General features: G+C 46.6%; 4 protein-coding genes and 1 long non-coding RNA gene across 29 annotated transcripts in view; 2 read left to right on the top strand and 3 right to left on the bottom strand.

Annotated features, from left to right (window-relative positions):
- Positions 1 to 4,488, bottom strand: part of HRH3 (histamine receptor H3) — an 8,256-nt gene extending 3,768 nt beyond the window's left edge. Inside the window, exons 1-3 of the mRNA XM_007059797.4 lie at positions 3,749 to 4,488; positions 1,137 to 1,303; positions 1 to 26 (exon numbers count right to left, since the gene is read on the bottom strand). The exon at positions 1 to 26 is cut by the window's left edge and continues 3,768 nt beyond it. Coding sequence (XP_007059859.3) covers positions 1 to 26; positions 1,137 to 1,303; positions 3,749 to 4,001 — 446 coding nt within the window. The 5' untranslated portion in view covers positions 4,002 to 4,488. The remainder of the gene's footprint in view (positions 27 to 1,136; positions 1,304 to 3,748) is intronic.
- A 40,157-nt stretch (positions 4,489 to 44,645) lies between these two features.
- OSBPL2 (oxysterol binding protein like 2) lies at positions 44,646 to 102,522 on the top strand. Of its 17 annotated transcripts, XM_043527399.1 has the most exons (19): positions 44,755 to 44,901; positions 46,323 to 46,461; positions 49,288 to 49,391; positions 49,474 to 49,503; positions 61,667 to 61,750; positions 64,048 to 64,178; positions 67,395 to 67,558; positions 74,145 to 74,292; positions 77,342 to 77,417; positions 79,357 to 79,491; positions 80,827 to 80,924; positions 81,652 to 81,834; positions 85,243 to 85,350; positions 86,257 to 86,346; positions 87,063 to 87,186; positions 93,885 to 94,004; positions 95,143 to 95,266; positions 95,964 to 96,054; positions 98,106 to 102,522. In XM_043527399.1, exons 7-19 carry the CDS (start codon positions 67,522 to 67,524, stop codon positions 98,206 to 98,208), a joined length of 1,437 nt encoding a protein of 478 aa, XP_043383334.1. In that variant the 5' UTR covers positions 44,755 to 44,901; positions 46,323 to 46,461; positions 49,288 to 49,391; positions 49,474 to 49,503; positions 61,667 to 61,750; positions 64,048 to 64,178; positions 67,395 to 67,521; the 3' UTR covers positions 98,209 to 102,522. The 17 variants fall into 17 exon arrangements, with proteins under 17 accessions (XP_027677998.1, XP_037771574.1, XP_037771578.1 ...); XM_037915646.2 differs by lacking the exons at positions 49,474 to 49,503; positions 64,048 to 64,178 and adding an exon at positions 51,213 to 51,344 and having other exon boundaries at positions 44,696 to 44,832; XM_043527392.1 differs by lacking the exons at positions 49,474 to 49,503; positions 64,048 to 64,178 and adding an exon at positions 45,836 to 45,971 and having other exon boundaries at positions 44,732 to 44,832.
- On the bottom strand, positions 100,913 to 105,524 carry LOC119567917. The gene is made up of 2 exons (XR_005227853.2): positions 104,102 to 105,524; positions 100,913 to 101,308 (listed from the first exon to the last, which is right to left on the bottom strand). It is a non-coding gene; the product is annotated as an uncharacterized LOC119567917 (long non-coding RNA).
- A 28-nt stretch (positions 105,525 to 105,552) lies between these two features.
- On the top strand, positions 105,553 to 115,618 carry ADRM1 (ADRM1 26S proteasome ubiquitin receptor). Of its 5 annotated transcripts, none has more exons than XM_037915655.2 (10): positions 105,553 to 105,693; positions 108,541 to 108,751; positions 109,015 to 109,131; positions 109,293 to 109,416; positions 109,825 to 109,911; positions 111,768 to 111,849; positions 112,849 to 113,084; positions 113,349 to 113,506; positions 114,492 to 114,594; positions 115,389 to 115,618. In XM_037915655.2, exons 2-10 carry the CDS (start codon positions 108,542 to 108,544, stop codon positions 115,493 to 115,495), a joined length of 1,224 nt encoding a protein of 407 aa, XP_037771583.1. In that variant the 5' UTR covers positions 105,553 to 105,693; position 108,541; the 3' UTR covers positions 115,496 to 115,618. The 5 variants fall into 5 exon arrangements, with proteins under 5 accessions (XP_037771583.1, XP_037771584.1, XP_037771582.1 ...); XM_037915656.2 differs by having other exon boundaries at positions 105,605 to 105,693; positions 108,523 to 108,751; XM_037915654.2 differs by lacking the exon at positions 105,553 to 105,693 and adding an exon at positions 105,947 to 106,246.
- Positions 114,500 to 283,492, bottom strand: LAMA5 (laminin subunit alpha 5). Of its 5 annotated transcripts, none has more exons than XM_043527389.1 (80): positions 282,876 to 283,492; positions 274,646 to 274,798; positions 215,640 to 215,757; positions 207,880 to 207,998; positions 206,111 to 206,281; positions 205,321 to 205,418; positions 196,822 to 196,937; positions 194,918 to 195,036; positions 193,905 to 193,995; positions 193,014 to 193,148; positions 192,652 to 192,714; positions 191,098 to 191,238; positions 189,503 to 189,640; positions 188,465 to 188,599; positions 187,363 to 187,497; positions 183,502 to 183,639; positions 183,151 to 183,203; positions 182,793 to 182,892; positions 182,165 to 182,217; positions 179,627 to 179,732; positions 178,806 to 178,905; positions 178,198 to 178,354; positions 176,026 to 176,164; positions 171,441 to 171,583; positions 171,232 to 171,338; positions 170,124 to 170,277; positions 169,419 to 169,579; positions 168,548 to 168,656; positions 165,881 to 165,978; positions 165,188 to 165,386; positions 164,485 to 164,611; positions 162,990 to 163,129; positions 161,936 to 162,051; positions 161,031 to 161,242; positions 159,569 to 159,773; positions 159,182 to 159,326; positions 158,459 to 158,599; positions 157,753 to 157,914; positions 157,393 to 157,494; positions 157,218 to 157,301; positions 155,619 to 155,849; positions 154,880 to 154,993; positions 154,412 to 154,539; positions 153,027 to 153,107; positions 152,153 to 152,367; positions 151,432 to 151,532; positions 150,604 to 150,784; positions 149,659 to 149,802; positions 148,517 to 148,668; positions 148,309 to 148,419; positions 147,235 to 147,346; positions 146,006 to 146,176; positions 144,599 to 144,795; positions 144,316 to 144,432; positions 143,846 to 144,000; positions 142,783 to 142,924; positions 142,147 to 142,249; positions 141,835 to 141,948; positions 141,396 to 141,575; positions 140,802 to 140,944; positions 139,345 to 139,530; positions 138,408 to 138,544; positions 135,237 to 135,390; positions 134,333 to 134,466; positions 133,966 to 134,128; positions 132,907 to 133,038; positions 131,980 to 132,131; positions 131,111 to 131,243; positions 130,176 to 130,316; positions 129,221 to 129,351; positions 128,954 to 129,121; positions 128,576 to 128,708; positions 127,604 to 127,761; positions 126,928 to 127,117; positions 126,121 to 126,273; positions 124,826 to 124,985; positions 124,510 to 124,640; positions 123,788 to 123,878; positions 122,359 to 122,478; positions 114,500 to 119,938 (listed from the first exon to the last, which is right to left on the bottom strand). In XM_043527389.1, the coding sequence occupies exons 1-80, from the start codon at positions 283,191 to 283,193 to the stop codon at positions 119,778 to 119,780; spliced, it is 11,121 nt and encodes a 3,706-aa protein (XP_043383324.1). In that variant the 5' UTR covers positions 283,194 to 283,492; the 3' UTR covers positions 114,500 to 119,777. The 5 variants fall into 5 exon arrangements, with proteins under 5 accessions (XP_043383324.1, XP_037771569.1, XP_037771568.1 ...); XM_037915641.2 differs by lacking the exon at positions 176,026 to 176,164 and adding an exon at positions 175,626 to 175,755 and having other exon boundaries at positions 165,188 to 165,389; XM_037915640.2 differs by having other exon boundaries at positions 165,188 to 165,389; positions 282,876 to 283,491.
- Between the last annotated feature and the right edge of the window lie 3,633 nt (positions 283,493 to 287,125).

The following is a 287,125-nucleotide window of genomic DNA, read 5'->3' as shown; positions in this document are numbered from 1 at the left end:
TTACCTTGCTGAGCTCGGTATGTGACCTGGAGGGGAAAAATCTTTTCTTAGATATGACTAAATACATTAACTGACTTAGACTGTTTTACAAATTGTAAAATTTCTGGCAAAGTTGCTATGCAATATCTCTGCAGTGTAAAAAATACATGTGCTGGAGACAGCAGACCCAATCACTACATAAATCACACTCCCACAGAGAAGAGCTAGGACCTGGTCCTTTAACTCCAAAACATACTTGGCTCATGATTGGCTTAGAATAGTCCTGAACTGAGTCAGTACATTTCAGGGAGATATTCACCATTTATGTCAATGAATCATTCTTGATACATAGCCCCAATTTGGTATCTGCTTTTTAACCCCATTTCATAGATGGGTAAAATGAGGCAGAGAGAGATTGGTATTTGTCCAAGGCTGCACCTTGAGTCAGTGGTAGAGCTGGGAATAGAATCCAGGGAGCCTCAATGTCTAGTCTGCTGCCCCAGCCATATGCCTATGCTTTCCCTGAATGCACTTTGAAATTGTTAGAAGGGCCCACGCCAAACTCCTGTGTCCAACACATGTGAGGTTTGTTGCAATTTGGCCCCGGATCTCTGAACTTTATGCATTGGGCCCCTCTGTAGATATTTTGTTCTGTACTTGGAACCCTTCTAGCCTGTGAGTTGCTGTTCACCTCCTGTAAGGTGCTGAGCACCCTCAATTCCCACTGTAATAATTGTGCATTTAGGACACCTTGCAAGATTCCACTGCAACCTGTGCGCCAGTTCCTGAGTGAGACTGACTGTAACTCTCACTAAAATCAGTTTGTTTACTCTGGAAATAACCATTCAAGTTGGTAATAAACTGTTTACCTCACTCAGATTGACTGGCTGTCACTCAAACACCTTCTTCACAGACAGCGTTTGAGGGACAATCTGCTTCATGGGTTCTGAACCTCAAAGGATTTGATTGTTTAAAAAAACACACACCTGAAGTCAAGGCTTGCAATTGAATTGTATATTTCCCAGGAATTTGTCTTTCTCCAGGCTAAAAGATTCATAATTTCCCAAGGAATCAAACAGCTTTTCTTTAGCACAGATGACTCCAGACAATAAAATGAGGGGAAAGGTTTTTCTCATCTCTGACATGTCAGTACTTACCGCTCTTGTCACAGAGAGGAATCTGTCATAGCTAATCAGTACAATGTTGAAGACTGAAGAGGTGCAGAGCAGATAATCAATTACCAGCCAGAGCTTGCAGAAGCTTTTCCCAAAGGCCCATCTTCCTGTCAGCACATAGGGCACATACAAGGGAATACAAAAGGCACCTGTAATGAGAGGTGTTTATATTTGAAAGGGCTTCAGCACCATGCGCACGTGCTTGAAAAAAGTAACTCTCTCAAATGAATGCTGAGAATAACTGTTGGTGTATGTGATGTCATTTGCAAGTCTGCTCAGTGGCCTTGGATGGCCATGTTGTGTATGGGCCAGCTTGTGGCTGGTGTTGGTTGGGTCACTGTTTGTGATTTGCCAGTGAGAGTCTCTTCAAAAGCTAATCTGTGACACATCAGCAGCAGCATAGGCTGGCAAGATAGAAAGGAGCCCATTAGATGAGAATTCTGGCCCATGAACATCCAGGCTGTGATTTTCAAAGTGGCCTAAAAGATTTGGGGCCTGGATCCTTGAAGACATTGGTGCCTAGCTCCCATTGATTTCAGTGGGGGATAGGCACCTAAATACCTTTGAGGATCTGGGCTTTGGTTGCATGACTCCTATGAAAATTAATGGGAGTTGGGTGCCGAAATGCCCCAGGAAAAGCTTGAAATTGGAGTTTTAAAGGAAAACTGTAAAGCAAGGTAACAATTTGGATTTTTATCCATTACTGCCTCATGGTGATGCATAAAGAGAGACTCCCAATTCTCCCCTTAAAAATCAGAGCTTCCTTGGCTTGTATTTTGAGTGGAGCTCCTCTTTGCTGGAGGGCCTAGGTCAGTTCCTTTGGAGGGGCTCACCAGTGGTCTCAGCTGAAGGCCTGATCCTACAAAAGCTTACACAGGTGAATTTTTGTGGGTGGCTAGTTGACTCCAGTGCATGTGTGTTTGCAGAACTAGGTGCTCAGGCTGCAGCCTGAGCTGCTGCTTTCTCTGCTCCCTAAATGAAGGGGAGGGGAAGATGAGTAAGCTCCCCCTGCAATTGGCACACAGGGAAAGCTGAATCTCAATGTACTGCCTTATCACGGTTAACATACCCAAACCCTCCAGTGATTTTGCCCAGATTCTCCAGCAACACGCCAGAGGTGAGGGCTTGATAGTTCTGTCAAGATACAAATCGATTTTGAAACCTATCACTGAGCTCACCTGTATATCAGAGAAGCAGGGAAAGACTGAATCAAGGTTTTGCTGGGCTTTGCAGCTTAGCTCTAAACCAGGGGCTGTTCAGAGGCTCTACCTAATTTGTCTAACATTCTGAAGCACATAGAAGCACAGTTCAGTAACTCTGGCTTCCTATTTTTGTATTTGAGACATTAATAATGTCCTTGCTTATCGGTGTGACTGTGACAGCAAAAGCTGCTCTTGGGTCTCCGAAGTGTAAGTCTGAAGGATGGTGGGTGGCTGGCTGGCTGGTGTATGTGTTTTGTGTGTGTGTGTTTGTGTGTGGCAGCTAAAGCAATCTCTCACTGGTTTGATGGCCTATAAATCTTCCTGGGAGTTGGGACCATTATCCATTCCTAGCTAAACGTCAATAAAGAAATCCACACCCTTCCTCCTGCTTAATCCCCCTCCCACGGAGATGGGTGTTGCAGCTATTAATCTTTGGCTCTAGGGATTGGTCAAGGCTGCATTCAGAGCCGATCTGAACTCAGCCCTTTGGTTTCAGCTTCACAAAGCAGGGCTCCCTGACTGAGCAGGAGAAATGGGACGGTGCACCCTTCTCCTTTAGTGAGGCATGCAACTTGTTCTCAAAACTTCTGGCAAGCTACAAGTCTGCGCGGTTACTCCCACTGCACGTGCATCCCTATTAAATAACCCCTTGCAAGACAAAAAAAGTGATCAGTTCTCGTAGGGCTCATTTTGCTGTCCACCCCCTCGGACGTAACTAACAAAACAAATCTCCAACTTGGGCTCTTGGTTTTTTTTTTTTTTTTTTTCCACAATGCACAGAATAGCATGTCCTTGTGGCCGGCCTGATATCAATGTTGCCATGTTAACTGGGCATCGCCAAACGTGTAAATAACTGGACTTCAAACTGCATCTTCTTTCCAGAATAGACTGCAGAGGCAAGTGCGTGTGCCGTGTAAACGGATCTGCCTTATCCCTCGGTGTGTACAGCCGTATTTAGAGTATGCTGTGGAAGGAAGATGCGGTGATAGATAATCTCCGTGTGAAGTCCAGTATTTAGAGGGGAAATAACCCATGTTTTATATTGCCCATATTATTACAGTAAAATTTGTTCTGATGTTTGATACCGGTTAGCTGTGGGTGACAACCCTTTGCAAGGGAACAGCAGGAGCTCACGCATTTGCAAAGATTGCCTGGAAGACCATTTTTACCTAAGCCACAGGGAAATGACTGGATCGAGCCCCCTATTTCTCTCTGGAGTGGCTGATAACGCGCCCCTAAAATAAAGCCCAGCTACTGGGATCTTTGCTGCTACCTTTTAAACACACGCAACTTTCAGCCCAGCGGGGAAACCTTGTGTCCGAGTTGCTGTCACTGAGTCTGCTGGCCCCGGGAACCCGAGCTGGGAAAAGTGAAACAGACATGGTACTTTACCTACGAGGAAATCTGAGATGGCCAGGTTGAGGAGGAAGTAATTGTTCTGGGTCCGCAGGCTGGAGTCCACCACGAAAGCCAGCATGACCAGCGCGTTCCCAACCACGGTGGCCACGATCAGCAGAGCCATGAGCGCGGCCAACGCGATGGTCCACGTGGCCCCGAACCTGCCCGGCCCCAGCAGCTGGTCCCCGGCTCCTTTGCCTTCGGCCGCTGCGGCGTTGAGGGGCCAGTCTTGCAGGCTGCTGTCCATTTCAGCACCACGCCGCTCCGCGACTCAGGCGGTAGCGCTGGTCCGCACCATGCCCGTGGCAGGGGCTGATCCAGTTTGCCAGCGGGGCCTGATTCTTGGGCAGAGTCACACGCAGCCCAATAGGCAGCGGCGGCTGCCTGGTTCCCCCCCCCCGCTTCTCGGAAGACCCTGAGAGGCACCAGCCAGAGGGAACCGAAGCGCTTCTGGCCGGGAAGGAGCAAAGGGGTCTCACTCCCGAGGGGTTAGTACCTGATCTCTCCCCACCGGGATGGGCTCGGTGTCCGCCGCTCCCCTGAGTGGCTTCATGCCTCTGACCAGCCTAAACCTCCGTGTGCCCCCGCTGGCTGCCGAGTCCCAAAGGGCGGGGTGGTTTGCAGACCAGGCGGTGGGAGGCAGGAATCACACCGCAGCCGCTCCGGGTTAGCGAAGCGCTGCTCCCAGTGTAAACGCTCCACGGCTTCTGCAGAGAGGAAGACCCAGCGGGAGGCCGCGCGGTCACTGGCTGGAGTGTTCAGTCTCTCGCCCGCCAGCTGTTTCCCCGCCCCCCCTTCCGACTCCGTGTCCCTGGGTCTGAGAGCTCCCCGCCAGGAGACAATGCTTCTGTGCGCTGATGAAACAACTGGCCGCATTTTAATGAGGAACGGATCCAGACTTAGAAATAATCCACTAAGAATTTGGAGGATCGGTGATACTGGACATCCTACCTGAACCTTCCCACTCACCGTGGGTGAAGTTACAGCGGGATCCACAGGGTCCCACACTATAAATACAGGGAATCGAGCAAATAGTAGGAGACAGGTACCTGCCAGGGTGCAGTAAACACCAGGGTTTTAATGGGATTTTCTGTATACAATATACATAGGAATTGCTGTACCAAATCAGACCCATGGTCCCTGCAGTATAATATCCTTTTTCCTACAGTGGCTATCACCTGTTTCAGAGGAAGGTTCAAGAAGGCTGGACAATGATGAAATAACTTGCTCCTCTCAGTTAATGGTTGTCTAATGTCCCGAAGCAGGAGGCTTTATCACCCTTCTAATGTTTTAATCCAATCGAATGTAAATGTGGATGCCCACAACAGCCACAGAAAGATCCCATGTTGTTTTGAATCCCACCATGCTCTTGGCCACAATAAGGTGTAGTGACAATGCAGCCTGATTCTTCTCTTAATTAGGTGTAAATCAGGAGTAACTCCTCTGGAATGAGTAGAATTAGCCACTCAAGCATCACCCACACAGCAGGAGAGAAGGACATTAAGCTTCCCGTGATACTGGATGCTGTGTTGCTGGCTATTCTCAATCTTTCTAAAACCAAGTTTGGAACATTCTGAGAAGGTCCGTTTTCATTAGAAAGATAAGGAGGACTTGTGGCACTTCAGAAGTGAGCTGTAGCTCACGAAAGCTTATGCTCAAATACATTTGTTAGTCTCTAAGGTGCCACAAGTCCTCCTTTTCTTTTTGCGGATACAGACTCACACGGCTGCTCCTCTGAAACCTGTCATTATGCAAGGCATTAGAAAGATAGAAGCTAATGCTCCATCATTCCTCCAGGTTACACTCTTCACTTTCTAATAAGAATAATCTTTACTCTGCTAGTGTCTACCATCTGCTATCTTCATCCTAGAGAATCAACAAGGACCGGAAAAACCTATTTGCAGAGGACCTGATCCAGTTCCCATTAGGAGTCTTTCCACTGACATTTACTTCAGTGGGGAATTGGATTGGGCCCACTAAAATGCAGCCACCTCTGGGGGAGAGGATGCCCGCCAGAGAGGCAACTAACATGCTGCAGAGGAGGCAGGAAATGATGGGCTGAAGACCCTGGACAAACACTTATTCTATAGAAAAATTCTTAACTATGAAATATTATGTAAATTGTTAGGAGGACTAAGACTAGAAAACATCGTGAACCCTACATGCATGATTCTAATGTTGTAGGAGACCTGTGGAATTCTCATAACTCCAAAACATATTTTCACATAGCGATGTGTAACTGGCGGTAGAGTTCACCTGGGAACCCACCACCACCTTATTAGCAGTGGTTGATCTTGCTGGGAAAGGACTAAGGAGGTTCTGCTGACACTGTGACTCATTGCTTGGCCTGGATATAATGAAGGTGGAAGTAGCTCTCTGAAGAAAGCAAATCGAGGGTGTGGGCTGAGCAGTCTTGAGGGAGGAACCCTTTGGAGCAGCCAAACCTACGAAGGCGGCTCAAGCTGATTGTAATGGCCCCAGTCCAGCACGGAACTTAATTATGTGTTTCCCTTTAACATTACTGGGACTATCTGCAAGCTTAAAATCTCTGTTGGGTCACAGCTTATGTTACAGGATTGTTTTCTGTATTTAAAAAACAAACTGGAGGATAAAGTTTGGACTTTGCATAGGATGTAGACTGTATTTAAAAAACAGATTGGGAAAGGCAGCTCAAGGATATTAGACAAAACATCTTCAGTGTTCATCAGTGAACAAAATGTTGTGGGATTTGCAGTAGTGAGAGAAGCTTCCCCATATGTATAGGAAGTAATGATTCAACTCAGTACCACAAAGCCTGAGAACAGAAGGGTTCTGCCCAGAGTCATTTCACAGACCTGACAGAGGATGTCACTGTGTGCTTGTCACCACCAGCACAAGAAACTGAATAAATAAGATTAAAAGCAAAGTGGAAAAAATACAGCGAAAATGCACCATATGTGAGATAAAAATATTTCTACCTGAAATAGTCCTGGGCTGCAGATAAGGTGGCTATTTGTGCATTCGTTATCCAAATAACTTCATGCATTACTACAGGGAAGCTATGAGGAGACCAGATTTAATGATAAGCTTGAATGAATATCAGTATGTTCCAATAGATCTGCTGCTATATTTAGAACAGGTGATCGCCTTTTCTGTGCTGGGTGTTCTCTTGGCACTAATGGGAGTGACTTTTCAGACTTCTGTGAGTGTTTGATCATAAACTGATTAATGAACAAACAGGTCAGCTTCACTTTGCTGCCCTTTGAGGGGTCATATGATTCATCACTTGTAAATATTCAGGCAGCCACTGGGTATTCATGAAAATGTTTACGATCTCCCAATGATTCTGGGTCTGTGAGTGCATTATTCATGATCTATTAGTAGTTATTCACTATTGACCATTCATCTCTTGGTGTTCTCCTGCAACAAAGTTTCCAGCATCCAATTGGAAGCAGAAACAGTACCCGGTGACTAAGGTAAGTTAAGATGGTTGCAAACGATTTGCAAATTGAAATATGGCCTAAATTCTTAATGACGATGGCTAGCCCTGACTAAGTCTCCCTGCAGTGTTAATTACATGACACTTGCCATAGTAGTGCAGACTATCAGTGTAGTTCAGTATCTTGCCCTAGCATTGACCTTTATCTCCTACTTCAGAGTAAGGTAAAAAATGTCTAAAAATGTGCTTGGGACAACTGTGCAATATCTTGGCAGTAGGAGAAAAATTCCCTCCTGACCCCCACAGGTGATCAGATTAAACCCTGAAGCATGAGGGTTAATAGAACTTCTAGCTTTCTGACCTACCTGCCCATCGAGTGCATGTCATAGACATGTATATATAGGGTGAAATTCAACACTGTTCAGAAGGTCCATGCCAGTCCTATGCATGATTTAAGTGCCACTTAGTGCTTTGGGGCTTATATACCACTTAAGTCCCACTTATGCTCAAATGTCCAATTGGACTTAAGGGATGAATAGGGCCTTCCTTGTGTGGGCCTTCTGCACAGTGGTACATCTTACCAATAAATATTTAACCCCTTTAAATAAATTTTCCCTAGGGGGTGAGTTCCACAAGTTGAAGAATTATTTTATACTTCTATCCATTTTGAATTTGCTACCCTGTCAGATGGACATGAGCCCTAACTCCGATAGCAACTCCCCTGAGCTCAGTTCTCATTCTGGATATGAGCTTTGCAGCTGGCACCTATTTTTAAAGAGGGTGTAAATGTAATGTGTGTGCCCTTTAAGATTGCTTTACACTAAAAGTGCAGTGTAGACAAGCCTCTAAGCCCTGTTACACTTGAAAGTTATTTTGGATTAAGATAGGGTACGAATTTAAAGTGCTGGAATTCTGAAATAAGAAGGTCCATCTGGGGAGCTATTGAGGAATAGCTACTGCAGTTAATTTACCCGTGTAGACAAGCCCTTAGTATAAATGAGAAATGGCTTCCCAACTCCCCTGATTTTTATGGAAGTTTAACATTGAATGTAGCAACTGGCCCCTATCTTTAGGCTGGGACAAATCAAAGTCCTGGATCCAACCCCCAAACTTTGGGAGTGTTTGGACCAACATACTGATCCCAAATCTGTGGCTTAGGCTCATGTCTAAATTTTAGTTTCATTGAACACCGCTGTTCTTCCCTCGCTGTTTGGTATTGACAACCATGGGCCTTTGGGGTTGTGGTTGGGAACCTGTAGTCAGGCCCTCGCACATGGCACTCTCATCATTTTGCACATAGCTTATTGCCATCTGCCTCTCTGTTTCCATTGTTTTCTGTATTTGTTCCCACATCCTGCGGGGACTAATTTTAAGTTGCCTTTGACATGCTTCCTCTGCTCAGCATCAATCATGTTCATGGTCTCTGCTGTGACTTGCACACAGACATATGTGCTGGGCATGGCAGGCACTGCAGTTGCTCTTGTGCTTAACACAATTCCTGTTCAGATAAAAAAGTGACTGACTGACTGATTATCCTCTGAGGCAGTGTTGATTATCCATCCTGCTTATCTATCCTTCCTGGTGGAAATCTCTTCTCCCCTGCAGGGTTGATTCTTTGATCGTGCTTCTTATTCTTCCTGTTTCCAGAGTTTAGCATCTTGGAGTCCCATTTAACCCCCAGCTTTCTGCTGAGTCTCATAGATAATATTATTGTCATAGTATCACTTGAGGAAGCCTTTCAGGTTACAGGCTCTATGCAGTCATGCATACCAGGTTTCAGAGCCCAACATACATGCCTCTATTGCATCTCGGTGCTGTTTGTTATCTCCTTCATTTATTTGCAATTCATGAAGATTTCTGGCAGAATGTTTACCAGTGCCAAGATGTCAGATACAGAGATGGGTTCATGCTGTGAAACCTGTCTGCAGAATCTCAATATCCCAAGTTAAGGGACAAGCACCTGAGATTTTGTTAGGTTCGTTAAAAAGATAGGGACCATCTAAGAAATTCAGATCCAGGGTTTTGGGTTGTGATCATCTTTAGGATCCAATAAAATATTCTTCTGGTGTTCATTGACTTCAAGTGGAACTTATATCAATCATATTTATACAATCTACTTAGACTTTATTCACTGAGAGACCCTTTTTCATTCTGAGGAATAGATAAGGGACGGTTCCTAAAGTCCAGACAGCATCATGTTTGCTCTGAGATATCTATTATGCACAATAATCATAGAGCTGAAAGGCCTCTCTTGTTATCTTGACGGCTCAAATAGTGTTGTTTAAATGGACAGCTTCTCCTACAAATGACAATACGATAGCCCTGCTTTGATCACTAAAGCCACTTCTGATTTCATCTTAGTATGCATATTCTCCAGGCAGTTTTTCTTAAAGAATGTGTGAGCTGAAACCTCTCACACTCACATATTCATCACAACCCAAACAATTAGAAATGGGTCTGAACCAAAATTCTAGATCCAAACAACCCCAAACTTTGCAGTGTGGAGAAGTAATGGAACTGGGTCAGAACTTTGCAGCTTAACTTCATCCCTGTATTTTATTCCATTTTTGGAGGGCTTGTCCATGCTTAAAAGTGCTTATTCTGGTATAGCTTTTTCCAGTTAGGGAATCAAAATAAGATCTGTGGGTATAAGGCACCTTTATACCAATATAACTGCATCCACACTAAGACTTTTACTGGCATTACAGTGTTAGGAAAAATCACACCCCTAACTAACACAAAAAGAAAAGGAGGACTTGTGGCACCTTAGAGACTAACAAATTTATCTGAGCATAAGCTTTCATGACCTACAGCTAACTTCATTGGATGCATCCGATGAAGTGAGCTGTAGCTCACGAAAGCTTATGCTCAAATAAATTTGTTAGTCTCTAAGGTGCCACAAGTACTCCTTTTCTTTTTGCGAATACAGACTAACACGGCTGCTACTCTGAAACCTAACTAACACAGTTATAGCTAAAAGAAAAGGAGTACTTGTGGCACCTTAGAGACTAACCAATTTATAGCAGTAAATGTGTAGACGAGTGTAGTCCAGCCTCTAGTGATGGTGTCTTTTCCCCCTTCATGAATGAATAAATGGGAGAGACCTTCAAAGAGAGATTGAAACTCCTCCTACTCCTGCAGTAATGGAACACAGAGCAGTGCATAAACTGAACAAAGCTCTAAAAAGGCAGCTGCTCCAAATTAGTACAGGTAAAAGTAAAGCGGTTCTCTCTGAACAATTTCAGCATTCCTTTAATTAGTGAGTTCACACGTTGGCTTGCTGATTTATTAAGCAGGAGGAAGTGTGTTTGAAGCAAGTAAGGGGCATGATATTGACTTCATTTGAGCACCGCCTGCCACTCTAAATTCATCTGTTGATAAATGTTCATAGAACTAAATTTTGTTGCCAGTTTAAAAACTGATTCCAGTTTTATGGTGTTTGGCTTGTTACAAACAAGCATGGGATCACAGCCAATCAAACTCAATATCTGGCAGTTATGAGTAGCCAATACCAAAACAATGGGCCACATTTAATTAGTGAAAGTGTGCCCCAGTTCAGAGTGGGAGAGACTTGTTGCCATTATTTGAAGTTGAAGCAGTCCTCTAGAAAATGCATGGTGCAGGCCGTGATCATTATAACAACCAGTGGAAACCCTCCCTCCGCCATAGACATAGACTGCTGAAGAGGTAGGGAAAATGCAGTCGTTCGGTTGTGTGGGAGGAGGATCTCTGATGTCTTTGCTGGGAGGGCGATCCCCTTGCCTGCTACAGAGCTGGGCTCCATGGGAGAGCCCATGCACCCTAGCACACAGAGCCATTGGCTGATGGGGAAGGAGTAGGGTGTGGAGAGTGGGTCCGTGACTAAGTGGATCCACCAGCCAACCTTTCCCCTTCTGTGCAATAGGGCAGGGGAAGGGATGGTCCTGCCAGCTCAGTAGCTTTAGAGGCTATGGCAGCCCTGAGGCTGCAGTAGCAATGTCCGTACAACTCTGCTGCAGCTCTATAGCTTGGGGAAGGCAAGATTCTGGACTGCCCAGCAGAACTCCCCTGTGTGTATAGCCTTGTTATTTGGGCTGTGCACAGGAAGTGGGATTTGGTCCAATAATAATAATTGCATTTATACAGTGAGCACTTGCTGATGTGCTTGGAGCCCTGTACAACATCCTGAAACCAATGTAATGCACACAAGAATCATCAAGGGGTGTTAGCATTAATAGTACTTTCAAAGGCCTATTAAGATGTTCTTGGAGTCACTCTCCTTGATGAGTGTCTTCCCTGCCTCTAACTACGAGTCTGATCCTGCAAACCCTTGCTCACTTGAAGAGTACCCTGCTGCTATGGCACTACTCAGGTGATTAATGGTGTGCAGGATTGGGCCCTGAGTGTAAACCACATGGACGGTAAGCCACAAAGCACATTTTGTTTAGAGCAGAGCCATCTCTGCTCAAAACAAAAGAGAGGGGTTCCCCTTGTGGTCAGTGAGCTGTACTTTTACTGTTCCTTATCTGTCTCCTGAGAAGATGGGGTGTGCGTGAAGCAAACTTTAAAGCAAGAGATGGTTACAAGAAGACATTTGTGCTTCTTTTGCTAGTGGTGGAAGTTCAAACGACACCTGCCCACATACTTATGAATCTCATCCTGTTTTTTATTTCTCTTTCTTCCTTTTTCAAACAACGAGCTATTTTGCCCTTCATCGTTGTCTGAATTTGTTTGGTTCTAAGAAATTCAGATATCTTGGCAGCCATCTGAACAAGCTATCAGCCACATGCTAAGAAGCACGTGTGACTGGAATAGGTCAAGCACCCCCAGAGCTACAGCAGAATGAGAAGCTAAGAGGAACCCTACAGTTGCGGCTTTGCCAGGTCATTGTGCTTTTGCTCCTGCACAAACAGAGAATCAAAGTGTGAAAAAGGGGTCTTTTAAATATAGCATCAGGGAATAGGATGCAACAGGAGAAAATGCTAGAGGAAGATCTCCCTTTATGTTACAGCCTTTTCCAGAGAAATGCCTGTTCTTGAATGTCTCTCCCTTTTTAAAAGATGGCTGCTGAGCACGGCGCTTTGAAGATTGATTAGGATTGAAAAATTGTAAGGGAAACAGTATGACAATCCAAACACTGATGGAACGCAATGAAATCAGCCATTGGACACGCTTCGTTCTCTGCTTCAGCCAGGTGTCAGAACAACTTCTATTAGCTTCAGAATGTCTTTCTTCCTTGCCAAGTTCCAAGGTACTCTCTACAGTAAGGTTAGCACTTGACAAAAGTGGCAATGACAAGAGCAGCCCTTCATGAAATACAACAAACTTCTCTGTGGGTTGGGTTTTCAAAATTATGATGTCCCAGGTTGTGAATCTAAGAATAGCACTTACCTGTATGCATCGAACCAGCACCTCACCCAGAGGCGCAGATGTAACATGCAGCACCACACAGTGGTATGACCTATGTACGCCTAATCAGGAATATAGATACCCAGGCCGGACATGGTCTCCTATCCTAGCACATCAGTGGTATTTTTAACACCTTCAAACCGGGACTGACTGTCTAATGAGGCCTGCTGATTTAGTCATAGAGGTGTAACAGTGGCAAGCCAGGCGGTACGGTCCAGTGGGTACAGCACTGGCCCAGAAGCTCTGGGTTCCATTCTCAGGTCTGCCACTGAACTGAACGTAGGCAAGTCACTTCACTGCTCTGTGCCTCAGTTTCCTTTGTGTGCAGTGGAGCTAATGCTACTTAGCTTTCTTTGTAAAGCGCTTTGAGATCTACCAATGGAAATTCTTATGTAAGTGCATATGGTATTATTATTCATCCATCCCCCTCTTATTGCAAGTTTATCACTATACCCTATTTCCTAGTGTTTTGCCAAGTCTAGAATTAAATGTCACAAGGCTTGAGTCTTCCATTACTTGCAAGGCCTTTACATACCCTCAGATGCAGGGGGATCAAACCCATGCTGTTGTCTTCCTTTTCAGAGTCTTTTTCCTGTGGCCCAGGGCTGACCACCGAGTGGCCCAAAGCCTGGTCCAGATTTCCACAACTGCCTGTATATGTAAACCATTCACAAGCCATTACCACGTCTGTATGAATCCTTGCAGTAATCGTACCTGGAAATCCAGCATGCGCATTTCAGGACATGCAATTATAGAACTCTGTGTCATAGCAGCCAGGTAGTTTCATAGGAAGAAGGATCAGGTGATAGTGACTATGTTTTGAAGAAGAGACAGCTGGGGAGATCTCAGCTATGAAGAAGCAAAGAGTTGAGGACACAAACTTCTCCATCCCCAACAGACTAGTGTGTATGAGTTGAATTCCAATGGGAGGATTCCTACAGCTGCAGTAGATACACTGAGCAGCCACACCGGAAGAAGTTGAGGTGTAGGGTGTGGCTGTAGAAAATGATGGTGAAGGCCACAGAGATCAAAAAAAACCTGATCCTAGTTTTGGCTGTAACCTGAAAAATCTGGACACAAAATAATGTCAAGAAATGTACCATTTGGCACAGAAAGATTGTTTGTGTTTGGGCCCAATCTAAAGCCCATTGAAGTCCAGTGGGAATCTTTCCTTTGATGTCAGTGGGCTTGGGATTATGCCTTTTGGAAACTAAAACTTTAAAATTATAAATCAGCTTGTCTTCAGGTAGGGTCACGTTTCTTGTTTCTTGCGAACAAAGTGCGCTGTTATTAATATGCTGCAAAATATGCTGTTCAAAATCTCTGGAGCAGGCAAACTCCACAGGACAGGATGTGCTAGGATGTGAGATGGTTTGTAATGGGGAAATACTGAACAGTATCTAAACCTGGCACTAGTCAAGGCCAGATCAGCTCTGCACTTTGAAACACCCAGTTTAGAGCATAACAACAGTAACAATAATATCCTCTGTGTAGCCATCAATTTGGAAGGATTTTGTGTCAGCCGCTAAGCCCAACAATGTTCTCAAAAAGGGAAGGCAAGGTCTGAATAACAAAGCATAGGGGCCACTTCCTGCTGCTGAAAACGATGCCAGATTCAGGTAACCATGCCGAGGGAGCAAACTTCCCATTTCTATTTAAACAGTTTCTAGTTACACCAGTTATTTCACTCAGGATCCATTTAAAAAAGCAAAGCCGGGCTAGATTTCTGGTACTCCAAGTGAGGGTAAGCTATGTGGGTTAGAGGCTAAATAGGGGAGTTTTAGCAGGACTAAACAGATTCTGAGCTCAGAAGATTTTGCTCTCATGCTGATGTCAGTGGAGTTACTCGGGATTGACACTGCTGAAAGCAGGAGCAGAATCTGTCCCTCAATGTTTAATACAAAGCTCACAAAATCCAATGTCACTCAACAGTTAAGGGGCTGCAGTTTAACTCCCACATATGTAATTGGAAGTTTTCTTTAGTACCAGTAGAAAGTACGTATGGGAGAAATATTGCAAATGTCACCTCCCCACGTTCCTGCTGGTTCTGATACCATAGAGGCCCCGGAGCAGAGAGCTCATCTGTAGCCTCATAAAATATTTAAAGGACTTCCTGAACTAATTAAACATATTATTTGTTATATTTACTCATGTATCTCTTATACATATGAAAATTTAACTCAGATTAATTTATTGCTGCCAATCAAATCTGTGGACCAAATTCTCATCTCACATATAGTGGTGCAACTCTATTGACCTGTCCCAGTGTATACCATATGAGAGGACCATGAGGCACTTGCTTTACAGGTTGAATTTGAGATGGAAATAGAGGAGCAATATGCCAACAATCTAGAGGTCTATGTGAAACAAGTTGATGAGAATCTATTCAGTTCCTCGTGGACAGCTATCTACATTGCAAAATCCACCATCCTTGCTGGCAGTCACAGCAGAAAGAGCAAGGATTGAATGAACATGGAAACAGAGCTGCTTTCTTCATACACACAGAGGTGGTCTCTGCAGATCAGGAATGCGATGCAGAGTCAGGGTGGTGTACAGAAGCCTGCATTGCCACCTATTCTTAGATAAACAAAAGACTGAAGTCTCCAGGGCTGTCAATTCAGTTCATTTCTGTGAACATTTGAACAGGGTGACTTACCCCTTGAAGTGCCTGAGGCTAGCCAACACTACTTACAAAACAGGCACTCCTGGGAAGGATCACTTGAGCCTCCTACAAAAGAGCAGCAGGGAGCACCAAAGGGATTGCAGAGCTCTCTAGGTGAGAAGGCAAGCAAGCTAGCTCAGGAGATGGTTTCCCTGCTACCCAGGATATAGACCCCACACTGTGGCAACCAGGAAGGGGTTATTAGACCAGCCAGTTACCTCCTCAGCTGTGACTAATTGGCAGATCAACCACAGCTTGGATAAAAGGCTATAACTCCAACTGAGCAAACTCTCTGCTAAAAGGGCTGAGAAAGCTGCATGGAGAACTGAACCTCCAGGGAGAGAGGACTGGAGAATGGACTTCTGCAACAGGTGCCTGCTAACAGGCCAAAGTCAGAAGCTGCCCAGGGAATCAGCGAGGGAGTGTAAGACATGGACCCTAGCTATCTGGTTCAAGGGCCTTGGGCTGGATCCCAGAGGGAAACATGGGTCTGGGTTTCCTACTGCCCCTCCCCTTGTGGGGTGTGTGTGTGTGCAAACCTTGAGAGCAAAGAAGCAAGGACTATTGTGGCTGGACTGAGAGCAAAGACCTGGTGTCGGGGTAGTGAACTTCAGGCTTTTTGTTCTCCTTTCCTGTTCACCTGGAAGGGGTGTGACTCCAAGCAACTTGCCTGGGGGGCTGAGGGCCAAGAAATAAAAGATGGCCGAGTGGCCTGAGCTGTGCCTGACAGACAGAGGGGCTGCTATGCTGTGCCCAGCTATGAGATGGTCACCGCCCCCCCCCTCCCCCCGTGAGTGAACCTCTGATAACTTACCTAGCTTGGGGGGGAGGAGTTTGAACCCCCTGCTAGCTCTAGCTATACCCTCGAGCCGAGTATTTACACTAAGAATAGGCTATGATCTTTACTGCAGCCAGGAAGGGGTTAACTGATGCGTCACGGACCCAGCCCTAGTTTGGACTCTCTCTGAGAGTGGTGGCTCTGAAACCATTTCAGGAATGGACAATAACCTGCCTTTCAAATTCCACTCTGGGGGTAAGCTGCTACCGGGGCATGTGACGTGTGGGTGACGTCTAGGAGTCTGCTGGCACGTTGGTCTAAATCTTGAAGTCCTTACTCCGATCACAGGCTAAACTCTCTGCATAGACTTAAAGATTTCACCCACTGTCGACTTGTGCCCCCCTAGAGCTGGATGCTGACAGAGCCCAAGTCTGGTTGAATTAGGAGTCTTAAACTGGCTTAATACTACTGTCGGAGGGTAAGATGAGCCTGGAGTCCCCAAGAGCCCCAACTCGGAGCTGTGCTTGGGTCCCTCCCAACCTTTCACAGTGTGTGACTGAAAGACAGGCTAGCCAGGGAATAAAAGAAAGCGTGTTCTCATGGGGTAAGAGCTGTCGGGAGAAGGTGAAGCTGTTTACTGGAAGCCCTTACAGGAGCCGTGGACTGGTGCTGTCTCCTTGCTGGCAGAGCCTAGGAAGAACTATGTGAAAGCAGGCCTGGGAAGGGGGCCTAGAGGGGTGCTATCAAAGGAGCCTGGGGAAGCGGCTGTATAGGCAGGTGCCAGGGGAGAAGCCCTGGTTAGTGACAGGCACTGTAGGAAGTAGCCAAAAGAGAGAATAAAGCTGGGTTAATCCTGGTTTAGAGTAGACTGCTGCCCACAATTTAGGGTACCGGTCCCTTTAGTGCAATGAGGGAGGTGGTGTGGAAACCCCTGGACTGAGGGGGGAAAGGCCTGTTGCTGTTGGGGGGAGTGCTGAAGAATTATTTGTCTTGCCTCTGAGGGGGAGGGCAAAATACCAACGCTGAATCTGCTGTCCTGCTAGAAAGGGAACTGAAGGAAAATGGAGGTTGTGGGTGCTCCCTGACACTGGACAACCCTGGTGCTGCTGTTACAGCTGCCTTTCCACCCACCCCTGCCCCCCAGAGTAGTGCTGTGGGCTTTAGTCCCCGGACTGCAGCCAAGATCTTTTATAAGACGTGTCTTATAATTCCAGAGGTTAGATACAGGTTTCCTGTTCTCTGAACCAGAATGCAGGTAAGATGGTAGTCACTAAAGAGGCTGCTTGATGTAATTGTCAAATAGCTGCAGGAGCTCCGAGTTGCCATGCAGCTCAATAGGACTTCCCAGACTGATTGTTCTTGGTATGTCTACGCTGCAATGCAGCAGCAGCAGCTGGCTGGCCCATGTCAGCTGACTTGGGCTCGGGCTGTGGGGCTATAAAATTGCAGTGTAGATGTTCAGACTGTAGCTTGGGCTTTGGGACTCTGAGAGGGGAGGTTCCCAGAACCCTGGTTCCAGCTTGAGCCTGAACATCTACACTGCCATTTTATAGCCCTGCAGGCATAGCCCGAGCCCAAGTCAGCTGACGTGGGCTCTTCGGAAAATGACAGTCAATGCGCGCTTATGGTTCCTTGGCAAAGCAAATTTCTACTATGAGAAAAAATTCCTATGTAGCATTAAAATGTCTATTATTTCAATCCCTGTTGATTCCATTGGATTCCATATCTCTTCCACCTCTCAGTGATTCGCTTTGTGATCCTGGCTTCATGCCTTGCATCTCTTCTCAGAGGGCAAACCTGCTTGTACTGTGTGTGGGACTGTAATCAAGTCACTTTCCCTTCCTTGCATGGAACATGAACAGCTCCTTGTTTTCTTCTGTCGTCTGAATCCATTTAGCTTAAAAACCAAACCCTGGCCAACCAAGGATTTTCCTGCCTGCTAGCTTCTCTAAACAAGTGCCTTTCTCAACCAGCTAATGACCATACAAAGCTGCCTTTAGATCTATCTAATAAAGGCAGATGGATAATGATTTCATTGAGCCTCTGCCCGGCTAATGGATTCTTTTCTATTAGCTATTGCTCTGTGTCATGATCTTTGATTCCTCATCTACTCAGACTTTCCTTTGATGTTTATGGCATGGTGCAGAGACTAATACAGAGAGTGCCAGGTTTCTAGCTACAAAAGCGTGCTAGAGAGGAAATAACAAGGACCTGGTGACAAGATGCAGACAGGCAGTTGGAAACCTCAGCTCAGTGCAGACAAAGCCAGCACAATTTACTGAATATTTTAGTCCATGCTGATGGATGCTTTCTTCTGGTTTCCTAGAAGCCCTCCTTCCACTGGAAACAACACATCCCCTGCTTGCTATGAAGTAATGATAGCCCTGTTATCTCGCTGCCGGCCAGCAGTGGATGCTGCTGTAAAGAGCAACCAAATTCCTCTTTCTCTAGACACTGCACAGGCCACCTCTGATTTACTTGTGTTTGGATTGGAGTGCACCTGTCCGGGGGAGGGGCAAGTACCATGTGTGGGGGTGGGGTGGAGAGGAGGGCCAGCTCCCTTTCTGGATGCTCCCTGGCTCTTAAATAACAGGCATGCTGAAGGTAAAAAGGGTGTTTATCGGAAGCATCAGCTAGCACCAATAGCATTGTTTTTCATACTAAGAATCCCCCCCCCCCCGGCACCAGATCTTCCTAGAAGGACTCTACCTTCCCTCTCACCCAGAGTCTTTAAGACTCCTGGGCCGCACAGACTGAGCTCTTTTGATAATCTGGCTTGGAGTTAATGCTCCACAGACATGCTGCACCCTTGGCCTAGATTTCATTAATTGATTGTGCGGATACGAAGAGGCAGAATTTCTGTTATTAAGCCAGCCCCAGGCCGAGGTGATGGTAACCCAGAGAGAAGCCTGTGTGCAATAAGGGGCCCCTAGGTGGAAACAGAAGCAAGGTGTTGCCACATGATCTCTGGCTGCGAGGGGATGCTCAGGAGGCAGCTGATTCTTACGCTGGTGTAAAATTCATGTTACTCAGTCTATGCTAGAGGCTTGCTCTGGAGCAGCTATGCTGGTGGCTGAAATCTGAGCGCTGCGGACAAGGCCTAAAAAGACATTTGCTGTGCTTGGTAACCTGTCAGTCCAACTGCTTTGCAAACATTCAGTATCTCAACCAGCCCACACAGTTTTCCTCCATTTTGGTAGCCAATCTGCTAGCCCACTGGCCAGGCCACAGTAAGCTATGCTGTCATGTTGGGGATCTGGGTTTGGAAGTGACTGCTGATGTCCTTCTCCCTTGGCCAGGATGGGGGTGGTCTGGAGACAAGCAGCCCTAGGCCTGTTGTTTTCCTTCTTCCCCCGAATGACTGGTCAGGGGGCAGCATTGTTGTCTGAAAAGAGACTGTTTGAATCTGTAGTGTGATGAAGGGACTGAATGACACACAAATCCTAGGAGAGCAAAGGCATTTTCCAGCGGAGCCCGTCCCTTCCATTAAAAAGGAAAGGAGACTCCCTCACAGTCTGCATGCCACTTTCTCCCTGGCCCAATGATTTGATGCAGCAGGCAAGGTGAAGGCAGCGAATGCAAATATTAAAATGTATGGAGTTACTCCATGGCAGATAAAGCAGTTATTATAGGTATAGGGCCTGATCCTGCTGCCATTGAGCTCAAGGGAAACTGAATGGGAACAAGATTGGGCCAGTTTGTCCAGCCATCGGTAACCAAAGTAAAGAGCTTTAAGGTTACTTTTAGCTGAAATGCAAGAGGGTCATCATCCTTACCTGTACTCTCAGCAGACAATGTGGATGTGCAGTATCCTATCCCAACACCCCAGCAGATACAGGCCAGTCGTCAGTGATGCCAGCCACCTATTGTAAAGATTGTGGCCATGATAAACAAGTTCCACTTATTTTGTCATTTCACTTATGTCTCAGCTTTGACAGCGCTGTGTGGAACATTGCCTATTAGTAGTGAATGGTGAGTTTGGAAATAATTCCCCACTTGTCTCTTTTGTTCTTCTTTCCTTTCTTCCACAGGACACATGAGACAAGGGCAGGCTTGGAATTAATATCATACAGACACAAAACTCAGGTGCACAATTTACATTGGCTGCATCAACTAATGAAGGCTGGATCAGTGTCAGGCTGGTAAAGAATTCCTTTGGCTTGATAAGTCACTTGGGAAATAGACGAGAATAGCCTGGGTTGGAATCAGTCGAAGACCTGCTTCTTGATTGCTTTTTTCCAATTCTCTGGCTTGATATCAGTATCTCCTGGCTCCAGGGCAGCCTTCAAAGTCCCATTTGGCAATTATGGAAATGCAGGTTTTGCTGTTGCTGCAGCACTGATGAGAGGCAGGGAGTCACTGTCTCCTGGGTGGCCCTTAGAGTATTGCCACGTGAAACATGTCATTAAAAAGATAAACAATAACAAATAGTGGCTGCTGTGGGTTCTGAGCCAAACCTGGGAAGCACACGCAGAGTGGCTCTATGGGGAGGGAAGCAGGCTTGCCCTGGTCTCCAGATCACATGCGATATTTCACAGATGGTTAAAAACCTTTTTGTGAGGGAATAATAAGGGAAATATGGCTTGCAAAAAAACCCAGCCATTCTTCCCTGGCATGGGAATGGCCCTGCCATGAGCAGGCTGTACAGGAATGGGGGAGTAGGCTAGAAGGTAGTGATGAGACCAGCAGGCTGCTGCTTCCCCTTTCCCAAGACAAGCTTTGGTGGCTCTCTAGAAGACTGAGACATGAAGGGCTGTTGTAGGACAGAATCGCTGGAGCTCCAGGAGGGACAGAATACTTGGGTTACTACCTATGGAGGCTTTAATGCCCAAGCCAGGCTCCTTGGCGTAGGCGTGTGCCCCAGTGCTGTAGGACATGGGACTGAGTGTGAAGACATTGGTCGTGAATAGGCCTAAGTGAAAGCAGGACAAGTCAGAGGTTGGTGACCTCAGATGACATACTTCCCTTCCCCTGAATTCATCCCATTCTTCTAACAATGATGGCTGGAGAGCTCTAGAAGGAGACCGCTACCAAGAGCGTAAGAGGAGATGAAAGAACGAACAAACCTTCTGAATGCAGCATGTGTATGTCTCTAGCTAAATGAAGTTTGTCAGTTCCTGCCTATCGCAGACAATGCAGGGAACCAGCTGCCCTCCTTGGCTTCTAAAGCCCTGCACTGACCTACTCCAGCCGGCCTCATAACCCTGGTATCTTCACTGCCCTCCTTGCTCCCTCTGCTTATCTAGGCCCAGATCCCATGCCACTGAGGTCAATGAGAGCTTTGCTATTGACTACAGTGGGTGCAGCATCTAGCATCTGCTGCCTCTTGGTGTCTCCACAGAGTCTTGCCACTTCTCCTTTCTGCTCTTATTACCCGGAAAAGTCTCCTTGTAATTCACATCTTTATATGAATTCTCTAGGTAAAATTTAGCCGTGAAGCAAATGATATGAGTTACAGCTTGGCTTGTGGATGATCCACATGCTGAGGATGTGGAAAGGATGGGGGTTGTAGCAGGAAAAGCGGCTCCCAGGGGGTTAGAAGGCTACTTTCAGACAATAAACCTTTATGTATTCTGTTCCAGCTGCAGCTTTATCTTCTCCACCCACTTACCACTGTGCAGCTTTTGCCACCATGCAGAGCATCTATGAATTTTGCCCTCCATTTGATTTCAAATGTCAGCTGTAAATATTCTCCTCTCTTGACTCCTCTTCTAAATTTCCCTTTGCTTTGGTATAATTTTTAAGTTGATAAAGCATATGGCTTCTTTAGAAGGCCTCTATCTGCGATATTAGATGACATTTTCCCCACTTTGTGTTGTACTGTGTTCACCATTGTCCCACACCACAGTGTAACATAATAGGAAATGCAGAGCATCAAGACTAATTTTGTTTGTTCAGGTACAAGCTGAATTGTCTGAATCAATTTACAAGCTGTCACTCTGCAAACAGGCAGAGTGACAGGCTGCTGGAGGCAGCAGGATCTGTTCCGAGAGGTTATTTGAAATAACATCTATAATTGTGGTTGCTAGTAATGAATTATGGAGAGAGCTTTGAAGAGCTAATATTTCCAATGCCCAAGACTGGCGATTTCAGCTCTCTCTTGTGTATGCAGACAGGTTGAAGACACGGAGCTGTGATAATCTATGAAATGTTATTTAAGATTTAATAATATTGCTTTGCTGTTTTACCGCACTCTAACCGTTCCAAAGTGCACACCCTAAGTCAGGAGCAGGTTTTCACATATGAAAGTGTGCTCATCCCTTTGCACACATTTGCCTTGTGCATGCACATCAGGGGAATTTGCACACCTAAGTCAGGGTGTGTATGCATGCACTTATGCTCAGGGAAATTTGTATATCCAAATTAGCTATGTAAAAGTGCACCTTTTATTGAAAATTGGATCTAAACTATATAATTCTGGGAGCATCCTTTTGAGGTGGGTATCATTAGTTTTGCTGTGGGGGGCGGTGTGGACACAGCTTAGAGTCAATGCTTCCAAAAGTGGCTACTGATTTTTGAGTGCCTCAGCTTTTGGGTGTCCAACATGATACATTTGGCCTAACTTTCACAGGTGCAGAGCTCCCATTGACTTCCACTGGCATTCTGAGCGCTTAGCATTTCTGCAAATCCGACCCAAGATGTCTAAAGATAAGGCCCCAAAATCAGTGGCCACTTTTGGAAAACGTGGCTCAAGTCCACCTTGTGATTTAGTGGAATAAGAACAGAGGAGATTCTGGCTCTATCCCTATGATCAATGGAGCAGGTCACCCACTGGCTCTTTCAGTAGCACTTGTCAACGGAGATTTACAAAATGCTTTGTGATCCCTTTATCGATATAGGGATTGCTTCTTGCCCCCTTGAAATGCTGGCACCCCGGAGTCAAATATCGCAGCTGTGTTTGACAGTCCTAATGCAGTCTACTCCAAAGGCTAAGGCAGAACGTGAAAAAGAATGAAACTGGTGTGGGAGTTTAGTTCAACAAAAGCCATAGTTGCCATGTGGAGAGGCAAGAATTTGAAAAAGTTCAACCAGTCACTGACTCTATTTGAAAGAAGACAGAATATTCCATATTCCATTTTCATTCAAGCAGCATGAGGGAGATTAAAAAAATGAAATTAATTTTAATAGCGTTAGCTAGATTAAACTGACTCCCTTGACCCTGCTGTAGCACTGCAGTCATTCAGAAGCCTCTGCAGTGAATATGAAACTTCCTCATGGCCTGGTGCTTATGGCATTGTTTCTTTGATAAAGGTTTCATGGGACGTGCTTGAAGCATCTCTTTGGTGGCATTTTTCATTGTGTTTACTCTTAGGGTCATCCCACGTCAGAGACTCACGGCAAGCCTCTTGCAGGTGAAAAAAGGGGATAAGGAACAACAGAGAGAGAGAGGATTGTGCCTGTAATTGCTCAGCTGTAATTATCTGCTGTTGTGCATTGAATTAGCATGGAGTTGGGGAAAATATTTAATTTGTAACACTTAAATGTTTCAGAGGGGTAGCCGTGTTAGTTTGTGTTTTGTTATCCACAAAAACAACGAGGAGTCCGGTGGCACCTTTAAAGACCAACCGATTTATTTGGGCATAAACTTCTGTGGGTAAAAAACCCACTTCAGCTGCATGGAGTGAAAATTGCAGATACAGGCATAAATATATATTGGCACATGAAGAGAAGGGAGTTACCTTACCATACCTTACCTTGTAAGTATGGAATGTACAGCCACAGTAATTGTATGGGCAAATGGACATTCACAATTGTGAATGTCTGCACAACACTCGGGAGGGGAGGGAAGGTTTGTTTTTTTGGGGTGGGGATGTGGGGGGACAAGGACATGGAGAAACCCTTCTCTTCTAAGAAGTCCCATGCTTACTGCATATGAACATTAGCAACTCAGAATCTCTGATGTAAAGGCTTCATCTAAAAAAGCCCCACACATTAAACTGAGCTGATTGGTGATGAAAGATTGAGCTGATCCTGCTGAGATTCAGACCTGTAGTTACATGGAGTCTTGGGTCCAGCTGAGCGCTGTTCACTACAGCAACCAAGGGAGTGATAAAAGATAGCTTTTAACATCAGCTTTTCATTCCCTGCAAACTGGGGCCAGATCAGCCTCCCCAGCACAGGTGAGAGCGGGGCCATTATCAGAGTGTTTGGCTGTGCCAACTGTGAGTGGCATCACACTGGCTACATTACCTTTACACCAACTGGAGAATCCCCTAAAGCAGCAGCATTCCTAGCTGCCACTAAGGGTATCTTTCCCACTGCTTTGTGTTACCCCAGGACTCTGCTGCCCCCTCTTCCCCTTGGCAGGTAGGGAGATGCAAAAGCAGGCAGTCCCGAAATTCTGCCACCAGTATCCAAAACAGCAGCAGGGCTCATTCGGGGATGGCACTATGCCAGCTCCACTGTGCCTCAGGGACCTCGGGGGGAGGGAGCACTTTTCAAAACACTGCAAAATATACAGCAGTGCCTAGGCCTATCTGGAACAAGTATCTGCCACCCTGCCCAAAGCTCCTCCCCAGAGCCAGCCTCCAAGGTACACACCTCTTAGGCAGGATAAACAACCTCGCTCTAACACTTAGGTTGGCTGCCAGTTCCACTCCTCTTAAGTGTAGTTCAGCTGTGGACGACCAGGTGCAGAGATTCTTCACTGGATCCAGCAGACAACTGGAGATTGAACTCTCCAAGTCTCCCACCACCTGCTGGAGCCCCAAGCTGTGCTTGTGTCACAAGTGACATGAAGGAGATGGACTGAATAGCACAAAAGTGCTGCTCTGTTTGGCCTGAGTAACCCTGTGGGTTGAGGAGGGGCCCAGGACTGGGATAGGTCAGCAATTTGTGCTGGAGATGTGCTTTGGCAGAGAGTGAGAGACTTCCCCTAGGCCCTCCTCGTCTGTCGGGCCCAAGATGGGACTATAAATCCTTTGCTCTTGTGAGCCTTAATGGCACTCAGTGGTATTGGAAATACCATGAAAATAAAATGAAGCTTGTAGACTTCACAGGCTGTCTAGGATCTGGACACCTTGTCCTCAGAGAATCCAACAGGAATAAAAGAACTACAATGAACTGATTTATGACCATGTGTGAGCTGCACTGTCCTAGTCTTGGTATTCTAGTTTCATGGTATTTTGCTATTTGCTACCATTCTGAACAAGTGAAATCTTGATGCCAGTAAATCCCCATAGATGGGTACTCTCCATTGCTGCTCAGCAGATAGAAACACTTCTGCATCTGTAACAGAAAAGGAACGGGTACATAGAAGCAGGTAAAGATAAAGGAAGTCCTTAGGGACTGCTTTGAAGTGGGCTGATCTCTGCAGCACATGTATATCGCAGCTATGTCCAGATAATGGACAATACCTTGATTATGTGAATGAACTTAGCATTGTGCACCAAATTGTGATATATTGGCGTTAAAGAACAGCCACAGCAAAATAACAAAATTCTGCTTTGCTTCGCATCTAGGATTTTGTCAGCGTGTCCAGAATAATCATTAAGCAAGTTATAATGGGAGCTTTGTTTATTTACCTAGCCTTTAAAAAAAAAAAAAAATGCTAAGAACTTATGGACTGAGGAGACCGGAATCCTTAATAGTTGATTAGATTTAAAAAGCATAGTCTATTTTTCAATAAATGCTTTAGATATAAGATCAATTACATGCATTGGGGGGCTGTTTGCGAAAGCCTTCGATCTAACTTTACCCAGGCATTCAGCTAGGTTTTGCTAGACTAATATTATCCACCATTACTCTGGCACAGATGGGGGGAGCTGTACCATGGTACAGCAATATTTTACATTGTGGAATAGTGCATCAACTGTCAATTTTCTTTTTAAGTTGTTCCGAAGTACAGTGTCCTTTCCCTTTGATCTTCACGTAATTTTTGTTGCTGCTGGTTGAAAATGAAGCCATTTTTTAAAAGAAATTGCATTTCCGTTCTCCTTAATCTTTATATTTCAAGCACAACTGCAGGCTGATGACATCAGGGGAAGGACAATTATAGAAATAAGGAAATTAAGGTCCATCTTTGGTAGAATAGTTCAAGGACTGTGGGAGGGTGGTGGGCGGAAGGGGGGAACCAGTGTGAGTGCAAAGCGTTATATGAAATTATACAGAAACAAAATCTATGGTATTCAGCTGCATAGGAACAATACTTAGCTCTTATGCAGAGCGGTTCAAATATCTGCTTTATTAGTAATGTTAGGAGATGAGTCAATGTTATTTTCCTCATGTTGACAGATGGGGACATGGGAGCAGGCAGATGAATCTGATCTTGGTTAGCGTTGGGACCTGGAGGGCTTCCTGGCTCAGCGTTAGGAGAAGAAGGAGGAGGGGAGAGATAGCTCAGTGGTTTGAGCATCAGCCTGCTAAACCCAGGGTTGTGAGTTCAATCCTTGAGGGGGCCATTTAGGGATCTGGGCCAAAAATTGGGGATTGGTCCTGCTTTGAGCAGGGGGTTGGACTAGATGACCTCCAGAGATCCCTTCTTCCAACTCTGATATTCTATGATTGCAGCTGGTGACACTTCCTGGCCTAGTACTCAGGTTGCAGGCTGGTTGGGCTCTAAGTTTTGTTGTTAGGGTAGGGGTAGGAGGGTTTGGAGGTCAAGTGTTTGGACTACAGCCAATAAGATTCCTCTGCCAAGGCCTAGGGTTGAGGCTGGTAGGGCCTCCCTGGCCTAGGGTTATTGTTATGGCAGGTAAAAGCCTTTCTGTGAAACATTTGTTCTGGGCAAACATGGCATATTCCTGACTTCCTCATGCTCCTGCAGATATTTGTTCCATGTTGTATAGATTGGGGGGTGACATCATCCTACCTTGGCATGTCCTGAATTCTGGGCTTGGATGATATGGGCCTGACTGCCCTCTGGCATAAGCTGAACAGCCCTTGGGGCATATGCCATCTTGGGGCTGCCCGGCAGCCTCAAACAGCCAAAACTCCAAGCCCTCTTGGCAACACTCTTCCTCTCCCAGTACACTGCAGCATGCTCTGGGCTGGAGAAGTCCCAGATAGTGGGATCTGACTGTAAGGGCACAGTTACTCCCCTGTGAAATGCTGCTTCTCATGCTTTCCTATTGTGGCTGATCTTATTCAATTTGTGTTTGTTTTTGATACTTTAAATCACCTATATGTATCACACCAGAAAAGACAACATAAAACATCAAAATATCACATTAACACCCCCTTACTTCACCCCCCTCCACACAGATCAAGAAAAACAGAAGGGGAAAACAGCTAATGGGATTAAACAATACTGTTTCATCTGCAAATTTGGAGAACTTTCCTGAGCCCTCTAGACCTCAGAGCTGTACAACTGCTCTCAGACTGTTTAGTTCCCAGCCAGAGGCTGTCATCAGAGGAAACGAGGGCTTGCATCACTTCCTTTTGGTCTCGGAGCAAACACATTAGGCAAGCAATTATCCTGGTGCCCGTATAGTATCACAAGTCAGGGGGAAGCTTCCTTCTTGCGACTTTTTCTTTCCTTCCAGCAATGGGAGTGCAAAAAAGCTGCTGTTTGACTAGTTACAACATTCAAGGCAAAAGAACAAACAAGCTCCACTTTTACCTGTAGCAAAAATTTGAGGCAAAGTTTGAAAGCCCTAAGACTAGTCTCTTGTCATGAGAATAATAGCCCATCCTTAACTCTAGCTGTGCTACTGAGTATCACTTTTTAATAATTTAAGACCTGGATTGTTATAAAATTACCCAGGTGGTGGCGTTTCTGTTTTCTGGTAAGCACTTTTACATGAAATAATGGCTGCACTTACGAAAGGAGAGGAAAGCCCTCCCATGCTCTGCTTCCCTGGGGCAGCAGGAACAGGTGCAATCTTAGAAGGCTGCTGTGTGGAGGGGGAGATCATCTCTATTCTTGTTGGAAAAACTGAACACGTACTCTGCGATGACGTTTGCCCTATCCTGACACCAATAGTTTCACTAATGCTTTTTGCATTGGATCAGCAGCAGGTCGCAGAGAAGAGGACTGCAGGATATAGGGCCCAATGCTGTAAATTGGAGGGTCAGGTACTCCGAACCTAGTAGCCACTGGAGTCCAATCTATCGTCCCTCTCCTTCCACGGCAATCAATTATGACAAATTCAGGAAACACATAAAGGCCCTCAAAATAGGGTGATACCTATAGAGAGCAGACCCTAAAATAGCAATCCTGTTATAAGGGACATTAATCACACTTTGGTTCAGGGCCTGACCCAAGACCTTGGATGTGAGCAGCCGTGGGCTCTGGGGCTGTTTGAGCCCACTTTGGGATTTTACAAATGGCTTCTTCTGCTCTTAATGGGCTGAACCCAAACCCCCCAGAGCTGAAAAAGTTCAGATTGTCTCCAGACCCAATCTTTACTGCTGTCCCTTATCTCTGTAATGCACAGAACCAAGCATCAGAACCAAATTCCCCCAAGCTCTGAGAAGGCACAGGCCCAGCTATGAATTCTGCCACTCAGGCCCACCTATGATTTAACACATTCCTTTAAACCACGTGAGAAACATTGAAATCCACACTGCAATTATTTCATCTCTTTATTCCAGAGCTGGGTATCGGTGCTTGTCCTGCATGGCAGATCTTTAAGCCAGTGGGCTGACAGGAAGAGAAATGTGCATTGAAATGGGAATCGTAAAAGTACTTTGTATTGAAGTTATCAGAGCTTAAGAACCTGCTGTGGGTCATATGGCAGCCTGATGAATGTCTGACATGATGAGATGTTTGCTATGGAAAGTACACAGTTCATAAAAACCAACCTCAGAAGTCTGGTCTGACCTGTATAACACAACAGCAAGCTGGATAAACCTGCCTGCCAGAATTTTTCTTTGAGTGTATAAGAACTTTGCTGTCTTTCATATGCCTTGTTCTTGCAGCCTGGGGGCACATAGCAGGCAGAAAGGAAACTTCTCTGAGAAGAAATTGACACATACACTTGAACTCCAATGCAGGAAATCACCTAATGGAGAACAAAGCATTTGAGACACAAGCCCTGGATGGGAAGGTATTTGAGAATCAAGAATGGGAAAGCTGGTCCAGAGTTATTTCAACAAAGTTTGCAGCTGTCTTCTGTGTGTGTGTGTATATATATATATATATATATATAATCAGGGCTGTCAAGCGATTAAAAAAAATGAATCACGCGATTAAAAAAATGAATAGAATAGCCCAAAAATATTTAAATAAATGGTGTCTTCTACATTTTCAAATATTTCTATCACAATACAGAATACAAAGTGTACAGTGCTCACTTTATACTATTTTTATTACAAATATTTGCACTGTAAAAATGATAAACAAAATAAATAGATTTTTCAATTAACCTCATACAAGTACTGTAGTGCAATCTCTTTATTGTGAAAGTGTAACTTACAAATGTAGATTGTTTTGTTACGTAACTGCACTCAAAAACAAAACAATGTAAAACTTTAGAGCCTACAAGTCCACTCAGTCCTATTTCTTGTTCAGCCAATTGCTAAGACAAACACGTTTGTTTACATTTATAGGAGATACTGCTGACTGCTTCTTATTTACAATGTCACCTGAAAGTGAGAACAGGCTTTTGCATGGCACTTTTGTAGCTGGCATTGCAAAGTATTTACGTGCCAGATATGCTAAACATTCATATGCCCCTTCATGCTTTGGCCACCATTCCGGAGGACATGCTTCCAGGCTGATAATGCTCGTTTAAAAAAAATGCGCTAATTAAATTTGTGACTGAACTCCTTGGGGGAGAATTGTATGTCTCCTGTTCTGTTTTACCTTCCATATATTTCATGTTATAGCCATCTTAGATGATGACCCAGCACATATTCATTTTAAGAACACTTTCACAGCAGATTTGACAAAACACAAAGAAGGTACCAAAGTGAGATTTCTAAGGCTAGATACAGCACTCGACCCAAGGTTTAAGAATCTGAAGTGACTTCCAAAATCTGAGAGGGACGAGGTGTGCAGAATGCTTTCAGATGTCTTAAAAGCACAACAGTCTGATGCGGAAACTACAGAACCCAAACTACCAAAAAAGAAAATCAACTTTCTGCTGGTGGCATCTGACTCAGATGATGAAAATGAACATGCGTCAGTCCACACTGGTTTGGATTGTCATGAAGCAGAACCCGTCATCAGCATGGACTCATGTCTTCTGGAATGGTGGTTGAAGCATGAAGGGACATATGAATCTTTAGCGCATCTGGCACATAAATATCTTGTGTTGCTGGCTACAACAGTGCCACGCAAATGCCTGTTCTCACTTTCAGGTGACATTGTAAACAAGAAGTGGGCAGCATTATCTTCTTAGATAATGCTTGTTTGTCTGAGCGATTGGCTGAAGTGGGACTGAGTGGACTTGTAGGTTCTAAAGTTTTACATTGTTTTATTTTTGAATGCAGTTTTTTTTGTAGTACATAATTCTACATTTGTAAGTTCAACTAACTACAGTACTTGTATTAGGTGAATTGAAATATACAATTTCTTTTTTACAGTGCAAATATTTGTAATGAAAAATAAATATAAAGTGAGCACTGTACACTTTGTATTCTGTGTTGTAACTGAAATCAATATATTTGAACAGGTAGAAAACATCCAAAAATATTTAAATAAATGGTATTCTATTCTTGTTTAACAGTGTGACTAATCGCCATTATTTTTTTAAATTGCTTGAGAGCCCTAAATATATAATATAATATAATAAAGCTGCAGCATCACATATTGGCTATTTCCCCCTTTCAGGGTCAAACATTCAATGAACTGAACCAGGCACAACAAAGGGAAATCTGACACAAGTTCTATTTACCTTTTACCTGAGAGGAAAGTGAAGTCACTGGTCACTAGTAATTACACACACACCCTCTGCCACCCAATATCTCAACACATGGAGTCTAGAAATCCAGATCTGGATTCTGTGTCTTGGCTCATTTCTCCTCTTAAAGGCCTATTTTCTCCTAACCTTGCTGATCAGGTGCTACCTAAGCATCTGCCATATCTCATTTGCCTTTTGTTACACCTCTGCTCTTGTGCGTCTGTATATGCAGTCAGTCAGTCACATGAAAAGACAGAACTCATGCCAGTAAAGTTCAGGTCTGGCAAACACATAGCAAACAAAGTCTTTCTGCAAGCTTTGATCTCTGATCACCTTCAAAGCCTGATGGTGTCAGATCTCTTTACAACAACCACCACTAAAATAACATGTAGGGGAATAACTAGATTTCAATTAGCCTAGACTGGAACTCCCACTCTGGGGTCTGCTTGTGATTGTCCTTTAATGATTTATTCCTCAGGAGAAGCTGACTGAGGTAGTCCTGTCTCTGTCTGAGACTGGCATAGAAAAACGTCATCAGCTCATGTGCTCTGCCTATGGCATCCAATTGAGGGCAAGCCTGGCCTTGAGTCTCTTGCCTATAAAAATTAAATGGATTCTAGTTACTGCTCTCAGTTCTACATTATACTGTGTGACTGATACGTGCTTAAATACATGTGTTGTTTATATAACTAAAAAAGACAGGCTTGATTGCTCAGTACAGGTGTCCAGGCACCTTGTCAAAACATGGAAATACAGATCCCGGGGAGATGAGCCTAAGAGATAAGAACCTAGACTAGATCAGAACAGTAGTTTAATCCGCAGTTTGAACAAACAATATTAGTGTCTGTCAGACAAACTACAAGAGTGATCCACTAAATCTTAAAGGAAGAGTCACAGGTAAATAACATCTGAGTACTGTGATCTCACAGTAAAGAGGTCTCAGACTTGGCTTGACTGGTCCCTGGGGAATAACGCCTGGCATATGGAGTGGCACAAGGCAGGTATAGATAGCCCTGCACCATTACCATGCAGTCACCAGCTGGGGTTATCCAAGAATAGGAATGGGAGCAGCCAGAATATTTTGTACTCCAGCTTTTCTGACTTGCAGTGAAGCACATTGGTGGCAGTGGGAAGCTGTGACATATTTGACAAATGCTCCACTTGTGCTGGGGACTGCACTGGCCCCTGGACCAGCCCAGAAACCTGAAGATGAGAAGGACAGATGGCATAAGCCATGGCCCCTCCTGGGTTCTGCATCCCTAAGCTGTGCTGGATGTAGCTCTAGCTGTTTACAAAGTATTTATTTTCAGGGGGGAGAGGGGGGAAGGGGTTCCCCTCAATGGAGCAATCCCTGACTTGTCTCCCCGTTGCTGGAAATCCTCACTGACTGCATTGTGGAGTCACTTCCTCATCAGTCGCTGATTTTCCCAACTAGAGACCATTTACTTGAAAAATGAGTTTTGACAGTCCGCCCCCAGGCTGAGTAGTAGTATACAGAATGCAGTAGTAGCCCATGGTGCTGTTTCCTCTAAGCCCAGGTAAAGGCCTACGTCAGTTCATTGCTATCACACAAGCACAATGTAGCTGTAAGAGCATTGAAAATGCTGCTGTCTGCAACCTAAGCTCCAGCCTTCTCCCTAGTGGGAGGTTGCTCACCAAGGCATTTGCTTTCCAAATCTTTTATTTTGTTTAATGATGTTTTAATTCAGAGAATGCAGGCCTGAAACTGAATCACATTGTGGTCAATTAGTGGCTTGCTGTGAATTGTGTATTGTCAAACATTAATTACTTTCACGTAAACAACACGCTTTAAGCAAAATCTCGACCTCCATCATCCAGGAAGAATCCCTACTCTCTGTAAATGAGGAGCATATACTTTCAAAACGAGCTTCCAGAACCGTATGTGTGATAAATGTATGCGTGTTATGCCACCATAGAGGCTGAGGTGAGAAAAAACTCTGGCTTTGTTTGATTTAAAAAACAAAAAACAAATCTAATCTCCCCCCACCCTGTTGAGTTAGCTCCCACCAAGAATATTTCTAAACCTGAAGCTGGCCACATTCAGACAGTGTTGTAAAACACACCTTTGTTCAGGCTTTTCGCTCCTGGATACCCCTAGCGCACAGCCAAGTGGCAAGGCATTCTCCTGTCTTAGCTTTTAAAGTTGGGGCAGTGATGCTGCCTGGAATGATGGTGTATTTGTATCCAAAACTTGAGGAAATATTTTTGCTTTGAATCCAGCCATGTAGACACTAGGGTGATGATATCTTTGTAAAGCCTGGTGACCGTAGCTCAATGAATGTTGAATGCATTTTCAAAAAATAGAGTTTAGGGGATCAAGGGATTTTATTGGGGCATTCAGGTACAGGGGGAAGTTTTAGTTGGCTTGAAAATGGAGGACAAAGAGGATTTGATTGTTCATTCAGTGTCAGTATAAAGGAAGCTGTTACATATTTGTCAACTGCAAAATCAATCTACCTGCCTTGATTACTAGAGATTTAATTCTGCATTTAATGTAGCTAAGATTCCAAATTACATTTTAATGTAGCTAAGATTTCCAAATTACAAATTACATTGACCTGGCTCAGTCAATTTCACTTTTCAGTCACCAGATACACATGGCAATCTAAATGGCTCCTGATAATTTAACTAAAACAGTAATACCCCCTCTCCAAAGAGTTGTTTCTTCACTTCTGACAGCCATTCTTCTACCTAATAACTTGTTTTCTCACATTTTCTAAAAGCAACTCACTTAGACAAAAATAATACTGGACTTGTGAGACATCATTATGAATATCAATGAAGGTTTTTCTTTTCCTACTGCTCCAAACTTCCTCTTTGGGCTAAAAGTAAATACAATCCGCTGTAACACAGAAACTAATTGAGGAAGAATAATTGGTGCATGCACCAAACTTCAGATCTGGATCCAAACTTCAAGTAAGAGAGAGACTGAATCTGGGATTTTTGTTCATGCTCATATTTCCTGTCTATTTTTCTACCTGCTCTCATGAAAAAAATCCTGTAGAATTTAACAATGAGAACTTTTCTTGAGGTTTTTTTTAAAAAATCAGCCTGTAGAATTATTATCATTAGAATTTCTAAAAATTCTAGATAATTTTCTAACACAAAGAGTAGTGCACCCAACACAAGGTAACTCTATTTTGGACCTCATTTTGATGAATAAAGATGAGTTAATCATTGGACTGGAAGTCACTGGTTGCCCCGAGATCATTGATCATGACCTCATTAGATGCAATATGGGCAAACAGAAGACAATCCCAACCAGCAGTAAATATACTTAGTGCTTCTAAAGTGCTAATTTCCCCAAGATGAGGAAAATTTTAAGCGAAACTGATTAGGAGAAAAAATGTAGACAGAAAAATGGGAATGCAAATTGGGAGTTCTTTAAGAAAAGTTTTAGGTGGCCAAAAAGCCATAATGCCACATAAAAAAAGAGGACAACTTTAGCTAAAAGCCCATTATGGTTCAGAGAGGAAGGGAAGGCAGAAATTCAAAACAGAAAAACAGTATATAATAAATAGAAAAAGGTGGAAATAGCAATCAAAATAAATTAGAATTTGTGAAGGACAAAATATTGATAAGGGTAGCTGAAGAGTTCAGGGAAAAATCGGTAGCTAGCAGAGCTAAAGACAATAAGGAGTTTAAGTATATTAGGAACCAAAGAAATCTTGGCAATGGTGTAGGCCCATTACTAAATTGAGATAGTAAACTTGTTAATAATGCAGAAAAGGCAGAAATATTCAATAAATATTTCTGTTCTGTATCTGGAAAGGAGGATTTTGGACTCATATCACATGGGGATGATAAAATACTTTATAGCTCATTAGTAACTGAGCAAGGTGTTAGACTGCCTCTATCAGGGATAAACATTTTTAAATCATGCACCCAAGAGTTTTAAAGGAGTTGGCTAAGGCAATCTCTGACCCACTGATTTTTTTTAAAATAAATCTTGAACTATTAGAAAAATTATAGAGCACTATACCTTTCTATGTTAATTTCTATAAAACTCCAATTAACTTCCCTGAAACCCTATTAAATTTTTATATAACTGAATTGGTTTTATCCCTATTCAGTCTGTAGGATTTTTCCATAAGGTACTGCAACAGGGGAACTTTGCTGCTTAATGGATAGTGGGCCTGGGCCTTGCCAACCTGCTTACTAAAGAGTCAGGGTACTGCAGAGTGACCTCTGGCCATGTGGGAGTGCTCAGGAGGGCTCTGGCCCAGTTACAGGTACCTAGAATAAACAACAACAACTGTGAATTAGAAGCTAAAATCCCATTGAGAAGTTCTAAAGAGACCCTAGAATTAGGGTTGCCAGGTGTCCAGTTTTTGACCGGAATACTGGTCAAAAAGGAACCCTGGTAGCTCCGGTCAGCACAGCTGACTGTGCCACTAAAAGTCTGGTTGACCACAGCAGGGCAGGCAGACTCCATGTCTGGCTCCCGGGAAGCAGCCGGCATGTCTCTCCAGGTCCTAGGCAGAGGGGCAGCCAGGGGGGCTCCACATGCTGCCCCTGCCCACAGGTGCTGCCCCGAGCACTAGCTCGGCAGCTCCCATTGACCAGAAACTCTGACCAATGGGAGCTGCAGGGGTGACGCCTGCAGGTGGGGGCAGCGTTGGAGCCCCTGGCCACCCCTCCACCTAGGAGCTGGATGGACATGCTGGCCTTGTTCCAGGAGCTGCCTGAGGTCAGCACTGCCCAGAGCCACATCGCCTTCCACAGCCCAACCCACTGCCCCATCCCTGAACCCCATCCTGAACCCCACTTTGGAATGCCCAGTTGACAAGGGAGCCTGGTAGCTCTGGTCAGCCCAGCTGCCTGGGCTGCTAAAAGTTCGGTTGGCCTCAGCAAGGCAGGCAGGCTCTGTACCTGGCTCTGCATGGCTCCCGGGCAGTGCGCAGATCCCCCTGGCTACCCCTCCACCTAGGAGCCAGAGGGACATGCTGGCCACTTCCTGGGAGCTGCCTAAGGTCCCCTCCCACATCCCAACCCTATCCCATGCCCCAGCCTAGAGCCCCCTCTTGCACCCCAAACCCCTCATCCCTGTCTCCACCCCAGAGCCCATACCCCCAGCTGGAGCCCTCACCCCCTCCTGCACCCCAACCTCCTGCCACAGCCTGGTGAAAGTGAGCGAGGATGGAGGAAAGTGAGTGACGGAGGGAGGGGGGATGGAGTGATCAGGGCAAGGGCTTCAGAGACATGGTGGGGTCTCGGAGAAGGGGCAAGGGCGTTTGGTTTTCTATAATTAGAAAGTTGGCAACTCTACCTAGAATACATGACTCCGCCACACCCATAAATCCCTCTTTGTCTGTTCAAGAGATGAACAGTGGTCACTTGTTCTCCAAGAAGTAGGGTGGACAAGCTGCCCTCTGGGAGAATGACATCATAAACTAAATTCACCCCGGTGTAACTTTGCTGATTTCAGTGTGAATCATTTGGCCACATGGTCTTTGCACGAGCCAGCCAGCAGGAAGAGCCGATGCACAAAGAAACTATCACCCTGTTTCCTGCAGCATTCAGCTCTGTGATTTATCTGTTCCAAAGGCTTTGGATGTATCTCGACAGCAATCACTGGGTGTGGTTGCAGCTTGAACTAACCTATTTGAGCTAGCTCGATTATAAAGCTATCTTGAGCCCTGGACCAGTGAAGCTGACTGCATGAACTTCTGCGTTAGGCTGTACAAACCTGCCCAGAACCCTTGCTAATCACTCTTGGGGCTAATCCATTCTGAAGTTTGCCCTCTCATGGCTTTGCTGCTCCAGGACTCAAGCTAGCTAGGTTAAAGCTAGCTCAGGTATATCAACTTGTCTTGAACTGCAATCACAGCCAGTGACTTCAGTCTAGACATACCCTTTGGGGACAATGACAGTGACTGGAAGCCAGCTGAGTTTTAGCTCTGCCACTGGGCTCTTCCGCTTGTCCTCTTTACGGTAATCCATCTATGTGTCTCCCCTCTTATTTTCATAATCATGATGTTTTCCTAGGGAGTCACAGTGACGAAATATCCGAAACAGGATGAAGAAGAAATCTATTTGCCAACTAACTAAAGGCACAGCCTTTAGCAGCTATATTTGACTCTTATGTTGCAATGTTTAAGTTCCACATTCTGCACTGCATGTGATGTTATACACACTGAGCAGGGTAATATGCAGTGTTGATGAATGAAGTGCAAAGGCCCAGTTACCCTTCCCCCTCACCCCCGGATATTACTTTAGTTACTCCCATAGGAGTTACTGTATTCTGCAGGGGAACGATTGGACCCCTATATTTAAGCACTTTGGAGTAGTTTGCATCTGGATCTTAAATTTGCAACAGGTCTGTATCTATAAAAGGCCAAAACCTCTGACCCTGAACTTCTGAGAAGTTTAGAACTGAATTCAGGGTTGAACTTTGCACCCTGAGAGTTGTGGCACAGCTGGGAATAGAACCAGGAATCCTGACTTCTGGGCCCCAGCCCCAGCCTGTGGAACAAGGTGAAAAAATAGTTAACAAATTCCTTGCTCACAACGTGCCTTCTATAACCTCGCTGACTAAAGACATTTAACTGGCGCAGCATCAATAAACAGCCCCGTGCCTTCTAAACTTTCCAGGCCAGGTCCCACTGCACAACTGGGATTGTAGGAATATAATAGAACTATGCTTCTTCAATTACTAATTAATCCAAGGCAAGCTCCCAGATGCTTCAGTAAGTAAGCACGGGATAAGAAAGGAGCTGTGCAGCAAGCAGAGAGGTTGTCATTCAAAGGACAGGTGTGTGGTAAAGGGAAATGCCCCTCACCATGATACCCCATAGAAAGTAACACAGGGAACCACTTGGTGGGCAGAGAGTTGTTTACTGTAGGTAAACCTGGCATGTGGTCAAAGATGCTACATTAATGGTATATTGGTTGTATCATTTGGCACCCAAGCAAAACCACATTTCCACTGGTAATGCTGATTACCGGCCTGGTAGACATACCCACACCCCAGAGTGCATGTTTCGCTACAGAAGCATTATTCTCCTGTGACAGGATAGGAGCAACTTCAGGGACTCCTGCCCTAAAGAGGGTCTTGGGGACGAGAGATGGATTAAAACTGGAACCTTGACTCCAAACCCCTTTGGGGGTACGTGTGCATGTGTGCGCCCTTTTTCTGACTCAAATCTCCACAGCTGCCCCTGTTTGTGTAATTTTGGCTCCAGGTTGTGCCCCAAACCAAAGATGCCTATTTTCCAATTCTGGCTCAGAAGGGGTTGGAACGTTGAGCTTGCAGAAATACTGTTAGAATGGTTCTGATGGGATTTCCAGTGTTTGAGGCCAAAATCTCAGAAGAGCAGCTTGCTAGACTTTGGTGCGGTTGAGTCCAACCTTGAACCCACTCCTAGCTTAAGGGCATGGCTACGCTTGCAAATGTAGAGCGCTTTGAGTGAAACCAGCCTTTGTAGAGCTCAGTAGGGAAAGCGCTGCAGTCTGTCCACACTGACAGCTACAAGCGCACTGGCATGGCCACATTAGCAGCTCTTGCAACGGCCACAGAGAGCAGCGCATTGTGGCAGCTATTCCAGCATGCAAGTGGCTGCAACGTGCTTTTCAAATGGGGGGTGGGGTGGATTGTGACAGGGAGTGTTGTGTGTATGTGGGGGGAGAGAGAGTGGGTTTTTGGGGGGACTGAGAGCATGTCACCATGCTGTCTTGTAAGTTCAGACAGCAGCGGACACCCCCCCCCGCCTCTCTCTCTCACACACAGCATTCCACAGTAATGGTTGCTTTGTCTCGGAGCAGATAACCATGCCAGCTGTCAGAAATAGAGCTTTCAAAGGGCATATCCGCATTCCTGCAGCAAAACAATGACAAGAGTGGCCACTTGACTTAAGGGGATTATGGGACGTTTCTGGAGGCTGATCAGAGCGCAGTAATGCAACACCTTGTTCACACGGACGCCCGGGTGTTTCAGCCAAGGCACAACAAGTGTTAATCTTCTCGACGAGGTGGAGTACCAGGAGCGTTCTAGCCACGGAGTCAGAGCGCTCTGTGCCTTGCCAGTGTGGACTAGTGGTAGTGAGCTAGGGCACCCGGGGCTGCTTTAATGCGCTCTAACTCGCAAGTGTAGCCAAGCCCTAATTGGGCCCAGCTGGAAATATCACCGCCCCGCCCCATCTTTGTAGAGGACATAGTAGGAGTCAGCAGGACTCCTGGGTTATATTCCATGATCCTGGGCAAGTCAGGGAGCCAAAATTTTAAAACTTGGGTGCCTGAACGTAGGTACCTAAATAACAGACCTGGTTTTAAGAGTTTTTGAGGATCTGCAATTTCCACTGACGTCTCCTTCACTGAAACCCAGTGGGAGTGGAGTGTGCACAGCACCTCTAAAAATGTGACCACTTTAATTTAGGTGCTTAACTATGGATTTTTTTAGGTGACAAGCTTTAGGCAACCAGCTTAGAAACTTTTGGCCTTGACATCTTCCTGCCTCACTTCCCCTATTTGTATAAACAGGGATAATGGCACCCACCTACCTCTCAGTGGTGTTGTGAGGCTTAATTAATGTTTGTAATGTAAATTGTGATCTTCATATGAATGGTGCAGTGGCAGCAGAGAATATTATTAGTCATTTTGTGTAATCTGCTTCCCAGGATTCATGGGTGTTCGAAAGCAGCCACTTCAGAAGCACTCAGAGCACAAATGCAGTCTACTTAATGCACTCATTTTATGCTGGATATTTTACAAACCCCTGAAAGACTTGTCCAGTGCTTAATCCCTTCTCAAATTAGGATTGTGTCAATTTTTTCCCTAGGATCTTTTAGATACAACTGGCATGATGGGGTCTTTATAGTAGGTTAGTACACAAGCATTTCACCTGGAGCTTGAGCTTCAAATTCTGCCTGACATCAGCCATGAAAATGGATTGATGGTCACATTTTAAACCCCTCAGGAAATTTTGCCACATTGTGAAATCTCTGCAGAATCTGGTAGTTTTCCTCTGCAGGGAAACTGTCGGAACAACTCTCACCATGTGTTGACAAATGGAATTTAAAATAATTTATGATTAATCATTAGGCTTTAATAGCTCTCCATTAAGGTTGCCAACTTTCTAATCCTACAAACTGAACACCATAGCCCTGCCCCTTCCCCATGGTCCTGCCCCTGCTCACTACATTTCCCCCTCCCTTGGTGGTGTGCTTTCCCCGACCCTCACTCACTTTCACTGGGCTGGGGCAGAGGCTTGGGGTGTGGGAGGGGATGAGGACTCTAACTGGGGGTGCGGGCTCAAGGGCAGGGCCAGAAATGAGGGGTTCAGAGTGCGGGAGGGGGCTCCAGGCTGCAGGAGGGAGTTGGGGTGTGGGAGGAGGTGAGGGATCTGTCTGGGGGTGCGGGCTCTGGGGTGGGGCTGGGGATAAGGGGTTTGGGGTGGAGGGCTCTGGGTTTGGGGGGGCTCAGGGCTGGGGCAGAGGGTTGGGGTGCGGGGTTGGGGAGTGGGCTTACCTTGGGTGGCTCCCAGTCAGTGGCACAGCAGGACTAAGGCAGGCTCCCTGCCTGTCCTGGCTCCACGCTGCACCCTGGATGTGGCCAGCAGGTCTCGCTCCTAGGCAGAGGGGACAGGAGGCTCCGTGCACTGCTCTTGTCCGCAGGTTCCTGGCCAATGGGAGTGCGGAGCCAGTGCTTGGGGTGGGGGCAGCAGGCGGGGCCCCAGGGCGCCCCCTCCCCAGAAGTCGGACCTGCTGGCTGCTTCCAGGGTGCAGCGTGGTGCCAGGACAAGTAGGGACTAGCCTGCCTTAGTTCCACTGTGCTGCTGACTTGACTTTTAATGGCCCGGTTGGCGGTGCTGACTGGAGCTGCCAGGGCCCCTTTTCGAATGGGCATTCCGGTCAAAAACTGGACACCTGGCAACCCTACACTTCATGGTTTTTTTTTTACTTTAAAATCTATTGCACTCTTCCTCCCATCCCCCCACTTTTTCTCCCTTCCTCTAACTGCTCCTTCCTTTATGGAATGCAAGATTTACCATATTGAAGCAAGTCTTTGCTTCATCAAGTCTAATATTCTCTATCCAGCAATGGTGAATTGATACCACAGTGGAAGTGAAACTGCCTCTCCTGTTCTCTGCCACAGCGTACCTAGCCAAATGTGCAATGCTCTAAATGAGGGCAACATTCCTTCCTGACCCCTAAACTGACCACTTAATACCCTGAAGCATGAGATTTGTATACCCTATCTTAGCCTGTATAACCTATATAGCCTGGATAAAGTAGTGTGAGTGGGAGTCTATTTTAACTTTCACCTTCTTCCAGCCCCCCCAGCATGTAAATTATTCCAATTTAAACTCTCATACGCTCAGTCAGGCTTTCTCAGACCCATGTGTAACTGATGTGTAACTTTGACCCATATGTAACCTGATGTGTAACTTTGACCATTTTACACGATATCTGAACTTGATCTAACCTATCTAATTAGCCAGTGGTTTAAAAAAAAAGAAGAAGTGGGCAAACTAACCAGTTGGTGGGTGAGATTCCGTGGCCTGCGTTGTGCAGGAGGTCAGACTAGATGATCATAATGGTCCCTTCTGACCTTAAAGTCTATGAGTCTATGATTAGTAAATTCCGTAATTCCCAGATGAGAAGTGGGTAATCTTTTTACCTGCATTTTCCCTCAACTGCAATTAGCCTCCATTGACTTTAGTCTCCAAAAAGACAGGATCAGATAAGGGATTGAATAAATCCCTGGTTTGACTCTATTGACTTCAGTGGAGATGAATTTGGTCCAAGGAGTCCAATGATAACTTACCAGGCGGCAGTATTCTTCTCAGCTAGAGTCCAGACATTCTTATTAATTCTAAATCAGACACTCTTGCTGCCAAGTTTGCCAAATAAAAAATGAATAGAATATAAAGTATCACTGATGGTCAGCAGATACATTAGAAGGCACTGTGGTGGCATGCCAATGGTATGTTACAGCCTCTCCAGACTGCAACAGAAAATAGAGGTCACCTGATATCTATTCAGTGGAGAAGTGAACTAGACAGCAAGTACAAGAAGGAAGAGGATTGCACAGCCAGGCAGGGCAGGGCAGCATGAGCCTGTGGTCTAAGTCTAGCTGTTATTGACATCAGTGGGAGTGAGGATACCTTTGGAGATCTGGTCCTTAAGTTCCTATGCGGTGATACTGTTTGGAAACAACAGAGGGCTTGTTAACATGGCTTAATGAGGGAGGGCCAATCTATGTTACGCAGCGCATTCAGCCCAGATTCTGTGGGATGCTATGCACCGGCAGTTCTCATGGACATGAAGAGGAGATGCAGGTGCTTGGTCCTTCCCTGGGTTTATCCAATTGTTTGCTACAACACTTCAAGCCATCAGGCAATTCCAAAGGAGCTCAGGCTACACAACATTTTGAGCTAGGGGTGTCGTTCCCAACTTGAGGCAATATACCCACACTAGCTGTGATTGAGTATAGAGTATAGCTCATATTTCCCAAAGGGAAAACAGGGGGCATTGCATGGGGTTGGCCAAAGCCCCCCCCCCAACACTCCCAGCCACTCACACCCTCCCCCACACAGGGTTGGCCCTGGCCCCTCCCCGAGCTGGCACCGGCTGCTCACTCAAACCCTGCCGGCCCCCTGTGCCAGGCTGTCACTGGTCTCTCGAACCCTGCTGGAAACCTGGCTGCATCCCCCAGCTCTGTGTCGCCCCCTGTGCAGGGCTGGCATCTCTGCACGTGCCTCCGACTGCACCACACCCCACTTTTTTGACAAAAGTGGGCGTTTGCTCTTCCCAGCTGATCAACTTGCCAAGAACAAAAAGGACAAATGCCCACTTTTGCCAAAAAGTCGGGACTGCCGGGACAGGGCTTAAAAAAAGGGACTGCCCTGGCCAAAACAGGACCTATGGTCACCCTAGTGTCATAGCATGTAGCTGCCGAATCCTGAGTGGTGGGACGGGCTAGCATTCCTGACGCCGTGCCTAATGTCTCGGATGGGCTATGTATTCAGAGTGTCTAGCCCCACCCATGGCTCAGCTACTCTCTCTTTTTACTCTCTCACCCAGAGCTAGTGTACGTATGTCTCCTCAAGCTGGCACTGACATCCCCAGCTCGCAGTGTAGATATACCCTCAGTGTAAGGAAAGACTGTACTTGCTCTGCAGCTGTACCCAGTGCAGGAGAGGGAAGTGCCACAGGGGGAGAATGCAGCAGAGTAATTGCAGGCAGCAACTGGAGGAGCACCTCGCGGATAAGTGGAAATGTCTTTGGCTTGCTTAGCTCTCCCATCTGAAAAGAATGTCTGGCTGGCAGGTGCTAAAGTTTGCCCACACAGGTCACGCTCAAAGCTGCCATGTTTGCAACTAAAGCTTGATCGTGAGCATAACTTGTCTCAGCATGTATCAAAACTGGTGACAGAAGCTCACTATCTGTTTGTTGTAACATGCCACATTTTTAGGCACATTAAAGGTAGGTCATTGGGTTAAGCTGTGGATTTCTTGCTCTTCCCCCTTGCACCCACTTATATTGTTGCAGTTCTTCTGTAGTAAAAGACTGTTCCCTGACTGGATTTAATCACTAGTCTAGCTGTCTGCTCTTCAGGACAGAGACGTTATCTGTTTGGCACAGTTAAGGTACCATATAGCTCTGTGTACAGTTATGGTGCTATATAAAGCAATGTTGCTCATTCTTGTGATTTTATTGCAAGTCATGTGATATTTGCGGTTTTCCTTAGATGCTGGATTTAGGAAATGCATGAGAATCAGCTTTCCTTACGAAAAAACTAAGTTCCTAGCCCTCATGGGGGTGGAGAAAAGCTTGCAAATATGAAGCCAAGTGCACCCTAAGGGCTCAGAAATCAGAAGGCAAATACAATGAACCTAACACTTATTATTTTAAAGAAAGCTCATGATTATTAAGCCAAACAAATGATTTTTGAGTGCTGACTCATGATTTTGAATATTAGGGGCTGGCAATACTCTATACAGTTCCAATTACTTAAAGAACAGGATTCAGAGTAGCAGCCGTGTTAGTCTGTATTCGCAAAAAGAAAAGGAGTACTTGTGGCGCCTTAGAGACTAACAAATAAGGTGCCACAAGTACTCCTTTTCTTTTAAAGAACAGGAGTAGTTCTTTTGAAGTGAGTTACCTGCACAAAGTTAAGCACATGCATAAGGAATTGCAATATTAGGGCCTGAAGAGACAAACAATATAAAAACCTGTGTCTCTATGTGCATGTATATCTAAAACAGGAAATATGACATATACAAGAATGTACAATATGTATGTAAGTATATATTTGGAAGAATATATAACAAATGTAAATATATACAGTATATGCAGTTTGAGCATTTAGCACCCGTAAGAAAGTTAGAATGTTATATTGAATATTTGTAAGTGGGTAATGCAAGAATATATCTATATATCAATGAAATATGCAAGTTTTATGTAATGTACACAACTGCAAGAATATGCAAGAACATATATTTGACACATGAAAGGCATAATGTACAAAGGGTCATCGTATGCAATTAGGCAAGAGATTTTATATATGCAAAATATTATACAGTGCTTCCAAATACGTGGAGTATGCAAAACTACAGAAAGTTCACAAGAAACACACACATTGCAAGCAGGGTATATAATCCATGCCACCATGTGCAAAGTGGAGTAAAGATAATAGATGCAGTGATATGCAGCACTAGATGTAAAATACACACCAGTGCAATATAAGCAGTCTTACATATATAATAGGGTGTTTCAGTTCCTACAAGCGTACCAGCAGCAACCAAGCCTAGACCAGTTTTCTCCTCCCTTATTTGCATAGACGCGCCCTCCTTGAACGCCATTGGTCAGCAGGTTCGCCAGCGCTGGTCGGCCTCTGCGTCCCGGCCCTGGCATCTCATTAGCATGTGCCCCGCCCCGCAGGCAACTGATTAGGCAGTTTGGGGTTGCCATAGCCTCGCCCGGCTTTCCGGTTGGCGGCCTGGGCTGTCAGTCGGCGAACGCTGAGGGCCGCACTTCCGCCTTGGTGTCAGCGGGTCTGGGCCCGGGGCTGCTGCGGGACCAGGTGAGACAACCCGCCCGCGGCCTGCGCCCTGGCGGGGCCACCGCAGCCGAGGCTGCCGCCGGGGCACAGGTGGGACCCCGGGGAGCGGCGGCGGGGAAGGGGGAATCACTGAGGCTCCCGCCCGGGGAAAACTGGGCCCCGCTCTGGGCTCCTTCGTCCCGGGGCAGAGACCCTCCGCCGTCCGGCCCCTCGTCCCTGAGCTCGCCGCCTGGCGGGGGAGGGACCCCAGACCTGGGGTGGGGAAGCGGGGGGCGACCCGCCCCTGGAGCCAGCCCCCTCCCTGGGGTAGGACACGGGGGGGGGACGGGGACCCCCCAAACTGGGACCTGCAGCCCTGGAGGGGCAGGGGGAAGTGGGGGAGCCCCCCCGCAACCTGAAGGGAGCCCCCCGAAAACTGATTCCCCCACCCCAAGCGAGACCCATCATCCCAGTCAGGGGCACAGATGAGGGAGATGCCCAAACTTTGCGGGTAGCCCCCAAAATGCAGAGCAGGCTCCCCCAAACCACGACACCCTCTCCCCGAGAAGCCCCAAATCAGACCTGCCTCCCAAATGAGGCCTGCTACCCTGGGAAGGCGACCTCCAGACTGGGACCCCATCCCCAGAATGTCGGGGAGGAGCACTGATGAGTCAGTTTGCGTGGGGCCACTTTCTGTTGCAAACAAATGGGTACACAAGATCCTGAAAGGTAGGTCAGGGGCTGAGGGTAAAAAGCAAGTTGCACTTCCTGAAGAGCTTATTCGTCACGCAGGAGAAATGGAGGTAGTCTGCATGCTTTGGTATGATGGGTCGCTGCTTTCCCTTCCCTGGTAGAAGGGGCTTCGTATAGCCGCTTATTGGTTGTTGTTTCATGTATAAGAAGGCAGTAAAGCCGAACAAATAACATTAGATGTAAATCGAATGGCCAGACCCTTTTGCCCCTAATTTACATTGCAGAGATGCACCGAATCTTACCGCCATCTGGGGCAATGTTTTTCATTACAAATTATTCTTTAAACTGGAAGGCTTCTGATCTGGAGGAGTTGGGAACAAGAACTGGCAGAAGGTGCTGAAGAACCTTTCATAAGGAGAACAGCTGGCATCCTATGTCTAGTCAGAGCAGAGCTCCGTTCCTGTGTGACTTAAGGGAAGGAAAGTAAGGCAAGGAAAAGAGTCTGCTATGCTCCTAAAATGTGCAGAAGTGGAGCTTGGTTTCAGCATGATTTAGGAGCACTGGGGTGCAGATTGCCTCCTGCTTGAAGATGTCTTTCCCCCCAGCTGCCATTCTCAGTCCTTGTCAGTAGATACCCCTTGATTCTCTATTCTTCCAGCTGTCCCCAGCATCCCCCTTTTGCAGAGCTTCTGAAAAGTAGCAAGCAACCTGGAAAATAGTGGGAAAAGGCCATTTTTATACTTCACAGAGGTTTATGTGGCAAGTTAATAAAAAAGTAAAGTATGTGGCCATTTGTCTAATATGGGTTTTAATCTTATTTATGCTGTCTGTTCATTTAGCCTGTGAACTCCTTGAGGGTATGGTCTGTCTTCCTGCAACACTTAAGGGCCAGAACTTGAAAACTGCTGCCTAAAAGCACATATGGTTTTGTGTGTGTCTGTGTGAGGCTTGCAGCTCCACCAATGAATATCTGCAAATGTACGTACAATGCAAATAGATATTTCCCTTACATCCTTATCAGTTTTCTTGATTAAAACATGTTTTGTTTAAACTTTCAAGTATCAGAAGTGAAAGGGACATTGATTTGCAGTGTATTTAGGATCAGAGTATCACTATTTCATCTTTTCCCCACCTGTCTTGCTCACACGTCTCCCTTTCTTCAGCATTGTCTACACCCCCAAGGAAAATGTTTCAGGGACACTGATTGCTTGAATGGCTGTTTCTTTTAATGATCCTTGCAAAGGCTGAGCACATCTACGTTGTGGCATTCACATTGATACCTGAGGGCAGCCACATGCATCACATCTTACAACTGTTCTGGGACTTCTGAAACTCCACAGTGCACTTTCTGGAAGCAGGAGTTTTTGGCAATTTCCAAATTTGAGGCATTGTGAGGCAGGGATAGTGATAGGAGAACTGGTTGAAGTAGCAATGAAGTACAAGGCATTACAAGCTGTTGTTTCTTACAGTGCCTTTTCATTTAGTGTAGACGGAGCCTTCCTCAAAATAATTATTCACTCAAGTTGTGTGAGTGACTCTTTGTAATGGTCTAATAGGAAATGTATTAAAATTTGTATCTTCTTGTTCACTTGAAGCAAAATAAAGTTTTATAACACTCAAATTTTAAATAAAGTTGTGCTGAACATAATGGACAGTGAATCTGGGAAGACTGATGAGTTGTTCTCCGGGCTGTACAGTGAGAGAGTTGAGGAGAAATGGACTTGTAGTTGCCTTTTGACTCTTGAGGGAAGTTTCAGGGAAGTTGCCCATCAGCACACCTGAGTTGACTTAATTTAAAAAGGCAATCTGATGATGAATTCTGAAAAGGAAATATTGAAACAGCAGCTCTCAATACATATGGCATGTATTTAATGAAGCGGAAGATATGCTTTTTTCCGAAATTAGTTCCTTGGACATAACAGTGCAGTTTCATAAACAGGTCACAGAAGTTAAAGGCACAAAAAGTTAGTTAGATTACGGATTCCATCCCTGGGAATAGTTGAAAAACAGTCGTTAAGGATGAGAGACTTGAGACTGATCCAAAAGCTTAATTGTGTGCATTACTGTCTACAAAAATGTGCTTGGATTAATTGTAGCCATTCAGGGTCACTTTCGTTGATGGATATTTATACTTAAGAACAATTACCATGTTCTCAGTAGCTTTCCACAGCAGTTAAAAATAATTTCTTACCTTAGCTGGCAGCTTTTATAAATATAACTATAATGCTACTTCTGTGTGTCTATCTTTTTTTTTTTTTCCAAATGAATGTAACTGTCCACTTCATACTCATCAAACTAAATACAAAATAAGCTTCCCAATATCTTCCGTTTAGTGTCTCAAAGCACACTCAGCAATCTTCTTGGCCTTTAAGATACTGTATAGTATATGAGTAGTTTTGCACAGATATAAATATATTCCATACAGATAACTGCTTGAAACCAGGATTTGCACATAAGTTCTCTGAAGTTTTAAGTGAATAACTCATTTGTGTTCATCTTGTAAGGCAATTTGCCCTTGAACATTCCAGTGTTACATCAAACTCCTTGTTATTTAAGACTTCCCCTTATACGTCAGCATTCTTTTCTTGTCCTTCAATCGATATTGATTTTGTCACCTGACTTATTAAAATACCTCTTGAAAAGACTTTTCTACTCTAGATACTTAGACACCATAGTGCAGGGGTGGCCACCCTGTTTCTCCGGAGCCGCATGCTGCCCTTCAGATGTTAATATGCAGCTCCTTTTATAGGCACCGGGGGCTGAAGCTACAGGTGCCAACTTTCCAATGTGCTGGGGGTTGCTCACTGCTCAACCCCTGGCTCTGCCACAGGTCCTGCCCCCACTCCACTCCTTCCCAGAGCCTGCAATGCCCTTGCTCTCCCCTCCCCCCCCCCCCAGCCTCCTGCATGCCACGAAACAGCTGATTGGGAGGGATGGGGAGGCGCTGATCGGTGGGGCTGCCAGTGGGTGGGAGGCGCTGGAAGCGGGGGAGGGGGAAGGAGCTGATGGTGGGCTGCTGACGTATTACTGTGGCTCTTTGGCAATGTACGTTGGTAAATTCTGACTCCTTCTCAGGCTCAGGTTGGCCACCCCTGCCATAGTGTCACAGATTCTTAGTATGCTTATGTTTACAATTCTTGTCATATTCTCTGCAAAATAACTAGTATGTGTGATTCTGAATTATGTATTTTTACATGAAGTATTACAATTTTTCCAAAATATGTAGTAAGTGTACTTAGAAATGTGCCTTACATTTGTAATTCAGAACAGCCAAGATTTTTTTCTAAATTAAATGGGTTGATGACAAGCTTGTCACAGGAACTTCTTCATCTGGATGAAAGAAATGTGAGCAATGAGAGAATTGGTAAATCTGCTTATAGACAGAGTTTATTGGAAGATGCAGTATTTTGAGTGCTTTCCTGCAGCATAATGTAAAAGAATTGATTGTAAATGAATGTAGGATTTTATACAAACATATTTCGTTTAAAATCTTCTGGCATGTATTGCTTTGGATTCAGCAGTGTAGGATATTGCCCTCAACCTTCAGTCTTTTAAATAATTCACTTCCAGAAAGAAAGTGTGAGGACAGAATAGTTTTTCTTTGTATTCTAAAAGACTGAACGTAGCAAATTTTATTGAGACACTAAACAATTAGAATGTGTCAAATGAGACAACTGTTAAAAATACACTGAGCCAGCTGTACAAAACTAATGTCTTAATTTTCAGGATTAATGAGGTATAAGAATAAACTGAGCTTGTTTTTTAAATTTGTTTAATTGTACTTTTATTTTTCCTTTATTTTAGAAAACAAATCCCTGGCCTTGGCAACATTCTGTGACGTATTTCAATATATTTTACTGTGTACAAGCATTTCATTTTATCACCTGCTATAAGTACTCCAGTAGGAGGTAAGATCACTAGGAATTCTAAAGTTGTCTAAAAACTTTATGGTGTTAGTAAGCTTATTTATTTTTTATCCCACATTTTCAGCTGGTAGAAGACCACTTTCACCCACAAAATGTACGTGAGTTTGAGTACCTCCATTTTGTTGTTGTCGTGTTTGTAGATACAGCAGTCGCATGCACATGTGGCTAACAGTGCATACAGTTGCAGAAATAGGCATGAACTTCTAAATTTGGCCCTTTCCATATTATCATTATCAATATTATAAATCTGGGAATCAAAGTTTCAGATGTTAGATATCTTTTTTGATGGTAATTGTTAATTCAGTAGTGTTGGTAAAGATATATATTGACAGGAGAGTTTTGTTTTTAACAATGTGATTTCCTCTTAAGAGGTTTTCCTGAGGTTTTGCTAGAAATTTTCAGAAACCAAGTGTTACTAAACAATTGTTTATAGTAAAATAAGAATGTCGTCTACTGTACTTCTAGAGTTACAAATGAAACTACAATACCTTTGTTAGTGAATGAGTGTTAGGGTTATTGACGCTGTTGCAAACTGGTTAGCCAATAAAGTGGACTAACAATAAGAGGTACAGCTTTTTTTATTAAAATTTAATTATAAATAGAAATAGATATGCTAGGTAAAGAAGTTACATTTTCTTAATACTTTAATTCTTGAAGACCACAAACGTGTTAGATTGATTCCCGTTTACGTAAACATCTGTGCTACGAATATTGCCTTTGAAGAGATGGCACCTTAGTAGAAACTCTGATTTTACTAATTTTCAGTAATTTCTCATCATGAAGCCCTAAGTAAGTAGTCCGTGGGACTGTTCGCATGTGTTAGTGCTGCACAATTGGGTTCTGTCCCATTAATTGCTGATGTGTATATAGAGGCATGGTTGTTTACTGGTAGCACTTTGCACTAAGTTGATAAGTTGCTAGGGCTACAACAGCTGACTTTTTTGTATTGTGGCTATTTTCATGACACTTCATAGAAATGGCTGATAGTGGGGTAACTTGTACAGAGCAAATGTATGATTGGATATGTATGAAGAGAATTGATGAGTAGTGGCATTATGCTTGATAAGATTTCTATAAATTAAACCTGTAACTGTCCTTTACTGTTCTGTGGTGTTTTCTGCCTTGCTGTTGTATACAGTACCTGTTCCTATAATCCTTAAACTTTAATGGTCAAGTAATGGCATTGGTCACAAAATGTTAAGTATGATTAGGCATGGTACCATGCTAGCAAAATATGTGAGCAAATGGATATGTTGCTTTTCTCTTTTACTGAACATGCTAGAGTGAGTGGTAGGCAAGCGATCAGAATTCAAAACCATCCCGCGGATTATTTGCCTGTTGCTAAGAGCTCAGGATTCTTTGGGCTTACAATGTGGTGCTTACGTACTGCAGCAAAACGGGTGGGTAATCCTGCCACTGTACCTCATGCACCAATTGCTTAATGCTGTTCTGTTTAGGATAAAAGATTTTTTTTCTTTTTTCTTTTTTTTTAATAAACTCTATAAACAAATTGCCCCCAAAATGGTCATTATGAAAATATAGCTTGCTTTATTTATTTATTTATTTATTTATTTATTTATTTATTTATTTATTTATATGACTCTCAGGGAGTTTTAGTTGATGCAGAGGAGGGGTTGGCAAACTTGGAGGGGGTTTTTTGTACATTTTGGTGCATTTAGAAATATTGTGTTGCAGTGTGTTTAAAAAAATCTTAAAGGAGGGACTCAATGGCATGTGAGATTAGTAAAGGTATATAAATCTAGGGCAGGATGGCATTGAGACTGAACTGCCTTCTCACATCAGATATGGTCTCTGCAAATCGGCGTTGAATCACACTGATGAAATCACGAGTGTGTTGGTGAAACTTTCAGTGCCACTGACTGTGCTTTGTCACTTGCTTCCATCTCTGTTCACAACAATCCAGAATCCTTGACGGTCAGTGAATTAATTCTATTTCTGTTTCTTTAAACAACTATTTGGGGAAAAGACCATGATCAGGGCTCATTTCAGGCTGTAGGATAATATTATAGTTAAGGATACGATCCATGGAAGTCACGGATTCCGTGACTTTACCAGACCTCCGTGACTTCTTCAGCTTCGGCTGTCAGCAGCTGTGGCTGGGGCTGTGTGCCGCTGGAGCTGGGTCTCTGCTGCTCCCCAGTGATGGGGCTGTCATTTCTCCTCCCCCGCCCTCCATGGGGCTCCAGCTGTCGTTCTCCTTCTCCAAATTATTTTTAGTAAAAGTCATACAGGTCAGGGCTTGTTTATTGCCTGCGACCTGTCCCTGACTTTTACTGAAAGAAACTGTGACAAAATCTTAACCTTAATTATAGCCATGCTTTTAAACAGATCTTCCAGCATTTAAATCCCCTTGATGAGGTGGGAATGGGAGGAAGGCATTGTATAACAATGCCAACAGCATTTCTAGTGTTTCCTAAAGAGTCTCTACAAAGGGGAAGGGTAGTATGAATGCTTTCATAAGTAAGGCAGTCAGACAAGAGCTAGCACTAGACCATGCAAAGCCTTCAAGATAAAGATCATGGACTCTATTCATTGCTTTATAAGGAACAAATGAACATTTCTTGCTGTAAAGGTTATGTGGGGAGTAATTTGGCTATGGATTTATGAACTAAATACATTCATTACAAGATTTTCCTAGGTATTTACCTTCAACCAAAGAATTGCATGATTTGCCACAGGATAAAACAAATCTAAATTACAAGTTTGTCGGTAGAACTGGGAAGAAAAGATATCAAATTAAGATTCACTACTGCCATACTAGGGAAATTCTTTATTAATATGACCTGCAAGTGGCTCAAAGATAACGCCACATGTATAGACACTAGGCTTGTTCTAATGAAATTTACTAGCCAACTCTCATTTTACTATTAACCCATTAGCAACAATTTTCCCCTAAAGGGTGATGAACAAGATAATTTCCTCTAGAACCAATAAGGGACAATGAATTTTACAATTTAGAGAAAAAATGTGAATTTCTTTTTTTACAGGATCAGTAATGATGGATTGGCTTATCTGTCTTGTTGCTATAAGTGTAGCATTGTATACCTTGAAAATAATGTTCACTGGGGTCTTGTGAATATAAAAAACAAATAAAGTAATTTCATGGGCTTTAACGTTTATTGGGGAGGGCAGTACAACACTAGATTATTTCTCAAGGGAAACCCATAGGGTAAGGTTAAAGTTAGCATAATCCTAAAACAGCAGGCTTCAGATGAACTCAAATGACAGAGGAATAAATGTGAATGTAAGGTTCAAAAGCAACAGGACAGCAAAGTCTTCTGATGAAATATTACTGAAGGTCTGCATACCTAGGAGAGGAAAATTTGATCATCTTTTGTATGGAAATAGCAACATTTACAAGTTGATAGAAAGATTTGAAATGCATTGGAGGGCTTCAGGGGATGCAGAAGTGCACCTTTGGTATACCTTCTGGAAATGAAAAGCTTGGTCAGTGTGTTTTATGGGTTGGAGGTCTCTGCTTTTGCACTGTGGCAAATCCTTGATTCTCCATTTGTGGATCGAGTGCATGCATCTTCCATGTAATGTCCTAACATGGTTGATGGTTGTCGGCTGTCTTTGATGGTGCGAGAAACCAGCTAGTTCGACAGTGGGGTCATCATCCGACGAATTGAGCTGTAGCTCACGAAAGCTTATGCGCAAATAAATTTGTTAGTCTCTAAGGTGCCACAAGTACTCCTTTTCTTTTTGCGAACACAGACTAACACAGCTGCTACTCTGAAACCTATGAGGTGCTTGTTTACATCAGAGCCTGCCCATAGTATCTCCCGGGTGTCTTCTGGGTTGAAGAAGAGCTTCTCTAGCTGCTCAGAATGGTCAGTGGGACTTAAGATGAGCGTGACATGGGTGAACAAGGTTATTGTGGAGTGGGAGCTTTTGGTTAGCAAGAGCTTTCTTGCGCTTGTGCAGTGTAGCCATCTCTCACCAGATGGTTGGAGGAAGGATATTTGCAAGGAGAGTTTGGTAATGTGTGTGTTTGTAGATATATTTGGCTGACATGTTGTAAGCCAAACTTTCAGAGATGTATTAGCAGTGTCACCGCCACCTACCACATCAATCATTCAAGAAATGAGGAGATTGTGAACTAAATTATCAGTTTAATAACATGCTCCATTTGTATGGCACTCAAAAATGAAGGGCCTGGAGCACCTAATCAAAAATCATAACAAATCCGATTTGAAGATTAGGTTTTATAATAGAAATAAATGGAGCCTTCAGAAAAGATTAAAAAATGGCAGAGGGCCAAAATTTCAACTGGGCTTCACCTAAACCTTTCTTTTCTGCAGCATACATAGAGAACACAGAGAAGCACTCTGCATTGCTCTCCATGTTGGACTTGACTGTTGAGGGAGTTTAGTTTCTCCAGTGCAGATTTTGGTTGAGAATGTTGTTGCAGTCAGACTTTGAGAGGAAACAAATCTAACTTGCTGAATAATTCCTCTTTTGTGTTTCGCTAGATATCTGCATTGCTGTTTTCTGGTTGAAGGAATAGTGAGTGCATGATGATAGCAGCAGGTATTGAAATAGGCAGTTTTAATCGGTAAACCTGTAATGTTGTTTTAGACCTATTGTTGATAACCTAATTTCGTAAATCAGTTAACTAAGAGTAATAGTTATTGAAGCTTTCATTTAGAGATGAAAACACTAGGTATTGACACTTTCAGGAGAGCTGTAAGAAACAGACATGAATATTTATTTCTGTTCCTTGAAATGCAACTGGTATGCTTTGGTTGAAGTGGAATCTGCAGGAATTTGAACCCTGGCTGTCTTTCCAGGAATCCTCTTGAATGACTCGTATTCTTTGTTCTCCTGGCAGCCTTTATATTAACACGAAAAATGTCCCTTGCAGTTGCACTTTATAAACATGGGTTGTCTGTCTGTGGTGGAAAAGATGCTTTTAAAGAGCAGTGTAACTCTCGTGGCATGTTTAGTTTGGCCAAAACTATGTGTAACTTTAAAACCTGACCAAACTATTTCTGTTAAATTATCAGTTTGTTACTGTGGTGGCTTTTTGCTGCATTAACAAAGGGAGAAAGAAGTTTAAAAACAGAACATCTTTACAGAGGTCACATGATTTTAGTAATAACTGACATAGTATTTATACCAAATAATGAGCCTTAACAGAACCTTTTCCTTAACAGAACCTTTGTGATAAAAAGCAATTAAGTGAGGTTTTGTCCCCATCTCTTTCCTTTGTTTGCAAGCATTCCTTTTCTCTCCCCTCCAAACTCTCTGTCCCAGTCTACCTCCATTGAGGCTCCTTGTCTCTAGTTGTCCTGTCCAGCCAGTTTCAGTTCCCTCCCTTGCTACTCATCTGATCTCTTTTTCTCCACCCTGGCCTCTGGTTGCTAAACCCCGCTCACATTCCCTCTCCCGACTGGCTCCCATTCTGTTTCCTTCCCCAAGCTCCTAGTCCCATGTCACTGTTGTCTCCCCTACTCTTTGCCCAGTGCTCTTTGCCCAGCTGGACCCACTTTTCCCCCTTACACTCTGAATTTTCATCAGATCTATCTCCCCTCACCTCTTCTCCCTTGCCCCACTGGTTCTCGGTCCAAGTCTGGACTGCTTCCAAAGCTCTTCATCCAATCCCAGTGCCCCCACTTCCCTTCTACTCAGTCCCAGTTTTCCTTGTCCTGCCAGTCCTGGTCTCCTCCCCGACCCCAGTTCTCAGCCCAGTTTCCATCCCAAACTACTTCAACTGTGTTTCTGCCCCCCCCTCCCCCCCGCCCACCAAATACTCCCTGGTCCAGCTCTTGTCCCCTCTGCAACTCAATTGGATAGCTTCTTCCTCCATTCTGCTTAGGCCTAGCAGGGGGTCAATGAAAGCATAGTGGAGACATGGGTGAAAACAACGTATTTTCCTGTAGCCCACTTCTTGGAAACAGATGAATTGTTTTGGCTGAAATTTCTTCCTGACCACCCCCTCCCCCCTCCAAAAAAATTTCAGTCTGGTATAGAACATTTCAGCCTTTAAGTCTTGGCAAAAAGGTTTACAAGCAACTGAAAACAGGATCTTATAATAAGTGTTGGTCAACCCAATAAGAGCCAAGACGTTGAGCCCTGCCTCTAATACAGCCTGTGATGGTGTGTATGTAGACCCTTGAGCCAGCATGTACTTTGTGTGAAACAGTGCAAATCAGATACGTTGCAATAAACTACAGGTCATATTTTCACAGTACTAAACCTGCAGTGTTTTATCATAATTAAAATTAAGTGTGTGGGGCAGGGAAATGGTCTATAGAGATCAAGAAGAGACACAACTTTTGATCTGTGGTGATGAGAGAGGTGTTTTCTACATATTCATGAAAAGAGCCACTCTTAAAATATTCTATTGCTGGGTACAGTGGAATTTGAAATAACTGAGGGTTTCAGAGTAACAGCCGTGTTAGTCTGTATTCGCAAAAAGAAAAGGAGTACTTGTGGCACCTTAGAGACTAACCAATTTACAAATTTGTTAGTCTCTAAGGTGCCACAAGTACTCCTTTTCTTTTTGCGAATACAGACTAACACGGCTGTTACTCTGAAACCCTCAGTTATTTCAAATTCCACTGTACCCAGCAATAGAATATTTTAAGAGTGGCTCTTTTCATGAATATGTAGAAAACACCTCTCTCATCACCACAGATCAAAAGTTGTGTCTCTTCTTGATCTCTATAGACCAACAAATTTGTAAATTGGTTAGTCTCTAAGGTGCCACAAGTACTCCTTTTCTTTTTGAAATAACTGAGAGGGTTCTGTACAAGAATTAGGCTTTTGCAGGCAATGTGTCTTCAATAGCCAGATCACCTGATATAGATTGCTGTGCTGTACTTAACTCTTTCTCTTTGGCATTAGTCATAACCAGATGACTGATAGCTGTGATAAAACTTTCTTTATCATACACCATTTATCATAGGAGGTTAAGTGTCACTGTGATGAATGTAGTATAAATACTTAGATTCTAGGTTGACCCTGGCCTAGTGGTAATATTCTGCATCGGGGCTGGGAAGATGGTCATAGATGTAAATTGATTTTCAAGAAATGAGAACTGCCAGGAAGGCATAAAGGCATTTTCATACAAATGACCTCTGAAGAAAATGACCCATCCAAATTACTTGGCTGCTTGATTCCAATTCAAACAGGAAACATGAGAAATTGAACAGTGCTTGGAGAGGCTTTAGTTCTGTTGACTTGTGCTGAGATATTTGCTGCACTAGATGGTGTATAAGGTGGTCAGAATGGCATCTGTTTGGCAGACTTTGCCATAAACCATGGGCAGCTTCATCCAAATAATTTATCCATCAGTCAGCAATTCTAAGAACTTGTAGCTGGCCAAATGAAGATCAGTGTGCATTGGAGAGGAATGATACAGTAGCATTCGTATTACAGTAGCAATACATGCCTTGGCCTGTGGGTGGGGGAGACATTTTCCTCTAAAGTGTCTTCTGGGTAATGTCAAACCCCCTATAGTAAGGGTTAGATAAAGGTCTGATGTCTTGACCAGTTGGGGATATAGGTGTCTTCAATTAGTGACATTTAAAGCATGGACTGTGGTGCTAAGTCAACTCCTGTGGTTTTGTTCTGTGGTTCCTTAAGGCATTGTTCGTTTTTTCAGTTTATAGTGTTAAATCAGATATTCCCTCTTTTTAAACCTCGGCATCTTTCCCAGTTTTATTTATTTCAAGTGATTTTTGTAGCATTCTTGGACTGCTGACTTAAGGAACAAAGTGGTCTTCCCTTGACATTGGCCAGTCCTAATTATTTTAGGGCAAAGTGGCATTTTGCGCTGTTATCCTTTTTGATAAAATTGCCTTCTGATTCCACCTTGTCGTTGTTCAGATCTTTCCTTGAAAAGAGTAGTTACGTCAATCTCATAAATGATGTTTCACATTTAAAATAGCTTTGTGTTTTAATTTGATTTTAAAACATTCCAGCTGTATAGAGAATCTTACAATGAGCACCAGGGTGTAAACGTTCAAAGCACTCATGGAGTCATAGTAGTTAAACTCCCACTGATGCATTTATTAATTTAAAAGGGGAATTACACAGCTAAAATATGTGCAACACTTGAAAAATCTCGCCAATGCTGATTTCCTGTTTCCGCTAGAGATCACTTAGATTGTGTAGATCTTCAGTTAGACCTTTACACGGAGTCCACTTGTGTGAGTACCAGTACTTGGTGTCCACAAACTCTGCCTGCACTTCGCAGATTCAAATACCTGTTAATGCTTGCATGCGCCTCTAAATAGTTTGATACCTGCATGCATGCAGTTGTTAGCGTTTGCTCCCCCGGAATGCATTGGTCCAGCTGGCTGTTTGAGTGCTAATGCGAACACATATGTGGAAGTGTTTGCAAGTGCAAGGGGTATGTGCAAGTGTGTACAGGAACAATAGTGTGGAAATCAGGTCCCATATACCTTTGTGAAAGGCACACTAGATGTTGCAGTACTGCTGATAGTGTAGCAAAAAGAAAACATTGAGACCTTGTTTTTAGGATTTTAACTTGGCTGTAAAGTGGGATTTATTTAAACGCTCTTGGGTAAGATAGGTGGAAAATGGCAATTTGTTCTATGAAGAATTAAATATGCAGTAAGTTTCAATAACAAATGAAATGTAAGATGTATGTGGGGGAAAACTATTCAGTGTGTGGACACTCGGTAGAAGTGTTGACAGTTCTGTTTCTACTTTTTTTTAGCTAACTTTTGTACATCTATGAAGTACAAAATTAACTTCTTAAATATTGTGTTTCCGGTATGTAGAGTGTCTTTAGGGTTTTTTTTAGGGGTCTGTTTTCCTTATGTGATATGCTCTACAAAGAGCACACCACGATTATGTTCTAACTCAAAAAGTTGAATAAGAAAAAATACCTGTCTAGGATTTAATGTGACTTTTTAAACTTTATTTTCTTTAAAAGTGGTTTGATCCTTTTTTTCTAAAAAGGAAAAAAGTACATTAGCCAAATTTGGGATTAAATAAATGTGAAGCTATCCCCTAGAAAAGAGTGAGGCCCTGATCTCGCAACTTCTTTTGCATGGGCAGAGCCCTGCACTTTCACTTATGCGAGTTGATTTCAGTGGCCTGGCCTCTTGGAACAAGTTGCAGTGTTTGCACTGCTTTTTTAGGTTCTATCTGCTAGATATTCATGCTTTGGCTAAGAATTCAAGTAGAGTGCTACTGGTAGAGTGGGGGAAACCCAATGCCTTGAGTTTACCATGAGAAGGGGGAAATTGGGAGACAGTTATGGTAATCTGAAAACCTGAGGATGAAATTAGAAAGCCAAGGAGCCAAGCCTTTTGTATGATTGAGACAGAATACATAGTAGTCTAATGCACAAAAGAATATACAGATAGAATAACTAATGCATACAGTACTGTACCTATTGCTGCATCTTACTGTTTCTGTCCTGCTGATTATAAACTATTATTTGCCATATCAAGTGTTTTAAGTAAAAATCAGGATGTCTTCTTCTCCAGATCCTTTGCCTTGCAGCGTTTAAAGAAACTAAATTAAAGCTGGAAGTCTCCTATTGTACAATAGCAATAGTAAAAGTTGAGTACCATATTCTGATATTATTTGCTTTTTTTTTGTCTTGTTTTATTTTTGTAAACAAGCCTTTCAAAGGCTTTCCTTCCAGTCATATCGCTTATTCTACTGATGAGGTATTTTTTTCTTTTTAAAACTTTCCTTCCTTACAGGAGATATGAAAGTATTAGTACCTGTAGTTTCTGTTGAGTAAATTTCTGCATGTGCCTTTTTGGCTTGGGTACCTATTGGTGCTTTTGTGCAGTGCATACTGCAACAAATAATTTGAAATGTCCACTCTATTGTGAACATTGCTACATGTTGTTTAATGGCTTTACACTGCTTTTCCCAGAGGTACGTCCACAGTTACCTGGCTATGCTAAAGTGTACAAACTCCCAGATAAATTGCTGGAATTCTGTTGTCATTTCAGTTGTGTAACTTGCTTTGATCAGTGGGAGTTGGGTAGCTTAAACCCTGTGTCAACCTTTGAAAATTTAATACTGAGTGGAGTTTGTGATCACATGACTGGTGTTTGGAATTTGATTTCAGTCCCTTAAGTGTTCTAATTTTTTTTAGTCACTTGGCACTAGAATTCTTATTTCAAGATTAGTGTTTGCATTACTAAACCGTGCTCTAGGGCAGTTTGATATTTGTGATACCTTGTTTAACTTGTTTGTAGTTGGTTTTACAACACCATCAAAGCACAAGGCTTATTTAAGTGGGACCAAAATGGTAATCTTCTGATCAGAAGATAACCGTAACATCCTGTCAACTTCTGGCAAACAGAGATGGAATCCATTCTGTACTATGATGGTTTCTATGGGAGAGACCACATGACTGTTGCTAGCCTGGTCTTGTAAAAAGTGACACCAGCATCAAATTATTCCCACACTGATTTGGGAAATATGATACCGTTGAGATGTTCTGAACAACTAGCCCATCACAGTGTAACGAGGATAGGAACAAAGAGGAACTAAACCACAGATCATTTAAAAGTAGTAAGAGTCTAAGCTAAATGCACAAAGGTGCCGAAAGGCCAAAATTCCCTGCTACATATGGTTTATTGGAACATGCAATATTTAATATTGATATTGATATTGAACCTTTCAATTGAAAGGCTCCCGAAGTGCTTTAGAACTACGGTACATACTTATGCTACCTCATTCAGCCACTATTGGGAGTAGACAGCAGAAATAAGCTCAGTCACTGAACACAGTGGGGGAGGGGAAATATTAGCATGTGATACTGGTGAAAACCCTATGTTTAAAACCTTTGTTTCTAAAGTGTCTAAATTCTTTTGTGAGGTCCCTCCAATCACCAGTTGCCAACCTGCTTAGCTTCAGCTTTTGGCTCTGAATAGTTTTAGTTTTTGCAGCCTTGCACCAGGTAAAGTCTGCTTCCTGTAATAGAACAGGAAGCACATTCCAGCACTGTATAGGTGTTTGTGATGTCACTAGCTGCTGCATGGGAAGCAGAACCCAGGATTTGGCTTTGGCAGGTAACCGAAGAGGGCAATGCCTTCCAAAAGGATTTGTAACTTCAGTCCAGCCATGGGTAGTTCTAGCTCTCTGGGCTCTGAACTTTTCTTTTTTTTTTTTTTTAAATAACTTTTATCAGGTTAACATTCGTCTTTTGCCCTATTCTTGGACCTGCTCCTCATTTGTCCTGATGTAATTCCGTTGACCTCGGTAGGGGTTACCTCTCCTTTACATGTTGTGTCTGAGTAAGAGGCTACATTACACTGTGCTTTGGCTGCAGCTTGCAGGCTTTGTTCTGAAGGATCACCTTTTGATTTTTGAGAGAGTAACACTGTATCAAACCGTTAGTGCCCAAATGGCCTTGTTGTCTTGTCTTATCTGTTTTCTGTTTCAAAACTGACCAAACCTCTTTCCTACATATCTGGGCTCCAGTTCACTTACTCGTTATCAAGCTGTATCCCAGAAAGTTGTTTTCACCAGTTTAACCCCAACAACACATTTGACTGTTAATTATGGCATCACAAAAATGAGACTGCTGGGAGCTGAGGAGAACAGGAATTTGAATGGCTTCTTGTGTGACGCTGGACAAGTTGCTTAATCTTCTTTTGCTTTGTATAATCAAGATTAAACATAAGGTTAAGACCCTGCAGAACACTGTCAAGAGGGAGCCTGGGCAGAACAATTCAAAATGTCCTAGAGTTCAGTGGATGGGAGAATGCAGTGGAGTAGTGAAACCAAAAACTTTCTTGCTACTTTAAGTTTTAGTTGGACAGCCCTGGGGGCTGAGATCCTATCTACTCAGAACAGGTAGAGCACAGGCTGTGCAAACTTGCATACACTGCTTCCTGTCAAAGTCTTGGCCTTTCTGTTTCCTCTGTGGCATGTAGCTCACCCTTTGTTTCCTTTCCATGATTGATTGTCAGCGAGGATTGTGATCTCACTCTGGTTCTTAGTGGACAGTTGTCTAAATTTCTAATAATTGATCGCAAATAAATCCAATGACCACAACTTCCAGTGATTATACCTCTGAACTGGATGCATACTTTTGACCTGGAGTTAAAAGGTACTAAACCAGTATCTTGAGCCATCCAGTCCTTTCTCACAACATTTTTGTATTTTTCTTTTGCAGCTCTTTTTATTAAAGTCTTTGTTTTTGGTTGCACAGTAGGAGAGCTTGCTGTACTTGAAAGTCCTGTATGAAGTGCAAATGATGATCTCTCTATCTTGTTTTATTCCAGGTAAACAGTAATTTCGTCTCAAGTTTACAACTGAGGGATACTTCAGACTTTCAACATTGTTAATACACAAGACTGCTTTTTAAAGTGAGTCTGCTTTTCATAAAGTGTTACATAAAACTTCAGTCTCTTACTTGAACAATGGGTGAAAACTGGTCCAACCGTTGCTCCTGCTTATGAATGCAACAAGATGGAAAAAACGATTTTTTTACACACTGACATTTATGTTGAAATACACATCACTACAACTTCTATATTGGCTCTAAATAATAGAATTCTCCTTCTTGCCCCTTCAATAGAACACAAACTGGGAGTGGGTAAAGGGAAGAGGTGGACGTGCCGTGTTTTTAGTGGGTAGAAGCCCTGTCTTGCACATGAAAATGAGCACAATTTAGATGCATAACTGCATGCCATTTAGAACTGGCATATTATACTGTGTGTTTGCAATCACTGTTCTCAGTACGCAGATTTTGTTTCTGTGTAAACCAGCACATACTTTTAACGTGTTTAGCACAATGACATGTACAACTCTGCTTTCAGTAGGTCATCATAAACAAGGTGTGGACATGACACATAGAATGTTTAGTTTGAAATTCAGATTTTTTTCCCTTTCTTTTCTGCTCTTAGCCCCCCTGGTGTGTGCATATGTATAATAAACATTGGTTTTAGTGAAACCTGAGTAGGCCACACAGTGTGAAATAACTAATTCAATAAACTTTCTTAACAGTGTTTTTTATAAAATCTTTTTGGCCTTTTGAATATTTCTGTGTTTAATGAATGTAGTTAACTTCTTGAGTTAGGAATGTAATGCAAAACTTTTTTAGATATTGTCAACATGGAAAAGCAGGAGAATAGTCTATGATGGGGTAGGCAACCTATGGCAAGCTGATTCACACTGCCTGGGTCCTGGCCCCTGGTACGGGGGACTCTACATTTTAATTTAATTTTAAATGAAGTTTCTTAAACATTTTAAAAAAACTTATTTACTTTACATACAACAATAGTTTAGTTATATATTATAGACTTATAGAAAGTGACCTTCTAAAAACGTTAAAATGTATTACTGGCACGCGAAACCTTAAATTCTGAGTGAATAAATGAAGTCTCGGCACACCACTTGTGAAAGGTTGCCGACCCCTGGTCTATGAGATATGTCTTCTGCAAACACTATATATTCAGCTACAGAGAAAGATGATTCAGTGTAAACCACACTAAATAACAGACTGCTAGGTTTACAGCAAAGAAATATATTCTCTCTTAGCGCATCCCCTTACCCTAAGGGTTCCTTTGGTTTTTCTGAGGGTGATTGGTTGGGTATGACTACACAGCAAAGAAAAACCTGTAGCGGGCCCATGCCAGCTGACGGGCTTGCTGGGTTTGGGCTGTGGGGCTGTTTCATTACTGTGTAGACTTCCACTTTCGGGCTGCAGCTCAGGCTCTAGGACCCTGAGGGATGGGCGGCTTTCTCAACCAGTTGAAGTGAGCTATAGCTCACAAAAGCTTATGCTCAAATAAATTTGTTAGTCTCTAAGGTGCCACAAGTACTCCTTTTCTTCTTTCAACCAGTTGTAATTCAAGGCAGATGCTTTCAAGTTCAAGTGGCCTACATTACTGCAGTCTAGATGCAAAGCAACAAAGGCATGTTTCACAGAGGACAGGTGGTGGGTCATTCACAAGGGCATTCTAGCCAGCTGGAGATGGCAGAAGTTGTTACTTGCAGATATGACTATGTCAACAGTCGGTGTTGAACAGTTCAGAAAAACTCCTGTGTTGCAGGCTGCCTTGATGCAATGTGGTTGTGTGTCTCATTAGTGGACTCAAGGCGTGTTTTCAGTTGGGTTGTCTAAGGGTTAGATGACAATGGTAAATACGTTGACACCTGGCTGTGACAGATGTGACAATATCCTACAACATTCTGGACAGACTTTACTGAATTAAGTTAAATCTTGTATTTTTAGGCATTCATTGCATTCAAAATGCAAATCTTAGAAATATGGGCCTGGAAGGGACCTCAAAGTCATCAAGTTAAGCAGTTTGTGTTCTGGCAGGACCAAGGAAATCTAGACCTCCCCTGTTAGGTGTTTGGAGGTTTTTAAAAACACGTTGGCCAATGACGGGGATTCCTCATCCCTTTCTTCCTTGGAAGCCTATTCCAGATCTTAACTCCCTTATATTAGGAAGTTTTTCCTAATATGGACCCTAAATCTCTCTTGCTGCAGATTAAAACCATAATTTATTGTCCTGCCTTCAGTGGACATGGAGACCAACTAATCACTTCCTTTTTATAACAGCCCTTAATTTCTGTGTAAACTGTTAGCATGTCCCCCCTTGGTGGTCTTGTCTCAAGACTAAACATGCCCAGATTTTTTTTTTTTTAACCTCAGGTTCTGAGCTGAAGCAGTGGTGAACTTGTGACCACAGGAGAAAACCCTGTGTGGAGTTTGAAGGACTAATCATGAACCAAAGCCCTTGTTGGAGTAGGGGAGTGATCTCTGTTAAGCTTATTAGCATGCATGTAGGTTCTTTTATTGTTTTTAATATATTTTCTTTGTAATGTTTTTATCTTAAGAATAAAAGTTCTTCCTTAGAAAGAACTGTGTGGTAATTTGTGACTGTGGCTGTAATAATGTATACCATCTTTGAGGAGAGAAATGAAGCAAGGCCTGCTTTTAGGCAGACTATCTTTTGCTGAGACTATCACAGTATAGTCGGGGAACTATGCTCTCTAGAAATACCCTGCTCAGAGGGGGGAGAGAGATGCTGGGTCTCCACCCAAGAGAGCTGTGGGCTGAGAAGCTGGGAGCCTAGAGTGAGTGCCTTTGCTGGACCATAGAGGGGAAATTCAGGTGCAATTGCCCTGAACTGTGTGGCACTGTTTGTGCTACTGCTTCCAATCTTGCTTCTGCTGGTAGTGAATTATGGCCAGGGTATTCCTGAAATTGTGGTAGCTCTACCATGGGCTCAGGAGGGGGAGCATACTATCCTGTTTTCATTAGCTGGGCCAAAAATATCTGAACTGGTTCTTCATCTTGACCCATGAAGTTACACTAGAAAGTAATCCTGAATGGTATCAGGGACAAATGCCCATATCTGGCTTATGCTAGCCTGCTACTCATTTGTCCCCTCCTCTAGGGCAGAGCACTTATTAATGATTTTTATGTTAATATTTCTAGCTGTCTTGTTCCTCCATGTACCTTCTTGCACCTCTACTACACTGAAAGTGGGAACAGTTGCTGGGGGTGGGGTGTCTTTGTTTGAAAAGTGTGTAAGTCAGGTGAGCAAGCTGGCAGCTGTGAGCGATTGATAACTAGTGGAGCTGAATCAGGTATAAAGTCTATAACTGCACAGATTCTGAGTAGCGCACACGAAAAAAGGAAGGAAACATTAACCAACTGAGTTTGTCTACAGCCGTGGTTCCCAAACTTGTTCCGCCGCTTGTGCGGGGAAAGCCCCTGCCACGTCTGCAGGTTTGGCTGATCGCGGCTCCCAGTGGCAGCCAGTAAGTCCCTCGGCCCGCGCCGCTTCCAGCCGCTCCCATTGGCCTGGAGCAGCGAACCGCGGCCACTGGGAGCCGCGATCGGCCGAACCTGTGGACGCGGCAGGTAAACAAACTGGCCCAGCCCACCAGGGGCTTCCCCTGCACAAGCGGCGGAACAAGTTTGGGAACCACTGGTCTACAGGAATGTAGCAACATATCAAGAGCAGCAGCAGCAAATAATTCTAGACTTAGGGGTGAGGGACTGTAAATAAGAACTGTTGCTATAGGTGTGTTACTCTTAAGGGCTGAGTGGAGGCTCTGAGCGGAGGCTCTGAGCAATGATTATAAACAAGGGGTGGTGCTGAGACCAATACCAAGGCAGATAACTCAGCAAAAAGAAGGGGAGTTCTGAGGAAGTTCTGGGAGGGAGAGACTTAAGTTCCTGGTCTTTGAGGGCCTACGCAACCCGCAGCACTGAGCCTCCAAGCCCAGGTCAATAGACTTGCATTGCCGGTCTTGTCTAGGGCTCTAAAAATAGTGCTGTCAATCTTGCCGTTCAGGTTCTGAAGCCTAGGGGTGGGTGTCAGAGCCTGTGCTCCAGCCTGAGCCATAACTTAAAAGTGCTGTATACACACCTATGTTCAGCATGGTAGTGCAAGCCTGCATCTGTGGACGTGGGCTCGGAGGCTTGCTGTCGTGGGCAGCCATTGGCCGTATAGATGTACTTGACCGATTGTGACTTAGCGGCCTGCCTTGAAGTAATAACTTAAGTGGGCTATAGAATGGTACTAAACGAACTGAAATGTTCCACTGTGGAAGTTCCTCTGTCTGAATGAAGAGCAGGAAGGTTTCATTTGTATCGGTAGTCGCGTGGTTTTTGTTCTGGAGGAAAAATTAAAGGGGTTTGAAATACAGCTGGAGTCACTTCAGCAAGAACCTAAATTGGATGAGAAAAACAGAGCTTTCCCAAGACATTACAGGTCAAGGCTAGAATGGCAGTGGTTTTCGTTAATGCACGTAGAAGTGTCAGAGTTAGTTTCCCCCCCAGAAAACTGCTCCTCTTGCAGGTGAAGTGGGATCTTTAGTGACTGTGAATAGTCAGGACTTCTAGTTCTGTCTTACTTGTATTATGTTGTTGTTGTTCAATGCTAGTGTAATGTATTAACTTAATGCATGGTTGATTAATTATTGAATCTTTAAGCCTTCGGTATTATAAAAACTGCATATAGTACTAAGTATCTGATTTTTCTGCTTTGGCTAAATTGAAACTGAGCCAAGTGTAAATGTTTTGGATACATAAATGCCAAGCAACTGAAATAAATCAAATCTAGCCTGTGCATCAAGCTTACCTGGTGGATTTCATGCACCTGTGGCTTGTTTACAGTGCATTTAGCTGCACTGTATGTGAGAAAGCTGCACTCTCTCTCTTCCTAATTCACTCTTGCCAAAAACAAAACCACCAGCTGGCTTTATCTTGACTTGCAGCCAGTTGGTGCAAGAGTTGAGTCTGGCAGTGGCTGACACAACTGAGTGCCTGCACTGCAAATGACTTTCCAGGTCCCCAGAATAAAAATAGCTACGTGGTGCCATGCTTTTCTGCAGAGGTGACATTCGGGGTTGACAGTTGATAGTCACTTCCCCTCCCTGGCTCCATACAGAGTTGATCCTGGGTGGTAAATGTGCTGGTAATCTGTTTTGCCCTCTAAGAGGGCAAGTTTTCCTCTACCAAACACTTTCTCCATTTGCTGCTACTTGACTGCCATGGCTTCCATCTGCTGTATGAGACCTACCTTTGCTGTTAGCCTCATTTTAAATATAAGTAAATTCAAAAATAGTGTTTCACAATTATTTTTTTTAGTATAAAGTCTCCAGTATAGACTGTAATCCCCAAGAGCTTTAAAAATTAAAGCCAGTGGGCAGTATATGGTATAAATATAGAGAAAATGATAGTGTAGATAAATAGTTCTGCCATTCCTTGCAGTAGTAGATGATGCTGTATTGCCCATCTTCAGAATTTATTTTTTTATTAAAGAAACCTATTTTGAATATATATTAATTAACTCTTCGCCCCCTCCCACCAATAGTGTTATTAAATGCCAGTGGATATAAACATAAGGATTCAAGTGCCTAGGTTTTCACTTGTCAGGGATGGGGAAACTGGAGGATATGGGTTTTTAAAGATTTTTTCCCCCAAAATAAGCAACATGAAAGCACTAATATTCTGTCTCCCCCCCTCCCCATCTTCTCAAATAGATCACCTAAAGTGAGTTGGTATTTATGAGGGAAGATTCCATTCCACAAAAATGTTCAATCTTTAAATCCAGCAAAATGATGCATTAGAGGAAGCCAAGTTGGCGGTTCAAAGATTTCATACTGAAGAATGAATAGTGAAGAAGAGTTCTTTGATGCCGTTACGGGTGAGTAAAAGCCAAACTGCAAAATAAAATTACAGTTTGTATGTGCTTGTGGCAAGCCAGAATGGAAAATCTGTTAGGAAATCAAGCACCATTATTACGATCTGTGATGAAAACCTTTTGAAGAAAAGGGAATACTTTTATTGCTGGTTTGAGCCTGGGCTAGGAACTCCTTAATGCTGGTTCTCCCTATAGCCTTGAATAAATCGTTTAGTCCCTCTGCCTCAGCTTCATGATCTTTAAAATGGGGATAAACTCACTAGACTGGTGAGGCTTAATGTTTGTAAAGCATTTTGAAAATGAAAACTGTTACATAAGTGCTGAGTGTTGTTTTAACTTCAGTGGAGAACTTTCTCCATGGTGTTGAAGTGGAAAGTGTTTTCTAGTTAGAAATTCATTAATATAAAACAACGCTTCTATGTAAGAAGCCAAAATCTTTGCTGTCCTGTGTTGCCCTCAGAAAAGCAAACATAAACCTCTTGAGACCTGAATATTGTCACAGTACTTTCCTTTGAACTAATGAGGAACACTGGTTGCTTGTAATAGCCTTACATGGTTTTAAAGGTGAACTGAAATGCTTTTCAAAAATAAATTTATATTTAAAAAAACTTTTAAAGATCACAAGTTATTAACCTCCTACTTCCTGAATGGTTTTTCAAATGTTAGGAATGGGAAATATTAGAAGCTGGCTGACTCAGGTGATTTGCTCCCTCCTTGCTGGAAGTGTGGAGTCATGTATTGGACCTGAGAACCCCTCGAACCCTGTGCTTATCTTATTCTTATGCAAAAAGAAAGATGATGGGAGGGAGGAAAAGGAAAAAGTCTCGGCAAAGGAAGCTCCAGGTCTTAGGATATGTCTACAATACAGCAACACAGCTGTGGGGTAGATGCTGCCTACATCAGTCAAAAGGGTTTGTCCATCTATGTAGTTAATCCATCTCTCTGAGGAATGGTAGCTAAATCAATGGAATAATTTTTCTGTTGACCTAGCCATGTCTGCACCAGGAATTAGGTTGACCCAACTGCATCGTACAGGTCATGAAACTTTTCACAGCCCTGAGTGATATAGCTAGGTCAATCTAATTTTTAAGCGAAGGCCAGGCCTAGGTCCTTTAAAGGGATGAGGCCCCATTCCAAATCCAACTACTTTTTTTTGTGGACTTTGAATCACAGTGCTTTCAAAGTTGGCCTCTCTTGATTCAGGGGGCTGGGGCTGCATCACTTTTCCTGTTGTGGGTTTTGCTGCTTCCAGACTACTTCTCCTAATGGCTGCTGTCTTTTCCTCCAGCACACTGTTCTGGTGTAAGTTCCCTGTCCTTAGACTTCTGGCATGGTTTAGATGGGGAGCCATGTTCAGTGTTGACTTTCTGTGGTAGGTTTTACTGCTCCACCTCCTCCACTGTGTTATCTTACCAGTAGAGACTGTCCTCCCCTTGCTGTCCTCTCTCCTATCTAGCCATGTGGTTTGTAGCCTGCTGCCCTCTAAGGGCAACCTTCCAGCTTGCTAGTCTGGACTACCTGTCCAAACCCTGTAAAGCAGTGGTTCTCAGCCTGCAGGCCATTTCCGGCCCAGTCAGCACAGAGCTGTGGCCCAAGTGACATCCTCAGGACCATACAGATTGTATATATATTGGGTGGATGCGGTCCCCATAACACATCGAGATCTGCATATGTGACCCACAATGGTAAATAGGTTGAGAACCACTGCTGTAGCGCATTGGAGTGAATCCCAGAACTTCTATTTAGACCCACCTGCTGGTGTGGTGGTGTCTCACCAGTGTTTGGAACAGGCCCTAAGGTCTTTCTGCAGTTGTCTACCTCACCTTGTTGTTTTTGCTCTTCTTTTTGCTGCTCCCAGCCCTGCAGAGTATGCACCTGCCACAGACTTCTCTTGTTGGGCCTCTAGGTTCTGGTGGATCCTGATTCTAGCCAACCTATCTACATTCTTGATTGGTCCACATGTCACTGATTTAGATCTATATTCCAAGGAGTGCATGGTCAGACTCTGGATCTGGATCGTTCTGTGGAGTATCCAATCTGAGAGGAGTTCAAAATAATCACTTCTGGATTCTGTAGCACCTGAGGCCCCCAAATCTTGAGTCAAAGCTGGATGCTCTTAGCAGAACCAGCAGTTTGCTCTTTCCATGGATATGCTCTCTTTCTCTACTGATCTTTCCACTGAAAGGGCAGATGTGACCTTCAAATGTGCAGATGCCCATCTTGTAGACCACTGTGCTGTCTATGATGACCAGGATACACTTGAGTTCCTCAATAGCCCAAGTTATGTTGTCCTTCCTCCTTATAGTTCCAAACTCACAGGAAGCAGTGGTTACTGTGACATCCTGCCTGTGCTTGTATCGGACTCTCTCCTCTGTGGACACTTGTTCTGTGCAAGAATGGACGCCAGTCTGCTGGGGTGGGGAATCTACTGCTCTGTCTAGGCTTTTTCAGTGGGGAACAGACACTTCACCAGGGACCTGTGTGATAGAACTGCGTGTTGCTCACTTGTCCTTGCATATTTTGAGAATTGCTCTTCGTGGCACCTGTGTCCTGATTCATCCTCACTAAGTGAATGGTTATTGCACATGTGAGCAAGCATCAAGGAACCCAGAGCTTGTTACTTGAGGCACAAATCTTCTATCTTGTGTTTCTGGGTGGCGACTAGTTTCCTTGCATTCAGGGACTACGTTAGGGAACTTTTATGCTTACGAGTAGGATGTACATGGGAAAGTTAGTGCACAACACACTGGTGCGCATTAGAATTTACACTCCTGCTAGTGCAAACTAAAGCAACCCCAGAGATTCTTCAGGAAAATTATGCAAGTCAGGGAACAGGTTACTTTGATCACTCGCTTCTTGCCCAGGTTACTGCGCTGCTTGGCTCTGTCAGGCTTGTCTTGGACTTATTAAAGACTTCTGAGCCATCTGGACCTGATGTGGTGAGACTCTGTTTCCTTCATCAGTTCTGCCAGACTTCAGGTGAATGGATCAGATGTGTTGAGTGGAAGAACTGCCACAGAAAGAGGAGAGTTCCTGGCTAGTTGCTGCAGTGATTCCATCTTTGCCAAAAAGAATGGTCTTGTTGATGTCCTCTTAGCTTTGTTCCAAAGGTTAACCCTGAATACCATGAAATCTCCTTCAGCTGTCATGCAAATACTAACCTCTCAACCTGGCATGTACCTGAGCAGGTTGCTCTTCCCCTCTTACTATTAATTGTTGTTCAACTTAGGTCATTTCTCTTTGGGGGCGGGAGAGACTGAAGCATCAGCTTTTCAGTTGCTGGTTAATTCATGATTGTTTGTTTTTACCATCTGGATCTGACTCTATCAGCACTTTCTGCTTCTGATTTTGCCTTCAAATTGTCTTGTGAAGGGTAAGCCCTGCCTTCTGTTGAAAGTGGCTCAATACAACTGCAGTCTGTGTTTAAAAAAAAAACAAAAAAACAAACAAAAAAAAACCAACAACAAACCAAAACTGGTTTATTTTCAAAGGATGGGGGAGTGGTGACCTCTGACTAAATACAATTACCATAAATTGTATTTATCATGGTTTACCATTCGGGTTCTCTCCCACCTGCCCTCTCCAGGTCTGAAGGCTCTTGATAGGTTACATCATGAATTTGATTTTCTTCCTGTCTAGTGACTAGTACCTGGAGTTTAAGCTTAGGAAGCTGATGACTGATAAAAGGGGAGGTCTTATGTCGTATGTACTCTGACTCATGGAATACTTTGCCTCCTTGCTTCCTGGTAGGTAGAGGTATAACATCGTTTGAATGGGCTGATTTTCCTTTGCAGGATGGGGAAGAAGAAAACTATGAAAAACAGAATTACTGGTAAGTCATTTTTCTTTAAACTCTTGAAATGGATTAATTTATGACCACGTCTAAATGTATGTTGTTTGAATGATTTTGGATCTACACTTTTTTTTAAAAGCATTTTGGTTCACCTTTAAAACGTATAGTTTGGGAGTTGTGTTAGAGGATTAAGTTGATACTTTGCCACTGCTGTCTTCACAATCTTATTATTTTCCCCGCCTCCAAAACCCCACACCTGGTTTATACCTCACACCTTTTTACTACAGTGTGACTATCCTGTAACTAATGTTTATCTGGTGAATGCCTCTATATTTTGGAGGCGTTAATTAGTGATGTCCAAAGAAGAAAGATTTCCTAGAAGACTGTATTCTTTCAAAAAGTCCCACTCCAGTGTTATCATCACCCTCTCAGTAACATGTTCTGGATTTTTTTTAAAAGCCACTTCTTTTAGCTTTTCTAAGCAGTCCTACAGAGTCGTCTTCTCCCGTTTTAAAATTCAAAATTACATGCAGAGACAAAATTTGGCCAACTAACAATTTTAAAACTTTCTCAGCTGACTTGGCAGTAGATAAGCTTAACAGCTCTGAGAACTGGCTTAGAGTGTGCACGTGGAGTTGTTGCCATATTTAGTGATTACCTATGTGTGCTTCCTATTTTAAAATATAGATAAAATTCAGTGAAAATAAACTCTGACAGAGCAGATTTGCCTATTGCTGATGTATTTAAGATAAGTTCTACCGGAGTTGGGGTTGAAGGTTTTTTGCCTCTCCTCAAAATTTGAATATATTTGTTTTGGAATTGCATAGTCATTGATGATGACCGGATGAAATTATGTTTTGTTCTGTGTGTAATCACCCTTTCCATCTGAACTAAATACATGTTGACGTATGAGAACAGCATGAGTGACTCATTTACTGAGGTGAAACAGAATGATTGGTATGTAGACACTGGGACACTTTTTCAGTTATTCTGAAATAATTATTCCCTCAAAGAAATTGCAAGGTTCTAGGCACAATCAAAGGGTTATAATTCCACAGTGAGATGCTTGTCTGAGAATCATGCCCTTGTCGACTGACTTGGCCTTTTATGGAACTTTCAGGTTGTTGTTTTTTTAAAGGCATGTTTAACTCCATTGGAAGTAGCTGGTAAGAATGACAGTATTCCATGAGATTTAACTACACTTTTTTTTATTCTAAATGAATGTCCCTTTTACTGTGGATTGGTTAATGATAAGCATGTGTTTGAGACAGGTGTTTCAAAGTAGTGTTTATTTTAATCATCTATGTGTTACGTCTATTATTGTTCCCAGTTAAGTGTTAAATCCCATTGGGATGTGTTTGTCATTACATAATTGCACACCTGGGAAGTTGGGGTGTAGCAGAAGGGATTAATGAGTGACCTCATCCTCTGTGCCTTATGCTAATTTTAAAATAATATCACACCACTAATACTTCCCTCTGCTTCTGAGATTGCTTAAAATTATCATGCTGGGAATGTAATTTTTTGTTTCAGAATTGTATAGCGTTCTGAAAGGAATTGCACTAATAGAACAAAGGCACTTCTTAGGAGCTAAAAATACAATTTCTGCTTTAATAATATCAAAATAATAGCTCTCCCGTAGTTTATTAGTATTAAAACCCTTTAATGTTGGACTAAACTCAGATCAAGTTAAAAGCTGAATTACTCTCATCAGAACCTGATTCTTACTCCAAAAACCTGATCTAAAGTTAATGGGACTCTTTTTCATGCAAGCGGAGTGAAGCTTGCCAGTGTCATATTAGTTCCCTTGTTGTTGTTGTTTTTTAAATTTTGTGGGTGGAATTGTGTTAGGAGATGATTACCTAAAAGAGACAAATGTGGGAGGGGAACATGAGAGAGGCTAGGAATGAATAGTCATTCGGCATAGGGGAGAGTGGGCCAAGGGGGAAACCTGCAGAAAGCACTCTGGCATCAGTGCGCTGCTTCAGCAGCTGCTCCTGCCAAATTCTGTCTCTGGCTGACTCCTCCATGCAGGTTTTATATCCTAGACAGCATGGCAGGTGAAAGGAGACAGGGTGATGCATGGGTTCTAGTTTTCATGATTTGTTTTCATCCCCAGTGAGCTCCTGTTCTGGTGGCCCTAACTGGAGAAGGGCACTTGATCAGTTAAGTGTGCTTTTCTAGTCACTGAAAAAGACAGATGCTTTAATCTTGAAAGCATTTGGCTCGTGTGAGAGGTTCTGTTAATACTGATCCCCTAAATATCAGTTAGTGAGTTGAAGGAAGTAAGTCTTGATAAGTGAAGCATTTCTGCTGGCAAACTTCCTGTCGAACAGGCTGTCATACAAATTCAGGAGTTCCATTTTGGGTGTTTTTATCTGACTTATGTTTGTAGAGTGTGGATCAATGGATCATGTAGTTGAACAAAATTATTATAATTGCATTTAAATTTCAGCTCTGAAGTAGGGAAGACGGTAGACTTAATCAGATTAGACGCTATTAAGCAATTCACAGTTACAAATTAATGTCACATGTTCGGTAGGATGAAAAAATTGGTTGAAGGGGCCCTATACTAAAGTCACACTTGGCTCTGTGTGCTCTTGGAAACTAGGTCATATAACCAAGGTTCTGGACTCGGTGATATTTCATAGTAAACTGCATTCTGTATGTCTCCATTTTTAAGGTAAGTGTATATACTGCTAGGATATTACTAACAGGTGTGCAGTGTAAGCAGGTACTGTATGTAGAGTCATAAAGTTCTTGAGAAAGTTACTGACTTGTACTTGTTGTATGCAGGCTTCGATTCCGACAATTCTTCAGGAGACTTTTCAGAAACCAATCATAAAGTTGCAGAAATGCTTGATCTGGATCCACCCCAAAGCAATAGGACTGGAAGACATAATGGAGAGAGGCAGCTCCAAGAGAATGGAATTAAGAAACACAGGTAGGCATGTCCGCGTGCATGCTAACCAGTAAAGGAAACCTATCCAGTAGATGCCGTCACAATTTCAGGGTAACTGTACCTGTATTTTCCCCTTATGTGGTTGCTTTAGGGCACCCACTTAAAGGTTCCTGGCTCCCAGCTGTCACCTCGCTTGTGCGGAGACCTGCATCTCACTCCCTTCTCACTGGGGATTTTAAGGCTGCACAGCTCCCTGCCTTACACTGTAATGTCCCCAGTAAGCCAGACTGCCTAAACAGGCCTATGCCTGCGTGTTTCTTTCTCTGTGAAGGCTATGACCAGTGTTTTGCCTGCACTTACAAGTTACCACTCAGCTCCTTCTAAGCAAGCACTTCTATTCTTAAGCATTACAGAGAAAACCTAATAAAACAAAAATTCCTACAAGCATGCTAAAAAACTTACCAGAGGTCACCCCCAAGTCCAACATAGGGCTCTGATAGGTTAGTTCTTCAAAACCCACAGCTGGGTTTTCCCATTGTTACAAGTTCATATCCGTCTTAGATCCAGAACAAGAACTCAGATTGAATAGGTCAGCTGCTGCTTTATACAGCTCCAGTCTTTGATCTTGGCCTTCTGTAATAGGTAATCAGCAGACAATGGCTCTTTCCTTAGTATATAGTTTCAAAAAGCTGGCTTTTTGCATCACCAGAGTTAGGGACTTTGCATTAACTTCTCCCTAGGGATTCCCCAAGAAATCCACTTAACCCTTATTGTTCCAAAAGTCCATACTTGTCTGGCATATCTTCAGTATAGACTTTTCAACTCCCAGGTCTTACATCTGTCACATCTCCCACCTAGAGAAGTTACAGACAATCCAAGCCCACAGTAATATATAAATTTAATACAGTAGGGTTTTTCAAGGATATTGTAGGACTTTGCCATACAGTATCTCTGACAGATGCTAATCACAGTGTCTGCTGTTATTGAGAACTCTCCCAGAGAACCTGTCACCTGCACCCCTGCCAACTCTTGGCATCTTTGGTTTTCTCCCCTTGCGTGATCTGACCTCCAGCCCTTTGCAGCACACTTCAGTGGAAGAGGACACCTCTGGCCATGCCTGTTGCTCAAGACTGAGTGGAATGTTAGGCACTAAGGGCTTGTCTATACTACCTGCGGGATTGGTGGGCAGCGATCGATCCAGCGGGGGTCGATGTATCGGGTCTAGTCTAGGCAGGGTAAATCGACCCCCGAGTGCTCTCCCTTCGACTCCTGTACTCCACCGGAGTGAGAGGTGCAGGTGGAGTCGATGAGAGAGCATCAGCAGTCGACTCAACGCAATGAAGAACGCGGTGAGTAGGTCTAAGTATGCTGACTTCAGCTACGTTATTCACGTAGCTAGAGTTGTGTAACTTAGATCGATTTCTCAGTGTAGACCAGGCCTTAGTTATCAGAACCCCTGTGTAGAAGTGCTGATAGGTATCTTTGGGGTGGTCTGTGTGAAATTATCCATGTCAGTCTTTAAATTTAATAAAACAAAATAAACTGTTTGTATAACATACCTCATCTGAATTCCTTGCAAAGCCCAATAAGGTAGGGGTGCCCCTTAGCTGAGTTACAGAAAAAAGAAAGTCTTGCATTTCTTGAAACCAGTCCCATCTCTGACCATTTCCTGGTCACCCCCTTCCTTTTTTGTCCAGAGAGAGATCTCCCTTTTCTCTCATGGCTCTGGAAACAAGTTTGCTCTCCTGTGTTCAAACTGATTATCCTGGACCACTTCCCATTCCTATTTGCCCCAAGTAGCCTTCTGAAAATAAATAGACACAATAGGTATTGGCAAACATTTGCATTCCCCATCCTGCAGGAGGTGGTTGAGGAAGGAGAAGGAAGTCCTTTGATCATGTTAAATAGCTGCCTTTCGAAAGCTTAACTTCTTGGCTCAAGTGCAGCATTTCACAGAGCACTTTGCCTGAATGTAACCAGCTGGTACAAGAGCCTTTCCATTAGGCAGACTGGATCCTCAGTGTGCGTCCCTCTTACTCTTCATCCCTTAAAAGAAAATAAAAATTGACAGACTCCAGAGCTTTTTCAGAGTACACTTCAGCCCATATAATAATGGCTTTGATTGTCCCCTTCCCAAGGTCCATGCTTGAGCCATGTATGCTTCTTTCTGGAAGTCAGGTCAGATGTGCCTGCAGCATCATTCCATCCCTCCTGCCCCCGGTCGCTCCCACTCCAGGATCCGTTCTGGGCAAGAGGGTTGCAGCTGTGTGGGCTAGGGAGGATGTATGTTACCTTTTAGCTGGCCCAGTCAGGAATACCTAGAAAATATGCTGCAGTCCTAGATCGTAGTGCTTTCGCAGATTCTCTCCTGATGTGGAGGTTGCGTGATCTTGAGGTGTCTCTGATAGTGGAGTTGTGTTGCCAGGGTTTGGGGAGGTGAGTCCGGAACTTAACCATTGCGGAGTTGTGGGGCATCCTGGGGATTATATTGATCTCTGGGGATTATATGGGGGGGCTGCAGGACAATATGAAGGATCTGGGGATCTTCATGGGGCCTCTCCGAGATATCCTGCAGGTCTTTTCTATGGAAGGGGGTGGGGATGACCTGGCCAGTAAAAGATGGAATCTAATTTATTCTTTTAATCAGGGCATAGCTTCCTGGTATTTGTATCATGTTCATTAACCTGGTAACTGAACGCATTATCATTGGCTCCCATCCCTTTCCTTTCTCTTCGGCCTGGATCATCCTGATTTAAGGGGAGGAACTTTAAGGGAACGCAGTCTGTCCTTTGTGTTTGAAAGGAGGATTCTGTTTGCATGTGTATACATGCTACAAATTCAATATACTAGCTAAGGAGGCTATTTAGTCCACTGAATAGTTCAATGTGCCGCAAGGCAGGATACCTGATTTCTACTCCCAGCTCGGTCACTTTGTGACCTTTGGTAAGTCACTACACCTTGCTGCCTCCCTTGCATCTTCTGCAAGATGAGGCTTACCTTCCTTTGTAAGATGCTTTGAGATCTGTAGATGAAAAATTTGCTATATACAGGGTCTTTTGTTAATTATTCTAATGGCCTTTTCCCCCTACAGAACATCGTTACCTGCACCAATGTTTTCTAGGAGTGATTTCAGTGTGTGGAGTATATTAAAAAAATGCATTGGACTGGTAAGTCACTCTCTGCAGTCAGAGGAGACCCAGCTTTGATTCCCCAGCGTTCTTAGCAAAATGTTTATCTTAAAGGGAGGAAGATTAAGTTTGGAAGTACAAAAATGCAAAACCAAAGGCACCCAGACAATGGAGTATTCTGCTGGTGCTGAAGAACTTGAAAGTGATGGTAGACAAAAGTGAAATTGACTAGTTTTATTGCTCAAGCTGAGAAATGCCAAATGTAAGCGGCATAAATTACAAATTTATAATTCTCTGTAAAGTAAGATGGTGTTAATAACTTATTTCAGAACTCTTTTTAACTTCTAACTTTTAATCTTAGGGTCCTTTAGTAAACTGAGGATTGATAAACACAGTTTCTGAATAATATAGTATTTGACATTTTGTCAGAGCTATTCATACTGGCTTGAATAGATTGATTAAAGAATTATTTTCATTATCTGACCCAGTAGTTGCATATGTCGAACTGATAATTTCTTACCATTTTACAAGTAATGCCCTAAAAGATTTCTTCAAACTTACATTCTTCAAACGTGGGTTGAAGAATATAAAATTACATAGTTGTCAAAATATAATTTGGGGCTTTATTTTGGCTTTCACATAGCTTAAAGGGATGTGATACACCAGGAAATTTCACTTTCAACTGAATGATGGAATAAGGGAATTTGTAATCTATCCTATGCCCTGTTTCTCTATTGAGAGAGTTCATGGTGTAAACTCAGGCTAGTGGGCATGATCTGAATTAGGTCACCTGATTATTCTTGACACCAAGAATTAAAGAACTCTCATTAGCAGCAGGTACCAACATAAAGGACACTTGGTCTCCAATCTTAATGGTCAGTCACTAATATTTTCTTTAATCCTTTCAAAAATTTGCAGTCACCTATTGCAGTGCTTGCATCTTAATGGGAGGAGAGAATCCCTGTCTTATCGATGTACCTTTTTTCCAAAAATGGCCTGTGTTTGTTTGGCTAGAAAGAAGCTTTGGACAGCAAAAGAGCCTGAGGCTTGATACATCTGCTTGTTTGAAGCTCAAGCAATGGTTCTCTTCATATCAGCAGTAGAGCAGGGTGAAACTTATTTGGCGAATACTAAAAGATCTGAAAAATGCATTTTTCAGGGTATCGAAACTATTTGCGAATTCAGCTCAAATTTAGTGAATCGTTTTGGCCAAAAAAAAAAAAAAAAACACCCTGAAAATTTTGCAAAAATGTTAGAATAGTCTGTTTCAACATTTTGGCTGAACATTTTCTAAACCATTTTTTTTCATTTTAGTTTCATTGAGGAAAAAACAGGAAAAAAATTTTTTTTTGGTTTGAAATGAGCGGAACCAAAAAAATTTGGCCACTGAAGAGAAAAATCAATGATTTGCTCAGCTCTAACTAGGTGGTAGAATAAGAAACACTGTTTAGCTTTGTTTGTAGGGCATGGATACAAATAGGGTCACTTAAAATCTGTGAAAACATCTTAAATCCTGTTCCCGTCACAAACTTGAAGGTGTTTCAAAGTACAGTAAAGAATGTGTTGGTGGTTACAGCAATAATACTGTTTAGATGATCAGTGATGATTTTTCAAGGGATCCAGTTCATTATGCTGTGTATGACTGGCTAATGCGTCATTTGTTGGAAGAAAAGTTTAATCTATTCTGCACCATCACAAGCCACTGAGTTGCAGTTACCATCTTTTCTTGGCTACAGTGCTAGATAAGATTCCATTTGGAGCCCTTTATCAACACTCCTTTTTAGGCCTCTGCTCTGCTTCTAATCCCTTCCAGTCATGGTAGTTAGTGACCAGAACCAGGGGTCTGAGCTGGCCCTATCGTGTGTCAGTGAAGACTACTATTGCCAGCCCACCCGAGAGATCATCTTGGAAACTTGTTCTGGCCTGTTGGTAACCTAGAAGTGTGTCAAAGGGAATGACTTCTCCTTTTATCATCTAGGAGCTGTCTAAAATTACAATGCCTATTGTCTTCAATGAGCCACTGAGCTTCCTCCAGCGGATAACCGAATACATGGAACACATATACCTCATTCATAAAGCTAGCAGTCATGCGAACCCCCTGGAAAGAATGCAGGCAAGTGACGCTTTCCATCTCCTCTTTGGCTTTAGAAAGGATTCCTCGTGTCCTCAAACTCTCTCTTTAAGATGACATCCCATCTGATGAGAGATGGGTATGGCACTCTGTGGACTGGTTATAGGAAACACAAGAATTGCCATACAGGATCAGACTTGTGGTCCATCTAGTCCAGTCTCTTGTCTCTGACAGTGGCCAGTACCTCATGCGATGGAGGAGGATGAAAACACCCCAGCAGTAGGTATATACATCACCTTGAGATGGTTGAAGGGGTCACTGCAGTGGGAGGAAGAGGAGGAGAGTACAGTCAGGAGCTGAACATTTCCAGGCCCATCATCTTTTTAATCACTGTTTTTAAAATTGCACAAACCCATTATTTTTAGTGAAGATCAGATTATGGCTTTGAACTGCCTCAAACAAATCCATTTGCTAACAGGCATTTTGAGAGTTTTTAAGAATGGTCTGGTAGAGCCAGACTTTATTTCCCATTCTTCCCTCCCACCCCAAATCCTACATATTTACTCTGCTCTCTCCAAGGTATCTGGTTAGTCACATGCTCAAAGACTTGTTGATGGTGGGCCTAAACTAGTGTACATCTGGGTTTAAGTGTTCCTCTGGAACTCTATTTCTACTTAAAAGAAATATAGAGAACAAGAAGCACATGGTAAACTGTGTATGACAAATACATGCAGTTTAGGCTCAATCTGTGTGATGCAACAGTTGTCCTTTATTCCTGGCAGCAGGATGTATGAAATATAACAAAATAAAAACTCTGCTGCTTTGCAAGGGACACTGATGAAAGTGACCTCTCCGTAGTGACACTGGAAATGATACCTGACTGCTGTTATGTTAAACTAGATTCCACTGCACAGTCACTGGGCAAAAGAAGGGGAAGATGGGCAGAAAAGAACACGCAGGTCTAAGAAAGACCTGGACTGAAGAGGAACAGAGAGTAGTCAGTGTGATCTGGCAAAGTTTGCCAGAGAAAATGATTGCTTTTTGGAAGTGAAATATTCTTCATCTCACACACATATATGTATTACTTATCATGGATCATTATTCCTAGTTTGGGTCTGTCAGGATCTGTGAATGTGTTAACCTTAAACACACAGCAACTTCTCTGGCTGATTAAAAAAATGTCACACTCTCCAGAGTGTTGGTGTGTTTGGGTGCATGTGGAGAAAGGGGGGAATCTCAGGGGTACAAGAAGTTGGTAGAGTTCCTGGACATAGAGGGTTTTTAAAAATTGCTATAGCACATGCAAATGTATTGTAAGATACTGCTGTTTCAGTGGAGCTCTCTCTGAAGACTGCATCCTGCTGTGTTTGTTTACAGGCTGTAGCTGCTTTTGCAGTTTCTGCAGTAGCTTCTCAGTGGGAGAGAACTGGCAAACCATTTAACCCTCTACTAGGAGAAACCTATGAATTAATCAGGTGACACTGAATTCTTTTAAATGTCGTTGAAGAGGAGGGTGGTTGATGGTCAGTGAATTAAACTGACTTCATGGCAAACTGGAAAATAGTTTATTCCCCAAGTTAAAATCAGTTCACTCTGATCAGTCATACATCTAAACGCTATAGCCACAATTAGCTGAAAACCCCAGTGATCAATATGAAATCTGAGAAGATACTGATTTTAGAAGAACTTTATTTCTATCTGTTGACTCATATTTTCTGCATTGTACAAGGGCAGTGAAGTGTATATTATATTCTTCCCAAGAGCCACTTCTGACTAGAGACTCGTAATTACTGTAGCGAGTGCCTTATTGATGACCTAGTGTCAGAGTAGATTGAGACCCTTTCATCTGGTCACTTGTCCTGTAAATCATATTTGAACCCAGTTTCCCAGAGGTGGACTACTATTGCCCAGCAAGCTTTGGAATTGCCAGGAGTTGCCCAGTTGAAATTACTTCATATGCATTCCCGGATTGATAGTGTTCAGTTTGTGATGCAGTTTTTATGGTGGGGACATGTGTGTAAGCATTTATTGATCGCCATACATTAACTACGGAGACCATGGGATCTGAGTTCAGGTTTGGTCTAAAAATCCTCAGACATGTTTTAAAAAATGTGTGATCTGACTTTTATTGCAATTTTAATAAAAGTCCCTTTTTTGATAAAGGTTGACTACCTGACTTTTTTTTTTTTCCCCCCCCTCTAGGGAGGATTTAGGCTTTAGGTTTATATCTGAACAGGTCAGTCACCACCCACCTGTTAGTGCATTTTATTCTGAAGGCCTCAATAAGGACTTTGTTTTTCATGGATCAATCTACCCCAAATTAAAGTTCTGGGGGAAGAGTATAGAAGCAGAGCCCCGTGGAACAATTACATTGGAGCTTCTAAAGTAAGTATAACCAAAAAGCTTTTTTCTCTATTGGACATATATCCCTTAACTATATTAAAAAAAATGGTAAAGGACCATAATATATATATATCTGGGCCATGACTACCTTGAAGAATCATTCAACTAATAATGAAACTTCTCTTGGAGTGGGTGGAAGGAAGAGATACTCGGGATTTAAGCATGGACTATTGCTCATCGGTTAATTCCAGGGTTTTGTTGGAAGGATGCCATGGTCTTGCAGCTGTAACAATTTGGCCTGATTTTACTGCAAAGGCAACTGGCATTTCTTGAAACCAAATGCTATTTAAAATTACTTGTTCTTTACATTTTGTTAGGTGCCTTTAATAAATAAATTAAAAAAAAAAAAGAGAGAGAACTAAAAATACTTTGTCTGAGATAATCGGTGCCACATTAATTTCATTGGGAATTTTGCCTCTAAATCCCACAGGTGGTTTTGATAATGTTAACCATGTGTATGTGTAAACTATATATAACTTCTCCAGGACAGATACTGTATGCCATGGTAAACCCCAGGAATTCAGATAAATTTCTACCTACAGTTAGACATGACTCACCTACTTGTGTACAGAGGCCTCTTCGTTGAAACCAAATCTCTATTTCCAGGTTATTCCCAGGCTCATGTCTGACTGAGAGCATATTTTACGAAGAAAGTGATTTCATAGATTGTTTTGTAGCATGGCCGAGCTATAATCAAATTAAAAAGCCTCCCTAGACTTTTCTGTAAGGAATTAATGAGTGCACTCAGGATGATAGTGAAGTAAGTCATTCTGGAATTGAGCACTTTGAGGTGGTTTCATAAGAGCTCTTAAACAGATGTAGATTTAGAGAAGTGGTTCTGAAATCTGCTGCTTTTGTGAAACCTTTAAATAGACATTTGGTTTCAATAAGGTGGTGACTTGCTTACCTTATAACAGGTTAACTTCTATTGGAGATACTTATACAAGTAACTTGATGCTCTTAGTTGAATTTCTGATATACACCATGATATCTGATCTTTCTGGGGAATATAAAACATGAGCTGCTTGGTATCTGAACTGTGTTGTGATGAAAACAGAGTAATTGGGCAGTTTGCCTCTATGCCCCAATTCCTTGGTATGTAGATAAATTATTTTAATACATTTTTAAATATAGACTACAAACATTCAACCAAAATAAAAGTTAGTAATGGAAAAATTGCCTTTAATGAAACACTTTTGACTGATCAAGCCACAAGAGATTATTCAGAAAAGAGCAAGTTGAGGTTTTGTGCTATTCACTTCAAGGTGTGTTAGGGTTCTGAACTGTTCAGTGCTGTAGTTCTCTTGTGAACACACTAGGCTCTCTATTGATCTAACTAGACCTGTAAGTATACTAGCAGTATTGGGCAAGAATTGATTAGAAACAAATGTGTTTAATAAGCTAGGCTGTAAGTAAATACACGTGCTGCTTTTGTGTTTGTCATGACTGCACTTTCAAAACATCCGTAGTTTGATTAGTAGCTACCTTTCACCAACCGAAATATTAAATTACATTTCAAGTGGTAAACTAGGACAGGTGAGTGCTGCTTCAACTTGTTATATTTGTGGGCCATACAAATTTTGCCATCCCCAAAACCGCAGGATGAATAGAAATATTAAAGTGCTCTAATTTCTTACGCCACATGAGCCTTGTATGAAAATGCAACTATTGTTCTAAAGTTCAGTGTGAGACAGTTTGTCACTAAAGGATTCAAACTTTAAGGCTGTGTCTATGCAGTACTGGAAAATGACAGACCAGTCAGATACATTAAACAAAGTTTTGTTCAGTCACTTCTTGATATAAGGTGAAGGTTAGAAAGTGGTTGGTGCTTTAATTGTTTGTTCTTCCTGCCATTATATCAAAATATTTATTTTTTTCTTGTGTTCTCTGTGTAATCAGAATTGAGAGAGAAAAGTTTGATTTACAGTATTACTAAAATGTCTTAGTTGCTTAGTGTGCTAAATCCAGACAGTATTTGCTTCATCAGTGTTGAAAGAGGGATAAAAGATGACTTCATGGCAGAAATATGACTTGGCCAAACCAGTGAAATTAGGAATCCTATTTGTTGACAGATTAACAGTTTGACCATTTTTAGAAACATTTTTTTGAGGACTCCAGTCAACAAACACTGTCTCTGTAAGGTTGGTGCTACAGAGCATGTTTGATACAAAACTAAACTGAGAATTTTAGTGCTAGGATTTTTTTCTTCAGAGTAACTCGTAGTAAAAAAAAAAAAAATAGGGATGAAGTGGAAAGATGGAATTAAGGATTAAATTAGATTGTGAACATATTTTTAAAATACTGAAAATAGTGTCATGGATTCAGTGACAAAAATCTCTTTTTTCAGATAAAGAGCTGGCATTCTATTCAAGTATAAACCTTACACAAGAAGGTTGTTTTTCTGGTGTCAGTAATTGCATAGCTTGTAGAATCAGGGAGGTACGAACTCTAGTGACTAATGACAAAACTCCTGCTGACTTCTGTGAAAGCAGTGCAGGTCTCAAGGATCCCTACATGTTGTGAAGACTTTTATTTATTTATTTATTTATTTTTTAGGGGGAAGATTACAATTTTTTTTTTTCAGTTCATTCCCCCAGAACTCACTTAAGATTAAGGGCCTGATTTGCCCCCCAGTACTCTGCACCGCAGATCCCATTGACTTCCACATCTCTGAAACGAGGTCCAAAAGCATTTACTATCAGATGCTTGTGTGAAAACCTATCTGAGTGGGTTGGTCTGCTTAGTTCCTAGTGGAGAGGCATCCATGTCTCTATCAAAACTGGTCGTGACCAGCATCCTTGATGGCAGCCTCAGCAGAGATGTTCATATGAAATAGTCATGAAGAGTGAACTACTTTCTTTTCTTTCAAAGTGGTCTCTCTGGGTCATGGTTGTGGCCTGTGGTGGGACTACTTGGGGAAGGTTACAGTGCAGTTTCCTGTGGCTGAATAGAAGACTTCATTCTCTAGGGCTGTCAGTCAAAATCCTCTTATGAGCATCAGATTCTCTCACAACTTTAAAAGGACAAATTAAAATAGTTAAAATGTCTTAATTGCTACTGATTCCCTGCTCCAGAGCTCAAGTTATCAAAGGACACACATTTGTAGATGATTCCATAAGCAATTTCCTCTTTTTCTTTTTTTTAAATCACTATTAATGTCTAGTGAGATTCAGATAGAACACACTGCCTTGGTTATAAAGAAAATCCATAAGTGTTTTTTTGTTTTTCTTTTACGTAAAGTAGATACTGTTCAGCGGGGTACTAAGTGTTCCACCCCACTACAAGATTCAGGGCAATTAGAGTTTAATGCTGTTTCACCTTCTGTCTTTAGTTCAAGAAGTGGATTTAGTTTCCTGGCATCTGACTTCACTTTTCTGGCTTCTTTCACAGACACAATGAAGCTTACACGTGGACAAACCCAACCTGTTGTGTACATAACATAATTATAGGTAAACTGTGGATAGAACAGTATGGAACAATAGAAATTGTAAATCACAGGTAATATTGCTAATTATGGAGCTACGAGCATTGGCCGTTATAGAGACTGATAAATGGTAATCACAGATCCAAAAGCTTTCCCCTTTGTAATGGATCTTGTAGGTCCAAAATGTTATTTCCTGTTGATCTGCTGAAAACTCTGTTTAAATTATTTCTTCTTCTGAACTGGTTAAATAGTTTTTTGTGTTTGAAACAAATATCAAAACAGTGTTAACAGTACATATGATTATGTAGAAGACTGGATGGGATACAGAATCTTTCAACTCCAGGTCACCCGTTCAAACCCCGCCCAGTCGATAGTGAATTGCCATTTAATGGCTCTGCAGTGAATTATGTGTAATGTGCAACACAGCATAAATCACCATCACACTAGTCAATAATGGGCATGCTTATTTCAGTTTTCTGAATTTAGTCCAGGAATCCTGGCTTGACGTCTGGCTGTAACGTAGTTTGGCAGTAGCACTTGAGTGCACGTTTACAGTGTGAGCTACCTTTAGCAGCTTTGTCAACTTCATGTGATTAGCTCACCATAAAGGTATTGATAGTGATATAATAAGAAATACCCTGGGTAGGGGACAGTCCTATATTCCTTTTCCTTTTAACTCCCAATGACTCCAGTGAGTTTTATATGCACACTTTATGCAGAAATCACCCATTAAAGTCTTCATTTGGTTGTAACAAGCTCTCAGTGTTACCGTTTATGCTTGTCTTAGAATAAAAAAGAGCAACGAGGACTTCCAATAATCCAGGGGCTTTTACTACCCGATTTCTAATATTAAACACAGGTCTAAGTGATTTCATTAAATAGTGTTAGTTTCGTTTTAGCAAAGTAGATACATTAGTGAACACTGCACTTCAGACATTTAGATGCTGGCTTTCTAACTGGTACGCTTGTTCCCTTTGCAGTACTGGAGATAAATGTATCCTTAATTTTAAACCATGTGGACTGTTTGGGAAAGAGCTTCACAGAGTAGAGGGTCACGTTCAGGACAAAAAGTAAGTGGAAAGTCTGTCTGTCTTATACTATATAGGCACCTAGTACTTTCTGTATAGTGCTAGCTTGTTGGACTGACACATGCTCAACGTGACTGCTAAACTTTTACATTCGTACAGAGTCCTCCCATTCTCATTCATTTCTATTTTCTGGGTCAGTATTACACTTACAGGTTTTAGAGTGAGCATTTCATTCACTATTAGCAAAGCTTTAGTGCCATTTGCACCTTGGACTTAAGTGCAGCAGTCTGGATTTAAAGGAGAGGTATCCAGAGAAAACATAGAGAATAATACAATTGCTAACTGTGTCCTTTCCTTGGACTTCTAGTCTTCATTTAAAAATATTTACCAAAAAATGCTAACAGGTGTATTCCCCAAATGCAACCTGTTATATAGCTCTTGGTCTTTATACACTACAGTATCAGCTTCATTGCTTTTATAATCCGTTTAACAAGCACACAGCTGATGGCTAAATAGTGAGGAAGCATTCAAAGCACAGGACTGAATACCATAAATGTTGGGATAGACTGAAATATTCATCTTTGCATTTATGTTCTGATAAAATGGCTTCCCAGAAGTTTGTAGTAATCGGGGAAAAAAAAGAAACCAGAAAACCTGAATATAATCTGGATTACCAGTAAATCATGCTGATTTTAATTTAGGCTAGGAAGTTATAGAAATTGGGCAGCAAAAATAAGTCTCCTTTCCTCTATAAATAGCAAGAAGAAGCTCTCTGTGATCTATGGCAAATGGACAGAATGCTTGTGGTGTATCAATCCTGCCACATATGATACTTCTAAAAAGAATGAAAAGAGAGGTGGTGACCAGAAGAAAATGAAGCCGGTAAGGTTTTAGTATAATTGTTCAGGAGAGAGCTGGTGTTGCTCTTTCTCTCCCATTTGAAGGAAGCATCTTCAGAAATGGAAAAATTACTTGTTAGAAGAACATCTGTTGATGTGGTTGTGGTGAACTGATAGCTATAATAGTGGATATTTTTCATAACTAGGGCCCTGATACCAGGAACTGATGAGTGCTCTGAACTCCCATTGACTTCAGTGAAAGTTGAGGGCATTCAGCATCTCACAGGGATTGGTCATGGAGACTGGGGTTGATATTTGGTGACTACTGTTACAGAGATTGGGTTACATCTTGCTGTCTTTTAATAAGGAAAATGGCAGTATTGCCAACCTCAGGCATTTAAAAATCTGCACGAAAAATCATGTGATTGTCTTAAAAATATGAGATTTTAAAAGTTTGGCTTTTTATTTCCCTTCAGTGTTTTGAGCCTTTAGGGTTCATGTTGCAGAGAAGAGCTTAAAAATGAGGGCTATAAGCTTTTTAAAAAATCAAATTAATCTTCCCTTTCTGATGAACTTGCATTTAGAAGGGGAGTTGCCTAACAGGAAGCCAATGGAAAGCATTCACAAGGATTTTTTTTTTTTTGAGAGGAAGCTTGAAAAGTAAGCTTGAGCTTGATTTGAATTCAGAATACAGTACTACTCATCTATTCCACAAACAAAGCATACCAAGCCAAACAGGACATTATTGGATTAAATACATGTACATCATCTATCTTATCCCAATTTCTTGTTTCTTTTTTTAATTGTGTGACATTTTCAGCTAGGTTGTCAATGTATTGGACTTCCCTGTTGATGGTCATTATTATTTTTCAGGTAGTCTCTCAGGGATGAAATCCTTTTGACCTCTCTGCAATTTAACTGTGGAAGGCCCAATTCACAGTGATTCCGCTATAGAGGGGATTGGTGGCAAGAAGTGAGAGTTCAGAGTTGCAGGGTTGAAGGTGGGCCAGGGGAGGAATGGCAGGGAGGGTGACCAAATGATCAATGGCTTGTGCAAATCTACTGGATATAGACCGTATCTGTGGCGAGGTCACACTAGGTGAGCTACATCTATGACTAAAAGATGGTGGTGGCAGAGACTGTGGTTAAATTGCACACATCCTGTTTTCAGGTTTGGGAGGAAGAATATTTCCTCACCTCAGATTGCAAAGCCCATTTATTCAGACTTCACCCTGGGAGTGTGAATTTCACTCATATTGTGTGAAAGATGCAGTGCTGTAATGTTACATTTTTTGTAGCCAGATTCTTCTTGGCGGTAAATTTTTGGTTGACTGTCGCTGGTGGCTTGTGAGGCTTACGTACAGTTTTTAAAATGGGTGAAAATTTATAATACCATTCCTGAATGTCTTTTTCCTCTGTATGTCTTGAGAGTAAAGCATTAAGCAGTAGTGCCAAAGCTCACTGTAGTGATTCTGAAATACCTCTTGCATTTCCTCTGTTTACAATTTCCAGGTGTTTGACACTGAAATAATGGCACTTACCTCTGACAGCACAAACTTATCCCCTCTCTCATGTTATAAGGCAGTAGAGCATTTGAATTCCAATTTGGCCAGCAGATGAGGTCTGTCTGATTGGTGGGTTCCCGGAACCTGCAATCATACCATTTCCAATTTTAAATGGAAAAAAATAAAATATCTGGACAAAGGAAGGAGGAAACAACCTGTCTTTCTGTATTTTACTCTCACTTTAAAAAAAAAAAAAAAAGTATTGTAATGAAACAAAATTCCATGGAATGTCACCTTCTCCAAAGGAAAGGATCCTTTAAGGATCGTCACTGTTGGGAGCCATCAAGCTACCAGATTTGGTAGGGCTTATGCACAAGCAGCACATACAATACACCCTGTTTTTTAACGATTGAAAAACTGATGCTCCGGCTTCACTTTAGACTAAGAAAATTTTTCTTTTCTGCTGCATTTTACACTTCATGAAGACTGGTTCTTTTTTCAGTCTGTGTAGTCTCGTCCTGAGGGGAACTGTTACATTTTGATCCTAGAATATCTGAAATTAGGTTCCTTAATTCTGCTGGAATAAGGTACTGGTATTAATTTTTTTTACCACCTCTTTGTAGATCATAAGAGATGAAGGGACCCCTTCAATCAGTTTTATACTGGTAGTGCAGTGGCTGTGTAGGCAAATGCGACAGCTATATGCACCTCAGCAGTACCTATCTTACTAGTGTGGAGAGTGGGAATGTTGGTCAGAATCCTGGAAAAGTTCTCAACCTTTTTGTAAAAGCATCATGAAATCTTGAATGACCTCTAGGCAGCCAGCAAAGATGGCAGAAAGAACCAGTATTGCACTGTACTGGGGCATGAGTCCTGGTGTAAAATGATGGCTTATTTTGGATTGATTTAGGTAAAGAAGCAGTCAGAGGATCTAAAATGTTTGACTCTTGAAATTATGTGCTTGGTGTGCTTCACTGAAGCCTAAGGAACATGAGCATATCAGCTTGCTAACCAGCCCTCAGAATCTGGTATGTGACTACACAAGATTCAGGAGTACAGATGTCTTATGACTTATTGCTTACCTAGTGCTGCCAATGTACGTAGCACTTTACATAACAGTGTAAGGCTATGTCTACACGGCGTGCTTCTTTTGGCGGCATGTACAGTATGTACTCAGGTAGCCCCCCTGCGTGGATTTAGTGTAGATGGTGAGGCCCGGCTTAGGTAAATAGAGTACAAACATGCCTGAGGGTGTGGGTATGTACCCAGGTACATGCCCTGCATGGTTCTCTCTTCGCCCAGGCCATGTCATCCTGTCTACACTGCTGTTTCTAGTCACATAGCGGAGAAGGGGTCCTGAGTGCACGCAGCAACGGGCTCCACAGTTTCCTCAGCCGCTGCCTCTTCACCTGGGACCTCCTCCTCTTGGCTAGGGCCACTTTCCACTGCCTCCAGACATGAAGAAGTATCCAGTGGGCTCTTTGCAATGGAGGTGGGGTCACCACTTAGGATTACATCCAACTCACTGTAAAAACAGCAGCTTTGGGGTGCAGCACCAGATGACAGTTTGCCTCCCTTGCCTTGTGGTATGCATTCCTCAGCTCCTTCACCTTCGCTCTGCACTGCAGGGTGTCCCTGTTGTGCCCCTTCTCCTGCAAGCTGCGTGCAGTCTGCTCCTAGGTATGGAAATTCCTATGGCTGGAACGCAGCTGGCACGGCACGGCCTCCTTTCCCCAAACACTGATCAGGTCCAGTAGCTCGGCATTGCTCCAAGCAGGGGATTGTTTGCTATGTGGAGCAGCCATGGTCACCTGGGCAGATGAGCACTCGCAACAGGAAAGGGAGTTTCAAACTTCCTGGGGCTCACAGGTGGTGGGGTGGATGTCCGTTTACCTGGCGTCAGAGCAGCGGAGATGCTGGCCGGAGTGGTCACTTTTGGAATTGTGGGATATCCTCTGGAGGCCAAAAGGCGTTTACAAGGGTAGAATGTGTCTTCACTTTCACAACAGCACAAAAAGAACAGCGGAAAGAGCCTCTTGTGAAGGTGGTTTTCTTTTTGCAGTGAAACTTTTGAGTTTAACCACAAAAAGTCATTAACAAGTGTCGACGCTCCCACGGGTTTAGCGGAAAAAAGGGACATTTTGCGCTTTAAATAGCAAGTGTAGACATATTCCTGCTGCCTCCCAGTGGCTGGAGCCTTTCCCTGCTGCAGGAAAAGGCTCTTGTGTGAGGAAGGGCTCTGCCAATTCCCTGCTGCTGGAGCCTTTCCACACCGTAGGGAAGAACTGTGGCAGCTGCTGCCTTCCTGCTGCCAGAGTTTTCCTCACTGCGGTGAAAGGTTCTGGTAGGTGGTAGCTGTTGAAGCTTTTCTCTGCTGCCTCTAGGGTGACCAGATAGCAAGTGTGAAAAATCAGGACAGAGGGTGGGCGGTAATAGGCACCTATGTTAGAAAAAGTCCCAAATATCGGGACTGTCCCTATAAAATCGGGACATCTGGTCACCCTAGCTGCCTCCCCCCCCCCCACCCCCCCACTCTCGCCTGTGCTAGAGCCTTTCACTGACACATGTAGCTACACACCGTGGTGTGAAGGCAGCTTGTTTTTCACTAAAAGAAAAGGAGGACTTGTGGCACCTTAGAGACTAACCAATTTATTTGAGCATGAGCTTTCGTGAGCTACAGCTCACTTCATCGGATGCATGCTGTGGAAATCGCACAAGACATTTTATACACAGACACCATGAAACAATGCCTCCTCCCACCCCACTCTCCTGCTGGTAATAGCTTATCTAAAGTGATCATCAAGTTGGGCCATTTCCAGCACAAATCCAGGTTTTCTCACCCTCCGCCCTCCCACAAACAAACTCACTCTCTTGCTGGTAATAGCCCATCCAAAGTGACCACTGTCTTCACAATGCATATGATAATCAAGGTGGGCCATTTCCTGCAGAAATCCAGGTTCTCTCACCCCCCTCCAAAAACCACACACACAAACTCACTCTCCTGCTGGTAATAGCCTATCCAAAGTGACCACTCTCCCTACAACCTGCATGAAAATCAAAGTGGGCCATTTCCAGCACAAATCCAGGTTTTCTCACTCCCCCACCCCCATACTCACACAAACTCACTTTCCTGCTGGTAATAGCTCATACGAAGTGACCACTCCCCCTACAATGTGCATGATAATCAAGGTGGGCCACTTCCCGCATAAATCCAAGTTTAACCAGAACGTCTGGGGGGGGGAGGAAAAAACAAGGGGAAATAGGCTACCTTGCATAATGACTTAGCCACTCCCAGTCTCTATTTAAGCCTAAATTAATAGTATCCAATTTGCAAATGAATTCCAATTCAGCAGTTTCTCGCTGGACTCTGGATTTGAAGTTTTTTTGTTGTAAGATAGCGACCTTCATGTCTCTGATTGCGTGACCAGAGAGATTGAAGTGTTCTCCGACTGGTTTATGAATGTTATAATTCTTGACATCTGATTTGTGTCCATTTATTCTTTTACGTAGAGACTGTCCAGTTTGACCAATGTACATGGCAAGAGTGATCTTGGGAGACAGGCCAGTCCTTGCCTACAGACAACCCCCCAACCTGAAGCGAATACTCACCAACAACCACATACCACACAACAGAACCACTAACCCAGGAACCTATCCTTGCAACAAAGCCCGTTGCCAACTGTGCCCACATATCTATTCAGGGGACACCATCACAGGGCCTAATAACATCAGCCACACTATCAGAGGCTCGTTCACCTGCACATCCACCAATGTGATATATGCCATCATGTGCCAGCAATGCCCCTCTGCCATGTACATTGGTCAAACTGGACAGTCTCTACGTAAAAGAATAAATGGACACAAATCAGATGTCAAGAATTATAACATTCATAAACCAGTCGGAGAACACTTCAATCTCTCTGGTCACGCAATCAGAGACATGAAGGTCGCTATCTTACAACAAAAAAACTTCAAATCCAGAGTCCAGCGAGAAACTGCTGAATTGGAATTCATTTGCAAATTGGATACTATTAATTTAGGCTTAAATAGAGACTGGGAGTGGCTAAGTCATTATGCAAGGTAGCCTATTTCCCCTTGTTTTTTCCTCCCCCCCCCAGACGTTCTGGTTAAACTTGGATTTATGCGGGAAGTGGCCCACCTTGATTATCATGCACATTGTAGGGGGAGTGGTCACTTCGTATGAGCTATTACCAGCAGGAGAGTGAGTTTGTGTGAGTATGGGGGTGGGGGAGTGAGAAAACCTGGATTTGTGCTGGAAATGGCCCACTTTGATTTTCATGCAGGTTGTAGGGAGAGTGGTCACTTTGGATAGGCTATTACCAGCAGGAGAGTGAGTTTGTGTGTGTGGTTTTTGGAGGGGGGTGAGAGAACCTGGATTTCTGCAGGAAATGGCCCACCTTGATTATCATATGCATTGTGAAGACAGTGGTCACTTTGGATGGGCTATTACCAGCAAGAGAGTGAGTTTGTTTGTGGGAGGGCGGAGGGTGAGAAAACCTGGATTTGTGCTGGAAATGGCCCAACTTGATGATCACTTTAGATAAGCTATTACCAGCAGGAGAGTGGGGTGGGAGGAGGCATTGTTTCATGGTGTCTGTGTATAAAATGTCTTGTGCGATTTCCACAGCATGCATCCGATGAAGTGAGCTGTAGCTCACGAAAGCTCATGCTCAAATAAATTGGTTAGTCTCTAAGGTGCCACAAGTCCTCCTTTTTCTTTTTGCGAATACAGACTAACACGGCTGTTACTCTGAAACCTTGTTTTTCACTGTGGCCTGTAGCTACACATACCCTACATGCTGCCGAAAGTGGTGTATAGTGTGGATATAGGTATGGACGCATTACCACAGCAGAAGAGCTACTAATCAAAGACAGGAAAAATAGGATATGAGTCAAGAAAAGGGAGGGTGAAGTAAACAAGAAAGAAAAGATTTCTGGAAGACATGAATGATGACAGAAGGTGCTTTTTCTAGATAGAAACTAGGAGTTGTTCCAAACGTAGTAGGTAGCGTGGAAGAAGGCATGAAGTATGGAGGATGAAGAAGAGCATAAATGAGGAGGAGGAGGAAAGGAGAGCAGAGATACAGGTGGGGTCAAATAATGGAATGTCTTGAATTCGATAGGATTTTTAATGTCCTCTCCAGAGAACTCTAGGCAGAAGAGCTGTATGTCATTTCTCTCTATTCCACTATCAATTATTGTGTTTTCATTTCAGAGCGAAGATGCTGGGAACGATGAGGCTGATGATATGCCAGAGATCCAAGAGACTGTGCAAGTCATACCAGGCAGTAAGCTGCTTTGGAGAATAAATTCTAGACCACCAAACTCATCACAGGTGACTAGTTCAATAAATTAGGACTCTCTGGTCATAGTGGCTTGTCCAAGAACATTATCATACTGGACAAGGGTAACTCATCTTAGATACATGGTAATCTTATAGGTAGGGCCCTACCCAATTCACGGTCCGTTTTGATTAATTTCACAATCATAAGATTTTAAAAATCGTAAGTTTTATGATTTCAGCTATTTAAATCTGAAATTTCAGGGAGTTGTGATTGTAGGAATCCTGACCCAAAAAAGAGTTGTGGGGAGGAGGGTTGCAAGGTTAGTAGGGAGGGTTGTGGTACCGCTACCCTTACTACCCTCAGTCAGCAGCAGCAGCAGCCACTCTCCAGCTGCCCAGCTCTGAAGGCAGCAGAGCTGAAGTAGCATTGGCATGGTATGGTATTGCCACCCTTACTTCTGCGCTACTGCTGGCTGGGTGCTGCCTTCAGGGTGGGCGCCCGGCCAACAGCCGCCACTCTCTGGCCACCCAGCTCTGAAGGCAGCGCAGAAGTAAGGGTGGCAATACCACTACCCCCCCCTAAAATAATTCTGTGACCCTCCCTGCAATTCCCTTTTGGGTCAAGACTCCCAATTTGAAAAACACTGGTCTCCCCCATGAAATCCCTGTAGTATAGGGTAAAAGCATACAAAAGACCAGATTTCATGGCCCATGACATGTTCTTTATGGCCGAGAATTTGGGTAGGGCCCTACTTATAGGTAGATTTGAAAAACGCCCAGAATGTCATCCTTTGATATCAGGGGGAAATAGGCAAGTTTTTTTTAGAGAGCATGTCTGTTTTGTGTGTCCTTTTCAATAAATTATAAAAACGATAACCCCTTGAGACAGCTCAGAATCAGAGAACCTATGAGCAACAAGCTTTCTTGATCCTCTGTAGCAAGGACTCTTCAGTCACTGCAGTATCATGTTTTTATTTGCCAGAGTCCACAGCACAATTAAAAGTGGTATTTTCAAAAGTGCTCAGCATTAGCCAACCCTGCTCTTACTACAGTCAGTGAGAGCAGATTTGGTTCAATAAGTGCTTTTGAAAATCGCATTGTGACAGCCCAGGAAAGGGAATCAAATGTCACTGATTTTTTAAAAAAAAAAAAAACTTTACTATATACTATATCTTTATTCTGCCTTAAGATGTACAATTTCACCAGTTTTGCTGTGAGTCTCAATGAGCTGGAAACGGGCATGGAAGCAGTTTTAGCTCCCACTGATTGTCGTCTACGTCCAGATATCAGAGGCATGGAAAATGGAGAGCTGGGTACGTGTATTTGCTAGAGATTTGGTATTTGTTAATTTTGTCTCTTGACACCCATCCACTCCCCTGACCATAGGGAAGATGGAAGAGAACTGGTTTGGGGTGAGGTGGCTGTCCTCAGGTTTTTACCCACTTCTTAATTCTGGGCAATAACTGTATTTCCAGGGTAACTTTTTCTTTATCACCACAGTGTGATCGATCATGAATGTTACTCCCTCCAAACAATGTACATGACTGTTCTTGCCAGCAGAGTCTGGCTGTGTAAGAGACCAAGGTCGATTCTGAATACGGATATCCTATGTTACAGAACAATTGGAAGCTCATATTGGGAAACTGGTCAGAAAGATTCTTTGTTGCTCTGGAGTTTGCTTGGAAAAATATGTAGGGTGGAATAACAAGAAAGCATCCTGTACTGCTTCCGACTGTATCCACTTTGAGTCCTTACCCCATCCAGTACAGTCCTTCTGACAAATGAAATACCGAGTTTAGGATTCCCAGTATGTTTGCTTGGATCATCCACTCCTCTGGTGTGCTGCTGCCTAGAAGGGGCAGCTGTTTTGGTTTAAAGAGAATGTGTACAACAAATGCTTTCCTGTGCTTAAAGTGAATTCAATTTTATTTCTCTCCAGCCTTTCCCATGTTTTGTTCTTTTTGTCTTTTATTTTGCAATGTAACCAATTCTTATTTAAATGTTTATTAGACCTGGCTAGTAAAGAAAAAGAGAGACTAGAAGAGAAACAAAGAGCCACTCGTAAGGAACGTGCAAAAGATGAAGTGGAATGGAGGACAAGGTAACTTTTAGAGGTGGGGAAGAAAGTTGGGCATGTAGTTAAGGTTAGCGAACAGTTTGTTTTTACTGTTTGATTCCTCTTTGCACTATGGAACAATTTATAGTGTCACTTAAAGCCCTTGTGGGGAAGGAACATTTGAAAAATGCAACATGAAGCCAAAATTTTAGATTATTTCATCCCAAAGTACCCATACTGCTGTAAATAAGTTGAGGCTGAAACTTGTAGTAGGAACACCAAGGGAGTGCCGAAGTATTTTGCCTTCAGGGGTTGGCCTTTTTACTACAGGACAAATAAAACCTTGGGAGTATCCCAAAGTAGTTGTTTTAAGAGAGAGAGATTCTTGTGGAAGGTGGCCTTCAGTGGATATTTCCCTGTGTAGTACTGCCAGCACCAAAAAAAGCAGCCAGCTCAAGGATAGAAGGGGCCAACCAAATGGTGTCCAACACATCACCCAATGGTGCAGATTGTTACGGGGAAACAAATTGCTTTAAAGAACATGTAACCCAAATGGTTATCTCTTAAAATAACCAAATCCTAAGAAATACTAATACAATTCTTTTAAACTCTGAAGCAGTGTTCATCCCTAGGTAACTTTAAAGTGTTTTATAAAGGTGGGGTAAGTAGGGCTCAGAGAGGTTAAGTAACTTGCTGAAGGTCACACAGTGAGTCTGTGGTGTCCTTGGAAACAGAATGGAGATCTCCTGGCTCCAACTCATGAATTCACACCTTTAATGTCCTTGTAATACATAAACACTTCAGTTACCTTTTTAAATATTAAACAAAAATCACTGGAAAATCTTTAATTGAAAAAGAACCACGATTTTATATGGTCACAGAAAAGAAGCTGATCGCGAAGGTTAAGAATACATCTATGTAAGGAAGAAAAGGAACATTTGGATTATGTTTATCACTATTTAGGCATGTATCAGTGTAGTAACAGGCATAAGCACTGAAAGATTTCAGTGGTATTTACTTTTCCTACTGTTAACCCGCAATCAAGTCTTAGTTGTGGAAAGGTATTACTTTTCAGATTGGAAAATGATTTACCTAACTATTGAAAGTGCAGCACCACCTTGTTCTTGTTCTTCAGTAAAAGAACACTTGTCAAAAATTACAACAAAAAATAGAAGCATCCTGAAATACAGTGCATCTGTTATAACATTGGTCTGATTCACAATCTTGCCTTACAGGCACATCAGAAAAAGAAACCAGGCTATTCTTGCACATGATGATTTTTTGTTTTGTTTTTGTAGTAAGCAGATAAAATTAAATTCTGAAGCAACAGGAGGAGATTCTCAAAGGCAGAAAGAGTAGTTAAGCACCCAACTCCCATTGAAACTCAGTGGGAAATGGGTGCCTAATTCCCATTCGTACCTTAGAAAATCTCCTCTAGAGCAGTGGTTCTCAACCTCTATTCATTTGCAGACCCCTAAAAAAGTTCAAATGGCGGTGGGGACTCCTTCGGAAATCTTGGACTACAGGTTGAAAACCACTGTTCTATGGTAACGACAATCTTTGATGGACCACTTCGACATAGTCTGCGGACCCCCCGAGCTCCGCACACCACAGGTTGAGAACCACTGTTCTAGAGAACATACAATTGATTTCAACTGTTGCTACCAGTTAATACACAGAACAGCTTAAACTTGAGCTTCTACTGATGTGCTGTACAAAATGCAGCTATACAGAACTGTTTTTCCTCTGTGTGGGGACATGTTTAAGAGGAAGAACATTTTATGACAAAAACTGACTTGCCAATTTAAAATATAAAGAACGTTGATGTGTAGATTTTTTTCCCTTTGATGAACTGGGACAGGAGTGATAAAACCAGTACTGTAAGGTCAAGAAGAAAGGGGTATATAAACAAGGATGGAGTAAGGTCTTTGATAAACGTAACTTAAGAACTTGATTTTTCCCCCTAGATATCTAACGGGAAAGAATAGGTTAGATTGAAAAATTCAGGTGCCTTTTTACACTTGTTTGTAAAAGAAGCAAAAAAATGTTTTCCCTTTAATATATGTTTCCTTACCCACTTCATTTGCTTTTCACAGATGGTTTCATCAAGGCAATAACCCATACACTGGAACGTCAGACTGGTTATATTCAGGCGGATACTTTGATAGAAATTTCTCAGACTGTCCAGATATATATTGAAATCTCTGAACTCATCACTCCATCTCATCTGGACATCTAGTTGTTAAATTTCAATCTATGCCAGTTATTCTGGTTTTGTTAATAGCAAAAAACAGCTTTTCTAAAGTAAATTTTAATGAAAATTATATCATTCACCAATCAAGGATTTGTAATTAATTTTGATTGCCAAATATTTAAATGCTATTACATTCTTTCCATAAAGCTTTCATCTGAAATCATCATGTTTTCTCTAAGTTTTAAAAGGGACTTTGGTTGCCTTTTTTTGTCCTTTTTTGGGTCTGTCAAAGGTATGCTGTAGCCAATAGGGTTTACAGCACCCTTTTAATTATATAACTGAGAAAAAAATAGCAGTGATATCCTTGTTACTTCACTTAGTACAGCATTAAAGAATCTAACTGTCCAGAACTTGGAACAATGGTAAATTAGTACGGTACAAATATGATCAAATCGGGCAGAGTCAGCGTTCCCTGTGAAGAGATGTATGCAACGTTTTCAAATGGTAAGCAGAGCTGAAGAGATTGGCGCTCCTGGTCTATCTCAGTACAATTCGGTAATTTAAAAGATTGAAAAAACACGTTAGGCTTACTGCAGTTTGAAAAACTGCTACTCTGAATTCTCTGTCTTTGGGCACTGTGAGCATTACTTAAACTATATACCTATGATGACAATTACATAACACCGTGTGTGGGGGGGGATTAGAAGGGTGCATTAACAAACATCTGCTTTTCTAAAGTAAAACGTTACTCTTAAAATACAGAAAGCTTCAGAGAGATTTGTAGAAACATGGACGTTGTGGTTACAGCGTAAGATAAAGATATAGGATATTGCTTGCTACCACTAGGAGGCTTGGGTCTCCAGCACTACTTTAAGCATCTTAGGCACTATTTAAGCTTCTAAACTGACTTTTCTTTGGAAGCACTCAATATATATCCACAGATGGTCTTATTTGTGTTTTTATTTTGTTTTTTGTGCATGTTCTGAAACATTACTGGTAACATCTGGTTGTATGTTGTAAAAAAAACAAACCCCCAATCCGTTTAAAGCTAAGTGGCATAACTAAAGTTATTTTAAAAATAGTATTAGGTATAATCTCTGTAACCACTTGCAGTCATAGAAAATGGATTTATTTTTGTTGTCAAAGCATATAATGTTGGAACGATTTGAACTGCAAATCTGTGGATGGTATCTATAAATGTATGGAGTTAATTGTCAAAGTGGTACATTTCTGAGAATGGGAGGGGGCTTAAACAATTAGGTTTAGAAATTAAACCAATTTTAATAGTTGCTCATTCTTTTCTGAAAGCCCTCAATTTAATAACCAATAGAAACTGGCTATGTTGCTGATAAATTTACAGTAATTCAGAGACTGCTGATATTAAACACCAGCATTTCTTTGCGTATTCATGAAAGAATCAGTCTGATTTCCAAATTCATTTGAGGATGTGTACTTGTGACTTCATCCAAAGACTAGGTTTTGAAGTGCATTTACCAGCTAGAAGAAAAATGAAAAATAAACAAAATCCAAGAGAAACCTATTTCTTTCACGTGAAATTATGCACCCAAAGATGGGAGATATTTGATATTTGTTACATTTTAGTTACATTTTATTCATCTTTCCAGTGAAGAAGGTAAGCTGTGAAGGTTCAAGGCAATTAAGGCACAACTCTGAAATAAATTCATGTCACTGTATCCTGTTGTCAGCAATCAACTTTGTTGACCTTCAAGTCTCTTGGACATCCAGGCTAGTCTTGATGATCTTGTTTATACTGGTGAGTTAGAGAAAAAAATATTTACTCCTGATTTAAGTACATTGGCAATTCTAATTTTTATAAGGCATAACTAATGCATATGGCAACTTAAACTACTTTCGATCTGCTTTTTTGTAAAATTAAACCTAAAAGATTAATATTTCACATACTTTAAGCCCCTTCAATTTTCTTGCTCGTAGATGTTAACATAAGGAGCACTGTACAAAGGTATCAGTGAAAACAGTGAAGGGATTCAAGTTTTAAGCCATATTTGTAATGTTTCATGAATAAATCTTGTTTAAACTAAATACTTAAGTTTGTTCATTGTTACAGTGCTGCTTTAATACAAATACATATAAATAGAAAGTCACTAGAATGAAAAAATGCTATAATTGATTTTTTTAAAAATCCTATTTATAAATAAGGTGTACAGGTGGGAAATCTTTTAATTCTGAATCACAGCCTAAGTTTAGTAGGTCTAAAAATATTTCCATTACGCAAAAATCAGTTTTTTATTTGAAAAAGGCTATGGAGGCACACTTTAATCCAAATTGCATTGTATCAGTCTTTATAGAATAAAAAACTCCAGCAAAATGTTATCCATTACTATTGCCTACATTGCATAGATCTGTTACTTTGGCATTTTCCCTACTTTTAAAGCAAAGTCCAAAAACTTCTTCTTTTCCCTTCTTTTTTCTTTGTTTGGCTTATTAAGGCTGTATCAAAAGTATTTACAAAATGCTTCCTCGCTACTCATGGCTAGCGTACATTTCACTAGCCATCTGACACCTAATGTTACAGTTTGATTATTTGTGTCTCAGCGAAAAACATTAATGTCTCTTTTTAAATGAAAAAAACGCACCTATATAGTTTTACTTCTTAAGACACATTAACTAAACTTTGCACCTTTTTAAAAGAATGTCACTTTTATAACTTGATTAAACACTGACTGTATGTAAAATAATTGTGTGTTAGTATGTGTTCATACATTTACATAGAATTTTTTTTTTTTTTTTTTTAAAAGAAACCACAATAGATGTTAAACACACTTCAGGCCTATAAATGGTATAAAAGATGTTTGAAGTGTGACTTTCACAATCGAGCAACTATTTTTGTGGGGAGGAAAAGTTACACGTTATCTTGGCTTGTCATTTTCCTTTGTATCTACCTTGATACTTATTGGAGACATATGATTTGAATTAGAACTTTCATCCTTATAAACACAGCTTTTCTTCTGCTTGAGCATGCAGTAGACTCAATTCTTTGACATCAGGCTCTTGCTAGGAAAATACATAGATGGCAATAATGTAGTTATCACAAATATACTGAAAGCTACTGTAGGAAGAAATGATCTGAAAAAGAACAAATGAGTTATTTAAACACTTTTTTGAAACTCAAACAGGAACCCTTCCCCCCCCCCCCCCCCAAAAAAAAAAAAAAAAAGGATGTGGGTCTATCAGATATGTTTTGAATGTTATTCCCCACAGTGGAAGTCCCACCACTACATGTTTAAAAAACCCAAACACTAAGTGGAGGGGACAGGATGGAACTCTCAGTAAAAGGTAAATTAATCTTCTGGTAAAATTTTAAATTCCAACAGAAGTGAAACTCTAAGTTTATAGCCACTGCATAGCATCTAACTTGGTCATTTTGACGATACACCATACTGTAGATTGTGACAACTCTTTGGGATATTGGACCCTTGTAATTCCTGGGGCCCAGATTATATAGGGAGGGGAATTATACTCCAAATTAAGTAGAAAAACCACAGAAATGATTAGCAATGGTTTCCCATTTGAACACAGTTTAAAATTCTCTATAAATTAAGAGGTGAGGGCTCTGAGGTATATTTTCTTTTGCCTCCACGCTTTGAAATCGGGGGGCGTGGGGTGGTTTTGCTTTTTACTTTTCATGGATTTTTCCTAAATTTAGAATGGTTATAAAAGACTTCAGATCACTGATTTTTACATACTAATAGTCTGTGTATTTGTAACCATCTGTACAGTACATATGCCTGATGTATTTCCTCATAAATGTAGTCTTCATCTCATGTTCACTGTACTCAATGTATCTTAATGTTACAAATAAACATGTTTAGTATATGTGGACTAAACACTACATAATTTGATAATATACTGTAACTTTGCCTCTCTGAAAACACACCTGTAGTTTGGGTCAATTGTATAATAAAGCAATATTTAAATTTATGTAAATCTAAATGGTTCTATCGTAGAAAATTCATTTTGGTATGTTTTGTAGCATGAAAAAATTAAAACTTGCTTATACTTTGACTATACTTTTATGAAGCTGCTGCTTTTCTTTTGCGTTACTCAATTGCTGTATTCCTATTGATTAAATATTTACACACTGTGTTTGCCTTATCCATGTTGCATGAAAATATCAAATAAAAATGATTTAGTGAAATGGATTTATTTTTATAATATTTAATAACAGTCAATACCCATCTATAACAATCAATCCTATTTAGCTTTTCAGAGAAGTCTGTACAGATTTGTGGACATAAATGTTAAACTGTAAATTTGAATAAAGGTCATTTTGAAGAAGACATGCAATGTTTGGTATTAAATATTTTTTCAGTGTCTGACATGTTTTTCTGTCAGCAAAAAAATCTTGATTTAGTGCAAGCAATTGACCTGCAGTGTGACATTGTCCCAAGAATTATTGCCTAGCAAATTGCTTGTTTCCTTCTATAGTTCTATATGCTGAGAATATGCCTGAAATCTGTGTAGTGGCAAGAGTGACTGTCTTAGCCCAGGAGGTCTCACCAGAGAACTTCTCAGGGCAGGGAACTGCACTGTCCCACTGGAAGAGTTTCCAGCTGCATCATCTTTGATTTAAGTCTCCATTCTTCTCTTGATTACAGCTACTGTTTGTATCACATAGATATTTCACAAACCCATGCTGCCTTGTATTGTTCACTGAGTTCTCAGCTGGGTTAAGTGGATGCTTTAGTAGGAGAAATGTTAGTGCTCTTAAGATGAATCAAGAACAGATCACTGCAGGAGTCCACTAGAAACCCCTGCCTCCCTCCCGCAATGATGACTGCCCATTTACAATTACTTTGAGGTTGATCAGCTAGTTTTTAAATCCACTTAAAATGTGCTACATAGCATAAAAAAAATCAAACTTTTAATCAAAATGGCATGCAGTACTAAATCAAATGTTTTACAGAAGTCTAATATATCACAATTGCCTTTACAAAGCAAATGTTTCTCATTAAAAAAAATAGTTTGAGACCTATGTTCAATAAAACAATGAAGAAGGTCACTAATCATGTGGTCACCCTTTAAAAACTGTCCTAGATGAGCCTTTTTGTGATTTTTTTTTTTTTTTTTTTTTTGCCTGGAATCTGTCAGGTTAACAGGTCCATAATTCAGCAAGTAGTCCTGTTTACCCTTTTTAAAATATTGGCAAAATATTAGCAGCGCCTGCAGGACTGATTAAATACTTTCTACTACAACTTGGGGGATGTTAATCACTGTAAACTGCATGCAAACATCTACTCCTTTCCAAATACAGAACAGAAATATTTAACACTTCTGCCTTTTGTGTATTGTAACTTACAATTTTACCGTCCCTGTCTAGTGACAAATCTATACTATGCTAGGTATTTCTTATTCCTGAAATAGTAAGAGGCCTGTTCTGAGGCCTGTTCTTAAGCCTATTGCCTATAGATTTCAATATCTTTAGCTTCCCTTGTCATTGGTCCCAATTGATTATAAGTTAGCAATCATGAAACCGCCATCACTTTCTCCCTTTCCACTTATTATTTTATTGCTGCTTTCATGTCTCTTAACCAGGACCATTTTTTAAAAAATGGAATGACCCTGCTTTGTGATTTCGTATTGTTACAGATCTCCCACCTCCAGAACCAAAATATTCTTTAAAAACTCTCAATTTGTATTCACATTGTTTTGTTTAAATTCTCCTCCTAATCAATTTGACTCAATTGTTTTTTGGCTTCATGAAATTCTGACCCTCAGTTTAAAGTGCCTTTTTATGGAGAAATACCCTGAAGGAGTGGATAAGCATTTAAATACTTGAGGAGCATGGGAAGATCGAGTAAAGGAAATGTAAAGGAGATCAATAGGTGAGGTATTATGTAAAAACATCACCTCACCCACCTTGTCTCTAGCTTAGCCGTAGTGATAGCTGTGCCTCGTGCTTCATCTTGGCCATAATGGTTAACTGCACTTAGCCTTGAGGTGGAGTAAAACAGGAATCGGGGCACTCAGTCCTATTAGGTGAGATTCTTCACACCCTTCCTCAGGCTTCTCCTTTTCTGCACTGGAACAAATATTGCCTAGTTTATTGTGTGTTCTCTTGCTCCATTAACAGCGTTGGCTACGAGCGAAGGGAGACAGCTCCCAGAACTGCCTGCACAGTAACGTCTTCCCTTGCCGCAAGTCCTTGTTGGGCATGGTCTGCAGGAGTAACGTACAAAAGCTCTGTTCTGTTAGCAAATGATGTTGCAGTTTCTGCATAAAATGTTCCTTTAGGCATCAAAAAACCTAGCATCCCTACCTCTAATGGACACAGATAAACCAAAGAGATGGAAGAAGATGATGTGGGCCTTGGTCCAAAGCGCCTGTGTTTTTTTTTTTTTTTTAACAAATGTTGCTCGGTAGTTTAGTGGTTGTATTGTGATAATGCCTCCAGGCCCCAAGGCCTCAGAGTGCTAGGCCCAAAGCGTTTACAATCTAAGCAGGCCTTTGGCTAGGCCACCCCGTCAAGGCACTTGGTCGACGCCGGGGGGCCCGTCATGCTGGGCCTGAGCGTGCTCGCGCTCCGCTGGAGCGCTCCATTGCTCTTGGCTGGGCATCCATCGCGGCCAGAGCATCCGCCCTCCTTGCGGGTGATCCTGGCTGGCAACCAGCGCCCAGCCTTGGCTGTGCGTGGCAAGGGGCCTGCTCCTTCCCAGGGCAGCTGGTGGCTGGGCTCTGCCCCCTGCGGGTGAGGCGCCAGGCCTGGAGGTGGGGGCAGGGTGAGAGCCAGGGCCTGCCCCGTCCCAGGGGGGCGACTCTCGCCCGGCGGGGAGCTGGGCAGGACAGCCTGGCGCTAGCTGCTCCCTTGGGCCCCCACCATGTCCCCCAGGGCAGATGGGCCAGTCCACAGGCAGCAGGGGCTGCTCCAAGCAGTTCCATGGGGGGGCTGGTCTTCCCCCCTCTTCCCCAGGGGCAGATGAACCACTCCACACTCAATTCCATTCGGTGCCAGTAGGGGCTGCTCCTCCGCGCACCCCTCAGGATCGATAGACCGCTCCAGACTGTTCCATTGGGTGTCACTAGGGGCCGCGTCCCCAAACCCCCCAGGGACCGGGTGAATAGGCCGCGCCACAAGTGTCAGTTCCATATTGGGCGCTGATGTATTCCGCCCCCACCCGCAGGGACAGATGAGCGGCTCCACAGTCCCGTTGGTCGCTTTAGGCCTCCCCCCATCGCTTGTGGGTGGTTCGGCCGTTATGACACAGCACAATAGCCGGAGCGGGCGGGGGAGCTCGCTCTCAACCGAACCAGGCCGGCGCGGTGCATGTCGGTCCGGCTGACGTTGAGTGACATACGAGCCGGCCAATGGGAAGGGCATAAGAGCCCGTCGGGGTGCGTCGGCGAAGGCCGGCCCCAATGGCTGGCGGAGAGGGGGGCGGGCCGATGGGTTTCCTCTGGGGACAGGGAGCCGGAAGAGTTGTGTGTGTGAGGTGACTGAGAAAAGGCGGCAGGTAAGTGCGGGGACTCGGGGCTGGGCATGGGCCCCACGCCAGGGGGGTGGCTCGAGGGGCCGGGGCCGGGAGGCCCCGGGAGAAAGGGCCGCTGGGCGGCGGAAGCGCTCTGCTCCGTGGGAGGTGCCGCTGGGCCTGGCGCGCTCTCCGCCGGCTCCCGCCCCCAGCTGGGAGTCAGGCCCCGCGGCCTGCTGCGGGCCGCCCAGCCCGGGGACGGCCTGGGGGCCGCACAGCGAGCGCAGGCCTGGGGCTCCTCGGGAGCGACTCAGCCGCTCGCTGGCCTCGTCGCCGTCGCTCTGGGCTTCGCGCGCTGGCCGATGCGGTGGCGCTCGATGCCATTTGCGTGTCCAGCCGCCTGACTTCGTAACGGCGCAAATTAGATGCGCAACTCATGCCCTTAAGTTATGTCAGGTAGCGCTCCTGGTAATACCGGGCTCGCTTCCGCAGTAGCCGCGAAAGCGCCTTGCAAAGGAGGTCAGTATCACCCCTGTCTTACAGGTGGGGAAACTGAGGACCAGGGAGATGAAGGGACTTGCCCAAGGTCACCTACCAGGCGAGTGGCAGAGCTGGAAATAGGGCCAGATCTCCTGAGTCCCAGCCCAGTCTTCTGTCCACTAGCTAACGCTATCTTTCCTAAGTTTTCATCATTCAGTTCAAGCATTAGCATGTGAGATGAATTGGGGGTGCCTCATGCCTGAGTGGTGCTGTTTCAGGCTGTCTGGAGACTTGGGCAGGCTTCAGGCATGCTGTCACATGGTTCACGTGGAGTGAATTACGTAAAGTTTCTTTCCAAAGCTGTCCTGCATAGACACTGTCTCCTGAGTAAACATAGCTCAAGATCATTGCCCTATTTCCTGAATGCATATGCAGTGTATATAACAGGCAGCTGGGTCTAGTGCTGGGGTTGGCAACCTTTCAGAAGTGGTGTGCTGAGTCCTCATTTGTTCACTCTAATTTAAGGTTTTGCGTGCCAGTAATACATTTTAATGTTTTTAGAAGGTCTCTTTCTATAAGTTTACATACAACAATAGTTTAGTTATATATTATAAAGTAAGTAAGGTTTTTAAAATGTTTAAGAAGCTTCATTTAAAATTAGATTAAAATGCAGAGCCTCCTGTACCGGTGGCCAGGACCCCGGCAGTGTGAGTGCCACTGAAAATCCACTCATGCACTGCCTCTCGCACGTGTGCCATAGGTTGCCTACCCCGGTCCAGTGCATGTGACAGGGAGTTCTGCTTCTACTGATTACTTTGATATGCAACCTGAGGGCAGTGACGGAACTCTTGTGTATATGTGCCTCTGTAGAATGAAGATGGTTTCTTAGCTTACATGGATGATATGAGAATTAATTTTTGAACTACTTTGAAGATGTAAAGTTCTATGCAAATTTCTGTGCAAATGCTAACGACACTTAAACTTGGAACAAGCAGTGGAATGACTGATTCAAACAATGGCACCTGCTTCTCAGAAGCAAATGCAAAGTCATCTGCTTGCCAGTGTGACAAGGTTTATCACAGTCTAATCTTTTAACTTCTCTATGGGTATGTCTGCACTATGAAATTAGGTCGAATTTATAGAAGTCGGTTTTGTAGAAAGCGTTTTTATACAGTCGATTGTGTGTGTCCACAGTACCGAGGCAACCATCGACTTCCGGAGCGTTGCACTATGGGTAGCTATCCCACAGTTCCTGCAGTCTCTGCCGCCCATTTGAATTCTGGGTAGAAATCCCAGTGCCTGATGGGGCTAAAACATTGTCGCGGGTGGTTCTGCGTACGTATTGTCAGGCCCCCCTTCCCTCTCTCCCTCCCTCCGTGAAAGCAAGAGCAGACAATCATTTTGCGCCTTTTTTCTTGAGTTATCTGTGCAGATGCCATACCACGGCAAGCATGGAGCCTGCTCAGCTAACCATCACAGTATGTCTCCTGGGTGCTGGCAGACGCAGTACTGCATTGCTACACAGCAACAGTTTATTGCCTTTTGGCAGCAGACAGTGCAGTATGTCTGGTAGCTGTCGTCGACGTAGTCCAGGGTGCTCTTTTAACCGACCTTGATGAGGTCGGGGTGCCTGAGCAAACATGGGAGTGATTCAGCCAAGTCATTTCCCTTTTAAGTTTCGTTTCATGGCGATTCAGTCCTACCGGCAGTGCTCTGTCTTTTAATCTGCAGCCAGCAGAAGACGATGGCCAGCAGTCATACTGCAACGTCTTCTGCCGAGCACCCAGGAGATGACGATGGCTAGCGGTCGTACTGCACAGTCTGCTGCCAGCAAGATGTATAAAGATAGATGAAGTGGCTCAAAACAAGAAATAGACCAGATATGTTTTGTATTCATTTTCTCCTCCCTCCCTCCGTGAAATCAACGGCCTGCTAAACCCAGTTTTGAGTTCTATCCTTGAGGTTTTGAATTCTATCCTTGAGGGGGCCATTCTGTTTCTCGCAAAGCCACCCCCTTTGTAGATTTTAATTCCCAGTAAGCCAACCTTGTAAGCCATGTCGTCAGTATTTGAAAGAGAGGGTCAACTACAGTAGTACTCTGAAGCATATGGAATTGGTCTGGCCTATGTCATGCTTCTTAGAAGGAGTTTCAGGAAGAAGTCATTTTCATTTTGAGTATCTTAATGGATCAGTGCCAAGAGTAACGGAGTTGGGAAGGTTAGAGCCTCCTCCATGTAATTGCTAGGGCTTAGTTAGCACGTCAGCTCTTCGGCAGTGCATTGCAAATTCTAGAAACAGTGGACAACTTTTTCTTGTGGAGTTCTTCGTTGGGGTTCTAATGAAATCTTGTAGAAGAGAGAAATAATGGGATATTTATATAGTCATATTTTCTAGTCCATTGTCTCTTTTCAGGATGTCTTCAGGTGCGTTGTTTCCAAGCCTGGTGCCAGGCTCCCGTGGCTCATCCAGCAAATATTTGGTGGAATTTCGGGCAGGAAAGATGTCTCTGAAAGGCAGTACTGTAACTCCAGATAAACGAAAAGGCCTTGTTTACATCCAGCAAACTGATGATTCCCTCATTCACTTTTGTTGGAAGGACAGGACTTCTGGAAATGTTGAAGATGTGAGTATAACTTCATTATTTCAATCTTAAGAATTTTGTAATGGCTCTTTTGTACTCTGCATTGTGAACCACAGTGAAAGAGTTTTTAAGAAGAGATTTGAATAAGACAAGTGGTGTCTTTACAAAAATAGGCTTTGGAAGTACATGCCTGGTGTAAGGGGCAACATGGAAGAAGGCATAGAGAGTTGTTTTTGTGAGGAGTAGTCAAAGAAGTATCCAAGTGTTTCTTAATTTTTTTTATCCCCCTCTCTTTTTTTTTCCAGGACTTGATTATCTTTCCTGATGACTGTGAATTTAAGAGGGTACCTCAGTGCACTACTGGTCGTGTGTATGTGCTGAAGTTCAAGGCAGGATCAAAGCGACTTTTCTTCTGGATGCAGGTTTGTGACAAGTAAATGATAACATTTAGAACTCCATTGTTTCAAGACGTGTGCGAGGAATAATCAAGGAGGAGATGGACGGGGGTCTACACTTTAAAGAATTATCCAACTTCTAATCTGTTTTGAAGATGCATGGAGGCTTAAGAACAACTCTCTTACAGGAACCGAAGACTGATAAAGATGAGGAGCACTGTCGTAAAGTGAATGAGTATCTCAACAATCCTCCAATACCTGGTGCTTTGGGTGGGAGTGGAAGTGGCGGCCATGAGCTCTCAGCATTAGGAGGTATAGTCTATTCTCTACTCCTTCTCAGTTTGAGAGGTTTTTTTATACATACTTTGCAGTTTTCTAGGAACCAGATCCCTGCTTATTTTGGAGAGTGACCTGGGGAGAAGGATTATACTAGAAATGTAGACTCTCTTAGCAAAATAAATTGTGTTGCTATAATAGGAAGGAGCAGGCTAAAAAATGAGTCTGTGAGAAGAAACTCCTCTTTGTTGTATCTGTTAGGTTTTCTGATGTCCTCCCTTTTTCTAAAGCTAAGCTACTTTACTATTTTAAGATGCCAAAAAAAACCCAAAAACCACTTGAAACAGTTTTTCCTTGCAGCATATGTCAATTCATCTCCTGCTGCTTGAGCCAGAGTGTTATGAAAATTGTGAATGTTGTTTTTCAGAATGTTTTTCTTTTTAGGTGAGGGTGGCTTGCAAAGTCTTCTTGGAAATATGAGCCATAACCAGCTCATGCAGCTGATCGGACCAACGGGCTTAGGAGGACTTGGTAAAGTGCTTTCATATCTTTATGCCACAATGGTGTGTTTCCTTCTGGGTTAAAATTTACCTTACGTTGATTTATTTTCTTATTGATTTGAATGACATTTCCTTCATGTGAGAAGGCAGTCCCTTTCTCAAAGACAAAACAATAAATAGATGGGGAAACAAAACTGGAAACAAGGAATGTAGCAAGCGGAGTGATCGGTAGTTCAGCTTGGCATATGTTGGTTGTGTGTAGGTTTTCCTCCACAAATTTAGTGGTGGTAATTTTGCATTGAGCTATATTCCAGGATTGAAGGAGCAGGAGGATGGCTAATGAGTGGAAGACCTGTCTAACCTCTTAGGAGGGAGTTGGAGGAGAGCATTCTCCTTTCTTCTGAGGGCAGTAGTTGATTTCTGAGATTCCAGATTTCTTCATCTCCTCAAAAAATTGACAATGATATGTATCTCACTGGCTTTTTTATTTAGCCGTAGGGCATCTTGAGATTATTCAAGGTGCACATTCCCTTAGTGTCCTGGCCTGGGTGTACCAGTTAACTTACTGCTCAGTGAAACAAGGCGCTTCCTTCTGTGGGTGCTGATCATGCTGTCTCTGCACTGGTCTTGGGCCTTTGCAAGTACTAGGAGTGACAGACCTTGGATGGCATGTCTCAGATCCTGAAGGGGTGTGTCCTTTTACTGCTGCTCATACATGAGCTTCCCAGCAGGGACTGCTGCAATATAGTAAAAAGTGACACTTGCCTTGTAGTTTACCTCTCCTGCTCCTACTGTGGAAGTGGTATGATCAGGGAGCAGTGGAGGTAATGTGCTATTGGGGGATGTGGCATGATCCACTACCGCTGGGGGAACTCTGCAGAAAAGAGGGAACAGAAGAACAGAGAAACAAGTGGCTGGTTACTTGCTCATTCCTCTCCTATGTTCTCCCCCTGTAGTTTCAGTCCATTGTGCACAGGCTGATGGGGCATTCTAGCTGCAAACTCAAGAGGGCAGAATTAGTTTCCAAAAGACTGCACAAGAGAATGCAGATGGTCATGTGGACAGGCATACAGCAATTAGACTTGGAATAAGAAGCAGCTGCAAGGGGAATATGTACTAAATGGAGCAAGTGGTTATCACATGGTTCAGGAGAAGAATCACAAGGAGAAATCACTGAACATTCTTAAACCACCCTCTAGTTCTGTGTGGCAGCAGGAACAAGCTAGCTTAGAGAAGCTATGACTAGGAACAGGGTGGAGGATTCTTTGATTGTAAATTCTTGTGTACAAGACAGTTACCTCATCATTTTCTTGGCCTTTTGCCATGCATTAATGCCTTGCTGTGTTTTCTGCTGGAAGCAGTGGACCATCCTACTTGATTTTGCTCTGGCTGTAGAGCGTTTGACCACAGAGCTGTCTGTCTAGTGCTGCATGCCTGCACTAGAGTTGAAACTGAAGGGAATGCAGGGCTATCGGGGGACACACACCCATTTTCTTGGATGAGACGGTTTTGCTGTGTGAGGGGCTTTTGTTTGTATTATACAAACCAAGGCCGCTTCATCCTTTGATATAGCTAGGAGTTGAGCAGTTTTTAATAAGCACAAGCATCTTTTGGACAGGAATTATTCTAATGGGGGTTTAAAATTATAAAATGAAAAATACCTGCATTTTCATAAAGAGGAATGGCCTTGTTTTCTTCCACCTCCTCTTCTCCCCGCATTATTTTAGGAAATAAAGCTTGCAGGTGTAAAAATGACCTCTCTTCTAGACAGCAAAAAGAATGCTGCCTGTAAGTGCAGTTGAGTCAAACCTGAATAGCTATATCTTTTATAAAGGGAATGAACACACAATAGTTTCTAAACAGATGTCTTTCCATCATTTGTGGAAGGTGGGCTTGGTGCACTGACAGGGCCTGGCCTGGCTAGCTTACTGGGAAGTGGGGGACCCCCGACCAGCAGCTCATCGTCAAGGTAAGATGTAAATACACCCACTTTTGTAGTTCTTAGTGTGATTGCTCCATTGAACTATGAGGAACTGGGGTCTAGTGCTGTGGTTTTCAAACTTTTTTTTCCTGTGACCCAGTTGAAGAAAATTATTGATTCCTGTGACCTAACGGAGGTGGGGATGAGGGCTTTGGGGTGTGGGAGGGGCTCAGGGCTGGGGCAGAGGGTTGGGGTGAGGGCTGTGGGATGGGGCTGGGAATGAGGGGTTCAGGGTGTGGGAGGGGGCTCTGGGCTGGGGCAAGGGGGTGGGTGCAGGAAGCGGTCAGGGCTCTTGGTTGGCGGTGCAGGCTCTGGGGTGGAGCCAGGGATGAGGGATTTGGGGTGCAGGGAGGGGGCTCCAGGTTTGGGGTGGGGCTCAGGGCTGGGGCAGTGGATTGGGGCATGGGGTTGAGGCGCAGGCTTACCTCGGGCAGCTCCTGGTCCGCGGCACACCGGGGCTGCTAAGGCAGGCTTCCTGCCTGTCCTGGCACTGCGGACTGCACTGCGCCCTGGAAACAGCCAGCAGCAGGTGCGGCTTCTAGGTGGAGGCATGCATTTGGCTCGGCGTGGCTCTTGCCCACAGGCACCACCACCCCCCCCCCCCCCCCCCCCCCCCGCTTGGCAGTGTGGAGCCTGTGGTTGGTGCAGGCCTACCCCACCACCACCTAGGAGCTGGACCTGCTGCTGGCCACTGCTTCCGGGGCGGACTAGCCTGCCTTTCCCGTCGGCTGTGCTGCCCGGCTCTTTTAATGGCCTGGTCGGTGGTGCTGACCAGAGCTGCCGCAACCCAGTCCTGGGTCGTGACCTGTGGTTTGAAAGCCACTGGTCTAGTGAATAGAACAGAACGGTAGGAATCAGGACTCTTCCTTGCCTCTTAAAATGGGGGTAATATATGCTCAAGGGGTGCCAAAGTTGGTTGAAAGCTGCTTATAAAAGTGCAAAGTAACTGCTTCTGCAGTGAGTTAATTATATTTATTACACTTCTAGTTCTCGCAGCCAATCAGCTGCTGTAACCCCATCTTCCACTACTTCCTCTACACGTGTAACACCAGCCCCGTCTGCTCCTGCGGCTGCATCTGCATCTGCAACTAGTCCCAGCCCTGCACCAAGTTCAGGCAATGGAACCAGCACAGCAACAAGCCCAACTCAACCCATTCAGCTGAGTGACCTTCAGAACATTTTAGCTACTATGAATGTGCCAGCTGGAGCAGGAGGACAGCAAGGTAACAGTACTCTGACCAGACAGCTGTTAGATACCAGATGTGCCTTAAACCTATTTTACTGTCCTGTATAATTTCAAATCTGTTTGGAAGCCTTTCTGTTGAGCCCTAACCTACTTAGATAAATGATGTACTTGTGACTGCCCCAAAAAGTGCCCTGAAATCAGTGGTGTCACATCTCAGTATTCACTCCAACCACTAGTGGCTCTAGTTAAAGTAAACCAGTTTGCTTTGTGTTCAGTCTAACAAAGCTTTGTTCTATCCTAGTTGACTTGGCCAGTGTGCTGACTCCTGAGATCATGGCTCCCATTCTGGCAAATGCTGAAGTTCAAGAGCGGTTGCTGCCTTATCTTCCATCTGGGGAATCACTGCCGCAGACAGCAGAAGAGATTCAGAACACTCTGACATCTCCCCAGTTTCAGCAGGTAGATGTCACAATTTGACAACACATTCTTCCACTGACCTAGCGCTGTCTACACTGGGTGATTAGTCCAGTTTAATTGTGGCACTCAAGGGTGTGGATTTTTCACACTGCTGAGCAGCATAGCTTGGTTGACCTATCTTTTCAGTGTGGACCAGTCCTAAGAAACTACTTCAATTCACTGTGCTTCATGCAACTAACAAATACCGGGCATCTGTTGGTTTTTTATGGAAGTGTTAAAATCAAATTTCTCTTTAGACATACTATATTTTTTTCTGTGTATAAAATAGCTACACACGTGCCCCAAGTCTGTTTGTCTCTGTGCTTTCCACCGTTGATGGACTCAGTAAATGCCAAGAGCTCACTTTTCCATGGCAGTGACTTAGTCCCACATATGGTCTAAAGACCCCTCACTTCCTTGATCTGGGCTTCCCCCTTCTCTTTGTAATGAAGTCTCTCAGAAAGGATAGTATTCATGACTGAATCTCAGGATCTCCCTTCATAGGAGGGCTGGTAGGCAACCTCCTTAAAGCTAGCAGATGTCCAGTCACTTAAACTTCAAGTTGGCAGGAAAGAGAGATTTTCTTACTGCACTTTTCCTCGTTGGGCATGTCTGAAGACAAAGTTGTACCAGTTTAGATTTAGAGCAGTTTAGTTTGCACTATTTAAATTGATTGAAAAGAGTCAGTGCATACAGTCTGTGGTTTACATTAACACCGTGTGCACGCAGACCAGGCCTTAAGGAGAGATGTGCAGTACACCAAGAACCAGGGGCCTGAGGAGTGACTCTTTAAAACCTGCTGCACAGCAGGTGTTACTTTGATTTTAGTGAGGTCTGCTCTCCCAATAGATCGGATGCGGTCAGCATATTCTATTACATAGAACTCGATGTCAAAACCAAGGTGAAGAGTAATTTATTCAAAGTGGCCACTCAGTATTGCAGAAACAAAATGCAAGTTTTATTTGGTATTGTTGACTCTGTTTCACAGGCATTGAGCATGTTCAGTGCTGCTTTAGCTTCAGGACAACTTGGTCCACTAATGAGTCAGTTTGGCTTACCAGCTGAGGCAGTAGATGCAGCAAATAAAGGTGGTAAGTTTTTTTTTTTGTTTTTTTTTTCTCTTAAAAGAGCATGGATTTACATCACTGTTGCCCTGTAACTGACTGACTGCAGTGTCTGAATCTGTTATAGCAACAGATGCTGGGTAATGTTTTCAAAAATCACTTAAGTGCTTAAACTCATTGAAAGTCAAGGGGATTAAGAGCTTTTGGGCTCTTTAGACATTTTATTTACTAAGTACATTTTTTCCAAAACTCCTCTCCATAACACACAGTCTAAATGTTGTTTGCTCAGTCTCTCCTGAGGTTTCTATTAATCTAAGATTGCACAGTATTGATGCCTAAGTAGCTTTGAGGCTGCTTTCTTGATTTAGAGGCTAGAGTCTGAGAGAGTACTGGAGTTATGCACAATACCCAAATGCAGCAGAGCTCACAGTGACAGTTGGGACTTAAAAATATTTTTCCTGTTGCAGTCACTCAGCTGCTAATGCTTTTCTAGTGGGAATATTTAATTGAAGGCATGGCTGCAATAATCAGTAACTCTTAGGTCCTCCCACTGTCAGAGGCACCGTTATCCACTCTGCTAAGCCTGGAAATGTTGGTATGGTAAATCCGTTATGACCAGTGTGTGTATATGTACGGTATCAATTTAGTAAAGTTCCACTGATTGTCAAAATCTGCTTGTATGTTTAGGTAACATTATTCAAACTTTCAACCCTGTTTCCTCTGCTAAATGATGTCTATTTTAACTTCAGTCTAATTTATGATCATGTATCTTGTTCTTGGTGCAAAGCTAACCTAACTAATACATTTCTTTTACTTTTCAGATGTAGAAGCATTTGCTAAAGCAATGCAGAACAATGTCAAGTCAGACCAAAAGGAGGGAGAATCAAAGGAAAAGAAAGATGAAGAGGAAGATATGAGTTTAGATTAAATTATCTGCTCTCCCTTATGAATAGTCCTAAGACATTAATTTAAGCAACTTCAGTAGGATTACTAGCTAACTTCATATTATCCTTACACTAAATCTACAAATAAAGGATTTTTATCTGCCAAATCACTTTGTGGTCATGGAGTCATAGAGCCTTAAGTAATTAGGCTAGCCTGTTTGCCAGTGAGTCAGCTGACTATGTGCTTTTGACTCTTCATTCAAAGACAGTAGTAAATTGGTATCACTTAAAAGCAAAGAGCTCATCTAATCTTCTGGATTGGAATAGGGCTGGGGGGGATCTTCAAAGGCACCAAATGATACCCACGTTTGCCTTCGAAAAATTCCCCTGTATGTTTAAAAAAAAAAAAAAAAAAAAAAGCAGACAACTCATGGTTACAGCATGTATGTCCAAAATTACAGCACCTGGCAGGAGCCATGGTTCTCTGATTCCCAGGCCTGAAGGGAGCATTGTGATCATCTTGTCTGACGGCTTGCATTGCACAGGCCAGAGAACATCCCCAAAATTCTTAGAGCAGAGCTTTTAGGGGAGAAAATCGAATCTCGATTAAAAAGTGATCATGTCCTGTAGTAAATTACCATTCAACTTACGAGCCTGAATTTGTCTAGCTCCGTGTTATACCCTTCTCTGCTAGGCTGAAGAGCCCATTATTAAATATTTGTTCCCCATGTAAGTACTTGAAATCACCCCTTAACCTTTGCTTAATTAAGCTAAATAGAGTGAGCTCCTTCAGCCTATTCAGCAATTATTTTAATCCTTAAATTGGGGAGGGTTGTGAGAAGAGCTAGGAGAATTATTTATTTACATCCTTCAAGTACTGTGCTCAGTTCTGGTGCTCATATTTCTGCCAAATATAGAGGTAACATAACCTCTGTATTCCTAGTTGAGATTTCCTGTTTCTGCAGCACAGTGGGAGCCTGTTTATCCACCATGCCCCACCATCTGTTTCTCAGGATGACTGCTTTCTAGGAGAGAGTGTCTCGGTGTGGCCTATATTCTTTGTACCCATTACTGATTCAGAGCAACTGGATTGCTTGGTAACTTGTTCTCTTCATTATAGATCACACAAAAATTGGGGGATTGATAGTTTATCAATGACCTAGAAGAAAACAAAGATGTCAAATAGCTGTGGGATATTTGGCTGCTGCTTCCTACAGCCCCCATCGGCAGCTGCAATTGGGCAAACCTGTGGCTGCTACAGGTAAATAAACCATCCCAGCCAGCCAGCAGATTTCCCTGATGGGCTGTGTGCCAAAGGTTGCTGATCTGTTTTAGCAACTAAAGAGTCTTCCTAGGAGCTAACTTGATTCAGGGTCCAAGTTGGGGACTGCCACCTCAAGTGTCGCACAAATGCCACAGCACAGCAGTCACCTACTTCTAGGTTAGTGAGACCAACAGGATTGTTTCATCTGCTGACTAATCCCTTCAAAAGAATCCAGCTGCTGCTTAAATCTCATCTTCCTCTTCAAACAGAGTAGATAACAAACTTTTATTTGACTCAAAAATATGTACCAGTGATTTACAAAGACCATCTTTAATACTACAGTTTAAAAATGGGTCATAATTATATTTGTTGAAAGATAATAAAGACATGTTAAAAGCCCATTTTACAATATTTACCCATCATAAAAAATCATAGATATAAGTTATAAATCCATTTCAGAAACAAGATTTTGTCCCCATGTGACTAGATATATACACACAAATATATATGACGTATATAAGTGAACTATAGGTGGAGTGGGGAAAAATGGTTTTGTTTTTAAATGAAAGCTGCACTACAGTGGACATTAGAAATAAAGATGCCACAGGTGAGAAGCGTCAGAGGGCAAAGTAACAAATACAGCAAAGCTTGGCAGGGTTATGATCAATCTTTTTTTCTGAAATAAACACAATGTTGTCATACAACAGGTCTTCACTGGGGGACAGGGTTAAAAGTTTCTAGGAATATCATATCCCTGGGGCTTCCCTCCTTCCCCAAAATCAGAGATTCTCAAATCTGACATCTTCCTTTCAACTAGCGTGAGGTGGGTTTTCCTCCTGAAATCCCAGGCAGCACTCAGAATGCTGCAGCAAGCTAAATGCACAGAGATGTTTTGCTATAGAGGCAATGTGCATATCCCAGCGGGAGAGATTAGGTGCATGCACACGTTGTGGCCAGAGATTTTTTTTCCCTCAGTGGTATCTGTTGGGCAGGCTCTAGCTCCCTCTGAGCTCCTCCTTGCTGGCTAATGCCCAGAGGGGCAGGAAGAGGTGTTGTGGAATGGGCATGAACACCACTTCTTTCATAACCTATTGTTTGCTGGGACTCTTTAGATCGACTTGTTAACCTTGGAAGGGCTCACGGTTGTGTTTTCACTTGGCCAATCCACATGATTCAGAACAACCTGCCAACAGCCTCTAACTGTAAGAAGCATTGATTGGTCAGGCAGTGGTGGATGGCTTCAGGCCTTTCTGTCTCTTGGGCTCAGAAAAATGTCCTATAGCCTCTATTGTCTGCTCAAGTATTTAATTCACTGTAAAACAAGCTAGCATCACAATCTACTCATGTACCTTTTTGTAAGGTCCTTAGCTGTCAAGCTCTGCAGGATCTGTGGTACCAGCCAAATCATAGCATTCAGCCTCACTGCATTTCCTACCAAACACACAGAGCCCTTCTCAGCTGCATGGCCAAAGCCTATCCGCTGCTCCCTTCCACCCCAGTCTGTCTGTCTACAGGCCTGCTCCTTCCTCAGACTGAGTTCTCTCTGTTCTTCTAAAAGGCACAAGCGTGCATTAAAGCATCAGCTCACCCCTTAGCTGCTTCACAGCCTGACAGGGTAGGGCTAATTAATTATAGCACAGGGGGGACTGACCCCCCCCCCATCTCACCTTAAAGGACAATTGCTTTACATTTGTGAATAACACTGCCAAAATACCTACATGATGGAGAGACAGCTTGTACTTGCAAAGATGAACCAACCCCTAAGCAGAATTCCTAACTTAGTTGTAGAATGTCAAGCAATTAGATTCAAACAAGTCAATCCAAAGCAAACCCAGAAATTGTTGAACTCTGTAGGAAAACAGGGGGAGTACCGAAAATGTATTTATTTTGTCTCTTCTGATGGTATGCCTAGGCGCAATCTTAGCACTACAAGACCTTAACCCCCCTTAGATCCCCATATGTTCATGTTAGGCTTACCCTCTGGATCCTGTGAAGACCACAGGGGCTGCACCACTATTGACCCCTCACAAGGGAGCAGATGAAGAGGAGCAGGGTAGGGTTTGGCTGGGGGCAAGTGAGGAGTTTTCAGAGTTGCACACAGAAGACTTGAACCTGCAAGGTGCTGTGTGCCCTCCACGCCGACTGAAGGCAAAGGGATTTGATAGTGATCAGTACTTTGCAGGATCACGTCCAGAGCCAGAGAGAGTGGAAGTAGCTCACTGTTTCCTCCTCCCCTGGCCGTGTGCATACAAATCTTGATTCTCTTCTTAAACTTTGGGACACCATAAGATTCTCTTCCTCGAATGAGAAGACTGTTTTGCCTTTGATCCAGGAGTTTTATAATGCTCTGTGACTACAGGTTGAACACCTGTCAGCTTTAGCTTGTTCATACTTATCTCTAAAGAAATCTTTGTATTGTTCATTATCTGTTTGAAGTTGGCAACACACACTGGTGTACTTCCAGTTCTCAGGGGTGTTTTCTTGAAGCATATCCCAATGGCCTTACTCCAGTGAAGAGACAGTAGTAACAGCATGCCCAACTACTATGCTGAGAGCCAGGTTTAGCAAAGGCTGTTCTTACTCCTCTGACAAGAGAGTTTGTAACTTAAACTCTCCAGCCCACCCCCACAGCAGGGAAGCCCTATAAGCCTCAGGTGACGTGAACAGAGGTGGGGGTTTGGGTGTGATGTACAGCTGCTGTGCACTCTACTCATTCTCCTTCTACACTGCTGTTCTAAGCAGCAAGAGCCATGGTTCATAGACAACAGGGGTTTGTCTCTAACACTTACGTGCTGGAGATGGGGTTTACGGAGGGCTGCATCCTTAGAGGCACAAATAATCAAAACCAATCGAAGATAAAAAGATGACAACAGAGAGAGTGGGGAGCTGCAGGCTTGGCCCCTCTCTGGGTTTGGACCTCCATGGCTTCACCGTAGTTTCTGGAGCTCATGTGTCTCTGGCAGCTGTTAGTCAAGGCTACAAGAGAGCGCAGGCTCAGTGTCTAGTCCCAGCAAGGCACCTGGCGGATAGTGCAGCTTTTCATACTTCAGGCTTTACGCTATTTAAATCACGGGGCAACCCGTAAGGCCAACTGAGCCCCCAACAGTCCCAGCTTGTGGCAGGTCAACGGGGTTCCGGTTTATCACCAGATTCCTTATGCAGCCGACGTAATGGGGAAGAGGAGTCAGCAGGGACGGCAAAACATCCCCCAGCCTGGCAGTTCCTGCAGAGAGGCACAAAGGGGCTGGTTAGCAAGGGAAGCGCTGTCACCAAGAGGAGGGAAGGGCTCTAGGCTCAGTCACTGGCAAGTAGCAACTTGAAACAGACTCGCTCCCGGCTCAACACACAGAAGTGGGTGGTATCTCCTCTGAGATGAGATGCCAACGAGCGAGCCTGGTTTGGCTCTGTAATGGGGGGAGGTACAGTTTGCTCTCTCTGGGGTGGGGGTGGGGAGGAATAGAGACTGGGTCTTCAAGATCAGCTTCTCCGAGCTGCAATGCCATGCAGTGCACTGCAGAAAGGGGGCAGGAGCTGTGGGACGCAGGCCCAATTCAGCCTGAACACAAACCTTGGCCAGCAAAGAACTTAAAGCAAACCAACCCCACAGCAAGATGGAATAAGTAACAAGCGTCCGGGCCCAGATTCGTGCCTGCTGATGTGAGTGGCATCGCCCTGCTTCTGTGCAGGTTGCTGGGCCTGGAAAGGGACTTTGTGGAAGGCCTGAAGGGTAGAGTCTAGTCAGAGGACGTGCTGGATCAATGCACGCCCCTGTCACCTGAGGCAGGACCCTGAAGGTGAGGGGGAAGCTGTGCTGCCCCACCCCTTCCCTGAAGGAAACCTTCACTGCCAGAGGCTGCTGGCACAGTCTAACTGGCTTCTATTGGGATGGAGCCTAAAAGGAATTGGGTCCAATTAACCACAGCTGTCAACAGGGGCTATTCCCCAGACTCCAACAGAAAGTCCCCTCCCAGGAAGTTCTCAGCAACAAGAGCAGTGCCTAATTGCAACCCAATGCTCCTGGGGGGATTCTGCGGGACTGTGCGCCCACAGGAAACAGCCCCCCGCAGATTTCCTGTGTTTCCCCGCAGAAGACGGCAGTGAAGCAAAGGGAAGCCGGGTGGGGTGGAGGGGGATGGACAGCGGGGGGAGGGGTGAACATGGGCACAGGTTTTGGGGGGGATTGCCCCGCTCCAAACAGAGGCAAGGCCTTGGGGGGGCACACACGGGGTTACATGCCACTGCTCCCCCTCACTCTGCAAGCTGCAGAGCTGTCCAGCTGAAGGAGGCTGTGTCTCTGGCTCCGGTGACTCGGCAGCTGAATGCCGCCTTCTGGGTCCTAGTGCCACTTGTGCTCCCCTTCTGTGTGCTGGGAGACCTCCCGTTTTCTATTCTGTGAAACAGTGAGTGCCAGGAGTGAGGCTGGGAAAAGGGTGTGTGGGGGAACTGAGGAAAGGGGGTGGGGGGGAAGAGGCAGTGGGGGTGGAATAGGGAAGGGGGATGGAGATGGAGAAGAAAAGGGGATGGGGAATCACGTGGCAAAGCAGGAGCCCGACATGCGGGATCCCCTCGGCAGCAGCTGGGGCTCCCCCGTTAAGCAGGCCCATCAAACCCGCACCCTGACAAGCCCTACCCCCCTACACCTAGGCCCCTCTGACAAGCCCCCCACACCCAGACCCCCACCCAGCTGCACCTGGACCCCCACCCCACCAAGCCCCACTTCCCCAGCACCTGGACCCCCCCCCCCCCAAGCTCCTCCGAGCCCCAACCACCTTCACCTGCATCCCCTGCAGGGTCCCCTTGCCCCTGCACCTGGAACCACCAAACGAGCCCCTGTGCATCCAGATCTCCCACTGAGCCACCCGCACCCAGATTGCCCCACACCTGGATCCCCTCCACACTAACCCCTTCCACACTTGGATCCTGCTGGGCTGGGCCTGCCCACCCACACCCTGGTGCACCTGGCGCAGAGGGACAGGGCCCCAGGGTGTTTCTGGGGCAGGCTCAGCCCTTATTCTATGTCAGGGTCAGGTGCAGCCTCTGTCCTGGGGGAGGTGGGGTCTTCAGGGTTATCTCCCACCTCAATGCAGCCAGTGGCTTGTGCTCCCCACTGCCATGCTGGAGCCACATTTATTTACTGACCAATAAAATTTGCAGAATTTTAAAATATTGTGCACATAATTTTTAATTTTTTCGTGCAGAATTCCCTCCGGAGTAAACCAAAGCAGCTGGGGGCCAAGCAAGCACCATGCTCTCATCGTGAGGCTGTTGGGAGCTCTACGGGTAACAATCTTCAATCCCACAAAATACCAAGAGTGGGGGCTCCGAATACACCCCTGCAGCCTTAAACACGGGACAGGGGCAGCTAGACATAGCTACCTCCTCCCAAGCTGAGCGCTTGAGGGGTTAGCAGCCCCAGCCGAGTGCTCTATGAGGACCAGACACTTCTTTGGGAGATTGCCTAACAGACAAACTCAAACAAAGTGCACTGCAGTAGGGGAGCGACCAGCCCCGTGGCGACGGCGGGAACAGAGTACGTGCCCCTGGGCATTGAGAAATTCAGACCTTTTGGGACCAAGATCTGACAGCAGGAACTCTATAGCCCCAGTGACTCACCGCCGGCTCTCCCATGCTCCTCTGACTCACCTGGCACGCCCCCGAGATGGAGCGTCTCTTTGGTATCCACTGAGCGAGTCTGGCTGGGTCCCACTGTGTAGTTTCGATCTGTGTCCACGTCCAGCTGGATCACGTTTTTGCCTTTGATGACTTAGAGAGAAACCAAAGTCAGTGGCGCGATCTCCCCATTAGAGCTGGCCAGAGGGCGGCACTGCTGCGTCACGGCAGCTTTCAGGGTTTGAAACGTGCTTTTGTTCCAAACGAAACCAAAACTTTTCAAATGATTTTGCGACACCGAATTGTGCTGCAAGGTCTGATTTTGGCTCAAAAGGGTCAGCGCCCCCCCCATGGAAGTGACTGGTGAGCCCCTCCCATCAAAAATATCATTGAAATGGATACATGGCGGCAAAACACACCGGCTCCAGCCAAGCAGCATTATTTCCACCAAAAAGGCTCTAACCGGCTCTACTTGCAACTCGAGCCAGCCAGGAGAGGTGGGGAGACTGAACCGAGAGCACTGCAGAGAACAGTGCTGCCCCCGGCCAGCAGGCACACCGCCTTCGGAGCGACTGGCCTATCTACAGGAGACAGCCGAGGCTCCAGAGAGCAGTGCTTAGCTCAAAATGCAACGGGACTCATGAGACATTCATCTCCTGCTCTGGCGTGCTGACGGGCAGAGGAGAGGCACCGAGAAGAGATGCTCCAGGACTGTGCACAGAGTGCCATCAGCTGAGAACCAACATGGCTCTGGACGGCCTCACTCCCTGGCTACCAAGACACAGGGCCAGATTTTCAGCTCCTTGTAGCCGCCCGGCATGCTGAACTCTTCTGACCACTCAGAACAGTGCTAAAGAGGAGCAGAGATCCCTGGAAACCTGGCCCCAGTTCTGAGCCCCTCTGAAAACCACGGCCATGGACTCTCACTGCAGCATTCGGAGACTCATGCAGCTCCCCATAACAAAAGAGAGGGTTTATAAGCGCTAACTGCTAAGGCAGGCAGTGTAGCTAGTGGTTAGAGCAGGGAGCTGGGAATCCGGACACCTGCTTCTCTTCTATTCATGTCTGTTATTAATGTGTTCTGTGACGGTGCAAAGCACTGAACCTGCTCTGACTCATTATTTCCTCACCTGTTAAATGGAGCTAATAATATCAAATAATTAATCCCTCCCTCCCAGTAACAGCCTTAATTACTGTTTGTACAGGGCTTTGAGATCCTCAGACACAGGGCACTAGCGAAGCGGAAACGGTTGTCAGAGGCCTTAAAAAAGCCACCGATTTCTTAATACAGGGAGCAGTCGCAAGTTTCGAACACAGCTCTTTCCAGCTGCGCCTGCAGCCTTGACCGCAGTCCACCCTGCAGGAGGGCAGCAGCGGGAAATCCGAGATTCCTACGGCCCCGTGGGATGATGCCAAATCCCTCCCAACAGTAATAGAGGCTGATTACTGGTTGCCATCTCACCTGCTATGCTGTGCCACTGGCCATCACAGAGTGATGGACGGGCCACCGACGTGGAGAACTCCCCAGCCCCAGTGTTTGCTTTCACTGTGACCTAATGAAACAACAGAGCCAAGTTTAGACGGTTTTGGGCTTAACGGTGGAATGTGAGGGGAGGGGGAAGGGCCCATCCCCGTGGTATCTGAGCACCTTCCAGAAGGGCATTAAGTAATGTGACTGGAACATCTCCCCTCTGGCTCCCTCTCCCTGGGGTGAAGGCTAAGTGCTGATTTTATTCCTTACCCCAGCTAAGGAGCCCTCCTGGGGACAAGCTTTTCCGAAGACAAGCCCCAGGACATCTCTCCTGAGATATGAGAGCAACAAGAGACCTGCTCAAGAAGCTTCCCAGTCAGGAGGGCAGTGGGACGCAGCCGGGGGCTGGCAAAGGGAGGAACGCATCAACTGCTCAGGTTTTAAGGCCCCGCGGTGTGATCAGCCAGCCCTCGTTCCGCGTGTGCGCTGACAGCGCCAAACAGGGGCTGCCTCCTCCAGGCAGCACCAGAGGATCTGAGCTAGAAATGGGCAGGAGGAACTGGCCGGTCGGGCAGGATTTCCATCAGCTGCGTCTAGGCTCACCCCCTGCACCAAAGGGCCACTCTGAACATCTGTAGCCCTTGGGACTCTGCCCCCAGCCCCCAGCCAGCCCCCAGCACTCACCACCAGCCAGCCGCGCCCTGCTGACGTACCTTTGTGTCATCTGCGTACAGAGTGAGGTAGTGCTTTCTCTGCGTGCCCAAGTGGAAAATCAAGGCAGAGGCACTCCGGGGCCGGATATCCAGTCTCAGCTCCAGGTCCTGCCCCATCGCCACAGAGTCGGCTGGAAGGGGAAACGGGAGCCATCAGGGATGGGGAGTGCCCAGTGCCATTCTGGAAGAAGAGGCTATGGCTGCCTCCCAAGGTGAAGGGCCAGGCTGCTTGGGAAAGCACCCATCTGGGCCATATCATGGGGAGGGAGGGTTCAAGGGATCAGGGAGCCCGGGGCCAAGCCAGCTAGTCCGATACCTAAAGTCATGTATCCACCCTCTGCAGCAAAGAAGATGCCACTCTCCAGAGCCCCCTCGTAGCAGGGCGTCACTCCGAAGACGCGAGAGGGGGAGTCCAGGGGTTTCCCATCCAGTTTCAAGTTCTTCAGGCAGCCGCTAAAGCTGGGGACAGAAGTATCCTGGAGAGAGAGGGAGAGGGCCGGGGTTGGCGAGTGCTCGCGGGCCTGGTCCGTTACCTGTCGGCACAGGCCATGGGCGGGAAACGCATGTGGCCAATAAATGGGCTAGAGGGCTCCTCCTCCAACCCACCAGCCACTCCTGGGATTAGTTTCATTGCAGCCTCCTCTTCTGCAGCTCTAGGCTCCCTGACAGGACAAAGGAACAACCCCACAGCTGGACAGAGACCCCTGCCCCATCACAGCAGTCGGCCATTCCCTACAGTCCAGGGCTCCTGGCTAAGGACTGGAGCCAGCACCCAGTGATGCTCAGAGAAGCCCTTCTACTGACTGCCCTGGCTTTGGTCAGGCCCCAGCCCTCCCAAGAGCCCCTTATGCCTGGGGAATGAGGGCAGGGAACAGTGGTAAGACTGAGTCATGCAGACAGAGAGCCCACTACTGTCCTCTGCAACCTCTTGGAGCGGGGAACAAAGCCATCAGAGAACAGCTCCATCAGCGCCTGAGAGTGTCTCCAGGAAACTCAGCAGTGTGTGATCATGGCACTGAAGGCAGCTGGCAAATCTAACAGCACAGCATGGATGCCTGAGCATCACGTGGGCTGGTACTCCTTGGCACTAAGGCCCCTTTATTCCGTTCTGGAAGGGAAGAGGGGACTTAAGCTAAGGGGTCCTGAGGCCCTGTCCCTCTGCACCAGGGTGTGGGTGGACAGGCTCAGCCCAGCAGGATCCAAGTGTGGAGGGGATCCAGGTGTGGGGCAATCTGGGTGCGGGTTGCTCAGTGGGAGATCTGGATGCACAGGGACTCGTTTGGGGGTTCCAGGTGTGTGTGCTGTGCCCGCCGTCCGGCCCCTAGCAGGGCAGCAGGGCCTGGGTGCAAATGAGAATCTGGGCAACTCTCCCCACAGCTGCATTAGCTTAATTTTTGCCTGGTAACTTTTACCACTTTGCACAATGCGGTCGCAGTGGGAGGAGGCTGAGACAAGCCAAGAGACTCCAAGGGCTGCCAGCCAAACTCATCTGGGAAGGCAGTGGTGTGTAACAGGGGTCCCCTGCCCTTGCCAGAAGAGGGAGGACACCCGGTATAAAAGCTCTTCCTGCAGTGAGCTGGGATGGCGTGACCAGGGTCCAGGAGTCCTTACTGGAACGTGAGCCTTGGCTTTCGCAGCAGGAGCTCCCCCCACATAAAACGGGCTTTGAACCAGAAAGTCTCCAGCGGTAGCCACCACGCCGTTCTGAGCTCTCAGGCCATCGATGACCAGTTGAGCCCTGCTCCCATCTCTGCCGAAGAAGACCTGCAACAAGCAAGAGTTACACACCGCGTGGTAAGCTGGGTCCAGAGCAATAACCGCTTGTTTCTACCCATACACATGGTTTACTATGCCCATGGTCCAGCTGGAGAACCCAGCTCTGGCGAGGGAGAAGAATCAGACTAAATTTGGGAAGGGAGGGAAGGCTCCGACATGCTGGAGGATGTAATGGTCAGGCAATGAAATCCTTCTGGCCTCAGAATCGATGGGGGTCCATGATTCCGAAGGGCTCTGATTAGCACCCCCATCAGGTCGTCAGAGGTGCACGACCATAGCCACCAATTGCAGCGATGGAAGGGAGACTGTGTATTTGAAAACATGACCCCTCCCATCACCCACTTTGCTCTCTACAGACACCCCACACCTCTGCCAGACGAGTGGGGATTCGAACCACGTGGGCAGTGTCAAAACAGCTGCCACCTGAAAAAGAACATTAGCTTCAACAACGCAAGAAAAAGAAGCTGCCACAAATATGTTCCCTGCTGGCCACCCTATCGTGGGTGGAATTCCTGCCCCTCCGTGGCACTGCTCTGAGATGCAGAATGGGCAACATGTGAAAAGTTTAGGGCTAGAAAAGGGAGCTTTGTGTGCCATGCATTTCGCCCTCCCAAGTAGCAGCCCAGCTGTCCCTCTGCTTACTGTGTGCCACCTGCCGTCATGGTACTTGTCTTTGCTCCGGATTCTCAGTTTATTCCCATTGAGATCTGCCAGGAACACGAAGCGGCCACTGGAGACGAAGAGGGCCATGAAGGAGCCCTGCAGTTTGCTGGCTACGTAGAACAGCAGCCCACTGGATGAGTTCAGCCTGACGTCCATGGAGAAGAGGGACCTGCAGAACAAGAGGGGCTGTTCAGGGGCACAGTCCCCGCCCCCCCCCCCCCCGCCACCTCTGCGACAAGAGCTTAACACCAACATGCCCCCTGCTACAGCACCTTCCAACTGAGATTGCCAGGAGCTTCCCGACCCTCACATACCCCACAGAGCGGGTTAAGAATTATCCCTGTTATCAAGAGAACTGAGGCACAGAGAGTTTAAGGGCCCGATTATTAAAGGGATTTAGGTGCCTAAAGATGCAGATGGGTGCTACTGTCGAGTGCCATTTTCAAAAGTGCCTAGGCCCCTAAATACCTTTAACAATCTGGGCCAAAGTGACTTGCCACTGATTCCCTTCAGGGAGTCTATGGCAGACCCAGGGCCAGCCCCCAGAACTCCTGACTCCTAGCCCGGTGTCTTCATCATCAGCCCGTGCTGCTCCGCAACGGGTGGTAGAGCAGGGTTTGGGTGTACGGAGACAGGGCAGACACAGCACACTTACCTTTCGCGGAAGGACGCTGGGATGTCATCGAATTCCACATGGCTCGTGGAGGATCCTCCAAACTGGAAGGCACCTTTAGCAGCTTTGGGGTGCCTGGGTAACTGGCAGGTCCTGTCCTGGTAATGTCTGCGGTCTTTCAATGCAGCCTTGCTTGGCACCTACAAGAGAACAATTTGGAAAAGAAAGAGTCTGGGTAAGAAAAGCTACGGCTCCACTGTGGAGGACTTGGGCACTGTCTGCCAACACACACAAGACGAATGCATCGACCCTGTGCCTGCCACCATTGTATCTGGTGCCCATATAGGCCAAAGCCACCCCTGCTCAGGATTATCTGGGCTCACAGAGGGAAGAGCTGGTTTGCTTTTTTTTGTTTTGCCCAAAGGTGCATTGAGTGCCTCTCTACTGCCTCTTCATAGCAGACCTCAAATTACCCCTTCTCCCTTTCCTAAAACTGCTGCCACCCAACTCACAGCTGGGGAGCGTCCCCCTGGGGAACACAGAATCACCAATCCCGGAGTGGCACTGACTCTGCAGGGCACAGTCCCAGACCAGTTGAAGTGTCCCCCACACCAGTGTCCCTCGTTGGGTGACCATGGGACACACTGGGGGCTGGGAAGGCAGAGTGGGCTCCTGGGCATGCAGAGCCTCACCAATCGTCGTGCAGTGCCCGGGGCTGGAGGACACAGCCAGGAGCAGGGAAGAGCGGAGATGGACTGAATGGGTCGGGGAGTGCAGCTCCAAGGCAGCTCCTCTGCTGTCCACACCCAGGCGGTTAATGTCAGCTCAGAGTACGGCGTCACGTTTCACCCACAGCACCCACAATTACAATGGCAGGCAGGAGTTGGGAAGTTCCTTATCCCCGGCCCTGCCCCATTTCCAGCCATCAACTGACTGTACCCTTAAGCCACCAGTCCACAGCTCGGCTAGGAGATGGGAGCAGAGGAGCTGAAGAGTGGGAAGAGAATCCAACACCTTTAGTTTCCGCCTGTCCTCCTTCAGAGACGCTCTCAACTGCTGCGGCTGCCGGTCCCATGGGCAGCTCATGGTCACGTTGAAGCTCTCTGTGTTCTGCTGCAGGTCCACAACCATCTGCGGGTCCAACTTCCTATTGCACAAAGGAACCAGGTCTCCATCCATTACTGTGGGGGAGCCCCGGGGTGGCACATCCGCAGCAGGTGAGCAAACACCAGGTGCATCAGGCACCTCAGCACATCAGGAAGGCGCAGGGGGAACCAGGGTTACAGATGGACTGGGGGAAGGGATAAATGAGCAGATCGATTTGGGAAGGGAAGGGACCAAAGGGGCAAATTAACCAACCCTGGCAGCACCGCAGCGGCACACCGCACTCACCGCTTTACAAAGACATTCCCGATGCAGCCCGTCAGGTTGCTAAGAGCGCCGGCCCCTGGCAAACCGCCCAGTTGAAACAGCATCTGCTCCTCCTGGCGCCTATGCCTCCTGTAGTGATGGGCCCCTTGCTTGGGCCCTTGGAGCTGGTCATCTATGTAAAGCCGAACCCTGCAATGGGAGCATGGCTAGTGATTCACTCGGCCCAGGTGCCCCCTGCGACAAGGCAATGCCTACCAGCGGCGAGAGTGCTGCTCTACCGGAACGTACCCCGTGGCGTCGCTGTAGATGGCGACGTAGTGGCTGGCATCATCCGCGTAGGCATGTTTTGTGGTGAGTTCGGTTTTCAGAACTGTCACGGCTACTCGGCCATTCTTCAGAGACACCTGACAATTCCCTTCCTGAAAAGGTAAAAATAACCCCTCGCACAAGAGCTGGGCATAGCCGAACGACTACAAGGAAACCAACGGCCACTTGCCCTCCTGGTGTGACTTCCCTCCCAGGACACCCAGCCAGGCTCAGAGTTATCAGGGTGATGTCACAGCAAGGGGGATCCTCCATCCAGTCAGGAAGACGTGGCCCCAGGCGTAATGGGAAGTGAGGGTTCCTCATGCCTGGGGAGATCTATTTCCAGGAGAAGTGCCAGAATCCAGCTTTCCATGCTAAGGGATTGGAGAGGATTTTGCGGCTCCCAAAGATGCACCGGGAAGGGGCAAGAGAGGATCTACTAACATTGCTTTTCTAAACAGAGACCCTTCCCCACCCCCTTCCCGTTCACTCACCACTGGAGCAAACTCCTCCCTTTCTTTGAGAGAGTAACAGAAACCTCCTGCCGTACACCCAGGAGACACGGCTCAGATGATCCGCCATTCTGAACTCCCTGCTTCGGCTGTTACTACGAGCCAAAGACCTTTGAACTCATGCAAGAGCTCACCTGCTCCCTGCTGGGATTCCTGTTACAGTCATGCCTCTCCGGTGAGGCTGCAATTGGGGCTGAGGGTGGGGCTTTTGGGGTGAGCAGGATGCCGAAGGCTTTGTTGTCACAAGAGCGTCCCCCTCCCCTCCTCAGCCCTGCTCAATGAACCCTGCTTGCAAGAGCCAGCCGAACCACAGCCTCAAACAGAAGCGGCTCGGGGCTCAGAAACGTGCAGCCCCCTTCGAGGTGAAGCACAGGCCGCACTGTGATGGGGGGCAAGGGGGCAGCAGAAGTGCACTGCAGTCCTACCGCTGTGCTGTGGGAGTAGAGCAGGCCATTGCTCTGGCTAGTTCGGAAGCTGAAGCCTGTGTAGAAGTCCTGCAACGAGGGCACGTTCTTCAGAGACAGCGTCAGGTAGCCATGGCCGTGGAATTTAACCGAGCGGGCCACCTGCAGGAGGCAGAGAAGGAAAACGCAATCACAGGGCGTTTCTCCATTTTACAAGTGAGCCAGGCAGCCACAGCAAGTTGATCCGTGCCTCAGTTTCCCACTCAGTAAAATGGGGATAACAGCACTGCCCTACCTCCCAAGGGGGTTGTGAGGATAAATACAGTAACGGCTGTGCAGTGCTCAGGCCTGGTCTACATGTAAACATTATTTGACTTGGCTACGCCTGTCAGGGGTGCGAAGAACCTTCTCTCTCTCACCGACGTAGCTATGCCGGCCTAACCCCCAGTGCAGACACAGCTCTGTTGACAATGGAACCCTTCCACTGCATAGCATCCGTCATTCTGGGAGGTGGTGTTCCTGACACTGGGGGCCAGGCAAGTACCACAGATACCGGGGGGGGGATGTGTGTATGTCACACATGGCGGTGTGCGTTTCCTAACGGTTTACTCAGCACTGGTACTAGCTGCAAAGAGCTGCTCTGACTCGCCTCCGGGCTGGGTCTCTGCACTGAACGCTCAGTGGGGTACTTGTTTTACGGCAATGTAAGCGAGAGGAGAATCGGGCCTTTAATGCCGCGAGGCAGACAGCTCCGAGATCACGCTCACGGCTCTGAGATCACGGCTCCGCAGCGTTTCCCTTGGATCCTTTCTACAGCTGCAGGCTGTATCTCCTCCTGGAGACACCGGGTCAGAGGGTCAGGCAGCACGCACAGACGCAGACTGCCTCGCACCTGACCCCTGGGGCAGTGGAGAGAATTACCCAGCGCAGTACCAGGACAGAAGTGCCCCACTTACCAGGAGGTCCGAGGTGCACCCATAGCTCACTCCAACTGTATTCATGCGTTTTAGGTCAACGTATTTGCCGAGTGCCTTCAGGCCCTTCATGCAGCCCCGGATCGAACCTCCTTTGGGGAAGATGGCCTTCAAGCTGAAAGGGGGGAAGGGGCTGTGTTAACAGGCCTGTGTCACGCAGGAGCTCAGACTAATGGCTCCTTCCGGCCTTGATATCTATGACCAAACAGACCTGGCTCCAAGGGGAAATGTTTTACTCTGGGGCCGGGGAGATATATGGCGCCTGGAGCATGTGTCAGCTCCAAGTAGGGTGACCAGATGTCCATGGATGACCTCGTGCAAAGGGCAACAGGGAAGTTAAGTCACTGGAAATAAATAGGATGCAACTAAGAGCCCAACCTGCTTCCCCTCTGCAAGGAGCCCTGGTCCTGTCCATTACCAGGAAGAGACTTCTGCCTCATTTACAGGAGGAGAATACAAATCTCTGAGCTCATAGACTATCAGAGTTGGAAGGGACCTCAGGAGATCATCTAGTCCAACCCCCTGCTCAAAGCAGGCACCATCCCCAATTTTTTTTGCCCCAGATCCCTAAATGGCCCCCTCAAGGACTGAACTCACAACCCTGGGTTTAGCACTGGCTTGACGGCTCGGACAGGGCAGGCAGTCACCTAGGTATAGTGGCTACCACACGAATGGCTGTGGGGCTGAGCAGTTATATGTGTCTGGCGAGGGGGCAGGGGAGGTTACGGTACCCATCACATGAATCTTCACGGAAGGATGCTGAAGCAAATCAGGAGAAAGACCTTTTCCTCCCTTCAGAAAGCAACCCTGCCCCCTTCAATGACTCTCCCCCGGCAGGCTAAGACTGTCACCTCTCGGGCAGCAGGAGCACAGGCATGCCCCCCAGGTAGTAGGAAACGGCATTCTCCAGGGAGTTCTCATGCTCCACCATGAAGATGGTGTGTCGCTCCAGCCGCACTAAGATGCGCTTCTTGGAACTCATGGTGAGGAGGAAAATCTGGATCTGGAGTCGAAGAGGAAAATGATAAATAAACTCCTGCACCCTCGGGGTACGGGTTTATCCCCAGTGGAGCAGCGCATGAGAATGAGTCAGCCCCACAGCGCCAGGACAACGTCCCAGAGCCTGCAGGACTTGGTCTGTCCTGCACCGAGCATCTATGTACCAGGAGCCCCGTCCACGCCATGGGAGAAACACTGCCTACAAGTGCCACGCTTACGCTTTGGGTTTCCATAGTGAAGCGCTGGCCAGCAAGGCGGGGACACGTCCCTCGGAGAGAGACAGCCCCAGGAGGGTGCAGAGAATCTCTGGCAAGCAGAGCTCCCAAATGCCTGCTAAGGGGATGGATTAGCACAGCCAGCCTGTGCTGCACTACCCAGCTGCTTTGCACTGCTGCAGCCTTTCCTGCAACAAGGACAGACAGTGCCTTGGGCATCCCCTAGCCCGAGCTTCACCATGTTTTCCCCTTCTGGAGCCTGTGATTACATCCCTCGTCCTCACACAAGGAGGCTGGACGAGCAGCCCACGCAAGCCCTTGTCCAGCGCTGCGCCATCAGCAAACGCCGAGGGAGAAAAGCAAGCGACAGGCTCTGCTGTGAGCGGACACCATGGAACTGAGAAGGTCTCCTCCAAACGGCCAGGTGTGGTACCAGCTGGATCAGGCCAGGCACCTCCTGCTGCTGCCAGGCCCCACCACTTCTAGATCCCAAGCAGAGATCGCTCATCTAGGAGCCCAGGGAAACACCAACCCTGGGGTGGAGCATCTCCGGCCCTGAATTACCGCTTTGTTCGTGGTGCTGCTGACGGTGAGAGACATGGGGTCACTGCTGGATGCTGCCATCTCAAGGCCTTCCTTGAAGTCATAGTAAAGCACCAGCTTTCCATCCCGAACAGCCAGACACAGGAACTGGCCCTGTGGGGAGGGTAAGACAAGTCCAACTCAGTCTCTTGGTGCACTGAGGTGACAGTTCCCCCAGCAAGGGATCACAGTGTTTGGAACCAGAGCGCCATCATCACTCAGTGCGGATAGGAAAGGAATGATCCAGGGCCCGATCCTGAGCCCAGCCTCCCTTTCAGCACCTGGGATTTGTGGGAGAAAACCACCATAGCCAGAGTCTACACCAAAAACCCGTTTGGGTGTGTGGGGAGTTGGGCAGGTAACTGTGAAACTGCAGCAGAATCTCAGGGACTCTGTCGTCACATAGCAACCCTTGTCCCCACAAAGCACAGAACGGAAAGGCAGGCGGGGCTGGCAACACCCACCTCCCAGCAGCAAAGCCAGCCCCGCCTCTGGCTAGGAGGAAACACAATCTGGCTCTTCAGAAGGGGAGTCCGTCCGGTACAGCGCACAGACGGGCGGCAGGGCTCAATGCTCCCTGGGCAGGGCTCGCAGAGGCTTTCTGCTCCTAAAAGCAGCTTTTTTTATGATTGAAATGAAAACATCCCCTTTGCCAGCTGGCTGCGTTGGGCCTGGAACCTCCGGTGGCTTTTGAAGCACACTGCGAACATATGGCTCCCCAAAAGCCCTTTGCCTTGCTCCGAATCCTGTGAAAACCCTCGTCCTCTTGCAGTGCTTTTGCACCTTCTTGTGCCGAGTGCCTGTCCTATGACATCACGTCTGCCAGAGCTGCAAACTCCTTCAAGCAAGGGCTTTGTCTTTTTAGCACCATTGCTGGGCTCCTAGGCTCCTGAACCAACCCCCGTGGACCACAGAGTGAATCGGCTCGTGCCTTCGACAGAATAATAAGATTCAGATGCCCACCCCCGTTCCATCGACTCACTCAGTGTATGTGAACCCCCCAGAGATGAACAAAGGGACAAATGCGGGAGGGGGACCTGCCTGATGCTCCAAGAAGAAGAGAATCCCGTTGTAAGAGACCACACGAATTTCCTGTTCAAAGCGCTTGGTCGAGCCGATCTGGCTCTCAAATTTGATTTCTGCGTAGCCAGTACCATCAAAGTAGGAGCCATCTGTCAGCCAGGGATCTCCTGTGGATTTGGACCTGAACAAGGCGAGAGAAAGAAAAAGGGTTACAGGCTTTTAGGGGTGGGGAAGAACTTTCAACAAAAATTACTACAGTCAAACTCAGTTGAAGGTTTAACTGAAAGTCACCCCCTTCCCGGTGACTATCTCGGCACCCTTCTAAGCTCTGGAGGGACAGGAGACGTTCCCACCATGCTGAAGGCAGTGCAGTGAGTTCTCATACCTTGCACAGGGTTTATCAGCAGCTGTGTCCAGGTGGAAGGTGCGCTGGAAGTTGTATAGACTCACCACCTCCTCATTCAGCGTATCCATCTCGATGCAGCCCCGGTAGCTGGGGTAGCGCAGTGTCACTGGAGGCTGAAGAAGAATGTCACTGTCTACGGCTACACGTTTTTAGGGTTAGTTTAATCCAGCGGGGCAGATCCTGCCTTCCTGAGCATTCAGCTCTCACTTTAACGTAGGGGAACCAAATAACTAACAGGCAAAGAAAGCAAATGCCTCCAAACAATGCTAGGTATTAAATGGAATGCGCTTATAACAAATGCTGAGATTCAGCAGAGAGCTCAACAACCCCTTATCTCTAATATTACCCAGAAAAGATGGAAACACCTGGGTCATGTGATAAGGATGAAGCCAGAGCACCTGCCATGGCAGATGTGCTTCTGGTCAGCTGGGGGAACATGTACAAGGGGCTGGCCAAAAGAATCCCCCCATCCAACTGTATTTAGAGAAAGAAATCTTATGGACTTCACAACAGAGGACAGGCACAGAGCGGCTTGGGACAGAACGGTACAGCAGGGCCACCTCTGTTCATTTATTTGATAGCTACCTTCCAAACATGAGCGCAGCCCCCTGCGGTTTGTGCCACTCACAAGGGGTGGAGAGGGAGCCAGAACTGTATCTGATCCAGGGAACCCCAGTGCTCAGTGGGGACAAACCCACACAGACCCAGGCCTGTGAAGCCAGGGAGCAAGGGGGAGGAACAAACGGAAAAGGCTCTTTGTGGTATCGCAAATCCTAGTCCAGTGGAGACACAAATGTGCCCACAGGTGTAAACGGAGTCAACTGAGAATCAAAGAATCCAGGGACCCCGTCTCCGCCCGCTCCGCTGCATTAGCCCATCTCACCGTGAAGCCGGCGGGGTAGCCCCCCACATAGAAGACCACGTTGTGCGGCTCGAGGTTGAGCAGCCCCTGCTCTCCTTTGGCTATGCTGTCTCCTTTCGTCTCGTGCAAGGTTTGCTTCTCCACGGTCACAGACATGTGTCCATACTGCAGGATCCTGCCCCCCCAGATCACACAGTCAGTACAAGGGGACGAGAGAGCTAGGCAGACGGGGAGTCCCTCTCCACACCCAAACCTCCCCCTCAGCTCTATCCGACAGCATGAGACTCACCATACTGAGCCCCTGCAGAGAATGGGCTAAATTCTCCCTGGGTGAGCCCTGGGACTGCAGTGCACTTAAACTGGAGCATCTCAGCATAGTCAGCAAATCACAGCAGCTCCAATGGGCTTTAAAGCCTGTATCCATGAGGTGAAATTCTCATCTGGGGGAGGCAGACTCCCGTAGTGGAGCTAGACACAAGAGTTGCCTCCTTGCCCAGGACGGCCTTTCTCTGCTCTCCCTTCCCCAGCACCTGCAGGATCTGATTAGTGCCAAGCACTCCCTTAGGCATGTGTGCGTGGGGGGGAGAAGAGAGATGGGGGGTTGTATTTTGGTTCTTTCGGGTGAGATTTTATCCTAAAGTCCTGGCCACCTTTCAAAGTCCCGGCCACCTTTCAAAGTCCCATGGCACTGCTAGGCCGTGTATGTAATAGTGCCACCTGCAGGCTTATGGTGGATTGGGACCCTGCCCTCTGAGTCAATCCTGACTCTGCATTACATGCCACACGCCAGCGTTTCTTCTGTGTCCACTGGATGTGGGGTTGTTCTTCCCTTCCTGCACGCTGCTAACCAGGTGCTGCATTTCGCCCTGGAGGTGGCTGCGTTTTAGTGAAGGGAGCCCTGCAGTATCCTTTAGTCATCTCACCAGGGAGAGGAGAAGTTTAAGTAATGTGTGACTGTAAGGGTGAAAGATACTGTGACCCAAAACTTCCTCATGTCCGCTGGCAAAGGGGCACAGAGAGGATGCAGAGAGGTTACAGGTATCTGCCAACTCCAGCTCATACATTCTAGTTCACCAAAGAGGGCCATGTGAGGTCTCTAATAAAAGCTTGTATCATACTGATCCCCATAACTGTTGCGACGTGAACGTGTGGATGATACTTAAGGAGTTGTGTATATGTACTGTGACAGGCTGTCACCAACCAGAGGTGAGAAACTGGTGTCCCATCAGACCAGAGATGTTTACCCATCTATTCATTGAAATGTAAACCGAGTATTGCCTCATTCCCAATCCCCAGCCTGAGCTAAAGGCTCAACGGGTAGTGATCAATGGCTCCATGTCTAGTTGGCAGCCGGTGTCAAGTGGAGTGCCCCAGGGGTCGGTCCTGGGGCCGGTTTTGTTCAATATCTTCATAAATGATCTGGAGGATGGTGTGGATTGCACTCTGAGCAAATTTGCGGATGATACTAAACTGGGAGGAGTGGTAGATACGCTGGAGGGGAGGGATAGGATACAGAAGGACCTAGACAAATTGGAGGATTGGGCCAAAAGAAATCTGATGAGGTTCAATAAGGATAAGTGCAGGGTCCTGCACTTAGGACGGAAGAACCCAATGCACCGCTACAGACTAGGGACCGAATGGCTAGGCAGCAGTTCTGCGGAAAAGGACCTAGGGGTGACAGTGGACGAGAAGCTGGATATGAGTCAGCAGTGTGCCCTTGTTGCCAAGAAGGCCAATGGCATTTTGGGATGTATAAGTAGGGGCATAGCGAGCAGATCGAGGGACGTGATCGTTCCCCTCTATTCGACACTGGTGAGGCCTCATCTGGAGTACTGTGTCCAGTTTTGGGCCCCACACTACAAGAAGGATGTGGATAAATTGGAAAGAGTCCAGCGAAGGGCAACAAAAATGATTAGGGGTCTAGAGCACATGACTTATGAGGAGAGGCTGAGGGAGCTGGGATTGTTTAGTCTGCAGAAGAGAAGAATGAGGGGGGATTTGATAGCTGCTTTCAACTACCTGAAAGGGGGTTCCAAAGAGGATGGCTCTAGACTGTTCTCAATGGTAGCAGATGACAGAACGAGGAGTAATGGTCTCAAGTTGCAATGGGGGAGGTTTAGATTGGATATTAGGAAAAACTTTTTCACTAAGAGGGTGGTGAAACACTGGAATGCGTTACCTAGGGAGGTGGTAGAATCTCCTTCCTTACAGGTTTTTAAGGTCAGGCTTGACAAAGCCCTGGCTGGGATGATTTAACTGGGACTTGGTCCTGCTTTGAGCAGGGGGTTGGACTAGATGACCTTCTGGGGTCCCTTCCAACCCTGATATTCTATGATTCTATGATTCTATGATTCAGATGAAAGACCGAGATTTAACAGGAAGAGAAGAACAGCAGGGAGAAGAGAGCCTTTTCTGGGGGTGCACTTCCAAGGTTTACTGGATTGTAACTGGGGGAAAAGGAGAACACCCTCTTACCCTGCACCTAGGAAGTAAACAGAAGTGCATTTACATTTATTAAAATGGGACCACAACCAGCCTTGGTTGGAAACGCTGCACAAGGCTTTGGGTGGGATGAAGACTGCTTTAGACAGGAGGTTAACCTGTTAAGTTAAATTTAGTCTCTAGAAAGAGTGTGTAGATTTTGTTTTATATGTAACACTTCTGTTTCCATTATCCTTCCTCACTGGAATATTTGAATCTCGGTTAATAAACTTATTCTTGTTTTCACTACAAATATATCTCAGTGTTGTGGGGCTGTACACGGGGTTGATCCTGAGCCGAATCATACAAGCTGGTGTGTACGCTGTTCAGTGGTATTTCTGAGTGTGTTCAGTGGAGAAGGGACTGGACTACAGAGGAACACGTCAAAGGGGCTCAGGGACTGGGGTGCACCTATTGTTAACCTGGAAGGCAAAGTAAAGGCTGGCATAGTTGGAAGATTGTTTGGGTGGCCAACAGACAGGAGGTGTCAGGGAGTTGGCACCCAGTTAAGCACTAGGAAGTGTCCCTCTTGCTGGAGCCCGGGATGGGGGAGCGGGTAACAAGGTGATTCACTTCGAGAACTGTCACAGATGCGAATGCAAAATTACTCTCTCTCGCCCTCTCGCTTCCACTTTGCAAAGTCTCCCCCTGCTGCTTTAGTTTCTTCTCTAGTTCAGCTGGCTATGCGAGTGGCTTGTGTGGATTTTGTACCTGTTGATGCTGATTGCAGCAAACTGCTCTCCGATCTCTTCATCAACTGTTAAATAGGTAGGTTCTTCGTCCCCAAGTTTATAGATCCACTGCACCTTGCGGTCTTTGAGCACGATACCCATGTAGTCTCCTTTGGCCTGAATGCACAGAGCAAACAATCCAAAGGGTTTGCAGCGAAACCATCCAAAAAAGAGGAAATCATTGAGGGAATTTAAAGTGATGCTCTAGGGGCAAGTCAGCTCTCAGGATTTTTACAGCTGAGTGCAAAGTCTTCCAGGGGATTATTGGAGGCCTAGCTCCAACCAAAGGACACAACATACAAACCAGATACTCTCACCCCTCAAAAAACAAACACTCAAGTGCATGCAGAGCCCAGCACCTGCACATCAGAGGGATGCACCATTGCAAGGGCTAGGATCAAAGCAATGTGGTGTTCACGTCGCAGTGGGAACGTGCGTGGGCTGGAGGCTCACTGTTACCTTCACACACAGCCCAGTGGCTCTCCTGTAAATGAGCAGCATCTAGCCCTGGCGGCAGTGTGGCCCAGGCGATGGCTGTCTCCTACCATACTGTGCTAGGGCCTCTGTGAGGGGACAGCAGCCCCCGTGCTCTGCCCTGAGGAGGGTTTTGTCCCCTCTCCTCTCAGTTTGAATTCAATAATGTTTGACAGTAACAGTGGACACCCTGCTCCCACTATCAGTGCCTGAAACCTTTACAAGCAGTAGGGAGAAGCTGGGTGAACGGAGACAGCTGGCTTAGATATTCACTGGCTGAATGCAGCATATAAGACCTTCCTGATACGAGACTTTCCCACCCCATCCAGAGCTCTGCACGGCCATCCATTGCACACTTGTTCCCCATCTGGATCACTCAGCCCAAGCTCAGCCTGCTGCACAGGTCCCTCTCCCACTCCTGTGCTTGGACGGGCAGCTCTTACCTCTTTATTGCCCAGGTACAAGACGAACTGTCCCGCGTCGGCTCCATCCTGACGCCGCTGCCTGGGTTTGGGCTCCGGGTTCTGGATGTAGAACTTGAGGGAGGTGTAGGCGGCCAAATCCTGCAGGTCGCTGGGAGTCCGGACCTGGATGCCCGAGGTGCCGTTGAACTTCACTGGTACCTTCACCTACAGGTGGAGAAATCAAAGCCAGGCTGACAGACTCCTCATTTACAATGGCAGCATTTGCTACCAGTCCAGGCAGAGTCACGTTTAGGGTACGTCTGCACTGCAATGAAAAACCTGCAGCATCAAGTCTCAGAGCCCAGGTCAGCTGACTTGGGCTTGCGGGCCTCAGGGAGCGGGGCTGAAAACTTCAGTGGAGATGGGCAGGTGAGAGCCTGTGCTCTGAGACCCTTCCTCCTTGCGGGGTCTCAAACACTGGGCTCCAGCCCGAGCCCAAACATCTACACTGCAATTTTACAGCCCCCCTCAGCCCAAGCCCTGCGAGCCTGGGCCAGCCACGGGTCTTTTCTTGCACTGTAGATTGATGCTTAGATGCAGAGGGCAGGTGATTTTTTTGGTTCACTTGCAGAACAGATCAAGAAAAAAAAAATTCACTTTGAGTCAACCTAAAACTAAAAATTGTTGAATTTTTGGGTGAACCAAAAAGTTGAAAAAGACCCCTGTATGTAGATTAGAACAAAACTTTTCTTTTTAAATTTTATTTAAAAATCATTTGAGATTTTTTGATGCAAATGTCAGACAAAAAAATTGAAATGTTTTCTTTCAAAACTGTCAAAATGAAACATTTTGATTTTGGAGGGATTGTTTTTGTTTGTTTCTCTTTGGCCCAGAACTAGATCAGTGAATTTGACAAGTTCGCAAAATGTTTCAGTCGACCTGAATCTGCATTGTTTGGCAAATAAAAAAAACGCTCTTTGCCTGAAATCTTTTGCCCAGCTGTACTTAGAAAGCCGAGATTTAACCATGACAAAGTACTTTTATGGAGGCTCTGAAGGGGAGATCCATAAAGACCATGTGGAGCCTGCTGCAGATTTGGAGGGGCCAGGGGAGAGCACAAAGTGTACAATCAAGACTCTGAATCATTCTTCCCTACCCCCTCAAATGGATCCCCCCCAATATCTGGACTTCAGAGCAATCCCTGCTCAACCCCCATTTCCACAGCCTTGAAAATCAGTTTTTAAAATTGCCCTACATGATGCCAAAAGGAGAACAAAGTTTCAGCATGCACTGCCTTCCTACAAAATCAGTCAACCTATTTTGGCCAATCAAGACCCAAACCAAACTCAGGGGCTCCCATGAAGCCTTGCAGAAAGCAGCCTAAGGGAGGTTTGCTCAGTGCCTGCCTGTGCTAATTAGAGCCACGAGGGGTTCACCTTCAGAGCCGCTGCACGCCAGCACTCTCACATATACAGCCCTCTCCCGCAAGCCCCTACCTTGCTAGCAGCATTTCTGGCCTGCGTGATCAGCTGGCGGATTCGCACGATGTTTTCGGACACAGTGGAGTTCTTATTCCTCCTGTTCTCCAGGCCACTCAGCTTCTCCAGCAGCAGCGGAATGGTGCTTTCCAGGTTCGACACTGGTGGGCGTGTTTCAGGGAGGCAAAGGGGAGCAGGGGATAATGATCAGCGGGGTGGAAAGGGATCCAACACTCAGCTATCAGGGGTCGCAAGCCAAAGAAACAGACACAGCGCCGCCGTCACAGGGAGCGAAGCAGCGGCCGATGTGCACACCTCTCTTGCAGGACTTGCTGGCAGCATTAACAGAAGTGGCTCTTAAAAACCCAGCTGAAAAGTGCATCCAAGCACTTTGTAAGAACATCCACAGCCTGCCCCAGTGGATGACCTGGACTTTGCGAAGAGAGGAAATAAGAGGGGGACACACAACAGCCTCCCTTTAAACTTGTCAGCAGGGAACAACAGAGACAGAGCAGCACTTAGATACCACAGTGAAGTGCTTCATGATGACAGCAGTGTCCCTGTCCCTTATCTCCAGCACACTTTCCACAGCTAACCCCCCTCTTTACATACCAGACTTCTTGGCGTCTTGAACTGCCTGGTTTAACTCTTCATTTTTAAGGCCTCCATACTGGTCTTTCCACTCATCCAGGTTCTTCTTCATGTTGCTCAATGCATCTTCCACCCTGGCAACCGTGTCGTTGGCTGCTGCAGCTGCAGCCTTGGCATTCTGAATAATTGCCGTGGTGTTATCTTTGAGAGGAGAGGAGACAAGTCTCGTAAACTCAGCAAAGAGCATGAGGGAGGGCAGAGCTACTAGCTTATGGCTGGAGTCAGAAAAACTTAACCAATATATAGGGTCTGGTATATACCTGCAAGGTCACTGGATGAGCAAACTATTGGCTACCTACCATGATCATAGACTGCCCTGTGGGTTAGAAGGGACTACAGCTAAGCTTTTCTCTTGTGATGTGCAGAGCTCTTGTCTAGAAGAAACTGCCTACAGACAAACCTTGGTCCTTGTCCAGCATGTTCTGTATAGATCGCAGCTGGTTCAGGAGCTGCTCCTTCTTCTCTCGGAGATCGGTCAGTTTGTCCTTGACTGCCTGCAATGTCCCTTTAATAACTGGAATTAGACGTATATAACACATTAGGTGTTTGTACATCTATCACTCCTCCAAAGCGCATCACACACCATCACTTCCACCCAAAACCCCCTCCCCTCAACCCCTACCCCCTCACAGACACACAGAGTGCTTTCTATCTTTCCCACACAGAAGAATTTCCCTGGAACACTTGTGTCCACTGCTGGCCCCTCTCTTACCCCCATTGAGTTTCCTCTGCTCCCTCTTCACGGCTTGCTCCAGGGCACTGCTGTTCTTCTTCAGCTCTTTAGATAGGGTACCAAGATCTCCAGATACAACACTCTACAAACACACAGGACACCTCCTCACTAACTGTCGGGGGCCTGGCACAAAGCAGTTCAGCAGCTGAGCCCTAGGGTTGGAAGAGGACTTCAAGTCCCCATTCCCCAGTCTCAGCAAAGGCTAAATGATAGGCATATAGCCAATGTTGGTCAGAAAGCATCTGCACCACCTTCAGGCAAGTGTTTTGCTGGGAAGAGGCGTGTGTTTGTGTGTATGCATGGGGAGGGGTAACAGAGAAGAGAAATTGGGATACCAGATGCCAAAGTCATTAAGGCACATCACTTAACGTCTCACTGCCTCAGTTTCCCCATCTGGCAAGGTAGAGATAGCAACAGCTGTCTCACTGCAGTAAGGTCAGGCTGAGCCCATTAGTGTTTGCAAAGCACCAAGATCTCAGGTGGAAGGGGTGACAGGAGTATCGTATATCAGCAGAACGAGCTGCAGTGTGGCCAGGGAAGCAAAGGGCACTGGGCCAGCTTATTGGAGCCAGGATTTTGCAAGGGTTTGTGTGGCCCTGAAGGGAAATTGCATACTGTCAAAGCTTCACCGGCTGCCTCATCGGCGTCTTTGGCTGCCCTCTCAGCATTCTTCACAGCCTTGATGATGCTGGCATATGCGTTGGAGGCATTGATTGCTCGCTGGATAAACCCATCCTGGTTTGCGCCCTGGATACTGCTGCATTTGAAGACAAATAAATAAGGTTCACTGCCAGAAGCCCAGCAGAGCACCAGGGGCCAGATCCAGGCACAGGCAACACACATCACTCTCCTGGGCTCCCCACTTGGAGACCCCCTGTATGTGGGGTTTTCACAGCAGCATGCACTCACAACTGGCTTCCCCATCCTGGGATCCAAATTTCCCGCTCCCGCCCGCCCCACTCCTGGGTCCAGAGATCTGCAGTGCCCAGTCCATTTTGAATCCCCAGCAGTGCTGGCACCAGCTCTGAGAGAGAAGCCCTTCCATGATCCATGGCAGGAAACAGTGGGGTGGGAGTGAGGGAGGATCACTCTTCTGCTTATTGCTGTGCACAGTGGAAGAGATAGAGAACCAATGAAACAGCACTAATAATGAATGACAAGCAGCATTCGGACATCGATTGGGTCTGAGGTCACCTGATCACGTCCTGAAGACGTGACGTGTTCTAGACTTAAATTCGTCCCATTAATGGGTGTCACCGTCACATCCTACACACTTAGGGAACATGTACCAGCACTGTCCTTACCCATATACTTTCTCCATCACACGCTGGTTTGCTACCAGACAGATGTTGGTGAGAGCTGGGCTACAGGTAATCCATCAATTCTTACATGTAAACATTATCCCAAGATGAATTTCAAAGCAGGGACTTCAGCCATCTTCAGATCCCTCCAAGTGCCCCAGAGAGGCCCATCGACCATACATCACCACTTGTTTACACAAGCAGCCGGAGTCCCTCTAGCAAATGTGCTAGAGAGCAGGATGCTGAGCAGAGTCAGTGGAGTTACCCGACGGCTGGCTCAGCATCCCTGATCCAGGCAGGAAGGAGAAGTGGAACAGACCACGAGAGTTCCGGGCCCACACAGGCCGGGGTGAAGCTGGGGCAGCGAGGGACGTTACCTGGAAAGGTTCCGAGCGAGTTCATCCAGGAGCCTAGCATGCTCCTCAGCGGCTTCGACGACTGGGATCTTACTGCTGGCGGGAGAAAACTTCTTCACCCGCTCTGTCAGGGGGTACCTGGCTCCGTCCAGCCGGGCAGCTAGCTTCTCGTACTCCTGCAGAAGGACACGCCCACAAGGGGCATTCACCAACCTTGCCAGCGCCTCACTTCTGCAGCTGGACACACACCCAGGAGGGAGAGACACATTCCGGGGGGCTGGCAGGTGGCTGATTTTCCATTGCTAGCACCATGCCCTTCATCCACACCACCATTCTTCCTCCACCCTTCCCCCCAGCTATTGCCAACTCCACCAACACCCTTCCCCACCCCCACTGCCTTGTCCCTCTTGATATCGGTGGCACACTTTAGCCCATCTGACACACCTCGACCCAGAATCCACCGGACAAGCCTGAGCGTTTTCATCACTCACCTCCTTTGCATTCTCTATTATCTGTAGAAGATCCGAGACCTGGACCAGGGAGTCCTCAGCCATCTGCAGAGTGTCCTGCACCACCCCGTACTGCTTCTGCAACTCCTCACTCTTTCGCTTGAGACACAGATGGATAGCGTTAGTTAGGAGCCACAGGATCAAGCAACAGACACAAGACCTAGATTATACTAGACATTCCTTAGCCGCTGCCAAAGCCGTGCACGTCCACCCAATGGCATCAGCTCCCTTGCATTCCTATATGCAAATAAACCCCTCTTTGTACCTGGATCTCCTCAAGGTTGTTCCGATTTAGGCTGTTCAAGTCCTCTGTCTGCCTGGTTTTATTCACAGCCTCATTGAGAGCATCTCGGAGATCCATCAGCTCTGAGCTATACTGAGCCAGTAAGTCTTTGATGCTCTTCACCAGGTCTTGGTTGGATTCCCACTTGCTGTACAGCTCGCTCTTCACACGATGGAGCACTGATGACAGAGAGCACAAGGAGATTGCCTGGAAACTCTTGTTTCCCCAACATTTAAAAGTTCTTTCTGAGTACACAGTGGAAGCTGCTCGAAAGGCTTAGGGCCCGATTCTGGTCTCAAAGCACAGATTTTAAGGCTAGAAGGGGACCATTATCACTATCTCCTCTGACCACACAAGCCAAAGAACCTCATCCAGTAATTTTTGCATGAAGCCCATAATTTCTGTTTGACTTACAGCAAATCTTTTAGAAAGACAAAGACATTCCCTCTTGATTTAAAGCTGCCAAGTAATGGAGAATCCACCACATCCCGAGGTAAGTTGTTCCAATGGTTAATTACCATCCCTGTTAAAAATTTGCAACTTATCTGGATACATCTAGTTCCAGCTTCCAGCCATCGGATCTCACTGTGCTGTTTTCTGCTAGATTAAAGATCCATTTGCTATCCGAAATCTCTTCCCACAGTTACACTAGTGCACGTCTGGAGTAACTCCAGTGATGCCAGTGGAGAGAAGAATTTGGCCCTGAGGTTCTTGCAACAGAGTATCGTTTGGTTAGAGTGGTGCATTGCAGTGGAGGTTCCCTGGGGAATCACAGACTCCATGTCTCTCTGAGCAAGGAACGACACACTTCTGTTGTCACCATTTGGGACAATTTACTCAACCAACTGAACATAAGACATATGAGCATGTATAGGTGCATGTGAGAAAAAAAATACACACACACACACACACACACAAAACCCGAACTACATTTTTAAGTGTTGTCATACAGAACCATTAAGTTAATGAAATTCAAATGCACTTAAATAAATACTAAGCCTTCTGATAGTACATGAACTTGCTTGTACAACGGAGCTAAATTCTGTTGGGACGAACATTAAAAATCACTGGTGCTTATTAGCACCTTTGCAATTTGCAAGAGACTAAAACGGGACTATCAATTACTGTCCCCTCATTGCTGGACTGCTGAGGAGGTCAGTACTGGACACTCCTAGCCTGTAAAAGCTAGATGGGCATGTTCTGTTCAACAGTGTAACTCTCCAAATGTTGGTGACTGCAACAGGATAACAGCAACGTAACAGCAACAATAAATAAGGTTTGCAGTAATGCCCTCAAGCTGGGACAGTGTGGAAAAAGAGCCCAAGGAGCACTAGAACCAGCCTGCACCTCGGCATTGTCCATCCCCTGTGTCTGCTGAGCTACACTTACATTTCTGAGCCTTCTCATGTTCACGCTCCGCCACCCCTTTCTGGCTGAGGAAATCCCGTTCCTTCATCTCCTTCAGCATCCTTTCCACCTCAGCCATCTTTTGCCAGAACTCCTCAGAGGAGGCCATGCTGGTGTCTGCAGTCCCCAACTTGTCCATCTGGTGCACCAAATCTGCAGGGAAAGCCACGACCCATGGTTCTCCACCAGCTGAGCACGTGGTCTCCCCATACTCAGCTGTGAAAGCCAGCTCTCCTCCCCCAGTACTTCGAAAAGCTCCCACTCAGCTAAAACAGCATCCGGTTTTTGCTGGAGTCCTGATGGCCAATGATAGATGGAGTGACTTGCTTCAAGTCGTGAAGTGGGCGAATGACCCAGCTGGAATTCAAACAAGTTTCTAGACCCTCTGCTGTAACCACTAGACTGGACTATTTCCCAAATAATCCATCTTGTAGGTTGCCTTCTCCTCTAGATTTACTGGGGCAAACTTCAGACAGTGTGGGCAAGGAAGATTCCATGTAGCTCAATCTTGGGAAAAGCACAGCAGATGGCCCCTATTTCTCACATAAGCGTAAATATAATGTGCTTCACCAAATATGGCATTTATCCAAACAGCTGAGATTCACTGGCCACAGAATTCTCTGTAACACCGCCAACTGCACCGGCAGGGGGCAGCTTCCCCAGGCCCGTGATTTAAAGGGCTCAGGGCTCCCGGCAGCGGCCGGAGCCCTGGGCCTTTTAAGTTGCCACAGAGCCCCGCTGCCGGAGCCCCGGGGTAGCAGCGGCGGCTGGGAGCCCCGGGGCTCTGGCAGTGATTTAAAGGGCCTGGGGCTCCCGGCCGCCACTAACACTAACCGGGCCATTTAAATTGCTGTCGGAACCCTGGGGCACTGTTGCTACCCCAGGGCTCCGGCAGTGGGGCTCTGACTGCTATTTAAAGGGCCAGAGGCTCCGCTGTGGTAGCGGCAGCTGGGAGCCCCGGGGCCTTTAAATCGCTGCCTAGAGCCCCGGGGCTCCCAGCTGCCGCCACCGCAGCTGGAGCCTCTCGATATAAAGGCCCCACCCCCTGCTCAGGACTCTGGTATACCGGTAAGTCCTTTAAGTTACTTTCACCCCTGACAGACACTATCAAAGGTAACGTTGCGCCCTAAGCAACTTGAAACAGCGGGAGCGTGGGATTTAGGGCAGGGGAAAAATCAACACAACAGTTACACTTACACCTGGTCACTTACCCGCAATGCTATCCAGGATGCCTTGGATACTCATTGGCAGGTGCTCTGCCCTCTGGTAGGTCTCTTTTGTCTGCTCCTGCAGATGGTTTGCTTTTCTGTGAGTCATTGTTGCCTACAAAACAAATCACTGGTTTAGCTGAAGCATTTGGTGAGATACAACATAAGCCGTAATGCAAGGTTGGGCATTGGGCAGCTTTTGGGACCACAGAGCTGAAAGAGTCAGCTTTTTTGCAGGGATTTGCACGGGTACTGTACTCTGCTACGATTTATCTTCATGCGTGCACAGAAGTTAGTGAACAATTGTGTTCATAATGAAATGGATGTGGAAAAAAATCACAAGTCCATCATGGACAAAAATCTTTCATGCTCATAACACAGTTACACATTATGACTTGTGCCAACACAACCTGCATATTAATCGGGAGAATGGAGAAGACGTACAAGCTTTGAGGTTCTGAAAGTTTGCAAGTGGATCTACAAAAATGCAGTCAGGTCATGTAACTACACACATACGAAAATGCTGGCCATTTGCACAGGTAGTTATCCAACGTGTAGAAATCACTTGCACATGCACACATTACACACATTTTATGTACCCAATTAAAAATCAGCCCCTGAATCTTGTGTAAAGTGTAGGCGCTTTGGGGCAGGGACTGTCTTAAATCAAGAGGGGATACCTTTCCCCTCCAAAGGGTAGGGTTTAAATACTGCAGAAGAATGAAATGGTGGTTTGGGGGGAGGAGGGCTGGATATTTGCCCACATCTAAAAGTCTCCTTAACATGCACACAATGGGCCGTTTCGGCTCAGAGAAAGGATCCTGCCTGGATAAGCAGGGGTGCTGAAGATCAGGGTTCAGGTTCCCTGGCAGAATGCATGGTGGGTGACCCCAGGACTGGGTTAGCAGGGGGTGCTGCAGGAGTCAAGTGTCCAGCAGCTGCTCAAACTGGGCCTGGCCCTAACTAGCACCGTTGGCTCCTCCCATGGGCACCTAACACTCACTGTTATGAAAATGAACAAGGGAAGGGCATTCTGTGTGTGCAGTGTTATCAGCAGGGGGAGGAGAAACACCCTGCCTTGTGCTGCAGTGCATTCAAATCCTGAGTGAGCTCTGCATTCTCGTCTTCCAACTCATCTGCCTTTTGCTTGACCCTGTTCATGGATCTCTGGTATTCGCGCAGGTGGTTCTGAAAGAGAGAGGTGGGGGTGGAAATCAGGCAATAGGACCAGAGTCCCATGCAGAGACTAAGCCAGCGGGAAGAACATGTTAAGCCCTCCACATACAGACACGTTTTTCACAGAGCTGTTCAGACCATGCAGTCGGGCCCAAGCGATGGAGCTGGCGTTCAGGTTGATCAACTGGTTCCTGATGATGGGGAAAGAGGCCTCGATCTTCTGGAGGTCTTCCAGCAGAAGCAGCACACAGCTGTCACAGACTGCCAAGAGCAAGGGGTGGTGAGTAAACGGCTCTGATGCGACACCAGCTATTCAGCAGCTTCTCCTTCCATTTCCCCCTTCCTTACGACCATAGTAAGGACAGTTTTTTCACCCAAAGGGGGAACCACATGTCTCCAAATTCCTGCCTCTTGAATTGGATTCCCCTCTGGAGAAGGCGTTAACTTGCGGTCTCCTGGTCACCCTTCAATCCCTTTGCACAAAGGGTCAGGATTTCCAAGTGCTTTTAGGGGTGTGCCAAGGAGTGTAAACTGTCAGCTGGCCTGCTCTTGGTCTCACAGCAGCCTCCCACCAGCATACCCCACATAATTCTGATGAAGATACTCCTGATTGGTGAGATCAGAGCCATGCCCACTATTAGGCTGATTAACACTGTTCCTCTGTTATCTGCCCTAGGGCCACAAAGGAAACCAGCCAAAAGGCAGGGTGCTGTCTGTCAAGCTTACCGTCAATGTTTTAATTACTGCCAGGGGCCACCACGCTGCAGGGATCTGACTGACAATTAGGATCTGCCTCCTAGAGATTACTCTCTAGCAAGTACTGATCAGACTACATCTCCCACAATGCACCATGGCCAGGAGACTCCCATGATGCACCTTCTCCCCTCTCCAAGAGGGGAACCTGGGGTGACTCAAAGGAGATTGTAGGGTTACCAAGGAGCTCGGCTTATAGAGGAGAATGGGCACATGAAGCAGCTTAACTACAATTCCCAGTGCATTGCAGCAGCATTTCCAAATCAAAATATTTTGGGTTATGGCCAATTTCTTGTTTTGGCCAAAACATTTTCAGTTTTTGAATTTCCACCAAAAATAGAAATTTTTTTAGATGAAAACAAATGTTTTAGAGGTCATATTTTCTGTGAAACCCTCCCACCCCCCATTTTTCAGCCAGCTCTACCTCACTCCTGCAATAAAGCCGTGGGGGTGTGGGGGGTGGGGGGGTGGGAGGAGTGACAACATGATGCTACTAACCTTCACACCTCATGCTGTCCAGGCCATTTGCTACAGGGATCTCATACTTCTCTATGCAGGTGTCGCATTGCTTCCCCGTCAGGCCATTGGAGCAGGTGCACTCTCCAGTCCGGGGGTCGCAGGAGCCCCCCTTACACTGACACTCTGCCAATGAAAAGGAGGCAGCTGAGGGAGGTTTGCCCTGACCTAGTGAGCCCCCTGAAAGAGGGAAACCACCACCACAGAAATCACAGGGCAAACCACCACCACAGAAAAGAATCAATGAATGAACAAAGGCCAATGCGTGGGGCTGCGAACATGCTTTTTTAATGGCAGGCGAGACTAGCTCAGTCGATCCTCCCCTTTGACTAGTGAAGTTTAATGTACAGAAAAACATGAGTGTCACGGTTTGTTTTAAAAAAACCTTCAGATTGCAATTGCACACCTAGCTTGCATCAGGAATCGCTGGGAGTTTTCTTCAGCTGGATGGGTTGCTTCACAGGCAAATGGTTTTAATTAGCAACTTGAGCACTTACCTGCTTTGCTCAAGTAGCTGTGGTCACTGCTGGTGCACACTGAAGAGGTGGAAAGGGCAAACGCACTTTTGAAGCCTAACTTTTTTTTTTTTTTTTTTTTAAATCAGGCCCTTTGCTAGGTGATGCCAAGTGCCCACGCAACACTTTGGCATATTTTATCTTTATTGTTATGATCTAAATGACAAACAACGATTAAAAGCCTCCATGGAATTAGGATGGTTTCTTTGATCTCAAAACTGGAACGCTATTGGGGGGCTCTCCAGCTGTAGCACCACAGGGATGATGTAAAACACAACATCCCCATATCTGTGGTGAGAAGGGACTGGGTTCATGCTAAGCGACTATCACAGCCCTTTGGCACTGCAGCAAAGCAGCCCAGAGATGTCCAGATATTTCTTCTATGAGATTTACTAGCAGTGAAGAAACTCACTTGTGCAGCCATGCCCGCTGAGCCCCCAGTAGCCTGGTGCGCACTGCTGGCATCGAAGACCAGTCACCCCGGGCTGGCAGCTACACTGACCAGTCTCAGCGTGGCAGCTTGTGCCTATGGATCCAATGTCGCAGTCACACTTTCGACAGCCAGAGCAGCCATGGTAGCCATAGTACCCATCCTAGGGAAAGACGTGGGTAATCAGCATGCTATCACACACAGGAAGGGGAGGCAATTGGGAGGACATGCTAGCCTTTCATCTCCAGAGACACACAGCTCCACAGTCACTCTGGCCAGCGCTGAAATGTGATCCATAGTCTGAACTTAATTCCCAGAGGCATTTCTTCAGAGCATAAAATTAACACACAATACGGCAAAATGCTGGACCAATGGGCAGGTTGCACAATAGGACTGAGATAGAAATGCACTGGCAGCATTGTGTCCGTAAGCTCACCTGGTGTCTGCTTACTCCAGGTGGGGAGTTAGGATCCCTGAAATCCACCCTAGGGTTAAGTGCCTTTTTCCTACAAGCATCAAAGCTGCAGTTAGCACCCCTCCTCCCATCATTTCGGAACCAGGTTCTTTAGACATTGACCTTTATTGTTAGGTATCTGCCTGGTGTAGGCAGAAACTGCATCCATATCGCTCAGCCATCTGCTGGCACAGCAGCCATTATCCTCCTGTCTCTGCCCAGGAACCGCAGTGCGCTCATAATGGGAGGGCAGGCTACAGAAGAGTGGAGCTGGCGTGCAGTGACTCAGCACCAGCCAAGCGTATAGTGATGGAGGCTTCACAGTGCGTGTGGGGGGAACCCACGATTCATTTTACCTGACAGCAGTCGCAGTGCTGACCTGTCACTCCAGGTTTACAGAGACATCGGCCAGTTCTAGGGTCACACGACTCAGTCCCGCACGGCAAACAGTTACACCCTGCCAGGAAGAAACACACCCATTTACCCGACAACTTAAAAAGATCAGCCAGGCACTCTGACCCATCCTGTTTCTGGTGGATTTAATGCGATTTGATAATTTGTTGGGAGGAAATCCTGTCAACTGTGGGAGTTCACTGGTCGTCTTCATTCTCTCATATACGGGGACTGATCCTGCCATCCCTTATTCACATGATTACCTGCCGGAGTAAGACCTATCTCTGTGAGCAGCAGTTTGCAGGACCAGCGCCTTGGATTTTACCATTTGTTCCTCATGGCAGGGCCCTGTAAGGTTAGAAATGTACTATGCAAACCCACCCAAGCACAGAAATAATAATTTGGTTAATATCACTAGCGGTTATTACTGACGAGGCTGCTACAGTGTCAGAGCTTTACCACCTGGGTGCAATTTTTAAATGCCTGCTAAAGAGGGTTGTTTTGTCACTCTTATTTTTAACCAGCGTACCCTTTGAAAGCCAGGAGACCAGGCTAGCGGCTTTGTAAGAACCTACCCAGGCGATGACCACAGCTGTGCCCGCAGGCTGGCTAACTGCACATGCCCGTGACACACTACCCCCGAAATGCATTTGCAAGCCGGCCCCGGCTCGGTGCCGCACTTACTTGTGCAGTTCTTTGCCGCCACCGCGTCTCCGTGGTACCCTGGGGCGCACACTTCGCACCGGGGCCCGGCCGTGTTGTGCATACATCCTGTGCAGGTGCCCGTCAGAGAGTCGCAGTCGCTGAACAACATGTTGGGATCCGTGTTCTCGCTGCAGTCGCACGGCTGGCAGGAACTGCCAATCACTAAGGGGTTGCCATAGTAACCTGGGGCACACCTTTAAAAATGTAGCAGGTTAAAAGGGAGCTAAAGCAACAGCCATGCGCGCACGCGCTCCCCCCAGCTCCCACTGAAGCGCTGCACAACTACTGACCATAGGGTAGTTACAGCTATTAATTAGCCTCATGTTTTGGACTCCCACAGCACCTTCCACTCAAAGCTCGTCATGGTCACTAATCAAGCCTCACAGGAAGTGTCCCTGTTCTTGCTCTACAGGTGGGTAATCAAGGCAAAGAATGCGGCGGGAACTTGGCCAAGATGACACCCTATGCCAGTAATGGAGACAGTAATAGGGCATATCCCAGCGGTACGCTGAGCCCACACTGATGCACAAAGGAACAGCATATAAGCAGTCAAGTGGGCCCAACTCCTGCGGGTCCTGGGAGCGACCAGGACCCAGTGCTGGATTCGTAGAGGTGTTGCCTTGCAATCGCAGCTGGTATTTTATGCCCCTTCCACAAAATAACGGAAGCCAAACCCACAACAGAGAGGATTCACAGCTCAAATCAATCGCTTTCTCCTCAGTCTCCTGTGTCAACGTAGCTGGGGCTTCTAATTTTATTTTCGTCACTATGGAAACTTCTCTTCTGCAACAGCTGCACTCTGACGAAGAAAAACCCCCACGGTCCTGCCCTCCCGTCATTACCAGGCCCTTACCGTTCACACATGGCTCCGGCATAGCCTGGCTTGCAGAGACACTGCATGGTGGAGCCCTTGTGGACACATCCAATGGCAAAGCTGAAATAACACGGGGCAAACGTCAAAGGTTATTTTACTCTGAAGGTACCAGGGCAAAGGGGGCTCTTGTCATTCACTTAGGGGTTGTGTGAGGGCTGGGAGTGGTTTGTGGCCATAGAAAAGGGAATGGGGTCGGGATCAGCTCATGGGCATGGGCTATTGTCAGGGTTTGGATCTGCAGCAGGGCAAGGGCTGGTGTCAAGAGTGATTTGTGACACAGGCTATGGAAATGTTTAGTGCTGGTGTCGGCAACGGGTACAAGGACAGGGCAAGGGTTGTGGCGGGTATGGTTCTCCAGGACAGGCAGAAGGGTGGGGCCAGTAGGGACCCCCAGGGTAGAAGATTAGGGTTGGGGCTGGCAGTAGGTACCAGGTGAAGGTTGGGGTGTATAATGCACCCCTGGCTTGGGTTCAGGTTGAGGCCAATAGGCCTCCACAGGCTAGAGTTAGGCCTCAGGCTAACAGGGCCCCCCAGGGTAGGTTTAGGTCCAGTGGAGCTCCCCGAGTTAGGGTTGTGGCCTTCGGGATATGTGTAATTGTTTCACTGGTGTGTACCCCCAGGCTAGTATCAGTGAGGTGGCCAGTTCTCGTCCCTACAGGAGGGTCAAAGGCTGGGATGTAGGAAGCACTGGTGCAGGGTTAGCCTTGGGACCAGGCGTGGGGGATTCCAGCATATGGCCTGGCAGGTGGCCCTTGGCTAGAGTTAGCGTCGGTACTGCCCTCGGGCTAGTGTTAAGTTAGATGCGGTTGGAGTCAGGGGCTAAGGACAGCCTGGTTTATAGGAGTGAAATGCCAGTGCAGAACGTCTAGCCCTCGAGAGAATCACACAAGAATGGAATCGCAAAATCACCTTGAAACTTGATATTTTGAAATCTCAACATGAGCTACGCTGACTTGGGGGAAATGGTGCTAATATCAGAACTTTGAACTGGTTTAGGTACAAAATTTGCTAAATCAATACAAAACAATGTTTACATTTTGTCGCTAATATTTTCACACCTGTAGAAATTACTAATATTTCCTTCAGAAAGAAAAAAACTCTTGCTGGCTGCACTAGTCACATCAGAGCTGTGGGCCTTTCTCCTCCCTCCATGGCCTACCCCATCATTATTAGCATTAATAAAAAGGGGAGAAGTGTCCTCTTTCCTTGGTAAACAGCCAAAACAGGAATGAACGAACTGGGAATGACGTGGCAGCGCATCTCTCCTCGCAGCCAGAAGAAACTCCCTCAGGATCAGGGGAAGAAATCAGACTACTTTGTGGATGAGAAAAAACAGGAGAAAGAACTTCACAGAAGATGCTTACTTGTTGGAAGCAACGGAAAGAGGACATGGACATCCCATGCACTGCAATGGCCCCTCGAGGGAAAAGTTGCCTACATAACCATCTTTGCACCGCTCACAATGATCTCCCTCCGTGTTGTGTTGGCAGTTCTGCAAGGATAAGACAGACAATACGTTTGGTATTTCTCCAGGGAAGCGTTCAAACCATGGTTTTCTGGAGGATTACAATGGATTGTTGTTCCAACGGGGTGGGTTAGAACAGACAACGCCCCATTACACATCTGGATCCTTTCCTCTTCCCCAGCACACCCTGTCTCCTCATCCTAAACTGACTTGAAGACAATAAATCCCCTTGAAATGGCACATGAAGATTTTCAGTGATCAAGACAGTAATTTGGTAACCACTTAACCCAGTCACTGTGTTTTGGAGGGAACCTCTTAGTCAGCTGGTGAGGATGAGCACACATTGTACTTATGGGTAGCTACTTACGATGCATATTCCAGACCCTGGGAGGCACTGATCTGAGTGGCCGTTGCAATGACACGGAACACATTTTCCCAAGAAGAGGCCCTTGGTGTCTCTGTAATAACCTGGAGCACATTCCTAATGAGAGGAGAAGAAGAAGTGGTGACACATGAGCCAAACACATTTAGGCAGAGCTAGCATACTAGCGTAACTACCTTCCATAAATGACACTGGGTTTCAAGACACAGAATAGATTAAAAGGGACAATGGTCAAGATTTTTTTAGTTAAAATCTTCCCCCCACAATCGACATGAGCCAACTAGTCAGGCAGAAAGACTTATTTAAGGCTTTCAGGTATGTACCTAATGCTGGTATTGGACCCCTGAGCAAGCCCCACAGTAGTCCACTACCACTATCCAAAATTCTAGCTCATGCAAATCTCACAGCAAACAAAGCAGAGCACGTGGGCAATAGCAGGAGATGGAGCACATGTACTGTATAGTTTGCTGCGATTTTGGGACGTCATTACAAAACCAGCAGGTGCAAGTCAAGTTGTCATTAAAGAGCCGCACGCCAGCGATTGGCTGAGGAAACTTGCGCTCGAGAATCTTCCCTGCATTCTAACATACAATGAGGCACATCCAACCTAACTGCTGAGTGCAACGGCCGTAGGGGAAGTGCTCGCCTCTCACGTGCATCATATGAGCAGAGCTCCTACAATTTCCCTTGAGCCTGGCAAAAGCACTTCACCTCTTCCCCCTACCTGGCAGGAATCTCCCCTGTAATTTGCCGGACACAAGCACAGTTCGACGTTGCTGGCTCGGATGCCCACGCTGGTCTCCGTCAGAGTCTCTAGGACCACCCGACGCAGAGATACTGATGAGGCAAGCTGGGAGAAGAGCGCTCTGATCTGCAGCTGCTCTAGGTTAGCCAGCACCATCATCAACTCTTCCCTGGACACTGGGTTGTGCGTCTGAGTGTGTCTGAAGTTACCCTGGTGAAGAGAGAAACTCTAGTGTTACCATGCAGTAAGTGCAAGCCCTGGGTTGCTGATTCTGCCCCTTTGGAGATATTTCCGTCAATCATCCAGCTAAATGAACCCTCTCATCCCTGGGGGGGGCTTATCCATACAATATCCCAAAAACTCTTCACTTGTCTGCAGCTATGAGACCTCCTCCTTCCATCTCCGCTGGAAGTTTGTCTGAAAATTCAAAGCCAATTCTCTGCCCATGGCCCATTCCCAAAAGCACAGGGAAAAATCTGTCCATGTGCCTGAGTGATGCTTTCACGCCATTAGGAAGAGCTCCCATTCACACAGTGCCTTCCATCTCCAGAGATGCACACAAACTTCACAAGCCACATACATGCAGCTTCTCTTGGGTGCAGGGCAGAAGCCACTTGATGCACAATACAACAGCATCTGTTCAGGGGAATGTTTGGTCCAGGATGTCAATGCAAATCCTTAGCGTAACAAAGGCTGCCGTGGGAGCATCAGGCCTGAATTGTCACAAGATCCACCTCCCTACTGTTAACTCAGTTTGCACTCGTGCTCCCAGTTTGGCATCCAAGGGCCAATATGCACTCCTGCGATTCACCTCCTGCTCAAAGATATGGATGTAAGTATGTCGGCACAAAAAAATGCACCTGCAAACACGGATGACAGGCTGAACATTTAACCCTTTAACGTCCCCACAAGGCAGACAGGATCTGGCTCTTAAAGTCTCAGACGAAAGCCCCAGAACTGTATGTAATTTATAACAGAAACTTCTGAGCATTCAAACAAAATGAAAGTGTTAAGAGTGAGAATTACCAGCAATAGGCAACATTTAAAGCTACTAGCCCTGTAGCATCTGCACTCAGGGCAACCCTTTCTTCTGTCTGAATGGCCTCTACCCACTGTAGCATCTGAGCACCAAACAAGGATAAGTGGATTTGTCCTCACCACACCACTAGGAAGTACTATCCCCCTTGGGAACCAAGGCTCAGGGTTCAGTAAGTGACTCACCCAAGGTCACATTAGGAGTCTGCGGCTGAGCTAGGAATTGAACCCCAGTCTCAAGTCCTAGGCTGATGCCCTATCCTCTAGACCATCTTGCTACTCTTCCTGCTTTCCCGGAGCACACACCCTAATGTTTCAACACATCTCCACAGAGATGCTCTCTCTGGGATGACCCTAGCGACATACAAGTGTTCCAGGTTCTGAGGCAGTCACAGACTGCACCAAATTCCTAGGACATGTTAAAAAATTGCCAAGGCTGCAGGCCACAGTACAGAGGAACAACATTCGGTTCTCGAGGCTCTATGCCTAGCGCTGTCTGTTCCTTCAAACTCCAGGGAATGCGCACAGTGTGTCCAAACTCACCTCCACGAGCTGCAGCCGGCCTTCATGTACCTCTCCAGGGGAAGGGTAAGTGCCTTCCAGAAACATGATGCTCATTTGGTTTCCCTGGGGAAGGTACAAAGGTGTCCTGTAAGTCACTGGCTGGAAGCACCATTTATCCCTGATGCCCTATCAGAAGGGGTTTCTGAGGTTGTACCTTGAGGATGACATCCGGGCGGGGATCCATGGGAATGAACACATCACCCCTTCTGGTGTCTGAGCGAAGCTCATACCTCAGGTATCCACCATAGGAGGACACCTGGGGAGAGCCAAACAACACAGGCAGAAGACGCTGTTATCACCACTAAGCTAAGTGACCTACTATGGTCTTCACGGCTGGTGAGCATAATCAGACACACCCCCACTAAATCAAACTGCCCAGCAAAGGCACAAAGCAGGCCATTGGGCTGAGGCTCAGTGAAGATCAGGGCTGCATGTGACAAGTGTTTGCTTCATCACCTTAACAAATGTGAGGGACGAGCATGCAGGGACTTTGGCCAGTTGTGTTCTCTCTTACCCGGTCTCCAAGGTAAGAGCTGGGTGCGTGCCAGTAGAGCTCCTGATAGGCCTCGGGAATGTTCTTCAGGTCAGCATGAATGAGTTCCTCCTCTACTCTCAGGGAGGTGGTCACTTCTTGGCGGTCTCCGCTCAGTAACACCCACCCCTTCATGTTGAGGAACTAGAAGAGAGCGAAAGAGAGCTGTATGCCTGTTTTCCGAGAGCACCCCACGTGCGGCGCAGGGAACGTCTCTGCATTCGTGCTCCTGCAGGTACGTGGGACAGGGTGGGGGCTGCAGAACGGTCCTTGGAATTTCGGTTACTGTTACTCCAGGACACAGAGTCTCAATACAGGGCTCATGCTCTATAAAACGGGGTGCCGAGAAGAGGCCAGTGGGATCCCAATCATGCTCCAATCCTGTTCCTTCGCTTCTAGAGAAGTGGATTTGCTCAAGCTATTTGCAACCTCAGAACTGCCCCCATGAACTCCCAACCTTCTGTAAAGCATCAGGACCTCCCAAAGGCGAAGGATCCTGGGGCTCAGCTGAGGAGGCTGAATGTACGAGTATGAAAATGGTTAAACCCACCCCCCAGCGCTCCGGGATATCCCACAGACATAGCACAGAGCGGGAGAAAGAAACCACCTGGGGGCTGGGAGGAACAGAATCCCACTGAACAGAGAGGAAAGGACCACCGAGGTCCCCAAACCCCAGCCCTCCATTCACCTCCACTCGGTATTTCTCAGCACTGTGGCAGCGATCGGTTGCTCCAAAGCAGAAACACTTGGTGCAGCCCTTGGGGTTGTTTGCATCCAAAGAGAAGGTCCCCAGGCGGCACTGGTCGCACCTCACGCCCTCCACGTTTTCCTAGAAGAAAAATGAACCATGGGGTGTGCTGAGTTTCCCCTACAATTGCTATAGAAGTATGGAAAAGGATGGCAGACTGCGCCAACAGTTATCAAAACTCTGCCGAGGGGCTGTAAAACGATGCCGTTATTCAATTAATGAGCAGGTTTGCTCGGTAAACCCCTCATCAGCCATTAACCTCTGCTCACTGTCAAAATGTAACTCCCCCGCACTTGCCAAAGCTTTCCTGTGCCCAGCCGGGGCTGGGATCACCACCCAGAGGAGCGGGTTGCCATCTGGCCACTGAAGAGCTGAGTTATTCTCCAGTGGTGCTGCAGCAAAAGGCCTTCTCGTCACTGACACTTTCAATCCAATTTCTGCTTGTTGACAGAGCCTCTTGGAAATCAAAGGTGAAAATGACCCCAGTGTGCCATGAAGCCGAGGGGCATTTCCTACAGAGCACACAGGATGCCACATGCTAGGCACTACCTGTTCTCCATCTCTCCATGCCCTCTCTCCCATGGGCCAGCCAGGTCACGTTGTCGGAGCAGGGGAATTAAATTGGCCAGACAAGCATCACCGGAGTGTGGTAATTAGACTGACCTTGCAGTGACATTGCCCAGTGACTGGATCACACACGCTCACTTCCGTCCCTGCCTGATGACAGTCACACCTCCGGCAGTGCGGGTAATGGTAGTAGCCAGGGGAGCAGACATCACACCGCCGTCCTATTATATTGGGTTTGCACCTACATGGGACACAGCAGCAATGGAATGAAGGTACTTGGCCTTCTGCTGATCTCTAATTCCTAACGAGCTCCAATGCGAAGAATACAACATTGATACCAGTGGGTTATTAATTTACCCTCCCTTCCCAACCTGCTCACATACTCCATGGCGTTCCATAAAGCCAGATGTCTAAGCTAATGATCCCAGTGCTGCTGCTGGCACATATCCTCTATGTGACCATGGTCCCATCATTGTTCCTCACCTGCACTGTCCACTGTCTGCATCGCATCCTGGCTCTGCCAGTTCTTGGACTCCTGTGTGAGAACAATTGCAGTCCTCACAGCCAATCAAGGCGTGGCAGCCAAAGGTCTGGGGTTCACAGACAACACACTCAGGCTTGATGGTATGCGGTGGGCAGATGCATTGTCCCGTCACTTCATCGCACAGGCGGGTCCCACAGTCACAAGCTGCAGGGGAAAGGAAGCAGCTGAGTTCATTGTGGAAGCAGTAAGAACCCTGGGATAAAACAAAGCCCAAGCAACACCAAGGTTGCAAATCGACAAAAGCGGGTGCGGAAGAGCTTGTGCTCTGCCCATCTGCATGCCAGACTGTCTGAAAGGCTGGCATTGGAACCAGCCTCAGAACACCACCTTGGCATTGCCTGTTCAGACACCAATGCCCAATCCCAGTAGGATCCACCAGGGCACTCAAGTGACTGGCGCCAGGGCTTCTCTGTGTTTGTCATAGAGCTTATGAACAGGGATTTAACTGGGCCAACAAAAGCCAAGATCATCAGTTCTGAACAGACATCTGCAAGGTGAACCATTCAGGCCTGTTATAGGGTGGCAGTGGGGGGCATTTCCCAACTACAAATTTATTGAAGGGAAGGAAGGCAGCGTGCAGAGAGGAGTCGGATTCTTCTGCTCTGGAGTCTAAGAGGAGCCCTGCACATGAGGGACAGCGTGGCAGAGCAGGTGGCTCTTCCATCTCACGACAACTGGTCTGCATTGCACAGGGTGCCTGACCAGGGGATTATATGCCCCACCAATGAACTTGGCAAAATTGACAGCGATGCTTGTTCCGTTGTTGCCCAGAGAATGGACTGGGAGGGTACTGACTGAAATGCAAAGCTAGAAGACACAGGGGAGTCTGCTTTTGTTTTGTTTAACTAAATATTGACAATCACCAGTGATGGGCAGAGAATTAGGACCACATTTAGCCCCAGACTTGGAGTTCGCATGTGCACGCTGATCTGTATTTGCTAACTGCAGAAGCGGGCATGGAAAACCATTAAGTCAGGTTTGAGGCTGGCAGTAAAAGTGTCCATGAACAACCCGGTGAAACCCAGCTTAACAACCCATGGGACAAGCAAAGAAGTGGTGTCCTGGATGAGGTGAATCTTTAAACACCACAAATACACTGGGAACCTCGGGTTACTTGAGAGGAATGGTGATGGGGAAGTGCCTGCTGGAAAGGATCTTTAGCACACACACTTCCAGAGCATGTACATAATGCTTTAACTCCCTCCCCCCCACAACAGTACAAACTTCATAGGGAAAATCTCCTGGAACCTTCATCTCCCATAAGGAGGCAGAAAACAGGGTTATCCTTGTTGGCCATTTTTAAGGCCTACAAAACAGACATCTGGCCCCCAGCAGCCATCAAACCCCTCAGAGCTGAGAGGAGCAGAGCTTTCCTCCCAAAACAATGAACAGGTAACTCACGCCTGCAGTTGGGGAAGCCCCAGTAACCGGTGGCACACCGGGAACACTCTCGGCCGATGACGTTGGATTTGCAAGCACACTGCCCACCGAAGAGCTCACACTGGCCCCTGATGGCCCCTGCCTCGTGGCAACGGCAGGGCTGGGCTCCATTGTTGTAGAACAGAGAGAGCGAGATGGCAGAGTCCCTGCAGAACTTGGATGCTGTGGTGGGACTGCAAAGAAAGGGGGAAGAGATTCCTGGGCTGGGCTTTCTTAGACCACGCTCCCCTCAGAGCATCCTCAGGGCTGATTTCCCCTGCAGGTACTTTCTCCAAGGCAAGGTTAGGTTCCCAAGTGATGACAAATCTCCATAAGACAGACTTGCTTTAAATGAGATGCCTCAACACCAGGGCACTCCCAACCTCACCACTACCTTCCCAGATGGTCTACAGGCTGCTCACAAGAGGTGCCGGGCACCCTCAACCACTACTGAAGTCAGTGGGAGTCAAGGACACTCAATACTGTGCAGGTTCAGGTTCAATATTAGGACATTAAGGACCTCTGAATGCTCCTTTAGATACCAGCCAAGGAGACTCATCTGCTTAAGCTAAAACCAAGATTTTAACCAATATTAACTTGGGTGTTGTGTCATTTAAGTCCCCCAGGGTCCCTGGAGTCAAACCACCCTAAATCAGCGTGAATCAGAGCAAAACAAAACCCAGCTACTGAAAAATCCAGCAGATTTATTAATTTATTAATTAAACTGGGCACGGCCAAGAGAAGGGAAGCAATTAAAGCAAACAATTCCAGCATCCTAGGTGGATGCGTTTCCCCAGCAATGGCCTATACTCTACTATTTCTGTTCCATAGAGACTGCAAAGCCATTGGGCAGCAGAACAGGGTCACTTTAAAACCAAGGCTCTCACTTGATGTAGAAACTATTGACCCCACAGCTGCTGATAAACTCGTAGGATTTGTCCAGGGGTTCCTCCAGCAGATAATGGGAGCTGTAGCTGTCTTCAGGCACCACCAGGATGTAATCCTGCAGCAAGACACAAAGCAACCAGCCACAGCCTGGCGTTCAGTGCTTCCTCCCTGCAATGGCTTAGGTAAACCAAAGAGAACCCCAAGAAGCACAAGCAGCCGGTCAGCTCACTCAGCTGCCTGAACATGTATTTACAAACGATTGATGTCTCACCAACTGGGATATGGTGCAACACTTCCAAGTGCTTGTCTTTTGAAAAGACAATTGGTCCATGTGGCCCAGTATGCTGCCACAGGCAACAGCCAATACCTGATGTGACTGAGGCTAGCAAAAGACCCACCAAGGGCAGTAAGCCTATAGGACTGGGAGTCAGGACTCCGGATTTCTGTTTCCAGCTCAGCTGCTGACTGGCATTGTGGCCTCTGGTGAATCCTTTAAGAGCCCTGGGCCTTAGTTTCCCAATCTGGACGATTGGGATAATAATGCTTACCTGCCTCTGTCTCTAGAGATCCTTGGATGAAAGAGGCAGTGCAAGTGCAAAGTATTTTCACAATAGTGCATGAAACCGATTGTGCAAAAGTGCAAAATATGATCATGACAGCGCATGTGCATCCATGGTAGGAAGGGAATTTCTTCCTGGCCTTCACAGGCTGTCATCGGACTGTCTGAAGCAGCTTGACTAAGCTCAGTCTCCTCCCCTCTTTACTAGGAAGGGTACCCGTTAAGCGGGGTAATGTCATAACATAGTTCCTGGTGGCTGTTGCCCATTAGTGGTGGGTTCCAGCGAGCCTGCCCTCTAAGCTACAATGCCACATTTCCCGACAGTGGATGCAACTTAGCAGGATGGCTCAGAAAGGGGGAAATGGTGTGAAACATTCCCTGCCACTACCCTACTGAAAATGCCCTAGAAATCCAGTTACAACCCTGCTCCTATTGCTGTCACAGGGATGGAACCAGGTCTTGCGGGTGAGGGAGCCTTTCAGCTATACACTTACCAGCCACAGCTGCCGGCCTGCTGGCACACGAACAATCACCGTCAGCTCGTTATCCGTAAGGTCCAGGATGATCTGGTTCTCGGCAACCACCACACTCCGACAACCGTATCCATGTGGGCAGAACGCAGCCTTGGCCTGGCCTGAAAGGCCAAAAGAGACGTCAGCCCCTCAGCCGCCTCTATCCCATCCCCAGCCTGCTCCACTCGAGTTCATCCAAAGCAAAGCCAAGGCAGCCAGCTGTGAGCTGCGGCACACACCAACTCTCCCCCGAATGGCCCATTTCGTGGTGCTCATGTCTCAGACATTGACTCGGACAGCTTGGGAGGCAACCCAGGCCAAGTCAAAGCTTCCAGGGTCCAGCTTCAGGGCTTTGTGGTCTGAGTGAAGACCCTGAGGAAGATGAATAAAGGCAGCCAGCAGGGAAGGGGTTGAGTTTCATAAGAGCCTGCCCAGTGTGTGATGTGTGTGTTGGTGTGAGCGCCATTCGCTTGCCATTCTATTGCTAGGTAAAGCATCGTGCAAAACCTAGTGCAAATCTTCCCCTCTGCACTGGATTTTGTGAAATCGATCCTTTTCGGTGGTGGAAATGGAAACAGTGCGCAGCTGGAAGCCATCTCCTTCCCCAGGGGCCCACTGTGTAAGGTCAAGGTCAATTCACAGTTAGGTCCCAAAATAGCTGAGCCCATATGGCTCCCACTGAAGTGAATGGGACCTTCAGGAGCTCGGCACCTCTGAAAGGCAGGCCACTTTAATGATGTGTCTAACTGTGGATTTAGGTGCCTCACTTTATACACCCAAGTTTCAACAGCTGGGCCTTCGTTTCACCTTCCTAGAGTCTGCTGCAGTAACCGAAAGCACCAGTGCCCATTGGTTCTACCTTTGCTGCAGCCTGCTCGTATCCGGGAAAACAGATAAATTCTACAGGTGGTCCAATGGAAGAGCTAGATTCATAGAGTTACAGATTTTCAGGACAAAAGGGACCATTAGATTATCTAATCTGACCTGTGTATCACAGGCCATCACAGAATTTCACCCAGTTACTCCTGTACTGAGCCCAATAACCTGAGTTTGGCCAAAGCATACTTTCCAGAAAGGCATCCAGGGTGGATCTGAAGGCTTCAAGAGATGGAGAATCCACCACTCCCCTGGGTAGTTTTAATGGTTAATCACCCTCACTGTTAAAAAGTTTGTGCCTCACTTCTAATTTGAATGTATCTGGCTTTAACTTCCAGACACTGGTTCTTATTCTGCCTCTTTCCACCAGATTAAAGAGCCCTTTAGTACCCAGATCAGATCTCTATCCCCTTTGGGACATTTCTCACACAGCTGCTGCCAGGGTCCTGGGTAGGAGGAAGAGGCAGCTTGCGTGCCCTTGACTCTCTGCCTTCCTCCAGGAACCTCCTACGAGTGATCTGGGATCAAAAGGAGTTTACAGATCACTTTCCCCATGCCCCTCAGTACCAGGAGCCTCTCCCTAACTCCCAGCTCTGCTCACCTTGCCAAATCCGCCCACCATTGATTAACACTTCCACAGGGAACGTGGGGTGGTTGGGCTGGTAATAGTGCACAACGAAAGCATAGCGACCCAGCGTCTGGATCCGGCTGTTAAACACAGCAGCAGCCTGGCAGGAGCAAAGAGTAAAGAAATTAGGGCTGACATACACTTTCCTCTTCCAGTGCAATCCCCAACCCTCTCCAATGCACCAGTATCACATCCCTTTCAACACGCCAGCAGGAGAGTGGTTTCTCTGCTTTGCACCACTGGGGACACCGTCTCCCTTGTGTATGTGACATTCACAGTTAGCCCCTCCATCTTCCCAGAACCACCAAGCTCAGTTACTCTAAGGCAGCAGCTCTCAGGCTGTAGTCCATGGGGCCCAGCCTGCAGAGCCCTTGGTGGGAGCCTGCAGAAGGGGACTTTGAGAACCAAGCAGAGCGGGATTGGGCGGTGAGGAGGGTCCATGTGGATTATGAAGCAATCCACAGAATAAAATACTGGAGAAGCCCAGATGAAAGCACAACTGTGTCGTGGTTAATGAAGATGGAAGGGAAAGCCACAGGTGCACGTATGAGTCGTTCTGCTACTTCGCCGAGACTTGCACAGAGCAAGTGCATGCCTACGGTGCAGCCATCTGACACAACAATCCCATTGCCACTGAGAGGAAAAGCCCAGCCCAGCTGCAGTCTGTCCTCATTACCTGGGAAGGCTGCAGGAGAATGAGCTCTGCTGAGGAGTCCACTGCAGTCGGAGGCCGAGGTGATGGCTCAGTGGGAGTGCCAGTTGGAGCAACTGTGAAGATGTGAGTCAGGGGAAAGTCTGGAGGGATTGACAGAGCCTGGCCTGCTTCCAGGACAATGGACTGAGAGAGCTTCAGAAACCTTGATGGGATGCAGGAACTACTGCACCAGAGGGAGAAAACACAACACATGGGATCACTGGCAGTGGAAAGAGAACGATAAGCTCTGGCATGAGAGAGACTTGCCTATAATATCAATCCAGAGCACCCCATGGCGAGGAAGGAGCCTTTACAAGGATTCCTTGGGGCCTTTACCATATGTAGCACTGAGGGAGGGAGAGGAATCCTGTATGGCTAACTTAGTGGTAAGTGATGAACAAGAGTAGGAATTCGGACACACTGAATTGCTGTTACTGCATGTGAGCAAGTCTCAGGAAGGCTATTTCACTGGAGTGATGCACGGAGTATATCCCATAAGGGAGACCATCTAGTCTAGTTGTGAGAACACAGGGCTGGAGAGCTGGGTTCTAATCCCAACTCTGCTACTGGCTCAAGTGGGCAGGTCACTTCACCTCTCTGTGCCTCCATCTTTAAAATGGGGATAATATTCACTCTTGTAGGTAAAGTGCTTAGAGAAATCATGCACTCCGTTACCTGGAGGGTGAGAAGGTTCCATGGAGGCTGATGCAGTGAACCTTTGGCTCAACATATTCCACGGTGAATTGTCCATAAGGTATCAGGTACACTTTATACTACAGCACCAGGAAGGAAAGAGACGAGTGGTAAAATGAAACCTTCTGCTACTTGAAGCCTAGATTTGCTCCTTTACCCTCACCCCCGATCCCTAAAGATCAGGCTGAATACTCTAAAGACCCCCTCACAGACACTTTATTGTAGCTGCAGACCAGTGCTGTAGGGCCCTGTATTTGGTGGAGGGCAGAAGCCAAATATGTCTGAATTCAATTGCTCTAAGGCAGGGGTGGGTAAACTTTTTGGCCCGAGGGTCACATTGGGGTGTGAAACTGTATGGAGGGCTAGGTAGGAAAGGCTGTGCCTCCCCAAACAGCCTGGTCCCCGTCCCCATCCATCCCCTCCCACTTCCTGCCCCCTGACTGCCCCCCTCAGAACCCCTGACCCATCCAACCCCCCTGCTCCTTGTCCCCTGACCACTCCCTCCCAGGACCCCCCCCCCTCAACAGGCCCCCCCAGGACTCCCACCCCATATCCAACCCCTCCTGTTCCCTGACCGCCCCAGAACCTCCGCCCCATCCAACTGCTCCCTGTCCCCTGACTGCCCGCCGGGACCTCCTACCCAACCCTCCCACCGCCGGCCCTTACCATGCTGCTCAGTGCGGCAGGAGCTTGCAGCCCTGCTGCTCACGTGGTGGCAACGCTATGGGGGAGGGAGGACAGCGGGGGAGGGGCCAGGGGCGAGCCTCCCGGGCCAGGAGCTCAGGGGCCGGGCAGGACAGTCCCGCGAGCCGGATGTGGCCCATAGTTTGCCCACCTCTGCTCTAAGGCAAGATTTGTATATGCCTCAAAGTGATTTAGAGCAGTGGCTCTCAACCTTTCCAGACTACTGTACCCCTTTCAGGAGTCTGATTTTTTTGCGTACCCCCCAAGTTTCACCTCATTTAAAAACTACTTGCTTACAAAACCAGACATAAAAATACAGAAGTGTCACAGTGCACTATTACAGAAAAATGGCTGACTTTCTCAATTTTACCATATTATAAAATAAATCGATTGGAATGTAAATATTGTACTTACATTTCAGCGTATAGTATATAGAGCAGTATAGACAAGTCATTGCCTGTATGAAATTTTAGTTTGTACTGACTTCGCTAGTGCTTTTTATGTAGCCTGTTGTAAAACTAGGCAAATATCTAGATGAGCTGATGTACCCACTGGAAGGCCTCTGCGAACCCCCACGGGTTCGTGTACCCCTGGTTGAGAACCAGTGATTCAGAGCTTACATCCCATTTTCAGAAGTGACTTTGGCAGTATGTCCCCTTCCATGGTATGTCATCAGAGCATGTTGGCCCACTTTGCAGAGTATAGGGGAATTCAGTGTAGACTTTTAGCTCCTAAGTGACTAAGTCCCATTTTCAGAAGGCACTGAGTCCTACTGACTTGCAATGACACTTAGGCTCCTCTTTTGAAAATGGGACTGTTACTGAACATCAATGGGACTCAAGTGCTTATATCTCTTCTGAAAACGGGTCTCAGGGTTGTCCATATAGAGCCTTAGTGTGCAGCAAGCCAGCGTGACTCCACAGCGCACTAGCCAGCCATGCACTAAGTTGCGTGTGGACCCTGCCGCTGTGCATTACAAATTCTGCAGTGCACTTTGACCTATTGCTGTCAAAGCACACAGAGAACTTTCAGTGAGCGGCAGGAGGGTCCACACAGCCAGTTAGTGCACGGCAAGCTAGTACCCTGGAGGTTTACACTCCAGCTTGCTGTGCACTCACTAACTGTGTAGACAATCCCTTAGGGTCACTTAGGACCTAACATCTACATTGAATTCCTCTATGCTCTGCAAAGTGAGCCTACAGGCTCTGATGAGACAGAATGGAGGAGACATACTACCATACTGAAAGACCCCATAAGAGAGTTCCGCAAGAGAACTCTTTCGCCCTCGCTCCTTCAGTCCCAAATGCCTATGATACATTTTTCACCACATCGTTGACCTGTCACCTCTTCTCCCAGCTGGCAGCCAACCATATCGGATTGCTCATGATTAAGGCTAAGATTTAGTCATGGGTATTTTTAGTAAAAGTCACGGACACATGAGCAACAAACAAAAATTCATGGCCTGGTGACCTGTCCATGAATTGTACTATATACCCCTGACTACATCTTGGGTGTTCGGGGGGGTGTGTGTGTGAGCGCTCCAGGGCACCTGCTGGTGCTCGGGGCCTCCACTGTTGCTGGGTGGAGACACCGGGACCACCACTGCTCTCTGTGGGGGGGAGGGGGTGTGGGGGTGGGAAGGAGACACACCGCCACTATTGCTGTGGGGGCTGGCCCCGGAGCCACCTCAGCTGCTCCAGCGGCCTTGGGGCAGGAGCGCCAGCAGGCTGCAGAAGTCACGGAGGTCCTGGAAAATCACGGAATCCGTTACTTCTGTGACCTCCATGACAGACTCGCAGCCTCACTCATGTTATAGACAGAGTTACACACCGTGACTGATCTAACATAGGAACATCACCCTATTCTCCAGGTTAAGTCCTGAATCTACTGGTTCTAGGCCTCCTCCTTCCACACCACCTGGAGCTGAGGGAAGCCACACAGCTGTCCTTTGTAGTGAGGTCTTACCAGGAAGAAGTGGGCTTGATCTGCAGTGAACCGAACGGTTCCCTCTGTGGTAAGTTCAAAAGCTGCCAAGCGATTCTGTGAATCTAAGACAGTCCCACGGCAAAGGAAACTGCAAGACAAAAACAGAACTCAAGGATGGCCCTGGGCAGAGCCATAATTCATTTCTTGTCTTGCCAGATATACATTCTTGAAGTTATTTACATAGAGCTGAGGTAAGTCTTTGAATGCCCGCTTGGGGTAGTCACAAGAGCGCATTTCCTAAGGATATCCCAAGCCTTTGTTTCCTACTGCTAAGGTCACAGTTTGAAGTCAAACATGAGAGCAGCTCCCAGACAAGGCACTCAGTCTGTGGATTACATAAATATTGTCTAGTGCTTGGAGCAGGCGACTCAAGTACAGGATTCGTCTTCTATTTCCAGCCGCTCTCTCTTGCTGGGATTCCGTCAAGTCACTTAGGCCCAGATTTTCAGAACTGGGAATGCATGTGAGATAAGCAAGCATCAAATTTGCAAGTGCATCGGCCCTAGCTGCAGTAAGCACGCAGAAAAGGGGTTCTGAAGGTCTGGGCTGCCTGTGTCCCACTTTTCCCACTATCAAATGGGAGTGACCATGTGCCTACCCTTGGGTGATGGGGCGTTGCGAGATTCAAGCTGTTACCAAGATCCCACGGTGGGTACTGCACTAACATATGTGCCCAGATACAATATTCTCATTCTGAGGCACAAGGCTGAACGTTCTATTAGTGCAACAAAGTAGGAAGCAACTGAACAGAGAAGCTTGTCCCCTCACTGTGCAATGCAGGAGAGGGACGTTACCGTATTCACTACAGCTGCCCCTTCACTCAGCCTCTTGTTCAGATCTGGCTTTGTACCTGTAGTCACATGTGTGGAAGGTGAGTGACCCCTGCTGGGTGGCTAACTGCAGGGAGCTCATCGCTACGCTGGCCCTCTGCACAGCATCCTTGTTGGCATACTCCACCAGCAGCACGTATCTCCCAGGCTGGGGGACAGCAAGCTGCAGCTGGACCTCCACCTGGGTGGGAAATGAAAATATGACAGAGATACACTGCATCTCACCTCCCTCTACTACACACACAGCTTACCAGGGCTATGTACCAGCTTTCCTCTTCCTGACCCAATACACTCCAGGGACCAAAATGATGCATTGCGATAGCTCTCAGTGGGTGCATACCACCCCCCCCCAGCCACACCATATCTTCCCGCTGGGGGCTACATCAGTGAGATTCTTAGGTGCACAGGCTTCAACATATTACTGTATGGACAGGCTAAGAAGGCAGTGGGCCAAGTTTTAAAATCCCAGCACAATGAGCACACACTCCACCCCCCAGCCCATTTACACGCCCAGGGCAGAGTTTGCAGGGGTGACTACATGGGTGAGCAGCACCTAAACACACACTCACACGAGCAGCTTAATGAGCTGCAGGAGGAATAGAAGGACGTGTGGGCAAGTTTCTGGAATAGCCGTCCCAAGATATTTAAAGTACAAGCTCTCTCAAGGGGACAGCCGGCACCTTTGGTCTCACAGGGCTGAAGGGTGAAATAAACAAGCTACTCACGTCACCGCCGCTGCACACCGCCATCTGTGGGTGCGATGGGGTGATGCGCACAGTGGGACAGGGCCTGGGTAAGCTGTTGTCCAGCCGGCACACCATGTCTCCTCCAGCCGCAGAGGGGAAGCTGTCCACAGACAGGTACTTGTACAAGAGGCAGCTAGAAGCGTTAGGAAAGAATTTGTGAAGTTCCGTTGTGAGCGTTGAGTCCAGGTCCCAGGGAGCAAAGCAAGGGCCCCGCTGCTCTCGAGAACACCCTGGCCTTGGACGGAGCAAGGGTTTGTGTTTCACTGGCCACGGCAGCCGCCCCGCTCGCATGCCGTGCTGTTACAAGTGCCTCAGATCTCTCTGGGAGGGTCCACTTCTAGGGGCAGACCGGGAAATCAGTCTCCACAGCCCTTTCAGCCCTGGCTGGCAGTCTCTGCAGAGGGGCCATGGGGGACGGTGGTGTATGAAAAACGGGCACCTGCCCATTAGGATTTGAAGAGGCTGGCAGTTCATTTCATGTTGGGCAGCAAACGCTGCTTATTGCTAACAACGTTCCCGGGCTATCGACCAAGGCTAGAGGGGAACGGGGCAGCGCCCCCAGTACTAACCCTTTGAGCAATCCAATGACCTAGGCATCCCTCCCGCCAGTGCAACACCGGCTCCAAAATCCTATTGTGTCCCCAGGGAGATTGGGTGGGGCCCTGCCAGTAGGTAGAGGAAGCCATTCAGCCTCAAACTTTAGCTGCTCCTGTTCGTTATGTTCCATTGCCACAATCAAAACCTCTCCCCACCCAGCCACCCTCACCCCCGAGCCCTGCAGACTCTTGTGAACACAACACTCCTGCATTGGCCTGAATGGCAGGCGAGAGGCACCACAAGGGTCCCGGGGTAGTTAGCTGCTGTGGCTGACTTCTTCCCAGAGCCTGCGCCCACCCCCGTTTGCCCAGGCTCCCCTAGTGAAGGGAGATCCCTGGTGCCTCCCCCACAGAGAGCAGCTGCTGACTGAATGGGAATGCAGCCCTGCACAGAAGGGGGCAGTCTACGGGTTCATTAGTACCAGAGGGTTAAGAGGGCTCGGCAGACCCCAAATAACACAGATCACAAAGAGAGGAAGGGAGTTCCTTACTTCTGACTGGCTTGTTCAGGGGCTGGGCTATAGGTACACGCCTCTGTGACCTTCAGCTGCAGGATGGGCGCTTCGTAGTACGAACTGGGGAGCAAAACCAGATAGTCCTGGAATGGGGGCGGAGAAGGAGGGGGACAAGTTGAGTGTGACTCTGTTCCTCGGGAAACTGCCAGTCTTCCTTGGAGGAGGGAGAAGGGGAAGGGCCTTACCAGCAGTATGCCCTCTGCCTCTACGATCAGAGACCACACAGTGGGGTTCAGCACAAAGGGCTCCCCGAAGCTGTTCTGAGGGACGGTGACAAAAGCCGGTTCGGTGCTGGGAGCGAAGATGATCTGCTTGGTCTGCTCAGTACCTGGGGCGGGAAGGACAAGAGACTGTGAGAGGGCACAAGCTCAGGGCGGCCCTGAGGGGATACCGCACAATGGGCGGCAAGCGCGGAGGATACAGTCGGGGAAGTGACTCTGTAAACGTGGCTCGGGGGGAGCCTGGTTTAGTCTCTCAAGCAGCGTCCACAGCGGATGTGCCGGGGTCCCACATCAGACAATGACAGAAATACCCCCCGAGCAGAATCTGCTCAGTGAAAAAAAATCACTAACTTCCCTACTGCTATTGCTAATCTGTAGCTCTCATCCAACGCTGACTAGCCCATACCCACCAGCATCCCACCAGCTAGAGACAAAGAGAACTTATTTACTATGAAATTATTCAAAGACGAGTGACAAGAATCAATCAGATACACTATACACAGTGGAGAATGTTTTGCTGCAAACTCTGAGAGCCTCCTGCCTTTCCCCACCTACCGACATTCCACAGCTGGAACTTAAGAGGGCAATTTAATGCAACAGCCTTCCCCTAGACTTCAGGCCCCATCCTTCTCCCTCTGAAATATTTTTGGCTAAACTGACCGTCCATTGACGTTTTAAATCAATTAACTATGAGTGCGATCCCAGCACAGCACCTAGTGTCAGAACGGCCACCTGCTAGTTTGAAGGTTCAGGGTTTTTTTTTAAAAACACAGATAAGCTGAGGCAGGAGGCTGCGAATTTCACACACGCGTTCCTCTGACTGTCTTTGTGTGGTTCATTTACAGCATGGCACGCAGCAGGGGCGAGCGAGGGTAGGGCGAAGGAGCATGCTACTATGACGACTGTTTAGCCGCATCCAGTATGTGGACAGCGCAATTAACTCAAGATTGGACCCTAGATTCCTGAATCATAGCACTTGAGTGCAGCACCACTGAAAATGAGGGCAAGGAGGCATGTGTGTTGGATGCCTTTGTGAAGGGGCAGCTCAGAGAATTTGCACCTCTGACCACAGGAATTATTTTGGGTGCAAACCCCCCCCCCCCCCAAAAAAAAAAAAAAAAAAACTCCCCAAAGAGCAGGAGCAAAATGGTGTGAGAAAATTATACCATAAAAGAGAGGCCGTGTCCCTTTTGAAAAACGTACCCTACATTCGGAGTTGTCAGGGAGTGAAAGGGCTAAAAGCTTGCTAAACCAAACACTGCAAGGGACTAACTTGCTTCTAGGCCCCTGGTCTTAACACTGGCAGCCCCTTCCACACAGAAATGAGGATGGCTCGATGTTTTGGAGATTACATGGCTTAGCAAAGGGGCTGCTGTGCTGGGTCCACTCATCGGTCCACCAGGCTGGGAATATGCCTCCTGCACTAGCAAATACTTGCAGCATCCAAGGGGAAAAAGCCACAGCGTTATACAGCAAGCCAGCTGTAATCCTTCCTGACCTATGTTGTGATCAGATTACGCCCGGCAGCATGTGAGTGGATGACCCTTCTCTTAACTTTCCGGTGTAGAAACGTAACTGGTCATATAATTATCCAGCTGCTTTCTTCCTTTTTTTAAAGCAAGATCTGGGCATGTCAGGCCCTGTATATATCCTCCAGCTGCTCACTTTACAAGGTAAAGCAACATTTTCTTCTGTGCCAGCCCAGCAGTTCCAAATAAACAACAATATTTTCTATTCAGTGTCGCCTTTCATCCCAGGATCTCAGACCATGACATCAACATTAGAGAATTAAGGAACCTCCTCCCTCTCCGGGAGCATTATGATGTACAGATTGTGAAACTGAGATACAGAGGTCAAGTGAGTTGTTCCAGGTCACATGGCGAGTCAGTGGCAGGGAACACCAGTTTTGTATCTCCCCGGCCCTGTTTTTTAATCCATTAGACTGGAAATCCTCATGGAGGTACCAAACTGTACAGCACCAGCCATCCCGAACCTAGCTCCTTGAAACAGCACTCAGCTGACGATGAATGAGTAGAGGCTGAATGTAGCAGATGGGAAGACATGCTAGGGTGGGTGCAGTGCCGTTCTCTTGCAGGGTCTCTGTGAGAGCTGCCCCACTGGGCTAGTTCTCCTGAGGAAGAAATCGCTGCAGCTGGCTTTGAAACTTGCTGGCTTTCATGGTACAGATTGTCGAAGGGGCCTCAGACCACCCTCTACAGTGACTGCAATTTTCTACGTACATGGCAATTCAAGAACTTCCCTGCAGAGACAGTTTAGCTAACCTGTGCCAGCAAATGCACTTTGCAAATGGACATTGGAGTTCCCACATATGGAAAAAAAACCTGCAGACATAATTTTGCCAGAAAAACACGTGGCATCAAGTGGTTGCAGAGACTCGCTCTTCAGAAAAGTAAATGCAAAAGGTGGCTGCGCACGAAGACTGGAGCATAATTTTACTGTTCCTCTTCCTCACCAGGCTGAGCGCTTGCCACGCTGCAGAAACCAGGATTCACTTTGCCATCCTGGCATGGGTAGGGTGGGCAGGGATAAGCTTGACTCAGTTCCAAGTCATTCCTTGTGGAAAACCAACCTATAGGGTTTAATAGGGGTCATGCCGATATGGGTCTATAGGAATCCCTTAAAAATCTGACAGAATTTAATAGAAAGGGACAACTTTTCTATAGGGTTTATTGAGCCAACCTATAAAAAGTAGTCCTTGTCTATGCCATCCTATGGGACTGTTCCAGAAGGGACACAATCAGTCACTGGCCGCCTGGAATACCTTGGTGGCAGTGTTGCATGCTGCCATGCGGATACGACAGCAGGTTTCAAACTCCAAGCTTGGGAGTGCAGGGGGTCCAGAGGCAATGCCCAGCTGCTCTCCTAGAGTCTCCTGCTGTCACTGACAGCCTAGTGCTAGCAGCCCTTCCAAGGCACTTGCCAAATCACCCTGCCTGAGGGAGAGGAGCCACCCAGCAAAATCGTGCATTGTGGAGAAGGGAGAGCAGCACAGGGGCTCAGACAGCGAGGTCTCACAGAGAGGGCAGCTCTGGTGAAGCAAAGAGCTCCAGGAGGATTGGCACTCAGGTCAGGCATGGCAATGCTCATTCCTGGGGCGTGAGCTCCAGAAAAGAGAAAGCTGCTGCTTGGGTAACAGCCCAGGGGAGAAGCAGATGGGCTCTGAGCTGCCAGAAAAGAGAAAGCCAATGAGAGGCGCGAACCACAGTTCCCATCTCCTGGCCTAGCTGAGAGGAGGCATTAGCAGTAGGCTGTGTGCGCGTCTGTGCATGTTAGTTAGCAGGGTGGTAAAGCCCTTTTATCCTCTTCCGCAAAAAAACAAAACCATCTGTCCCCGTGTGCTCTTGCCTACACGTTGCTGATTCCTGGTATATACAAAACGTAGGTCTCTGCCTTTCAAGCCGTCTTTGCTGGCTCTTCCTTTCCCTGCCTGCACAGGATGGGTTATCGGAGCCTGTGCAGCCAGCTTAGAGCCACTGCCAAAATGCAAATGGGAAACCCCTGTTAAACACCAGCCAGGCCAGGCCACCTGGCACTTCCCAAAGGCCAAAAAACAGGTTCTTTCGCCATGTCCTTATGAATCAGGAAGTGGGGGTCTGGTCTCCCGCTACTGCCTCTGGCTTTAAAATGCAAGGCGACGTGTTCTGATGGTAGAAGGCGGCTGCCGGGAGTGTACGGACAGGCGAAGCGCATCCCTCTCCTGCATGTCCTGGTACTTCATTCACCAACCGCCAGTGAAACATGGGACCAAAAAAATAAACCCCGGGTCCCAATGCTGATGTTCGGATCTGGTTCCACCTGTGTGGCCCATCTTGGACACGTAGCTACTCCTCTCAGGCTCTGCAAGGGCCTTCCGGGCCATCCTGTCCCTTCGGGGGCACCAGGCAGGGAAGCCTCATCTGAACGTTATGCCGCCTCCTCCCACACCGGCCGAGTCGACAAGCATGCGCCCCTTGGGGCCGTGGCTGCTGCGGAGCCGGCTTGTTAAATGGGGGAAGAGCAGCCTCAGTCCAGCCCTCGGCTCTGGAGGGCCGGAGTTCCAGAGTGAAGCCATACGGTGACGTCCACAGGAGACTGCGGGGGGAGGGGAGGAAGCAGCAGTGGCGTGGGGAAGCAGTGCGGGACCCTTACCTCTCCTTCGTGGCTGATAAGCTGTAATTTTGCCATACACAGTGGCACCTCCTGAATTAATATACCTCAGGATGACATGGAATAGATAGAGCTCTGCCTCCTTCACGTCTACCGTGATTCTGACTTTACTCTGCAAAAAGCACAAGCACATTGGGCACACGTCACTGTGGGGCCGGCACTGGGCCCATCACCCGTCCTGTGGGAGAGCGGTACCTGCCTGCCTGCCTGCCTGCTTCTCTCTCTAGTCCCCCGCCCCTCTGCGTGACACAGGGGAGCAGCTGCCAACACGGCGAGGGCTGGCACGCTGGAGGAGCTCAGGAAGTCCCAACGGGCAGCGTTTCCGAGGGGTTGCAGAAAGCGGGGTTGTTTTGGTTAGTCTCAGAGTGAGAAACGCACTTACAGTTGCCACAAACATTAAACTTTCCTTCCTCAAGGACCGAGACCCTCCCTTCCACACTGGCCGGCCCCCGGTTGACGTAGCGGAAGACGATGCGGAACAGGTCAGGGGAGGTCACATTGAGAGTCACCACTACCTTGGGCTGGTGGGAGAGAGAAAGGGGAGAGAAGCAGAGCAACACCTTAAATCACCTCCACCGCCAACAGCCACCAGCCCCAGTGCAGCAGCTCGGGGGACTGCTCCCTAAGCAACATGCCACAGCGCAGGAGGAGTCAAGCAGCCACGCAGCCTAACAGGGGGAAAAGGGCAGCAAGAGAACGCGTTGCACAGGTGCTACCAAGTGCACTTTACCAGCACCTACCTATCCTCCTCCCTCTCCATGCTTTCCATGGGTGGGTGGGCGGGAGAGGTGGAAGCAGGGGGCATGCACCAGGAGAGCAGCTCCACCTATGAGACACTCTCACACGCTAGCGTTTAGGTTGCTGGGCCACAGTGTTTAACTGGAGAGCGTTCCTAGCTGTCAGCTTTGGAATGGAAGCTGGCTAGCACTGATGGGTGCTGTTTGGTGGAGGGGCTATTTTGGGGGGCATATTCCAAGCTAGGGAAAGAGGTTACTTTAACAAAAGGTTTGACTCCATTTTTAACGTAACATGGGTTTGGTGCTTTGTACTACAGTCAGCCCACAGGCGGCTCCAAGGCCATCTGTCTCTGTGCTCATGGGTTCGCCACCCAAATGTCTGCAGAGAGGCTGCAAATGGAAATCACAGAGTTCTCTCCGACACCTGAAATACTACCAACCAGCAATACCGACTGAAGACACTCCCGAGAGATGTGTCCACTTATGCAAGAGCTGCCACGTGGCCTTGATTCAGAAAAGCATCTCTGTCTCGGAAAACACTTAAGCATGTGCTTAACATTAAGCACATGCTAAAGTCCTATGGACTTTCACAGGATCTAAGCACATGCTTAAGTGCTTTCCTGTGCCAGGGCTCAAGGGACCAAGAGGAGGTTTGCCAATCAAACCCTCCATGGGCATGATAAACTGGCTGTGATAAAGGAGGGCCGTTCCCTTGAGAAAATATACTGGCAAGGGACACTAAAGACTAGGTTTTAGGGTTAAAGCTCCACGGTCACAGCCTGAGCTTCTTGCTCAAGGGCACATTGGAATGAGCTTGCACGGAAGAGGGGCAAAAGCCACACACCTGCCTGACTTTTAACACCAGTGTAGTCTCTAATGCAGCCAGTGGATACCAAACAAAGCCAGCAGCAAAGTGAACAACTCACTTAACAGTCTCTGGTTGCTCGGCCTGGGATTTTCAAAAGGAGCCCAGAGGAGTTAGGCGTCCAGCCCCCACCAGAATTCTGTGGGAATCTGGAGCTTAACTCCCTTCAGCCCCTTTGAAAACCCAGCCTAGCCTAGCAACAAAGCAAAGCAAAGAATTTTCTAGCTGCAGGTGGAGAGAGAGCAAGGGTCAGGATAAAGAACCTGCTACACAGGACAACCCTGTATGGCTGCTATATAACCGCCCTGTCCCTCCTCCGACACACACTCAACATTCGGATAGGGGCCGTGCAGATGAAAGGTTCGCAGAGGGAAAAGCTGGAGGGAGCAATGTGAGTGGCTGTTACAGCCTCGCCCCTAGGGACCATGTAGAAAATCATCTACACTCGACAACAGTCCAGGCAAAGCAGCCACAAAGGGCATAAGCTGCGTAGGGTAATGGGGAAGGAGCTGCTTCCTTTTTGGCGTCGGGGAGAGGGGGTTACGTAGAGTGTGGCAGGAAAGAGAAGAGCAGGTGAAAGGGCCCTAAGGAAACCTGCGGGCATTGTATAGAGAAAGCCCCATAGGAGGCTTCCCAGTCACTGGATTAGGATACATAGATCATATAGCCAGAAGGGACCACTGTGATCCTCTAGTCTGACCTCCTGAGCAGGGCTTCCTGAATTAGGATATCTCCTCTCATCAGTCTATTCTGTCCCTAATGCTACAGGAAATATCTGCACAAACAGACTATATTTACACTGCACTGTTTGTTCTGGCCACCACATGACCTTGGGTTTAGAGCAGCTCTTTGGGTTAAAATAAGACGCACGTCTACAGCGCTTCAAATGGTTAGCTTTCTGCGTCCTCTCCCGGTAGGGAGCCCAGGCTGGGGCTAGGCCCGTAAATCATACCTGAATGGGAGACATCTGAGCATATCCTCTCCAGCTGAAATTCTCAAACTCCAGGGGGTTGTAGCCAAAGCGAACGGCCCGGCCATCCAGCGTGGTGCCTTCTTCCAACTCTAATTTCAGGTGGTGGAGGTCAGGGAAATAATGGTCCCTTGCAGGCCTGGGAAAAGAGAGTCAATAGGTATAATTACAAGCCTGGTTTCCACAGTCCAGGGAACTCACTTCACACTACTCCCACGATTGGCTGCATCCTGGAGGGCCCCCAAGAAGCCAGCAAATGGGATGGTGTCTGCACCTGTCAGCTCCATATCAATGCTGTATGGGACTCCCTCTTCCCAATAATGGGGAGAGAAGCTGGAGTGGAGTTTACTTCTTTCCAGCTGTTTAGGGACGGAAGGGGCAGGAAAGGAGGGTCCCCAACAAGGGGTGAACACGCTAGGGTGTAGGTGTGTGGCAGCGGTTGTGGTGACAGGGGGTGGGAGGCGTGAGCAGCCTCCAGCGTTCCAAGGCCATGGCCCACTAGCTGGGGAGGGGGCGCTGGAGAAGTCTCCAGCCGAAGGAACAGGGAGCGAACACACCAAGCAGCTTTGTAGTGACAGCCAGCCTCTTACAGGGTGCATGTCGGGCCTTGTGTATTCTGCCTGCAGTGACAGGCTCCGGTCCTCGCCTCGCATGCCGTCCCGATGGACCCACCAACGTCGCACCGGCAGCCTGTGGACAGGAAACACGTGTTTACATTCCACGGACATTAATGAGCTCCGAATAGCACTAATCAAAGTCACACGCCAAAGGGCGGGGCCACCGAGGTCTCTATTTTTATTCCATTGTATCCATTTTCATGTTGGCTCGGACCCCGCTTGGATCAGCTTCTCTTCCAGCGCAGCGCTGAGCTATTTCAAGACTGCTGGTGGCTGCTGAGAAGAACACAGGCCTGCCAATCCTCTCAGCGAGCCCTCCAAGCTCCGACCTGGCCTCTAAACCCAAACCCCTTCAGCAGCACCTGCTCACCGCCGATCCCCCAGCACCGCCACCGCTGTAGCGCATCACTGAGGGGGAGGGCATTGCGCAGGGCGACAGGCAGCGGCAGCCTCTGCTGCTTCGCCCCTCATCACCGGCATTAATGTGCACACAGGGAAACAGAAGTACAAGCTTGTAAGGCAAGTAGTAAAGTCCAGGCATCCACCCTCACCTGGTTCCCCTCCCATCCTTAGTGGGAGGGGAGTGAACGAGTGGATCATCTGATCCACTCTGGTCAAAATCAGGTGCTCAAATTCTATCACTTCTGGTAGAACAGCCCAACCCTCTGCTCTCACCCACTTTGTTTTCCAGGCCTCCGTACTCTGTCCCACAGAACCCAGACATGTAGCTCCTCTGTTCGGTTTTCCACCAGCTGGCAGATCTAGCACCTCATGAAAGAGAGAAGGGTACCCACCTTGACAGCCAAAGTAATTTGCATGGTCCAGGTTGAAGGATCCATCCTTACACGTGGAGCACAACTGGCCGCAGACGCTGGGTTTGCAGAAACACTGCCCATTGTCCTAGGAGACAACCAGGTTAGTCAGCGCCCCATGGGCGTGGCTCTGCCCCTCCTCAACACTCAGCACAACCAAGCCAGCATTCGAGAGAGGAAGGATGGTGCAGAAGTCAAGGCACAGGCCTGGCACTCTGGAGACCCAGGTTCAATCCCCAGGTCTGTCAGAGCTTCCTTAGGAAAGCGTGAGACTAAGCTCCCTGCTTGTACACTGAGCTAACAGCACTGCCCTACCTCACCGGGTGTTGTGAGGAGAAATCCAGTAAAGCCTGCGGGGTGCTCAGACGCTAACACACTGGGGTGGGTCCTGGTCCATGAGTAGGGGGCTCGTAAGCTCTCCCGTAATGCAGCCAATAAATAATACTGTACTGGGGCCAGATCAATACCTAAGGTTAGACTATTTAACAGCATGGTGAACATACAAGAAGGGAAGCACTTGACTCCCCTTACAAAAAGCTAAATCCTTGTTATAATGTGCCCACTGCCACAGACTTAATGGAGAGCAATACCATTTTACCTAGGATAGGCAAGCAGTATGGGGTGGGGAGGGATAGATCAGTGGTTTGAGCACTGGCCTGCTACACTCAGGGTTGTGAGTTCAATCCTTGAGGGGGCCATTTAGGGAGCTGGGGCAAAAATTGGTGATTGGTCCTGCTTTGAGCAGGGGGTTGGACTAGATGACCTCCAGAGGTGCCTTCCAACCCTGATATTCTACGATTCTGTGCGAGCTGCCTTGGGGAGATAATTCGGCTTTGCCTCACTGAGGAGTGTCTGTGCTGTTACAGCTACACCATTGTAACTGCCCTGGGGCCTTCCCCCAATGCAGATGCACTGCCCTGGTGTAAAAGGGGGCTGGGGCCAGAGCAAAATCACGATTTGCACAGGCACAGCATGTCTACACCGGGGTTTGCACTAGTAGAGCTGTCCCGGGGCACCACCACCACTGGCTATAATTCCCACTCTCGACAAGACTTTAGTGACAATCCCTTAACACAAGCTACCATGGAACATTCCTTAGGAAAACCACAGTCTTCATCAAGTCCATGGGCAGCAGGATGTAGCTGAGGTCCACCATATTATTCAGAGGCCTTTACCTTTCCCCAGCCCCACAGATACAACAAAGACCGTGATGGCTATTGAGAAGACTGCACGCCTGCCACCCCTGTCAAATAACTCTGCAGTCTCCCTCCAAGGCTTCTGCCAAAGATTTTCCAGCTAGCTGGGGCTCTGAGTGGATTACTACATAGTAAGGTTGCAAATTCTTTGGGTTAGAGACTGTCTTTTTGTTGTACAGCACCTAACACAAGAGGGCCCTGGTCCTTAGGTGCTACTGCAATACACACACAATAATAGGACTCTTCCATTTCTCGTAGGCCAAAGCACAAACTCTGAATGACTGTATGTCTTCTTTCCTCAATCCTGATGTAGGCTCTAAACCAGGGGTGGGCAAACTTTTTGGCCCAAGGGCCACATGGGGTTGCAAAACTGTATGGAGGGCTGTGCCTCCCCAAACAGCCTGGCCCTGCCCCCTATCCGACCCCCTCCCACTTCCCGCCCCTGACTGCCCCCCTCAGAACCCCTGACCCATCCAACCCCCCTGCTCCTTGTCCCCTGATCACCCCCTCCCGGAACCTCCCACCCTGTCTCCTGACTGCCCCGATCCCTATCCACACCCCCAAGCCCTAACCGCCCCCCCCCAGGACCCCACCTCCATCCAACCTGCCCTGCTCCCTGTCCCCTGACTGCCCCAACCCCTATCCATACCCGCCGGGACTCCCATGCTTATCCAACCCCCCTGCTCCATCCCGACTGCCCCCCGAGCCCCACAAACCTCCGCCCCATCCAAATGCCCTCTGCTCCCTGTCTGCCTCCCGGGGCTCCCTGCTCCTTATCCAACCCCCCCGACCCCCTTACCATGCCACTCAGAGCAGCATGTCTGGCAGCCGTGCCGCCTGGCCGGAGCCAGACATGCTGCCCTGCAGAGCACTAGCGGCGCAGCGAGGTGAGGCTGTGGGGGAGGGGGAACAGCAGGGGAGGGCCCGGGGGCTAGCCTCCCCGGCCAGGAGGTCAGGGTCCGGGCAAGACGGTCCTGCGGGCCGGATGTGGCCCACGGGCCGTAGTTTGCCCACCTCTGAACCCAGGTCCTCATGCAGGTCTAGGCTGCTGCGCCAGGAGAAGATCGAGGGGGTCAATGTGGATAAATGATCTCTAGTTTCAGCTTGACAAAGGGCACCCAGAACTCACTGGTGCAACCTCTGAGCAGACAGCGTCAGGACACGACACTATGTAAACGGAGAGTGGTTCTGTGGGAGCCAGGTTTGGAGAGCTCCAGCTGTTACACACATGAAGGGCTTTTTTCTAACTCTAAAGGGAGCATGGGGGGGAGAAGGAAGGGGAGGGAATCTAGCTCTACACAGGGAACTTTGGGGGTGATCTTACTTGGTGACATTCTGCAACTCCACTGATGGTGCCCTTGGTATCACACTGGCAGCCTGGAGAGAGAGAGAGAGAGAGACACTATTAAAAACTCTCAGATTGACACCAACGTTCCTTGCAGCAGAGGAAACCAGACATGATAGAAGCCAAGAGGATGGAGAGAGGAAATAAACCAGCTCTTGGCTTCTGCTATGGATGGAAACTAACCAGAGTAGGACAGACTAAGGGCTGGATTTTCAGACAGCCTCAAGCTTGCCCTGGATGTTGCACATGGACGTTTGTAAGCGCACATTCCTGTTTTACACACGTAAAACCTGTATTGGTGTGAAGTCTGAGGGAAAGGCTGAGTTTGATCCTGGCAGAGCTGGCAAAACAAATCCTTGGATCCATTCTTTTCAAAAGGGTCCCAGGTTGGGCCCATCCCCCCGTTAAATGTGGATCACAAAATCAGTCCCGTCACTTGGGATGCTAACTCTTCTTGTCATAACTGAAGGTGGAAATGATGGGAATGGAGAATAGGGAATCACATCTACTCAAATGGAGATGGCCTCCCAAGGCCTAGGTTTGGGCCTTAAACCTCTAGAGGAACGGACTGCCTCCCAAAGTCTCCTCTTATATGTAAGTTCCTTACTTGTGCATCCATGGGGGTTATCTGGAGTCAGGTTCCAGTAGCGTGGTTTGCACCGGTCACAAGCTGGACCTTCGACATATGCCCGACACGCACAGGAACCCTGAGAAAAGGGGGGAAAAACAAGGATTAGGCGAGAACGCCAGGGGCTCAAGCAGCATCACAGAACCTGCAGCTCAGGGGACAAATGAGAGGTCTACTACTCTGCAGAGCAGGAAGCTGCCGTTCTCTGCATTGCACCTGGAGCAGAGCCTGCGACACAGTAGGAAATTCTGAGACCAGAGAAGAAAAACGAGTGAGGTTTGCAGGAAAGGAAACCCAAAGCAGCCCACAGAGACTGAGGGGCACATGAAGTACTCACCGGAGACAGGGAAGGGTCTACAGTTGCTAATCCTGCTGGGTTACAGGAGCCCACTGCAAGGAAAAGCACAGCTTGTAGCAGGTTTAAAACAGACCCCTTAATGCTCCGAGTCGTCCTGTGCGTACACTGAGAAACTGTTCATGGAGCAGATTGGGGGGGGAGGGGGAGGTTTTCTTTTGTGTTTAAGCTTTCGCTGGGTCGATGACTGGCCTGCGTATTTATTAGCGTGTTTTTAAACACAGTGCTCCGAGTGTTGGCCGGTACAGTCAGCTGGGCTCGAGGGTGTAGAGAGAAGCCCTGGACGAATGTGCTGTACCAAGTCATGCAGGAAGAGGAGGAAGACAATGCTACCTTCACAGTGTGGAAATCCATATGCCCCTGGCATGCAGGTGTCACAGCGCACTCCAGCCACTTTGGGGCGACAGCTGCACTGTCCAGTTTCCTGATCACATGTGCTGTGGAGAGAGCCCTCTGGGGAGCACTGGCAAGCTGCAGGTGAACAGGGAAAGGTGGGCAGTCAGGCTGAGAGCTGCAAGGCAACAGGGACTCACGGCCCAGATTAAAATAAAAGCATTTGTTTTAAACAGAAAACAAAGCAGGAACTTAGTTCTTTAAGCACTCCCACCCCCACCATGCTTGGTGCATTTCGGCTAGAGGGCGCAAAGTGGGGATAAGATAATACAGTTTCCCGCTGAGTCAGCAGCATCGGGAACTGAACTCAGGACTAGTAATCTGAAAGCACGAGGGTCCACTGCCAGAGCCAGACTGAGCCCTGTTAGCTCAAAGGCGGTAAGTGACTTATATGTGGTCCATAGAATGGCTCGGAAAATGTTCCCTCCTCTCCCTCAATAACATTTTTACCCAATCTTTCTTTCCTTTTTTTTTTTTTTTTTTTAAAAATAATTTGTCAACATTTCCCAATTTCCACTTTCCAGTGAAAAACCAAACATTTATTTATTTATTTATTTATTTTCCAGAAACCCTTGATTAGGAAATGCCACCACAGTGCCTCCTGGAAACTGTAGTTCAGACTGCCTCACGCTACCAGTCTCACCTCTATGGGCTAGGCTCCCTGGCTAGACTACATTTCCCTTGAGTCACCAGTCTCCCCCTCTTGCTGACCCACCATGGTGCATCCTGGGAGATGTAGTCCTGCTGGGAACCTGGCCCATAGAAGAAAAACAGGGGCACTAAGCTACCCTCTCTGCCTGATTCTCTCTATAGCTAAACCAGCCAATTAATAAACCTCCTCAGACATGAGGTATAAAGTTTAATTACAACAAATGTTTTACTTCAGCGGACACACGCCTCTCACATTCAACGTTTGACAATTAAAATCAAAAGCACACAGGCTAGTGAGAACAACAAAAGCCACGTGGTTTATCACATACATGGTGAGGGCCAATTACACCCAACATCTGAGAGCAGCATTCAGTTGTCAAGGCCTGGGGCCACGAGTTCTCAAATAGCACCCGTGGAGCATGACGCACCGGGATGGGCCAGCGTGTAAGTAATGAGCTAGTAGCACAGATGCAAAAATATTTGCTAATTTAGAACAAAAAGTCCTGGAAAAGAGCTGGGAAATGATTGTGCTGCTTCCTGCCAGGAGCTGGGGCTGGACAACAGGAGATGGATCACTTCACAATTGCCCTTGTCCTGTTCGTCCCCTCTGAAGCATCTGGCACCGGGCACTGTGGGAAGACCGGATCCTGGGCTAGATGGACCATTGGTCTGACCCAGTAGGGCCATTCTTAGGCTCCTGGACAACCTGCTTCTCTCTAATGCATATCGAAATCTCACTGCCCTTTCAACTTAAATGTCACCCAGCAGACGTGTAGCCATCGTCAACTAGCCTGGTCCCAGTCAGATTCAGCCCTCTCGCTTCCAGTCACCTCTCAGATGCTTGTGGACGTATTTCTAGTAAGTGTGCAAATGTCTTTGACACCTAACTGGCCTCCTCCAACAGCAAAACATCCTTAGTATTGGAAAAACAATGGAGGATTTTCAAACTCCGGCTTACTGCCCTCTCTCAGTTCATCTATTTTTTAAATCCCGTTTGCACTTCAGCTGTTATTTCTTTCATCTAAAGAAATAAAGTGGCTGCTGCACCCCAGAGACACAATTTGATCCCAGCCTCCAGCCTCTTCAAGGGCATAGTGCCGGCATCACTTTTTGCTGCGAACGCTAAGCCAGCTGGCTGCCACCCAGGCTTCTACATTTAGCACCGTGCAAAAGGCGCTATGCTGCTGTTTTGTTGCTTCAGGGAAATTGTATCACAGAACATTTTTTTAATGAGCGGTAAATTCTTGCTGGGAGGCACAAGTGTACATCTGGCTTTCCAGTCTGACTGGTGGCAGGGGCAGAGAGGGAGATTCTGCCCAGGGCATGACGGGGATAGTTAATAATACACACTGCACTGCAGCCACCTGCACTAATGCAGGGGCATGATTCACATGAATAGCACCGCCCTACGCGCTTGATCCAAAGCCCTTTGAAGTCAATGGAAACACTTCAGTTGGCTTTGGATGGGGCCCCACGCAAGCAGACCTACTGAAAATCAGGGTTGGATGGGGGAGTTACATGAAATTAACAGACCTGATTCTCATTTAATTCTCAACCCTTTTCCCTTACTGTAGCCCCACTGGCTTCAGCAGACTTCCTGCGGATTTAGGCTGGTGTAACTGAGAGCAGCGTGAGACACAGTGGGCTCGCACGCACAGTAAGGGGCTACTCATGGAGTACAGGCAGCAGCACTGGGCTTTCTGGGTACATCTACACTGCAATAAAAAGTCCATGGCACTGCCTCAGAGCCCAGGTCAGCTGACTCAGGCTCATGGGGCTCAGGCAGGACGGTTACAAATTGCAGTGTAGAAGTTCAGGCTCCGAACATTTACACTGCAATTTTATAGCTCCGCTGCCCAAGCCCCGTGAGCCCAAGCCAGCTAACCCAGGCTAGCCACAGCCATGCCCACAGTGTAGACGTACCCACAGAGGGCATTCTGATCCTGGCAGAGGATCTATCCGAGTGATGTCACAGCTGGGGAATCAAGAGAGCAGGGTGTTAATGAGAGGTGTGCATTTAAAACTTGCTGCAACTAAACCTTTTGGCTAAAGGATAAAAACCAAGTATTAACATTTTGCCTTCAGAGCAATTAAAAAGAAGATCTTCATCGGATTTTATAAACGCTTTACAAGCCGGTCGTTTCCTGGCCTGTCTGAAGCTGGAGGGGGTTCAGTACAATCCCCAGGGAGGCCTGTGTTTCCTCAACTGGGCTGATGGGTTCGGTCTCTTGGTTTTCCAGCATTCACAGTCAGCAGCTAAGAACAGCTCTGATGCGCTCGAGCCATGAGAACGATCAGGCTGGCTCTGTCAGAACGGCCCTGTGTTTTGATTCTGCTGGGGTTTGCACCCTCGAGTTTTGCTCAGGGAACTCAGCCGCAATGGTGGCTTTACCTCAAAATTATGCAAGACCTCAGAGCTTTACACAGCTTCTGCTTGAGGCCAGAAATCCCTCCTCAGAACCTGAAACCCAGCCCAGGTGGAGTGATATATATTTGCGAATCCCGCCTTAAATCTTTGGTTCTGAAGTGAAATCTGAACATACAGTTTGGCATTTTATTCTGAAAGCACAGCACAGCTCAAAACATGTTACTTTAATAAGATACTTGACTAGAGATGGTCAAACACTGGAACAAACTGGAGTAATTCAGTGTGCATTTCTCCTTCAGTCTGTGCCGGTTTTGGGGGGAGAGGGCTATAATTCTGGATTTTGGTATGTCCCATGGAAATTCAGATCTGTATTTTGCAAATCCAATCCTAAAACACTCCATGTATCTGGGGGCTGGGACACCAGAATGGGCGGACCTGGGCCCTTGTAATTAACAATTACCAATGAACTCTATGGGACAGACACCATGGACTTTGGATTAGCATTAGCAATTGAGACAACCTGCAAGAGAAAAGGCTTTTGTGGGAGAACGTATTTATTCCAATAGGAGAAGAGTAAGTAATAAAAACTGACTCCTCCAGTAATAATGACCCAGTCTGGATTCTAATATAAAGCTGGGCCCTGGGGAGATGAGAGAACAGGGTGGGGTCAAGCCAAAGCAATGCAAAGCATGTAGCAGCATGTATCATTCCCCGTCTGGAACACACTGCTTCTACTCTGCAAGACCATAAGCAAAATCTTCCATGTGAAGGGCGTTACTCACGTGTGCAGCTGGGGTACCCATAGAATCCTGGTGCACACTGGCTACAGGTGTGCCCGGCGTAGTTAGAATGGCACCGGCACTGACCAGCTGGGCTACAGTTGTTATCCACTGAGCCCCGGGGATCACAGGAGCAAGCTGCAAAAGAAGGGCACACGAATAAAGAGAGGTTTGAGAAGGGACTAGCGAGCACAGAGACAAATAATCGGACCCGAGTCTTTTCATCTCTGCATTACTAGTTGTGTCAATCAAGCACAGATTTGTAGCAACCCAAAGCATTCCCACTGGATGGCTATTCAGTGATCCAAGTGAACTGAGTGACAGTTCTCGCTCTTCAGTTCTCAGTGGACAAATCCCCACTTCACAAACACACACAAAATTCACTGCAGCTTTCATTTATTTGGCCCCATTGTTAGCATCTGCGGTGGGACCTGGAAGCTGACCACTCACAGAAATGGTCCTTTCGGAGCAGAGTCGGAGATTGAGAGATGGTGCAGGGCAAGAGTGTAAAACTTGTACTGGCACTATCTGTGCAGACCTGTCATTCCGCTCCAAGGGATCTCTTCGGTATTGTTCCCCAGAACTAAATTTCCGTTTAAAAAACCATCACAGTACCATGGGACACTTCTCCCTGAAGTCACAGCCAAACCAGGAAAAAAGCCTCCAGGATTTTACAGTCCATTCAAAGCTCACCAACAGGAGGAAGTTCAGTAGGTTAATGTGTAAATACAAAAAAAAAAAAATCATGCTTGGAAACAGTATCAGAACAGGAGTTCCATCGAGAAAGACGGACTGATAATGACAGCTTTGTGCTCCAAACACTGACACCATTAAGGACATCCAAGTCTGCACCATTTATAAGGCAAATCAAGGGGGTTTGGGCCGAGATTTTAAAAGTGACTAGTGATTTTGGGTGCCCACTTTACAGCACCTCTAAAGGGTCGTGACTTTCAGAGGGTGGGAGCTCAGCACTTCCTGTAAGTCAGGTCCCACTAAGGGGTCTCAAGGCGAGTACCCAAAAACCGAGGCCCTCAAAATCATCTGCTGACACTCAATCCCATCCGCATCTCCTCCCCGCCCCCGCAAGCCACTGTTTCCACCATACCTTGGCAACGAGGGTAGGAATGATATCCCATGCTGCACTGATCACAGCGAGGCCCATCAAACTCAGGCCTACAGAAACATCTCCCACCCGAGTCGCAGCCTCCTGGCAGCGTCCCAACAGCACTGCACCCGCACACTGCAAAGCAGAGAAAAGCCCGTGGGGAAGGGGTCTGGAGCTACGTCACCCAGAGCACGGAGCAAAGCTCAAGGTACAACAGGGAGGAAATTTTTAAGCCAGAGTGAGAACGTTGGCACTAAGTGCCCAAGACAAGTGTTGGGTGCACTGCTCAGTGCTTGAATACTGAGTGGGGTTTGCATCCCTCCACTAGCTCCCCTTTCTCCAGCACAACAAACTGTTTCTCTTCACTTTCAAGGTCCTTTATGGCCTATCCCCATCCTACCTACCATCTCGCACAGCCTAGTGAGATGTCAACTCCCACCTCCCCGTTGGCCCCCTGATGTATCCATTGCCCATTTGTTACATTTTCACCCAGCTGCCCAAGCCTTGGGAGGAACTCGACATAAACTGCCGTACAACTAATGCATTTGCCTTCTCCAAAACCCTCCTGTGCTGTGATCCCTATACGGTTAGGCTGCTGGTGGGCTGAGATGACTGCCTACCACACTAATATTGTCTCTGTTTCCTTGTTCTCCCCACTTTGTCAGTATCCACCTACTGGTCCTGTCTTATACCTAGACTGTAAGCTCCTCAGGGCAGGGACTGGTTTGTTTTTTTTTGTTGTTGTTGTTCTGCATCTGCAAAGCGCCTAGCACAACAGGGTCCTGGGCTATGACTGGGCTCCTACGCGCTCTGGGAATACAAATAATAACTAACAGTAAGTGACTAGACAGGAGTGATTTGCTCCCAGTAGACTGCCCACCTGCTCTCCTGTGACGGGGGGGGTCCCTCAATTGCAGTAACAGATATTGTGCTTTCTGCCACAACACAAATAAACAATACTAAGTCCAGAGGGTAAACATCCACCTCTCCCCACAGCAGGGAATCCTGCCCATCTGAGAAGGAAGAAGAGTTACGCACATTGGCAGAGAGGGTAGTTGAAGTAGCCGGGTGCACACTGGTTACATGAATACCCTTCGAATCCAGTTCGGCACAGGCACTGGCCGGTCTCGCTGTCGCAGGTGCCATCGTACTGGCCAGACCCTGAACACTGGCAAGCTGGAAAAGAATAATGGAGCCCCGTGACCTGCTGCGCCTGCTAGTCCCTGCGGCGCTGGAGGAATCAGGAGGCACCTTTGCTGTTTCACAGCCCTGCCTAATCCCAACACAGCACCAGGCCTCCTATTAGAGGCTACCCAGATTCAAACTCTTTGGGGTAGCAAGCCGAGATTTCATGAGACGAATGCAGCTGGTGGGGAGGTAGAGGGGTGTCTGTGTGTGTGTCTCCGTCCTGGGGCAATTTGCCAGGAGGGGGAAGGTCAGAAATTGGGGGGAGAGGGGGTGTTTCAAGGAGGGGCAGTGAAGCCATGGGGCCAAAGCTCTAGTTTATTAGAATCTGAAGCTGAAATGCCTGCCTGTTCCTCAAAGCCCAAGGAGGAGTTCTGCAGGATGGCGGGTGGGCATGGCCTGGAGCAGCTGTGGGCTCTGCACTGGAATAAGCCCCCAGATTCACCATCCTTGGGCTTAAAACTCTCAGCCCCTTTAGGAACCAGCAGAAAGCATCTCCTCACTGCAGTGAAAGGAAGCCCAGGCCTTTAGCTACTTTTCCTCCCCAGCCTGCCTGTGCTCTCTCAGGCATCCTGCCTCCTCATTAACAGGCCATCAGCCTGGGTGGAAGCAGAAAGGTCAGTGATGGAGGGACCACGTGGAAGGACCCCCATGGATCCGGAGGAGGCAGCGGGCTGGCAATAGGGGTTGGGGAATGGAAAGAAAAGGATCAGGAGCTTCAGGTACGCATGGGGGGTGGGGAGAGATCAAGGTGCTTTCTCAGAGGCTCAGACAGAGACGAGGGAGCCCTGTGCAGGCTGAACCCAAGTCCTGTATACTGGCCTACTGGATGAGCAGGGCTGCCCTGGGGGCCTCATTGGACTCATCTCCCAAGATTGGGCCGGAATAATAAAGTCTCATCTGTGCGAGAATTACAGCTAAAAGGCCCCCCTCCCTGCCCAAGATTTTAGTCCTGGGAGCTCACTAGGTGTCGACTCCAGAGGCCTTTGCTAACAGTATTAAACCCCGGGCAGCCCCAATGCCTCTCAGGATGCAGGAGAAGCAGATATAAAATAAACTGACATTTTAATGGGGGAGTATGGGGCGGGGGGAGGAGGAAGAGAGAGAAATGTAACCCAAAGCGACCCCTCATCCATTTAGCAGTTGAAGAAACCATGTGGGAATGGCCGTAATGCACTGTACTGCCGGAGCATCTGGGCCCACTGTTGAACTGATGGGGAATTCCTGCAGAGTACCCCAGCAAGGGGAAGGGAATCCAACTGGGTCAAGGCTGTTCTGGCAAATCTCAGCTAAAGTCAAGGGAATGTGTCACTTGAAGCAGGACTGAGGAATTCTCCTTTCCCAGCAGGGAGAGGGGTGCGTGCTTCTAGCAGTGCGGTTCAGAGCAGCTGCCAGAGACATTTGCAAGAACATCAAGAAAACCGGCATGATAGGCCCCAGTCACTCACGCTGACAGCCAGGTCCATAGTGCCCAGGTGCACACTGATCACACTGAGCTCCCTGAAAGTTGGGTTTGCACACACACATTCCCCTTCGAGAGTCTTTGCGGCAGGCATTCCCTTCCGTCCCGGCGGCGTTGCAATCGCAGTCTGCAAAGGGGGCGACAGGAACAAAAGGCACTTAACTTATCTCCGCCAGCTGACAGCCTGGGCCCATGGGCAAAGCACAGGACAGGGAGCCAGAAACTCCTAGCTTCAAACCCCAGTTCTGCCAGTGATTCTCTGTCAGTTCCTCTCTCTCTGTCTCTCAGCAGGAGCTCTGGCTAGAATGCCTTCTGTAAATGGGGATGAAGCTTTGTTCACAGGATGCTGTGATGATTCATTATAGGACAGCCCCATTGCCCCAGGGTCTTGTGAGGAGACCCTAAACCTTCAGATAATCAAGGCAGCTGCTCCATCAGGTCTCAAGGGCTGGCTCACAGCAGCATCCCCCAGTTACACGGTGTACTCTGATTACCCCATGGCTGAACAGCACTTCAGAGCTCCACAGAGCTGGGATGCACGAGAGCGCGAACCCAGCAGAACTCAGTCAAGTTGGATTCTCTTGGCACCTTGGTCTCCCTGGTCCATGAAAAGGGGGTGGGGCAAGAGAAGAGATGGGGAGAGGGAGGCAGAAGGGGTGGGAACCAGAGGGAAAGAGAGATTCCAGCTCAGCAAAGAAAAACCTGCCTGGAAAATAACAGAGATTAAAATATCAGAGGGAAGAAAAAGGTTATCTGTAGTAAACGTGAAACAATGGAGAAGTCTGTGGGAAAAGCAAAGAGACCCAAAAAGACTGGGGAGATGAGTCATGAGCTTGCGGGTTAGAATTCTACGAGAGAGAGGCTGGAGGGAGAGGAAGGGAAAGGACGGGAGAGAGACAGCAAGTGATTTTACACAAAGTTTGCTGCCAAGCATTAAACTACCATGGTCACATTCAGACTAGAAGCACATGCCCCGCAAGGCAGATTTGCAGCCGTGGAAGGTGTTGGCAGAGGGTTTAGAAGTTCCCCCGATGCCTAAGAAAATGAGTACATGCAGATATGGGAAAAGGATGGTCTCGTGGCTAACGCATGAGACTGGGACTAAGGAGCACCTGGCTCAGCTTCCAGCCCTGCCACAGATTCCCTGTGATCTTGGACAGGTCCCTCAATCACAGATTTTAAGGCCAGAGGGGACCATTACGAACGTGTGATCTGACCTCCTGCATAACACAGGCCAAAGAACTTCCCCCCAGAGACTCCTGCATGAAGCCCAAAACCGTTCTGTGCCTCTGTTCCCCCACCTGTAAGATAGGAATAATATTATTTCCCTTCTCCCTCCCTTTGCTGTGTCAATGGCAACTGTAAACTCTTTGAGCCAGGGATGGTCTCTTCCAACATGACTCTTTGGGGCTTACCAGAGAGGGACCCTGATGTCAGCTGGGGCCTATGTGCTACAATGATAATGAACACTAATAAATAATAATAATAAATTGCAGTATATGGAATGAGCTCAAAAAGAGATAAAAACCGCAGGACTTACGTATTATCTGTCCAGCCGGAAGCACCTGTTCTCCAGTATCATTGTGAGAGAAAGCTGGAACAGCTGTGGGGAGAGAGAGCCATTGCAAACATTACATCTGTGCTCAGTTCGAGCCCCACATTGGAACTGGCCCAAAACCGAACCGACTTAAAAACAAATAATCAACACATGAGCAACATTCCTTCTGGATCCCGAAAGGTCACCTTCTTCCCGACTTGAAAAACAGGGGTGAAGATCCACGATTTAGCCCAAGGACTCCACTGCCCACTAACTCCCAGCTTCCCTGCCAAAGCAAGGTGCCGGGTTGGTCTGCAATTGCAGGTGCCGCTGATACAGCCCGCCCACGCGAACAAGGCACTTACGATAGCAGTGTGGGAAGTCGGTGTATCCCTCTGCACATGCATTGCAGAGCTCCCCGGTGTAATTCGGCTTGCAGTAACAGCGACCTGTGAGGTCCTCACAGGTGCCATCGGTGAACTCCAAGTCACAGTTACAACCTGGAGAGGGAGAGGGAGAGGGAGAAGTCACTTGGAGCTCCCATTACTGAGAGAGACCCTCATTTCCCAGTCTGTGTTCACACAACACAAGAGATTTCTAATAGCAACAACCAGGCTAGCAGCATAGCTAAAAAGTTTAATACACATACAGCGCAGTCCCTTTCAAAAATAAAAGGTGCGTCTGTCTCTTTAAAACGGTTCAAGCTTGGTGGAGCTGCTGCTGCTGCAGTCATCTTGGAATCGCTGCATTGCAGGATCTGAGGGGAGGCTGCAAACAGCTGGGCTCTGCCCCTCAGGATCTTGCTTCTGAAAGGGTGGCAATTCTGGCTGCATTACAGCTAGGGCAGGCTCTGCTGAGGATGGAAAAAGCCACCAAACCAAGTGGCAGAACCAAACCCACCAAGACTGCCAGAATGATCTGGATTTCCCACAGAGACATGCGTAAGCATCTCCTGCTTCAGGAAGTCATCCTCTATTGGGTCAGACATTTCCACCCCTTTCAGGCCTTTGAACGTGCATCCACAGCTGATTGCAACAACAGACACACACTCCCTCTGCATGAGCCTTTATGAGATCATGCAGTTTGTGCATGCAAGACAGGTGGCCATGCACATTTTAATGCTGGCTGGACAATCAGCCCCTGATGGTCCACAGCACCAAACACCCCACCGTTCGACAGCGTGGGCTGCTCTCCTCTAGCTATTAAATGAAAGTCTAGAAGCTGCGTCTCTAGCCTGCAGGGCAGCCCATACTCACGGTAGCAAATGTAGGGCGAGTCTATCGAATGGTCAGGGGATTTATAGTACCCAGGGATGCACCTCTCACAGTTGATGCCAGTCGTATGATGCTGAAAAACAGTTGAGTAGAAGGGCATCAGTTACTCTGCCATCAGGAAGGAAACCATGGTCATCGACCAGACTATAGTACCAGGTAGCTTCACGACAGGGTAATATTAGGAAAGTAAATAAAGGAAAGAACAAAGATTGCTCAAAACTCCACTCATGTTGGGTTGAAACTCAGTCCTTGGGAATCCTCCAAACACACCTGGTCTGGGTTTTAGCTCTATATCAGAACCCAGGCAAACTTTGTTTGGCTTCAGGGCTTGTTATTAAAGTTTCCCAGTTGCCTTGCATTCAGGAAGACAGAAGTAACCCATTTCGTAAAAGCATGGCTAGCAGTGCACTACACAGGTCCCATGCCACTTTATGGTACTTGCTCTGAAATTAACCAGTCAAAGGGCTTTTGCATTGCCATGGTAAGACTTTAGTTAGGTGCTGAGAGAGTAGGAAGAGCAGCATGGCACTAATGCTTAAGCAGTGACAGACAAGTGATAGTATTTGGGCCCTGTAAATTGGGGTGGGATTTTTCAAAAGCACTAGAATTGGCCTAATTCTGCTCCCATTTGAAGTCAGAGGTCAAACTTCCATTGAGTTCAATGGAAGTGGAGTAAGGCCGATGCCCAGGGCGTATGAAAATCCCACCCACCCTTAATGCATTAGCCATGCATTTCCAAGGTTACGCTAACAGACAGGTGCCCACGAACTACCCCACCACTCCTGCCACTGGTGTATGATCCTTTATCCTGATGCCAAGAGCCCAGATTTCCTGGGAAACTAACAGAAAACATGAGAGCTCCTGATTTGCTTGTTGCCCACCATGCAGAACTACAATTCAGGTTAACAATACAGCCACAGAAAACAGGACACCTGACAGTCCATCATGTTACAACAACAATGTGCAATCCCCCCCCCCCCCCCCCCGCGGCGTACCTGACATTCTATGCAGACACCTCCCCCTTTATACTCGTCATCGTAATTTTTGCTGGCCTTGTGGCGATCGACCTCTGGATCATAGTAGCAGTCGTAGGCATGACCATTGCAATTGCAAGCTGAAAGTATAAAGAGACAGGAGCTCAGTGGGTATGCTCCTCTAGGTTACTGATCACCATTCTCCAATGAAACAGTTAACTGGTGTATTTCAACTCCCTCTTCTCCATTCCCTGATGAAGGGTTGAATAAGTCTGTATTGCATGGGGATTGCATTTAAATGAGGAATGAAGCTCAAAAGGGGCTGAAGGGCCAGTTAATCACTCAAGCTTTCAGATGTCTCCAGTCTGCAGATCAAGGCTGGACACCTAGGGAGAACAGGAATTATAGCACGGCTTTGACATTTTCTGCAACCAGAAAGCACAGAGGCACAAATTGAAAAGAGGCAAGCCCGAACATGGTGGGAGGGGAGAAAGGGAAGTTATCCAAACTTTGGGGCCCCCAAAGTGGTTTGGAGCACGCATGCAGGCCAGTTCTCAATGTTATCCAATTAGAGAGGGGCTGAGCTGTGAAGTTCAAACACATGGTGAGAGAGTGTTGGGTGGGGTTGTTTTTTTTTAAATCCATGGGAGCAAGATCCAACAGCCCATTGCAGAGTCCCTACATTTATGAGATCATGTGATTTAACTGAGCTTCATGCTTCACTTTCCCAGCCCAGCATGAATTCCACGGTTAGCATCTACTGAAGGGTTCTGGCTACACAAATAAAGATGTAAGTAGATCTGAATGCAATTTATCTTCAGAGCAGGACTGAGCAATCAGGATGATTGCACAAAGTTTAGGACAGAGGCAGGAAGGGGACCAGAGTTAGCACTCAGTACAGATTAAGCGGATATCATTGTAGAAGCCTTCACAGAACAGAATAATCCACAACACAGACCACCCCTCTTCCTATACTTCTAGTTACGTTCACTAAGTCTGGTACTAAAATGCAGGGTGCCCATAGGGATGGTCTGAAGGACTGGTAATGAGATTGTAAAACCCGGCAACAGTACAGGACAGCCTTTCAATGGAATTATGGCCACTTTCACTTCTAAATCACCGATTCAAGTCCCAATCAGGGTCTGCAATGAGCAAAAGTTACCACTACCCAGGGGCTTGTCTGAAATGGCTTAGTGAGCTCAGTCCAGTCCCCAGTGGAGAGAGGAACAAGTCACAAAAAACAACACTACAATCAATAGCTTTGCTACCAGTCACCCCAGAAGAAATGCAGTCTCACCCCTCTACAGGGGATCCTTCCCGGTCAGGATTGTGGTTCACTGGTGGAGCAGCATACGGGTCGCTAGTAGCTTCCCTGGCCATGCTAGACGTTCTATGGATAAAGGACTTTACCTTCCAATGCTGACAATCCAGCCATTTACAGGAGCATTGAATTCCCACCAAGGACCAACAGAGAGACTGCCCATAATGCCTGGAGAGGGAGATTTAATGCAAGACCCCATCAGGGGCTCCAAGAGGGACTGTGCTATGGATTCCTTCCTCAAGCACCCTGGAGTGCAGGGAGCTCTGCATGCTGCTCCCCCTGCTGTGGCTGGTCAGCTCTGCAGCTCAGTAGACAAGAGGCATGGGGAAACATTGGGGGAGCAAGCTACATTAAGGCATATTTGCTGGGTGCACCACGTCCACGGCAAGCCAGCACCGAAAAGGTAACATTTTAACTCACTCCCCAGAAAACAAGTTCAAGTCCACAAAGCTTTAGAAATGGGATTCTAGGGCAGAGCTTTGGGACCGACCGCAAAGCTTCCCACGCCTGGGGGCAGTGGAGTTTGTTCATTCCATGTTTTGCAACCACCTAAACAACTGGAAAAAGGGAAAAAAAGGAAAAAACCCAGCCCACATCCACCTACGTTGGCATTCATTAGCGCTGTCAGTCATAGCTGGTTTCCAGGGTAACTGGTTGAAGCCCGGGCAGCAACGATCACATGAGCCACCACAGGTGTTGTGTTGACAATCGCACTGCAGCCTGGAAAATGAAAGGTGAGTGAGCAGAGTAACTTCCAAGCCAGGTCACTGAATGCCGAGGATCTACTGACGGCAGGACTTGGCTGGGGAAATAATGAGAGCTGGCCAGAAAACAGAAATGCCTTCCCAGGAAAAAAGAATTCTTTCCCCCCCAACAATGTGAAAAGTCTCGAACTGTGATGAAAAGTTAAAAATCACAAAAATTTTACTGGGAAGCAACTTCAAGAACAATTCCACTTTGGGAGACGCACAGAGCAGCCTGGGCTCACTGTATCTCCGGCCCCAGAGCTGGGGGAGAGGTGGGAAGGCAGAGAGCCATGGTGTTCAGCATCTGCCGGCATCCTTCAGACTGAAAGTGAAACCGACAAGAGCCTTCCAGGCAGGTAGATGGGGAGCTGTCATTTCGATTTTCCCAGTGGAAAATGAAATTTTCCGCAAAACTGAAATTTTCCCACAAAAAATTTCAAGTTTTGGTAAAACACTTTATTCGTTCCGATGAAAAATTTCTGACCAGCGCTAGAAGTAACAGCACAAGAGGACCTGCTTCTCTTCAGGCAGCATTCACAGATCAGGGGACAGATGCTTCTTTGTGCAAGCGTTCGGGTTTGGGAGGACAAGTGAGAACAGGTCATTTATGCCAGGCTATTGATGCCCAGGGCTCTCCGCAAACACACTGGACTAGGTCCCTGCCTGGAGGATTTTGCAGTTTAGACAGGCACAAAACAAATGATCAACACTTTTCATTCAAGACAGCTTTTCAAAACAAAAAAAGGCCTTTTTCAAACACAAAAGTTTTTGTGTATTTTAAATTTACTGATTTCTGGACAAATACAAAACACTCCCACCATCACATTTTTCTCTGGGGGGGGGGGGGGGGGGAGAGAAAGAAGGGAAGAAAAACAAAACACAAACTCTTTTTTTCATCCAAAAAACCCCCCCAGAAAATTTCAAAAATTTAAATAAATAATTGAAAAAATTGAAATCTGTTCACAAAACTGCCCCTTTCCCACCCATCTCTACAAATGACTGAGGTGAAATACGGCAGCAGGGAGCAGATAGCGCGTATGACCGGGATGCAGTGCTGGAAGGAAGAGTTAAAGAATTAACAGAGGGATCTGAAATTGGCCTGGGTGAGGTTTCTTGATGCATGGGGAGTGGAAACTTGTCCCCTAGAGCATAAGGGGCAATGCTGACAAAAAAAGCATGAAGTCAGGAGTGCGGGAGAGACATGGATCGCTAAGAAGAGAGGAACACATACTGGGTGAGCAGCTTGAAATTAAAGCAGCATCTTTCAGTCTTAGAGGCTAACCGCCAATGCTAAGAAATGCATGTCCTGGTTTTAGTAGCTAGCGTAAGTAGCTTTGCGCTGACTAGACAGGCAGCCCAGAAGGCGCCAGGCAAGAATTCTCACTAGTCAAGTGAGGAATCTTGTCCCACTGCACCGCAGCGGTAACTCATTCTGCAGTGACATCACCAGGAAGCCTGCTCTTATCAGCTTTTGCAGACTCAGGAGCGAGATCAGATAAATACCTCATCTTTTGGGTGCTTTTCCACAAGGAACCAACCCCAAGACTCCAAACCTTCTGGCCCCTGCCTACAACTTGCTTAAAAGAAGACACGATTTGTTACATGTATTCAGGTAACACCTAGAGGCCCCATCTCCCCACTGTGGTAGGAGCTATTCAAAAACACACACAAGGAAAACGTGATCCCTGTGTGGAAGAACTTGCATAACCTGCTGGTGGATGGGATTATTGCATCCCCCTCTGTGCCCAAAATCTGCTATAGCCCCAGCCACAGAGCCAGGCTCTTTAGTTCAAGCTGTAGAGACTTGCGCCTATAGGTCTACAAGTCCCTAGTTCAACTCCCGGGTCAGCCAAGATGGGGTCCCTTGAACATAAAATGCATATTTCAGAGTAAGAACTAGATATCTATTTTGCCCTGCTGTTTAAGGCTGGCTAAACCTTCACTTGTTATTGAAGCTCAGCAGCACCTTGGGCAGAATATGCTCTGCTAGTGAATTATGGACAAATGGGCTTGAGTTACAATATTTACATACTTCATTGATCAAGACTATACAAAGGAGGAGAGGGAGCCAGGGGCGTGCTCCTATCACACCCGCATTTCCTGGTTGTTCTGCCATGAAATAAAACCACAGCCTTTCCCTTGGCAGTGACATTGCCAAAGGGGAGTCTGAGCAGCTGTGGCCGGATGCAGTCTGAAACCCTCAAGTGCTGGTGCATCTGGATTGGGCTGGAGCCCAGGTAACTGAAACGGTCAAGAGCCCTGATTGCTGCACAAAACTCTGCTGACCCTGGGGGTGCCAGGGGAGAGCCAGCCAACTGAAGGAGCCAAAGCTCAGCCCGAACAAAGCTGCCACCATACAATGTTGGCCTCCCTTCTGAAATCAGCCTGGGACAGAACAAACTATCCTTCAGAACCTCCCGATAGTAGCAACACCCATATAATTCATCCCCTGGCACAATCGTTTTCTGACTGACCAGGCCTCCAAAAGACTAGTGAATTTTGCTGGCTATCCTATAGCAGCAGCAGATGGGATGCCCTTCCGATGGCTCACTGTCCCCCCCCCCCCTTTTACCCCCCACACCAATGCTTCGGCATCTGTGACAGGGGGCATGGACCTGAAAGAAAACAGTTGCTCTTATCAGACAGATACAGACAATACTTGGGGTCCTTCCAAAGTCATTTCAACAAGACTATCTGCCATTGTAAATGAGCTGCTGCCCTCTGATCCTGGCCTGGTATCTGCTTGTTAGCAGGGAATCCCTGCCTGGGAATCTTTGTCTGCGTGCCTGGGCCACTCTGAAGTATGTCAGAGCCCCAGAGATGCTCATCTTTTCTCTCCTGTCTTCGGTCAGGTGAAGGGACTATTTCTGGCCCTGCTGCATTCCAGCACGTGGAAGGAGAAGGATACCCTTAGCCAGAGGAACGTCCCTAATGCAGTGCAATTCCATTTGGTATGAGCCTTTGGGCTTCAGCTGGGTCCCACTGAAGCTAATTGGGAGTTTTGCCATTGACTTCAATAAGGGCAGGATCAGAACCCTTGGGAACAAAGGGAATTGTGCCTTCCGCCTCCCACACTCCATACACACTAAATCCAAGCCCTGTGAAAAATACGCTGCTCAGACATTTGTGTAGTGCGAATTTGTGAGGAGGAAGATGCTGTCCCTGCATCTTGGGACTTCGACGAAAACCCACATAAGCTAGATAAACAATGTCATCTACTCCCATTTATAGACTGCCGATTGGCGTTGGAGACGTGCTTCATCACACGTGGGAGCTTTGCCAAACTCTTTAACTCACCCAACTTCACTTTTGAATTTCTGGGGGGTGGGTTGGCCCAGGCCATGCAAGCATGGGTGTGCGCGCTAGGGACAAGCCCAGTGGCAGGTATCGTGGAGCCAAGGCCCCATACATGTCCACTAGGAAAGGGGGGCATTAGCAGCCAAGAAAGGCCCATATTCACATCTGAGGGGAGCGAGATGGAAACTGGAAGAAAACTGAAGAGCATGTGATCATCCTGGCAGCAGCAGCCGCCTTCTGGCGCAAATGGGACAGCCGCCTTAGAAGGGGTTGAAATACTTGCTAACTATCAAGCTAGGAGACTTAGAGCCTGAAACCGATTCCCACTCAACTCCCGCAGTGATTTCAGTGGAAGCTGGACCAGACCCTACCACCCCTCTTTTGTGTGATACACTGTGTGTAGGCATGGGTGATACAGGCTTCCCACATACAGAGTCTCAATCTTCACCAACAGCTCCCCAAATGCACCCATGTCTCTGCTGAAACTTTCCAAAACAAACGTTTCCCATCATGCCCTGTGCTAAAACCACTAGACTGTCCCACCTAGCAAACCCAGTCTAAATGGGATTTCTGCAGACTGACAGAAATGCACAATTCTTCCCTCCAAACTGTCTTGAAAACAGACTGCTTGTATTTCAATCACGAACTGCCTTTCTGCCCAACAGTTGGCAAAAGCCAACAAAATGCCACATCCCAACAATGTGATTTTATATTGCCTTCGTATCTGGAGGAAACGGACACTTACCATTTACTATACTGAATCCAGGTATATTTAATCCTGTCTCAGCATGGAGGGAGGAACTAGATAACCTCCTGAAGTCCCTTCCAGCCCTATATTTCTGTGATTATTTGTATTGCGGTGACACCTTGAACCCTCAGTCACAGACCAGATGCCGTTGTGCAAGGTGCTGTACAAATACAGAACAAAGGACAATCCCTGCCCCAGAGGGTTTGTAATCGAAGTGAGCCTTGATTCCACTCCTCTCAGACCACAAGACGGTCAGGAGTCTTATGGGAGCAGGAAACAGTTCTCCTAACTAAGCGCAAAGGTCCCAGATTTCATGTGGGAGATTTACAAGTCAGATCGGTGCCAGAGGGATCCTCACTGGACAGCATCAGAGAGTGGTTTTCACAAAACTTTTGTATATTCCAACCAATTGGGAAATCAATACAACCTGTCCAGACAGCCACCTCCCAACGTTCAGCACAGTAAATGCTGAGATACCATCAGGATTTTAATTCATCCAGAACAAAAAAGAAAATTCCAGCCTTCCCTCTATTTGTATCTTCTTGTCTTGCTGCTGTCAAAGCCCTGGCATTTGAAGATGTAGGACACATGCGGTCAGATACACTGCGCTTCCCAGCCAGGAGGGTTACACACAGATTTATGAGGGGACGATGAGGCCCTAACAGCTGCCGTAGATGACACGATAACCCCGTCAGGCTCAAAGCCCACAGCTGCGTCTGCTGACAGCCTCACCACCCTCCCGTCATGCAATGTCAAGCTAGGTATCTCAATGCACCAGCTCCACGTCTTCATGCCACAGAGACGTTGCATCATTGGGCCTAATTATCTCTGCATACCCGCTCTGCTGGGAGGCTACGAACTGCTGCTGTCAAAGCCTTTGAAAAATGGGAGTATTCCTCCACTGAAAATTCAAATTAATCCTATTTCTCTCCAACCACCCAACTCAATTCCCATGGAGCTCAGATAAGGCAAGCAGGAGGAGCTTGCTTCCCATCTCTTCTTTGCAGTTGCAGTTCTGACCATGTCTTCCTCCCTGGAAGCTAAACCATGCTAGAATTACTGCTGAATTACAGCTGGCTGCCTCTCTCGCTGCACTTCCAGTGCCGCGTTTATATCGTCTGGTTTGCTATCAGTTTACAGTGGTTCCATTTTATATTCTTCCGTTTACACAGTGCAGACATATCCCAAAGGGCCTTGCAGACGTTACTCGCCGACTATACAAAGAACACAACTAGGAAACACTTTCCCCACTAGGCAAGAGCAGCCAACTCTGGAGTGAAATGTGGCAGCTGTTTAAACAGCGTGCTGCAATGCTACCCAGCCATTTGGGACAAGGAGCGAAGACAACAAATGCATCCAAATGAAACCAAAGTGGGATTCTGGAAATCAGAATATAATAATGAACAGAGCTGGTGTTTGGCCAGGATCCAGCAGGTCTGTCCTCCCCTCACTTTAGCCTCCTCTCGGGAGCATCCCCAGCTACGTAGTCACACACACCAAGGTCACTCTATGCTAAACAACCACTCTCCACTGGTGCATCTGCTTTATTCTTGCAGCACTGACAGAAGACAACAAACACGTCTAGCAACACCTAGTTTTCAAACGAAATCAAGGAATTATCCAGTTCACATCTTTACTGAACTATTTGTTAGGAGAGAGACGAATACCCCAAACGCAGACTTGCTTTTCAATACCTCCTTTGTTTTAATTCTTAGCGGATTTTAACCTTGGCTGGGACCTGCTGGAATTTCACTTTACAAGATCCAAAACCATTACATGATCCGTATGAGAAAGAAACTCAAGCTTCATCAGGTCCAGCTGAACCTACCCAGCCCATTCATGACAGCAACACAGGCTGCAAACAGATGGCTAAGACTCAATGCTTTCATGGTTATCAGGAACTATGTGGAGTTTCTAGCTGGAAACGCAGACAAGGAGGGTCCTACAGGCCAGAAATGTAACAGCTTTGTGGTTCTTGCTGGTTCGTAAAGACAGCCATTTACGCCTTCATATCAATTTTATTGAAGGGAAAAAAAAAAAAGAAGAAGAAGAAGAAGAATTCGGCATAGCCAGTGCTCCCAATGAGTGGGGCCAGCAGTGAGCCCCTTATTCCCATGAGCAGTCCCACTGATTTTATGAGACAAATATAGAGTCAAGCATTTCTCAGTGTGCACCAAAGAGTTGGCGCTGGGCTCGTAGCGAATTTTCCACTCATGAAAGACTCTTGGCAATGATCCTGAATGGTAGGATGGTCTCGAGGATAAGGCCCTGGTCTGGAACTGCAGAGACGGGGGGGTAAATTCGCAGCTTGACCACAAGTTTCTTGCATGAGCTTGGGAAAGACCCTTCATCTCCGCTGTCCCTCAGTTTCCCATCAGCACAATCCCCACCTCACCAGCGTGTTGTGAGGATAAATGTACGAAAAGCTGTTTAGCACTTGGATATTATAGCAATGGGGGCTATGCAAGTGCCAGGATACAATGAAGGCCTCAGCACTGTGTCTGCTCAGCTACCTACATGACCCCAACAAACTGCTCTGAGCCTAACGGGGAGAGACCAGTGCTAGAAGTGAGGGAGAGTTCAGTCCTCAGCCACTCTGCTAAGGCTGCTAAACTGGGTTGCCCACTGTGGTGGCCCTGGTTTGCATAATGGATCACAGTCTGCTAGGAACCGGACTTCACCCACTGAAGCTGCCCAGTTTTATAGGGGCATGTTTCTTAATCTCAGTTTAGTGAGAGTTTTTTCTTTAAATTAAAGCAATAGTTTCCAACTCCTCCCCCTGCTAGCTCACACATGTTCATTACTCGCTTTGCACTTCGAGGCCTTGCTTTTTATTTTGCCTTTTTCTCCCCCTTTGACAATGGAATGTTTTGTTTAAAACCTGACACCGTATTATACTGGAACACGGACCATACATGTTCCCAGCAAAACTGGAGAGCTTTGCCTTCCACCTACACTTTGGATCCAAATGATGTTTTGTCTGTTGCAACCCAACTAAGTGAATCTCTGATGCTTATATCTAAACATCAGGTGTCAAGGATTTATTTAGTTGTGCAATTGCTACACATAAGTAACCTGCCAACATGAAGATTGGATTGTTTGTTTTTTTTTTGTTTGTTTTTTTAAGTTTTTAATCTTGTACTTTTGCCTTCTTCTGTAATGAGGTAAATTGTTTGTTATACCCAACTAGACAATAGACAGCTGTGCAAAGGAGACATGAGAGAGAGAGAGAGAGATCTCAATTATTTTTGGGATAAGAACCAACCACAGAACAAACAGATAGGTTGGCAAGATTTTAGCATTGCCACGGCAGAATGTTTTCCCACCCCCCTCTTTAAAGACGGTAAGAGGGCAGAGGACAAAACTGTTGGTTCAAGCTAACTTCCCACAGATTACGGAGATAGCTATTTGAGTCCTTTCTCTGAAGACAGCCTCTTATCCCACCAGTGTGTCAAACGATCTGGACAAGAGAAGTTCTCCTGTGACATCTCTAGGACCCAATTCAGGAAAGCACTTGAGCATGTGCTTTAAGTATGTGCTTACATTTTAGGGCTTTAATTCAGGAAAAAACGTAAGGCTGAGAATGTTTAAAAAAAGGCTTCTCCCTAGCTGCCTCATATGCACCCCACAAAAACAGTCTGTGCAAAGTTTGATTTGTAGAACAGAAATCCACAGCTCTAGGGCAGGGATTCCCAAATTGGGGGTTGCGAGGTTATCGTGAGCTGTCAGCCTCCACCCCCAAATCCCGCTTCACCTCCAGCATTTATAATAGTGTTAAATATTTTTAAATGTATTTTAATTTATATGGGGGGGGTCACACTCAGAGGCTTGCTGTGTGAAAGGGGTCACCAATACAAAAGTTTGAGAACCATTGCTCTAGGGGACATCACTGAGAGATCCAACACCCTGACTTGACTCCAAGTAGCAGAAATTTCACTGTGGCAGTGGGTCCACAGACGCCTTCTCGGGTGTCTGCAGAATGAAACATTTTGAAAACCAGACAGTGGGGTCTAGCTAAGGCAATGTGGGTCCACTAATAATCTTGCTCTTTTGAATGACTCAGCTGTATGCAATTGCAGAACCACTACCCCATCACACAGGCAAGAACAAGAAAGTTACTGGCATATCGCATGGCGACTGATCCATGGTATGAGGTTATCTCAGGACATTTGTGACAGAAGTGGTATTAGAATACAGGTCTCTTGGCTCCCGATCCAGTTCCTTAATCGCAGAAGCCTTCCTTCTTTCATAGCACAGTCAGTTTTAATATCTCGACACAAACACCAGAATTATGGAATTTTGAAGGTCTTACCTATAGGGGTCAGTAGGGTCCTTGGCATCACAGACGTCCGCATGGCCATGGCAGACGCAGCGCCCTCCAATGCTGATATCTTTGATGCTGTAGTAATACTGGGAGAGCACAGAAAGAGCTGGCCTTAGGATCTTTAGGCAGAAGCCACACGGGTGCTTTCACCCTCCCACTGGCAAACGACACTGCATGTTCTCAGACTCCTGGCCAACATTTCCCTGGGCTGCAGTAACACCTGTTAGTGATCACGGAGTCCTTGTGGCACCTTAGAGACTAACACGTTTATTTGGGCATAAGCTTTCATGGGCTAGAACCCACTTCATCAGATGCATGGAGTGGAAAATACAGTAGCAGGTATATACACATAGTACATGAAAAGATGGGAGCTGCCTTACAAGTGTGGGGGTCAGTCTAACGAGACAATTCAATTAACAGTAGAATACCAAGGGAGAAAAAGTCACTTTTGTAGTGGTCACGAGCTTATGCCCAAATAAATTTGTTAGTCTCTAAGGTGCCACAAGGACTCCACATTGTTTTCATTCAGACAAAGTATATCAGTCTGTTTGAAAGAGACTGTAAAAGGAGAACATACAAAGGCCTGCCTTTTGGACAACACTTGCAAAATAGTTTCCCCATTGTGCTGAATCCTACCCAGCAGCCCTCAACAAAAAACCTTGACTCAAGGCACTGACTTGTTACCAGAGCCGCATGTTCTACATCACAAATGAACTATTTTCCAAGGCACATGGTACCAAACCTACTCCTCCCTCATTAGCATCTCGAAGCATCTCACCCTCCTGGTCACAGTCGGGTCCCTTAGGGCTTTGCCCATCAGGTGCCCAAGCAGCGTGTTGGTCTGCAGGAAGCGCAGTCTGATGTTAGTGGCTTTGGTGAAATTCCGCAGGAGAGGTGAATACGAGAAGTTCATGGCTCCCGGGCGCCCGTTTACCAGCGAGACGACAATCTGCGGATCCAGAATGAGAAACACACAGCACAAACCTTCAGGCAGACAGAAAATTAACGCCTCCCTCTGATAACCGCAAGTTCTTTCCGACCCCAGTAGATTGAATCAACTAGCTACACGTTGTGTTTCCAAAAATGGCTGACATTCAACTGCAGTCCATGGACACAACTTGCAAAAAGGAGCCACTTCTGAAGAGCATCTACCAGCATCCAGAAAACCATAAGAATGATACCACCCTCACAGCCCCTTCGATTCCTAGCCCCTAGAGACAGCCCACTAAAAAACCCTCCCCAAACAGAGTTTTGATCCCAAAAAGGGAGAGATGCCAGAGAGTCTATGAAGTCCACTAGGAACTTGGCTAACACCACAGATTTTACATGGAAGCTGCTCAGATACTACAGCGAAAGGCAGCAGCATAAAAACAAACAGATCCTCTCCCCTTCAACCCAATCTTGTGGCCAAACTAATAGGTAGACATTAAACACAGCATAAGCCAGTCGACCCAGGCTTTGACAATGGCCAAGTCAGGATTTGTATGGAAGACGTTTCTCCCCCTCTAAACTCAGACCCTTTTATGGTCAGTACTTCTGAAGGGTCCATTCCAGTGCAAGTAACTGCCCATATTCACTTAGGTTTTTCTTCTGCAGCTCTTGGACAGGAGAAAGACTTTAACTACAGCAGAGCACATGTGAAGTTGGAGAAACATAGCACTGGCAGAGCCTAAGCAAACACAGCCTCCAAGTCATGCAGATGGCTTCAGAGCCGAATTCTTAAATGGGGATTAACAAGATGCTCCCACAAAAATCCACCTGCATCGTGGCCGCAGATCCCAAGTTTACATGTGAAAGGGCAGGGTTTTGACAGCCCACCCATTCCACTTTGCCTTTCTCTGAAATCTAAGTCCTTGCTGCCAAGCTCAAAGTCCTCCAACTGGGCAGAACAGTGTGTTTTATAAACAAGAATGTCTGCGGTTTGCTGAACTCCTTGCATTTTGTTATGACCCTTCCTGGTTCCAGCACAGTCTGGGGGTGGATACACAGACTACGGTAGTATCTGAACAGCTGAAACAGATCCCCATGTGTACAGCAGAATTTGACAACAGGGTGCACCAGATTCCCCAGGCCACCACATCTCATAGCCATTTATCAACACTGACATGTGCTCTGAAGGAAACAGGCTACAAGTCATGCAGTTTCCCCCACCACTAGGGAAGATGCATCATCATCCTCAGATGTCTGAAGCCAGCCTGGTGACCCTTGCAACAGAGAAAAGCCCAGCTCTGCTCGTGATGTCTGGTTCCCTGGAGGGCCAAATGCTTGCTTAGCCATAGGAGGAAGAAGTGCCTGGCAGTGTAGTACAGAGACAGTCAGCAACCAAGTCCCAGCCAGTCCTCCTCCACCTGAGGAAAGAGTGAGGAGCATCCTCTGAGCCTTACATGAGGCTCTTTCCCCACCCTACACAAGTGGAAGCATTTCCAGCCGCAGAAGAGTACCTGGAGCTCCTCAGAGATCCCTTCATTTATTTCAGCCACCTGATTCCTCCCCCACCCTGAGAAAGACAGCTCTTCAAGGAAATAAAGGCCTAGAGCAATAGCTTACCTCTCCGTTTTCTAAAGGCACAATCCTGGAATATTCAGTAGTGCAGATGGCGTCATCATCCTTGGTAATACGTTCCACAGTATTCGGGCCAAACTTCTCGATACAGTCCCTCTTGGACGCTGTTTACCAAAGAGAGACCAGAGCAATAAGGTAAGATGAGAGGTATGGCCCAGATGATGTTTAAACCAGCACTTCCCAATAAATGCTGGTGGGAGTCATCTCTACACACAATTAACTCTGCATTAAAGATTCATTACAGTTGAGCTACTGCCTCTCCTGCCATCAGCTCTGCATCACTTAGACCCTACTCCTCCACACTACTCCCCTCGTCAAAACTGCAGAGACAATGAGAAGTGAACGGGGCCATAATTTGAGAACAAACACTGAAGTCATGCCAGAAATCACCAGAGAAAAGTCCCGTTGCGGTGTATTCTAGTCAGAGTTTCATAGTTTCATAGATTTTATGGTGAGAACTACTATTATGATTACCTAGTCTGACCACCTGCATAACACAAGCCAGGGAAACTCACCAGTAATTTCTGCATCAAGCCCATAACTTCTTTTTGAGCTACAGGAGTCTGTTTAGAAATATACCCAGTCATGATTTAAAGACTTTAAGTGATGAAGAATCTGCTACATCCTTAGGTTAATTGTTCCAGTGGTTCATTACCCTCACTTAAAACGTACATCTTATTTCTCGTCTGAATTGATCTGGCTTCAGCTTCTAGCCACTGGATCTTGTGAGGTCTTTCTGCCAGATTAAAGAGCTGGTTACTGTCAGAAATACCTCCTGTAGGTATTTGCAAGCCGGGATCAAGTCATGTCATAACCTTCTTTTGGATAAACTAAATAGATCAAGCTTCTTAAGTCTCTCACTATAAGGCATGTTTTCCAGACCTTATATCATTCTTGTAGCTCTTTCACCAACCCTTTCCAATTTTTGACACTTTTTAGAAGCAAGGATGCCAGAACTGGGCACAGGATTCCAGCAACGGTATCATCTCTACCATATATAGAGGTAATACCACCTCCCTGCTACTACCGGATATTCCTCCTGCTCTTGCATCAGCAGACCACCTTTATACAAAACACTGAAATACAATAATCCTGGAGTTTGTTTAAACACCAAAGAAGGTGGCAAACAGTTTACAAAGGGGCATAACTAAGAGGAATGAGATAAAAATCAAGACGAAAAGTATTTAGGATGAACAGAAAAATATAATCAAAAATCTTAATGAAACGACTAGCATGTGGAACAGCCTCCCGAGGAAAATGGTGGAAGCCTCAATACTGGATACATTTCGAACAGGACTGTACAAAGCACTAAACTATACCATGAAGAGCAAAATGACTGCACACAGTGGTTTTATCTTCCATTCCTAAATCTTGTGATTATTGGTAAATAAACCAGAAAACTTAAATCACGCAGAACAACCCACTTGGTGACAGCAATCCAGAGCTCCTGCCACTAAGTGGCAATGCAAGGCTGGCCAAAAGCTAGAGGACAATCATAGCTGGTCATTAAATTAACTGGTCAATTGCCGCGCACAGTCATGGAACATGCTTTTGGAATGGAAGCCAACAGCCTTGCATGGGTTTACAGGAGCCAGGATACAGCTCTAGGATGCCAAGCGTTTCCTTGCAGCTGTAGGAGCGTCAAACCTCCCACTGCATGACTGAACAAGCACGTGCCAAAGACTGGAGAAGTCCTGCATACATTCCTGAAGGTCTTCTGCCCTCACGTCCTCCAGGGGACGCTTGACATTCCATCGTCTGCAGAGTAAGTGGGAAGAGAGCCACACTGTTTACTATTGCCACTAACAAGACGGTCATTTCCTCGGACTCCCTTGGAATTAGTCACATACCTGAATGCTCCGGTAGCAGAGACTCCGCCAACATGGACACTCAGGGTCAGGCAGCTCATTAGATCTCAAACCAAGTAAGCTACAGGAGACTTGTTCTATACAGTGACTAAGGGGCTGACTATGTCATCTTCCATTTACTATAAAACATCAAATGACACCACCCTCAAGGCAACCACCTCCATAGAGGAAGAACCATGAAACTTTCTTGCCCATTCCTCTGAAGCGTCTTGCACTGGCTACTGTCAGAAGCAGGATGTTGGCCTAGAGGGACCTTGGGTCTGGTCCAGTCTGGCAGTTCCTCTGTTCACGGAAGGGTGGTCATTTGCATTTGACTAATCTGATAATATTTAGCACTTACACAGGGCATCTCATCTGATGGTTTCAAAGTGTTTAGCCACGGAACAGGAAGTATTGTTATTAGAGCTTGTCCAAAAAAAAAAAAAAAAAAAACCAACAAAACAAAACAAAAAACGGGCGGGGGGGAGTGGGGCAAAAATTCTCACCCACATTTTTATCTATTTCTCCATTCCTCCACCTAACACAATACTCTCCATTTTAAAGATGGGCAAACTGACACCCAGACTGGAGAAATGACCCAAAGTCACACCGTAAGCCAGTAGCAGAGCTGGGAGTAGATCCCAGGTTTCCCAAGTCCAATCCAGGACCACCCTGCCTCTCATTCTCTAAACTTTAAGTTTACTGTCACTGATTGTTTCCTCATCACATGTGCTACACGTGCCAAGCACTCAGCAACACACGTAAATGTGCACACAAGAATGCAACTAAGGCTTGATCCAGAGATTAACCAGGAGAAACAAGGGTTAAAGCCAGGCAAACGAGCATGGCAGATCCCTCTCAACTGTTCCTGGCAGGGCTGCTCAGCTCAAATTCAGACTCAACTGAGAAATGTTAGCATAGTTCACCGGAATAATCCTCAGAAATTCGTTGCCATGTGCCTGGTGTGAAGGTGCCCCCTTTACAGCACTTGCAGCCTTGAAAACTAAGTCAGGCTGGAAAGTCAGAGGAGGGAAGAGACTGAACCAACCTCGCCCAACACCCGCTTCTCATCCACGGCAGCCATGTTGGTGTGTGCCCAGAGATACCTAGCACCTGACAATGTGGCCCTGGTCTATAAACAACGCCTGGGCAAGGGAACGAGCTGAAGCACAGCAGTAGCAATGGGAGGAATGGGGCTGCAAAGTGTAATGTCAAGTCTCCAGTATCAGCACTGGATTTAATAACCCACCACTTTGATTAAAGGCTGCTTTCCCTTGGAACCCCAGGCAGCGGCCTGTCATCACTGCAGGTCGGCGCCGATCCATTTCAGGACACCGCCATCTTGGGAATATTTTGGTGGTAGGGAGAAAGAAACACACTGGCAGAATAAAGTGAGTGCCTTGGACTCTGGACCTAGCGATTTTCCGGAGGGACCCAAAGCAACAGGGGCTGCAGCAAGGTTAGCGGAAAACCAAGGCTCCATTTTGTTGGGTGTTCTGGTGGTGGAGGGAGAGACTGAAGCAGAAGATAACACTTAACAATTACTATGATACACCTAATGGAAGGGGGACCCTCAGCAACACAAGTCTAATATTGGCATTTAGCTGGAAGATATTAAACCCACTTGGGCTACACAAACACCTAAACGTTGGTACCCCTCCTCTCCGACAGTCCCACCCCTAACTGCTTGAACCAGAGAACAGGGAAGGAAGTGTGGGCTAGAAGCCAGCCACTGCGCAGTTCTGCTCTGACACTGGCTGTCCCTGTGTCCTCAGGCAAGTCACTTACTCTCTCTGTGCCTGTGTTAACCCATCTGTTACTTGAGAAGAATACTGTTTTCCCGCTTCATAGAGTTGAAAGGATCAATGTTGTTTATATTCATTGCATTGTGGGCTGGGGCTAACTGGTTATAAGTGTACATGCAGTCATATGTCCTAGGATAGCCACTGCTGTTTAAAGCTTCCTCTGGTCCTGTGGCAACCTGAGTCCATCATGGTCAAGTTTAACCCAGTGTCCACTGATGCTTCTTAAAGCACAGCCCTGTGGGACACAGATGGACAGAAAAAACCCCCAGACAGATTAAAGACAACCAGAGGGACCGAAGAGTCAGTGCTGCAGGCCATGTGCTGTATTACATCCACCCTTCCCTTTACTAGTGAGAGAAGCAGATTAAATCCTCATTCTGATTCCATGTAACATGGCTAGCCAGCCAGGGCAGCGCAATGTGTGTCTGGATTAACATCCCAATCCAGAACACACCCACATCTTTGATGTCCTGTCCTTACATCAAACGCAGGGTTTAAAAAAAACCGAACGATGAACCTTTTACCTAGCTTCACACTACAACCACCCCACAGATCCCCTTCGCCCCCATCCTGCTCTCATTTTACTTCTCCACTGGCCTGGAAAAAGTATTCTCCATGCTCCTCACTCAGACCCACAATGGAGAGGAGAAAAATTGTCATTGCTATGGTGTCTTTTGGCCATAACCTGCAGTGCTCTTCTTCCTACTTCAGTGAAGTTTTCTACAACTGAGTCATTTTTTCCCTCTCCTTTGAGAGATAAACCCATCAGCCTCCCTGGCATTTCAGTGGAATGTATTGCAGGGACACCAGAGAGTCTGGGAAATTTAACCCCTCGTGGGGAGTGCAGGCTTGGCAAGGTGGAACAAGCTCCAGATCTGGATGCTCCTCTTTTTGGAAGCAGGAACCAATTTGCACCGTTAACTCTTTGAAGAGATCGGTGTCCCCTTTGGAAAGGTCCTATAGAGCAGTGGTTATCAACCAGGGGTCCAGGGCCCCCTGGGGGGCTGCGAGCAGGTTTCAGGGGGGTCCACCAAGCATGCCCAGCCTTAGACTCACTAGAGCCCAGGGCAGAAAGCCAAAGCCCCGGCATGCAGCACTGCAGCCCGGGGCCCCGAGCCTCACCACCCAGGGCTGAAGCCAAAGCCTGAGCAACTTTAGCTTTGTGGTGCCCCTGTGGCGTGGGTCCCCAGTGGCAAGGGTCCCATTAATTGCCCTGCTTGTTACCCCTTAACGCCGACTTGGCTTTTATATGCAGAAAAGCAGTTGTTGTGACACAGCTGGGCCGTGGAGTTTTTATAGCCTACTGGGGGGGGGGGGGGGGGGGGGGGCCTCAGAAAGGAAAAGGTGGAGAACCCCTGCTCAGAAAATGAGTATCTTTCTACAGGCTTTTTAATCATCCTATAGAATTTAATACCAAATTTTGTCTCTCTTCTAGGGAATTGCACAGATTAGGTCAAAAATAAGCCTGTGGAAAGAATCTCAATTGCTACCGAATTCCATCAGGTTTAGTGTGTCAACCCTCTTACGGTCTACAGGAATTTTCCACAGGTTAGCAGCTTGTTCTATTGCCAGCAGCCGGAGGCACCCCAGCTTCTCAGCAAACGGGGATTTAGGCAGCACTTGAGTGAGAGGGAACAGCACACGGCCCTCACTCCTGCAAGCTGGATGGGCAAGCGGGTGAGCACAGAGCTCCACAGACATCAAGACAGCAATAGTGGCTTTCTGTCACCTTTCACCCCTGGATTCTGGGGGTGCTAGGGGCTGATTTGGGGATGGCAAGGACTGCTCTAACGTACATCCTGACTGCAATGGACCCCAAAAGACCCTCTAGCAACCCAGAATATTCAGAGGGCAGAGTGATGCGGCCACACCTTCCCTTTGCCAGGCAGGCCCTTGTGTGGAGCCTACAGGGCTCCTTTGCCAGTTCTGCTGGGGAGATTAGGCTGGTTTCCAGCCCCCTTACACAGCCAGAGCAGCAGAAAGGGGCAAGCCGCAGCCCAGAATCAGGGCCCAGGTCTCTGAGGGTCTGTCTACACTCCAGCTGGGAGCAAGCATCCCAGGCCAGGTAGACAGACTTGCACTAGTAGGGCTCGAGCTAGCATGCTAAAAAATAGCAGCGTGGATGTTGGGGCTCCAGTGGTGGCTCAGGCTAGCCGGGGGCAGCGGGTCGAGAGCCTGTACTGTTGCCCAATCCGAAAGGTGCACACTGCTATTTTTAACAGGCCAGCTCGAGCCCCACTAGCGCGAGCCTGTTTGCCCAGGCTGGGAACTAGCTCGCAGCTGCAGTGTAGACAGACCCTAAAATAAATGGCTGCTTTATCAACCTGCTGTGCTGTGCAGCCTCTTCTGTGCAAGGAATTCTGTAACTACGTGGGGGATGTGGCCAAAAAGTTTGCTTTACAGGCCAGGCTCCTGCTGGTTGCACTGGCTGCCACCATCGCATAACGGAGGAGCAGGTAGAGGCCTTTGGGGGGAGGGGGGATCTCAAGAAAAATGGTAGCTAGGAAAGAACGAGCCGAGTGAAACACAGGGCAATTTGACAGGAGCGTCTCCTCCACTGTGCACAGCATGAAGGTGAATCAGGACTACGAAGTATTTACAAAACTAAGACAAGTGAGGGAGGAAATTTCAGGCCGTTTTATCTACTACGTTAAAAAAACAAAACAAAAACCCTAGGATAAAGCTTCTCTCTCTTCCGATCTGAGAGGGAAACCCACGCGCTGACCCGTAAATGCCAGGGCAGTGAGCCTCGCTAGGAAATCCCAGGGGCAGGCATCTGTGTATTAAAAGCACCTTTTCTCGCCAGGTGTGTGGATTGGTTTTAAACCCTAGTTGTAGATCTTAGCTCACATCTTTTACCAATTACTGCCAATGCTCTCAGGAGGGGCCAGCTGTTATCGCACTCCCGGTGACTTGGCCGAGCTGCATGTGTTTTAGGATGATAGAATTGTTTCCCATGTACTCTCATAACTAGGGCTCTACCAAATTCATGGACCGTGAAAAGCACGTTACAGACCGTGAAATCTGATGTTCCCCATGAAATCTGGCCTCCCCGAGAAATCTGGCTATTGTAGGGGAGAGGCAGGGCTAGTGCCACCCTAGCTGGGGGTTTCTACTGTGCGCCAGACTCCAGATGCTAGTCCTGGCTGGGTTGGGGAGGGACGGGACTCCCTCTTCCCCTGCATGGGGCACTCCCAGAGCTGGATCAGACCCACCTCCGGGAACCTCCCGCACCTGCAGAGCGCCGCGGCCAGCAGCAGCACAAAAGTAAGGGTGGCAATACAACCCCACCCCACACACAATAGCCTTGCTCCAGATGCTCTACCGCCCCCACCCCCTTTTGGGTTGGGATCCCCATGATTACAACACCATGAAGTTTCCGATTGAAATATGTGAAACTGTGAAATTAACCATTTAAAAAATCCTCTGACTATGAAATTGACCAAAATGGACCATGAATTTGACAAGGCCCTACTCATAACAGCAGAGACCAGGTTCTTCTTCCAGGCGTAGACTGGATTAGATATAATGGAGCAGTGATTATCCTCCACCCTCATACCTCGCTGCTGTGGCAGCCACTGATAAGCGAGTCAGGCCTGCCATTACAAAATGGAGTAGCTAAAGGTTTTGCTCTCTTGCCCTCTGTCAGGGATCTACATGTTTGTTCCTTGCTGGTGCTGCGCTGAACAAGGCATTTCTAAATAGCAGCCATGCTGGTGAGGGTGTGGTGGTGGACAGGGATGGGGGAAGGAAAGGCAGGCTGCAGGAGCGAGGTAACTTCTCACTGGCATTAAAGATCTACCATAACCCAAAATAGCATCTGTTCCACTGGGTAAACTTCCCGCTGCTCCGATCCAACCTTTAGTTCTGGCAGCAATAAGTTCTCTGTGGAAAGGGAGAATTACAGGTCACCTGCTGTATTAGAGCATACCACTTATTCAACTCCTCCAAACCCAGGTTCAGAGTGAATTCCCATATAAACAGCAACTCAACAATGCAAAAAACATTCCTCCTTGTCCTTCATTGCCCCACACAGCGAAGCCAGCATGAATTAAGACCCAACTCCTCCAGTGGCTGCTATTACCATACTTACAGGCAAAGTACTGCCAAGGCTCATAGGTAAGTCCAAAATCAGTAGATCGCTCCAGCACCCAGAGGTCCGGACGAGGGGAATTGGCAAATTTGATCAGGACGTATGCCACGTGGAACAGCTGAAAGAGACAAACATGTGGTTAGGTTGGTGCTCAAGGCAGCACTAAAAAAAGAGAGGACTGGTGTGACCCATGGTGGCACCTGATCCCTTCCCACCTTGGAAATAAAGAGTGGAGCAAAACTGTCTGCTCCCACGTGGATCACTATGCAACGTGGATGCTGGACAGAGCCATGGCGAGGGCAAGATGTTCTCAAGATTGGACGGGTCAGATTCTGGTTATGGGGAGCGTTCAAGGACAGCATCTTCCCAGCTGGAATGGGACTGAATGCAGCAGGGCAGTATCCTGCACACGGTTCAGAAAGTCCAAATTCACCCCATCAAAATTCAAAGATCTGCCTGTCAAAATAACCACTCCAAGGCAGCTTCTGCATTACACACTGGTATGAGCAGGACAGCCACCCACACTGTATCAGCTCAGTGCTCGGAGGACTTTCTTCTCCAGGGCTGCAAATCACCACATTTTACAAGCCTGATTGAATGCTTAGCGCTCTCATTGGGTTTCCTGCAGTTCACAATGGCAATAATTCAAAGATGGAAAGCCCAGGGGCTTAAATCAGTAATTATCCTCATAAATAATAAAAATAAAAATATATATATATAAAAAAACCCCACAGGGACAGGCTCCAGCAAAGCGTATGTTCCCCAGTCTGATAAATCAGCTGGAATTTACTTGGGGGGGGGGGGGGGCGGTCTGATAATGTTCAGTATGAAAGGAGATCATAATAATCTACTCCCTTCCCTGTGAGAAAGAGTCTCCAAAAAAAAAAAAAAAAAAAAAAAAAACGAACATCTCTCTTCCTTCTGTAGCTCCTCAAGTCTACCCTGGGATACCAAAAGATCCTCTGAAGAGATTTAGAGGATTGACCCGAGTACTTATCTTCCCTCAGTCCTTAAATCACATACAACTCCCACCCGACTCAATGTGAACGGAGCACAAATGGAGCAAAGGCCTCTGGGGCATGGGACGAAAGGAGCTGAATCATAGCTAAGGTAGCACTGGGCTGACGTTTAGCTCCCCAATCTGTACTGCTCACAAATAGGCAGTGCTAACAGTCATGGTCACCTGTACCTCCCACCGAGAAAGCCCATCTTGGCTTGAACCCGGAGTCTGGCAAATGCTTGGCCATGAGAGACGAGCTTTGAGATGTGCTCAAGAAAGGTTGTGGGGGACTGGGAAGCTTTTATCCTATCCATGATGCTGTCACAGACTGCTAGGAGATATCGATCTGGTAAGCATCATTCCTTTTGGCTGCTTGTTAGACAGAGACCATATCATAAAACCCTGCCCTTGAGACTTGTACCGTTCCGTGCCGGTCAGTCCTACATCCACCCAACCAGAGAGACAGCTGGGTACAAGCGAAGCCCAGAACAGCTTCTCTTCCAGATGCACCAGGTTCAGGAGAGCAGGCAGAGAAGACCTTTCCGGTTTCGGCTTGCCTAATTGCACTGGGCTACTCCCAATTAGTCCGGACACTGATTTATGCAGCTGCGTCCTTGCCAAGAATGAAATAAATATACTCTTTGGACAGCTAAAATGTCAGTGCTAGAAAGAAACAAAAGCTCAAGCAGAAATTCCCCTCCCCAGCTGGCACCAGCTCACTCCAAGAATCCCCACTCTATCATCCTGTCAAATGGTGATCTTTACAGGCAGATGAAGCTCTCCTGTCAGGCAAAATTCTTAGCATCAAACACACCACAAAGGGCATCTCATGCTTGCAAGAGGTGCTGATTTGCAGCTCTGGGGTCCCTCCAGGCACAGAGCTGGCACAATATGGGCAGCTGACCTGCCAATGCCAATCTGTGTCTACTTGACTAGGAGGAATCACCTCTAGGACTGAGAGAAGAATGAAGACTCCATAACCAATTAGTCCTTCTACTGAGACTGCCAGCAAGGGGCCCGAAGTGGTAGCCAGCGTGTTGCGATTTTCTGTGCACTGGTAAGTCCCAGCACCAGTCACACCCCCAAGCCACACAGCAGCCACTTGGTATCAAGAATCACGTGCTTTGAAAACAGCTGTAGCCTGCCACAGGTAGTTTCTTAAGGGAGAAAAGAAAAAGACCAGAGCCAGGGAAGAGGCAACCAAGTCTCCCAAGCTGTTCATAAAACACACTTCCTTGGGAGAGACCAGGGTTTGGTGGGATCTGGCACGACCGTCCTCATGACAACGGGAATGTAATGCAGGTCTTAACAGACAGCCCTGGAGATTGAAGCATGGGCCATGGCAGTGCCAGCTTCCCCAGCAATGGGTCTTGGGGCTGGCCGAGTCCCTAGCCTGCCCCCAACTGAGCACACAAAGCTAGAGTTAGCATCCAAGCTTGCCCCCTCCCTGGGGGTTGGGCTTTATTGACAGCTTGGAAAGAACACCACAAAATAAACTTCCACCTGAACCTGCCTCTTCCTAGGGCTCCAGTCAAGATCCCCCGCTGACTCAGAGAATGGCTGCTCCCCACCCACCGCAGCAACCTTAATGCAGGCTGGTAGCACCTGAATTTCAGATGACTCCTCAGAAGAGCCCTGCATTCCTATATACAAGGTTTGCCATTCTGTCCCTTGCCTAGACTGCCTCCTGGACGGCCTGCTGCTATGGGTAAGAGGATACTCCCATCATCTCTTGTCGTTCCTTCAGTCCTAGGTGCCCTCATGGTGATGGCCAACAAGCCCTATAATTGACATGGTGCTTTTGGAGGACAAGGATACCTGCTCACTGACAACCGGACTGAGGACCGTATCCATTTCCCAAGGCAGGATTTGAGCTTGATGCCTACAAGTAAAAAACTCTGGGGCAGATCCTCGGCTGGCATAGAGTGTTACAGCTCTGCTGAAGACAATTTATACCAGCTGAATGTCTGCCCCTCTACAGCCCAATGGCAATCTCCAGCTCATTCCCCCACAAACCTCTAACATAACTCAGTATCTCCTCGTTTAAGACAAACCCCTCCAAGTTCTCCCTAAAGCCCAAATAGCAGAGGGAGCTGAGGGAATGGCCTGTGGGAAATGCACACCAATTAAATCAAAGTTACGACTCAAACAAACTAAGATTTATAAATGGCCACCCAGTGCAAGTGCACGTTATCTCTGCGAAAACAGCACCAAAGCTGAAAGATGAAACACACTTTTCACATGGCTAAAGCAAAAACCTCACTTAGATACAGGCCCAAGTTCCTCTCTATGGTTCATGCATTTCCAGGATATGTGAGACTAAGATCACAACGAGGGACAGCGTTTTCTGACCACTAACTCTTGTAACCAAGCTGTTATTTATTAGTGAAGCCCCAAAGGCCAGGCTTTCAGTCAGCTGCTTTCCCTCCAGGATCAGTTCTCACAGGTTTACATCTGTTTCTTGGCATGGGAAACATGGCTGAGTACCAGCCAATGAAGTTATGCATTCCCCTCTGTTATAAATCCGTCTCCAGCTTTATTCTTCGGGGGATAAATTAATGTTCCCACTGGAATGCAACATGGCTTTTGGCTTGACCAGATTGGCTGTAGAGTTCCAAGGTATCCAGAAGCATGCTGGACGGCAGCACTAGGAAAGCAGCTGTGCGAAGCTCGCAATTCAGAGAGACAGACGGGCCCAAGTTCTCTTTAGTCGGTGTCCTCCTGCAAGTGAGACAGGCGTGACGTAGCAGCCTGGCCCTGAGGCCGGGAACTAGGAACTCCCCAGGTCTAAACCCAGATCTCATACTGAATTGCCATAGCTTTGGCAAGTCACTCAGGGTCTCATTTTCAGCTAGCGAGCACCCACAGCTCTGAGGTCAAATACTCACGGCCTGTGAAAAATAACAGCCTTAACTTCCTAATGCACTAGCCTCCCCATATACCCAATGGGGATAATACCCACCTCACTGGGGGTATGACAGGGATTAGTCTGTTATTTATCTGATAGTAGCACCTGTGAGCCCCATTGTGATAGGTGCTACACACACAGAGAACTAAGAGTCCCTGCCTCAAATAACTTACAACAAGGTAAGGATAAGACTTAAGTACAAGTCTGCCTGTAGCCACCTGTTGTCTGACACAGACTGCCAGCGCTTGGGGCAGGGACTGTCTTTTTGTTCCATGTCTGCATGGCCCATAGTACAAAGGGGTCCTGGGCCATGACCAGGGCTCTGAGGTGCTACATACTACAAATCGTACATCATATTAACAACGAGGGACAACAGGTGGATACAGGCAGACAGGGCAGCCCGAGGAAACGAAACAATACCAATCAGCATGACAGGCACTGGTCTCAGAGCACTAGCTCAGTAACGTGCTTTAGCTTAAAGCACACATTTTCAGAAGGGTGTCCGTCTGAACGACGGGGCCTAGAAATCCTGAGGTACATTATCCACTGTATCTCCTGTGGGACACCCAAAAAAACACTGGCCACTTTTGAAAATGTAGGCTTAGCTTCCCTTAATCTTTCCCTGCCTCAGTTTCCCCCTTTGTAAAACAGAGAGAATATCCATCTCACCGGGATGCTGACACGTTTCACTCTAAGGAGACTTCGTATTGCAAGCAGGAGCCTGGGAGCCGCGAGCCTGTTCTGCTGCAGCCATGCTGCTAGCGGGAGTGAGCTAGCAATCAAAGCTACCTCGCGTATGCCTCCACGTGCTGCAGTACAGACACACCCAGAGCGTTTGCAAATTGCTTTGAGATCCTTCCAGGAAAGGTGCTATCGAAGGGCCAGCTGTTTTTCTTAGCCAGGCATAGTCTTTTTGAGACCAAGGTACGTGTTTCTGTCCTTCCGTTCAAGGAGAATGGGCCGAAGCAAAACTTCAAGAACAGACAACGTTGGTATCTTTGGTATTTATCTTCCCACCCCCAGAGGTGGCCAGTTCCACGGTGACAGGCAGCAGAACGCTGCAAGCCCCCCACAGAAGCCAATTCACTGCTCTCCACTTTCACACTGGGACAGTAACATTTGCAATTACAGGCACAAGAGACCCATCCTTGACTCACAAGTCACCCTTGTTCCCTGCTCCAGTGTTACAGATGCGAAGCTCCGCACTCCTGGATGGTGCCGACTACACTACAATCAAATCTGTCTCTGTGTGTCTGTGTGTGAGACTACGCACAAATGTTACACAGCTCTCCCTCAACCCCACGCCTTGTTTAAAGTGAAAATGACAGCAGAAAATGAAAGAACACTCCTGGCTGCAAGCTGTATTGTTCCAGAAGCATGGGAGCTGTCACAAGTAAGTCAGTCAGGAGGCCCGTGATCTCTGACAGCAACCCCTTACATTTGTGGGGGAAAAGGTTTACTAGTCTCAATTAATCAAAAGCCATCTGAGCAGTTTTGCATGCATGACGCACAAACCCACCACTCGATTTCTCTCTTCTGCAGAAGCAGATTTTGCCAGCAGTGTGGGCACAATTGTCCCAATTTTTTCAGATGCCAGCAAGAATCCCACTCACGTAGGACGGGCAATATAGCAGAGCCTGGACCTGCTGTTATGGCGAGGGGAATTTTACCATATAATGTCTCATGCCTCCCTGCCATTTTTAAAAAACAAAACAAAACCAAAACATGAAACGTAAGACTGAGGTCCTAACACTAAGATCCCCTTTTAGTATGAGCCATGGTGTCCTAGCAAAATCCCAGTTCATGTATTGACATTCCACCTCTAAGTTCCCCCTGCACTTTCAAAATGACACAGCATTCTTCCACTGCTCAAGTTAAACAATTGCGTAGCATTGTTGTGCACTATTAAACTGCTGCTTTCCCCCCCCCAAAAGTGGCTGCACTTTAGTGGCAGGATGTAGTGGTCCCTATGCTGTATATCCAATCCTCACCAACCCCAAGGTATTATGAGGCTTAATAGCATTTATTAAGCTAATTGAATTTCTATAGCACATTTTGCATCTGAGTATCTCTAAACATCTTCATCATCAGAGCTCTCTCTCTTGCAGGAGCCATTCTTGTTCATGTTACAGAAAATTTACAGGATTCTGTGACCTTGGCAAACCCAGACACTAAACTGTGACATGCAGCTCAGTGCAATGGTGTGACATCTTGTTAAATCTGGTGGATTTCGGCCCTCCTATTTTTCTGAACATGAAAGGCTGCCGGGAAAAAGAAAAGCAAAATGACTGTATCAAGTACGTATGTTGAGAAAGTTATAAAGATGGTGCAGTAGCTCTAAAAATGGAGAGAGAAAGTTGGCAAGAAAATCTTTTAATTCCATATTTAGTCCCAATACATTTCTGCCCAACCACCATAGAAAGAGAAACTCAGTAGTGTTTTTCCAAGAAGCTTTATTTAGCTCATATTATCAGTCAGATGAATAAAAACCCTCTATACTCCCAGAGTCCTGGCCAATTTTTTTTCCTCCATAGAGAAAGGGGTTGCCGTGCCAAGTTTAGTGCATACGCTCAAAAAAAACCCACACACACTGATCTCATTGCATCTGGCACATGTTTTATGGAGTCGGGGGGAAAGATTCAACCCTAGAGTAGAAGCTTTGGTGACCTGCAACACCGGAATGAGGTTAGCAGCAGAGCAGTGGTCCAAGCAATAGCAAACACTGATCCACACAATCCTCTCCCTTAGGCAATTGGTGCTGTTGTGGGAAGAGCTGGGTGCATTTTTTTCAGAAAATATTAAATTTGCTTTTAAAAAAATGCATTTTTCACACACAAACTATTGGCAAGTTTGGGGCAAATAGTTTAGCTTTTAAAAAAAGATTTTTTTTCCAAAATAATTGTAGCTGTTCATTTCAACCCTTTCAAAATGAAATGTCTTGCGTGCTTTTCAATCCAAAAAGGATAATTTTTGTTTTTCAGTTCAGTGAGAAAAAAAAAAAAAAACTGCTTTGGTTTGAAACGAACCATCCCCCCCCGATTTTTCAGTTCAGCTCCAAACCAGGAAAACAATTCTATGCTCAGCTCTGCTCATGGGGTGGAGCAAGGGAAAAAAAAGAACAAAATGAGTAATACTGAAATGCAGTCACATTATGCACCTATTCAAGCACCTCACTGCTCAGGAAGTTGGTCTCATCAGAGCTTGGCTAAAGATTAACCTCCAAAATACTGGGACAATCCTTAAGGAGGATGAAGGAAGTCTATGGGGTACAGTCTGGAAAAATCACACTAGAGATCTGGCTTGGGTTCATAGGCAAGAATTATATTTTTGGACTAGGAGGCGGCCACCAACTTGTCCATGATACAGAGTCACTATATACCTTGACACAATATGGATGTCTTTGCTCAGTGAGGTGCCCAGACCAGGATAGTAGTGGTGAGGATGGGAGGTTTACTGGCAGAGTGCAGGATGAAGCCTGAGCATCATGTGTAGCAGGGATGAGGGGCTCTTATTGGACGGAGCAGCTAATTTACTAACAAGACAGAATGCACGGGTCTGTACGCAGTGCTATACAGCTGCGGCAGCAGGTAAGTCTATCAGAGACAGACCATTCAAGTATGCCGGACAATGTTAGATTGTTATTTAGATCACATCAGACATGTGCACAGTCCTTAGCAGAACACAGCTCAGACTAGTCCCTGACCTAAAGAAACTACCAGCTAAATTGGACAGAATCAATATGACTAAAGGAGTAGCCTTCAGGATAGACTATGACTTATCTGCTTCTATCAGCAATGGACAGCTAAACAAACAGCTGGTTTTTAAGGAAAGATGTGAACGAGGTGGAAGATGCTCAACCCATAGGAACTGGGAACTCAAGAAGAGGCTGCACCCAAGGAAACTCTAAATTGAAAATGGGATAAGGTGATGATAGAACCAACTGACTCAGGGTAGCCTTAGATTTCTACTGTAGCTCTACCTCACTTGGGCTAGCTGTAGTACACTTCTGCGGGACATTTTCATGCTCTGTTGTGCCTGCTACATTTGTCACCGATGAGCTTGTTCTTGATGGATGGCACAGATTTTTTTTTTAAGAGCAATGAAGTTATTATTAAGAGCAGCATTACGTAGGTTTGGTAGGTGGAAGGGAAGTTCTGTGAAATCTTTGACCAGGAAATCATGACAGACACTGGTGCACTTTAATTAGCAACCAATTCTCTTTCCAAATAGTAACATTTTTATCTCTGACTGAGATTGCACTTATCAGCTCTGCATCACAATCATTTACAGGCCATTCAAATACATGAAAAGATGGAACAAGTTCAACATCCTACAGAGGATGAGATACTGATGAGGAGGAGCCAAGCAGCCTTGTCCGCGATTAGAACCCCTCTGAAATATAATTCCAACTAATTACTCCTCCACCTGACAGCTCTGAGGTTTTGATGAGTGAAACCAGCACACCATGAATCAGCAGCAAATCCACCCACTTTTGAACCATAAATTCTTGGGTCTGAATTAGCAACTTCCTGTTTGTCCCTCAAATGAGGGAGAGGCACAGGAGTGTTCAGAAATAGCAATCGTTAATGAGAAGTCTGTACTGCTTTTTATTCCCCTCGCCTCTACATGGGGAGTTATTTTGTAATAGCTATTCCTGATTAAGCTAATTCAGAATAAAATGCTCTTATTCTAGAATACGAGCATCTGCACACTGCGTTCATCAGGAACAGTTAATCTCCTTTAAATTCACCCAATGCCTTATTGCAGATTAATTTCCATGTGTAGACAAGCCCTAAAACATGACTTCAGTTTCCCGGCCATTGAAGATGAATGGGAAAATGCCACAATGAACTGGAACGAGAAACACAATGAAATTCTTTTGTGACATTTGGTTTTATTAATGACCTGAATACACACCCATACTGCACTTGCATTAGCAAAAGATCTATTCAGTTGCACTTATTACACATAAACCATCTCACAAAAGGGGAGGAATTGAGAGAGACTTACTTTAATGGCTGGCTCACAAACAGGACAAGAGACCTACTACTAGAATTCGCTGCTAGAGGAGCTGTGGTTCTGAAGCTAGAGTAGGGTTCTAATCCCAGCTCCCGACTGCTTGTGATTATGTAGTAGCTGTGTATGTTTTTCCACAGCACCTGAATTTGTTACCACGAATTAACAGAATAGCATCCCGCAGGAAAAACAGGTTGGTTTCTACTTTGCTGTTGCTAGATCTTCTTGGGGTATGCACAGACGTACACTGTTACAGACCAGAGCCCCTGAAGAGCCACAACAGAGCATGAGCCACTTAAAGGGCGTTTAAAAAAAATGACTGAGGCTTTTGTCCCCTCCTTATTTAAAGGGCCCATCTCCTGTTTAAAGGCCCACAGAAAGTGGAGTTCAGCCACCCTGTTCTACACTCACAGCAACACCCTGGGGGCTGCAGAAGGCCCCCCTGAAGAGCCATAATGGGGCACAGGGCCACACAGACCAAGCTCGGACACTCGCAGCAGGAAGAGGCCCATGCCATGGTTGGAGAGTCCACAAACTGCATACCCACTGGGGGGAGGAGGAGAAGCAGCAGCCTGCAGCTACGGCCTTATAAGGGGCTGCTCCCCAGACAAAGAGGGGTTCTGCAGGCCCCAAAAATCTGGAAAGAGGCTGCAGCACATATACCCTCCAACATAAATAGTAGCAAATACAGACAATTCATAACCAAACTGGCCTGATCTTGGGCTCTCTCTCATAGACAAATATATTGGTCAGGTGCAGAGGTACTGTGAAGCCATAGCATATTTGCCTTTCTTTTTATATTTGACTTTCTCTAGCTCAGTAATGTGCCCCCTTCCTCCCCCTCTTTGTACCTGGGCCTTTTATCCTTTCTTCTCATTGATCAGTTTACATATCTGTCACAGCAAAGTCTCCTTACCAATCTGCTTGACTTCCTGCAGTCATTTGACCATCAAGAGGCAGCCTCATTTATTCTTTGCCCCAGAGGACTCAGACCTTTTTCAAAATATTTTCTGGAGTTGTTGCTGATAGATACGCATAGATGGTTTCCGTTGACACAGGAAAATATTTCTGAAGGGCTAGATTGTGTGTTTTTCCAGGTTAGTGAAAACTCATTTTCACCCTCGTCATTTTTTGTTTTTGTCCTTTTTAAGAGAAAACATTTAGGCTCTGTTCCCGCAACCAAACACTTGCTCACAAATAACTTTGTGCATGTGAATGGTTCTATTAGGACTACTCCGGTGTGTATTTGAAAGGTCGGGACCCTATTGTGTAAACACACACGTGCACACACACTCTCGCTCACTACTGTTTCTTTCTCTTACCCAGAACACATGGTCCCTCTCAAATTTATAGGTGTGTCCAAATGTCATGATAGGAAAAAAATGAGGTTTCTGCCATCTGGAAGGCAGGGATCAGTGCACAGCAGTTACAGGATGTGGCATAAGTAGCTCGCTTTTAGATAAAAGAAATTATCCCCAGTTAAATGATTTTTAGGAGCAAACTTTTCAAAGCAACGACAAACGCTCTTTAAAGGTGGTTACAAAGTCCACTGTAGCTCGCCCTGCCTTCTGCCCATACACACAAAACCCTTTAATGTACCTCATATCCCTCCCAGACAGAAACCAGAACAACATTCCTGAGAAGGTGAGCTAGTTCTTATCTTTCTACGGTAGGTTAATTATGGAGGAATCTAGCCGGACTGAAATACAGTCAAATCTCTTTTCCTCTATTTCCAGGAGAGCGCTAGGGATCCTATCGATACTGAATATCGCCGTCACTGTTTCCATGGCTCAGCATGAGCAGAGGAGTCTTTTTACTGCTAGGGTTTTGGTTAGGGCTCATTCGGCATGCCATAGGGACAAAAATCCCTTCCATAAAAATACAAGGCTACTGCTATGTTCAGGGGCAAAACCGTGTATAATCCATCACCCCCCTGCAGTCAGTGGCTCCTTTTCCCTCTTGAGCACAATGGGATATGGCCACTTCCCCAAGAGAAACAGAGCACTCAGATTAGGGAGGAAAGACGTCCGCAGTTTAACAAGGACTGGAAGGACTGTTTCACTTGAATGGAACAAGGCCTTTTGCCTAAAATTAGTGGGAAGAGGGTGTGATATGAACAATGGTCCCAGCACCCGTACCAGGCTCTTCCCAGCCCACGAGCCCCAAGGCACTTACTTTGTTTCCGCAATTAATATTTAATAAGAAGCCTTTATTGCTCCTGCAGAAATTTAAGAACGCTTCATGTGCTCTTAACAATATGGTCTTTTAAGCACCACAAGCAGAGAGAAGGGACAATGGGGCGTAATGGCCTTTGCAGAAATTCAGGAGATACATGCTTTGTAATTTAAAATTAATTAGCGCAAACACCTGGTCCTCAGGGAGCTCTGAAGCTTCTCTCCAGTGCCTGAAAGAGGGAAGCAGATAAGAGACGGGAAAAGAGCACAGGCAAAAGCCTTGTCAGTATTGCGCAGGAGCTCTCCTGGGAGCTGAAAAAGTGAGGTACTTAACCAATGCCGAGTCTGGGATAAACTGGGAATAGAATTGGGACCACGCTGCAAAGTTTCAAATAAACTTTTCGGTTCTGTTTTTATTGGCCTTCTCGTTAACGAACTTATAGGGATCCCATTTTCAAGCTTTCCTCAACACCCAGAGGCCTAGAAGCTTTTTTCTTTCTTAAAATGAAAATTGAGACTATCCCATAACCAAATGACTTTAGGAGCCGAGGCTTTAAAAGAAAAACACTTAAGAACACGAGACTTGTGTGTCTAAAAACCACAAGTTGGCAGCACAGATCTGAATACCGTATTTTAATTTACCTATACCATAAAAAATGATCCATTCCTTTTCTATAAATAGCTGAACCCAGCCTAAGACAAGGTAAAGCATTTCCCAGCAAGAGCATATATATTAATTCCAAAGAGAATGATGGATTTCATACACAGGCTTCTGTTCTTCACAGCAGCTTCTCTCCATAAGAGTCAGTTCTTCTACAGATTAGTGCAGTGTACATTTCCGGCCAAAAATAGTCTGAAAACTAGATCTGCAGCACCTGACTGAGCTGGGACAGATCGGTGCCATCATAGTTCGGCTGGGCAAGCCTGAACAGCATTAAGTCATTCCAAGTCCGTAGGAAGCTTAGTTTCCCAGGCTACGTTTGGCAGGGGTGTTTGATGTGCAGTCATTCAATCAGCTGACCCTTGGGAGAACACAGGGAGGTGTAAAACACTGAATAGCCTCCATACAGGCTGCTACCTCCAGTAGAGTGCATAGGTTAGATTTGTGGCTGTCACACAGATGAGTGAGGTTGCAATGAGTGTCGTATGGGTGCTTAATTACACGTATTTTATACAAAGTCACCAGCTGGAGGGGAGGTGGATGCCCTGATCTTGCAGACACTGAAGCATGTGCATAACTTGACATACAGGAGGCCTTATGCTGAGCTCAAAATTAAATGGTCTTTGTTTGGCAAACACTGGCCATGTCAGTCTCTGACTGCAGCCAAGCAAGTGTGCGCCAAAGGCAGCAGCATAAACTACTGGTCACTTTTAAACAGGACTCCGGAAAAAAAAAAATACACTGCTCAGAAACATTGTTTATTTCAGTGCAACTTAGAAGGAGGGCAGTAGTGAGATGTCCTATTTATTTAGATACATAAAAACATGCCTATCCCAAGGGGCCTTTCATTGTAAATAAACAAAATAATCACATAAATGGACTGAACCAACAACTGCACCTACCAGCCTCAAGCCAGAAAACAGCTGAGTAAAGACAAAAATCAAGCAATATCTATCCCTTATCAGATTGGCACTGTAAGCCTGAAACATGTACACAAGTTTTCATCTCGCTGTGGAAAGGTGAAGTGGGTCCTGTTCACTTGCTGTGGCAGGTGACTCCTTACCTCACTAGGATATAAGGGAGGATCTCTAGTGAGGATCTAGGGTGCAGGCTGAGGTGTCAGAAGGAGGAGCCGTAAGAGCAGCCCAGCCCAAGGAGAAGGCTGGAGCATAAAAGAGATGGGCCCTAGGTGTATCCTAAAGCTGCCAATTCAAGCTGTATCAGATCAAACAGCTGCAAAATTGAGAATTCCTCATGGAGGACAATGCGCTGGCTGCTTCCTCCCTCTTTATACTGAAGAGGCCACTGCTGGAGCAAATCCACCGACTGCAGCTTGTTCTGAGAGATAATATCAGTCTAGAAGCCAGAGCCCATGGGCTGACCAGTCACATAGGGAAAATGTAACCCCATGGTACTAGGCTGAAACTATCCTGTCTAATCTTCTGCAGAGACACTGGTGCAAAAGTGGGTTACCAGTCTGATGTGGTAGCATTATACACACACTTTGCACTGGTGTAAGTCACTGTACAAGGGCAGGCCACATTGACTTGAGTCCACTGGACTTACACCCATGCACCAGGATGGAATTTGGCTCACTGAGCACATTCTAGGCCTGACGCTCCACTGCCCTGCACCCTATGCAAACAGTCACACTTGTGCCAGGTGGGGCTAAAACGCTACCAGTCAGCATACTCCACTTACTCCCATAAGTGGTAGCTTTTCTACTCTCACTTTGCACAGGTGTCAGTGGTATCGCAATGTACAACCCAACATAGAATCAGGTTTCCTCATACCCCAGTAGGTATGTGGTGCTGTCTCCATTTTACAGATGGAGAGAAAGAGCAGAGCAATGAAGTGAGTTGCTCGAGAACACAGGAGAGTCAGGATTAGAACTCGAGTCCACAGCTCCCATGCCATGCTCAATCCAAGCCTCATGACCAGACCCCTGGCAGGGCTCAACTGATTCACAGCAAAACCAGAAATCCCCCTAACTCGGGAGGTGGGAGGTTAGCTATAAATTTGGAATGCAGCCCAGGTAGAAGCTGGGACCAGATCAAAGCAAACCAGACAGACTAAACAGGATCGAGTGTCAAAAACATGAAATCTGTGGTTTTTATAAGAAACTGGGTGAAATGCAGTTACAGCTGAGGTTTGCTTTGACATGTGGGGTCTGTTGGACCCCAAAGGCTATGGGGTGCAACTGCCACTCCGTTCAGAACCTCAAGTATGCAACCATCGAATGGACTGATAGCAAAAATAATGGTCACACCAACACCTGTGACACATGGCTCTCCATGGGTGTGTCAGAGCTCCATCTTAAAAGGTCTCCTTTAAGGAGGATGCATGTTCCTTTGAATTAAGGAAGATCGTGGATTATGCTATCAGTCATAGTGCACTAGTGTTACACGCACAAGTGCAACAGGGCAAGCTAAATACAGGCTGTTCAAACTGTAGTTCCTGGCCTCCGTCTCAGGAGGGGTTAATGGGACTTGCTAATCTTCCTGCTCCCAAGTGTTATGTCTAAACTGTCTGAAAGGGAAATGAGAGGTTCAATTTACAAATCCAGGAATGTCAGGTGACAGTGGTCTCTGCTGACAGAGTCAGCCCTGTTTGGAGAAGGCTGTAATCTGAACAATGCTTTTCAACTGCTAATGGACAACCCTCAATTTCTCCAACGGCTGCACTCGCCAGCCCAAAGCCCCTCTAGCCCTTTTAAAAGGGCATGACCCCTTTTCTCTTCCCCTCCCCTCCCCACCCAACACGAAACAGCTGCTTTAATCCTCTTGCAAACATCAGCATTACAGCAGCTGCAGTAACCCTTCCTCCTCCAGACATAATTAAAGCCACAGATGATGATTTACTAAGGTAACTCCTCAGACTGTAGAAGGGATTTCAAGTTCTCAGGCCTTTCACTTGGAGCTGTCAGCTTCCTTTAACCCTTAAGTCTGCTAGGAAGCATTGGGTCTTTTTGGACTCTCATATTCTAGGGCACACTGCATCGTAGTTGTCTGACAGGATTGTTTTTGCTTGGAACATTCCAGATGGCATCCCTGCAAACAGATGTGAACAGCATTGCTGGCAAGCGTAGAGAAAGGGCCAAGAAGCTACTCAAACATGCCCCTGGGGAAAGCATGGAACTGAAAGAGAAGGAATTTTGCTTGGACACAATCAGTTTCATTACCTAGTACGAGAAGAGGCATAAAAATAAGACAGAGCCTAACCTAACTGCTCACCACCATGGACCAATATTCGGTTAGTGCAATGGTTGCTGAAGTGCAGTAGACAGGCATCTTCGTTTGGACAGACAGATGAGTTGGTGCCACAGAAAATCTGAATAAAATAAGAGGTTTAAATAGAACTCCCTGAAGTCCGGACTGCCGTGCAACCTGCCCAGATCAAGCTTTTGTTAGAAACTTGCTGGTTTCTTGAGCCAAAAGGTGAGATTTTCAAAAGCTTTCAGCATTGGCCTAACTCTGCTCCCTTTGAAGTCAATGGGACTTTTACCACTGACTTCAGTAGAAGCAGAAATAAGCCAGTACTTTTTGGGCAGGATTTTCAAAAGCATTAAAAAAAAAAAAAAACCCTCTATGTATCCCTCTGAGTGGCACATCGGGAAGCATAGCAGCCCACTATAGCTGGAGCTCCTGCATCCACAAAACAAAGGATGGTTTAAAGTGTCAGTCAATTTATATCTTGGGATTTGCAATCCGATAGCAACTATTATATGAAGTAGCAAGAGGATTACATCTTTTTTAACAAGCAGTTAGTCTCCTGTCTATGGGACTGAGTTTTGGTGGAGAATCTTATTCAAAAGCCAACATCTCTCTAGGAACTCTGCAAATTGATGACTGGCTATACAAAGAACAGGCTGGAGAAGAGCAAACAGGACTTTTAGAGTTGTTTCAAAAATGACACCTTGCACCCAAAAGGTGTTCTGTTAAAATTCAAGGCAGCTATTTATGTAACACACAGAACTTGTAAGAATAAATGTAGACTAGGGACTAAGATAAGAACTCTAAAGGTTTATTAGATTTCCACTAGGGAAATCCTTTTATAGTTATTACTTCAAAATGGTTATTAATAGATAACTACCCATTTTATTTATTTCCATATTGCTGCAACAACTGGAAGCCAAAAACAATTTATAATCCAAGGAAAGAAAAGCAGCTGAGTGCTCTATGGGCAGATCCTGTTTTATCTGGACTCCGCAAGCTTCAGAGACTAGTTTTCCCACTGAAAGTGGATTGACTCAATTTTAATGCCAACTTGATTGTAAGTAGATTTTCCATTAGCTTCTTGAACTGCTCCAGCCTACGCTGGCTTATTTTAGAGCATGAGCTCAATGCCTGATGAACAACCCTGAATTGGAAGGACACAGATGGACATTCTCCATTCCCAGGATGAGGGTTTAGACCCCTTCCCAGCAAACCTCAGGATGGCACTAGCTGGAAACAAACCAGTTCTGCCCTTAAGCCCACGAGGCCCTAGGTCCATGATGGTCCCAACACTACAATGCAAATTGCAAACTAGCTTCAGAATGAGCTCATGTGAATCCCAACACTGACCAGGGAACAGTCTTTCCCCCCCATGCCCAATTAAAGGACCTGGGCCCATTTTGCTTAGCAAAGGAAGAGGTCACAAACAGTATAAAACTGCAAGCTAATCCTCCCATAAGAACAAAATCCTCACAAAGATCTATACATTTGTAACCCACACACCTCGTGGGTGTGGTGTTCTGTCCCCTCTAGTGGCACAGAGACCACTTAGCTAAGACTGTAGCAGACTCATTAATCTCTAAGGACCATGTAGCTTTTAGCTCATGCAGTAGAGCAGTGGTCTCCATACTTTTTGGCTCGCGCACCCCCAGGGTGAAGACCGGAAGACCTGCAGCAGACAAGCCGCCGAGGGGAACCTGAGTGTCTCTGGATTAAGTTTAGAAGTGTGTGCAACAAGAGTGATGTCGTGGTGGGAGTCTGCTATAGACCACCGGACCAGGGGGATGAGGTGGATGAGGCTTTCTTCCGGCAACTCACGGAAGCTACTAGATCGCATGCCCTGATTCTCATGGGTGACTTTAATTTTCCTGATATCTGCTGGGAGAGCAATACAGCGGTGCATAGACAATCCAGGAAGTTTTTGGAAAGCGTAGGGGACAATTTCCTGGTGCAAGTGCTAGGGGAGCCAACTAGGGGGGGCGCTTTTCTTGACCTGCTGCTCACAAACCGGGTAGAATTAGTGGGGGAAGCAAAAGTGGATGGGAATCTGGGAGGCAGTGACCATGAGTTGGTTGAGTTCAGGATCCTGACGCAGGGAAGAAAGGTAAGCAGCAGGATACGGACCCTGGACTTCAGGAAAGCAGACTTCGACTCCCTCAGGGAACAGATGGCCAGGATCCCCTGGGGGACTAACATGAAGGGGAAGGGAGTCCAGGAGAGCTGGCTGTATTTCAAGGAATCCCTGTTGAGGTTACAGGGACAAACCATCCCGATGAGTCGAAAGAATAGTAAATATGGCAGGCGACCAGCTTGGCTTAATGGTGAAATCCTAGCGGATCTTAAACATAAAAAAGAAGCTTACAAGAAGTGGAAGCTTGGACATATGACCAGGGAAGAGTATAAAAATATTGCTCGGGCATGTAGGAAAGATATCAGGAGGGCCAAATCGCACCTGGAGCTGCAGCTAGCAAGAGATGTCAAGAGTAACAAGAAGGGTTTCTTCAGGTATGTTGGCAACAAGAAGAAAGCCAAGGAAAGTGTGGGCCCCTTACTGAATGAGGGAGGCAACCTAGTGACAGAGGATGTGGAAAAAGCTAATGTACTCAATGCTTTTTTTGCCTCTGTTTTCACTAACAAGGTCAGCTCCCAGACTGCTGCGCTGGGCATCACAGAATGGGGAAGAGATGGCCAGCCCTCTGTGGAGATAGAGGTGGTTAGGGACTATTTAGAAAAGCTGGACGTGCACAAGTCCATGGGGCCGGACGAGTTGCATCCGAGAGTGCTGAAGGAGTTGGCGGCTGTGATTGCAGAGCCCTTGGCCATTATCTTTGAAAACTCGTGGCGAACGGGGGAAGTCCCGGATGACTGGAAAAAGGCTAATGTAGTGCCAATCTTTAAAAAAGGGAAGAAGGAGGATCCTGGGAACTACAGGCCAGTCAGCCTCACCTCAGTCCCTGGAAAAATCATGGAGCAGGTCCTCAAAGAATCAATCCTGAAGCACTTACATGAGAGGAAAGTGATCAGGAACAGTCAGCACGGATTCACCAACGGAAGGTCATGCTTGACTAATCTAATCGCCTTTTATGATGAGATTACTGGTTCTGTGGATGAAGGGAAAGCAGTGGATGTATTGTTTCTTGACTTTAGCAAAGCTTTTGACACGGTCTCCCACAGTATTCTTGTCAGCAAGTTAAGGAAGTATGGGCTGGATGAATGCACTATACGGTGGGTAGAAAGCTGGCTAGATTGTCGGGCTCAACGGGTAGTGATCAATGGCTCCATGTCTAGTTGGCAGCCGGTGTCAAGTGAAGTGCCCCAGGGGTCGGTCCTGGGGCCGGTTTTGTTCAATATCTTCATAAATGATCTGGAGGATGGTGTGGACTGCACTCTCAGCAAATTTGCGGATGATACTAAACTGGGAGGAGTGGTAGATACGCTGGAGGGGAGGGATAGGATACAGAAGGACCTAGACAAATTGGAGGATTGGGCCAAAAGAAATCTGATGAGGTTTAATAAGGATAAGTGCAGGGTCCTGCACTTAGGATGGAAGAATCCAATGCACCGCTACAGACTAGGGACCGAATGGCTAGGCAGCAGTTCTGCGGAAAAGGACCTAGGGGTGACAGTGGACGAGAAGCTGGATATGAGTCAGCAGTGTGCCCTTGTTGCCAAGAAGGCCAATGGCATTTTGGGATGTATAAGTAGGGGCATTGCCAGCAGATCGAGGGACGTGATCGTTCCCCTCTATTCGACACTGGTGAGGCCTCATCTGGAGTACTGTGTCCAGTTTTGGGCCCCACACTACAAGAAGGATGTGGATAAATTGGAGAGAGTCCAGCGAAGGGCAACAAAAATGATTAGGGGTCTAGAGCACATGACTTATGAGGAGAGGCTGAGGGAGCTGGGATTGTTTAGTCTGCAGAAGAGAAGAATGAGGGGGGATTTGATAGCTGCTTTCAACTACCTGAAAGGGGGTTCCAAAGAGGATGGCTCTAGACTGTTCTCAATGGTAGCAGATGACAGAACGAGGAGTAATGGTCTCAAGTTGCAATGGGGGAGGTTTAGATTGGATATTAGGAAAAACTTTTTCACTAAGAGGGTGGTGAAACACTGGAATGCGTTACCTAGGGAGGTGGTAGAATCTCCTTCCTTAGAGGTTTTTAAGGTCAGGCTTGACACAGCCCTGGCTGGGATGATTTAACTGGGACTTGGTCCTGCTTCGAGCAGGGGGTTGGACTAGATGACCTTCTGGGGTCCCTTCCAACCCTGATATTCTATGATTCTATGACCAGCAGTGGACATGCAGAGTGCAGGCCGAAGAAAAAAGAAAAGGGCAGAGTGTCATCCGGCGGCACTCTTGCCGCCGCGCACCCCCTGGGATCATCTCGCGCACCTCAGTTTGGAGACCACTGCAGTAGAGGCTCATATACTAAGCTCCGAAGGTCCCAGGTTCAATCCTGCCCACCGATGACCAGGGTCTATCAGCATTACACATTATAATTTTTTTCTATTTCAGAAGCACCTGGAAGCCCCATCTGAGATGGGTGTCCATTGTGCTATGCACTGTACAAATGCATACAGACAGAGCACGTGACGGGAGGCAGAGGACAGAGAAATGAAGTGACTTGTCCTGGATCACACTACTGCAGAGCTGACAGAAAGCTTCCAGTTTTAAACATTTTTGATTGGGGGAAAATAAAGCTGTGTGTGTGCACGCGCACACATGAGTTGTGAACATTTTCCCTACTTTTTGAACAGCTCTAAACAGCAGGTCAGTGCAGAGCTAGGAATAGAACCAGGGTCTTACAGTCCAGTGCCCCGGCCATTGGCACATTGTCATGGCAGCTGAAAATCAAGGTATAAAACATTTTTTAACTTCTCCATTCCTAGGAAAACACCATGAACAGAGAACAGTTTTGAAGGTAGGACAGGGGTTCTCAAACTGGGGGCTGGGATCCCTCAGGGGGTCGCGAGGTTATTACATGGGGGGTTGGTGAGGGGAGTCAGGTGCTCACCCAGGGGGAGCTGCAGAGCAAGCCCGAGCCCACCCTGCATTCACCCTGCACCATGGGCTTGGCTGGGTTCGGCTCCCCACTGTGGGCCCTGCAATCTGGCTTCTGATGCTCGAGGTTCCAGTGCCGCTTAGATGTGGCCTGGCCCTCTATTGCGGGAGTGGCCTGGTCAAATTTGAGTGAGCAGCGCTGCAACCCTAAGTGCCAGGTTACAATGCCTGGAGCAGGCAGCAGAGATCAGCCAGTCCCAGTTCAACCAGGACAGGGGGTTTTGTGGATCAAAGCAGGACAGTCTTGCAAAACCCAGCTCTGTCGGGAGGTCTGAAGCTGCAGACCTGCATTTCCTAAACAGCCAGAGTTCTGGACTTCATTGCATTATATTATCCAAGCCTCATGTGTGTTTCAACCAGGCCATTTCAAGAAGCCACAGCTGGATTTTTAGTGGGGGTGATTAAGGCCCCAACCTGGCAATATACAACACACAGGTGCCTTCGCACACAACTCCACTAACTTCAGCTTGCACCATAATTTGCAGGACCAGGGTCTAAACACTACTGTAATTCACAAGATGCAAACTGTTTTATAAAGTTCAGGGGAAATCTCAAAGCGTCCCAATGGGTATGTAAACAAACAGAGCTGTTTTCCCTAAGCTCAGTGCTCCCACATTATCAGGCAGGAATTTCAGAATGCAGAGGGCCAAAATTCCAGGGCTTCCTTCAAATATGAAAAGGTCCCAAATGAAGAAATTTGGCCTGACCTTTAATGCTGTTCCATTTTTCTGTACTGCAATAAAAAAAAAAAAAAAACCCACACCACAAACACATAATGGTCATCTATTTTTGCAGAGCTCCAGTCTGGAGACAGCACAGCCTGCTAAACAGTCTCCTCAGCATGGCAGAACCAATAAGTGAGTTGGTGTAATAAGTGGCACCTAAAGTGTATTCATAAACTATATAGACACACTTGGACAATTTCCCAGCAGGCTTTTATTTCTATTGGAAAACAAAAATAACTTGCAGGCACCCTGCCTGGTTATCTACATTGATTAGCACTAGCTGAGGATCTAGTCCTTCAGCTTAGAGGGGCAGAGACTGGGTCTTTTGTGTACCTTGTAAAGTCCCTGAGCACACGTTCAACGCTAAGCAAACACAGCATATCTGAGTTTTGCTGTAGGGAGTCCAGGTTATCAGGTTAGTGCAGAAGGCTGCTTAAAAACAGGCCAGGAGAAAAAGGGAAGAGGAGAAGCATTGAAGAGAAGGAGATAAGCAAGAGCAAGCCACAGACTGCAATGATTTGGGAAAGGGAGCAGTTAAGAGGAACAACTGTCACACCTTTAAGGGGAAAACACACACCCCCACCCATGCATTGGGAAGTGATCACCATGGGAGCACTGTGCATAAAACATCCCGATAGAAGAAAGGGGAAACCCACTGACGGAGAAACCCCACAAGCCAGGCAAGAGATTGGCAGAGAGAACATGAAGCCTTCCTGGGTTTGGATTTCATTACAAACTGAATGCCCAGTTTAGGGCTCTCAGATGGCTCATGAACTCAGGCCCATTCAAATCCAAAGAAAGCATCCGCAGAAACACCTGGGAAGTGTAACTACAGTTTTGCATGTTTCTTAAGCCCACCCTGCAGACTTGTTTAGAGACTGTTTGTTAAAGCAACTCCCCAAAGCCAGACTGACCCATGAATCAATCCCTTTAGCCCTTCCCTCCATCTCATCACCACCCTGCATTCTTTAAAAGTTTCTAAACTGTGGTAACATTGAAGGAGAAGACTGCAGTCCAAATGTGCATGAAAATCCTCTCCCTTCAGGTTAACATCCCAGTAATGATAGAAAGCCAACTTCCTAACAAGTGAAGGGGGGAAAAAAATCAAGATGAAATGCACAGCAGAAGACTGATGGATTCTTTCCCTTTGAAGAATTGAACATCAGACATTACAAGACTGATTAGTGGAATGAGAACGCAGGGGAGAGAAGGCAAAGAAGGTTACAGGAGAGCCCTTGTGACTAACCCAAGGCTGGGTGGAGATGGATCAATTTAAATGGACTGAAGTTTAATTAAAAACCAAAAAGAGTGATGTAATATGAATTATGTCATAAGGTTTTGACCTTACTGAACTTGTATCCAACAAAGCACGGCTCCAAGCTAAACACATTGGAAGTTATTTCAGGTATGCCACAAGCCAACTTGGCTGTATGGAGAGGGGTGGAGACTTAAGTGCCCGGCGCAAGGGGAAGTTAAGACTTCCTTGAACTAGCTTGCTAGTTTGCATCAGAGCAGCTTCAGGCTTTTATTCTCTTCGCTCCAAGCCCCTTTCTGCCTCAGCTCTAAAAGCTCATTTAGCAACAGTGATTATGGTGCAAAGTGGAAAAGGCCCAGGATCTAGGCTCCACCCAGCCTGGTTATTCATTGCCAAGGCTCAGTGGGGAAGAAGGTGGGGACAGGAAGAACTGCGATGGCTGCTGGGTTGTTTGAATCTGGCGCCACTTTCTGGACTTTTGTGCCTGTTTTAGCTACACACAGACCCCAGGTACCTAAAGCAGCTTGTTCAAGTCAGCCAAAGCCAGAGTTTACTTGCCGACTCCCCATCATGCATCTCAAACCAGGTGACTATAAGCTCAGGTTGGTGGAAGGGAATGCAGGAAAGGCAAACTAAGGCCCCATTTACACTCCAGATATATCCACGTTTAGGATCTTATTCAACATCAATTCCAGTTTGCAATATATATGACCCAGACTTAGCTTGGTGATGGAACATGATCAACATCCTGTCTGCATTACATATTCCAAGTGTATTTTAACACCTGTGCTGTGAGTGGGCTCCCTGAGTCGGCCATATCTGTGGTAGTGACCAGGCCACAGGTTTCCAAACTCATTCCTGCTAGTTGGAGCTGGTATCCTTCTTCTTTAGGCCCAAATGAAAATGCCCCTACAGAAATATTTTCCAGACAGTGTCCTTTCAGGTTCTTCACACGGGCTCCAACCATCTCCTGAGCCAAGTCATCCAACAATGTGATCTGGAGGCAGGTGAATTCCTACATGACAAAACAGTCCATGCCCTCTAGATGAAGGCACAGAGAGAAGGTGGGTGTATACAGACGGTCAGGTGGGAATGGAAGCCCTGAGGAGCTATTCAGGCTGTGGCAAAAAGACAAGTAAATCACCTGCACCTGTGAAATAACACTGGGTTCTGCTGGTGCCGAAGCCTTTAAAAGGCTCCCTGGCTTGTCAGAATTCAGCTGACCAGTGACACCTTCTCAGAGGTATTAATGCCCCCCCAAGATTCTCTGGTCCCCTCCACACAGTGTGCGCTATCCACAGCGCATGTGATTCAGGCTCCAGCTATGGGATTTCTACAAAGTCCTCTATCTATAAAGGAAAAAAGTGGTTAGGACAGCAGAGGTTCCATCCTGGACAGAAATAGAACCTTTCACAATGAAGAGATGACTGGAGTGATAGGAAGTTAGCTCCTTTGTCTCAAACAGTCTTCACTGTAAGCACCATTCTGCATAGGCCTGGGTCCTTTAAGCATCTACACACGGTGTTAGAGGGACAACATGAGGGTGGTAATATCTTTTACTGGACCAACTACACAGAGCTCTTCCTCAGGTCTGGTAAAGTGACTCCGCGGAGGGTCACAGCTAAATACAAGGTTGAACAGATAGTTAGCTCTGTGTAGCTTGAAAGCCTGTCTCTCTCTCAAACAGAAGTTGGTCCAATAAAAGATATTACCTCACCCACCTTGTCTCTCTAATATCCTGGGACTGAAGCGACTACAAGAACACTGCATAAACCCTCTGCGTCAGACCAGAGGCCAATTTAAGGGCAGAGACCAGGAATATATCACTACCTAGGGCACTCGGCCAACCATAGAGCATAGACTTTTCTTTAGTCAGCTATTGTGAAAATAGCTTTCCCTGGACCCCAGTTAATTGGCCCCTTTTGACTCATTTCAGATTGCCATAAGGGGCTACTGTCCTCCCTAGCTATTTACTTGTTCTAGAAGAACACTTGAGAGTCTTAGCCATCAAACCGCAACATTAACAAAGGCCAAGAGCTAATTAGCCATCCCCAGTTTTCATCAGGGGATTCTGAAATGTAAGTGCACTGCAGGCCACTCACCTACTTTGGCTTCATTACAATCTCTTGCAAAGCAACTCAGAGGTTGTCAAGGCCATTGGAGTTGTGTGTTATTTTTAGGACTCCAAATACTGGAGGGACATCCGGGAAGACTTACGAGTCAAGTTCAATGCCCCCCCGGTGTTCAAGACCAAATTACTCATAACACAAGAGATTAGATTGGCTTCTTATATCCTGCAGGGTCTTATTTTGGGCCTTTTTTGTTTGTGTTTTGCTAAGCAAAGAGGATTAAAAGCAAAGCAAAAACTATTAAGCTCTGTTCTTTCTTGGTTAATAAGGTTATCTCCACGTAACGTCTCACTCCAGATCAAGGAAACAGCTCCTAAAATTCAATTCTAGAGCTTCCGAAAGCTCATTCAAATCCCTGTGCCTGGCACTGGGGGGTTGTAAGGAAGAGAAGGGAAGAAAGGATAAAATAAGTGTCCATAAAGTAATACTGTATATTCTTGGGGTAATGTGAAATGGGATTTATGCCTCACTTTTAAAGTTTTTAGCAGAGGCAGTTCTCTGTCAGCCTTTTAGGCAAAATTTTAGGGCTGCTGATTAATCACAGTTAACTCACGCAATTAACTCAAAAAAGTTAATCACGATTAATTGCAGTTTTAATTGCACTGTTAAACAATAGAATACCAACTGAAATAGGCGAGAGGTTTTTCGCAGGAGTGGGTGGGTGAGATTCTGTGGCCTGCGTTGTGCAGGAAGTCGGACTAGATGATCATAATGGTCCCTTCTGACCTTAGTATCTATGAAATGTATTAAATATTTTACATGTTTTCCCACATTTTCATATATATTGTATCCTGAGTTGTAATTGAAATCAAAGTGTATATTATTTTTATTACAAATATTCGCACTGTAAAAAATGATAAACAAAGGAAATAGTATTTTTCAGTTCACCTCATACAAGTACTGTAGTGCAATCTGTCAGGAAAGTGCAATTTACAAATGTAGATTTTTTTTTATTACATAACTGCACTCAAACACAATGTAAAGCTTGAGAGCCTACAAGTTCACTTAGTCCTACTTCTTGTTCAGCCAATTGCTCAAACAAGTTTGTTTACATTTACAAGAGATAACTTGCCCTCTTCTTATTTACAATGTCACCAGAAAGTGAGAACAGGCTTTTGCATGGCACTTTTGTAGCCGGCATTGCAAGGTATTTACATGCCAGATATGCTAAACATTCATATGCCCCTTCATGCTTCGGCCACCAGTCCAAAGGACATGCTTCCATGCTGATGAGAACTCATTAAAAAAAATAATGTAATTAAATTTGTGACTGAACTCTTTGGGGGAGAATTGTATGTCCCCTGCACTGTTTTACTCACATTCTGCCATATATTTCATGTTATAGCAGTTTCGAATGATGACCCAAGCACATGTCATTCATTTTAAGAACATTTTCATTGCAGATTTGACAAAATGCAAAGAAGGTACCAATGTGAGATTTCCAAAAATAGCTACAGCACCCGACCCAAAGTTTAAGAATCTGAAGTGCCTTCCAAAATCCGAGAGGGACGAGGTGTGGAGCATGCTTTCAGAAGTCTTAAAAAGAGCAACACTCCAATGTGGAAACTACAGAACCCGAATCATCAAAAAAGAAAATCAACCTTCGGCTGGTGGCATCTGACTCAGATAATGAAAACACGTTGGTCCACACTGCTTTGGACTGTTATCGAGCAGAACCAGTCATCAGCATGGATGCATGTCCCCTGGAATGGTGGTTGAAGCATGAAGGGACATATGAATCTTTCACGCTCATGGCATGTAAATATCTTGTGATGCCGGCTACAAACAGTGCCATGCGAACGCCTGTTCTCACTTTCAGGTGACATTGTAGACAAGAAGCAGACAGCATTATCTCCTGAAAACATAAACAAACTTGCTTGTCTGAGCAATTGGCTGAACAAGAAGTAGGAATGAGTGGACTTGCAGACTCTAAAATTTTACTTTTTATTTTTGAATGCCTTTTTTTGGTACATAATTCTACATTTGTAAGTTCAACTTTCATGATAAAGAGATTGCACTACAGTACTTGTATTAGGTGAACTGAAAAATACTATTTGTTTTTTTACAGTGCAAATACTTGTAATGAAAAATATAAAGTGAGCACTGTACACTTCATATTCTGTGTTGTAATTGAAGTCAATATATTTGAAAATGTAGAAAACATCCAAAATATTTAAATAAATGGTGTTCTATTATTGTTTAATAGCGAGTTAATCATGATTAATTTTTTTCATTGCTTGACAGTCCTACAAAATTTATCTTGGCTCTGTGTGCACTGCACCCATTTCTGTTCTTATTTCAGGTACTTAAATCGGTCCCCAGTACCACAGTATCGGAGCATCTCACAATATTCAATGTATTTATCCTCACAACACCCCTGTGAGATTAGGAAATTCTATCTGCAGGTCATGGTGGAAATGGACCAGGCTGCTCTTAATGGCTTTATTTCTCTCTCACTGAATATCATCCCAGACGGTAGTACTGGGAAACTGCTCTTCTGCCCTGGGAGCTCTCTCACATGGGGTACCATACGCCTCACTCTCAACCAAAGCATGCGTGAGGCTGTCAGGACAGCTAATGGGCCAAAATGATTTCAGTAAGCTAATGTCACCTAAATTTCCTCTCTCCAGCTTCTCCACTGCAGTCCAGTGTCTGGCCGAGACTGGGACACAAATGAGAGCAAGTTGACAAAGACTATCAAGAGAAGACCATGGTGACTATGATGGCCTGGTGGGCTGGTGCAGTAACCAAAGGAGATTGTCATGGTAATATCAGTTTCTCTGACTGAGAATAAATATCAGTCACTTGTATCATGGTCCACAACTTGGGTGTGTGGTTCAATGGCCAGCTGCTGTTGGACACTGGGGCTCTTTGGTTATCTATGACAGCTTCCTCTCCCCCCCCCGCAAATCTGCATCTGGCCTGTAAGTTGCTACCATTCCTCTCAGATAAAGGCCTCCCCTACACTAGAAGAGCTATACCACTCTCACTATATTGTTACAAACCTCCCAGTGAGGATGCAGTTTATACCAGCTTCCAAGTGCTTTTAAAATTGCATCTACACTAGAGCTCAGATGGGTATAGCTATGAGAGACACAAGGTGGGTGAGGCAATATTTTTTATTGGGCCAACTTCTGTGGGAGAGAGAAGGTTTCGAGCAACACACTTTGTGTCTCTAATATCCTGAGACCGACACAGCTACAACTACACTGCAGACTGGAATAGCTGTGTCAGCTAAAAACAAAACAAAAAAAACTCACATCCCTAACTCGCATAGCTACATGAGGCAAGTTTAGACCAGGCAACAGACTTTGCTAGTGTGATTAGGGTGACCAGATGAAATGGACAAAATATCGGGACACATGGGGGAAGCAAAAAGCAGCTGGAGCGGTGATGCCGAAGCAAAAAAAAAAAAAAAAAAAAAAAAAAAGCGGCCAGAGCTGCCAAAGCTGCAATATTGGGACATCGGTCGGGACACGGGACAAAGAACTAAAAATCGGGACAGTCCAATTTTATCAGGACATCTGGTCACCCTAATTGTGATCCATATCTGTCCCCTTTACTGCAAGCTGCTGTACATGGGGCTCCATTTGGAAGCCAGAACAGAATGCAGTAACCCACCTGTTTAATCTTGCCATGAAAACTTTATTCCAGGGCTCAAGGATCCACACTGGCTGCTTACTACTCCTAGGTAAAGTTTAAGGGGTTAACTTTTACATAAAAAGCCCTAAATGTCCTGGCACCTTGCTACCTGCAGAACTGCCTCCCACCCTGTACTATGCTGTATTACCCTGGTGAGGCTGCCTGGAACCCAAGAGAGACATTTGGTTACATTATTATATTTACATACTACTAAGGAGGATGACTCTGCCTGCAAGTGGAATGGGTACTGCTGGCCATTGGGAAGTTTAGACTTGAAATTAGATGAAGGTTTCTAACCATCAGAGGAGTGAAGTTCTGGAATAGCCTTCCAAAGGAAGCAGTGGGGGCAAAAGACTTATCTGGCTTCAAGATTAAACTCGATAAGTTTATGGAGGAGATGGTATGATGGGATAACATGATTTTGGCAATTAATTGATCTTTAACTATTCATGGTAAATAGGCCCGATGGGATGTTAGATGGGGTGGGATCCAAGTTACTACAGAGAATTCTTTCCTGGATATCTGGCTGGGGAATCTTGCCCACATGCTCAGGGTTCAGCTGATCGCCATATTTGGGGTCGGAAGAAATTTTCCTCCAGGGCAGACTGGAAGAGGCCCTGGGGGTTTTTCACCTTCCTCTGTAGCATGGGGCACGGCTGGAGGATTCGCTACACCTTGAAGTCTTTAAACCATGATTTGAGGACTTCAATAGCTCAGACATAGGTGAGAGGTTTATTGCAGGAGTGGGTGGGTGAGATTCGGTGGCCTGCATTGTGCAGGAGGTCAGACTAGATGATCATAATGGTCCCTTCTGACCTTAATATCTATAAGTGGAATGGGTACCGTTGACAGGAATCAGAGCAAGGCTATGATTGCTCAGTCGCCAGTCCATCATGGCTGTATTACACACACTGCCTACCAGTGGCTCCAGCCAGCAGGCTCAATGTGTCACAGAACAGCCATGGAGATAACAAAACGATACGGACACACTTGTCTATGGCACATGATGTTTGGAGATATTTACTGCAGCCCCGATGGGAAGAATGAAACATTTCTGTCTTGGACATAATGAATACCACATTTTTGGTATTTAACAGCTGGAAGTTGGAAGGATGGCCAAAGAAAACTTCTGAAAGTATAAGAAGTCAACATCTGGAGAGCTCGTTCAGAGGTGGAAAGTAAACCTTTCCAAATCAACACAAGGAAAATTTCAATTATGCTCTGTCACAATTTGCGGGCAGGAGCTGATAAGATCACATCATGGGTGTGATATCAACAGCATGTTTTCTATCTGGTCCTGGCAGCTTGACTTTTCATCCTTATAAAGAAGCTGTTTTCATTTAATGAAACTCAGTAACTCCCACAGGCAGAGTTTTATTAGGGTTTCTGTCAGCCACTTGAATAATAGGGCTTCGCTAATCTCAGCCTCACATCTCCTCTCTAACCAAGATACCCAGCACATTCCAGCTGCTGACTCGCTCACCCTCCATACCAGAAGCAATCATACAAGTTTAATGCTCTCCAGAGGGCCAAGCTCTCCTGCGTAGGTCGCTCCGGCTATGTCTACACTTGCACTTTTGTCAGCAAAACTTTTGTCAGTCAAGGGTGGGAAGAAAGATACACGCCCCCAACCGACATAAGTTTCACCACCAAAGCACCAGTGTGGACAGCGCTATGTCGGCAGGAGTCACTCTCCGACAGACATAGCTACCGCCGCTCGTTGTGGCAGTTGGTTTAATTATGCTGGCAAGAGAGCTCCCGCCCATCGGCATAGAGCGGCTACACGGGAGACCTTACAGCAATGCAGCTGCAGCGGTACAGCTGTGCCACTGTAAGGTCTGTAATGTAGACACAGCCTAAGATGGATGTTGATAAGGACAGAACACTAGTCCCAAATGTAAGTGTGCACACAAGATGCTGACTTGTCCGGACCAAATTTTGACTAATAGTCACATTCCAGCTCTCTAAATGGATCTGGCATTCCTCACCTCCTGCCCTGAACTGTACTGCAATGTCCATGCCTTGATTCCCATCCCATTTCTCACCTTGTCTCCCCAGAACTGGTCTTGCTTCTAGGGTTTCGCCGTGAGGCTCCCGGAGTCAGGCCCTATCTCCCAGAGGCTACTGAAGACAAACCAGGAGATTTTAGGTCGCTAAAAGTACGGTAGCGCAGCGGGGCGAAGGCAGGCTGGCCTACCTGCCCGGCCCCACGCTGCTCCTGGCTGACATCCCTGCGGCCCCTGTGGGGGCAGGTGTCTCCGTGTGCTACCCGCGCCCCAGCGCCAACTCTGAAGCTCCCATTGGTTGGGAAATGCAGCCGATGGGAGTTATGGGAGTTACGCAAAGCCCCCTGCCCCTTCCCCCAGGGGCCACAAGGATGCGCTGGCTGCTTCTGGGAGTGGCGCACGGAGCCCCCTGGCCCCGCTTACCTCAGGCGGTGGCACAGCAGGGCTAAGACAGGCTCTGCCCCCGCAGCTCCCATTAGCCACAGTTCCCCAGCCAATGGGAGCTGCGGAATCCGCGATCAGGCGGCATGTGGAGACCCCCCTCTCCCCCACCCCACCCCACCCCCCAGGTGCGCAAGATCATGCCAGTCACTTCCAGGAGCGGCAAGGGGCTAGAGCAGGCAGGGAGCCTGCTTTAGCCCTGCTGCACCGCCGACCGGGAGCTGCCCAAGGTACGTGCCGCCTGGCCAGAGCCCAGACTCCAATCCCCCGCCCCAGTCCTGAACCCCCGTCCTGTACCCAAACTCCCTCCCAGAGCCCACAGCCCTCACCCCCTCCTGCATCCCAATCCCTTGCCACAGGCTCAGCCCGGAGCCCCCTCCCACACTCCAAACCCCTCAGCCTCAGCCCAGAGCCTGCACTACCGGCTGCACCCCAATCCTCTGCCCCAGCCCAGTGAAAGTGAGTGAGGGTGAGGAAGAGGGAGCAGGGCGTTTGTGTGATTAGACAATTGGCAACCCTACTTGCATCACTCCCTGATCTTCCTCCACACACCCCTCCCCCAGCTGCTGAAGAATTTCTCTACCTTTTGCATAGAAAGCAAAGAAAGGAGCCCTCAGCCACCAGCTGTCCTCAACATGGAGCCACTCGGCGCTCCATGCCCATTCCACCCTTCTGCCCACCCAGTTACTCTTTAGCATGAGGAAGAGGGGGAGGGGATGCTGACATCACGGGGAGGTGGGACACCCATCCCAGACAGGTATAGGGAGGTTGGAGTAAGGTAGGTCTGTGCAGGAGCCCAAGCCCACACCTTCAGCCCACCACACACTTCCCCTCTCCTCTTACAGTGCTCTCACAAACTTGGAGCTAGACAGGATGGTTTAATACCTGGGAGATGGAGCTTCTTATGTTGGCTTTAGTAAGTTTCACCTTGGAAGGCACCGTGACACGTCCAAATCACACTGCATTACAGATGGTGCCAAGCTGCAGTGTTTGGGTCTGACCTGGACTCTCCCCTGAGTCCAGGGTGTCAGAGGTGCAGTTTTAGCACCTGTCCCAGTTCAGATATTAATAATGTGACATGAAGGGAATGGGAACCAATTTAAGATCACATGGTATGACCTGCCAGGCCAAGAGGACACCTCCCATGGGAGGTGTTAAGGACACAGGACCACATCTCACCCCATTCAACCTGCCTGGCTCACTAAGGACTCTGTGTGCAGGAGTGAGTGCAACAACAGAGAGGAATCCCCCACTGCCCCCCTCCCTGTGCCCCTAGAGGGTTTATGCGGAGCTTCTCTACAACACCTCTCTCTTTCTACAGATCCTTGCAGGCACCTAACCCTGCAGGGGAGCTGGGAACTAAACAGGATTTCATTCAACTGCCCTTGGGAAAGATGATACAAACCCCTAGCTTGGTCCAATTCAGTGTCTTGGGTACAAAAGAAATCCTCTTGGCTGGCTCAGGGCAGCACACAGCCTAGTTCAATGGGGTGGGGGGAAGAAACCCATTCAAGGGGCAGCATTGCCTAGAAAGCTATTGGGCTAGACACCAGTCTATACTGTCACGCAGCCTGTGTATACATAGCTGTCACAGAACAGCCTTCCAACACTTCCCAGGCAGGCCATTAACAAGGGAGCACTGCTACCTGCCACTGTAATCTAAAAACTGTGTTCAGGTACATCTAAGACCACGGAGGATCTAATGCAGAAAGGGAGTCTTGTAAAATTTACCTGCCCGTTGCTCAGAGTCTTGTTAGTGACCAATGCCTATATGTGGGTATAGTTGTGAATGGGTAGGAAGCCACTGCAGGCTTTGTATTCGTGGGCTTTTCTTAAACATCTTTTACTTTCTAGCCTTTAGGATTATTTGTATTCCAGTAGCACCCAGCAATCCCAGCTGAGATCAGGGCTCTTCATAAGCACAACAGCTGCGGCAGCACCTCACATCATCCACCTGCTACAGCCCCCCCAAGCTTAGCCCAGCAGGTGCCAACCCTCTGCACTAAAGCGCCTTCCATGGGGAAGGACTCTGCAGCCCTCCCCAGCTCAGTGTTCTCCAGGACGGTGCCATCTCTCTACCGACTCTCCGGCACTCCCCGGAAATTTCGGCCTATACACATGCAGTTTGCTGTTCCCAGAAATCCAAAGAGCTGACAACAACAGGAAGTCTCCACTTAAAAAAAAAAAAAAAAAAAAAGAAGCCCGAGAAAACATTTTCTCCCCCTAAATTTTATGACAAGCTTCAAATTCCTCAAAGGGAGAATCAGGGCTAGTTTTTTTTTTTTGTTTTTTAAATACGCCCCATGTTATTGTAACTAATAACAGGAAGCATCTAAGTAAGCGGTCAGGCAGATCAGTCCCTTAGGGCAGGCTGCTGACTACCATCAGCAGAACTCTGATTTGGGGCCCAAAGCCTGCAAAAATAGACAGACAGAGGGCTGCCGAAAGCATGGACCATCCCCCTGCACAAATCCCCAAACTAAGCTTTGCCACTCCTGCCATCAGGGACAGATTTCCTATATTCACTCCTACCTCCACTGCTTAAGGCCCCAGTTTCCTTACAGAATATTTTGTCTTTCTGTAGTTCTTTTTATTCCACAATCTCAAAGCAGTTTCCAAACTAAGCCATGTTACACCTTTGCAGGTCGCTATCTCCCTGTTACAGATGAAGGCAGGGGTGTGAAGGTTAGCCCCTTTGCTTACAGCCATAGAACATGACTGTGGAGTCCCCAGATCCTCTGTTTTAGGGGCAGGGTGGCGACCCAGCAGATGTCACAGTGTATCTGTTAACCAGCAGTTTGGGTTGTTTCCAGGAGTTCTAACTGGAGGAACTGCAAAGCTGTGATCTGGGTTTACTGTAAATAAAGACACACACTAGGATAAAATGCGCTGTGTATCTTGCCAAGTCATTTCATTCCAAAAGCTCTGATAACCATGACTGGCAGCTTTGCCTTTATTCACCAACTATTTCTTTAAACCACTCTTTTCTCTCATCTATGCCACACACTGCTGAGTACTTCATTCTAAAGCATATATACGGTTACTGTCCAACAGACACTACTTTATTTTGTACCGGAACAGAACCCAAATGCCTGGAGGAGAAAATCTCCTTAAAATAAGAGGGCCAATAATTTCAGTGTCTCTCCTACACATGCCAGTCAATCACAGTTACCACTCTGGGAAGGGTCAGACTGCAAAGTGCATCTTGCCATCTGCTCCATTCACACTGGTTTTGCAGCTCACATGCAACCAAATGAAGGAGGAGGATGATAAAAGGCCTGTTTTTAGTTTTGGTTTAAGACTATTAGTGGATAACAAGGAGTGCAGAAGGCACCAGACCCCAGGGACTGGGGAGTGGAGGGATAGCTGCCTGCTAAACCAAGGGTTCTGAGTTCAATCCTTGAGGGGGCCATTTAGGGATCTGGGGCAAAAATTGGGGATTGGTCCTGCTTTGAGCAGGGAGTTGGACTAGATGACCTTCTGACATCCCTTCCAACCTGATATTCTAAGACTTGGAGAGCAGGTGTACCGTGAACTCCCAGTCAACAGAGAGAGGAGAGTGTTTCAGGTCTCTGACCTAGTTTTAAATGCAGCCAGTTTCTATTCACAGAGGACCACAGCGTTCGGATTCAGGGCGGCTGGGGTGTCCATCCTTTTTACAATGCACCTGTTACCCACTCTCCCTTTCAGTAACCTTATCTTTAGCAGTTATGCCATGAATTCATTCACATCCTGTCCAGTGGCTCAGCTGGTTCTGAACCCCAGAGGAGGCCGCAATACGTGGAATGCAAAATTTAAACAGCATAGGGTCTCCTGATAAGAACAGATCGGAGCGGGGCAGATACTAACATCTTGACCGAAACCAGGACAGACAGAGCTGGTCAAACTGGCTGTGCTGCACAGAACTGACAGGTCTGCCTTCCTATTCCCTTCCTATTCCCTGTGGTAGCAGATCCACGCATCCGTCCTAGCAGAATGGAAATTCAAGCTCCTGCCCCTCCCCAGAGGAGGGCAACACCAGGGGATTTATTACCCTTCAACGCAAGAAAAATGGACAGCAATTCAAGCACTTGTTGTGGATATAGTGTAAGTGGTGGATTAGAAACTCAGCATGCCAGAAACAGCTGGCCTGTGTCCTCAATGGACAGACCGGGGAGACCACCAGCACAGCAGCGAGCAGGCCACCTCGTGACCTACATTGTCCATCCCACCTCCTGAGTGCTCCAGTATTTCACTCCACCACCTAGACAAGGACAAGAGGGGAGTTTACTACCAACTTTATTTAGGGAAACCAGCTCTACAGAAGAGTTTCCCCAGCACAACTGCTATTGTATCCATATTATTCATCTTTACCAGGAGTGGTATTGCTAGTCACTTTGGGAACAGTGCAAGCATGAGATTGACAGGAATGGGATCCAGCACCCTTAGCAAGAGCTAGGCAGCATTTATACCAAGCCATTGCTGCTCTTTATGAAGGCTGCAAGGCCAGACTTGCACCGTCATTTACTGAACACCATGTGCATGCATTGTACTGTATAACTGTTGAAGGCATGGGCCCTGTCCCAAGGAGCTTGCAGCGTAAATTAGCCTAGATACAGCACATGTATGGACATCAGACATACACGTAGAGGGTCCATAAGGAAAACTAACCCCTTCTCCCTTTGCCAGCTATTATGAGACCAGCAGAAAACATAACCCTTAGAGAGTTTAAAAAATAATAATAATTCACCCCCCAATACTGAGGATACTGGATTTCTGGTTGGCTGGCGGTAACATTACAGCATATGGCCAGCAGGCAATCACCCCACGATGGAGCTCCCGCTTCCAATAATGCTGCAAACCAGTGTGCATACTTGAAAGATTTTCCAGCATTAAATCTGCAAACAGAAAATCATGGTCTCTCCTTTCTTCAGAGCCCAGGTTCCTGCTGTCCCATTTCTAGACAGAATCTTCTTCAAAGCAGGAGGGCAAACCCATGAACCTGGAGAACAGGTGAGCTGCATTGAATCAACACTAGCCCCCGGGGCCCCAGTCTCCTTTGAATGTTGTTGGCTGGGGGAGTGGGACATTTACAGTTTTACAAAGGCAGCCAATCCCCCACCCCTTAGCTCCATTTACAGTCTCAGGGTCCATCACACATACAACTGCCAGAAATCAAATCTGCTCTGAGAAATTAGATCGTCTCTGTGCCTCTGCTGTTGAGGGACAGGGCTCAGATTCTGCTAAGATCAGAGCAAAGCAGACCGGAATCTGCCTCTGAACCTCTCGCTACATGAAATGAATCCACTGCCAGGGAAATAACTTCACCTCCTCACTTCTGAAGAGTCGTTGTCCCCTGCCCGCCCAGAGCTGGCTAGGAACCTAGACTCCGGGTGGTCCATGCCTCCATTGTAACTGGCTTCTTGAAAGCCTTGGCAAAAGAAAGTTTATAAAGCATCTTCTGACCTAAGCACAAGTGATACCACCACATCAAATGGGATGTGCACTAGTAGATATACCTGCAGTACACAGGGCACCAGCCCAAACCGTGGTGCAGCCCCGCAGTTCGGGTTTCCCACCAGTAGACCACAGACACACAAGCCTTTCAGTAAACAACTGGGAACTCCCCTAGCTTTGAGCTGCAAATCTTGCACTGGGGAACTCAGCCCTGCAGAGTGGGTCTGAAGTGTTGAGCTGGTCACCGTCAAATCAAAAGCACTACAGACAACACGCACACACACACACACACAGTGACTGACCCGAAAAGACAGTAGGGAGATGAGATTGGAACCCTGGGCCTTTAGCACCTCAAAAATCAGGCCTCCACCCCTTTTTGCTGGGGCTAGTAACAGGACCCATATTCCTTACAGCAGCCTGACCATTATAGGGCAAAAATCACTGACACATACACAATGGCAGTGCACTGCAGCATGGATCTTGTGTAAACTTCTGCAAAGTGACTACTGAATGTTTAATGTAGGGGGAGGACAGGGAAAGGAAGGGAGGAGGAAGCCCCAGGGAGGGGTCTGTAGTGTTTCTAAGCAGAAACAATCATTCAGTTACGGGCAGAAGATCCATCTATGTCTTCTTCAGAGGCAGCGTCAAGTAGAACTGAGCAGACATCATCATGTGCATGCCACAGAGGCCGGAGCCCAGGTTTGCGCTCCTTGCTGTTTGTGTACACCAGCAACATTCAGGTATTTTACCCACATGAATAAGAAAGACACACCCGCACTCCCCATTGAAGCAGGTGCTAGCAGCAGGATGAAAATAGGGCTGCAGAGGTAAGTATGGGACCACAAGGCATGTTAAGAAGGAGTGTAATCTAGCAGTTAGCACACTAGCCTGAGATCTGGGTTCTAGTCCTGACTCTCCTACCCAAAGATTGAACCTTGGTAAATCACAAACTCCCTTGTGCCTCAGTTTCTCCTGCATACTTCCACCTGCAAGCATAGGTAACACAAGAGCTGAGAGGCTAAATGTTTGCAAGGTGCACACTGATTCTCAGATTAAAAGGCATTGGAGAAGAGCAAATTTATTATTCTCAGCAAATACCTGGGGGGAAAAGACAAGCTCTTATTTGGTGAAAAAAGTAAGACGGATAGGCAAATTTTCAGTGGTCTTCGGCAACACCTGACCTAGCAATATAGAGGAAGGCTATGTTTCTGGTGGGGGAGGGCAGAGCGGAGAAAGTATCTGTCACACGAAGAACTCAGGGACGATTTCATACACACACGTATTCAATACCCCAAAGCAGCTGTATTTAATACACAGACCAAGTAGCTCTTGGCCCAACCAAAAAGCATGACCTCAAACAGCCTAATTTATAAGCTGCCTAGCAAGAGGTAATTAGAGAGACATGGTGGGTAAAGTAATATCTTTTACTGGACCAACCTCTGTTGGTGAGAGAGACCGACACCGCCACTGCACGTAGCAAGCGGTACAGCAACAGTGCTTCAGAAAACCATACATGGGGAAAGGGGGAAGGAATCACACACTTCGTTGCTTCTTTGGGCAGAGTTTGTTGCCTCCTATTGCTCACTGGGCCGCACTTGATACCTCCTCCCTGTCAAGGCCAATGGAAACTTTCATTTAATCAGAACTTGCCGAGCCCTGAGTATGTCATGACCTCAGTGCAAAAGGAAGCAGAGAACCTACCCAGGCCACAGTGCTGCTGAGTAGGTTACTGAATGCATGTTTGCCCAAGTGCACAGAGGTCTCCAGAAGAAAGGTGTGATAATAAGGACACCTCCTAACCTTACCCCCAATGGAGAGATGAAGAGCAAAGGAGAGAGGGTGGAGACAAAATGGAAGGGTTCTACTGCTCATTCTTTATGCACAGCGTTTTACATTTGTTGGTGCATTCAGTAGGAATCTCAGATTTATCCTTCAGGCCACCCTCTCTGCACTTGGCCTCCCCAGTTATATGTAACAGCTTGAAAACAGGAGCTGCCTTCCAAAGAACCTAACTGCCCAGGCCCCTGGGAGGGACTGACCTGCCCCTCACTGTTCTCAGTGCTCTCTGACACCACCACTGTAGAGGCACATAGTGCCTTACAAGGGCACACACTTACTAGTACACCTGTCCTCCCCTGCCACCCCCCTGCCCAGCCCTTCAGCCCAGAGAAGGGGATCCCACAGGAAGAACAAAGCCAGAACTTCAGGAAAGGTGTGGTTAGAAAAAGCGTGCGGTGTGCTAGGAGGAGCAGGGCAGCAAGAGCTGAACTGGCTTCCTTATCCGGGCTGCAATCTGATAAAATAGGTGTAATTGGAATTTCAAAAGCTGCTAGCTGAACACATAAGGGAGCTGGCTCTTTGAGAGCTGATGAGCTCATGTAAAGGCAGCCCCAGCACGGCAGGCAGAGGGGCCACACAGCAGCATGCTCTAAAGGGCCCCTTAGAGAAAACCCTCAAGTATTTAAAATATTGGTGGAGAGGGAGAGGGGTGGGGGGGGGAGAGAAGAGAAGAGACAACAGGGGAAGATTGGAAGCAAATTGCTTCTTATCTGAAAGAGCCACTGCGCGCTCCCCAACAGCATTTGGGCAGTTCACATTGGTATGCTGGAGTAATACCATTAATCCTGATTAGCGTGGGTGGTCTTTATGAGGCATGCTGGAGAAGGGCAGAGGAATTCCAGCCTAATGCATTAGGAAGTGTTGTCAAATGCAACCAAAGCAGGGGACCCCACTGGAATCCCCATGCAACGTGGGACACCACAGAATGGAATGGATTTGTACCAAGGCTTGAGAACCACTGGGAATTCCTGGACCTTGTGAATTAATTAATGCCTTCACTACGCACCAACACGCACTGGCTTAACGGTGTGTTTTTAAATAGACTTAGTTAAACATCTATCTAGATACGTATGCAGTGTTGTTGTAGCACAGAAACACAAAGGCCCAAATTTTTAAAAAGGTATTTAGGCACCTTACACCCATAGGCGTTAAATACCTTTAAAAATTTGGGCCACTGTGACTTGCCCAACGTCATACAGGCAGTCTGTGGCAAAGCAGGGATCTGACCTCAAATCTCCAGAGTCCAAGGCTAGCATCTAACCACTTCTTCTGGTACGGCATTGCCAAGTCTCGCAATTTTATCCTTCACGACATTTCACGTTTTTCCTTAAAGTCTCAGCTCTCCAAACAGTAAGGGAGTTACTGCATTCACATAGAATGAATCCCAGGTCTGCTGCACACCCATAGAAATCTGGGGCCTGCCAGAAGGGGATAATAAGGACGGGCATCTAACAAGGGCCAACTGCAATTTATCATCCAAAGAAACAGGGCTCCTAAGTGGGCATTTCAGCTGCTACCCTAGGAGACAAATGAAGCCAGGAATAATAACTATTTCAGCCTAGCACTAATTCTGCACAGAGAGCTCCCCTGACTCCGTAACAAGGCATATTAATTTTTCTCACTGTCAGGGGGCAAGCAAGCAGTTTAAACATTTTTCCTTCGGTTTCTATGGTAACTCAAACACATTTTTGGCGTATCTTATCAGCATAGTGCTAGTGGCAGTTTTAAGTGGCTCCAACACGTTGGCCTTCGAAATCCAGAGGAAAAGCTCTGCTCCGTGAAGTATGCACACAGAACTATGGGACGTATTCAATGGGACATTCCTATCGTCTGCCCCAGAACAAAGAACATTTCTTTACTGTACATTTTGTGTGTGTTATTTAAGTGACAATAGTGCTGATCAAGGCTGGTCGATAAGGCAACAAATACAAAGAGTGAAATACAGTCCTTGGAGCCAACAGATTATAATCTAAATAGATAAGATAAACAAAGGAAGTATCTCCATTTTACAGCTAAGGAACGAAGGCAAAGAGATTAAGGCCTAGCCTACACTTAGAAGTTTTGCCAGCACAACTGTGTCAGTTCGGGACCGTGAGCCGCTTGGGGCAGGGCCCAGCTTTCTGTCTTGAGTTTGCACAGCACCTAGCACAATGGGGTCCTGGTCCTTGACAAGGAATCCTAAGCACTATGGTAATACAAATCGACAATCAAATAAAGAAAATAAAAATAGTCCTAGTGCATTTATACTGGCAAACAGAGCCGCCGGGGGGGGGGGGGGAATTTGCCCCAGGCCCCAGGGCAATACACTATACTATAGTATTGCAACTTTTTTTTATGGAAGGGGCCCCCGAAATTGCTTTGTCCGAGGCCCCCTGCATCCTCTGGGTGGCACTGCTGGCAAAAGAGGGAACTGGTATAAGATATACCAGCAAAAGCGTGCTTTTGCCAGTGTAAGCTGCATCTTCATTAAGTTTATCTATACCAGCAAACCCTTTCTAGTGTAGGCAAGGGCTAAGTGACTTGCCCAGAGTCACACAGTAAGTCTGTGGCAGAGCCAGGAACTGAACAGAAATCTCCTGAATCCCAGTCCACTGCCTTAACCACAAGATCTTTCATCCATCCTCCCTGTCTCTGCACACATTCACTATATACGTGAGAGAGAAGGCAGCCACAGTCAGTGAGAAAGAGGGTGCAGTTCAGAAGTTATGTTAAGTTAGTGCCTGACCATAAGACATTCCATTAAATGAATAATGAATCATCCTTTTATTAGCACCTTTCACCCCAAGGCCCTCAAGCCATGCAGGAGAATCACTATACTCCGCCTCCTCCTCGCCCCCCCTGGCTAAAATGCTGCCCTCTCTCGGGTGCAGCGTGGCAACTACAGCATGAAGCCTAGGGTCTGTAATTGGAAGAGAAGAGGACTTTGCTTCAAGTGAAATTGCCAGGAGAATTTAGGAAACAGAATAGAGATTATCCTAGCTGGAATTCGGCTAGGACACCAGGGCTAACATCCTTATACTTGCAAATCGTGCCACAGGATCATTCCTAACCATCAATGGCCAAGACTTCTGTTTTTACACGTCATCTCAAAGACAGCAGTTCCCCGAAGCAGGATGCTCTCTCATCAGTCTGGGGTACTAGCTTGGCAGTGACAGAATGAGAGACAAATGCCACCCACTGAATCAATGCCTCTTCCTGTAGCAAGCTGCATTTCCCATGGTAGCACTGACCCCACCCAATCCTGATCAGCCCAGAGAGCTCTCAAGACCATAGCCAGCTGTGATGTGGCTCCACGGTACTTCTCACTACTCCCCCTGGAAGAGCTCTCAGACAACAAGAGCCACTCCTCTGGCAGGGTGGGTTGGGCACTGTCTTTTGCTATGACATTCTCAGTCTGTCAGCAAAATGGCAAGTTAAATGTGTCAACCAGGCTCCCCTCAGCATTAGCACACTAGGCTGCTGCCCACAGGCTGACAGCATTGCTTTGTTATTCAACTCTCTCTGGCGCTTTCTATGTAGCCAGTCACCAGCTGATCACAACCAAGCCGTGGACTGCACTGTCTATGGCCCTGTCTGCACTAGTTAAAAATCAGACATGCAAATGCACCACTGTTGCTACCACTAACAGTGATTTACAGGTCTGAATTCACCACTGTAGATAGAGCCGATAAGACTACCTTTTGTAGTGTAGGAAAGGCTTAAAGTTATCATGTGAGGAGGGTCCCCAACTATAACAGTTAAACTTGTGCAGATGGAACTGAAATGTGTTGGAACCAAGTTTTTGAGTCATGCTGGAAAGTCCAGGCGTTGAACATATTTAATACACAGTTGAGCCACATCTACACATTGAAAACTGAATCTATGCTAGGGCACTATGGGTATACACCAACCCCCCAAACACAGCAATTCTGGGAGCAACAAGACTTTGGAACCTGTCTGATTGTAGCTAGCACAGTTCTTCTCCGTGTGTGGAGTGGGCCAAAGGAAAACTCCAAATACTGCTGGTCGGGCTTCACTTCCAGAGCTGCAGGAAATCCATGCAAATTCTGATGCCAACATCAGTTACAAGTGTTTCCTTGGGCTGCCCTTTTGAAGCCTGGAAGAACAAAGCAACCTTGGCAATTGGCCACAGCTAGAACATAAATATTTCTCTCCCTTGCTCAAACTGAGTGGCTATCCTGCAAATGTAGGAGGATGGGGAAGAGGAAGGAAAGGGAGGGAGACAGATTACCTAATAACTGGCACAGTATGAGATCTCAGCATGCCCCAAACCCATACAAGGTTTTCAGGTGATCAAAGGTAAGAGCTGTGCAACTCTCCTGAACTTTAGAAGAATCTTGCATTCACAGGTACCATGAACCACACACCTGTCAGCAAATCCTTGCCATGATGGGTTTTATGAGAGGGTCTTGCTAGTAAGGCACTAGACTAGGACTAAAAATTTGAGTTCAAATTCCAGCTCTGCAACAGGCTTCCTGCATGACCCTGGGCAAGTCATTTAATCCCTCTGTGCCTCATTTCCCAAGCTGTAAAACAAAGAATATTGCCTCCTTTCCCCTACCCTTTGTCTGTCTTGTCTAGTTAGAGACTAAGCTCTTCAGGACAGGGACTGTCACTTATTATGGGTATATATGGTACGTAGCACAATGGGGCCTTGGTTTAAATTGAGCCTCTAGACGCTAGAGTACTATAAATAATTTACAAGCAGTTCTCTTCTCTCAGCCAGTCAAGGCCCTGACTAGGCTACGTTTGAAGCCATAGCTGCTGTTAGATTTCTAGGACATGGTCCCAACATGTGTAGGCAAGTACATCCTTCTAAAACACCGTGCTACAGACAGACACAGGCCGTTTCTACAATAGCATTTTTCAACAAGTTTCCCCACTATTATATTACCTTCAGAGCAGGCTCAGCTGACGGCGGTAGAAATACCTGTGCACGGTCTGCATTCGCACTCCCACCCCCCCTTGCTAGCGGCAGCGGCAAACTCCAGCTACAAAAGTTTTGCTAGCGTAGACACAATCCTGGGCAGTGGGTGCTAACATTGGAACAATGGCGTAGGTGGGGCCTAATGGGACTCACAAGAACTCAAAAAGTCTTCACAAGCACACAAAGCAAAGAGAGCCACTCTCTATATAGCCCCATCTACACAGGGCTCAACCAAGAAAACCAAGATTTTAAACTCTGAAGCACAATCAGAGATAAAATGTTTTCCGGGGTAGTTTGGCTGGCAATGTAGACAGAACCAAACTACCTGAAAGCTGTTCTTAAAAGCCATGTTGGAGCTTAGCCAAGACCTCAGGACTCACCAAGTTTGAGTGGGTGCAGGCTTTCTGAAGAACTGAAAAAGCACTAAGCAACAGCTTTTGCAAACAGTTGGAGCAACAACAGTGAAGTGATGATGAAGCCAGAGGTACAGAGCTATGTTTGCAGTCTCGAGTTTGTATTTACAATTCGAGGCCATGTGCAAATACCAAAAAGCCATTCTTTGCTCCTTTCCCCATCAATGCTCAGCACTGTTACACATTTAACCAAATCCAAGAGATGCCTACAGCAGCAAGCTGGTTGCTTTTGGCCATATCCGCACGCTGATATCACAACGGTGGGGCCACATAAGGATCTAAATCGACAGATCTGAGCAGAGCATCGATACGCTGGGACCCTAGTGATTTATGTCAAAGCAGGCAAAGAAAGACGGGGAAAGGGCAGGTACTAATTCTTATGTCAAAAATTGTGGTGACCCACCAAATTAGGTTCTTTTATGACCTCCTCTGCTGCAATGATACTCATCACTGCACAGACTAGGAATGGTGCAAATATCACAGCAGCAAACACACTAGCAGGAGACGTAAACATGTTTTCAATTCAAGTGTCTTGAATTTGAGGAAAGGACTGCAGGATTTAATGCATACAAACTGGTGTACACTTAAAGTTTAGCAGTATAACTACTTAGACAGAGGTGTGGATTTTTTTATTATTTTTTTTTTTGCTCCTAGTTATGCAGGTAAAAGCCCTAGCATGTGGATGCAATTATACTGTATAAAAGGTGCCTTACACAGGTTCCCAAACTGCTGCAGGCCCTGGTAGCAGGGACCACACTTACAGTGAAGGAACTACCTCACCGGCACATCACGCATACGGAGAGGTTTGTACGATTCCATTTGAGACCAACTGAGTAAGTCGTTCCTGTCTGGCTGCTCAGTGATCACATTAACGATGGGCTCCACTACCGTGGCTTTGCCAAAGGGTAACAGGTACTTGCACTGCCCCAGGAGCAAACCACGGACTAGACCGGGAGTCTTCACTGCCAACAGAAAATGCAGTTTTGCCATGGGATTACTGACACACTTTCCCTATAAATCCTCGTGGAGGCCAGGCACAGACGTTCTACTACTAAGTAATCTACAAGGCAATTCGGGGAGGTCTGCGGGGGCTGGGGACATAGTGGTAAAAGGGATAGGTGCCTGGTCTCCCTCGGCTGGGACTTTACAGAGGGACGCTGGGACTTTACGGAGGGACGGCTAACAGGCATTAGCCACCTTGTTTTCAGTAAGGACAACCACAATCTGGTCCTCAATTCCCCCTTACTCTGGGAGAGGAGAGAGACAGAGAGAGGTACTGTACACCAGCCCTGTCCCAGACACAGGCTACTTCCTCTTCCGTGCCACATCAGCTGCACTGACCAGTGCATGGCAGGATACTGTGGCCAGCTCTGCTCACTCCTGCCCCTCCACCCACCCACCCACATGCACAGAAGGGGAAGTAGCAACCTGGCATCAGGCACCCCCGCATTTCCCGGCAATCTGGGTAGGCATCAGGAGGCACAATCTCTCCCTGGGTGAGAGGTGTCTCAGTCCACTTCCTAGTAAGCAGGTGTCCACGTCACAGCGCCCTACACGATCACAATGGGCAGTCACAGCAGAGGGCTAAGAAGAGAAGCAGTTTCTCCAGATCAGGGTTGAATACAGTAGCTAGCAGGTCACTGGGAGGAAGCGTGCACTGCTGCTTCCAGAACTGCAATTGCTTTGTGAACCGAAGGCTTGCATACTGCAGCACACTCCCTATTGGCAACAATGCCGTGTTAATAAAGGCCCTTTGATGTTCACAAGTGACAGGTAAGTGCTGGAAACAATGAGCTTCTTTGCTGAAAGGGTGGGCACAGGACTATGCTCCCAACATGAATGTGCAATTATCGCCATTGTGTGCCCAGGTATCGGACTCAGGGGATGTGAGCATGCCCAGCTACCCCATCTGCTCCTGCAATGACACTAACTGGACCAGTACCTTAGGTGCATTTTTGGGCCACACAGATCTGCGCCTAAAAATCCTTTGCCAATCTCGTCCAGCATCTTACTTGGCATGGCATTCTTCATCCTGAAGCACTTCACAAAGTGACATATGGCTATACATACGACCCACTTCCTCCACTTTGAAATGCTGCCACGTCTGGCGTGGAACATAGCAGCCCTCTGTAAGCAGCCACTCCACACAACAATTCAAGACAGGGAGTGAAGAATGGAATTCCAGGAGACATTTTAGGAAGGCAACATCTAACTCCAAGTGAAGATGTATTTTACAGTCTCTAAACTCATCAGAACTCTCTTCAGTATTTAAATATTGGCAGGGGAAGATGTAAGGGGCATGTGATGGTCAAGCACAGACCAGCCCCCCGCTCCGTCCCACAGCATGCTTATAAACTACATGCTGCAGCCCTTGAGAGGAGTTCAGGTACAGGTAGAATGGGTTGCAAAAAGAGGAGGTGGAGGGAAAGGGGAATGGAACAGATTAAGAACATGTAAGAGAGACCAGAGTATGGGGAAGGGGTAGAGAAATGAGAGTGGGAGAGGATAGGAAGAGAGATTGAGAGCAGAGCAGAGCAGAGCAGAAGACAACACTACATTCAATGGACACGAGAAAAAAAAAAATGGAAACTGGATTCCAGAATGAAATAGAAAAGGGATAAAATGAAGCAAACACACAATCTTTGGGGTGAGTTTTACTGTATTTACTCAGGCTCCTAATTTGATTCCTACTGACAACCCACTCAGAGGTCATCGCAAATGGATGATCCTAAGGACACCCAACAAATGCATGAGCCAGAGAGAGATAATGTGACTCACCAGGGAGTGTCACGGTTAGCATGCAGAAAGAAGAATTAAAAAAAAAATCTCCACAAAACCCAGCCACCAGGCAAAGGAAGAGGCGCACGCAGCACTGGCAAGAACTGTTCTAGAGTACATGACATTCATGTGAAATAAGTGGCCATTGTTCTCTTATCATTGTAATACTTTTGCAAGTTTAAGGTGCCTTTTGTTCAAGGACCTACGTTATAAGCCACACAAAAGATCCCTGTCAGGCAGGGGAGTATTATTGCCATTTTACAGACACGGAAATGGAGGCACAGAAAAAGCTAAGCAACTTGTCCAAGATCAGACAGCATGTCAGTGACAGAACTGGGAATAGAACCACTCTCTCCAGGCTCATTGTCTTACATGCTAACTACAAGGGCACACTTCCCATCTGTTTGCACTAGGAAAGTACAGATCTCTCTCATAAACAGCAACTGTGACCCGCACAGTTACGGTTTGTTTTAACTTGCCTAGCACTAGCAATTGTTCAGACAGACCAAATGCATCCAGCCCCCCTCCCCAGTGCACAAATGTTCGCACCCAGTTCAACTGAAGCTCTTGTTTACCTGCTGCCCTTCCAAGCAGGCACTTTCCAGGAGAACAGCAAGAAAATGACAGTGCCTGCCTTCCAGCTATTAATTACAAGCCAAACCTGCTGATATTCCCAGCTCCTAGCAGCCTGACCTCTCTGGCTAGAGCTCACCCTAGGGCTTTCTCCTAATCTCTGAAGAATCCCAGTAAGCATAATAGAAGTGGCTGGCCTGAGGCGGTAGAGTAGCATGGCTATGCAGGAGGCTCAGGTATCCTCCTAGTTTCTCTTCATTTCTCTCCACAGGCTGCAACTAAAATAAGCAGCTAGATATAGTTTGCAAATTCTGGTGAAAAAAAAATTGCACATTCACCAGCATTTCAGTGGCACAGACAGTGCTGCCATTGGGCATGGTATAAGCCAGCCTGGTTTCCTGGAACCATGGGTCAAGTCCAGGCAGGGTCAACTCAGCCTTTCTGAATACTAGGCAGTTTTTGAGCAGGGGCTCTTTTGAATAAAGACCAAAAGCAACAGCAAAATCTTGTCTATTGTCAGACAACAACATGGCACCTTAGAGAGGGCTTGCCTCAGTTTCTTCGGCCAAAACTGAACTTCACCTCCACTGCGGGCTGCCACCCTTCCACCCCAGAGGTGACTGCATTTCAGCAACACTAGATATAGTAAAGTGCTTTGGAATCCCTTCAGGGTGATAAGCACTATGGTAAGGGTAAAACATCACCCTCCAGATAAGCAAGGTTCTGATTGGAAAGACAGGCAGTGCCTTAGCAATGGTGCCACATGTGATAACGGGCAAAGTTTTATATTGGCTATTGCTCTAATTTTGAAGCAAAAAAATCTCTCCAAACCCTGAATATTAGAAGCTCTCCTACCTCCATCCTCAGCCTGAAAACTCAGAATGCTCTATTTCACCCTAGGCTACCTACTACTGAGAAGACGCTTCTATGAACTAGGACACGTTTAGCTTCTATCGTGGGGGTTTCTTTTTATTGGTGATTTGCTATCTTGATATGCTTTTCATGGCCTGATGCAAAGCCCATTGAAGCTTGTGGAAAAACTCAGTCAGCACTGGATAAGGCTATAAGCTTTAAGTGACAGCTACTTAAACACGCTTCAGATGGCAAATAAACTTCGTACAAATTACAACCACATGTGCCATGTTTCACTTAAATTCTAGTCTTTGCATTCTTTTTCCTATAGCAAACAACCAATCATAATGATAATTGGATAATGAGGGTGGAAAGAAAAAGAGAAAACCACAACTCCTGGTTGGTCCGCTTTGCTTCTAGGAGTGGAATTCTGTTTTTTTTCACACTGTCATGAGGTGATCAGAATAAGTTTGGCACATCATCCCATAAAAGGGCTATAGAGATTGAGAGTGGGAGAGGATGGGAAGAGAGATGGAGAGCAGAGCAGAAGACAACACCACATTCAATGGACATGAGAAAAAAAAATGGAAACTGGATTCCAGAATGAAATAGAAAAGGGATAAAATGAAGCAACACACACAATCTAAGGCCCAGCCAGCTCTCACTCTGCTCTAGCGCTAGGAATCTGGAGGAGTTGGCAGTACGTACTAATGGGTCAAAGGTGCAAGTGGAGTGTTAGATCTTCCAGACCAAAAAAACCCCTCTCTCCTTATCAGAAGAAAGGGAGAGCTGCCAGCACAAGAATTGGGAATGGCAGCTTTGAAATACTCAATGGGTTCTTCAAAAGCAGAAGTATTTCAATGTTTAAAACAAACAGGAAAAAAAAAAACCCACAAATACTTGCAGAGAAAGGAATATTCATTACAGGGTATTGTGCCAAATAAACATCAGCATTTGATCTCTCCCGCCCCAATCTCTCACACAGCCACACGCGCACGCACACACACCCACCTTCTTCCTTTGTTTTTGGAGCAACAAGAAAAGTGAAAAAAATGTTCCCACCTGCTTAGCAGCTGCCATATTTAAAAAAACCACCCACAACAAAAAATAAATAATCCCCATCCCATGGACAAAGGCACCCTTCCTAGGAATAGGGAAAAGCTGTCAGAAGTGCTCAGATGGGGGGATGGTTTGCTTGTCTTTTTTAAACATTCAAAATTCATGACCTGTCTACTCTGAAAGCTACTATGTGGCTGAAGAGCCAGTGACCATATCATGAGAGTCAAGAGACTGTAGCCTCAGCAACTTGAGAGAGGAAGGGATGTTTCATCAGGCTGTTTAGCAGGCTTTATTTGTGTTAACTCTTCTCAAGCTCCAATGGTGAACACATACTTTGGAGAAAGAATGCCTTTGTTAAAGGGTTTTACCCCGCACCCCTTCAACTGAGGTGCAAGAGCTCACAATAAACATCCCTAAGCCCCACCACTCCTCCCCGCAGAGGTCCTCCAACAAGAAGAGAGATAATTGATTATTGATGGTCCTGATACTTCTAAAAGGTAAAAAACCAAAATACAAATTGTATGAAGAAGTCCTGACTTCTGCTTCTCTCGCGGTAGCAGGATATACTGGGCCCTTTAAGGCAAGCTGACCACTTGGCTCATAAGCCTGTTCAAGCAGCACGGCATTTTGTGACTAGTGCTTTAGGAAGGAGGGACGGAACTGTAGCCGTGGCAACAACGCATGCTGGGGGAGGTGGCAGGGATATAGAAACCCCTCCCTTTCAGCTGCTGTTGGGTTTCTCCAAAACAGGCCTGGGAAAGAGCATTGGAGGGGACTAAGGATTTCTTGGTAGAGATCTGAGAAGCCCCAGACAGCAGGAATTTGTGTAAAGAGCTTCTCTCTGGGTGCACGAAGTGACTGCGTGCATGGAAGCGGAGCTTGCAGAAAGCAGGAGCAACAATCTGCTTCCTCTCAGAAGCCCAGGTTTGGAGTTCCCAGTAGAAGGAAGGAGTGCTCCCCTTCATCCACCCCCAGCATAGCTGGGTGATGAGCTTGCCATAACCCAGACCACAGATTAGAAGAGCAGACGATCCAGCCAGCTACAATTTAAGCTGGACCCTTCTATCGTTTACATCTTGTACACCAGCCCCTGGGACAGATCAGGCCCTTGGGACAAATGCCTGCAAAGACAGATCCCAATGAGGAGGCGATGTATCTTGAAGTATTATGGCCAGGTTGTCCATTTATGATGGATGTCTGTTAACCCAGCAGGGGTGAAATTCAGTTTGGCAGGGTTGCTAAAACACCTGTTCACCCTAACGGGAAACCAAGGCAGCAGCTACATCACCCTAGGACCTAGTCAAAGATCCAAAATAATCAGAGGAGCTCAAAATCCCACAAACCTAATTTATTTTAATTAAATATTTTGCAGAGCACCATTAAATTGATAGCTATGGCTCCTTCGTAGCTGCAGCACCAGAAGTACCTCAGCGTGACCAGGTACGGTGAATTGCCTTACATTTGTCTGTATCCCTGTGGTCTTTGGTTCTTTTGCTTGGGTGGATACACTCTGTTCTAGGATCACTATGGAGACCACTGTTTTGTTCTAAGGAATGAGGACCTCAGTTCCCATCCCAAGCCAAATGTTTCCCAAGCAAGCAAGCATGCATCAGCAATGCAACAGAGAACTGTGCCAACCACCAGCAGACTGGGCTTCTTTTATTACTCATTTCTCTCAGGGTGTATTAAGGCAGGTTTTGTTGTTGTTTTAGAATAACTAGGACTCGGCTGCATGCTAGTGCCCACCCACCCACGTCTCACTGGAGATGGGAGAAGTGCAGACTGGCTATTACTGTGCAGGTCCTCCGAAGTCCTTTAACAACCACCAGGTTAAAGGATAAACTGATATTTCTAAAGGAAAATTAGAGAGGACTGGACACAGATGATAGAAAGAGAGCTGTGAATTGTGCTCTTCCTTCACATCTCTCCTTTAACAATGCACAAGGCCAGGTGGTTTACATACCCATGGAAAATGTTAAGAACTTTCTCTGAATGCACAGATGCCAATGGAGACTAGGGATTTAATTGTTCACTTAAGGGCTGCTTGTTAAAAGTGGAACACATACCAAAGCCTTATGTCCACAACTGCATGCCTGGCTCACAAGGACATCTCTTCTATGTCCGCCCCCTGCATGGTTAACCTTTACATAATAATACAGGCCCCAAGTAGCAATCTACACTGTACAATAAGAAAAAGGAAGTGAGACTTGTGAACAGGAAATAGACTCCAGGAAAAAACACACCTCCTTTTGGAATGAGTTTCCCACTTAATAAGAATTAGTCTGATCCAGGGATAAAGGCAACCACTGTGTATTGCGATGACTGACACCTTTAGTTCTAAACTAAAGGGGCTTAGAAAATAAGCTAATTAGCTGGGCCACTGAGACTCTAAGGGGGCTCTTTTCTGCAGAGCCTGCAACTTTGACCCACCACTTCAGCTCTTCGAAAGCACAGCAAACATCTACGTCACAAGGAAAAAGGTCAGTGATCCACCTGCAGTGGTGCTGAAACAATTTGTACAGCAGGAGTGCTGAGAGCCAATGAACCAAACTGTAAACCCTGTATCTCATGGAAACCACTTCAGGCTGGGGGTGCAGCAGCACCCCTACTTCTAGCACCTATTAGGGATGTAAAAGGTTAAACAGTTGCTTACCAGTTAACCAAAGTTAACCATTAACCCCGGCAGACCCGTAGAGGGTTGGCAGAAAGGACTCCAGCCCGGACCAGGGTGAAGCGGCCCCAGCCCCAGCTATGCCGGCTGAGCCAGTGGGATCCTAGTCCTGGCCGGAGCAGGCCCTCAGTCACGGCTGTGCCAGGCCAGCCAGGGCTGTGCGGGGCCCCTGACACGCCCACAGCCCCGCCCGACCCCTGTCCCGCCGAGCCCCGGCACCAGACACCTGCGAGCTGGCCCCAGCCACGCTAGACCCCGGCCGTGCACACTGGACCCTACAAGATGGACCCCCAGCCCCCCACAATGCCAGGCACCCCAGCTACCTCAGTTAACGGTTAACCAGTTAAACGAAATAATCATTTAACCGGTTAACTTTACTGATATTTACATCCCTAGCACCTATGTCCACATGTTCTGTAGCTTATGCACTTTTTTTTTTTTAAGTATCCGTAACGAAAGGACCTTCAAACTAGTCCTAGCATTCATCTATCTATCCTTTTCCTCCGTCTTCTGTAAATTATTACTGTGTGCAGCTTTTGAATAAGCTGAACTGGATTTGGAGTGTGTGCATCTGGTAGAAGTTACTACCTGGAACTCTCTGAAGGATGAAGCACACTGTCACCTCTAAAGAGACCGAGGCAAATGGATAGGACTGTCAGTACAGAAGGTCAAAGATGGAGAAGGCAGCATTCTTCTTCTAGAGCAGTGCCCCACAACACACCAGATTAAGGGGCGATTGATTACAGCCCGTAAGTACCTACATGGGGAACAAATATTTGATAATAGGCCCTTCAATCTAGCTCAGAAAGGTATAATGTGACGCAATGGCTGGAAGTTGCTGTTAAAAATTTACACCTTATTTCCAGTGTGAATTTGTCTATCTTCAAGGGTAATTAACCACTGGACAATTTACCAAGGGTCATGGTGCATTCTCCAATCCTGACAATTTTTATATTGAGATTGAATGCTTGTCTAAAAGATGTGTTCTAGGAATTATTTTGGGGAAGTTTTATGACAGTGGTTCCCAAACGGGGTTACGCCATCAGGAGATGGGGTTGTAGTGATCCCGGCTGTGCCGAGGGCACCATTTTGAGCCACACAGGGTAACCTCGCATGCACTGTACATGCAAGGTCACGATACCTGGAGGACATCATTTTGCTCTACAAAAGCATCCTCCACTCCTCACACATGCTGTGTGGAGTACACCACTTTGCTCTTCTAAATTGCGTCCTCCATGCTCTCTGGGGTCCTGGCAGGAAGATTTCATTAAATTTGGGTCATGCCGGCAAAAGTGTGGGAACCCCTGTTCTACGGCCTATGGTGTCCATGAGGTCAGACTAGAGGATCATAATTAGGGCTCTGTATTTGTCTCCGAGGTCACGGATCCCGTGACTTCCTGCGACCTCAGTGACTTCTGCAGCAGCCAGTGTGGCTGAACCCAGGGCTGCCCAAACAGCTGGCCCCAGAGCCCACTGTTCAGGGGGCCCTGGAGACAGCCACACTGGGCCACTGCTGGAGCGGCTCTGCAGCCAGCCACACCAGCTGCTGCTCTGGTGGCCCCGGGGACCACCTGAGCAGCTGTCCCGGGGTGGTGGGAGCAGCCGCAGCTCGACAGCTCCTGGCAGTGGTCCCAGGGACCACCCAGCGGTCCCAGGGACCACCCAGCAGCAGCGGATGCAGCTGGCCCTGGGGACAGCCTGAGCAGTGGTGCCAGGGGCAGCAGGAGCTGTCACAGCTTGGCAGCTCCCAGTAGGTGGTGCCAGGGGCAGCAGCTGGGAGCCTGGGGGGGGGGGGGGGAGGAGGGGGGGGAGTGGAGAGGAGGGGAGCGGGTGCCATGGGCTCTCCTCCCCGCCAGGGCTTCCCCCAAGATTCAATCATGGGTATTTATGGTGTAAGTCATGGATAGGTCACGGGCCGGGATTTTTTGTTTCTTGCCCATGACCTGTTCATGACTTTTACTAAAAATACCTGTGATTAAATTGTAGCCTTAATCATAATGGTCACTTTTGGCCTTGGAATCTATAAGAGAGTGGCCGGAAGGTATGAGGCACTGTCAGACCCTGCTCTTCCAGGCCTGGGATTTTTTCCCCAAGTGGAGGCTGCCAGACAGGAAGAAATGTGGGCTTCAGAGAAGGAAATAAATCCCTGAGAGGGTGTGAATCAAGACACACTGCAAAATTTCAATTTGAAGTTTTACCTACTGTCTGTTTGGGGGAGGGGGGGGAGTCAAGGCAACTTCAGCATCAGCCAGGGTTGGCAACAGCTCTGTGGAAGCAGGGACGCTAGGCACTCCATCTCCACCAGTGCTGCAGTAATTAACCTTAGGCAAGCACCGGCATGAAGGTACTTCCATTTCATGGCTGCAAGCATTCTTCTCCACGCAACGTACCATGAAACACTGACAATACAGAACACTCTCTGGAGAGGCTTAGCCTGGTTCACCTTCATGTCAGGAAGATGTCAGGCTCTGGCAGGGAGCCAGCCATTCATATTGCTTGAAAAAGCCACCTGATTTATTACGGCTCTCGCTCCAAGAGTCTGCTCAACTAAAACACCTTCTATCGCGCCCTGTCCCTCCCTCCACCTGCTGCAAGTAGCAATCAGGAGAACTATGGCAGGCAAACACCATGTAGATTCACAGTCACTCCTCCCTGTGCTCTGCTCTTGTAACCTGCTGGTTCTGGCAAAGGCTCCAAAGCTTTTTCTGCTGGACTCTTTCCCCTTCCCCAGCTGACCTGCTCAGTGCTCGTACCGAGCCTTCACTTCCCCAGCGCATTGAGTAAGAAGATCAATCTGCACGTGCCTTGGAGCAGTTCCCTATTATTTCACGGGGTAAACCAATGTGTCCCTGCACCCACTGACTTCCACTGGCAACTGCAGCACACTTACAGCAAGCTGCCTTTCCAACCATCACTCGGGTGAATACTAGCCTAGATTCCCTCCCATTCCGGAGGCCTTCACTGAAGAGTTAGCCCACGCTTCTACCCCAGTGCCGCTCCTGTCCACATGCAAAAACTTCACTGGGGTGCTTTGAACATGGGCTAGCTGGCATGGCTGGGGGAAAAGGGGTTGGAGCCCAGGTTCTGCTTTCACCCAGGCTGGTGACCCACCCACTTTGCAGTGAGGATCCAGGCTAAACCACTCGAGTGCTGACAATTCTCCAGTGCTTTCCCAAAATTCCTCCCCCATGTGCCCAGAAGGACAGACAAGTTAAGAATCAGAGAATCTTACTGCAGCGCAACCACCCATGAGACGGGCCTCCCTGGTGACACACACGGACGAGTGCAGCACACAGTAACTCAGGACGGGCTTGGCAGTGTGCCTGCTCACCCAGGCACCATGCACCTAGGCTGACTCTACAGCAAAGATGCCCTCACAGACAAAGCAGTTTTACTAGCAAGGCTCAGTTTCCTTTCACTTAAGAGAATCATGGTCTTCCACACAGTATAGGGGAGCGTCACTAACACCCACATCTGCACTATAACATGGGGCCTCAGCATCAGAAACGTGATCACGTGGCTTGGTCCAACCTGTGGATGGGACCAAACTGTCTGATGGGACCATGCTGTGCAATGATGCTGTAAACTTCGTGCTAATGCACTCCAGCCCCATCCACGCAGGAAAGCCAATCCTTGTTCTAGCACGGTTCTGTAGCATTACATTTTGTAACATGACACGCCCAAGGAGTCACCAGACTACTTACCCCAGTGTCAAAACATTTGGAAGCTTTAAGAGTGAGTTTATGATCAACAGCAGCAAACAAAAAACAACAAAAAGTCTGTTCTCTATTTATTCTCCACCAGCAGCTTCCAGTGCCAGTCAGCTCTCTTTTTTCCAGTTGTAAATAGAGCAACCTGTTTTGTTTCTAGCTGCCAGATCTCAGCCAAGTCTCGGAATTCTAGATAGCTTTTCTCCCCCCCCTTCCCTGCTTTATCAGCATCAACATCCAATGGCAGTTCTGAAATCAGAGCTCTAGTATCACAGACTATGAGGGAGCAGATACAAAGGGGCTGGAACAATTTCTCCCAAGCAGATTATGCATTTGATTACCTTTTGCCCCCATTCTAGGAGGAGACCTCTCTGATCTACCCTACCAATGAAACCATAATGTTTAAGCAGCTGCTGGCTCTACGACAACATGATGTGGGCCTTTAATATAATAATTCCAGCTGGGTGGCCAATCTGCATTTTATAAACCGTTGTTCGTTGGCTGCAAAGAATATTCTCCCTCTTCCCTTCCAATTTCACCATCTCAGTGAAGAAAGAGAGCAAGTTCTCTGGACACAGCCACTGAAAGCAGAGATCAACAGGCTGACGAACAAATTAATCACCACCATCTCCCCTATCCTCATGGTGCTGTCAAGTGCTGGAGAAACTTGGTTCTGGTTAGTAATTAAGCAGGCATGACTCAGGGTAGGTCTACGCAGAGGCTATACCAGCATAGCTACGGCAATGCAGCTATGCTGGCATACCCCCACAGTGAAGACACCATCTACAGCAATGAATGGGGTGTTTCCCATCAGTGTAGGAACAGCTCCCTCCCTGAATGACAGTAGCTCTGTTGAGGGAAGCCCTCTTCCATCAACACAGCTGTATCTACACTGGGCGGTCGGCATAGCTGTGTCAACCAGTGTGTTTCCCCCCCACCCTCCACAGCCCTGACTGAGGTAGCTATGTCGACCGAAGGTTTAAGTGAAGGCCAAGCCTCAGAAGAGACATTGGCAGCAAAGAAGAGCTATGACAAAAGGGCAGTGTTGCAAAGAACCCCTTTCCTGACCCTAACCACCCTATGACACTCCAGTATCTCTGCAGCAAATCAGAGTGTCGGTGATCCCAGAACCGTCGATGCGTCTAAACACATCCACCCTGTACCCCAACATCACAGCTCAAAAGGAAACAGTGCTGGTTACCATCTAAAATGAATAAGACATTTTCTGAGGCAGACGTTGGCCAATCCACTCAATTAAATTTAAACTGGACAAAGGGCTCCCCGCAGGGCATTGGGAGGCATAAAAGGCCTTATTTTCCAGTCTGTAAAATTGCTCAGCCTGCCTTTCAGGCGGTTACCTGCACAGTCCCACAGGCATTCAAGGAATTTCCAACACTTCTCTGCCAATTACATTAGGCTCTTCTGGCACATGCCCTGCAGGTACAACAGGACCCCAGACAGGCCTTTCTTTACCTTCCTCTCCCTCAGCCACAGCCCCAGGTCAACAGAAAGAAATTATGTGGGATTCTGTAACCCTTCACCAACACTTGCCATCACCTACCCCCAACAAATGGGGGACGAGAACCGGGGGCCAATCCAGAGTATACATGAAAGGAATGTCCATTTGTCCATCCAATACAGAATTACTGTTATGAGGAAACTGTCAGAAATGGGCTTCTAGTTTGAGAACAGACTGTGTGCTCTTGCAGTGGCCTACATTGGGTATTTGTGGAGAACCAGTGAATGCAAACTTTGGACAAGGCGAGGAGGAGTAACAGTCACTATCAGTGGTCACATTGGATTTTGCTCATGACCTAGCAGGTACAATGATGAAATCTCACCCACTAGCAAAAGAATGAGGGAGTGGGAAATGAACAAGGAAACATGGAAGTGCAGGGTAAGAAAGAGAAAACCCAAAGACCAAAAATTTCACCATGGCAGAATTTTTTCCCACCAATGTCCCAACTTTCCCCCTGGATCTTCGCTCCCGCACTCCCAGTGTTACAGTCTAGAAAGGAACTGAAGGAGGCAGATGCAGATTTGAGCCATCAAAGCTTCAGTAGCTTGCCAGCAGTGTGCTCTGCAGACTGCATCCCTGCCTAGGGCCAAAGGTGTTGCTTGGGGAATGAAGGTGGGAGAAGAATGTCCGCCTTGACTTGATAGGCTTTGGAACCCTCTCTCCTTTCCCTCCCTCCCACAGGTTAAAGACAGCAGTTGGAGTAAGCAAAGTTCCACCCACATCCTCAGGGTCAGGAGACAAAGCTCTAGTATTCTCCTCACCTCACAAAACCCCTGCATTTGAAGCGTTTCAGAGGGACCCAGTGGATACCAGCTACTTTAGTACAACCTCCTTGGCCAGCATGGGTGAGGATTCTCACCCTCCCAAGAGCCGGATTATAAATCGGTTTTAGAGATTCTGATCAAGGCATTATGGGGAAGTTTGGGGGGACAACGTGGATTGCACAGCTTAGCTATCAAGGGTCTCCGGAAAAAAAAGATCTTTGTCCACAGCGTGCAGGAAAGCTAATCTAGCACTGTTACATGGCAGGGACGTGTTTATAGGGGATCCTGGAGACTTAGCTCAAATGGATGAGCAGAAATTAACATATTTGAGTGTTACTAAAAATCCGGAGGTACAGACTGACTAGATCCCTACAGCCATGTAGGAGGAAAGATCTCAGTGCAGAGAACCCCCTTCAGGCACACATCTTTAGGGCATGCTCAGCCCCTTCCCCGAGTTTATTTAACTCCAAACAACGTGACAGTCCGTCCATACACCTGAAATTCTGCCCACTCAACATAACTCCTCCATTGCTGTCATAATGGCCATGCTATCGAAGCCACACAATAGTGGAACCATGCAAAGGCCTCATTCACCAAGCCCCATATCTGCACAAGCAAAAAAGCAATGTGCCTACAAATAAGGTGAGAGGCTTACGTTGTGCAGCTCACCCGTCACACAGGCTTCAAACACTCTCTCCACCTTTTGTTAGCAGAAGGCCCATTGCTCAAGCCCACCCTCAACCTGCTTGGAAACCACATTTTTCCACTAGCAGGGCCAGAGAAATCCCAATGCTGGCAATGAAAGTCTGCACCCAGCCAGCCCACTGGGGCGCTGCAGCAGTTAGAAGTGCTACTTCATCACAAATAAGCTCTGGAGCGAATGCCCAGCTCACTGAATTCTGAAGAGTAAACTGCTTACAGCACAGACTGCCTCCTTCCCCTGCTCTATTCAAGCAACTGGGAAGCCAGGGCTATTAGCCAGGAGATCTCCCAGCAGACTGCAGGCGCTCTCTTGAAATGAAAAGCCTGGAAGTAGCTTCATGTCAGACCCTTCAGCAGAGTGTGCTATTACCCTGCTGCTTCCCTAATGTACTGGGGATATTTAAATATTGAACAGGGTGGGTTTCAAAATGAGGCGATTGCTTAAAAATGCTTCCCTTCTGCCTAAGCAACAGGCCCCTATGAGACCCTCCAACAGTCCCTTTCAGAAGGGAGACCTGAGACAAGCAAAGCCCTTCTACTGCATCACTAGCACCCTGAGGTAAAAGACTATCTATACAGAACACCAGGGAACGAGGCATCTGGAAGCAGGAGTCTTCCCTAGTGCCCCTGCACCACACTCTCCTGTTTGGAAGCTTCTGCGGACTGACGGGTTCTCTGGATACAGCAGACACTGGCCACGCAGCCAAGATGCTGTCTATACACAAAAGAAGAGGCCTGCAGAAAAGCCCAGGATCACTAAGCAGAGTCTGTGGTTTCTTGTTTACAACATGGCCGAGTGTTGTTTTTAAAAACCAGTCTATTCCTGGGGGTCGCCTCCCCTCCACTGAGGAAAGTTTGATAAAATACTCCGACATTTCCAGAGGAATTTTTCTCCAAATGAACCGGTGCTACAGATATGAGTGGCCATGAGGGCCGGTAGCTAGCATTTCTACACTGCTAATTCTTTTCACTGGACAGTACTAAAGACTAAGGATCTATTGGCAGTTTTGTCACAAGGCCTTTAAAGTTGATTTCATGTTTTAAAACTCCACAGTTTAAATGCACTAGTTAATGGTTTGCAGCACACATCTCAACAACTCTGGGCCAGCCGTGGCTCATGTTTTGGATAAGGCAACAAGGAATTCCAGGGTGAAGTTTACATACAACATGGTAGCCAAGTTAGCCAAAGACTCTTCAGGGGAACAGTTTCAAAGTGGGCACTACTATTATTTAGTCAGTGCCACAGGTTTTCGTGACTCATGTGACCGCCGCGGCCAGTGCTTAGGGAGATGGTGTGGTGGGTAACGCTACGCAGCACAGATTGCATTTAGGTTTTGTTTGAGAGTTGGATAGAACTAGAAGATCTCATCTGCACCCTGGGACCTTAGTGGAGAATTCCCCGGCCAGCCATCACAGCAGCTTTCGGTCTCTCCTCTACCATGGGGATAACTGAAGCTCTTTAAAGACACCCAAGAGGACAGGTCCCCGATCAGAGCAGCTTGCAACCTAAACCACCACTTTTCCGTTACCTGTCCGAGGTCCAAGGTCACATTGACCTGGTTGAACTCCAGCCCGCGAGAGAGGGGAGGACTCTGCCACCAGCGCTCTGTTCCATCAATGGCGTTGGTTATGGGGTGAGCCTTGTTGCTGTTCATCGATGTGCAAATGTCACAGTACTGCCCCTGCCGGAAGACACAAACAGGAGAGATTAACACGATCCCAGAGTGGCTGGCACATTCCAAGCAGCAGACTTTTTTGGTTCATAAAAAGCCCAGACACCAGGGAGGGAGGATATTCTTGCTACGTAAAAGGAGAGGCAAAGAACAATCAAGAAGTGGATGCAGCACCTAAGTGGTTTAGCAACCGCACCACCACCCTCTCCCCAAAGACGACCTGTATCCCTTTAAAGATGCATATTCTCTCCACACGTGTTCTCTTTAGACCCACATCAAGCATTTTTAATGGGGATCTCGCCGGACGGGATGTCACAAGTGCCATTATTGCGGGCAACACAGTTGTGCTGTTGCGTTGGGACCACCCCCAAACTGAGGGTATATGAAGCACGTTTACAACAGGAAATTCTACAGCACTGGAGGAGGGGATTGCTTGGGGTCCAAACCTGAGGGTTTTTTCCAAATAAGCAAATGTGTTCCCTTCCCCTTCTGTACATGTATAATCCTAATAGGGACCAGAAAATCAAACCCCAAAACAAAACGGGGGCAGAAGAGGGAATTTACAAGTAAAACCCTTTCATCTATGGCCCTGCTTGAAAGTAATAGCCAACAACATCCAATACCTGGCCAGACCAGCCAGCCTTGTGATCTCTTCAGCAGCAACAGGGCCTCTAACTGTGAGTCACTCATGGTCTCCCTGGTGCAGCATGGGTTGCTATGGTACCAATAGACCCCTGGGCATGCAGCCAGGGAGGGGGAGAACCCTGCAACTCATGGGGTGGGCAGGGGCCCAGCTGCTTAAGACACTTCTATTCTGTAGAACAGCAAGGCGGGTTACACCAAAAGGAGGGATTTGGGCCATGTTGAGGGAGCTTGAAAATAGTCCAGGGAATTGGTGAGTTATTAGCTTAGTCCCTCTGTCCTGTCACTTGAATCACCCTGCTATGAACAGCCCACAAAGGAGTTCACTTATCTGACAGTTCCCCTTTAAAAGGGATGGTTACCTCTGGGCATAGTGCGTCAGCCTCATCTGTCCTGGCTCCTTGTAGTTTTAATAAGATGATGTTAAAATAAAAAGAAAATGGTACAGAGTTTAAGCAGAGAAGTTTCTGGTTATCAGGGAATAAGGTACAGATTATCAAAGGGTGCAAAGTTTGGTTTAGGATCAGGTGGCATAAGGAATACATAATCTGCAATATCCCCAATTGGGGGTAAAAGGTTAATGGGTCAAAGTACAGACATTGAGAGATGGGGGTATGTTGTTCATAGAATGGCTATGTTCAGGTGTGGTACAGATCTCCAGGAACAACTTCCAGCTTCCTCGCACTATAAACCCTCTCCCCTCCAGGGCTGCAGTAAAACAGTCATCCCACAGAATAGCCATTGTCATTTCCACAAACTCAAAGGACTGGATGAGACTCCAAGCCAAAAAGGAAACAGAAAATTCCCAGCATTCTTCCCTGCAGACATGTGGTATGTTATTTGCAGGCAATTGTGCAACACAACTTGTTCCAAACAAGTCCACCTTTTAATTAACTCGGCTAGAGATATGAAAATACCAGACAGTGAAGTACAAAGCCAAGGAATGGAGACAGCCAGAGCTGCCCAGTGTAACACTGCTGTGCACCGAGACCTTGCTGTAACACAGGGAGTCAGAACAAGGACCTTTTAAACAAACTTCTAACAAGGGCACAGACAAGCAAAGAACACTTGTTCACCCAGTGAACGTCTAACAGGTAACAAAACTGACCTATTAAAGAACAGACCTGCTAGAAGAAACCTGTGCAACAGGCTGTGTGGAGAATTAGATTTCTAGTGCCAAGCCCAAAATTCAGAAGCTTGTCACAAAAGTGGGAAGTTAAAGAAACTTGGAACAAAATGCAAAATCCTCAAACTCTGATGTTCTTGAATTTTGTTTCAAGTGTTTCACACAATGACATGTGTGAATAACATGCAGACACCACCTGAAGTTTCCATAGGACTGAAAATTAACAAACGCTACTCTTCTTTATTGATGCTACAGATGTTCCTCTCTCTGTTACTGGTGCCAAGTGCCACTATTAAAGGCAAACGTCTCAGTGGCTTACTTGAGCTTGCTATTAAATGGTGTAATTGGGCCCCTGATATTACCATTCCCAAAAGTTTATAGCTCATTTGTCTAGAGAGATGACCTGACTCACAAGCAAAATTGATCATTTCTAGCTACTCAGGGAGTCAAACATATTTTAGGGCAGATTACACACTTACATTGGAGATTCAGATAAAAAAGAGCTGAGTTCGGACCTCAGAATCTGAAGATTTTGTTTTAAAAAGAAAAATGCAGGTCTGAGAAGTGTAACCCTGTGACTTGTGGAAACTACAACAGATAGACGTTTTCTCAGCTCAAGAGCAAAAGGGAGGAAGATGCCTATCAAGGTAAGCAACAAGGTGAAAGAACTATTGAAATGGAGGAAGAAAGACAGAAGCTGCAAGAGGGTTTAAGGAACATAATAGTGCTGCTATCAGAACAAAGGGGAGTGATAAGGAGAGCGACTGAATGGAAGAGGAGCCTTCAAAGAATCACTGGCCTGCTCCTGCTCCCAATGAAGTACATGGGAAATCTCAAATCTCCTCAGAGCACAGAGACAAGCCCTGAAGCCCTGCTGAGTTTGGCAGCCTTAAGGCAACTGGCTTTGTCCTGGCTTATCTGGCCTTGCCATTCTCAGTGATCCTCACCTAATTTATCAGAAACCCTGAGGGACAAGATCCCAGGGCTTTGGATAAGAAACTGGGGGGCTAGGGAAGCCCTGGGTGACATTTTCAAATGAGTCAGCTGCACAATTACCTTAACTGTGCATACAAATCTGGTAACTGCACGCACCAAATTGGCACATGCTTGGCTGTTGTTGCAACAGGTGTCTGGTTTTGCAGGCAGCTATAACCTGTTGCCCAAAATTACAGGGTTTGTTTTCAATTCGAATTAAGTCATTAAAATGTTGGTGTCTTAATAAAAAGAAACATGGAAAAGACATAAGTAGAAATAATACAGTACAGTAGTAGTCCTTCCATTTTACAAAAAGAAAAGAAGTACTAGTGGCACCTTAGAGACTAACCAATTTATGTGAGCATAAGCTTTCGTGAGTTACAGCTCACTTCATCGGATGCATTCAGATAACACCCATTTTTTCATGTTCTGTGTGTATATAAATCTCCTCACTGTATTTTCCACTGAATGCATCTGATGAAGTGAGCTGTAGCTCACGAAAGCTTATACTCAAATAAATTGGTTAGTCTCTAAGGTGCCACTAGTACTCCTTTTCTTTTTGCGAATACAGACTAACACGGCTGCTACTCTGAAACCTTCCATTTTAGTCTAACATCCAAAGTTCCAGGGACAGGTCTTTGACATTAGCCATCTCCCACTTATAATTTGTATAACACACAAAGCACGATAGGCACTTTACAGACATAGCAGATAACAAGACAAAGGGGCCAAGTCTGCTTCCACTGGACAGCAGTATAAATCAGGAGTAAACTCCACTTAATTCAATGGAGATGCACAGATGTAAAATGGAGAATCAGACTCCCAGGTTCAGACATGTAAGGAGCCTGGTTCACCTCACTTACACCAGCGTGAGCAGAGAATCAGCCCCATAAATCCTACCCCGTGAGTTTATAATCTCAAGCGCTGATCCTGCAAACACTTAGGAGAATAACCTTACACACACGCGCAAGCGTCTGCATGAAGGGGGCCTATGGCTACGCTACAGTTTATGTCGGCAAAAAATTTATGTCGCTCAGGAGCGTGAGTATTCCACCCCCTTACCGACATAATTTACACAGACAGAAGCGGTCATGTGCACAGAGCTATGTTGGCAGGAGAGCTCCTCCTGCCGACACAGCTTCGCTTACGCCAGTCACGGAAGTGGGTTTTTTTATGCCCACAGGAGACCTCCCTCCAGTCGGCATACAGTGACTTCACCACATGTGCTGTAGCAGCACAGCTGTACCGGATGCAGATGTGCCGCTGTACGTATAGACGTGGCCTAAATGAAGAGGTATGTCAAGTGAAGGCAAAACGGGGGTGAGTGGGGCTACAGATACAGGCTCCTAAATAGACGTGAAGTTGGTGGGATTTGATCAAGAATTACTTTTGTTTTGAGAATGAACGTGATTCCCAAAATACATGTAAATTGCAACTAGTAGTGGGCAATCGAACTACCCAGGGAAGGCCAACATCTCTACACCCCAAATTGCTCTCTAGGGAGCAAGCTTTTGCAACACTGCAGCTAATTACTTAGGAGCAGGACTCAGAATGCAAGCGTGAGGGTAGAACATTTCCCTCACTGCATTTTATTACATGTTTGCGGTGCACTGTCTTGGAACCCAGACAGCCATGTCTTCATCTGAAGTTTAATCAGAAAGTCGCTTTTTACTGATAAAAACCTAATGTGGTTCATCTTCTGTCCCATCTTTAGTCCAGTGGGCAAATTCACGGCTCATTAAAGTGAGATCGCTAGCAGTGGGTAGAGCTACTGGAATAGTAGCAAGCACTGTACAAACTTCTCCATGCAGTTCTTTCCACTCAGTTCTGACCTGTGTAACTCCTGCAGATCGCAAAAGCGACCACAGTTAAAAATGCTGGCAGCCATCTGTGAGGCTAGAATGAACTCTGACCTCATCATATTCCAAACAGGTCTGGAGCCTGGTGTTTAAAACTATGCCACAAACTCTGCGAGTTTCAAAGCTAGTATTATTAAACAGAACCGGGTTTTTTAGGAATTCGCTGAGGCAAAAAAAGTTGATTTCCCTTTCCCAAAAATTCTATTACAGTGTTAATTAACTAAAACAGTTAGTGGTGGGAGAATTGATTGAACCCATTAGATTGACAAGCTACAATATTTGTTAGGCAGCCAATCCAGCGAATGTCTGTCCTCTTAACGACCATGCCCCATTGAAACTTCTTGAGTAGCCATCAAAACTGAATCTTGCAGAGCTCCCACCCAAAAACCTTCCTGACAGTGGCTGCACTTTGTGTGGGACAATATACAAGAGAGCAGATGAAGGGGTCAGGCGAGTAACTGGTGAAACATGGAGCATCCTAGTGACATATGGACAGGTTTCAGAGTAGCAGCCGTGTTAGTCTGTATTCGCAAAAAGAAAAGGAGGACTTGTGGCACCTTAGAGACTTAAATTTATTAGAGCATAAGCTTTCGTGAGCTACAGCTCACTTCACTGGATGCAGCCAATGAAGTGAGCTGTAGCTCACGAAAGCTTATGCTCTAATAAATTTGTTAAGTCTCTAAGGTGCCACAAGTCCTCCTTTTCTTCTAGTGACATACATCTGTAGTTCATTACGGTCACTTCAATCTGCTTAAATTGAACACTTCCCCCCCACCCCAAACCACCCCCATCTCCCCCCTCACTGCTTTAGTCACTGGGTGGTGTTGAAATCCTTAACAGGGATGAATTGGGAACTCTGACCTTTGCACTAACACCTCTTTTTCCCCTTCCTTTCAGGTGCTGCCTGTAGTCATGGAAAGGAGCCACCACAAAAGGATTGTTCTAAATCTTTCAGATTGACCAAAGAATCTTAGCCTAGGAAGCAGAGCTCAGATCAAAGCACTCCCTTATCAAAGCTGCACGAAGGAGCGGGAGGGGGTCACTATAGTATCTCAAAGTCTAAGAAACCATGTTTGTTTAACTGGAAATAACTGGTAAGATGTAAGGAAACTACAGTGCTAGGGCAAGGCTGTATTTGCAAGGGCATGAGTCACAACTGCAGAGAGCACCACACAAGTCATTAGACTCCAAATGCTTTATTTTAGCTACTATTTAATGCAGTCTGTTATAAATCAGGCTAATCACACAGAAGCATCAAGAATGGCCACTGACTTCATGTCAAATGCATAGCCCTTAATGTGTGTAATAAGCCTCCATGTTGCTAACCTTTATTTTTTTATAAGTCTCATTATACTGGATTTACTGATCAGATATTTAGATGTTGGTGGCAACTGACCACAGAACAGCACACACTTCTCAGTTATCTTCCTCTCTGAGCATTACATTGACAATAAAAGCGCAGCCCTGCAGTCCCAACAACTGCTATGTTCAGGATTCATGGAATCCTTACCCACATCCATCAACGACAGAATAAGGCAATATTTGCCCAGTCGTGTTTTATTTTAGACTGTTGCAGTATACAGGTCTGACGCACAAGTCTGCTAACAACTGTAAAGCAATAAAATGGAAGGAAGACAGAGTGGGATATTGACATCGAACTCTGCTTTTTAGTAGCCAGAAAATTCCAAGTAGCTAAAGCATTGGAGACTTAGGAGAATGTGGCCCAAATGGAATAACTGCTTTTAAAAAAACCTATCTGACCTGTTTGAGGACAGCAATGTCACACTAGCAGTTTTCCAAACGCTCCCTCTGCTTATTAACAGGCTGAGTAGGGTCCTATTGCTCCAAGTGACATAGCACCATCTCTCTTAAATAACCCAGGAGAAGCTACTGGCAAACAGCACATGGTGTTGCTTAGATTTGTCATTGCTTTTTTCTCATGAGGGTTTCAGATTCTTCTATTTGCTTCCCACTACTTTGGCTGTTCTCATGGGATTACAGCGGATCTGGGATTCATGGAACTAAAGCTCCCATTTTACAAATCCTCTTGCAATTGGTCTCCCTGCCTTCCAAGATGTCCATAGCTGTTAGTCATCCCTGTGTAGCAGCCTGTTTGAGTATTACAGCATTTTTGCAGTCTGCATTCCAAGGGGATTCCTGGCTACAGGTTCCTATTGTCAGGTTACACTGGGACACATGGGATACAGAAACTCAGAAACTGTTTTTACAAGCTGATGTCAGGTGAATATTACCAATACCCCCCCTCAAAAAAAAAATCTCAACACAAGCAGTATCTGGCTTACACACCCATATTATTAAATATTAGCATGATCACCTATGTCTGATCTTTTCTTTCAGACCAATTCAGCAGTCTCCACTTGCCCTGGATTTCATCAGCACAGAAACCGACACCTTTAAAAATAATGCCATAGGAACCTAACAGGCTGTGTTTAGTTTGTGCAATTTCTGGCAACCCTGGAGCATTTCTAGCAACCCTCGAAAAGGAACACGTGTTCCCTTTCCCCTGCAGCCTTTGCAAGAGAAACCGCGTTTGGAGAATTCAGAGAAGATGCCTCCAAAAAACTAGCCAAGTGAGAAGCTTTTAAGAAAAGTGAGGGCGAAGCAAATCACCCCTCACCATCCCTTCAAAAATGATCTTCCACAATCAACCCTTTAGTGGAGCTAAAGAAAATGAACACTCTGCAAAAGTGCAACTGCTATTTGCAGGGTGCAAGCACAAGCGTCCACACCTGGGAAAGTACTAATGAAAAAAGATTGTCGCCCTGCTGTTTTCTGAAACACTGAATTGCTCTCCTGGTAGCTGGTGGCCTAAAATGGGCCAGCTAATGTGTTGCAGGATTTCCCTCGCTCGCACCCTTCTTGTCTAAAAGGAACCTCTGAGCTAATTCCACACAGCCAGTGGAGCTGAAATCTACCTTTGCAAACACACGCTGATGGAAGAAAAACAAGATCTTGATGTACACGGGGGGGGGGGGGGGGGGTGAGTAAAGCTATTCTGAAGAATAAACGCATCACACAATCCCTCCAGAGCCAAGCGTATTCCTAGGGAATTTAGTGCAGCTCCGCCCTGCTAAAGCACAGGACGAAAACTGCCTCGGGGGCTGCTTCAAACCATCCCGTTGGGAGGCGACCCGGGCCATTCAATGCAGCGGCTCAGAAACAACAAGAAGAAGAAGTTTCCTAAACCCACATGTCCCCGTCCCCCCTGCGCTGGGTGGCGAGAAGGGCAGAGGCGAGGGCGCCCGGGGCGAAGCGGGCACGGCCCTGAACAGGCATTTCCCAGCTCGCTTTGTGCGCGGCTGGCCCCATTCACCGGCCGGCGAGCGCCTCGGCTCCCGGGAGGAGCGGCAGGAGCCGGGCTACCTGGGGCGGGGGCGCGGCCAGGGGGATGCCCGCGGGGGCTCGGGGCAGGTGCCCCCGGGACAAGCGGCGCCGCCGAGCCCCGCGCCGGGCTGCCCCCTACCTGGATGGTCTGGTTGGGGTCCCCTCCTGCCACCGGCCCGCCGACCAGCTTGCAGTAGAGATCCTCCACGGCGCGGGGGCTCCTGCGGCCGCCGGCCGCGCCGCGCTCTTCCCCGCAGGTGGCCGAGGCGGAGATCCGGGTGCTCTCGGCCAGGTTGAAGTAGGGCGGGTGCAGGCTGTGGCCGTTCACGTCCCCGGGCAGGGGGACCCGCGGGCGAGCCGCGCCGGCGGGCAGCGCCGCCGCCAGCAGCAGCAGCAGGAGCTGCAGAGACACCAGCGTCCCTGGGAGCCCGTCCGCATCCATCTCCCTCCTCGCCATTTTCACCGATGCTGCGAGCAAGAGGGACGGAGAAGGCGGGGGGGGGGAGAGGAAGTTGGCGGGGACGAGCCTAGCGCCGCTGCCCGCCGGGGCTCATCGCAGCCGGGAGGGATGCCGGGGGAGCGGGCTGCACGCCGCCGCCGAGGCTGGGTGTTTGCAGCCGCTGAGCCAGGCAGAGGCAGGGCTGCCTAGTCAAGTGATGAGACATCAATCTCTGCCCTCCCTGCCCCTCCCCGGGGCCGGCTGCTGCCCCGCCAACGCGCCCGCCGCGGCTTTGCAAACTCCTTCGGCGGCTGCGGCGGCGGCGGCCGCCCCCCGGGCCGAGGGGCGGGGAGTGGCCGCGGGGGTATTCATGCGGTTCTGCGGATTGTCTGGGCAGCGCTGGCGCGGCCGGGTTAACCCCTTCCTACGCCGGAGCGGGTCCCCCGCGCGCTTGCCAGAGGAAGAATTCTCTTTGCAGCGAGTCCCCGGAGCCACTCAATGTCCAGGTTAAAAAGATGTCTGCAGAGCCGTGCTCCCGCTCAAGAAACAAAGTTAGTACAGGTTTCAGAGCGGTAGCCCTGTTAGTCTGTATCAGCAAAAACAAGGAGGAGTCCTTGTGGCACCTAAGAGACTAATTGCAGAGTAGCAGCCCTGTTAGTCTGTACCCCTAAAAAGAACAGGAGGATTTGTGGCACCTTAGAGACTAACAAATGTATTCGAGCATAAGCTTTCCTGAGCTACAGCTCGGTTCACTTCATTTCTAAGGTGCCGCAAGTACTCCTTTTCTTTTGTCTTAGAGACTAACACATTTATTTGAGCTTTAAGCTTTCCTGGGCTAAAACGCACTTCATCAGATGCATGGAGTGACAAATAAAGTAAGCAGAATATATAGTATAGCATGTGACAAGTTAGTACAGGATCACATTTACTTTTACAGCTATTTTCTGACAAATCTATTTAAATGCCATGTTAAAAATCACCTGCCCCTATTAGGTCAGCAGCTGAACTACTTGAAGGAGAAGGGGCCCAATGGGGTGTACTAATTTTTTTTTTTTAATGATTGATATAACCTTTACCGACCCCATATGTCTGCTTCCTGGAACTCCTGCCCTGCTGCGCTCAGCTGCCCCCTTTTGTATTGTCATCCTCTTTTGATACTGGTTAGACAACATCACGGATTAGCGCAATTTTAAAATCTTCAATAAAAAGTTCAATGAAAAACCTGGATTTATGCTGGAAATGGCCCACCTTGATTATCATACACATTGTAAGGAGAGTGATCACTTTAGATAAGCTATTGCCAGCAGGAGAGTGGGGTGGGGAGAGGTATTTTTTCATGCTTTGTGTGTATAAAAGATCTTCTACACTTTCCACAGTATGCATCCGATGAAGTGAGCTGTAGCTCACGAAAGCTTATGCTCAAATAAATTGGTTAGTCTCTAAGGTGCCACAAGTACTCCTTTTCTTTTTGCGAATACAGACTAACAAGGCTGTTACTCTGAAACCAATAAAAAGTTAGTAACTAAAAATCAGATTAAAAAGTTTAATTGCCTTAGGTTAACAACACTGAGGGGGGGAAAGCAAAATCTACTTTTCTTGTCACCAGTCATCCTGTTTGTTCGTTTCTTTTTTGCCATTTCACTCAGTTTAAACACTGAAAACAGAATGGTCGCCTTATTCGAGTCATTTCATTTCCCGGTTCTCCTGCATTGATTTAGCAAAATGCTGTTGTATTTGCCTCTCCAGCACTACGGGGCAGGAATTTAAATGCAAGCAAAAAATACTAACAGGAGATTTTATATTTTTATAAAATAAAAGTTATGCCTAAACTACATGGTGGTGTCTCTTTAATTTAAGCATATTTAACTGATGATGTTTGCAGGACCCAGGGGCGCTAAGACCTGGATCCTGCAAACACTTATGCATGTATTTATCTTTAAGTACAAAGTAATACTATTGATGTCACGTACTCACAGGCAGACTCATTTGCAGGGTTGTAACTATAAGAGTAAATTTAATACCAGCATGAAACATAAAATGAGGGTGAGTCTAGAATGCTGGGCCCGCTGCATTGCTCTAGACTTGATCTGACTTTAAGGTGATCAGATGTCCCGATTTTGGGATCTTTTTCTTATATAGGCTCCACCCCGTCCTGATTTTTCACATTTGCTGTCTGGTCACCCTATCTGATTTTGCCATAAGCAATAGAAGATCTTAACTGTGCCATAGTTGTTCTGTTTCTTAAGCCTTTGCACTCTACTAACAGGCTGTTAGGAAGTTTCTCCTCTTTCATTTGCAGTTTCCAATTATCACGCATTATCCCCTTCCCCTCTTTTGTGGAATAGCCTATCAGGAGATATTCCTCTGGACAGGTTTTTTTTTTTTATTTGTTTGTTTTTTAATCTAAATTCATGCTTTAGGCTTAAATTTTTTAAATGCCCACACAACTATGTGCTTAATTTGACTATTTAGCTACCGCAGTTGTGCATGCAAATCAAGTGTGCATTTGTGCACCTTGCTTTTTGTACTTTTACTTGATCTAATTTTTGTAAAAGGTCTGACACAATAATGCACAATACAATAATATTTATATTGCAGCACCAGTCGTAGCAGGATGGGAACAATGGCATGCCATTGAAACTACCGGAAAATGGTGCTTGGAGGAAGCCAGCATGACCCCAAGGACAGTGCAATACACCTTGCTACAACTGGTATGACATTAGAAGCCCTGACATTCCACTTGGATTAACTAGTGTGCCACTTGGAAGAGCTGGTAGGTCACTAGAAAACTCACCATGCAGATCCAAACTGGCACGCCACCACAAGCCGGAAACTGTTACAGTGCCAGCTGTTCCTCTGCTGGCACTGCATATCATGAGATTGTATTAGCATGACATCATGACTTGTGAAGGTACGGTGGCTAAGGGTGCTTTAGTCTGCCTAGTTCTACACGACAAGGAAGCATTATTAGACCACAGCAGCCAAGCCCATTCAATTAGCAGGGACTTCCTGTAATGCTTTCAAGTTTCTTTTGACCCCCTCCTCTTCAGGGATCTTTATTAAGATTTGAAAATCCCCTAAGTAGTAGTTGCATTCAGAAACCTTTTTCCCCTGCTTCCCCCATTTAGGGCCAAATTCTGCTCACCTTACTTACAGGAGTAGCTCCATTTAACTCTAACTCAGCTGACTAAGAAGCGGTGTTTGTTCCTTAAAATGAACACTAAAAAGGATCATTTCCCATTGGTAAGGTTTAAGAGCAGTTTTTGAAATGTGTGTTTTGTTTTGTTTTTTTTAAGTAATAGTTAATTAACATAGCCTATGTAGAGAAATCCAATACTGCAATGGACAGGAAAATTAAAACGAACTTCCTTAAACAATATTAAATGCCCCATTCGTTATGGGACTCAAGCAATTAATTATCTGTGAACGTAAAAAAGTTAATAGTGAAAGCAGGGCATGGATTAGCAAATAACCTCTTTCTCCCGCAGGGGAATTAGAGGCAAAACAGCAATAGCAAATCCAATCATTTTAATCCCTCTAGTGGTAGCCTCCTGTCACATAATTAATCATCCCTCCAAAATGCAATTAAGAATAGGAACTATTTATTAAGACTGAAATCAGAGTTAACACATTTAGTAATGGTAGTATTAGCTGCAAGGTTTCCATGAGCAGCAGGATAGGGTACAACGATAACTGTGATGCTTGAATTTGAACAGTTTAAATTTAACTGTGGAACTGCTTTTTGTAAGGACGTGCAGTGCACATTTAAGGACAAAAAATAGGATATCTACTGCTTACAGATGAGCAATGGGAATAGACTATGCTAAAGAAAAGTTTCCATTTGCAGAAAGTATAAGTAGTAGCAAGAGGCAGAGGATTTATAACAGTGTTGATCATTTTATTTTAAGATTAAACAGAAGTAAACCAATGCTTTTTACTTAGTCTTCATC

This window comes from Chelonia mydas, chromosome 13 (genome assembly GCF_015237465.2).
Source record: "Chelonia mydas isolate rCheMyd1 chromosome 13, rCheMyd1.pri.v2, whole genome shotgun sequence".
NCBI classification, from domain to species: Eukaryota; Metazoa; Chordata; order Testudines; family Cheloniidae; genus Chelonia; species Chelonia mydas.
The sequence above is the reverse complement of the archived record's forward strand: the minus strand, read 5'-3'. Positions and strand labels throughout refer to the sequence as shown.

What these genes read in the sequence shown, in the direction of transcription:
- LAMA5 (XM_037915640.2), bottom strand. Translation starts at nt 283,193, where the DNA reads ATGGCGAGGAGGGAGATGGATGCGGACGGGCTCCCAGGGACGCTGGTG. An exon ending in TTCCTACCCTCGTTGCCAAG is followed by an intron (nt 187,498 to 188,464) that starts GTATGGTGGAAA and finishes CTTCTTTTGCAG; the next exon opens with CTTGCTCCTGTGATCCCCGG. An exon ending in GGGCTTCCCCAACTGCAGGC is followed by an intron (nt 159,774 to 161,030) that starts GTGAGTTACCTG and finishes TTTCCCCTGCAG; the next exon opens with CTTGTGACTGTGGGACCCGC.
- ADRM1 (XM_037915654.2), top strand. Translation starts at nt 106,098, where the DNA reads ATGTCAGGTAGCGCTCCTGGTAATACCGGGCTCGCTTCCGCAGTAGCC. An exon ending in TGCCCAAGGTCACCTACCAG is followed by an intron (nt 106,247 to 108,540) that starts GCGAGTGGCAGA and finishes GTCTCTTTTCAG; the next exon opens with GATGTCTTCAGGTGCGTTGT. An exon ending in AGATGCAGCAAATAAAGGTG is followed by an intron (nt 114,595 to 115,388) that starts GTAAGTTTTTTT and finishes TTTACTTTTCAG; the next exon opens with ATGTAGAAGCATTTGCTAAA.
- OSBPL2 (XM_027822197.3), top strand. Translation starts at nt 67,522, where the DNA reads ATGAATAGTGAAGAAGAGTTCTTTGATGCCGTTACGG. An exon ending in ACCAGAAGAAAATGAAGCCG is followed by an intron (nt 87,187 to 93,884) that starts GTAAGGTTTTAG and finishes TTTTCATTTCAG; the next exon opens with AGCGAAGATGCTGGGAACGA. An exon ending in GAAGTGGAATGGAGGACAAG is followed by an intron (nt 96,055 to 98,105) that starts GTAACTTTTAGA and finishes TGCTTTTCACAG; the next exon opens with ATGGTTTCATCAAGGCAATA.